The sequence below is a fragment of the Vigna unguiculata genome, chromosome 6 (genome assembly GCF_004118075.2).
Source record: "Vigna unguiculata cultivar IT97K-499-35 chromosome 6, ASM411807v1, whole genome shotgun sequence".
Taxonomy (NCBI): domain Eukaryota; kingdom Viridiplantae; phylum Streptophyta; class Magnoliopsida; order Fabales; family Fabaceae; genus Vigna; species Vigna unguiculata.
The window spans coordinates 33,047,719-33,277,901 of NC_040284.1; the positions used below are offsets into that span (position 1 = coordinate 33,047,719).

Sequence of the window (230,183 nt, forward strand, 5' to 3'; positions counted from 1 at the left end):
TTATGGATAGATAAATAATTTCTGTAATATAATTAATTAATTAATTATGTTTTTAAATTAATTTTTATTAACATATTTTAAGTATTTATTATATTAGAATAAAATAAATATTTTATTATATTTTACATTTTTATTATATTATATTATTTTTTATAAAAATAATATATATATTAAATAGAGAGTCGAGGCTGAAGACTTAACTTAAAATCCATTGTTATAATATTTTGGACAAATTATGTAAATAATTAACTCATACAAAACTATTATATTCATTTATAATTATACTATTACATCTCGAACCCTAAGTTTATGTTGACCTAATAGTATAACAAATTTTTTACTCGCTCGGTTAAGTTTTAAAGATTCTTCTACCTTACACTAAAAACCACTCCTACCACAAAATATGCTATTACATTTTTACGTACAAAAAGTATTCTTTTTGTAGCTTCCAAAATTTACGTCAAAAACATAGCAGTCGCCATGCATGGCCAAGGTAGACCCAACAATGCAAGGCTCTAAGTTAATCATTCTTTTTTATAAACTTCAATAAAAAAAAAATACTGACATCTTTTAGTTTTTAACCATAATTAAATGTTTTTTTTCTTTAAGATTAAGAATCTTGTATATGACTCAAATTTTAAATTTAAGATCTTAATTATAGCATGTCAACGTATTCTAATAAAAATTATGATAAAAACCAAGACTTGGAAATGCCGAGAGAATAATAACCCAAGCCTCTCTACTGCTTAAGGCTAAAAGTACCCGTCGAAGTTAGCGATAAATCGCAAATTGCTGAACAACATTTTCATGAGCTTATCACAAACAGAAATTATGCACGTCATTAATTAATGTCATATAAACTCCGTTACGAAGGACTAAAACGCTGGTTAATAGCAGCTAAAACGCTGTAAAGAACAGAGGACTAAAAAAAGAAAGAGCGACACTTTTTAATCACTCCGCCCTCTTTCTTTTCTTGTTTAACAGGGCAAGAATATGAAAAAATCTAATATCTAGACACCAAGCTACTAAGGTATAAAGACTTACGGAGAAGGGCACAAACCTTTTGTCATAATTATTGAACATTTTTTTTTGGAAGTAAAAAAAAAATTAACAGCGTGTATTTTCAATTACCCAATCACACTTTAGAAATCGTCACTAATCATTGAGGCCCCTTTCCTCTTCTGTTCTCATGTTTCAATGAGGTGAACATGAAATTCCCTGAATATAGTGCTTCTTTATCTGCCAATTCAATAAAACTCAAAATTAAAAGAAAAAACAGAAAACAATATTTCCATAAGATCTGCTAGAATTCTTTCATTGACATATCTTTCAAAATTTCCTGCATTGCACTAGTGAAACAACTAATGTGCATGGAGTATCTGACTTCAAAATAACTTTTAATGTTTCTTTGGGAGGTCAGAAGTAAAATGCAGAGAGCATTATATAAATATATAATGACTTGGTGGAAACTATGTATTTTTCAAACTAGACGACACCAGTGAAATAACAAATAATGTTAACGATTATTTAGTTAAAAGAGGGATTGCAGTCCGTACGATAGAAGTGTAGCAGGAAGTCCACAAATATAAAGATGCAAATCTCTATCATTTGCAGAAAAAAACTCATGATGTAAAAACTAGCCATATTGATCAGAATATTCCACAAAATTAAGGCTGGGTTCCTTGCAGATAATACTTCCTTGCTTTCCTATGGCCTCGAAACCCTTTTTAGCAGGTTTCAAATGAGACCCTCGTGGTGTGATGGGGAGCTCTTCAGCTCACTCTACCACCAATTATAAAGCAGCAGGCATTCGCTCATCATTTTTCATCCACTTCATGGTCAATAATAATATAACACATAATTACATCTACAAACAATTTTTACAGACAAGGACAAACAGACGGTGTTTACCTGTTTAAGTCGTCCACTTCATGATCAATAATAATTACATTATAAACATAACAGACATTTCTTACAGACAAAGAGAAAACGGACAGTGTTTTACCTGTTAAAGTCATGCAACTTTCTTCCCGGCGAGCATACCTGGCGAGCGCCTAAAAAAATAGTTCAGTATAAATGTGTGTATAGTTAATATAAACAAGGAAAATAAGATAGCACTCAGGATACAACTTAAAGCATCTGGCATTTAGTTAAAATATGAAGGGCAAGGGAAAGAATGAAAAATTCATGATAACTAGAATGAAGAATTTGCTTTGGAAACATTTCTAGGTAGTAAAGTGGCAGTTAATACGAATTCAGGAAAGAAAGCCACTCATCCAGTAGTCTCTACTTCATTAAAAGTGATCACTATGCTCGCCAAGTTTGAAAAAGAAACTCCATCATAACGGCAATGTGTCAAAAAAATTGGTCAACAATAAAAGTATGAATTCTTGAAAAGTCAAGCCATGCCAAAATATTAACCCAGAGTGGAGGCAAGTGGTGAATGACAGCAGGTTAAGAAGTAACTTCATTGGTGAATGGTTAACATTAACAAGTTGTATGGCTTGATTAACCAGTTGCCCATGGGTTCAACATCTTGGCTTAAATTGAAATACCAAGGAATAGTCCCAATCCCAAAAGCCTATGTTAGAAAATTCACACAATATTTTTCTGCAAATATAATGAAAAATGCTACGTATATAGGCATACCTGCACTGATTGAGATGCAGCATCGTCTTCTGTTGAAGACCCATCTTCAGAGAATATATTCCTGAAACCCCAAAAGATAGCACAGATGAGGATAAACTATGAATATAAAGGAAGTAATAGGTGTTAGCACTGAGTCTTCACTGATTCAATATCCAAAACTGAGAGAAGCGAAGCATTGGTCTAAAGTTTCCTACTTTCAACAGGAAGAGGATTACATTCAGATTAGTACCGACCTCCATATAGCATTTGAGAAATCACCCGGTTTAGCTTCTGGAAGAAGTGCGGTATCATAGGCAACAATGTTTCCATAAAATATCTTCTCAAGCTCTTTCATCCACTTAGTCAGTAGTAGGTTAACCTTCCATTTCAAATTTGAACGATCATAAATCACCAATACAGAGGCAAGTCCCCATACTACTTTGGATAAATTGCAAAAAGGGAATTTCAGGCAAACTATCGAGGAATAATGATGTCAAACAAGAGCTACTAAATATTCTAAAAGGAAATATTAAGGAAAATTTTCAGTGTACATTGTTCCTGAAAATATATCTACTCATAAATAAATGACTACTTACTCCAGCTTTGGACACTCTTAGCTCCACGTCATGATTGTAAATCTCATAAAGGTATTGCCCAAATTCAACACCCTCATTTCCCTCTTGCTTCAACCGACGCAAACATAACCACATATGAAGTACAAGTAAAGAGAATGTTGTTTTGAATGTTTTCTCCAAGTTAAAAACTGCAAGCGAATAGAAGAAGTTTAGAATGCCAGAAGAGCTTACATTAGTTTTAAAAAAACTTTAAACTGATACAAATCAAACTCCTTCCACGCCATGATTACTCGATTATGATTGCAAGCAACTAATTTGTCGAAGCACATATATATCAAATCACCGGAGACACACTAGCACCAAAAAGGATAAACTTTCCCAAACAAGCATGACACAGTTGCCTTTCCTTAAATGGTGGGAACTTCAAAAGCATAAACAAATGTCAACAGGAGGAAATGATATTTTTATCCGTCATAAAATGGCCAAAATGTCGTCTTTAGTTTGTTAAGATTTCTATCATCAGAAAATAAATTCTCTAAAACCCCACACGAAAATATAGAACAATAAGAAAAAGAAACATTATAAAACAAAGTGCTACAAAACACAACACTCAAACAACATGGTTTTTAAGTCGGTGTATATTCATCACCAGAGAACCTAATACAATAATGAATCAAGAAAAGAATAGAGTGAAGTGATATGAACAGTTTTGTCATATTACCCATGCGGAGGATGAATCTATCATTAAAATTCCATGCACAAATCCATTAAACCTTGTATTCTTATTCTACCAAGTACAAGTCACCAGGTATTTAAAAATATAGGAGGGGAAAGCAAGAGCTTCCACTGATAGCAAACAAGCAGAATATCGTAGAAAAGGGCTTCAATAAAAATACCCAAACTACTAGAGATGCATAACTCCTATATATATGAAGCTTTGTATTGTGAGAAAATCATTGGCTGTCAATTTATTCAACCCCAAAGCCGCCCAGAAGACTAAATTAGTGAGATTAAAGTTTCAAAAAAGGGTCTGCAACTGTGATTTTGGCCCCAACATCAAGCTTTTTGGGGGTGTCCTCAACCACTACCGCAGTTTAAAACCTAGGATGGGGTATAAGAGCATAATCGTGTGAGTGAATAATCATAAAAGCATAAGTGCATCTGAGCTACAGCTACGGTTGATTATATTGCTACGAGGAGAACGGACCTTCATAAATGGGAGGTTTATCAACTTGTGAAATGATTCTATGGTACACAACATTAGCCCCTCGAATTGACCTGCTCTGCTTACTATAAAACAGCATGAGTTTGAGCATGAAACGCTTGATTCCCTGATAATTAGGTTCTTCAACTCTGAGGGGTGAGTCAGGGGGCAGGGCCAGCGAACAGGGTTTAGACCAAAACATTTTGTGTGGGTTAACCTGCTAAGTACAAATTTTGGGTTAGCAGCATCAAATCAATAGTAGTTCCTTTCCATTTTAGTTCTGCGAAGTTGAGTTATGGTTGAAGAGCGAAAGAGAGTGAAGTTTGCATACCGCGGGGGGTTGAGGTTTGTCCTCTATCGTGGGCGCGGGTGCAACCCCAGCGTAGCTTTGGCGCGTGACATTCTTGAGGAAATTAAGATGGCTCTGCGATCCAAATTTGGAGATTGGAGAAACTACTTTGCTCCACCTTCGTAACATTCTGGTTATGAATCGAAATCAAAGCTTAATAGATTGCGTTATGCACCACAACCCAGAGAACAACACAGTGACACGCAACGCAAGAGAAAGAAGAACGATTGAAAAAATATATCAATAGAAAAGGATTCAATTTGAAACCTCTGAACACAGACCAAACTCAGCGGCTATGAGAAATGAAACTTAAAGAAGTTGGTTTAAACCGGACTATGATGGACCGGGTCCTCTCACTCCCCTGTGATCACTTATAACTGTTAATTAAGTAATTGAGTTTTGACTACATATAAATTTTTTTAATTTTTAGTTTAATTTTTATCAATTTTCTATTAAATATTTAAAATATATATTTTTAGTTAATTTGGTGAGGCGATATTATACTATCCTACAATGTCCACCTTACTTCCTCCTTGTTAAAAATAAAAGTGAAAATTTTTATAATTAATATATATTTTATATAAAATAACATGATTTTTATTGTTTTTATATTACTTTATATTAATAAAAAATTAATATGTGAAGACAAAGAATCAAAAGGATTAAAACAAAACATACAAATTTTAAATGCTTATTAGACAGAAAAAATTAACAAAAACACACAACAAATTTATAATAGATTTGATACTTAATTAAACCTACTTATAATTACAATAATAGTAGATAAGGTTACTCTTAATAATTAATAAATAAGATAAAAATAAGATTGGGCTTGATGGAGGATTCTGCAAGCCATTACTTTCTGCACCTCCATGTTTTCTTTCTGCATTTCATAGTGCTGGAATACCTTCATGTCTTTGTGATTAAGTTTGTGGATAGATATGAAAGTGAAAAAATGAGTGGAGTTCTGGACAAATAAAATTGAGCGTGGGATCGTTTTGATCAAGGAAAAGATGGTGAAAATTAATGCTAGATGAGAAAAAAAGTTTATAAGTGATGTAATTAGTTTAACAGATTAAAAAATATTTTCAGTGATAAAATCGTAAGATTTTAATTTTACTTTTGTGTAATTAAATTAAAATATTGTTAATGTAAATGTAAAATATATTAAAATAAAATGTTAGCTATTATTTAAAATAATAGTTTTAGTCGATGAAGTTATATTAAAATAAAATTGAAATATTATTATTTATTGATATTATAACTATTATTATTATTACTAACGTGACACAGGCGCTATCGCACTTGTGTGTATGTATTTTTTAAATATAATTTATATATATATATATATATATATATATATATATATATATATATATTAAAAATAAAGTGAAATATATCAGAACAAATAAAAGAATAACCATTGATAAATAAAAAAGAAGAGAAGAAGTAGAGACATCTGATTTTATAAAAAGTTTGTAAAAATAACGATCAATTTTTAAAAATTTAATAAATTATTATATTTAAAGGGTAAAATCGGTATTTTGAAAAGTGGACACAAAAAGGGAAATCCCTTTATATATTGTTATAGATTTTATCTTCTTCCTTTTATAACTAATTGTGTATACAGTGACAGTTTTTATACGATGTTTGTTTAAAATCGCTATTTTTTACAATATAATACGACAGTGACATATTTCTCATTATTGCATATGAAGTGATTTTCTAAGATCTGAGGCATTTTCAAATCCAACACGCAAAAATAATGACAGTTAAAAACGTAATAATATACAAAAATAATTATTGTCACCAATTACATGTGTTATATGTAGATGCTGGACGAATTTATTAATACACTTCATGTGTATTTATTGGACAAGTTTGAGACTGCACATTAGATGAGTTTATCCATACACTATTGAAACAAATTAAACAAGTTTTCCATAATTAATTAAACGAATTTAACAATATACATTACATGAGTTTGTTCATACAGGTATTAGACGAGCCTATCAATATACATTAGATGACTATATTCATTTTCTAAATAAATAAGTCTTGCCATACACATTAGACAAATACGTTTATACATTTATCAGACGAGTCTACTAATACATGTTAGACGAGTGTATCCATATATTGATTAGACAAATCTAACAATACATATTAGGCGAGTCAATCAATGCACTAATTAGACGAGCATAATAATACACATTAAACTAATTTGTCAATACGCTGGTATGTATTTTTAACGACTTTAATCTACATATTTCTTCATAGTTTATCCTTTTTTATTTTTTAAAAATATATTTTATATATTTGCGCACACTCTATCCTTTGTATTTTTACGAAGTCTACTCTTTACATTTTTATAAATATAACGACTTTCTAAAACTATAAATCATTTTTTACTTGATTATGAGCTAACCAATATTTCTTATTTATTTCTTCAACATCTAAACCTTTTCAACACAATATATACTTACTAACATAAAAGAAAATACATACAAGTACCTTGTAGTATCTTATGTCTTATTGTTCTGGTACACCCAATAAGTCTCACACCCACATCGTTTAGGATTTGAGGTCAAGCGAAGTTTAAATACTCATACCTTCCAATAAGTTATAGAACACTTATTTATTTCAATTTTATTTTACATTAATCATGATCATAAAGACAAACTTGTAGTATGTTATATTTTAATTTATTTATTTTTATCAATGATATCCATCAACTCATTCATAAATTTTATTTTCAAATCTCTTCATTTTCACGTCTCTATCTTTTGAAACAAAACTTTCCTTCAAAATCATCATTTAAAGTAAACAAAAGGCAAGTACTACTTAACTTCTCTTGATCCCTCTCCTTGCATATTACCATTTATAGAAATTTGAATGATTTTTTTAAAATATATTCAAGATTATATAATTTGAAATATAATTCTCCCTTTGAAAATGTATTTTATTTACAAAACATATATTTTATACTGTAAAACTTAACTTTAGGTTTATATATAATTCAAAATATATATTTTATATCCCGCAATTCATAATATTGAAGAACAAATTAGGGCATAAAGTATATTTTAGGTTTTTATTAATTTTCTATCAAGGGTAAAATGGTATTATCAACATATGTACAAGGTGTCAAAAAAAAAGATGGGGTGCAGGAAGCAATGCCCGTTTGATTGGTGTGTGGAGTGGCCCGGCCCAGCGGAGCAGAGATGGTGAGTCCTTTTAATTAAAACCCTGGTTGAGTTTGATGGCCTCCATTGGCCTCAGTCCTAAAACCCTACCGTCACCATGTCTCAGTCAGACAGCAAGAAGAAGAAGGAGCGCAGCAGCAGCAAGAAGGAAGAGGAGCAAGCAGGTAAAGATGAGGGGTTGATGATAAAGCCTCAGAGCTTCACTCCCCCCATCGACACCTCTCAATGGCCCATCCTCCTCAAAAACTACGATCGCCTCAACGTCCGCACCGGCCACTACACCCCCATCCCCTCCGGTTACTCCCCCCTCAAACGCCCCCTCCCCGAATACCTCAAATACGGCGTCATCAACCTCGACAAGCCCGCCAACCCTTCCTCCCATGAGGTCGTCGCCTGGATCAAGCGCCTCCTCCGCGTCGAGAAGACCGGCCACTCCGGTACCCTCGACCCCAAGGTCACCGGCAACCTCATCGTCTGTATCGACCGCGCCACTCGCCTCGTCAAGTCCCAGCAGGGTGCCGGCAAGGAATACGTCTGTATCGCCCGCCTCCACTCCGCCGTCCCTGACGTCGCCAAGGTTGGACGCGCCCTCGAGACCCTCACCGGCGCCGTCTTCCAGCGTCCCCCCTTGATCTCCGCCGTCAAACGCCAGCTCCGCATCCGGACCATCTACGAAAGTAAGCTCCTTGAGTATGACCCTGATAGGCACTTAGTTGTTTTCTGGATTTCCTGTGAGGCTGGGACGTATGTTAGGACTATGTGTGTTCATTTGGGGTTGCTTCTTGGCGTGGGTGGCCATATGCAAGAGCTTAGGAGGGTTCGCTCTGGGATCATGGGGGAGAAGGATAACATGGTGAGCATGCATGATGTCATGGATGCTCAGTGGGTTTATGATAATTTTAGGGATGAGAGTTATTTGAGGAGGGCTGTTATGCCCTTGGAGATTCTTTTGACTAGCTATAAGAGGCTGGTTGTTAAGGACTCTGCTGTGAATGCCATTTGCTATGGTGCTAAGTTGATGATTCCTGGGTTGCTTAGGTTTGAGAATGATATTGATGTTGGGGAGGAGGTTGTGCTTATGACCACCAAGGGTGAGGCTATTGCTCTTGGGATTGCTGAGATGACTACTGCTGTTATGGCCACTTGTGATCATGGGGTTGTGGCCAAGATCAAGAGGGTTGTCATGGATAGGGATACTTATCCAAGGAAATGGGGTTTGGGACCTAGAGCTTCCATGAAGAAGAAGCTTATTTCTGAAGGGAAGTTGGATAAGCATGGGAAGCCCAATGAGAAGACTCCCCAGGAGTGGCTTAGGAATCTTGTTTTGCCCACCGGTGGGGATAGTATGATTGCTGGTATGGCTGCTGCGCCTGAACCTGAGGATGAGAAGGTCAAGAAGGATGCAGATGGTGAAGGACGGAAGAGGAAGAAACATGAAAGCACTGATAGCCCAGTTTCGGTCCCTGCCAAGAAGGCGAAAGTGGATGTAGAAGAGGTGAAGAAGGTAGCTGATGAGGCTGTGGAGGTTGAAGTTGACAAGAAAGAGAAGAAGAAGAAAAAGAAGGATAAGGATAGCAGTGAAGTAGCCTCTGCGGATGAGGAGAAAACGGAGAAGAAGAAGAAGCACAAGGATAAGGCTGAAGACGCTTCGCCGGAGTTAGACAAGTCTGAGAAGAAAAAGAAGAAAAAGAAAGACAAAGAAGCTGCTGCTGCTGCTGCAGAAATTAGCAATGGAAAGGAGGATGACGGTAATGCTGATAAGAGTGAAAAGAAGAAGCATAAGAAAAAGAAAAACAAAGATGCCGAGGAAGAATAGAGGAAACCATATTTTTGTGTTTGTTTACTATGTAATGCCTATTTTTGTTGATCTTTTAAAATTTCGCATTGAATTAGTGTACTGTTGGTTAACATTTTGGTAGTTTTTCTTATGCTTTTTCTCTTAACTTTTCCATCAACCGTGTTTATGGCAACATGTAGTATGCATGATCTTCGTTTAATAGATCACCTACAATTTATCCGTAATCCGTTAGCAATGTCTCCGGCTCATGTTTGTCTGCTCATATGCGTAGCTTTTCTATATACATAATCTCAGACAAATGTTTATGGAGAATTCTGCAGCGAATTTGCCCTGTTTCCAGCTGAAACATGGTGACAGTATACATTAGCATTTTAGGTTCTTTAGCAATGCAGATTAAAACGGTTCTTCGGTTACTTCATAAATAATTTTGATTTTAAAAGTCAATTAATATAATAATTCCAGTTTAATATTTTTCAAAAATGGTGTTGTTTTTTCTTCTGCAATTTAGTTTCATTATTAGTTGAAGGGCAAAGGGAAAGAAGAGAGAGATTTTAATGGAGATAGGGAGTATCCTTCTTTGTTCTCACAGGAGTGGAAAAAGATTGAAAGTTATATCTTTCATATTTTCTAATTTTACATTTTAAAATGTAAAGATTAGTACTTTTGTTAATACATTTGAGATGAGATATCTTGAATCTCTTCTCCCTCCAAGACAACCCGATGGTATTTTGTTTCTATTAGTTTTTTTATTTTCTTCTTTCAAATTAAACCAAACAATATATAAAAAATCTCTACCATTTTTCTTTTTTCTTTTTTCTTCTGCCAAATCCTGTTTCACTCAACAAAACCTAAAATAGTTTTATAGCAAGTCATTACAAATTCATATGGAAAATTTATTTATCTTTAAAATTTTACGCACAAGTCCATGAAACCCTGTATTCATTTTTCATCAATTGCAAGTTAGGAAGATTTTAAAAAGCAGCAGATAAACAATTTATCCTTCTGTAACGATTTGGAGCACAGAATTTCAGTGATTTGTTAGCTCTTTTATTCTATTTCTCTGTATCATTGTATGACACTACCATCAGCACAGTTTCATGTGATGACACTATACGTAGAACTAACTGTCTAAGCAAAATTCAGCAATGTATTTATTTGCAACTTACAGATTTACATACACTTGAGCATCACATAAGTTGCTTGACGCAGTAATTAAAAATTGAAGCTCTCATCTCACCTTGTAGAGAGCTTACATGTACATTTTAGTTGGGAAGTTATCAAAAGCTAGCAGTCCAAATGTTACTAAAAGCTTCTCAGAGGAGCATTTGGCTTCTTCTGATTGCGACCGTACCAAGACAGAAGGTACTTTCCATTGTAGGACTGTGACCTTTTCATTGAAGAACTAGAAGCACCCTGCAGATACCTAGTTAACCTGAAAGAAGAGCTTCCTTTGGAAGTTGTTGCCAAATCGCTTCCAGAACCCACCTTTGAAGAAGAAGAAGAAACAGCATCATCATCCACGCTTCCAAGCACTCTTTTTGAGTTAGCATTAGATCCCACTGTTGCAAGAGCACGATTGATATTTGCAACAGAGAAGGAATCCAGAGAAACAGATCTTCTAGGAAGAATGTCTGGCACCTCTTCAACTGGGGTTTCAGTTTCACAAACCCTAAATCCATCTTCAGCCTCCATTTGGCTCTCTTCCTCTGCCCTATTCCCTAATTCAGAACCAGGAGCACTATTTTCCAAAATTTCCACATGGGTATGTCCAGAGGAATTTGAATCAAGAAAACTAGAGTCCAACCTAGCAGTTGCAAGGTCGGAAACAATGGGAGCCCGGCATATGGGACAATTGGTATGAGACCTAAGCCAGGTATCAATACAAGGTAAATGAAAAGCATGATAGCATTTAGGCAAAAGTCTGAGATTCTCATCCTCTTCAAACTCACTCAAGCAAACCGCACACTCGGTTCCTTCAATCAAGCCCTCTCCTTTCTTATACCTACAAACTGTGATGGCATTGATAATCGATTGCTGAAGGCCAAGGGTGCGGATATACCATATGGGGTGATCCACCACAGCTCCATGCTCTTCATCAACAAAATCATTGCCTCCGGTGTTCTCTGGCTGGTGCCTCGATGATTCCCTCCTCCTCGAGCTGAACCTGGTATAGATGGTGCGACAACAAACGACAAAGAAAGCAACGGTTAGAATAGCAAGAGCAAGGAACAAATAGGTGGCTATTCTGTGGCTGCTTGATTCATCTGCGCCATCGTTATATAGATTGAAAGGGGGAAGTTGTGGCGGTGGCGGTGGCGGCGGCGGCGCAGGAGGAGAATCATAATTAGGGTTTTCGGGATTGGTGAGGCAGATCCTGATGCAAACCTTGCAATCTGATGAACAAGGCTCGGACTTCCTCACATGACATAGTGAGGCACAGAGTTCTGGCAATGGCGTCATCAAGTTTGTGAGATGACGCAGACCCATTTCATAGAAGGGGCTGGATCGGGAAGAAAGAAGGCCTCAAATCAGCATCACAATTTGGACTGATGATGAAGAAGAAGAAGATGATGATGATCACGACATCAAGTCTCAAACTTTGACTTCCAAACCATACCACAGAATTTTGTCTTTAAAGGTGTTCACATCCCACTGGTAGCAGTTGCATTGAATAATAAAATTACACTATGACAGTTTTTTTCTTAATTTTTTTTATAAATCCAGTCTTTCATTTTTAGCGATATATAGATTTAATTGTTTATCCACATCTTATTCATCTAACAATTCAAACACATTTTACGATAATATTTAAATTATTTATATAATTTGATCTATTTTAGTTTAAATACTAATTCAAATATTATTATAAAACACAATTGAAATTTCAAATAAATTTAACAAAAACAAAATTTGATTAAAATAACTAAATCCACGTATTTATAAAGATGAATAACTAAATTGATCAAAAATTTTGATAAATGACTAATTTTAAATCTCACTTAAACTTAAAAAACTAAATGTATAAAAATAAAGACATTTATTAAATGAATCGTAAAATTGACCATTTTTTAATATTTTACATTAAAATACATTCAAAATAGTATACTGAATAGTGTTTTTCTTTTGTATATTAAAAATGGCTAAAATTATTTCTAATATATTTGTTTTTGCCGAAAGTCGTCATCTTGTTTAATCAATATTAAATAATGCACCACCCCTTTTGGGAATCAATAAACATTGAGAAAGTATAACACATCCATTACAAAATTTTTAGAACAGGGTGTTGTTTGTGGGATTCTTTTATTTATGTGGTAGGTTTTATAAGAAAATTTTATTACAACCTGCTACATATAATTAAATTATCATTTTTAATTCTAAACAATGAAAATGTAACTATTATAAGATATTATTAATTAAACAAAATTTGCAAAAAATACTTAAAACGATATGATAGAATGAGATGCGCGCATTAGTATAATTAAACCATTTACGTTGGTTTAATTTTATAATAAACATCTTATTTAATACAGTTGACTATCAATTAACATTAAGGTGACGCATTTACTTAGCTAACGTTCCCCACTCGTGTGTGGGCCAACTTTAACTTTCAGAAAATGCTTGCTTTATATTATAATAAATACGAAATGGAATTAAAATGTCAAACTTTTATTTTTCAGAAAATAACCATTATATTAAATAATATTTATTGATGAGATGACAGAAATCTTTCTCCGTTAGCCAAAATAAATGATAAATTTTATGAGTTGGATGTTATCGTCTAAATAATTTTTCTTCTATACATATAGTAATACGTGTTTGTGTGTTCTAAAAACATATATAATAAACGGAAAAAAACAACGTTTGCTTCTGTGTTTGGTGATTCCGAGTTTTAGGTTTTGGTAGACAGTTGGATTTCATTTTCATAACGTTTACCGTCACTTCACTCATAAAATAGTCAGATCTCCACCAAATTAATTATTAATTATTACAGTAATCTTATTGAATTAACCATTGTTATAGAAAATTACACTGATTTTAATTCATCTTGCTACAATTTTACTATTTTGTTTTTTGTTAGGTGTTTCTATAAGTTCACTTAGGTTAATCTACTTCATAATATTATAATATTTGTTGATCGACATTTTCTTTTGTATATAGGTCACCTAATTAGAATAAACAAGGACTTTTTTATTGTTACATTATATTAGTTTAAATTAACTTTTATTTGATGTTGTTTTGAATTGGTTTTGATTTGTGAGATATATAAATTTAGTAATATAATATTTTATTATTTAACATGTTGGCTTCTTTTAATTTGGCTGAATTAAAACAACAGTGATTTGAGTAAAATATGGAACAACATTTGTTTAGATTAAAAAGTTATTTCGTTTTCTAATTAAAATCAAATAAAATTGCTCCCTCCCTTCATCCTGTAAACACATAAAATATGTCTAATTAAATGACGTTTATTTTTCAAAGAAACGTTAAATTTTTTTTATTCTATTTTTATCCCAATAAATATAACAACGTTGTGATTTACAACGGTTGTCTTAATGAGAAGTTAACTGAAAAGTGATTTTTGCAGAAAATAATATAAAAAGCATGTTTGCTGTTTATCGGTAGAGAAATATATATATATATATATATATATATATATATATATATATATATATATATATATATATATATATATATATATATATATATATATATATATATATATATATATATATATATATATATATATACCGCATATAGAAGAAACTTTTTGGAAACATTAACACGTGGAAGCTTCTGGTAGGTCTTCAATTTTTTCTTAAAATATTATTCAATTTTTTATAACATTTGTATGCTCTACAATCAATTTTAAAAATATATAATTTTTAAAAATTAGTCTCTTTTACAACTTTTGTCTCATTTCAATATTAGAAATATATGAATGTATAACTAAATGTATTAAGTTAATATGATATTTCAATTTTACAATAACAATTGAATTATTTATATTTGACACATTTTCACATTTTAATATTAAAATAAATATTAATTAAATGTATTAAGTTAATATGATATTTCAATTTTACAATAACAATTAAATTATTTATATTTGACACATTTTCACACTTTAATATTAAAATAAATATTTTGAAACATTAATTAAACCTGACAAATAATGATTGAAATAACTAATTCATAATTAAATAATTAAATTTATACATTTATAAAGATTTATAAAATTGAGGAACTGGATTAAATTAAAGTTTTTAAAAATACTTTTAATTTTTAGTGAAAGTTAAGGAACAAAAATATATTTAACCCTATTTTAATTATATTAATTAGCGTAACACAGGCGCGATAGCACATCTGTGTATGTATGTATTTTTTAAATATGCATGATATTATATTAGTAGGTGATAATATTATAATGTTATTAAGTTAATATATATATTAAAATTATATTTATTAAAAATAAAGTGAAATATATCAGAACAAATAAAAGAATAATCATTGATAAATAAAGAATAAGAGAAGAAGCTGAGACATCTGATTTTATAAAAAGTTGATAAAAATAACGGTCAATTTTAAAAAATTTAATAAATTATTATATTTAAAGGGTAAAATTGGTATTTTGAAAAGTAGATAAAAAAGAATAATCTCTTATATATATTGTTATAGATATAAAAATTGTAAAGACTAAAAAATAACATTTTAAAATAATGAAATTTGATTATTTTAATATTAAACATCGTCGGTATAAAATTTTATCATTCAAAATTTAGTGCAAGCCTAATACTACATGCAGATCTCAACAATTTTTCTAGATCAAAAAAAATTGTTTAGATAGAGACATAGTACAAGAGTTTATAAATATGCTATTGAAGTCTTTGTTAAGGTTAGTAGTCATATTAGGAGTTATGCAAATTAATTTGTATAATTAATTAAATTTAATTACATTTTTTAATTGCAATTTATATTTATGAATTGGAGAATTATTATTTATATTTAATGAAAACAATTGTTGTAATAATCAATTAACATTAACTATATTTTCATTACTATTAATGTTAGCAATTATTAAAATTAATGTGTATGATTAATTTTTTCTTTTATTAATTATATTTAATTACATTTTTAAAAACTAAACATTAATTACCTTCTTAATATATCATACATTAATTAATCATTTAATACTCATTGTTGAATTATTAAATATTATTCAATATATCAATATGAAATTATTAATTATTAATATATACACATTTGTGGAAAATTTACATTTCAACACAAATAACATATTATGTATATCTATTATGTACTATATATTATGTATCATATACATATTTTTAATATTATTAATGATAATAATTATATAATTTAATATGCAGTACACATAATTTCTTTAATTATTTTAACTTATATTAATTAACTTTTTATCAATTAAACATTGCATTGCGTTGATTGAAAAAATAATTATAATAGTTAAAATATTTTAATAGTTTCGACACAACAATTAATATTAATTATACAGTTATTAATTTTTATTGAATTTTTAAATTCAAATTTATATATATTATACATGTGAACGATCAATACATCTTAAAATTTATTTAAAAGATAACGTTTTGATTTATTATATATTTTATTTATAGTAAATGAAAGTGTATGTATTATCAAGAGTAAATATAATTTAAAAATAACAGAAAATATATTTTATTTATTTCAAATCTAACAATAAAATTAGTAAGATAATTATTTTAATTTAAAAAAAAGATTATTTAATAGAGTAAAATCGAATAAGTAATGTATATATTAAAAGAATATATCATTTGTATATAATGTATTATAAAAATATGAAAATATAATACCTTCAAAGTTTATTTTGTTGTATATGGAAAAATGTTAATATATATACATTAAGAAGTGTGTTTACTGTTTCTAATAATAATAATAATATAATTTTAATAAATAAAACTGTATTGCTAATAAATAAAAAATATTTTTTGTTTATTTTCTAATTTTTATTTTGTTATTAATAATTATTTTAATTTAAAAATAAATAAATTTTTAAAATATAACAATAAAAATTGTATGATAATTATATTAATTTTAAAAAATATTTTTTGTTAAAGAATAAAATTTAAAAAGTAATGTATATATTAGAAGAATTATAAAGGCAGACTCAAATATAAAAAAATAGTAAAATCAAATAAATGAAATTTAGATTTATTAAAATAATACTATACGTGGCAAGGGTATATGCCCTGGTATATTACATTTTAATTATTTTTATTTTTTCATTAAAATTTGAGAAAAAAATGAAAAATGTAAAGAAATTGTATTTTTCAAAACTATTTCTCTTTCATCTCTCTTTAATACAGGTTGATTGCTTTCCTTTTATTCTCTTTTATAATATTAATCAGTTTGGTATTGTTTGATAAATATGAATACTATTATAAAAATTTAATGAATAATTTAATATATAATATACTGTTAAATATGATATTATTTAATTAATTTAATAACTTATAAAAGTTAATCTGTATGAATGATTATACATTGTTATCGGTCAATTATTAATGAGTTTTTACAATTTTTTTTTTCTTTCATAAGTTTTTTTTTTCTTACTTATGAGACTTTACATTTAAATTCTTAATAATCTTTCTATGGAGATTAGTCTTTTAGATTTTTACATTCAATTTTGATGACGTTTGTCTTAGTGGGATATGTTTTAATTACACTGCTTTGAATTACTTATAAAGACAAATCACGGGTTAAACTTCTAAAAGGAGATTTCTCAAGATGTTAAGTACTAAATTTACAAGTAACATAATTAAAATTAAATAAAATATAACACTCTGTACGGATTTAACAACATTCATCTAACTCATTTAGTCAATAACTATATATATATATATATATATATATATATATATATATATATATATATATGAATTTATATTTATATTTATTTAAAATTTTATATATTCTTTAAATTAAATAAATAAATATATATATTTATTTTAACTAAATTATATTAAATTATACCGTTAAAAATTTTGAATATTTATTAATTAATTTTTTAAAATAAAATATATTTTTTAAAAGAACACATTCTTCAAATTAATAATTATTTTTTTCCAATATATTTATACTTTAAAGTATAGTTAGGAAATAAATTTTGTTATAAAATTGTAATATTTTAAATATTTGAGTTACTTAAATTAATTAAATAATATCATCCAAAAATAAAAATTAAATTAAATTATTCATTTGACTTTTATAATAATATTCATATTTATCACACTCTACAAAACATGACCATATTGATGTAAAAGAGAATGAAAGGAAATAATCAAGTTATTATGGAGATAGATGAGACATAACTAATTTTGGAAAGGAAAAATATACTTTTACTTTTATTTTTTTTATTATTATTTATTCTTTAACGTTAATTAAGATACCAATATTTTTCTTTTAAAAGAATCAATCAAGAAATAAATAAAATATGAGAGTGAAAATATAATTTAAAAAAAAAAATACAATTTTGTTTTACTTTTCATTTGTTTCTTAAATTTGAATGAAAAAAATAAAACATATTAAAAATTAATATATTTATTTACTACCAAACATGAAGAATATTTATATTTATCTGGGATACAACTAGAGTAAAAAAAGTAATGTTTATATTTAATACGAAATATTTTACATATTGACTTATATTTATTGAGAAATTAAGGGAGGGAACTATTTTATTTGTTTCACACATGTATTAAATTAAATATAAATCCAACAATCTATGGGAGTTAATATTGTTCAATTCAACCGTAATCAAAGTATAAATAAAATGTTAAAACATCATTATTTAGGATCCTGGGTAACTTTCTATAAAGAGTGTACCGAACAAGAGATGTTTCAAATTACAGAGGAAATTTAAATTTAAAAATTAAAAGTCGTAGAAAAATAATTAAAAATAAATTATAAATATATATATAATTAATTTAAATATGATTTTAATTTCTGAAATTTTACATACAATTAAAATTTTTATACATTTTATTTTCCGAACAACGCAAAAGAACTTTATATTATTTAATTTTAACAGGTACAGGTCATTTTTTTTTTTCAGATCTGTGACATTTGTTTGAAGGTAATAAGAGTAATAAAAAATTCCTTTGCATGAATGAAGGGTCATTAAATTTGTGTGTTAGAACAAAACAAAAAAGGAAAAGGAAAAAGAGAAAGAAGAAAAGAGAGGCAAGTGTCCTAAGGAATGCTTCATTATTCACTCATCTTCTTTGGGTGTCACCAAAAGACTTCTATTTTAGTCTTATTTCTTTCATTCTAACTCTTCCAATCAACTTTTTCTGCCTGCTATGCATCCTCTTATTTACAAAATAATCTTTCAATGAAAACGAAGTCTTAATATAAAACGACAAATTTTTAAAGTAATTAATCTTTTCTTTTATTTGGTTAAAAATGAAATCTTCACGCAAAGAAATTGAGAATTCACTAAATAGCACACTACTCTGTAAAAAAAAAAACTCTATCAAAAAAGTCAACATTTTGAAATAATAATCATTTTACAAAATTTGTATTTAAAGCATAACAAATACAATGAAGATGATGAATTCTTGTTAGAAATGTGTGGGAGAAGAAATCACAAACCTTAATTTACTCGTTAAATAGTAAATAAAGTAGTAACATTGTAAATGTGATATATAACATGTAATATCTTAGTGATATTATACTATTCCAATTAATAACTTATATATTAAGTTTCATTTATGGTCAAAATCAAATTCATTCGCTTCTTACAAATATTTACTTTAATTTTTTCTTTATTGTAGTTACTATATATGTTGTGTTTTCCTCTCCCACCATGTGTTTATAATAAGTTATCTTCAAATATATTTTGTATTAATAATAATTTAAGATAATATAAACCATGATATGAATTAATTATTATAGGAAGAAAATGGTAATATAAAAAGAAACTAAAACAGAATAATGTAAACTTCAATTTATAGTATAAAATTTTACTGATAGAACAATTTTCACGAGATGATATAACTTAAAAACAAGTGAGATATAAAATGATTTTGATGGTAAAAAAATGTTAAAGTTGTGAGTTCAAAGTCTTGATTGATTAAGACTGACATAGTAACAATAATAATTAATAATATTTGTTGGTGTAAGAAGTAGTTGAATGTTTGAAAATGTGAATGTTTCAGTGTCTTAGATCACTGGAATTCATTATCAAATGAGCGGTCGCAAGTATTTTATTTCAATATTTATGTTATATAAAAATGTTAAATACTTGGTTATTAGTATTATAATTCTATAAGATCATATTTTTTTACTTTATGTTATTAATATTAATTTTATTATAATCGTTTCATTGAATTAATATTTTGACTTCTCGGTTTTAAGAATATTGATTGGAACTTTTTTTATATTGAATTTAATAAATTTTAATATTATTTTATCTTTTTAAATATTATTTAGTTATAAGGTTTTCGTTGAATTACTGTTTTGACTGATTTAATAATAGCCAATACAATTTAAAAAATAATTATTTTAAATTTATTTTGTTACATTGAATTTAATAACATTTAACAATGATGATGATAAAGTAAATATATTTGTATCACTGTTCCATGACTCGTATTTAAAATAATAGAATTTAACAACGATTTAATATTTCAATTTTTAAAACGTGAATTTTAATTTTATTTTTTTATTCTCAAAACGTATACTAATTTATATTTCTATACTTCTATAAAACATATTTTATTATTTTATTTTTAATACACTTATTACATAACTTTATTAATTTTGTTTTTCAAACATGGTATACATTTTTTGCTTTTAATTTTTTACCAAATATTACTATAATAATGATTATAAATAAGTTTATCATTATCAACAATATGCAATTAAAATTAGGAATACAAATATAATTAGAGTAATTATTTACTATTTATATTTAATAAAAAGAGTGTTATTTAGTATCGATACTTAAATTAAATTCATTTTACTACAAATGAAAATAATCATTATTTGTAGTATACAGGAGAAGCATATCCATAAATTAGTTTAACGTAAAAAACTAATCAAGTTGAAGTTAAACGAGATTTTTTTTCTAACGTTTTGAAAAAGAGTAAAAATAAGAAAAAAAATAGAATTATCTTTTTCAATAAATTAAAATATGAATTAAATTTTTATTCATGTGATATATAATGATAAAATATTAAAGATTTAATTACTTTTTTATCAGTATTTTCTCTTCCATATATATCAAATTAAATTGTTTTAGTCTAATTTTTTTAAAATTAATATAATTTCATATTTTTGTTAAATTTATTAAAACAGATGTAGAATTCAGAATTGAATCTGTTAACACAAATAATTTGTTTTATAAATGCAGTTAACATAATTTTAGAATCAATTTTGATGATAGTTAAGGATGAATTTATAATAACTTTTCAAAACTCTATCAAACTAAAAACTAAAAGAAACCGAAACAAATTTAACATTCTTGAAAAAAAAAGAAAAAGAAAAAAGTAATTAAACCGCAACTATAGAAAATGATGATGGGTTTATATCCTGACTTTCAATTAGAATACATCTTGGTTACAAAGAAAAGTGCTTCATTGCTTATATTCTTTTGATTCAAAAGTTCTTCTAAGATTATATAGTCTCTTCCGTTTCAACTCAGATTTTTCCTTTTCTTTTAAGAGTTGAGTTTTTTAGTGTTGGTTAAAATAATAAAACATTCTCTTTGGTTTGGCTGAGAACAACAACGTAAGAATGTCGAATCAAAGTACGCAACAAGAATAAGGAGCAAGAGCCTCCGAGTGTTATAACAATCAAGACATAATCACAAATCTCTAACGAAAGATGAGACCAAGTTACTTTCACCGAACCGCCTATGCATCACTACGAATTCAATGAAAAATAACAAGGTGAAGCGAAACGTCTTTTCCAAACCAAACGAAATAATAATAATAACAATAGACTATAGCTACGACAAACTCTAAATCAAAGAGAGAGAATACTTTTCCTACATTAGGCGTTTCAAAGGACCAATAAGGCAGCGAAGAAACCAACTACGACAGATCCTACGGTAGAAAATCCATACGAGGCAGCGCCATTCTCAGAAGGTGCGGGAGCCTCGGACGGAGGAGCAGAGATCGACGATGGAGAGACGGAAGGGGAGGGAGAGGACGCAGACGATGGAGGAGGAGATGGCGGAGAGCTCACGGCGGAGTCCGGTGACGGAGAAACGGTGGGTGGAGACTTGGACGGAGAAACGGCCGGTGAGGTAGCAGCGGCATTTGGAGACGACGCCGGAGATTGTGCAACGACGGAAAAGACTAACATGGCGGCGACCATGAGAATGAGAGTGAAAGACAAAGCCATCAGAGAAGGTAAGAGAAAATAGTGAATCGACAGTGAAAGTGGTGCAAATCGGAGAATGATTGTCGTGGTTTTAAGACTAGTGTGTTTGAGAAGAATGAAGAGACAGAGTGAGAATTTATAGAATAAGAGGTTGGTGTGACGGGAGGATCCGAGGGTGGAGATTGCTCTGATGAATTGATATGATAGCGTGGGAGGTAATGATGAGTCGCGTCCACAGAAACGCAATTTTGGTTGAATCAGAAAAGTACACGTGGGAACTGATCTGAGCTCCGAGGAACACGTACCGTTGATGAAAGGGTGCCGGAATTGTAACGGTCAAGAAATAGGAAAGTGTGAAATTCGTGGGGATCCACAACACACAACTGTAAGGACTGGGGGAAGACTACGGTCTAGTCTTCCGTGGGCCATCATATTTTTAATTCTATTTGCACATATAGTATGATCACGAAGGAAGCAAATGTATAACTTTGATTTTCTATTAAAATGCCAATTATGTTAAATTATGGATATTTAAAAGTCGTAGAAAGAAAAAGAAATTAAAATAAGGGATTAAATATTAAAAAAATGTATTAAGAAGCACATGATGAATGAATGGGGGAGGAAGAATATTATTTTGTTTTTGTTGAGTTGATAGAAAAAGTGATTGGTGATTGAGGCGTGAATTACGAAGGAAATGGAGTTTGAAAGATACATTGTAGACAAGTTTCTCTTTTGGAGAGAGTATGATTTTGGAAAATCCAAAAAGAAGATAAAAATGAGAAGATTGAGGAAGATTTGACCCATCTTTCATGCTCTCCATTATGTTCATCAAAAGATCTTCTCCATCTCACCCCAGATTACTCTTTATTACAGAGTTCATTTTGTTCAAGTCTTCTCAGTTATTTATTTATTTATTATTATTATGAATAACGTTTCTTTTCATACAGAATACCATTTACCTCATATGATAATGGCTACAATATCATTAACAAATATTGTTATCAGTGATTTTCAAGCGACTTTTAATTTCAATAAATCATTATTAAGTGTCGCGTTAATAGTTAAAATTTAAAAGCAATATTTAATCAAATATTAACGCACAGAGATGTGTCTTTAAAAAACATTAATGATTCTTTGATATTTATCAATTAAGGGGTGATTTAAGTAAATAATCAATATTTTAGTGAATATAAAAAAAAACTACACAAAAAAAAAAACTCAGACTTTTTTAATATGTCCAACAAAGAGAGTTATTTTTTTTTAATACAAAATAACATTGATGTAATTGACTAAGCACGCTTTCCCTGTTTCAAATAAAATAAGAGAGTTACACGTTTGAACTATTAACAGATGTTTACTCAAAAGATTATTTAAAATTAAAACATTATATATTAAAATGAAATAAAGCATCATAGTATATTTTATTCATAATTAGATCATTTTTGAAAATAACATTAGCTACTTTTCACTTTAAATTTAGTTATACTTAGTCTATTATCATAGTATACTTTAAGCATCAAAATCAAATTTCTGATCTTTTCTAATAACTCAGTCAAGTCATATTATTAAGTTAGTTTCTTATTGTATTCATTATATATTGGCCAACATTTATATAAATACATTATTTCGTGATAAATAGAGTTCGAATATTTCAATTCCATATAAATGTTACTCAAGTCACTATTATTTTTGATAACTACTTTTCGCATAATATATCATATGATTAACACAAAATGAAAAAGTTTGTAGAAAAGTTTGACTAATTAAATATTATTCTGTAATGAAATTTTGTTGAAGGGATATGTAGTAGATTAAAAAATCTTAAAATTCATAAAATTAATCATTCATTTCTTTTAGTTTACAAATTCATTATTAAATCAATCATATCCTCTGACACTTGAACGTTAAAATATAAACCCAACGTTAAAATATTACAAATTTAAGTTCTCAGAATTAAAATAAGTGTTTTCGTATAAGTCGATGGAGTGTCTATAATTCCAAGATGTCTTGTGCCGCTCTTTTCTCTTATTCGTTTGGACTCATTGATGTTGTGGGCTTTTTATCTGTTTCATATATCTCAGTTCAATCATACATTAATCTATATTAGTTACTTAATTTTTTTTTAATCTGATTAAGGTTAAGGTGATTGATCCAAAAGTGATCAGTCACGATCAACCGCGGTTAATCGACAAAAAGTATATTTAAATAAGTAATAAAATAATCAAAAAGTATATCTGATTTCATAAATGGTGTTCGCGGTGTCTTCCTTGGTGTCTTCCTTCGTAGAATTGAATCACACTAATATACGTTGGAAAATAAAAGTTGTTTTAATCGATCTTAAACTTTAAAATTTAACATATGAAGTTAGCATTATCTAAAAAATAACAATTTATTCAAATTTAATTTCTAAAAGAATTATAGTGAATTTCAGAACGAAGGAAATAAAACTAATTACTTAATATGTTTGGTGATATAATTTGACAACAGAGAATATATATATAAAAGAAATATCAGGTGCGTAATTCTAATTTTAAAGATCAGTCTCTAGTTATTTTTGATAGTTTTTAGTATAAAGTTGTAAAGTAAAATAATAATGTTTCAGACTTACTTCTACTTTGGTACTAAAATCAATGAAGCAGATGTTGTAATCTTTTTGACCTACTTTAGCTGTGCCCACTCTGCTCATTTCACTTTTCTTTACCAACTCTTTCACTTTAGACATAGCAATGGAAAAAATCAGAGAAGACGCCATTCATTTGTCACAATCATACTAGGCCGTATAAAAATAATTTAGAGATTTACAGTGATAGTACAAATAATCATGAAGAAAAATAACATTTTATAGATTTAAATCTCCTTAAAAAAATTAAACCATTTAAATTTAAATATCTCCAGACAGTAAAATTTATTGTTTTTTCAAAAGACGGAGTCAGGGAACGTGATAGTCATATGAACAGATTATGTGTACTGTGAAATGGTGACAAACTAAAAGGCTGCATATATTATAAATAATAATAATTATAATATTAAATAGTAATAAAATGTACAAAACAATCAAATAAATGAATCTCAATGACACCGGATCAATCACCAAAACCCAAAAAGAAAGAAGTACTGGAAATCAAGACTCAAGTACTCCCGAAAAAAATGATAGAAAAATAAATAGATAAGATAACAAAACAGCATAGAATACCTTCTACACCAGCACAACTGCAGCGATGGCGAGGACCACAGCAGATCCGGCGAGTCTGTTCAAGACGGCACCGTTTGTAGCTGGTCCTGGTGCTTCAGCTGGTGGACCCGAGATTGTGGATGGAGGGACGTCGGGAGTGGCAGCTTTTGGGGACTCAGAAGGGGATGTAGGTGGAGCAGGAGGAGATGTTCCGGTGGCGGGTGAAGCAGCCGGTGAAACAGCCGGTGAATCAGACGACGGTGGAACCACGACAGGAGACGGAGCCGGAGACAACGCCCTCCTTGGTGGAGTGGCAACGGGGGTGTTGGTGGGTGACAATGCTGGCGACGAAGCCGGAGATTGAGCCATTGTGGAGCTGATCAACAAAGAAGCAAGTAGCATAACAGCTAAGGAAGGAGCCATTGTTGAGGAGTGATAGAAGGTTGAAGAAGAAAGGGTATTGAGTATAATGAGTATACACGATTTACAGGAAGAGAAGAAGTTTTGTGTTGGTTGAGATGTGCGAGGAGAATCGGCGAGAGGAATAGGGTATTTATAGAAAATAAGTAACCCTGTGAAGAGGGTAAAGGGCTTCTTCACGCGGTGAGGTGACACAGCTGTCACGAAATCTGGAGCGTACGCGTGTTAACTAAAGTATATGTTATATGTTACCGTTAGATAAAAGAGATGTGGCAACGGTCAAAAACATGAACAATTAGCCGTTGAAGTGAAGAAGTAGCCGTTGAAGTGAAGGGAATACGTTATGTTTCACAGCGTGTGGAGTTGGCAAAAGCTGTCCAGGTCCAATAAGCGCGTTTAACCCGTAATTGGGGGCAATTAATATATACGTTTTATTAGAAAGAATGTTCCGTGAAAGGTTTGGAAAGTAGTGAACAATTTGAACAGCTCAGATTATGTGTTAGGTTTTCATAGGTTTTACAGCTATCTGTCCACACAAGACTGTAGTTTCTTTTAGATCTGCAATAGAAATAAATGTGAATTTCTAAATTTATGTAAAAGAATATTAAATAATTATTTTTAAACTTTTACCTTATTTCATGTTTTTTTTTTTTTTTTTTTTTTTTATATTTTGACCACAAAATATTCTTGTTTTACTAACTATTATATGGTACTAGGGTAAAACATAGTAGAAGTATGTCATTTTTATTTAAATAATATAATTTAAATACAAATAAAAAATATATTTATAGAAAAAGTATAATTAATTAATTTTTTGAGTTCAGAGGTAATCCTTATTGTTAGATAAAAATTACATAATTATGTACAATTATCTTCATTTAATGAGTAAATTAATCTTATTAAAAAGTGAGAAGTTACAGAAAGTTATATCCACCCTATGATTAATTAGGATAGGATTAGAGTGGTTTGAATCCAAAATAGTGTTACCTAAAAAAATTAAAATATTTTCATGATTTTTTTAAATTATTATAATAGCAATTATATTTCACAAAATTTCTAATTAATAAGCCGTTAAATTCAGTCTTTGTAAAATAAATGTAACTTTTGAAAATTTTAATCGGACATATATTATATTAAAATAATTTAATCATTTTTTCAAAATAATTTTAATCTAAACTTATTTATTTAATTGATTTTGTCCAGTATAAAGTCTAAAAAAACATTGGGATTAGTAATAATTTATATCCCATTTACTATTTACTATTTAAAATTAATTTTTATATTTTCTCATTATATAATGTTATATAACTTTACAAAAATGTATTAATTACATTACCGTTATTTACATATCAATCTGAATAAAATATTAAAAACATAAAATAGGCATAATTTCAAACCTGAGTATATTAAAAAAAAACCATGGTTTTGCGTAATAAATTTAGATAAATTAAACGAGAATACTTTAATATTCAAAATTAGGAACTTCTTATAGATATTTCCTATATCCGTTAATTATGTAAATATTTTCTTATACTTTATATACGGTTACCTATGCAATGGTTGAAACTGACCTATCTAATACATTTTTATTTAGATAAAATTATTATTTCTTTGAAGAGTTCAATTTTGTTAGCTCTCACATTCGACTTTCTCTCCTTCCTAAAACATATATATAAAAGTTTGAAGTCAACGTAACTACGTGTGAAGCAAATATAACGAAGTACACGCTCAAGAGTAGTGAAAGATTTTGGCCGGCAGTGATGATTAAGTACATAAATGAGAAAAAGTAGAAAAGGAATTTATTTATACAACACAGTAGAGCTACAAAGCATGCCTTCTTTCATCAATAGGTAACTGTAAATGAGTTATTTCATGAAAAGAATGAAGAAAGAAACTATGTTTAAAAAGGCAAATGGCCTCCACAAACTATGCAAGGTGATAGGATTAAACTCTATAGAAGCCTTTGTCTATAATAATGTCTATAAGTTCCAAAAGATGAAGAATGTCTCTGGTAAAGGTAATAGTTTAGTTTAGTAGAGCCTGCCAGAAGAATATCAGAGAAATGAATAATATCAAATCACAAATTGAATCATGGTTTGGTTTCTATAACTTTTTGCATGCATCTGTGTGATCCATGTATCTATAAGACACTACTAGAGTCATCAACTTAACTGGCACTACCATTACCATTGTCATGGGTACTGAGTTGGCCTTCAATTTCCATGCCATATACGTGACCCATTTTCATACGTTTGGTCTCTAAATATCTCTTGTTCTCTGAAGTAATGAGTGTTAATATTGGGATCCTACCCGAAACCGTCAAACCATAACCTTTGAGCCCAACATATTTTGCTGGATTGTTGGTCATCAGCTTCATAGATCTAACACCCAAGTCCCTTAATATCTGCAAGTTCAGAATACAAAAATCATTTCGGTTAACTTTCACAACCATAGAAAAAAATCACCATCATCAAGTAGTTGTGATATGATACCTGAGCGCCAATGCCGTATTCCCTGGAGTCAACAGGCAATCCTAACTCTTCATTGGCTTCCACTGTATCGCGTCCATCATCTTGTAGGTTATAAGCACGAAGCTTGTGGCCCAATCCAATGCCCCGTCCTTCGTGTCCTCGGAGATATACCAGCACACCCCTACCAGCAGCCTCGATCTGTTGCATTGAGAGTGCAAGCTGATTTCCACAGTCACATCTGGCAGATCCAAATATGTCTCCGGTTAAACACTCAGAGTGTACCCTCACAAGGACATCTTGTCCATCTCCAATCTCTCCCTGTTAAATAACAAAACACTCAGAACCACTCAATATAAAGAATCTTCACCGTCTTCTAACACAATATAACAACAACAAATGCTCACCTTAACCATTGCAATATGCTCAATTCCGTCCAAAAGGGACCTGTAACAGTAAGCTGTGAATGGTCCCCACATTGTAGGTATCCGTGCAGCAGAAGCGCGATCCACCAGTTTATCCCTTTTTCTTCTATATCTGTCATAATGAGAAGTGTTATAATCGCTTGATATATAGGAACAATCAACAAGTTACCAAAGAAGGAAAAACCATGAGAAAGAAAATAATGCACAGGATTTGAGAGAGTATCCTCAAAAGACAAGGAGTTCCACAGAATCAAAGTAGTTCAAATTGTATTCAGGATTCATACTTAGAAGTTATTACGTCAGACTCATTTGATTGATTAAAGACAACCTAACAGATATAAAGATAGTATCTGCTGCAGAAAGCAGGGTCTAAACAAAAAGATAACATAAATATGCTAACAATGAATTATATTACATAATCCACGAATTGTCACTAAATACCTTATTAAGTCAGCAATAGATACAACTTTCAAATTTTCACGCTCTGCGAACTGGCGAAGTTTTGGCAGTCTAGCCATGGACCCATCGTCATCTACAATCTCACACAGAACTGCCACTGGATCCATGCCAGCAAGTACAGTAAGATCAACTGAAGCTTCTGTATGTCCAGCTCTCTTCAAGACACCACCTTCCCTGTATTTTAGTGGGAAAATATGGCCTGGGCGGTTGAAATCACCTGGGGTAGAATCTCTGGATGCAAGGGCTAAGACTGTTGTTGCCCTATCTTGAGCAGACACACCGGTGGTGGTACCATGTTTGGCATCCTACACATGAACATTACATTATTGAAATGTATCAAATGTTTGGGAAACACAGGTCTATCTGAGTATATCAGATGATTCAAGATGGAAAACAATAAATAGAAGACACAAAACAGTTGAATTTCAGGATGGAAAACCCTTAATGTGAGAAGGAAAAATCACAGCACTTGGTTCAAAAGAGAAATATCTCCACCATATATAGTTGGATAACAATACAAAGTTGTCATTCAAAGGTTTATCATTTGAGGTACTTCATTTTCTACTTTCCACCATATACATTTCCCCTTTTTTCTTTGAGACTTGTCTGGTACTCTCTCAAACTATCGATTCTTCTATATAGAAGGTAATGTGTGGTATGCAGATATCAAGACAAATGTTTGATTTGATCTATAAACTCTGGGTTTCACCTGTCAAGGGACTACAAGTCACCTTTGATTGTAGCAAAAGCTGGTCTAGACCTAGATAATCACAACTATATAACAATGAAGACTTTCAAACTCCACATGTAAGATGCATGGAAGAAAAGTACTACATACCACTGTCACAGTGAATGCCGTACGAAGCTTCTCATCGTTATCCTTACTGTTTACCATCAAAGGAAGTTCCAATCTATCCAAATCTTCCTCCTTCATGCTTACACAAACTATGCCAGTTCCATGCTTTACAATAAAGGCCATTGCCTCGGGTGTTGCCAACTGTGCTGCCATTATCAAGTCTCCTTCATTTTCTCGATCTTCGTCGTCCACGACCACTACCATCTGCATCATGAACAAATATATCTGTTAATAACAGTAATCTATCATGATACTGGAACAGAAGAACTCCATCACTGCACACCTCTTATAATGATAACTAAAAAACAGGGAAGCAAACAATTTTATCGAGAGAGAGGGGCAACCTTTCCCTGGCGAATGTCTTCAATGGCCTCAGGGATGGAAGCAAAACCTGCTGTTGGGCTGTCTAGATCGAATTCATCACCATCAACAGAGAAAACATTGCTTGTTATCCCCGTGTCTACAGCTGGTGTTCCATTATATTGTACACCAATTCGAACAGATTCATCTCCAACCAGATTTTTGCCTATCGCAATGTCATTGCTCTTTGGATAGGAAAGTAGGTCTCCTCCTCCAGAGATCAACGTAGCTTTAATTCTACTAACAGCATTATCGCTTGAGGGAAATTTAGAACTCATTCGGACAAAAGGCACATCATTGAGCAATTTGAAGTGTTTGCTTGCCCTGCATTGAATACAAAAACAGATCAAATTTAACTTAACCATGATGACATCCAAAGATAAAAACAAAAGAGGGCGAATACTGAATTCCAAAGTTTAACACCGGGACAGGATGAGCAGATTTATGATCTTTGCAGGTAAAATGCTTCAGCATAAAGCTTAGAATGACATGAAAGGCAAACACTTTCGATCCAATGAGGCAGGACAAATGCACAAACAAAGTGGTCATACATAATTTGACCGAGATTCAATTAGAACCAAAAAAACAGAGCTCAGAAGCGATCCATAGCGCATTTTAAACTCCAAATTCAAAACTGTCTCACACAAGAAGAAAGAAAATTCCATCAATTTTTCCACTTAGCATAATAGAACTATTCAGAGTCATCCCATGGTTTTATAAAGGGACAAACTCACGTGTCCCATAAAAAAATCGAAGCAAAAAGAGGGATCTTGAATCGAATTGTGGATCAAGAAACATCGTATATGCAAAAAGGTTTCTGGGGATGGATCAAGAAATGAAGATGCAGCACGGTACCCCACAGACTAAAATAATAGACTTCAAAAGAAAAATCAAGATTGGGTTTAGAATATAGAATGCAAGAGTTCATCGAAAATAAATAGACACATAAAACATTAGGAATGCAGAAAGAATGAATGAGATACAGAGCATGAAGTATTTGAAGAAAGAAAACTCACCGGGGACATGAGAGAGCTGGTGAGGAAGAATAAGAGAGATTGAAAGAAGCCATTGTTTGTTTGAAGCGGAATGAAGGATTTTGAATTGAACTAATAATAAGACGGTGTCTGGAATTGAATTTATATATTGCGTATAAGAAAAGACGAGAAGAGAAAAAAATGCAGCGTGGACTTGGAGTTGGAACTGCACCAGCGAACCAACCTCGAAGCTCTCTCAGAAAAACCCCTTCACCACCTTTCTCCTATTTAATAATCACATACATCTATATATTTATTTGCCCATGCTCTCATCTTTCATAACACAACAGCAACAACAACCATAATAATATTAATAATTATTTGCAATTGTCCTTATTCCCTAATTAACATTAAATTTTAGTATTCATGTCTTTTCGTGCAAAAAAAAAACATTGCTTCTGCATAGAAAAAAAAAAGTTAGTGTATTTAATGGTGCGTTGGAAGTAAGCGATTACGTTTGAAAATGAAATTGATTGGGTTGGTCTTTTATCCATTGAATGTAGAGAACATTTTAGGATTGTATTGTGTGGTATCAGTTTGACCCTTGACTATTCTTCTGTTCAACAACTTCAAATAGTTGAGCCACCATTGCACGTAAACCAACTTGTTCAAATCCAAATCAAAACAACAATTTATGTATTTTATACTTTATTGAATTGCCTTTTACTACAAAATATTGATTCCATTTAGTTTCAGGTTAGTTCAAAGCATTCCTTAACATTATATTTTTATTCAGAGAATAGTACTCTATTTGTCATATTTCTTCACTTATAAACATATTATAATTTGCATAAAAAGGATTCTAATATCCCAAATAGTACAATTACACAACAAAACAACAATTGACTCACAATTATCGAAAGCATCATAAACTCAAATTATATACAAAAAAAAAAACAGATTATACTTTATTTTACAACATAATTCTTATAAACATAGTATATAACATTTGTCACGTCTCTTCTTATTTTAAAAATAGTGTGTCATACTTCAAGTTCAATATGCAAAATTATTTATTCAATAATATTTTTTTTTTCAATTTTTTAACTGCTATCTCTCTTAAACATAAATATAATGAAAGTTAAATATATCTACAATTTTTAAACTATAACATTAACTTAGATTTTGTTTTTGTTTATACTTTGATAATGTTTGAAATACATTTTAAAAATAATAGATATATGTTTTGTCATTAAACAATGTTAAGAATTTGTTAACATAGCTAACCATGTTGTCATGTATTTGTCTATATTATCACATTAACAAACATGTGACATCAGCGTTTGTTGTCATATTAACAAATATTTATATAGTTTGGTAACCAGGAATACATTTATGGATAAAATTTGGGTTAAAAATATTCAAAATTTAATATAAGGATCACAATCTAATATAAAAGTTAATTGATTGAAAACAAATTTAAAATACCGAAATTTTATATTTTGTACGGTTGATAAATATTTTAAAATAAACAAAAAATTAATTTAAGGAAAAACTAAAATAAAAAAAATTAAAGATATACATCAATTAAGACATAAATTAAAAGTGTATTTATTCTTCTTAACGTGTTTTGCATTAGTTATTTTTATACGAATATTTTTAATTGAACAAAAAAATATAATGGCTAATCATTATTGAAAGAGAACGAGTATCAGTGATAACACAGTTTTAAAGTGTGTCTTCCATTCCACTTTTTGAAGACTGTAAATGGATCGTGTTACTTTTCATTATTTTTTTCTCATATTGGGCTTAAATTAATTATTTTTAAAAAACAATAATATAAAAGGTACAATATAATATCTTATAAAAATGTTATTAAAATGAAGAAAAATTACATTTATTGATTTATGTAAAAAAAACGGTAAATGATACTTAAAAAAGGAATAAGTATCTTTTATCACACATTATTATTTTTTCTTCATTTATTTCTATCAAATAATATGAGTATGTTACATTTTCAGTCATCTTTATAAAAAGAGTTAAATAAAATAATATAATTAATGTTTTAAAAATATGAAATGTATTTCATATTTTTCTTGTAAGAAGGTAAGAGAAATATAAAAAATATTAGAGAATTCATAATAGGATGTAAACGGATATGGTTGGATACAAATAATATACCCGTAATTCGATCCACACAAAAAAAATTATCCATTTCCTGTCTATTTACTTATCGGATACTTATTTAAAAAATATCTTTTTTAAAATCTGTGAGTACTCGTACATAACCGAATAATTATGAATATTAAAAGAAATATATATTTTATAAACTTTCTAAATAAAATTATAAATAATAATAATACAAATTAAATTAAATATAAACAGAATTTTAATTTAATTAAATTCAATTTAATAAAATATAAATATAATTTTAATTAAATTAAATTTAATAAAATATAAATTAAAATTTAATTTTAATTTTTTTAAAATAACATATATCTGTGAGTATGAATAGTATAATACTCACACCCAATCTATTTATAAGCAAGTATTAAAATATTCACCGTATATAATAAATATATGTTAATAGTAACTATCAGCCATACATTTATAAGCAAATACCCGGAAACACAAATATTTGTACTATTCCTAATTCATAAGCAACACAACTCCACCTAAAGTGTATAATGATGTTAATCTTTATGAGCATTTATAATACCTTTTTTAAGTCCTTTACTAAAAATAATATATCATAGTTGTTGTGTGGAAAAAGAAAAAAAGAAAATTACTTCATATACGTAAAACATTAAACTCATTTTTATTATATTAACAGTCAGGTTTACTTAGTTAATTAATATAAGATTAATTAATGTATTTTAGTGTTAGATTAAGTGTGCGTAAAAGTATATATTTTTCACAAGTTATGTTTTAATTAATTAGATTAAACATTTTTTAGTATTTAAGAGATTGTGCAAAATTGAATTTTGTCATTAAAAAGATTTTAAATTTTAAAAATGAATAATGTGAAATAAAAGTAAGAAATTACTTACACAATAAATGATGTTGTTACTTTGTCATGTATTTAGGTGAACACACATGTTAAAATGTAACAACTTTGTTAGTTAAGTAAACAAATATTTAATATTATTTAATGACAAATTATATAAATTTTTTTTTAAATTTAAAAATCAAATATTATTTAAAAGATCGATATTTAAATTTACATTATAATTTTTGAATTAAAATTATATATTTTTTTATGTATTCATATTTTTTAATTTTTAAGAAATTTAAGATCAATAATAAATATATATTTTTTTAAATAATTGTTAAATATAAAATTAAAAAAATAAAATATATAAAAAGAAAATTTAAATAATAATTTAAGACACAAATTTGTAAAAAAGTATTAAAAATAAATTATTTATAAAATAATTAATATTTAAAATAATTATGGGTAAAACGATATTATAAAATATGGAAAAAAAGGTTATATATAATATATACACACTTGAATTAAGTGTTTTGGAGTTGCGAACTTACTTTTAGAGCGGAGATAAAGTCATACTGATAGCCTTGACAAGCAACAAAATGCTACGTGTCATGTTGTGATTATTTAAAACATTGGTTCTATGATTTTTTACACCCACTTTACATTATTTATTCTATCTTTTATGTCTTTTTCCTTACTAATCATACTAAACTTTATTTTTCTAAATGGTTATATTATCTTTAAAAATTAGTATCAAGTGGTTGTAGTGGCCGTTAAAAGAACATTTCTCTAAGCATTTTATAATTCTGAAGTTTTATTTTAATGTATGATTGTATATATGATCAGAATCTGTGACTTTCACTGTATATAAGAATACATATATTTTTTGACTTTCTAATGGTTAAAAATGTATTCTTCTTTTTGTCGCTTTAATTCTTTGAAGTACACAATTTGTCCAAAAGTGTTAGATCATTGGTACAGAGTGTTTTTAAAACATATAAAAACTAAATGTGATGTATTTCAATATTTAAATGATAAAATAAACCTCTTTTTAGAGAGATTAAAACTCAAGTTTGAAAATATTAGAGAAACAAAACCTTATACTATTCAAATGTTAGGGTTTTGTTTATAAACTGACATTATTGAACAACAAGATATCAAAAAACAAGAAAAAAGTTCGGGCTTTTCATGTGGCTGTATTTGTTTTTTCATATGTAATTAAAAAAACGTCCCAAAGTTTTTCTTCTTCTCAATTTTAAAACTTTTATATGTTTTTAAAAAATAAAAAAGAAAATTACATACTTGTTTATAGTTTTAAAAATGTTTTTATTACATTTAGTACTATTGTTTTTAAGATTAAATATAATATATTATAGTCTTGTATATAATATTTTTAAGAGTTAAATATGTTTTTAGTTATTCAATTTTAGTAAAATTTGGAATTAATCCCTCTTAAAAATATTATATACAAGACTTTTATTTTTAATTCCTCTTGAACACATTTAGTCCTTTATTTTTAAAAATGCATGGATTAAGTCCTTTAAACAAAAACTTTTTAAATTTATTTGATGTTTCAAACGCGTTTTTCAGCTAACATTGAAGCGAACATATGTCAAACAGATAAACAAATTAAAATACTACAATAAAATGTGTCTGAAACATTAAATAAACTTAAAAATTTATTGTTTAAATAACTAAATTAACGCATTTACAAAGTTGAGAAACTAAATTAGTTCAAAATTTTCAAAAGGGATTAATTCTAATTTTCACTACAAGTTGAATGACCAAAAATATATTTAATCATATTTTTAATCTAATATTAATTTTTGGGCTTGTTAATATATCAATGTGAAACACACTTTAATAAAAATAATCGTGTGTCACAATTTAAAATAAATGTGAATTTTAATTTCTCAGAACTAGGTGTTATTGTTCTCACCTAGGGATCTGATCCATTTTGGTCTGTCTCGGTTTTGGTCCACCAAAAATTAGGGATGGCAATTAGGGTTCGGCCTGCGGGCCCGCAGAAAAAATGTGGGGCGGGCCAGGATAGTGAGTCCACAGGCCCGCGCGGGTTGGCCCGCAAGCCCGCATAAAATTAAAAAAAAAAACTTGCACTTGTGAATATTAATTACTTCTTTTATGGACTTTTGCATTAATATTTCAAATTCTTGTATAACTGGAAAAAACAAGTATTATGTAATTTTTAATGTGCTAAAATTTAAAGAATACATTGTGTATGTCATAGTATGAATATGATGAAAATGTTGAATTATCAATTTATCATCAATTTATCATCTAATTCCCCAAAGTCTTTACTTAATTTTGTGAACTTCTTAAAGTTTCCCAATTTTTAAACATTCAAAGTTTTATCATAAAATTTTTTTTTAATTTTTTAAAAAAAAAAAAAGCGGGCCGGCCCGCGGGCCTGCGAGCCAACGTATATGCGGGGCGGACCAGAGTATGCAGTCCGTATAAAATGTGCGGGGCGGGTCGGACCTAAACGGGACAGGCCGGCCCGCATTGCCACCCCTACCAAAAACAAGTTGGGTCGAGTTGACCTGCTACTAAAAAATAGGTTAGTCAATTCAACCCGCCCCGCCTTAGGACGGGTTGGTTGATCACTTTTTTTTAATTTTTTTAATTTTATTTTACTTTTTAAAAATTTTTCCTTCTAAATATATATGTAAATTTGTTTATATAATGTAAAAAATTATTTATTTTTAATTATTTTAAATTTGTAAACATTAATTTTTTAAAAAAAATGGGTTAACATGACGGAGTGTCCCGCCTTTGACCCACCAATTGAACTAATTAAGTGGGTCAAATCATAATGCATTGATAGATTAAAAATTTTAATCTAACCTTTTTTTGGGCTGACGGACCGGACCACGACAAATCTGACCCCTATGATATCCCTATTCTCTTCGTTAACTACTATGATGAATAGTGTTGTTGTCACAAACACCTTACAATATGTCTCATAGTCTCCGTATCATATAACCATACATTTAAAATAGTTTAAGGACATTGGAACCTAATCTCGTAGAAACTTAAAACTGATTATAAATTTAAAATTCTTTTGAAGTTAATTTGAAGGATATAGGATTTCCAAATCTCATGAAATTGATAGTTTGCCATTTTTCAGGTTGATAAAATGAGAGGGGGAAAAAAGAATGAGAAAGTGATTCCAGTGGTTTGTCTGAAGTAAAATAGCAGAAAACGATAGGCTAAGGAGAAGAGAAGAAAGTGGAGAAAATACAAGTGGGATAGAAAAAAGATAATAGAAAGTGAAGAGAAAACAGAGCATCTTGGGAAAAGAGGTTAGCAAGTGTCCTACGATTTCCCACCTCACATAGAACATTGGTTCCTCCCTCACACATCATTGTAAATACCGAACTAAATCTCTTTACGCCGAACCACAAACAAAAGTTCAGAACCAAACCAAGAATCAGCAGCATCACTCACTCGTCCATTCCAATGGAGAGCTTTGCACTCCATTCTCTCTCACCATCAACCTCAACCTCCTTTTCTCGCTTCTCCCAACTCCATCATCGTCCTCGCGCCGTCATCTCCAGATCCCAATTCTCTCGCGCTACCCCTTCAGCTCTCCGATCACCCATCGTCATTTCTCAACCCTTTTCCTTCCCTTCCAAACCCAAAACCTTTAAATTCAACCCCTTTTCGAAACCCCATTACCCAATTCAGGCTTCAAAGTCCTCACCACCAACACCAACACATCTCCAGGGTGCAAAGCCCCTGCCTTTTGTGATCTCCATAGGCATAGGCCTCATTGTTCGCTTCTTCGTCCCCAAACCGGTGGAAGTCACCCCCGAGGCCTGGCAGCTCCTCTCCATTTTCCTCTCCACCATCGCGGGCCTCGTTCTCAGCCCGCTCCCCGTCGGTGCATGGGCCTTTCTGGGCCTCACCGCAACCGTCGTCACCAAGACTCTCACTTTCTCAGCAGCCTTCAGCGCCTTCACCAATGAGGTGATCTGGCTCATCGTCATTTCCTTCTTCTTTGCTCGTGGATTCGTGAAGACTGGACTCGGGGATAGGATTGCCACCTACTTCGTGAAGTGGATGGGAAAGAGCACTCTGGGCCTCTCTTATGGGCTCACTTTCAGTGAGGTTCTGATTGCTCCTGCAATGCCTAGCACCACCGCCAGGGCCGGTGGGGTTTTCTTGCCCATTATCAAGTCACTCTCACTCTCTGCTGGCAGTGAACCCGCCACTCCCTCGGCTAAGAAACTCGGGGCTTACCTCGTTCAGAACCAATTCCAGGTTTTCTTTTTCTCTTCTGCATGTTCGATCTTATAAATAATTTATTATTACGAGTTAAAATCTGAACTTCTGGGCTCAAATAAAAAAATGCATGGAAGAGTGTGAAATGTTTTTACACAGTCGTTCATTTAAAAAATATCGTGAATGATAAGTCAATTTACTTTGATAATGACTATTTCAAAAGTTACAACAAACATGATTTCTAATTGATTGGTAGTGTTAATTTTTTACAAGAATAGTGTATACTTATTAAAATATTATAAAACATCGGAAGAAAAAGACATGCAAGGAGATGCAGGAGGATTTGTTTTCATCTAATGCCTGATTGATTTTGCTAGATTGGTATACTAGTGTGACAGAAAAATTTGGATATTTGATTGCTTTTGGTCTGCAGAATATCTGGAGATTTATGCGATAAAAATCATTAGACACAGGTTTTATAAGATTTACAGGGTGTTGTTTTCTAATTGTGAAGCAACTTGTGTGCGTTTATTCTGATGTTGCTGAATTTTCTTTATGTGTCCTGTCTCTTCTTACAAACTGTTATCATTTCATAATAAAGTGACTTGTGCATTACCTTTTTGATCTATGACAGTCTGCTGGTAACTCTAGTGCTCTTTTCCTAACTGCTGCAGCTCAAAATCTGCTGTGTATCAAATTAGCAGAGGAGCTTGGGGTGATAGTTTCAAACCCTTGGGTCACTTGGTTTAAGGCAGCTAGTTTACCCGCACTTGTTTGTCTTCTTCTCACACCATTGATTTTGTACAAGCTCTATCCCCCCGAAATCAAGGACACTCCAGAGGCTCCTGCCCTGGCTGCCAAGAAACTCGAAAGTATGGGTCCTGTCACAAGAAATGAATGGATTATGGTTTTCACAATGCTTCTTGCAGTGTCTTTGTGGATCTTTGGGTATGTCACCTGCCTACTATTATTTCTACACATCTATGTGTATGCATGCATCTTTTTTAACTGATTTCTAAGTTTGTTGACCTCTCGGGTGGAGAACCTGGTCCATGTTTTCTAATTAGTACTTTCTAATTTTCGTCATTGTTCTGGTCACCAAGTTTATACTCTCTGGCTTATTATGGAAGCACTCTTAGGAATTCTTTTGTATGCATAACAGAAGAACTTATGATAATAATGTGAAGTCATTAGTAATTAGTAATAAGTAGTACATTTGGTGTCTTCTCAGAAACTCAACTATGCTTACGAGTATTACACCTTCTGTTGATGACTATCCAAGAGTCCACTAGTTATACCTGTCTGTGTAGCAATGCAAACTGTTGTTTTTCTTACAATTTCTCATCGTTGAATTGTGTACCAACAATGTTTTTATGTTCCTGCAGAGACACTATTGGCATAGCAAGTACTGTAGCTGCAATGATCGGTTTATCAATACTTCTCCTATCAGGAGTTCTTGACTGGAATGACTGCTTGGAGGAGAAATCGGCATGGGATACCTTAGCTTGGTTTGCCATTTTGGTAGGTATGGCAAGCCAGTTGACAAACCTTGGAATTGTGAACTGGATGTCTGACTGTGTGGCCAGTAGCCTTCGGTCGTTCTCTTTGAGCTGGCCAGCCGCCTTAGCTGTTCTTCAGATAGCTTATTTCTTCATCCACTACCTTTTCGCTAGTCAGACTGGACATGTGGGGGCTTTATACTCTGCTTTTCTTGCCATGCATAGGGCAGCCGGTGTTCCTGGTGTTCTGGCAGCACTTGCTTTAGGTTACAATACAAATCTTTTTGGTGCAATAACACACTATAGTAGTGGCCAGGCAGCTGTATACTATGGAGGTTAGTCTCTCTCTGTAATGTCATCTAATATCATTATTTTGCATGTGTTTATTCAGTACCCTTCTCTCAGAATATGTACAAGTCAATTGAGTCTGGTTGTTCCAACACTTTTCTTTCTATGTTCTCAATCTTGAGACTGCTGTTTGTTCAATGGTGTATTGGTTGAAAAGAAAAATGACTGAAATTTTTGAAAACCTTCTAAAGGAAACATTATAGGTGAATGCTTTTATTCTTGTTCTGCTGATTCTAGTTGCAATTGGTGACCAAAAGGCTTATTTGTTAAGGAAAACCTTATCTTTATCCTTTCTCCCCTTTTGTTATGAACGTAAGTCATGTTGAAGCTTAGCATGGTGGCTGATATGACTGATTTGAATTGTTTTTGTTTCAACAGCTGGTTACGTAGACCTTCCAGATATCTTCAAAATGGGGTTCATCATGGCTGTAATTAATGGTATCATCTGGGGAGGTGTTGGCTCTTTGTGGTGGAAATTTTTGGGCTTGTACTGATTTTTCATTTCCATGTAAGTAAATAGCACATTTCCCGGTTTCAGTTGGCCTTTCTTTTTCCCGGCCGAAAGAAAAGGTCCTTCCATTGAGGACAGACGAGCTGAGTCATACATGAAAATTTTCTTTCTGCTTTTTGCGTTGTTAGTTTCAATATTATCGTTACTCTTTCTTTCTTTAGTTTATATACACTCATTAGTAACATAAATACTTATAAAGGTTTTTCAAGGAATCAAAAAGATTTGACATTGCATGATCTTCTTCTGGGGATTGATTTGAGTAGGAGTTGAAATAGACGCCTTCCACATGCCACAGCTGTGTGGTTTGTTTTTAGCAGCTACACCAACGAACATGGTTCGGTGCTTGTCCTTGCTCCGGATCAACTCACAAATCACTACTTTTGAAATAATTAGAGACAAGAAACAACTCTAAATTTTTTTCTTTATTATAACAATAATCACAAAGGAATTCGGTTCTCTCTAGTATGTCCCACTTCAATTCGGTAGGATGAGATGGTAATTTTAGTAAGTTCCTTTTGTCTGGACAAGTTTCTTTTAAGACAATGATATTTTAACTCATCCTTATTGATCTATTTTTAATTTATCATTATAATCATTTTTAGATTATTACATCACATCACTACAAAAAATAAAAATAAATAATTAAAAAATATTGAAATGATGGATTAAAAATAAATAAAAAATGTGGATCAAAATATCATTATCATATACTATATACTTTATACTAATAAATAAATGAAACTATACTTTATACTAATAAATAAATGAAAGTAGATATATAATAATATTGTAATTTAAATAATTAAAATTTATATACCTAATTTCTAAATAATTGAATAATGTAATACGTGAAGGTAATATTATTTAGTCAAAAATATTAATTAATTAATTAGAGATGGGCACAATATATAGAACATCGTGACCTGTTTTTTGTTCTCAAAATTGTTTATTCTGCAACAGTCTTCAATCACAGCACGTACCATAGCGTTGGCTCCTTGATTTTCAAGCCAATGGCATGTGAATAAAGCACGACGGATATAGGACTTGTTAAAATATGTAACAAGTTCCAAAGAAATCTGAACAGCAGAAACCATAATCTGAGTGTTACATATTTTACTGTTCTTATTCTTAAACTATTGTCTCTTATTCTATAATAGATTTAGAGAGTAAGCAATGTACATTATTACATGAGTAGGGGAAAGAGTAACACGAAGCTTTCTGCAACATGTATACATTTTACTTTATTTGAGCAAAAAACTATCAACATTTGTCTTTGTCCCACACCTTTAAGAGCTGGATTTGGCTCGCTTCACTGGAGCTTGAAGGGACTTCAGATAAAAATCATCCCTTTTCTCAATTCCATCAAACAGATAGCTAAAGGGTGACATTTTTATATATCTCCCAGTTCCAGGAGCAACCTTCAGTTCATTATTTTCCCAGACAACTCTTCCTCCTGCAATAGTCACTTCAATTTTCCCCTGAAAAAATAAAAAGGAACTTTTTAATATTGATATTACATAATCAGGCTTCAATCACTGCACTAAATACATGTTGAATGGAGCAGTATTAAACCAAAAGAAGGAGATTTAAGTAGTTAATATTAATAAATTTCAATCCTTTGATGGATGATAATATAGTTAAAGCAGTACCTTTCCTCTCCTTCCCTCATAGACATTTGTGTCCAGTCTGGAATGGTGGGACTTGGCAGTTATCTCAAAGCTTGAATTTGGATTGAGGATGATAATATCTGCATCGGATCCTGGAAGAATAGCTCCTTTCCTTGGATATATATTGAAGATTCTAGCACTAAAATGATTGTAGAAAAAAAAAAGATAAGACTTTTGGCATCTTTATTGAATAACATATACCATTCATCAAAATAACTAAATACTCTGAATTCTCCTTGTTGTATAAGAACTGGAGCTAATTTTTACTTTGATTAACAGAAAATATACCATTCAGTGCTAGTCAAACGGACATAGTCCTTAACAGATATTTGGCCAGATTCCTGTGATATATTTAACAATAAATTCTAGTTAGGATGTTAACCTCTCCTCCATTTCATCCTAATCTAAAAAGAAATGGAAGGCTACGCTGATCATTTATTATCTTACCACCATGGTATCCCATACCACATGCATCCTTTCTTCAATACCTACAAATATCAATTTGCAAAGCACACCAGTAAGGAAATATTTCAAAATCAACTAGAATGTTTTAGGCTAGAAACATCTAGGGTCATCCATCGTTTCATTACCATTAACACCATTAGGAATTTTCCTGAAGTCATCAATTCCAAGAGCTTTCTGGGTGGAATTAAAGGCACAATGATCAGTTCCTACCAGCTGCAAAGTTGTAAAAGGTACCCTTGGTTAAATAATCAGTCTAGGAAAAAGAATTAACCGACCTCAAGGTATTAGATAATACATGGTTGACACACAAACTCAAATTTTTACTTCCTCAAACTCAAATTTTTACTGATAATTGAACCTTAGGCTAAATCATAATGTGAAACCTGCAGAATTCCTGTTGAAAGGGCAGCTTGAAGGGCCTTATCATGTCCTCGCTTCCTAATAGGGGGACTCATCACATACCTGAACACACAAGAATGAGTACAGCTTATGTTCTTAAAACTGAAAACAACAAAAGAATGCAACAAAACAATGAACAAGTACAGTTACTTACTTTGCAGCAGTCTCAAAGTCAGGATGCCAAAGCCAAGATTCATCAAGGACTAACCCAGAGGCAACAGGCTCTCCAATTACTCTTTGTCCTGCAGCATGAAAGCAGTTAGTGGAACAAAAATATCATGGTGGAAAAAAAGATAAACTACCAAACAAGTAAGGTAAATAACTAAAATCAGTCATCAATAAAATTAAAAAGTCACTGCTACGAATCCCACACTAAGAATAGAAAACTCTATATGATAAAATTGGGCTTGCACTGAGAGTTGGTCGATGAGAAGGACTTCAATAGGCTAGATTGAAATGTATCAAATAAGTGGTCTCTTTGTTTGAAAAAGCATAAGCAGACAAAAACAACTGTATTTTTTATGGAGGCAATGTTTTTCTTTCTACCTCCGTTATTTTACAAACACTTTTTTTAAGCATAAACTCTTAAATAGGTGGGAATGTTATGAAACCTGCATCGAGTAGAATAGAAAGCTTAACGTGATGATCAAGTTTTGAAGCCCTCTTACGTAATGGATGTTGGACTCTCTTTATGTACTTAAGTAAAAGTAGCTATAATTTGAAACACATGAATCAGACTAAAACAAAGGGATCCAGAATCCGATTCACTTTTTTAATGTTTTGGTTTGGTGTACTCAGGTTCTGGAAGATAAGTAAACACTAAATAAATGTGAAGAAGTTCATATAAACTTGAAACTGAGGATAAAACATGATGTATGTATATATATATATATATATATATATATATATATATATCTGATCAATATTCATGGCCACAACAAAAAATAGTTTTGGCCAAAAAAGATGCTTTAGTTCATCGTGAAGAGATGGAAAAAGAAAAACACAAGGGGGCATGAAAAGAGAACAAGTCCACATGATACAATTTTAAAAAGAACATGAAGAGTGATAGTGTGCCACTTATATATGTCATCTGGTTGCTGGAGGCAACTTCTTTCTAGCATGGCCTAACAGCTTCAAGTTTTAAATCTCATCTCACATGACAATTGTGTCTGTATAATTTCCGGTTGTTCATAATTTATAAGTGTATACTTTTATTTGGTTATCACCTACCCACGTTAATTGAGGAGAACAAAAAATGTCATTATTTTGCCTTAAATCTTGTATCCTTTCAATCACATAACCAAGATTCTTATCATTTATCAGTAGGAGATTAGGCTTGGGAAACTCTTTTCCTCCTTTTTCAGTATAGAATGATATGAGGTAAAGGATAAGATAAACAACCCTTTCTTGGAAAGAGGATAAGTAATCCTCTAAATCAGAAAAATGAAAAACAATGAAACAACAAAAGAAATAAAAAAATCAGCAAGCCAATCTTCCTACAAATCAGAAATGGACTCTTCCTTGGGAAGTTCATCTCTTGAATACAAAACACACAAAAGGAGTACATAAGCAATCCAAAGCCTAAACAGTATCCCTCTAAGAAGGTAATATCAGAGACAGATATTGGAATCAAGTTTCAAACTTCCAAACTCTCAATTAATTTTAAGCAATTATGCATAACTTTACTAGGATTAAAATTAAGAACCTGATTTCCGGGCCCTCGCAATTTCTTCCATTGCATCGATGCTCATTACATGAACCACATATAAAGGAGTGTTCACAAAATCAGCTAAGCGAATAGCTCGAGCAGTTGCCTCTGCTTCCAACTACATAGGTATATCAAAGTCAAATAGGAAAGGATATCAGAGACATATATTTAGACATTACCAGAATCACACTATACACGGAAACATATCAGTATTCAATCTGATAACTTATCTACTGGGTATGGTTAACAAAAATAGATGAAACTGAATAAAATAAATGCCGAACTAGAATGGTAAGCAAGCAAACTTTTGATAACCGAAGCTAAAAACAGTCAATATTGCCCAGGTACATGTGCTACGCAGGAAGCATACTAAGATGAAAAAGGAAATTTTAGATACGAAGAGTGAAAATCATGTTAACATAGGCAATAGGTTGGTAAAATGACCAGGAAGATGAAAAAAAACCAGGGCTGGCCAATATTTTCATTCCACTATGCTGTTATAAAAGAACAAATATGAGGATTTACCACTGCAGGCCTTGAAAGAGCATGCCCCTCAGGACCAGTTATTCCAAGTTCTATCATTTTTTTCTGCCCTTCGTCCACAGCATCTCCATTTTCTGCATGGACCATAGCTAAGGCTCCAAGAGACTTGCACTTTTTAAATCCCTCCAGAAGAAGCTCATCATTGATCATAAGAGCTCCTTTGTACGCCATGAAAAACTTAAAAGAGTTGATACCTACAATTACAAACCATAGATGCACTACTTGATATAAATTCTTCAACACTTAACCAAAGGGTTTTTGCCACCACACATAATCAGTCAAATTAACAAAATGCAACGAGAAAATGAACTATGTGACCTTTCTCCTTGACCATGATTTCCATTTCTCTTGACACAGTTTCATCCCATTTGGTAACAGCCATATGGAAACCATAATCCATGCAAGATTTCTTCGCCTTCATTTCATAGGCTTCAAAACCAGCTGTTAAACTTCCTTTATGCGGTATAACAAAGTCAATGTGCATTGTTGTTCCACCAGCTAATGCTGCAGCCTGACCACTGAAGAAGTCATCAACAGTTACCGTATCCATAAACTCAAACTCTAGGTGGGTGTGAGGGTCAATTCCCCCTGCCAGTTAACAAAAAGATACATTCCTGGAATCTCAGGTATAAGATAACAACAACAACAACAACAATAATAGTAATAATAGTAACAGTGAAGAAGGGCATGAGTAGGAATTCCACCAATTGGAAAGAGGGGAGGGAGTTTGTAATTTAATAGAGCTAACTACCATCCATTGAATTCCAACTTCCTAGGGTATCAGCACCATCCAATACTGCATACTCAAGACCAAAATATTGTTTTATACAACACTTTGAAGTAGATGCAAGAAGACTAGCTAGACATATTGTACCATCTCCAGATCTTATATCTACAGACCCTTCATATCTATCATATTCATCCTAGCAGGACCTGACTTGTTTACCTTAGTGTAGACACTAACTAGGGACGAGTTATAGTGTAGATGTTAGATCGAAAGTTTTAAGGACCAACCAGGCATGACAAACTTGCCAGTGGCATCTATCACAGTCACCTCATCTCCAACCTGCCAGAGGAATCAATCACACACTGAAAAACAGAAAAAAGCAGAAACGTTTAGTAGACTGAGAAAATATACCGTAATAGTGGGTTTGATGGCAACGATGATGCCATCTTCGATATAAACATCGGCAACCTGCTGGTGGTGAGCATTGACAACGGTACCTCCCTTGATCAAGAGCTTCGATGACGGAGCTCCAGCTCCAGCTTCAGCATCACAAAACTGAATCAACGAATCATGAGAAAACGAAAACGAAAATCTCGATCCGTTCAGTGCTATAGTAATAATGACACCCGAGTAGTGATCACGCAAATAATTGAGTTTGTAAACGTTGAAAAATGTAGAACGAAAAGAGTGAATGAGTAGAGTGAAAGTCAACAGAGAAGAGAGACCTGGTTAGATTGTGAAATCGAAGAAGAAAGGGCGATGAAGAAAGTCAGAGTAAGAGAGAGGAGACGAAGGAGTTGAGACGTGAATCCCATGGCTACGCTATGCTATGGTGATTACACTGTTGGGTGTTTCATTCAGCACTCAAATCAAATTCTTCTTCGTTCATTCCTTCGACCTCATCTTCATTTGTATTTCAGAAAACGGTTGCGTCGCTGTCTCGGCCAACACCAACGTGGGGCACTCCTTAGTTGCCACATCGACAAAAAATCTTACGTTGTACTTAAGAGCCACTTTGTGAGGATTTTTCACATAGGTTCCATTAAAAATATAAAAAAAAAAAAAAGCTTTTTACACCGTTTTATTATTATTTTACAATTTTTACAAGAGTAAAATGATATCAGCAACATTTTAAAAAGACTAAAAGTAACGAGAAATAATGTCATATGTAAAAAAAGTAAAGCAAATAAATAATAATGTTGTAATTTGCATAAATATGTAACGGAACAAAATAGTGGATGGAGAAGCATATTTATTTGTCCTACTTTTACTCCAATCACAAATTTTTTTGAAGGTTGATAATTTTAGCATAAGAAAATGTGTACTTTTACCCTAGTTTGTGATACATGAGTAGAACATCTCCAAACCCTGTTCTTCTATTCTGAAAAGGCGTTTAGAAGTCTTAGCTCACTTTTCCAGGTCCCTCCCTCGCTCGCCATGGAACATAAGGTAGAGAGCTTTTTCTTCGAAACATTTGTTTTGTTTCTGCATTTTGCATGCAAAAGAAATTAAAGAATAAGAAAGAGATTGTTATGTTATGCAGAATTCACCTCCGATGTCCGTGCCTCAATTTGGAGGGTGGGACCAAAATGAAGCAGGAGCTTATGACTATTCAGTGGTGTTCACCCAAGCTCGAGCAACCAAAAAACATCAAAAGACCAATATAACTGAGATTAAATCTATAAATCTTGGGAGTGAGGGAGGCTTTTCCAATTCCAATGATGCTAGACATCATCATCATCACCATCATCATTTTCATCATTTTCGCAGCCATTTTCAGAGTCATGGTCATGGGCATGAGGATTCTTCAGTCATGGTGAAACTATTTTGTTTCTTAAATTTGAATTTTGAAATGCCAAACTCATTTTGGTGTTTATGTAATAACAGAAGAACATTGACATGAGATTGTTGATTTTTGTGATGCAGGGGAAGAGGAATATGCTATCCTGCATAAATCGTTGCATTAAGCCATGATGTGCGCTAAGAAGCATAACGGGCTCTTAAAGCAGATGAAGTTTATGAGTAGTAAAGTATGTATGTAGATGGGATGAGTTCATATATAGTAACGCATGGTCAACGATCTAAGTGTACTATATATTGTACAGTGCAAAAGATAATATAATGTTTTGCTATATGTACCTGTTTTACCATATAAACCTTAAAGTAATAATTTATGGTCTGTTTTATTTTGTAGACGTAAAAGAAGAGAAAAATTAAAAATTCAAGACAAATAATTATTAAAAAAAATACAAGTGTTGAGAATTTGGATTTTGTTTACATAAGAGTACAAATTTACAAAAGAAATAAGATATGATCGATTATGAAAATATATAATCTATTATTTTATGATATAATCAATTATATCTTGATATCATTCTAAACTCTAGATAAAAAAAAACAAGACATTACATGCTTTTTATTATTTTTTTATTACAATAAAATAAATAATTAATATAATATTACTAAAAATAAGTTATAATAAAAATAAAAGAAATATATTTAACTTTATTTTCATCTCTGTTACTTTTTCTTCATTTAATATTTTATTTTCTCTTACCGCATTTTAAAGTAATTTGATATATATATATATATATTCATTGGTTAATGATTAAATAGTTAAGTAATAATATGATAAATATGGTAAAAGATTAATAACAAATTTATATCAATCTTTTTATCAATCCCTAATTAACTCTGAATTTCACTGTAAAGGATCAACTCAACATTAAAATACTTCAAATTTTGGTCTAAAGTGTACTTCATTTTGTGTGTATCATGCAAATTGCTACTTAACCGTGAATTAAGCTGTGTAAAAGAACTCATCACTTCCAAAAAATAAAGATGCGTAGATAAGATTTGTGTAAAGGAAAATGGGAATGGAGTTTAAGATGATAGTTTGTTGTTGCTTGAGAGTTCAGGGTTTCTTGAATCTGTTTTGTTAGAACATACTTATTCATTAGCTGGTGCATATTTCTTAATCATTAATTAAGAAAGAAATATGTAGGAAATATGAGAATCATTGTGAGTGAATCAACAATGTCTAAAACAATAGGAAATATGAGAATGATTTGTGATACCTTGCAATAGAGAAAAGTTCAGCAGGGGCGACCTGAGAACACATGAAGTGAAACCAGAACATGGTTATATTTTGAATCTGGTTCATGTGGTCTCAGGAGGATCTGAAGAGCCACTCTACCCCACATGTTTTGGAAATGGAAGATAGATGTTTGAATTATGTTTTTATGTATTGAATGGGATATACATATATAGAGATTTAGAAGACGTACTACACTGCAGTTGCAGTACTGGTCTGAAGAATGAAAGGTACAACTTTGTACTACTCATTGCAACACAAATCAACAAGCCCAGATATATACTACTACTACAAAAACTCTTTGCCAACACGTCAATGCAATGCAAAATACAAATATCTTTGGACTTCGTCAAATTAAAAGAGGAAAGTGTTTCTTGCCACTCATCAGAGAAACAAATGTTTCTTACCGAGGTTGGTTTGTAACAAAAATATATTAAACAAAAAAACATGCCTCAAATATTATCAACTAAGTGAATTTTCCACACAAATAGTACATTGTAATTTTTTTTTTACCAAATAGTATCATGTAACTTTTATTTACACAAATAATACATGTTTTTCTTAAAAAAAAAAACATGTTAAGGCAAAATTATGTTTAAAATTCGGTTTTTAAAAAACCGGAACCAGCGTGAATGTATTAAAGATAACTTTTGTAAAGAATCAAATTATTGAAATAGTTTTGTAAATATATTGAAAAAAAAAATTAAATATAAATGATATATAAAAATAACTCAGATAGACTTTAAGCCATATATATAAAAAGAAAAATGTTAAACTTACAAACATACATAATTAATTTGCGAGAATAGATTAGTGTTTAAGTAAAAAATCCAGTTACTCATCATTGATATTTAATATAAAAAAAAAAACATGAAGTACTCCGTTAATCGTTAATTAACGTATTAACGTTTGTGCTGTAGTGATGTGTTTTCATGAAGGAAATGAAAACAAAAAAGATTGAATGCAAAAGGACCTACACATTCATTATGGATCATAAAAGAAGACATCACTGATATAAGTATCTATGACAAGAAACAGCAAAATGAAAGATGAACACACTAGTGTTAATGCTGAAGAAGATTTGGAACTGGAACAAGACTCTGGGAATAGGTGAAGGGAACATAAAAAAACTCATCTCTATGAGCTGGCAGATTCTTGAGTTCCTTAGTGAGAGGATTGAAGAGAGCCAGAAGAGTTTCCACTCCTCTGAAATCATTCTCCTGTCCAGACAACTCTTCCCGGCACACAATCTCATCACCCCAAAGGCTTAAAGGATAAACAATCCTCGAAAATGGCCCCACACTGTACATCTTCACCCAACTCCCACCAACGCCATCGCATGTATTATTATTATAATCACCATGTAAATCTTCCAACACCCACAAATCAAACCAACAAGACTCAAAGGCCCCAACAATGTAGTGTCGAAACATCGCAAGTTTATCGTTGTGAACCGCAAGAACGTTGTTGCTGTAGGGATGAGAGGATGAATGTTGAAACGGAGGGCCGTTCACCAAAGTAAACAAATCCCTTCCAATGTCGAATGAAACCACAAATTCAGAATCAGTGTCAGAATCAGAAGTCTTGGTGGCAAGCCAAAATATACTACCAGTGATGGCCACGGAACTAGAGACAATACACAGGGGTTGCAACTTGGCGGCGTCGATTTCCTTCCAGAAGCCTGAGGCTAAAGAATAGACCTCCACCCGTTCAACCCTAACGTTGTCGAGAACGACAACCTGGTTGTCCGGGGCAAAGATGCACATGGAGATTCGGACGATTTTGTAATCGTCGGCGAGGGGGCTGAACCCAAATCCGACGTAGTTGAAGGCTGAAAGGTTTTCGATGGGAACCTGTCTGATTTGACGGGTGGCCGGATTGAGGATGGAGAGGGCGGTGGTGTGGCGGAGGCATAGGAGGCCGTTGCAGGAGGCGAGGATCTTAGCGGCAGGGGAAACAATGTCGGAGAGATGGGATTCATCGATGAGGTGGTGGTGGTGGGGTCCGATGAGACAGGTGGAGAAGGGGTCGGGTTGCGGTTGTCGGTGGACGCGTTGGAGGAGGAGAAGGGCGTTGTTGCCGGTGGAGTACTCCAGCTGCTGTTTGGTGAAGAAAGGGTTTCTTTCTAAGAGCTTTAACCACTCTTTTGAGACGCATTTGAAGCGCATTAGGGATTTCACCGGAACCCTCTTCAGAATGTTTATTACAACATCCAATGGCAGAACCTCCTTCTCTCTCTTTCCCTCAACCATTTCCGATCTCTGCATTCTTCTCCTTCTCCAATTCAAAACAATTCTCTGAATTCTCTCGTCATTTCCATGCTTTCAATTCTCTCTCGTTTCCTGCACTTTCTGCACCCTCTAACTTCACACCCCATTATATATACACCTAAACCTAATAGAATAATTTATCCATTCCCTTCTACCAAATAAAAAGCACACCCACATATTACGTATTTAATTATGAATTCATATTTAAGATATGTTTATTATTTTTTATAATAATTAATCTTTAGTTTGTGTTTATTTTTTTATTTCTTTTTTGAAAAATGGATTTGAACGAGTTTGATGAAAAAAAATAGTGAAAATGAAAATGTTTGGATCATGGTGAGAAGGGATATAAGATGAAACTTAAAAATTAATGAATAATGTGATAGATTAAAAAAAATTAAGTGATAAAAAATGAAAGATTATTTTTATGTCATAAAATAATTTAAAATAAAATGTAATTAATGTAAACTATAGGCATGCATTTAATATAGTTTACAAAATTCAAAATTTAGACTATTATCTATTGTATCACCTTTGATCAATTCATGAAACAAAATATATCTCCAGTGTACAGTATGTCTTCGAGAATCTGGTCAGGCATTATGGTGCATGGATCAATGCATGGAAGAAGGAATCTCTAGTGTACAATGTGTTTTCAGGAATATGTTCAGAAATATCTGTATGGTGCATCTGCATGTCATGCCAAGTAGAAAAGCAATAAAACCACATGTCCTCCATAGTAAACAAGTGAAAAATCATTGAGGTTAAAAAAATAATTTCATAATGAGTGAGTTGTCTTTTCTCATTAATATCCTCATTCTCACAAATCCATATTCTCATCTCGCAAATCATTTGAGTGCATGCTTGGTATTATATTGGAGGTGTACAAAATCAATTTCTAAAATCAATTCAAGATAGTAAATTCACGTCAAAACAAAAATAACTCTTTCTAGTATTTTCATAGACTAAAATCGATTTTCTTACATCAAGTAAAATCAATTTTCTCATATATCCAAACACACTCTGATGCTAAGGAAGGACTCACCTGGAACTTAACTCAATACCTTACAGTACGAGCTGACGACAGTCATGTACCACTTGTGTTTGTGTTTCTGAAAATATCTTTCTCTTTCAAGAGGATTCGCGGCATGTCAAGCATAGATAAGGTTCTTCACTTTACATCAAATCAAACCACATGCTCCACCGCTTGTGCAGTCCTCCCGTCATATCTTTTGAGTTTCATTCTTGAGAACATACTCCCCCAAATAAGATCCTTAACATGGTACTTAATGCGGAACTTATAATACTGTGTAGGTTAATACATACAATATCTAGTATATATCGTTTACGACTATGACTAATGGAGTATCTAATCTCATGTGTTCTCTTAGCTTTCATCTCTCAATGTCAGTGCTGACCCAGCAAAGTACTCTCATTGTTGGTGTTCTTTTCAATCTCTACGCAATTCACGACTCCACCTTAAATTTCATGTTTTCCTCTATTCCAATAAAGTAATATTAGAAAATGTACTTCCGGTTAATTAAGTAAAAAAAAAGTTAAAAGTTGTGAAATTTGTTTATTTGTTTACTACTTTTATTTTTAATGATTATTACATTCTTTCTATTGAATATCAAAATAAGATAATGTTTTTCTATAAAACTATTGAATATTGAAGAATTTGAAAAAATTAAATTAAAATGACATCAAGCATGGGATCTTGAAGAATTAGGATTAGGGTGACAGAAATATATGGTTAAAACTATCGTCAATATAAATTTATAATCATTCACTTAAAATATATTTAATAAAATTTATTCATGAATAAAAATATTATATTAATGGTACGCTTAAGTTATTTGAAATTGAAGAAAAATTACATCTAAGTTTCCTTTTAACTCCACTCTTCTTTTATTTGTATTTTATACTAAATTGTTCGATTATCCTCCTTTGTCTTTCAGAGTAGATATATAGATCCATCTTGAATTTCAGTTATCCCGAATATCTCCATGCGAAGCAATCTTGCAGGTCTTACAATGGCTCTGAAATTGAATACTGAATGCATGAAAGAACAAAGGTGAGTGGGATCGAAGGAAGATTGATACTGTCATTCATGAATGGGATTTTTTTCTAAAATCAATCCAAACCCTTGTTTTTCTAAACAAAAATAAAGGGTTCAAAATTATAGCCTTTAATCTTCTTACACCAAGATGTAACTTTCTAAAATGTTATTTTACAACGAGGTGAATATACATGAACCTCCTTTAATTTATTTTTTATTTAATGTATCTATAAATTCTGTAAATGTAGTTGAGCAGCGCTTTGATATATGCTACTGTACGCGCTATATTTGCTAAATTGTAAAAAAACAAATTTTGAATAATCAATTGCATAAAAATTGTTATCTTGATAGTGTTTGTGGGTGGTAGACAATGAATGCTTTGCCCATTTGGTACAAAAGTGAAATAATTCAGAACACACCGGGATATGAGCATACATCAATGTTATTCATAGGCAATACACAAAATCACAGCATTGGAATCATTCATACAGTTTGTACAATACATAACTTCGTCATTCTAATTTTAATTTTCCCATACAAGTGCATCCAAACAAAGATAACAACTAACCCCACATAGATATCACTAGTGATGGAAGCGAGTTCTGTTCATCATCGTGATGAATTCCTCTGGACTAACCTCTCGATCCTCTGCACATTTTGAGGGGAAAAAAATACATCTCAAAATCATGAGAAGCAGTTACAGAGACAAATGGTAAAGCAAGAGAAAATTATGTCAAGTGACAAACTACAAGTAATTTTTCTCAGTAAATCTTGCATACAAGTTAGAGACCTCTCATCATCATAATTAATTCCATTTTAATCTTTTTTGCAACAGTATTTTCTGTTTAATGTCTTCAGCGCAGACAGTGTCAATTAGAAAATCAAAGTAATGATAATACTATTCCATATGCAAAGCATTAGTTAGCATAATCTAAAGCTCATGAATCCACACCCAATTAACCACGGAATACAAATCCACAATTTGACAAGTTTTCTTGTAAAACTAGAAAGTTGACCATGATATGAACGGTATAACTTACTATCTTGGTCTGCTTCATCAACCATCTCCTGAATCTCTCTGTCAGTGAAATTTTGACCCAGCTCTTTTGCAATGCGCTTGATGTCTGATGCAGATATCTTTCCCTGAATAGACCACGATTAATTATAATCAAGATGTAAAAATTATGTATAATACAGCAGTGCAGAAATTTACATTTTGATCATGATCAATAATATGGAAAGCTTTCATGAGCTCCTCCTTAGTGTCCCTTTCTCCTATTTTGGCAGTCATCATGTACTCAAATTCATCATAATCAATCGCTCCACTTCCATCCTTATCTACATCTGCTATCATTTGATTAATTTGCTGAAATGACACGGCAGGTTATCTATCAGAAATGCAAACAGAACTCTAACAAACAGCATATCATCTGGAAATACCACTGCAACGCTAACTTCTGGATTTCATTACAACAGATTGATTCCCTAATACTGAACAAGAGGAAAACAGATGGTTCCCTTCCTCATGACAATGGGGTATTCTCAAAGGAAATAAAGCAAAACATGCAAAATTCAATTCAATCAGAAGAAAATCAAATGGTTACTGTATAATACCTCCTCGGTCATCTCAAATCCAAGAGCCCTGCCAAGATAATATGTCATTCGCAACAACGCAGCCAAATAATAGGACAATAATTTTAAGACTATGAACAACAACAGTACCTCATGGCAACATTCAGCTCCTTGGCATCAATAGTACCTAAAAATCATCAAAGTAATAGCCTTAATAAAGAAAGAAACAAAAAATTACTGAGCCATAGTGTTATTTTGATGCCAAGCTAAAGCGTAGATACAAAACCTGAGCCATCAGTATCAAATAACTCAAAGGCTTCCCTAATTTCTTGCTTCTTCTGCGTTGTCAAATTATGACGTCCTCTTTGTTTAGTGTTGTACCTCCTAGATTCCCCTCTGTATAAAGAAGACTGATACGGGAATTGCACAGGTTAATGGTTCATTCATCATAATTTTCTTAAAATTTATTTTTTGCTCTGAACCCTAGATTTGATACAAGAAACAAAAAAAGAAGCTAAAGACTTATGCGTATTATATATCTGAAAAGAAGAGAAAGGAATTGTAAAAGAATAGTAGAAGAACTGATGATGAATGATCTACTGTATTGGTTCAGTGAGTAAAGACGGGAGATCGTACCATGGTTGTCTGAGACAGGGCACCGAAACGACCAAAATTGAAACACCGTCGTAGAATCTCCCTTCCCCGCTTTTTGATAATTCAACAACGTTTCCTCTGAAATTTAATAAGCACACGGTTAGAAATACTGCACCCTGAAATTTCTTTTGGATCTTCCTTCTTTTTTGTTTTTTCCTCGATAAAATTAAATTAGATTGGGTTTTTGGTGTTCCTTACGTATTTTTAGAAATTACTTTATGCACTCCTACATTTTGTCCATCCACCACTCTATTATAATATAACAATAGAAATAATCTTTTAGAATCTTTACATTTTTAAGAATATAATTAAATATATATTAAAAAATTGATCACACATTTTAGAAGTATTTTAAAAAATATATTTCAAAATTTTTAACTATTCTACATTTATAATTTACTACATGCGTTTATTTAATTAATAAACAGTGTTGTGTCTGCTTAAAAGATTTGTTCATAGCCGAAGCAATTTATTCTGAAAGTTAATGACCCACACATTATGTAATTTGTATCTAGATGTATTTATTATTAAAAAAAGTTAATAATACAATTTAGTATAACTTTTAATCTAACACAGAAATGTTCTTATGGTGTTTTAACTTAATCAGTTATGAAATTATAAATATTATCTCAATTTAGAATCAAACATGTTATACATTTTTACTTCAGACAGTGTTAAATAATTAATATTTCGACGTGATCTTGTATTCCAGCATGAATTCAACCACATGCAATTGCATTATTAATTTTTAAGGGCGATAAAAATTATATGATTGAAAGGAAAAACAATTTACTTTGTCACAAGTTGATACTTGATAGTCTTATTAAATTCCAAGTGAAACTTCTGGATCTTTCCTTAGATTAAGTTGTGATTCGTATAGCTTGTAACACTGTTAACATATTCATAATGATATACATCAGGAAGGAAAGAAGATAATTCTATAGCTTGTGTAAACCTAGACTTTGTCGTTAAAATCCAGTGTCAACCAAAGGCTAAAGTAAACAATTCCACTGTAACAAAAATAGCAGAGCCCACCATAAGGAACCACTTATACTACACGACGCTTCCATTTCTTTTTCCTTTGTTAGTCTTCACTCTCCACACTATTCAATTTTTGTCGGATCAATATTTCTTGCTTCGCATCTGTTTTACCGGTAGTAAGGATCTCGTTGAAACAATATTATCATGTAAAAAGTTCCAAGAAAATTTCAGTGTAAACTAAAGAACATTACTTATCCTATCACTTCATTAGGCTCGAGAATAAAAAATATACGTATCAAAATTATCACATGTGGCTTTAATGTAATTTTGGTTTTTTTGCAGCTGAACCCACTCACCCAATGACATCAATTGATCCACGTGACTAACCCCATTTAATAGGAGAAGGCTTGGTTGTCATAGTGACATTAGATGCATGTAAGGCTAATTTATGCTAAGAATGACGGCAAGGATACATTCCTGATCAGGGTTGTCAGCAAAATTGGAATGCAAAGCATTCCCAATGCAATCTACGATAGCTGAGGTAGTCATGGATGATTCTATGCATAAAATAGCTGTTATGGCATCTAGTCTTGTCACCTCATTTCTGAACATCAATCTTGCATGGGCTGTGACATTTAAAGAGTCAAAGCACATAATAAGAGGAATACGTTCAATTGACAAGGTTCATCCAGAACTACTTATACATACCTTGTGCTAGGCGTATCAAACTTTCCAACATGCGGACAGTTGTTCTAGCTACATTGCAAATTTGTAATCAAGGATGACATAAATCTTTCAATTATTATACTCACTTTATGTAACAATCGGTTTCTAGGTCAAACCTGCATTATCAGTTGCAGATTTCCTTTGAAGTTGATAATAGCTGGATATAATTATTTCAGCCTCTCTTGTTAGGACTGGTCTGAAATGTTCTTTCACATAGTGTATGTACCTGCAATGTTCTTTTCACTATTGTAAGTAACTAAGAGTTCCTTACAAAGGCATCAATATTAAATTTTACGAAATTTGCAAATAAACAAGATCTATCCCATTTTAAAGCATATTCCGACAGGACAAAAGGAACCTGAATGTAGATTAAATTTTACACAGAACTAGTATCACTGCATTCCATTATAGACCAAGGCCACTCCAATACTCTATTACAGCGTGCAATTGGCTAATATGCCTAACACAATGAGCAATTTCAAAATGACAACATAATTAAATCATGGGCAATGGGTCCCAATATCAAGTTACAAGCAGATAAATTAAACTTAAATTCCAGATTCCTAATTTGCTGACAGCTTAAATGTAATCAAGAGATGAGAGTATAACACTGAAACAAGACAATGTTATTCGTGGCCATTAGCCTCATACCTTACCTCTTGAGTGTAGCAAGTGGCCAGCTATTTACCAGATCTTCGTCATTAGTGGTGCTACCCGATTCTGCCTGGATATAGTTTTCATACAAGTATTATACTCTTACACATGGTGACCTCTATGCATTGTACAGGGACAGATATTACCTCAGAAAGAATATGAGATGAAACCACTGCATCCCAATCAGGATTTTTTGTATCCAATAGAACAAGGACAATATCGAACCTGCTTAATAAAGGACCAGAGAGTGTTGTATTGACAGACAGAGCTACCTTGTGTTAAGTCAGACAAATATTGAAACTGAAGCAATAGCAAACATCTCTAGACATAAGCTAGAAGCAAGAGGAAAGAAAACAATGCCCTTGATTGCACATCAAGAGTAATAAGGACTGTAGTTTAACATCAATCTCAAATAGTATTAAACCAATATATGTTGACTTAAGTGATACGTTGATCAGGATCATACTGTCCCTTGGGATTTGTAGCACCAAATACAGTTGTTCTAGTGCTGAGTGTTGTTACAAGACCAGCCTGAATAAAGCAAGACAGAAAATCAGTAGCCACATTTTTTTACCATAGATCTGCTAGTAGCCAGTTTACTTGTGTTGTAGAGAAAGCTGAATTTCATTCAAATTTTGCATAATGTACTCAAACATTCTACCTTGGCAACACTTATTGTCTGCTGCTCCATGGCTTCATGTATTGTTGCTCTATCATGCTCCCTCATACTGCCAAAATATTATTTAGTTACATATCCAATGCAAGGGTGAAAAATGAAAATACACACTCTGCCAGAATTCCCATTAAATTAGAACTTTAAGATTTCATGAAAGCATCTAGTGAACCTTCCCCACCCAGCTTAAGGGTGTCAAAGCTTTCAGGTATTGGAAAAATATAATCAATTAAACGTAGATCTAATCCAGATCTTCCAAGTTTCAAATAGAAGAAAATTAGTACCTTAGTGCAGTTAAAAGTCAAAGTTAGTCCCCATCAAAACAAGGTATGATATCTTATTAGAGACTACAAGTTGTGTTGCGTCAATGAAAAAATGAGAAAGAAAACTTCGTTAAGCAAAGGAATTTCAGAAATGAAGGCATGTAACAATAGACACAAACATCAAATTTTAAATATAGCATTGAAAAACCAAAGAAAATGTTTTATAATTCTTACCAACACAAGTTGCCTGATTAAATATCTGATTTAAACCTCCAAATATGAATATCCAGCTCTTTATTTCAGTTTTCGGCTCCAAAATTGAGATAATAATACCATATACAACATTTGGTAAAGGACTAAATCTCCAGAAGAAATTTCAAAACCAAAGCAATTACACAAGAGCTTACCTATCAAATTCATCTATGCAACACAATCCTCCATCTGCCAAAACAAGAGCTCCAGCTTCCAACATCCATTCCCCTAAGGATTCCACAATGCAGCCTTGCTATTAGTATAACCATCTACAAGTTGTGCAGATCCATCCATGCCCGTTGTTTATTCAATTAAACGATTGTGTATAATTGAATTAAAGTACCCTTGAAATGCTAGATTGAGACTATAACAATCATCACCATTATTGTTGAATACAATACACAATGAGAAGAAAGTTATAAAATTGAATAAAAAGACATTTGCATAAACAAAAAGTCCTTTATTGACATGTATCAACGACAAAAATAAATTATTAGAAAACCAAGACAACCTAACAATTCTTTCATGTTAAAGTTCAACAACAATGATCAACAGAATCTAGGACTTCAAGGGTAACTGGAACATAGTTTTAAAATAGTTTTAACAAATTCAAAAGTAGAAACAAATAGGTACAACGAAAAAGAATTTGTTGCTGTTAAAATTTCAGCTTGAAAAACATACCTCCATCCTTCACTGCAGTAACAGTCAATCCAGCACTTGTGCTTCCCAATCCAGTGGTAATAACAGAGCGGTTGCTCAATTTTGCAGCAAATTTCAGAAACTGAGATTTTCCAGTGCCTGTAACCAAGACAGTGTGTCCGTATGTGAGGGAAAGTTAAGAGTAAAACATTTTTTTTCTTTACCTACATTTCATGATAAGAACTGACAGATAAGTCCACAGTTCCAGAAATAGTAATAGCAATGAAATGCTTACCAGGATCACCAACCAAGAGTAAGTGGGACTCCCCTCTTATCCTGGTTCCAGAAGCATCGACATGTTGCACGCCTCCAATAAGAGTTAATGCAACTGATTTCAAAAGCAAAAGATATGAGAAGTTTGCAAAGAGATATGACAGTGATTCATAAAAAAAAAGGAATTTCAGTTAAAAGACACAGATAATTTATCAAAGAAAACTAATTCTCAGTTTGAGAACAACAAATCCTCTCGTTCTTATTCATATTAACAAAGCTAAGAGCCATAAATTTTTATCTTAGTCATTGCATGTCAGGATGTGAATTTCTATTCAATATAATATTGAATGCCTCCACCACAATGCAATTCTGTTGCCCTCTAAAGTCATGTCATGGACTAAGTTCCTCAAAACTCTTTTTAAAGCAATGTACCTCCTTATACAACTCATATAAGGTTCCTCTTTTGAATGGAATTCAAAGAGACCACTACTTTATCTTTAGGATTTCCATTTCCAAGATCAATTGAAAATTTGATTCTATTTGAACTATTCATTTTAGGGTTAAATTTAGTTTTAATTTAAAATTTACATAAACTTACAAAGGTTCCAATGTGAACCAAGATATTCATTTGAAGTTGTTAGATATTGTTTAGATATTGTTTGATATTATTAAGATATTGTTAGATATTGTTAACAATATCAAACAATATCTAATTAATATCAAACAATATCTAATTAACAGTGTCAAGGAATCTCATCATATATAGAATCCTATATTCTTTAATACAAGAAGAAAACATTCCAAACAAAATCCTCAAAAGAAAAGGCAATCAATTTCAAGATGAATGTTTAAATAGTCATAAGACTCAACTTAGGGTGAATGTGTTTACCAGCCAACTTAACAGTGAAAAGGCCAAATACTTGCGGGCAAATTCCTCGCAGAATAGCATTCCTCCCTGGATCGGTTTGAAAAGGCTTTAGAGTTTTCATCACACACAATATGCATATATTATAGCATCCCAGAAAACATGTACAGGCATTAACCAAATTTGCATGTCCAGTCTGGGCATAGTTGGATTAAAAAATAAAATGTTGTGATAAATAATGTGTAGTCCAATTTCTTATAGACAATAAATAACAAATATTGGTAGAGAACAAAGGGTTCAAAAAATAGGAATTTAACTGATTCAGGCAATACTAGAGGTGTGTATCAAAATACCACCTTTTAGAGGTGAACCTTTGAAGTGAGCCCAAAACTGCTTGAATTTCATAACAATATCGTCAAAAACTTCAATTTCTGATTTCAGTTCATTGACTCTCCTGACAACAATGAGAAAATAAAAATTCAAAATAAACTTGATCAGATTCTTTCTTTCCTTCCATTGGATCATAGTAGATGACTACAATTTAAAGCATAAGTTCAATTCCTGAAAGCACTTAATCTGTGCTTTGTTTAAGCATATTAAAACATATATCGTGTGACCGACAGAAGAATTATAATGTTTTCCTTAATGCAAAATCCTAAAACTATAAGAGAATCGTAAAAATGATATCAATGGTGAGAACTTCTTTTGCACCTTACATTGTTGGCAATTAATACAGGATCAAGGTCACAACGCACATCCTTCAACTCTGGAGCCCATTTTGATGTTAAGACACCAGAGACAATCACATCATCTGCAAGTGAATAAGAATCAAATCCACCATAATCAAACATCAAATATTGCATTTATGAATTCATCATATGCCCCCTTATTCGCTTGGCAATATACATGCTATAATGGTCAGAATTAGAGGTTGAAATGAACCAAACTATTTGTTATTCGGACCAGACCTGTTAATTTCTCGTTCCAGCTTATTTGCCATATTAAATAAACAAACCCAAATTTTCAATTACACTTCATTATATGAACTGAGTCCAAGCTTTAAAAGCTTAACATCAATTGTAGTTTTCGTTTTATTGAGATGTTAGTACACTAGTTTCAAAGTTCAGGTTCTACTACCTAATATTGAATTGCATTTGTGAAAAAAGTAGCTTCTTTTTTAACGAGTCAGTTTTCCGAGAAAAAAGTTTATGTACATTTTTTATTAGTAGATTAGTAATAAGACGAATTAGATGCTATATTGATAAAGTTGACAGATAATTTAAGAAAATTTTCAGAAAAACAAAATTTAATATTAGAGCTACCACACATTATACTGAAACCTGCTCATAATTTTCACTGGTAATAACCCCTAGATCAAGTCATGTTACAAATCAATATGTATAGGATACAACAGTTATCAAAATTTGAAGTGAATACCTCCAGCTTTAACAACATCAACGAGGTCATCCTCTAGGATGACAAGAATTGAACGAGGAATTGCCCCAACACCTAGCACCTGTGTACTTTCTTGAATTTTTATCTCCTGATAATCATGGCATACTATAGTATTCTCTACATACTGGAATTTCGTGCCTGCACAGGGCTTGGAGTTCTGCTGTTATAAACACCAAATAACAAACATAAACAAAGGGAAAAGGATAGTCTGCCAATTTAAAAGTATACTAATACCAGATTTACATAAAAACAAACACATAAATTGAAAGGATACAAGTTCAAAAATCAAATTTAAGCTTTCAGGAAGCTTCGTGAATTGAGAAAGTTGACATATGATTCCTCAACTTTTTGCAAGAAAATTCACATGACACAAGCAAATTGTAATCTGCACTTTGATTATCTTATATTTCAATATATGATTGCATACCATGTTATGTATTAATTTTTGGGTTATGAAAGGGGAACAAATATCCAAGTATTGTAAGGAAAATGTAGAACTCAGATGCAAAACATACCCGAATTGGACAAATTGAAGGTAATGATATGGAGTTTCGAGCTTCCACCAAAGGATGTACTGGGAAGCTGCACACATACTTAGTTAACTGATGTGGGAAAGAAATTTAGAGGTACATGGGCATAAAACATATATATTTACCAAATCCTCCCCCACTAGGTCAAACCTATTGAATTCGTGAATGTACACAGGTGAATTCATCACATGTGCACACACATAGCATGAGAAATTAATTACAGCCTGTAGTGCAACAATTAAAAGTGTGCAGCTAATTCAGTTACTGGTATTAGAGCTAATGTTTAGTTGTTCATAACATCCAGCTTTTTCCTCATTCTAGGGTAAACACCATATACTCATTAAGCTAGCTATATATGACATAGTTGAATGACTGATTCAATGATTTTTAAGAGATCGTTTGACTTCTTGACAAGTTTAACACTTACCTAGGAAAAAATAAAGGCTTCTCCTGTCCTGGTAGGAGTTTAACAATCCATTCATTAAGGGTTTTGAAAAATAAAAAGTAAACTTATGGGAATTTGTGACACAGAAGAAAAACAGGAAACCACCTGTTCCTATACATACTGATAATACCCTTGGAAAACTCGAAAAGCTCCCCACCAACAAGAGAAAGGCCTGGAGTGATGCACAGCCAAAGGGTTCCCACCCAAACACTAATAACGTACAATGACATACAGAGAGCTAAGGTTGTGAAACAGGGTGAGTGAGTGCATTGGAATTGAGTATGTAGCATAAATTGTTAAGAAAAAATAGTGCAGTAAAGCCTTTATTAGAACATCGCAATTGTTAATATTACTAGTACAGATGATATTTCAAACATTCTGACAAAGAGGAATTATCCATGATATCCTAGCCAGACAAATTATGAAGTAGGAGACACCTGTTTTTGCATTTGTGACACATGTACGTCCTCTCCCCTTCATGCATCTTGATTGCTCCAGACCTAATCACTATCCCTTTGAGAGTGAGAAGAATTCCATGGTGCTCCACGCGAACACGTCCAATGCTTGGAAAAGTTTCTGATTCCGTCAAAATAAAACTCACACGAATCAATCAAGATTTGAGCTCAGGATTCATAAGGGGATTGAGACAAACAACTAGAGAGCAAAAGCAGACCAGGGAATTCAAGGAATGAGCCACAGGTATTAATACGAACATGAATGGACTTTTTCTCCACCCCTTTCTTACCATCCGCCAATACGGCTTGCTAACACGACCCACAACACAAAAAGAAGTCAAGATTCCACTTTTACTCTTCCAAATCAAAATAAACAAACAAAAGAGAGAAGTGCGGACCTGGGCCGAAATGGCAGCCGCGTCGAATACTCGCAAATAGGTATTGGGTTGAACAAAGAGGAGACAAGCAACGTGAGTTTCCTCATCAAACAGTTCTGCAAAACTGAATAAGGAAAAGAAGGCTGGTTAATCTTGCAGTAAGAAAACAAATGAAAAAGGTATAAATTGCATAACAATATGGTAGTACTCGACGAAAAGAGGGAAGTGAAGGTCGGAATCGGGAGAAGAAACAATGGAGTGGATCTGGTCGGAATGGTGGCGTTCGAGAAAGGAGACCAGTGGCTTCCGGAAGTAATCTGGATCAGCGATGTTGTTCTCCGTGAACCATGCTTCTCTGCTCTGCACACTCCCACTCCTTTGGGAGGGAAAACATCGGGCGCGCCACATTTCAATGTTTGACATTTTTCCTTTTGTGACATGTCAAACTCTTTCTTCATGCTATTTAAACTATGAATGTCTAAAATTTATCCGAGTATTTCCATATATCATTAATCCCTTTAAATATTTAAAAAATAATAATAAAAAGCGATTACACTTTAATTCTTATATTTTTATTTTTTTCACTTCAGTGTTCTATTATTTTTATTCATCAAAGACATTTTTTGCTTTTAATTTAATCTCTAACCATTGCCGTTTCGCTTCATAAAGTAAAAATGATAGAACAATTTAGTGAATAAGAAGTCACTGAAACTAACGTTAATTGGTAAAGGAAAATGATAAGAACAATTTAGTGCGCGATTGGTTATGCATCAACTTGACGTCAAATTAATTATAATTAATTTTTTAATGTGAAATTAGTATGTGTTTTGTTTTTAAAATCAATTAAAGAATAAAAGATTTACGTTGAATTAAAAACGATTAATTTTTACTTTTGAAAAATTGATTCTTCTGAAATTAATTCTTTAACGTTGAATAAACACACCCTTCATTTTAATGGTTCCATATAAAAACTCAATACTCGAAAGGAAAAAATAGAACTGAAATTGAGAGATATGAAAAGAGAAAATATATTTAGTGTGACATTTTTAAGGGTTAATTAAATATTCCACACACAATTCATCACTAATCATCTTTATGGTTTTCTTTTCATTGTCCATTAGTATTTTTTTTCCACTTTCTCTATGTGATAATTTATTATTTTACTTGTAATTTTTTATTTTGTGTATAGCGATAGATGTGATTGACTTAATTTTAGGAAAAGTCTTATTGTTTAAGGCTTGAAGTTCTGTCTAGTAATAAGTATCATTTGATCTTCTTTAATAAAGTTTTATTGATTATAAACATTGGGATTGTATGGCAATAAGTAGGATTTTAAGTTAAAATAAGTTTTATTGCTTAAAGACTTTAGAGTTATGTACTAAGAGGTCAGATTTTAATTTATTTTAAAATAAATCCTCAGACTTCCGTTGTAGTGATGGATTTTGACCTACCTTAAAATAAGTACTGTGGATCAAATTTTGAGTTGTATACTAATAGAGGAGATGTTGACCTACCCTAAAATAAGTCATAATTTTCGACTTAGAAAACATGTAGTGATAGGTAGAACTCCAACTTATTTAAAATAGATTTTATTGCATAAGATTAATTAATAATATAAAGATAATAATGATAACACAAAATGGGAGTATATATATATATATGTTTATTTACTATAAATATAAAGATTGATTTCTTTACTAACTTGATATGACTATTATATTGTTTATTTCTTGTCCATATGTTAGGAGATGTGAATTTTTGTGATTAATATAAAGATGATACAAAGATTAATGTAAAATTTTATCATTTCTGTTGAAAATGTGGTAAATGACAAGGGCACAATGTTCCTTCATCATCATTTACGGTGACCTAAAGTTGGAAAAGAAAGTGGAAGAAGTTGTGAATTCAACTTCCATCATTAACAATTGAGAAGTAAAAGATGAGAAATGTTATAAGTTCAACTATCTCGTTAACAAAATTAAACATTTTTTGATATAAAAAAAGAGTGACCAAATAACTGTATCTATCATCATCACATGAGACTCTCCTTATTATTCAACACATTTTCAATAAAACAATAAAAGGTATTTATCTTTTACATTACCAATTTATATTAATAAAAATTATCACATTTCTAAGTAAAATATGAGACAACATAAAAATATGAAAATTTCCGGTACACCAACAAAATTTAATAAATATTAAAATTTGTAAAGACGTGTCTTGTTATTATAATTTGCCTCAAACTAAACAACCTAAATATATATTTTCATATTTTCGAGACATTTGCTCACTAACAGTGAAGATTATGTGGGATAAAATTACAAAAGACCATTTCCTTTGTTAAATTATAACCTTAACCATTAAAGATTATAATATTTAGAGACACTAAAATTATATTTAAATATATTTTAAAATACTCTGTACCCTAGCTAGCGAAGTAAAAGCTGTTAACTATCGATTCCTACGAAGGAACTTTCAACTTAACATCGCACATTTATGATATTAAAAAGACATTATCAGTATGCAATTTTTTTATACGGAACCAGCAACAATATCAATATGTGTTTCGCAGAATCACTTGTTATACGATTCTGAAACATTATGTATAACAACGTAGCAAAATCAAGTGTACAGCAAGAAACCATTCATTGTAAACCATCAGCAAATCAGCTTTAAAAACACTTAAATTTAACAGCATACTTTCTCAAATTTGATACAAGATGCTATCATTTCTACAAGATGCCGGATAAGTACATTTTGAATCTCTCCCAAATTTCATTTACATCTTGTGTCCCTCATTAGTAAACTACATTTGAATTCTGAAGTGGCCAAACTCGTGTGAGTGTTGGATCGCTATGATCGACACACGAACTCACAGCATTATGATACATGATCTCATTATCATAGCAAAATTATAGGAGAAGGGCCTATGAAATATCTATATGCTTCTGTTGAATGGATGTCGCGATTGAAAATCATTAAGGTTCGGTGAAAAGATACCTAAGTAAGGGAGCAACAACTGCTATACTTAAACTGTTCCCTAACAAGGCATACCTATAAAAGAAAAAATATCAGTAGTATAATAAAACACAAGCAATAAATACACGAAAGCATGTAACTCAGCAATCTGACCAATTAATACTATAAAACAGAGTATTCGGAATTAATAAATCAAAAAACTAAACACCACTAAAAGTTAAAATAAGGGATTCTTCCGTAGGAATGCAAAAATATTATTCAATACAATAAATGTGATACCTTTGCTTGAGACTAACGTGCTCCGGAAACTCAAATTCTTCAGGAAAAGAGTGTAGGTTGGCAACCTAGGTATATGATGACAAATACAATATAGATTAGTAAGATGCACGGAAGTCAAGACGAAAACTTCAGACACTGAAACACATACATTCACTTGCAAGAACTTGCAAGTGCATAAAACATTGACTCAAAATAATATAAATATTTGAAAATAAAGAAAATCCACCAACCTCTCTCGGGGTAAAATATCTCAGACATTGATCCTTCAGTGAATTTTTGTCCCTCTTCATCGGCTGCACATTTAAATGCTGATTTGGTGAGGAAAACAAAGAGTGAAACCAGTCTCAAGATCAATGGAATTGCTATCAAATAGTTACCCAACGATCCCTCCCCAAACAAAAATAAAACGTTGGGTTTGTTAAGTTTATTTACTCAATTGTCCCAAGATCAATTATAAGAAAATAGTTTTATAGTCCTTATCAGGATAGTTTTCTCGAAAAGAGAAAATATGGAAATTAAATGGTGATTTGAAAAGGTGAATGTCAAGTCAAGAAACATATTCTTTAGTATCATAGAAATGTTATATTGTATTATATATTATATCTCAATTATGATAAAAAAGAACCACCGGGATTTTATGTTAATGAGCAAGAAACTTTCATCAACCACAGGTAGTCATTCCAAGTTTTGTCATCAATTTAGCAACAGAGAGCAGATACCAAAAATAAGATGAAACGATGACTATAGAGCATAGAGAGTAAAGCATCTCAGTGACTCAATAACAAATAAATTGTAGTGTTACGTAAATATATTAAGCAATATGACGAAGAAAGACTTGCACAAAATAGAATCCCTACCTGGACAGTTGCCAAAAGGGATCCAGTTCCCTTCACGTATCTGTAATAACTTTTTGTGAAACAGCAGCAGCGCTTTGAATCAGGATAGACAACATCTAAGCTCTTTTAAGGAATGGGATGGGAAATACAGTGGTCATATTATAACATGGTTCAAATATGATGTAACCAAATTACTGAGGCAAGGATACCCATAGCACTTCCCCACCGTTCTATCAAGCTTGGCTGAACATAATATTGATCCAAAGATCCATATTCATGACCATTAGTTTTTCCCGAAGTCCTAGGAACATCATTAGACAAACCATTCATTAAAGCAGCAGCTTCAACAGCTATATCATTTTCAGGTTTCTTCAATTCAAGAAATTTCTCAATAGGTTGACACGACTGCAACAACTTATGTCTGTCCACTTTTGACGAATCATCATCATCAATCACTGTATCAAAGTACTCAAATAATGGCCCCGGATACTGAATCAGCTGGCGGTTTAAACATTCATTTACAAAAGATGAAGTTTTCCTCTTAGCCTGAAAAAATTATACACGTAAAGTCAACAGTTACAAACATATTTACATTACAGGTTTACAAATCAACTAGCAATAATCCTAATTGATGATATTAGTATGACTACATCTGTTTTTGTACCACCATCTGTATGTAATTTGCAAATCGAGTCGAGTGATTAACAAGAATTGTAGAGATTAAAGTGCAATGGAAACACCAACAACATCACCAGACCAGCACTATAACTCAATACAGTTACCTCTACAGAAATCTTACTCCAACCACCTCTTGAAGTTATTCAATCCAATTGAAAGACTTTGCAAAAGCTTTTTAACCAATGTTTATCTTTATTTTATATTTGCACTCAGCTATAAATTAATATAATCTGAATAAACACCCAATATATATATGGCTATTCAGGAAAACCTATCAGACAACTTTATAATTAAGTATCTTCTTTTTCTCTGTTTTCCAAATTGTAGCTCTAAATCAACATACCAAAACAGAAAGCATCTTCTCTGAGGTAGAAGGAATAATTTGAAAGCATAGTATTGTTTAAACATGCCAGAATAGTAGATCCGGTATTAGAATTAATTAATCCCAGCTGAGGACCCACTGTTTGTTATTTCATTTGTAAAAACAAAAGTTATTGTAATTTGATGTTGATGACACATACGCCACTAGGTCATGAGGTCCATACTCCAAGTAAGTCGAACAACTGTATTAGATATTTGGATGACAAACTTAAATATAAAAGGTGAACACAGCTTAAGTCAACAAGAAGGCTTCCATAAGAAACGCTCTGAATACCTCTGTTAGAGGCCCCAACAAATTTTCATTTCATTCCAGATAAAGCAGAGAACATAAACACTAGAATATAAATTTTAAAACAATTAAGAAAAGTAAGCACGTTCGCATAAAATCACAGTTATATGATCATATTCCAAAATATATTGCCTATTTCCAGACGATTCCTCGATAATAAAAAATAAATCCGAACAGAAAAGACTATGCCAAGGATCAAGAACACTACCAGACAAAAATAACGAGGCCTGGAATATGGGATTCCAAACTGTAAAGGGGTCAGAATGAACTCCTGTGTGATAAAATCTGTCTTTTCCAATATGTCGACCAGTTTTGCATGTGTATCAGATGTCTGTAGCCAAGGAAGAAAACAGGAAAAAAATTAATAGAAGAAATAATAAATGAAAATAATTTGGAGTCTTGGCTAATAACTGAGTTCAAACAAGACAAACCTCAAATCCAACAACATTTTCAACAAATAACATACTTGGAGGCTTCGATAGAAATGGCAAGAGCTCAAGAATCTGAAGAAAAGAAAATGCTCGGGCATCTCCAGTGTCCTTCTGAAGGCCTAGCACAGGATTATTGAGTAACTTTTTTCCAAACAAAGAAAGAAAAAGATAACCCATAATATGGGAAGAAGAAAAACTCACCTTGTCGTGTATAAGGTTGGCAAGGAGGAGAAAGAAGCCATGCATCGGCACCATACTTGTCCAGATCAGCAGCAGTCAGGCATTGAATATTTCCCTAAATCAACAAGCACAAGTTAATCCAGATAAGCCTGATCATTTCATGTTTTATCTTTGTCTGGGACATCATGTAAAGTGCAAATTCATCTAGTTTGACGATTATGACAAAGCCAAACTCCAAAAAGAACCTAGATTTTTTGGGCGTACACTGGCGGCAACAAGTTTTCAACCTAGGATCTCGTACAAACTATTCAAACTTTTCACCAGTATACAGACCCTAGAGGGTTAAAAAGGACCCCTGACTGACAAGATGAAATGAAAACAAGGGTTTGTTTTAGCTTATCTTATCAACTTAGAGTTGGAGTAAAGCCAATTTATTCTGGACGAATTTAAACTTTCACAGAATGCATAAAAAATTGAGGAACTACAGCTAGTATAAGTAAATAAGCAAAAAACTAATAGGTGAACAGCTAATGGAATAAGCAAGAAACTAATAGGTGAACAGAACTTCAAATCAACAATTTAAATTCAAAAAAACAACAAAGGAAACCTGAAAAGGACGATGACCAAAATTATGTTGGTAAACGTCATTTGCTGTGTCGTTAATCTCAAATGCTTCCACCACTTCGGCATTCACCTGGGCCTTCATCAGAGAGTACCTCTAAACAAACACCGAGAACATTAGCATATGAAATTTAAGCAAAAAGACTTGCTTCCGTAGATGAAGTGAATACCATGCCGCCGATTCCACTGTAAAACTCCAACACTCTCCGGCAACCGTGTGCCTCGGACGACGCCTTCGCCATTCCGAATAATGCCTCTAATCTATCAATTGCTTTTTACCAAACAAAGATACGAATGATATAACAAAAAATCCCTGTTTGCCTCCTGCCAATAAATGACCAATAACCTAGGGTTATTGCAAGTTCTTGAAATCAATAAACCGTTAATTAAAAAAAAAATTAAATATACATTTCTTCTCTGTTACTCTCGTTTTTCCTAATTTCATATCATTTTCGTTTTGTTTTTAATTAAATTCTCATTTTCATCAAATCTTTGTCAAATTCTTTTTCAGCGTATTTAAATATTAAATGTTTTTTAATAATACATGTCTGTCACTTAGTACAAGCGGTTGAATTTTATAACTTATAATCAAATTCAGGTACATAAGAAATATTAATAAAAAAAATTGATTAATAAATTCTAAAAAATTATATGAAAAGTAATATGCAATCTCTACGTATTTATTTATTATGTCTCACTGCCTCTTATAACTTAAAATTAAATTTAGGCTACATAAGAGATACATTCATGGGATGATAAAGAAGAAGATTGATTAGTAAATTTTAAAAATTGTACTTAAAGTAATATATAGTTTCTCACTTATTTGTTCTTTGTGCCCTACTTATTTAGAAATATACTTCAACTCCTTTTTTCTCAAGTCAGCCGCCACCTAGTTCAAGCCATAAGGGTTGATTTTTGTAACTTATAATAATATTTGGGGTACATAAGATGGTACATCCAATGATAAAAAAATATTAATTAGTAAATTTCAAAAAAGTGTACGTGACACGCTGCTTCACACCTATTTGTATATTATGTCCTACTTATTTTACCTGATGTAAGTAATAAGGCATGATTTTTGTAATTTATAATCAAATTTGTTGTACATAAGAAATGCATCGTTTTGGACGATAAAAAAAATTGATCAATAAATTTTAAAAAATTGTACGAAAAAGTAATAAGCTGCTCTCCTTTTTTTTTCTGCCCCACTTATTTGTTTATCTGGTTTGGCCTTTTTTTTCAAATCGGTCACCTAGTACAAGCAATAAGGGTTGATTTTTGTAACTTTTAATCAAATTCGGGATACATAAAAAGTACATTCCATGAGATGATAAAAAATGACTGATTAATACATTTTAAAAAATTATACGAAAAGTAATATGCACCGCTCCACTTAATTGTTTATTAATCCTTATTTGCCTATCTGTTTTTGCCTTCTTTTTAAGTCATCTACCTAGTGCAAATAATAAGGGTTGATTTTTGTAACATATGGTCAAATTCGAGGTATATAAGAGGTACATCCCATTGGATGATAACAAAAAATATTGATTACTAAATTTTAAAACATGGTAGGAAAAGTAATATGGAGTTTTTCACTTATTTGTTTCTTAAGCCCCACTTATTTCCTTATCTAGTTTGGCCTTTTTTTTTTTTCAAGCTAACCAACCACCTTGTTCAAGTAATAAGGGATAATTTTTGTAACTTACAACCAAATTTGAGGTACATAAGAAGTGCATCGCTTTGGATGATAAGAAAAATATATTGATCAATAAATTTTTTTAAATTGTACGAAAAGTAATAAACAATGCCATTTTTTTTTCTTTGAGCCCACTTATTTGTATCTTTGGTTTGACCTATCTTTTTCTTCAAGTTGGCTATCTAGTGCAAGGAATAAGAGTTAATTTCTGTAACTTATAATCCAATTCGAGTACATAAGAGGTACATCCCATTGGATGATTAATAAATTTTAAAACATTGTACGAAAAATAATATGCAGTTTCTCACTTATTTGTTTATTACGCCCCACTTATTTTCCTATCTAGTTTGACTTATTTTTTTTTCTTCAAGTCAGCCACCTAGTTGAACTAACAGGGATGATTTTTGTAACATATAATCAAATTTGTTGTACGCATCGATTTGGACGATAACAAAAAAAATTCATCAATAAATTTTAAAATTGTACGAGAACTAATAAGCAACTCCCATTTTTTTTTCTTTGTGTCCCACTTTAAACACTGTTACTAAAAATGACCCAATTGACAAAAATAAAGACTAAATTGAATAAAAACAATGAAAATAAGAATCAAATATATATATTTAAGCCATTAAAAAAAATAGTTTTTTTCAGTTTTCTCACTCTCTTGTGGACCCATTTTAATCTTTCTAATATAAATTATTTAATAAAATTTAAATATAGAGATACATGCATGAGTTAATTATTAAGTAATTTTTTACAATTTATAAATAATTCTCTAATTTCCTAGTTTACTGAGTTTTCAAGTTTTTTTTTCGAAACATTTGTGTGCCAAATTAATTCAAAATTAGCTTTCACTTTTCATTGTATGTGAAAAAGTTAGAATGAAGATAAAGATAATTTGATTAAAGAGGAATTATAACGTGGTTTAATGATAAAATTAGGAAAAAGAAGGTACCAGAAGTTGTAAGTTCAACTTTTAACCAATACTAACAAAGTTTGAGAGAAGAATTTTAAAATGCAAAACATTTTCTGTCAGTATATAATATATTACTTTTCAGTCAAGAAAATGCACTGAACAAAGAAATATAATACTGATCTTATTAATCGGTAATAATTAAAGATTTAATAACGGTTAATGAATATTGAAATATGATGTTACGATTTTAAAAATTTGTTTATTATTGTAAATTTAGAAAATTATTGTATATCAAGTATATATAATTTTTTTTTGTGTAAACTGTCTTATATTTATCTTTTTTAAATATGTTTATGTTTATTCTTATTCTTATAAAATAAAAATGTTGTCTTGTCTTAGGCCCAAGTACTCTCTCACACTGACACTCTCACAGGTTGAAGGGAGAGGGGGGAAGCAAAGCAAAGGGTGGGGTGCAGGTCTTCCTCTTTCGCGGAGCCATGGAAAACGATGACGACGTTGACATGCACGCAGCTGACGCCAACGAAGTACTCATGCTTTCCCTTCTTGCTCTTTTTTCTTAATTTCCATTTCAATTTTTCTGCATTCGCCTAATTTCGTTGAATCAAACCTGTCTGGTGCTGCCGCCGTTCAATCTTGAACCCTAATTTGTTCGTTCCTTGATGCCAAATCATTTCGGTTTAGGAATTGGATGACATGAAGAAGCGCTTGAAAGAGATGGAGGATGAAGCTGCTGCGTTGCGAGAGATGCAGGCCAAGGTCGAGAAGGAAATGGGATCTGTTCAAGGTGCCTCCTTTTTCTGTTTTGTTATTTTCTCTCTCCAAAAAAATGTATATATGAAACCACTTTTTTCTTCTTTTTTTAATTTGGAAAATTACCTTATGGGAAGAAAATGCTGTAGTGTGCAGTGAGTTGGATATATTCAAAATTGAGATTAGTTTATTTTTCTTTTTTGTCTGTGTAGGATTCTACAATGGGTCTTGACTTTATATTTTGGTTATATATGTTTTGATCAGTAGACTAGTTTTAGGTTCTTGGTGGTAATGGGAAATTCAATCTAACTAGTTTGGTCATAAATCATAAGATATACATACATATCCTTCTACCCATTCGAGATCAGTATTTGAAATCTTGGATAGTGGTATGTAGTGGCCTGCCCCAGAAACGTTACAGTGGGATAGCAGATATGGTATAACCGCAATTTCGAATCTTTTTTTTGTGAAGTCTATAGTCTATATAATATATATTACGGACACATATAAATTCTAAAAAACGATGAAAGTTTCTAAAGGTTAATGACCTTCCTAATTAAAAATAAAAGGTTAATGCGGCTATGCTGTGCCAGCGCGCTAGTAATTTTGTTAACTTCTATTTGAAAATTCGGAAGAACCTTTCTTTGATTCTTGAATTACAAATATCAGTTATGTTATTTTTCCCCCTCACCTTTTTCTCGAAATTGTTTTCTTTCTTTGATATTGTGCATACAACTGTTTTTTAATGCATAACATATATTGTTACAATGTATTTTGTTGGACTCCAATCTCCGTTGTTAATTATTTTCTGCCAAATTAGATCCTGCAACTGCTTCCGCAAGTCAGGCCAACAGAGAGGAAATAGATGCTCGATCAGTCTTTGTAGGCAATGTGAGCTCTCTCTTACCCTGTATATGTTATTGTGCTTGATTGCTTTCACCATCTGTCATCGTTCATGATATGTTATTATGAGCCAAAGTGTTTTGGTCAATAAATATGTCGGGCTTCATCATATTCTAGCCTCTAAAGTTCTTTGATGATGAATGTGCTTTCTGCTGTTTTGAACTTTTAGTATTTTTCCAAGCAGTGACATCCTGCTTTGACATAATGTTTTGACTACAATCGCAGGTCACGCTTCCAACTACAAGTTTTCTGGTTTTGTATTGCAGCAGTTGAAAGTATATGTTATAATATATTTGGAGGGTAAAAATGTTAGCAATGTATGTTATTGAAAAAAAAATGGAGTTGAAAAAACAAAATATACAACACAAAAGAAACATTGAGTGATAAAGGATATGACGAGCTTTAAAGAAGTATTTGTTGAGGAAAGTAGTTTTGTGAGTTTCCATATTTTTCTTTTGGAACGAAGAAAGGCAACAAAAAAAGAATAAAAAGAATAGAATATGAAGTCATCAAAGGTGAAAAGGAAAAATCTCTAACTAGGATTTTTGTATCAGTATACGTTCCAAGTGTTTGCAATGGGATATTGACAGGAAACCAATTAAGTGTGGATTGGAGATAAAGAATCTGGACTCCTATTGGTGAGAAGAGGACATATTTTATGGGTACAATGCTTGCTATGCATGCAAATCTTTCACTTGGTCAAACTTTCTGTGGTGCTAGTTCATGTAATACTTATTCTCTCTCATGGTGAGGGGACAGTTGTCATTCCCTTTTTCTACTTTGGGATTAGACTATTGGCTTTTTTGTTATCTGATACTTCACACCAGAAAAAAAAAACTAAAGAAAGAAAATTGGATAAATAAACAGTGATCAAGAAGGAAGGTGGTGCACTTCAGTCAGTGGGGTTCTCAAAATCCTAGGTCCTCTCATTGGAAGGTAGAAATGCACAATTATATTGTTTTAATATATGTAAAATATATGTAAGCAAATAATGAATAATAGCAATAATAATAAAATTTCGGTCACAATAGCATATAAGTATTTTGTAATTCAAAATGCATAAAAGATTATAGTTATTTCAAGATTTTTCAAAAAACAGATACTTCTTGATGACATTTTAATGAGATAAATCTGACATTAACTGGAAGAAGCAGGTAATGCAAAGGCATTACCTGCAGACCAGCAAAGCATGAAACTTTGCATATGACTAACAAATTACCCACAAATCAGCTAATAATGGGAACCAAGGATAGTTGCAGGTACAGAAGCCAGCCCAGATATAATTCACTCAGAAACAGAGACTTCCAAATCACACAAGGCAGCACATCCCCAGCAGCCATCTAGTTGCTCAAGATTGCAGGCAGAGCTTCAATTTACACTGCAGCAGCAGCAGCAATGGTTTGAAGAACCCACTGAATAATATTTTCTGGATTTACAAAATTCCACTTCCTAGTTTTTTTCCCCATTTCTCTGCTGGCACTTTATTCTGTGACCTACCTTGCATTTTAGAGGATAAATCTTGCTACCACATGGACCAGGCAAAATATTTCTGCATCCCTGAAACTTTCCAGCTTGCTAAAACAGCCATGTTTCAGATATAACACATGGCGGCTAAGAGATGATTTGGGTTTTGTTTCTTCCTCAATCTTAAATGGGCTAGGTAAAACAATAAATTTATTAGGGGAAGGCTTTAAATCTACTGTATGTTGTGAACCTTTTATTCTTTTACTGGTTGAAATTAACTGACTTGCTCAAAGCCCAAAATTTATTCCATTAGCATTGGTAATGACAATGATGGCAAAACTTATATTGGTATAGTTGTTTGCATTTTGCCTACTTGTTGTGCCTTTTTTACTTCATGAGATCAAGTTTTGGAGGTTATATTACAATATCTGAGGTCTGTAACAGTTTTGTTAAAGCAAAAATAATTTGCTTTCAGCCTATGGAGATTCCAAATATGGAAATAAACAGAGCTTAGTTGTTCTGCCAAAGAAGGTTGATCTTCATCATTTTTGGTCCTGAGCCAGTGATTTGATAGCTGTCACAGAACAGTTCTATATTGAATGTATATATTATTATATCTATTTCAGATGGTTTTGTTGACGAGGCTGGTTGAATTTTTAAAAATGTGTTTCTTTCATTAAATGTTGTAGTGATATTTAGTGACGCTAATTATGTCTGGTTGTACTAGTAGACTAGAAACTGGTAAGTATCATCTTTTAACCTCTATTTGGTGTTAACAAGTACTTGAAAACATGACATGTGGTGAATGTTTTGGCTTTACTTGTTTGTTTATTCTTATAATGTCTCATGGGTTTGATATTCTCCACAGGTGGACTATTCATGCACTCCTGAAGAAGTGCAACAGCATTTTCAGTCTTGTGGAACAGTAAACAGAGTCACCATTCGAACTGATAAGTTTGGCCAACCCAAGGGTTATGCTTATGTTGAGTTCCTTGAGGTGGAGGCTGTTCAGGAGGCCCTTTCCTTGAATGAATCTGAACTTCATGGACGCCAATTAAAGGTTAGAGAGCTAGAAGGTATTGCTGTTGAAAAGACTGCTTCCCCTTTCTAATCATTTCTTCTCATTTGAGCATTTGTCAGGTGACAGCTAAAAGGACCAATATACCAGGGATGAAACAGTATCGTTCTCGCCAGTCGAATCCTTACGCGGGAGGCTTTCGAGGCAGAACCCCATATGCACCTCCCTTTATCTATTCTCCATATGGATATGGGTACACTACAATCTATCATCCCTTTCAAATCTTTTTATCTTGCAACAGGAAAATTAACAGCACCTGTCTGTGAATTGCAGAAAGGTCCCAAGGTTCAGAATGGCAATGCGCTACAGCCCCTACTATTAACTGTCCAATTCGGGTAGGATGAACTAAACTAAATGACACCCTTCTACTCCTTTGTAGTTTCATGGTCAGAGTTTTTGCCATTGAACATGGGGGAGGGAAAATCCAACCAGTTCTGTGTGAGGATTAAGCGTTTACTTATCAGCCAACCTTGTAAAATTCTGGTGTTTGCACTTGCTTTGCTTTGGTATTGTTATATTATATTGGATTACGTTGGTGTAAAAGTTTCCTTCGCAAGTGTGATTAATACATGGGTTTTGGGTTTTATCCAATTTTCTCATTCGTGCTCTTTGTAATATCTTGCTCACTTCTTCATGATCATCTTAACTGTTAGTACCATTCCTGTTAAGGTAACAAAGATAAAATAATTAGATGTAGATCTCCTGTTCAATCTACTTTAGTATAACCTTCAATATCCGAATGATTATTGTTAGAATCAAATTGCTGCGTCCATGTGATCTTCACTTTGGCACTGCATAATTTGACATCTCACACTTACTCTCCAGGCGATATCTGATGGTGTGTGATAAATAAAACAATTTACCTGTTAACCTTTGATTACTCTTCTCATCAGTGGGTTTTGATCTGGGTATTCACCCAAATGATGGTTTCAACAACAGAAGTGTTAGTTGGCTTACTATCAAGCATTGCTAATTTCTAAAAATAAGTCTAGAACGTGTTCCTCTATGATAGAAACATGCCTTTCTTTGATGTAACCACCTCAGTGTACATACTTTATCCCTTTCAAACTTTATTTCTCAAATTCATCTGCAAATGCTTTTGAAGTCTGGAACCTTTTTCGTCATTCATGTAATTATCATATCATCAACGTAAATTATCAATGATCTTACAGTTTGAATGTTTCATCAAAATTAAAGCATGATCAGAAGAATGACTTGGTTTGATTTTAAATCACTATACTGAACCACCCAGATTATGCACGATGACTTCAAGTCAAAAGATGAACAACAACAAAAAATATGACCGTTAAAATGGAGTAGAGAAAATAACTCTTTTATTCTTAATTAATATATATAAAGGAAATTTTTATTTATAAATATTATTAGTAGAATTAGTATTAATTCTTTTCTTAGTGAAAAAGTTTTAAATACAGAGAAAATGAGTTAAAAAAGCAACAATAGTATAGTTAAATTAATTAAAAGGGGCTAAAAAGTATTTATACTTTTAGTAGGCTTTTAGTAAGATTTTATTATATTTACCATTTAAATTTATTTATTTTAATTCTTAATTTAAATCATTAAAGGAATATAGAATTTTTAAATTTTGTTATTAAACTGAAAAAAATTACTTTTGATCATTTTCTTTATTGTTATTATTTTTATAGACAACTACATGTTAACATTACACTATTGCTAATTAAAAAAATGTTAACATTACACTATAAAAAAATGCCTTTTTTTTTAATCCGTCCTCATAATTATTTCCATGAAATTTTGCATACGTTAATTGATTGTTGTTTCAAAACATAAAACCTCCTTTTGTATTTTTCAAACCTATTTTTTCTCTGTTTTTAATGTATACTATGCTTTCATTGCGGCATAGAAAAACTCATATACTGACTTAAACTTGTAAAGTTTTCTTGCATATTTTTGGAGAATATTTTCTATCAAATTTGTGAATTTTTTTCTATAATTTTCAAAATCGATTACTTCCTTACATTTAAAGAAAATTCATAGTTTTGTTTTTTTTCACACTCTTGTACGAATTTTGTTCTTTCTAAATCGTTTTCTATGTTTCCTGCAAAAATATTCACAGATAATTTTTTAAAATTTTTATTCCACCACAAACGAGAGTATAAAATTCATGCGAAAAAAATAAAAGAAAAATAGTACTAACAAAGTAGAAAATATTTGAATATCACAAAACACAATTAACTCATCCATAAAACGATATTTATTATGAAAGACTAATTTATTTAATTTGTATAACGACACTGGTTACAATCTTAAAAGAAAAAAAAAACAGATGCAATTATTCTATGTTTATAACGAGTAAATAAATATACGAATTTAATTTTAGTACGATGTGCATCAATTATATCTTAGATAAAATTATGAAAATGAAATGGTCATTAAAAAATTAATAACAGTATGATAGTGTGAGGTTATTGTTCTAATAGTTTTTTAATCTGAAGTAATATTCTTCATTTAGTGGGTCAAACCTCTTTTCTGTTATTTCATGACAGACTCTTTCTATGATAGTGATAATTTGTTTTTAAAACATCGATGATGAATTGTTTTTCCTTTTTAAGATTAAAACGGACAATTATATATATGCATGCTACATGGTTTGAGTAGAATCATCTGATACCAATCAAAGTGTCACCTTTTGCTGAACAGAAGAAAACAGAGAATGGCTCTGGCCTCATCTTCAGCATCCCTTATCACAATCAAGGTCAAGGTCAAACCTTGCATTTTCGGGCCTCCGAGGAGATCCGTCGTTGTTCGGAATTGTGCCAAGCCAACGGCGTCGCCGATAGCGACGAGCTGGAAAATCGATAGTTGGAGGACGAAGAAGGCGCTTCAGCTTCCGGAGTACCCTGATGCCAATGAATTGGATCAAGTTCTCCAAACCCTTTCTTCTTTTCCCCCTATTGTGTTCGCCGGCGAGGCCAGGAATCTGGAGGAGAAACTGGGTCAGGCTGCGATGGGAAACGCTTTTCTCCTTCAGGGCGGGGATTGCGCTGAGAGCTTCAAGGAATTCAATGCCAACAACATCCGTGACACCTTCCGTGTCCTCCTTCAAATGGGTGTCGTCCTCATGTTCGGTGGCCAAATGCCTGTTATCAAGGTCAATCTTTTTCACCGTTCTTTCATTTCATCTTCTGATTTGATTCTTTTTAATTGGGGAAGGATTCCTTTTTCTTTTATTGTGAATTGTTAATTTCTCTCTGGGATAGATTTTGGTGTTTGAGTTAGTGAAGGAATGAGCCCTGGTTTAGAAAAAAAAAAAAGTAGTGTAAGTGGGAGCGATATTGGTTACACGAGCATATACCTTTTGGATTGAGAAAGATAAAAACTTGAATTGTAAAATGGTTGATAGAGTCCTCAGATTACCTGTCTAGTCTTGTCTTGTAAATTTGAAATTCAAGAGTTTTAGTCATTGGTCCAAGAAATGAGTTAGAAATCACGATATGTTCACAATAGATAGTGTATAATGTTGGGGGTAACAAGTAACCCTCACTTAGGTTCAAACTGAGACTGAGTTAGGTTCAAACCCAAATTCTAAAAGAGAATGATGTGTTATGCTGGGGTTAAGAAAAATATTAATTTAAAGCTTTAGCTTTTGCTTTTTGAGGAACCAACTTGGAGGAAGAGGATTGTGTCTTTTATTTATTGTGGTTGGAACCTTTTTAGATACAAAGCTAGAAAAGGTTCTCCGCTGGAAAAGAAAAACTCTATTTCTAATAGATGTTCTGTCTTGTCTCCAAACTTACCTCATGATCAAATTCTTCCAATGAGCAATGATTAGATAGTCTTACATCGTGTTGGTTCAAAATTTTATGATGAATGAGGATGACAAGCTTCAGTTATTGGATGTGGTGCTTCAGGTGGGGAGAATGGCCGGTCAATTTGCAAAGCCAAGATCAGATCCATTTGAGGAGAAGAATGGAGTGAAGCTTCCTAGTTACAGAGGTGACAATGTGAATGGCGATGCATTCGATGTGGCATCCAGAATCCCTGATCCCCAGAGGATGGTTAGAGCTTACACCCAATCTGTGGCTACTCTGAACCTCTTGAGGGCGTTTGCCACAGGAGGTTATGCTGCCATGCAAAGGGTTAACCAATGGAATCTTGATTTCATGGAGCACAGTGAACAGGGAGACAGGTATCATCTCTAACTTTCTCTAAATTTATTTATGGATTTTGAATCGTTGGTGTTTATTAGTTCTTATTCTTCTTTATCCAAAATGGTTTGGTTTGAAAACGGACCCTTTCCATATTACTCAAAAGATAGTACAAGGCTAAGGACTCTCTCAACTTTTATGATGTTTCATTTTTTTGTGTGGGCAAACAGGTACCGTGAATTGGCTCGTAGGGTAGATGAGGCCCTTGGGTTCATGAATGTTGCTGGGCTCACATCCGAGCACCCAATCATAAGTACAACAGACTTTTGGACCTCACATGAGTGTTTGCTTCTCCCTTATGAACAATCACTTACTAGGGAAGACTCCACTACGGGGCTTCATTATGATTGTTCAGCTCACATGCTGTGGGTTGGGGAGCGTACCCGCCAACTTGATGGTGCTCATGTTGAGTTCTTGAGAGGAGTTGCTAATCCACTTGGCATAAAGGTGATGCTTACATAAAGCTATTTGTCTGTGGTCTTTAATTTGGTTTATCTTATTTGTTATTCTGTTTGCATCTGATAGTCAAAATGATGCCCTGCATAAGCTTGTCTCAATTAACTTGTTATAATCATATTTTGATATGCCCCGTCAACACTTGAACTACAATCATGTCTGAATGGCCTAGGTCCTGTTGGAAATAATTAGTAGTTTGTGTGCTTGCTTATGACAAAAAATTGCAGTTGCTGAAAAGGGCTGCTACATGGTTTTCAGGTGAGTGATAAGATGGTGCCAGACGAACTTGTGAAGCTGATAGACATTCTCAACCCTAAAAACAAGCCTGGCAGAGTTACAGTAATTGTTAGAATGGGAGCTGAGAATATGCGAGTGAAGCTTCCTCATCTTATCAGGGCAGTTCGCAGAGCAGGACAAATTGTCACTTGGGTTAGCGACCCCATGCATGGGAACACCATTAAAGCTCCATCTGGTTTAAAAACCCGCTCTTTTGATGCAATAAGAGTAATTTCACTCATACTTTATTCCTTTTTCCAAGATATATATTTCTGTTTTATACCCAATTTTCGGTCAATACAGAAGTGGCAAAAAGTATGGTCTTTACTAGGTCATTGTTTTTTAATCCTAGACCATGCATGCAATTTAACTCATAAATGTTTTCTGTGGATAGGTAATTCTCTGATGTTTGTATTTTCCAACCCTGAAATTCAATCAAGTTGATGGATAAAATTAATGATAAAATTGTTCATCACCTCTACCTATTCTTCTAAAGTAGTTTTGCCCTGGAACATATGGATCTGGCAGATAATACTCAGATAAATAGTTTGGCAAGTAATTTACTTAATGTAAGAAAATAGTGCTATATCCAAATTTACAGCAGCTTTTTAGTAGAAGGTATATAACTTTGGATGTGGTTTATCTGTTTTTATGACAATTGTGCTTTCTGATTGTCCTTCAATATTTGAGTTTCAGTATTCTATTTTTGGTGTATAATTGAAAGTGTAATGGTACTTGATGATAGGCTGAGTTGAGGGCATTCTTTGATGTGCATGACCAAGAAGGAAGCTACCCAGGAGGAGTTCATTTAGAGATGACAGGACAGAACGTGACAGAATGCGTTGGAGGCTCAAGGACTATTACTTATGATGATTTGAGCTCTCGCTACCACACTCACTGTGATCCAAGGCTTAATGCTTCTCAGTCTCTCGAGCTTGCATTCAATATTGCAGAAAGGTTGCGTAAAAGAAGGCTCAATTCAGCTCAATCTCTTGGACTTTAGACACAAACAGCTTAAATAGCATAAACATAATTAATAGTTGTGCTGTGAGAGTGTTACAAGACAGATAAAACATCTTGTTGTACTTGCAAACTTGGACTTTTAACGTTTGGAGAAATTGTGTGTGTGTGTGTGTGTATTTATGCCTGGGTATTGAGTAATAAGTAAAAATTTCAAGCTACAACTTACGTAATAAAGAATCCTGGTGAAATTTGTTAAATATTATATATTTTTTCTTAGTTTGTATTTCTCTGATATGACAAAGTAATATACAGGTCTTTTCATCAATTTTTCAGAATTCCCTTTTCTTAGTGCCAATGAGTAATTAAATCATAATGTGAAAAAAAAGATTGGCAGAAAAAAATGGTCTTTTTTTCCATAGTTCTCTAGAAAAATATTTATTTCAAATTTTGTTTCCTTTATAATATAAGATTTTTATCACTATTATAGAATATTATTATTTTTTAAATGTTTATGTTAATTAATTCATTCATTCATGTAAATTTTATTGTTAAAAATAATTTTAAATATAAAAAAATTTATTCCAAATTTTCTTTTAACATTTTTCTGATCATTGATTATTGAAATTTTATTATTTTTAAAATTTTTTGTTAATTAATTAATTGATTAATTTAAATTTTATTGTTAAACATAATTTTAATTATAGGAAAATATATTTTAAATTAATATAGTATTTTTATTACTATTAATTATTTTATTATTCTTTTTAATTTTTGTGTTAATTAATTAAAATCCATCATTTGTAATTGATCCAACTAATTAAAAGATGAATAATAAAGGAAGAGATCTTCAAAAAGAAGATAAGCATTTATAGAAATGCTATATCACAGGAAAAAAAATTATTTCTAAATTTTGTACGAGAAAACATTTATTTGGAAAGAATGTAACCTTTAATTATAGAAAAACATTTATTTCAATTTTTTTCTTTAATAATATTAGTTTTTGTTTATACTCAATTTAAGTATAAGATTAAATTCGAGATTATTTATACTAAACTTATCACTGTTGATTAATTTAGGTTACATTGGATTGGAATCAATAATTAATATAAAATTCAACTTAATCTAATCGGGTTGAGTACATTAATACTATATTTTTTTGATATATTAAATAAGTACATTAATATAATTACTTTAGTTTATTCATTAAAATAAATAGAAACTGATTTTTTGTTTCCGTAGATATTTATCATTTATACATAAGTTTAATTAAGTTTCAAATTCATGATAAATTTAGATATTTTTAGTTGACTTTAAATAATTATTTTTTTATTTACTGAGTAATTAAAAATTATATATTTTTCAATTAAATTTTTATTATTAATTTTTTCTGTTAATTGGGTGACGTGAATGTGATTTTATCATCTTGTTTAGTTGTATTTATGTATTTACGTGTTATTTTTTTTATATTGTATGAGATAATTTTTTGTAATTAATATAAAATGTCACTTTTATTGTTGGAGGAGGATAAACGAAAACCAAAATTTAAAAAGAAAGTAAATACAGTCTTAACAAACTGTGAAAACATGTGAGGTTCATCCGTACAACAATTGTGAGATAACATTGAAAAATAAATAAAACGTTTTTGTTTTTACTTTCTTTTCAACCTTATCACGTGCTTGTTTTACTGTTTGACCACCTGTTTTAACTTTCTTTTCGACCTTATCACATTCACATGCTTCTTTTACTGTTTCACCACCCCTTCTTCCATATTTTAGTTTTTATTTTTCTATTGTCTTTAATTTCGTTTACCATCATCCAATAAAAAAGTCACTAAGTTATGTTAATCAAAAAAATTACCATATTTACAAAATAACATGTAGAAATAACCAAGGTAGACAAGATAATATATATATATATATATATATATTCTTTAATTAACATAAAATCCATTTATTTCTTTGTAAATTTCATTTAATATTCTTTGGAAATCATAAAATAAACTTTATTGACTTTAATAAAAAATTTAATAAGAATCTATATTTTTCTCTATTTTATTTTATTTTTTATATCATACTAAATAAATATAAGTAAATTAATTAAAAATTAGACGAAAGGTGACTTTATAATTAAAAATTATAAGAGATTAAAAGTATATCTATTAAAAAACAATCAGATTTGAAAACGTGAAACTTAAAAATTTAAACTATAGAAAAAATATTTAAATAATGATCAATTTTAATGACAAAAAATAATTAGTTATTATAATGACTATTTTAAATCATAATTTATAAATTAAAAATTATTAATAATTAAAATCTTTTTTACAATAAATTAGTCTTTAAATTAATCATCAATATTATTTACCAAAATTTCTATTGTTAAAGGAATTGATCTTTAAATTAATTTTTAATTAGAAAATCAATCTTTAAATATATTTGCCATTAAACTTAATTTTTATCTAAGAATTTTTCTATAGTTATAGTCTGTTCTCTTTGATTTCACTTCATTTATCATTTTTATTTATCCATAAATGCATATATAAACTATTTATCCGTTTTAATCAAGCTTAAATGTATTTTGAAAATTTTAATAAATATTATATATATATATATATATATATATATATATATATATAAAGGTCTCTTTAATTACATTTTTTACTTTAATTTATTCTAAATATATTTCATTTTTTAATATTAACTGATTTTTATTATATTTTGAAAAATATTAAACATGCAATGCATGATAGACTCTTTAATTATACAGTTTTTATTGTTTAAATTATTTATATAAGCTAACTATTATTTTATTTTAGAACTTAGCCGAGTAGAGTAAGTATACTATGTTTATTTTGAAAAAGAGAATATTAAAAATTGTATAAAAATATACATTAATTACTGCGCTATTGTTGTGTTTTAAACTAAAATTTTAATGCAAGCATGAGAACATGACTCTTTAAATTACGATTTTTTTCGTCTTAAAAGATTCCTTAATGTACAGTGCATATTATGAACTTATGACATTAAATAGTTTAAAATTTAATGCTGTCATTGTTGGATTATGATATAAAAGAAGTTTAGATGGAATTCGAAATTACAAGATAGATATGATTGATTCATATAAATAAAAATGTTTTTCCTTCATCTTATTGTTCCATGTATTTCAATGATTTGACCTTGCAGAAAGGAATTTACACGCAACACTTAACACCAAAACAAAACACCAGCTTAAGCTTCGTTGACTTAAGTCTTCCTTCAGACCAACGTCTTGCATTGGAAGGTCTGTGGGTCCCACATCGCCGGCAAGAAGAACTTCCTCCCGTGACTGCCCTGCGCATTATAGCTCGCTCCCGTCGCCCGGTCCACCAGAGTCTTCCCCGGGTAACCCGGATACGCCCCGCTCCCGAAAATCCCCGTGCAAGCCGAAACGGCCTCCAACGGCGCCGTCGACGGACCCTGATAATACCCACCGTTGAAGGGGTTAGTCACGGTTCCGGCCAACAGAGTTGCAATGTTTATGATCATGCCGTCCACGCCCACGTCACCGTTAGGTGCAACTAACGGCGGCGTCTGTGGGCCGGAAATGGGCTTGTGGAAGGGCCAGGCGCATTGGCCCGGACACTGGGTCTCGGAATTGCCGACCCACACGTAGGGGGTCATCCCGCTGATGGATTTGTGGGTTCCACAGCGGCCACTGCAGAAGCCGTCCACCGCCACGTCTTTTGCGGTGAGAACAAGGCTTATTGCAGAGAGGTCCTTGATGCGTGATGCCAGGTCGTATAGTTGTTTCTCGCTGAGGTGCTTCCCGAGAGAGTATGGTTCCATTATTTGCTTTCCCACGGCCAGCGTCGTGGTGCCGCCGCCCTTGTACTTCTCCGTCGTCTGCCACCACGACGCCACGGTGGGTGATTGGGCCCCGGAGGGGAAGCTCAAGGAGTTGATGAAGTCGACAATTATGGAGCGTTGGATCGGGGTGAAGCTCCCGTACCATAATATATCAACGGTGTAACGTCCCTTGAGGAGAACGCCGTTGTGGTATTTGAGCTCGAGCTTCTGCTGCGCCCCCAAGCTGGGCTTCAGCTGTAGCAGAACACAACACAACAACATGGCTAACAAATATTTGGAATCCATTTTTATCTATGGCAGTGAGAGAATAGAGATTTCGTTTGTGTTGTGGGCGAGGAAGATGAGTGATTAGGGACCCCTATTTATACTATTCTGCATCTCTTTCTCTCTAATGGTTTAACTATTGCATTCCAGATTTTCTAATAAAATATTAATCACATTTTTCAAAGTATTGTTTATCAAATAACTTCAATCCATAATGCATGTATTCTTCTTATATCTCCGGATCCTAATTCACACTATTTTTATATATTTTTTCAAATTTACGAATCAATTTTATATGTTTTTAAATATTACTGAAAAGGTAGAATCCAAAACCTAATTTTAAAATGAGTTTAATATAACAAATACCGTTAGAATTTAAGATTTTTAGAAGTTAACCTAAGTTCAACATGAGTTTCATATATCAAATACTCTTCGAATTTATGATTAATAACACAAGTTAAAAAAAGTAATGAATACATCTTTCTGTACAATTTGATTAAGTCAACTTCAATAATATATTTTCTGATTCAGTCATAGTCAGCAATTAAGATTTAAAAATTAACGGCTTTGATTAATTATTTAATAAGATTAATTAGTTAGTAGCATTAATTTGTACGATGATTAAACTTTTTGAGTTTTTTTCTGTTTTTTCTCTCCTCCATTCCCATTTCAAACAATGCCAAAAATTTGATTTGTGTTTTTCTATCTAAATTTGTAATAGATTATCTACACTTTAATACATTATTTATAATATTTTCTATTTTATTTTTAATTTCTAGATTACAATAAAAATCCATGTACGTAAAAAAAATTAAGTAAAAAATGAAAAACATAAATAATTAAAATTATCTTAAATTTTACAAGTATAAAATAAGTAAAACTAAAGAAATTTGAAAATTACAATACATGAAAAACAATTAGTAACCACCAAGGACGGATTTTGACCACAAAATTTTGAGGGGTCAAAGCAATATATTTATTTGATTATTATATTGAATCATTAGATAATGCTTTCACAAATAACTTTTTTAATTAGACAATTTGATCATTAGGTTAGATCATTAGTACAATACTTCAAAATATGTAAAGAAGTAAAATCTATCTAGTTTTCATCTTTATCAACAACTTCTCTTCTATTATATTTAAACAATGAATCTATGGTTTTATTCTTCATCAATATACTTTTATAAAAGTTAATATTAAAAAATAATTTATCATAATCTAATGAAAAATTGAGAAAACTAATTATTAAAATAAAAATATCTTATAATCAAGTCACAAAATCGATTTGAAAAAACACATAATACATTACTTTTTTCTTCTATATTAATAAAAAATGAATATACAAAGGTTCATGTAATAAAAAATAATGTTAATAACTATTAAACTAATAGTTTATTATCAAGTAGACAAGAGAGTTACTTTTTTTTCTTCAAGGAAGAAACAAAACAAATGAAAATGAGAGTAAAAGTAATGAATTTGTGTTTAACTTCTTTTTTTCTTCAAAAATAAAAAGAAAACATATGAGACTGAAAGATGAGTACAAATTTGTTAAAACCTAAAAGACAATAAAAAATAAAATAAAAAATATTTTAATAAATATTTGTTTTAATTATTTTTTTGGTTTTTGTTTTCAAAAATGTAATTAAGTTGGTCCTCTAGTTGATTTAGTCTCAATTTGGTTTTAATTTTTTAGTTAAAATTTGACATTTTTTTGACAAAAAACAAAAATAAAAAAATAATTTAACCTAAATATTTATACTCTTTATTATATTCAATTTTATGTTTTATTATTAATTAACATAATATTATGTTTTATAAAAAAATAAAAAAAGACACACAATTTAATTTTTATCAATTTTTAAAATATATCACTTATAACTTAAAAAAATTTCAAAATTTTAAAAATATATAAAATTAAAAAAATCAATAAATATATATATATATATATATATATATAATTTTTAAAAAAAATTAAAAATTTTTTGGGAGCCAGTACCCTCCCTACTCCTTGTATAATCCGCCCCTGGTAACCACAACACGAAATGGATCTTGCAAATTTGTTCACATTAGTTTGTCTCAAATAATGTACTCAAAAAATACATTATGGATTGATTATTTTAAAATACAAGTCCGCTTAGGTATATTTCGCGTTGGATCAATGAGGAGCAGAACAAACTACCATGTATAACTTATAACAAAAGGTTTATTGTATTTTAATCCTAAAATTTGTGAAAATTCCTTTATTTTTTATTTTTTTGGTGTTATTCATTCCCTCTTGTATTTAATTCAACTCTATTATCTAAGTTTAACATTGGTTAATTACTATAAGTTTTTAGTAGTTTATACAATTTTTTTTTTTAAAAATTTAACTTTGACACATTTAGTTAACATAGGTGTTAATTTTATATTTACTTAACTTATTCCAACTCTATTATCAATTATAAACTTATGAGTACAACAAATATGTAAAATATTAATTTAATATAGATGTTAATGTTATGTTTACTTAGTTTATTCCAGTTTTATTATCAATTATAGAATTATGAGTGAAACAAATTAGAGCTGTCAAAATGGGTAATCCAGTCCGACTCGACTCGACCCACTACGGGTTGATGATTTAGTGAGCCAACCCAACCCGGCTCACCTTTTAGCGAGCCAAAAAAATTCGAACCCGACCCAACCCACCACGGGTTGGCGGGTTAAACGGGTTGGCTCACGAGTTCACTTAATTAAAAAAAATATTATTTTTTTCTTTTTTTCTCAGTCAAAATTAAATTGTAACTCTAATTAAAATCTAAATAAACTTGAATACAATCCAAATACAAACGAAAATACAAAAAAATACAAAATATTTATGTGTTGGATAAAAAAAAAACCTAACATGACCAAAATGTAAAGCCCAACTTAATAAAAAAAATAAAAACACTTGTGTGACCCTTTTATCGGCAGGTTGGTGAGCCAACCTGGCTCACCACAGGTTTAACCCGGATGAGCCGGTCAAGAATCAACCTGTATTGAAATTTGTAAAAAAAATTCAACCCAACCGGTCTGAACACGTGGTGAGCAAGGTTGGCTCGTGGGTTCCAACCCATTTTGACAGCTCTACAATAAATATGTAAAGCATTGAAATAAAATTACTATTATAACATTTGTATGTAATTTTTTTAAAGATTGCTTTTACATGTTTTTAAACATATGTACTGTAACATCTGTATGTATTTTTTCAAAAAGGTAATTAACATTTAGCTTTTGAAAAATGTAACTTAATGTAATTAAATTAATTATAAAAGAATTAATCAAGAATTAGTTACCTTTTTAACATATAACATGTTAGTTGATAAAATTTAATTAACCATTTAATATTAATTGTTGAATTATAATTATTATTTAATATATCAATTTTAAATTATTAATATCATACATATATGTAGTTATACAAATTAAGTTTTGTGGTTAATTTTTCCTTTAATTAATTAAGTTTAATTACATTTTTTAAAAGAAAAAATATTAATTACCCTTTTAATATATCATATATTAATTGATAAAATTGATACATTATTTAATTAAAACAAAATAATCATACAATTTATATCAGTATAACATTTATATAAAAAATAAACATGGTCTAAAATTTAAGAGAGGGAGACAGTATTATTTTATTTTGAAAAAAAAATTGAGACTAAAATAGATTAAAAAGACATACATGTGAAGATTAAATTAAATCAAAAATATATATTTAAAGATTAAATTGAAATCAAGACAATATCTCTCAAAATTAACATAAACATATATGACACTGGAGAACATATATGACGCTGGAGAACTGACACGTGACCAAAGAAAAAAAATAAAAAGAATCTGAAAATTAAAAGAAATTAAAAAAAGAAAAATCACATGTTAACATGTGATAGGCGTGTGTTAAGAGTTTTGGTTTAAAAAAATCTAATTGACACACTTTTGAAAAATCTAGACGTAATTAAAATATTTTTCAAAAATATGATCAAATTAATACATCTTCATCAAAGTGAGTAACATCCTACTAACAAAACTTTATTTGTAATGAAAAGTAAAAAATAATGTTAAGTAAGTGTATACACGTGTTAAAGATTATTTCTTTTTCAAAATGAAACTAATCGTTGCAAGGAATTAAACTATGTAACAATTTAGATGTTATTCAAATATATCATAAGTTTATATTAATTTTTTTTCAATTATTACATTAGTATATATGGTTATTTTATGTTAAACTATATTTTTAAATTTCATGATGTATAAATCAATTAATTTTGTTTAGAAGTTAATCAATTTAAAAAATAAACTAAAATAATGATACAATATAACTGCTTTTGCATTAGTTAAGTTTAGTTAAAATATTTGTAACAGCTATCGCAAATTGTAATGTCAATGCTGTGTATGACCTATATGGACAGTTATTTGCCGAAAGTTAATGTGATCCGTTTTTTCTTATTTTTTTAATATATAAAAAGTAAATAAATAAGGTAGTGAAGGCTGTCCTGTGTAGGTGGTCCTTTCTGTTTAAGATTGGTGAGTTAATAAATTTGAAACATTTTACATATTAAGAATTCAAGTTTGACTTCAAGTTTCAAATCGAATAAAAAAGAAATTTGCATTATATAAAAGAAAAGCTAAATATACCTTTTCTCTTTAAGCTATTTTGAAATTTTTTTATTTCGTTTTATATTTTACGATAGTTATGTAAAATATATTTTTTAATAAATATATTATTTGGTTTTTAATATAAACAATATTATGATAATTATGTTTTTATTAAAAAATAATATATTTTATTTCTATAAATTTTATTTTTTATATTTAATTATATTTTAACTTTTAAAAATATTAAAATATAGTTATTTTATTATTTTCTTAATTATTTTTGTGTAACAATTAAATTATCGATTATAGATGTATATTATTTATAAACATTTTTGTCTTCTGAATAAAGTTAAAATACACTAATATTTTAACATTTTTATAGATTAAATTCATAATTCAGTTAATATTTTAATAATTTTACAAAATTAAATATTCATTAATTATATTTTAAACAATATTTTAGCATATTTTAGCATATTGTTTAACATGACTCGTAATATAATAAGATGTTCAAAATAATAATAATAAAATTTTTAAAATGATTTATTTTTTAGAATTTTATGAGGACATAAAATAAAAAATATAAATTAAAAGTTTTAAATGAGTAAAAGTAAAAATTTGAAAAATTGAAAAATGTTTAATTACGAAAGTATTATTGAATAGAATATTAATAATTTATAGTAAACTTTTTAATTCAAATTTGAAAATATATAATTTTAGTAAAAGTTTTAATCTAAAATTAAAAGTTCAACAAACTCGTAACATATTACTAAATAAAACATAAATAAATTTTATTTTTTTTAAACAAATTAAAAAAAAATTAGTTGAAGAAATAAAAATAAAAATAATAAAAATTAAATTAATGATAATGTTATACAAATGTCTTTAATAAATAAATTAATAATTATATTATTAAAATAAAATAGAAAAATATAAAGTGTAAAAAGTACGTTTCTCTTTATATACGGTATACATTAATAAAATAACTTGTAACTTAAATATATAATATATAATAGATTATTTATTTATTTAAAACCTAAAAACAGTATAGTCAGTCAAGTTGCCCCACAGAGACGGTACTAGTAATATTTTTGTCGTATCTTTTGTTAATGAAATGTTTATATTATTATCATATAAAAATACTTTTCTGTACATAAAAATACCTAATAGGGTATTACAAAATTGTATAAAGTCAAACCTAACTAGACCGTGTTTGTCCGACCATTTATTAGTACTGTCACATCACTCTACTGTGTCTGATAATCTTTTATGAAAAAATAAGTTAAAAAATATGACAAAATATAAAATAAATAGCTAATGTGATAGACAAATAAAACAACTGCAAGAAGTGTAATAAAAAGGTATATGGAAATATTATATTTTTCTACTTTTATAAAAATGAGATTTCAGGTATACTGAATCAATTAAGTTTACATGGAAAATCAAGTAACAAATTTTAAATTTATCTCAATTTTATAAAATCAACTTATAAAATGAAATTTATATCTTATTTATCTTATTTATATTATAAAATTATTTTACTTTTAATTGACATGAAACTTCTAATCATATATTATTTTAATAATTAATTTTATAATGAATTACAACTTTTTATAATTTATTATAAAATTAAATTAAAATTTGATCATGAAAAGAATAAAATTGAAAATTTAACCATACTTATAAAGTTTTCTAAAATGAAAAACATGGAGAGTACAGTGGGGTATATCCAGTGTCTTAGAATTTAATGTGTATTTTCTTCGTCCCTTTCGGTGCCAACCATTCTCATTTGACCCGTCTTATAAATGCAACTCCGGTCTTCGGCCCTCCCAAATGCCATCACTTATTTCAAATGATCAATTCATCACAACATAATTAGAAGTTTAGACAACATTGTATAATTTTACATACATAGTCCTAATTGTGTAAATTTATTTCAAAATATATTTGTAACTTATGATGTCTTCATTAATATGAGTATAATGTATATTTGTCATTAATTACATTTGTTTTCATACCAGTCTTTATCAATTTTTAATTTTGTTTCACAATTTTAGTTACATAGAAATATAATTTTTGTTTATTATTTTAGTAATATAATTTTTTAGATTTTTTTTTGAAAAATTATACTTAAAAATTATAAATTATAAATTTGTGAATATTAATTACTTTAAAAAATAAATCTATAAAAATTATTATTTTTATGAATTTAATTAATTAAAAGTAAAGTTATTAAAATTATGAACTTTAAAATTTTAGATGACAAATGTTATGCAAGACGGGCAAAATAAATTAATATATTTTTTTTTATGTAAGAAAAGTCGGTTTAAGTCAACTTTTGCAAACTAAACCAAAATGAGAAGCAACCAAAATGGGATGGACTGATAATCATCTTTCGTTTAAAACTTAATAATTTTATGCTTATATATATATATATATATATATATATATATATAATATTATATTTAATTTCTTCTCTGAAATTTAATATTCAACGATTTAAAAGAAACAAAAGTTAAGTTTTAAATTAATATCAAAACATTAAGGTTAAATATGTCTTTTTTTTTTACTTTTAATTGAAATTTAGAATTAGCTTATCTTTAAAATTTTAAACTAATTTAGTTTTTTATCTTTAAAAATGTGTTAAAATTGTATGAATTCAGTTCATTTAACAAAATTTTATTAATTTTGTTTGACATTTTAAACATATTTTATGATTATATTTAAGTTGTTTATACCGTTTGACACATTTTTACTTCAATATTAATTCACATATCATTATGAAACGTGTTTGAAATGTCAAATAAACTTAACAAAATTTTATTAAAAGAACTAAATCCATGCATTTTAAAATTCAGAAACTAAACTAGATCAAAATTTTAAAGAAAAAAAACTAATTTTAATTTTCACTAAAAATTAAAGAATAAAAATATATTTAATTCAAAAATTAAATACAATTGATTAAACCATAACATGTTTGGGGTGAGATGGATATGTGACCATAATTTCTGACTAATACCCGATACATTAGTTGTGTGGCTTAAGATTGTGGAACTATTATGCTTCTATTAATTTGTTTGTAAAAACTTACCTTTCATTTATCCAAATTGTTGGATAGCGTATAGCCTACTGTAAGTTGTATTGTTGTCTGATAAATTTGGTGGTTGTGTATGTATTAGGAAAAAGTCATCATGTAACACCTAAATGCTCTCTCTCTATTTTCTTTCAATCTCTTTCTCAATAATCAATCACTCATTTCCAATGAATTGTAAATACCATTTTAAATATTTATTATATAATCTTTTGTACTTTTATGCAAGTGTTATTTAATATTGTAGTCTAGAATTAATTCAATTTCAATTGTAAGTAATAATGTGAAATTTCTGGTTCATTAAACAGTAAATGTTCATTAATATTGTGAACAGTATGTATCAATCAGATTATTTAATAACTTGACTTTGTCATGACAATTAATATCGAAGAAGCCAAAATTGACATTGACATGTAACCAGCTTCATTTAATCCAGATATAATCACACTGGTTCTGTTTTGATGGCTACTAGGTCCAAATCAAACATTATCACTAATTAATTATAAAATCTGATTAAGTCTATATTTAAGCTGAATAATCTTTCTCTTTCAAGAACACATTTTCCAAGTTAGAAAGGTATTCATTAGGAGACAATATTGGAAGTAATGGGTACTTAGTAGGAAACAGCTTCGAGAATGTGACAGTAAAAGAAGAATCTTGAATATTAGAAGATTGGAAGATTGAGGATAACTTCAAACTGAACTCAATTATTGAGAACCCATTTGACTTAGAATTTGGTTTATGGTGCCAAAGTCTTTGAAAGAAGACACTTTTACCTGTTTTTTCACAAAAGGACAGAGACTTTTCATTCCATGATGTTCTGTGGAGTACAAGAAATGAAGGATTCACATCCAAAGTTGACTACGTAAGTGATATCTCAGTGCCACTCGCCACAGCAGCAATGTCTGAAATCTTGACCACAAAAATGCCGTACAAATAAAATACATCACAAAACTTTTTCTCAAGATTAAATTACGATCTTTTTATTTATTTTGAAATTTCGGTTTGGTTGTCAAATTTTTTTTGTTTCAATTTGGTCCTCATCGTTAACTTTGACCAGATGGTGTTAAGTTAATACGTGTTAATTTTTGATTTTTTTTTGAATTTTTTGAAACTTTTTTTTGAAAATTTTGAAAATTTTTATTTTTATTTATATTTATTTTTGTTAATTTCTTCAAAAATAAAAAAATAAAAAATATTAAAAATATTAAAAAAAACAAAAAAACCGTAAATTGACACGTGACGTTAACTTTAACACTGATTAACACTGATTGGTCAAAGTTAACGGTGAGGACCAAATTGAGTCATTTTAAAAAAAATGAGAACTAAATTGAGACAACAAAAAATTTAAGGATCAAACTGAAATTTAATAATAAATAGAAAAATCAAAAGAATAATTTAACCTTTAATTAATTTTTTAATTGTACTTGCGATTCAATAAATAAATTTTAAAAATATATCAAAATTTTTATTATTGTGCTATAATCTACTGTTCAAATACAAATATAAGAAAGAAGATATACATAAATATCGATGTATAAAAATAAGCGTGATGTATAAAAATAAGCGTGGCAATAAGATTGACGCCGAACATACTCAATTTTTTTTTTTTCAATTCAATCATATAGAAAAGTTATAGTTTTAAAAAGATAAATAAATATATACTTTTTCAAACTCATTTATACTGATTTTACCGTATTCGGATAAATAAACACAAAAATTGTCACGTTCTTTTGTGACATTGATTTACTTACATATTTTAAAACATTGTTTTTGATATATATTTTTTGAAATAAAATATTATAACCGTAATTATATTATCGGTTGTAAACAAAATGACATTTTACATTAAAACTTGTACTTATACTTTTTTCTTTATTAAAATGTTAACTTTTTAGGTTTATTTTCTTTATAATTTAAGTTTTTATTTATGTCTCTATCATTTAAAAAACATCAAACACTATAAATATATTATCATACATAAATTAGACTTAATATAATTATTGTAAATTAAAGCTTTGTTTATTTACACATTTAACGTAACATAATGATAAGATTAGACGGTTAATATAACAATATTTTTTATTATTTATCACATTTGAAATTGAAAAATTAATAAAATAAAACAATAATTAAATTATTTATAAAAAATATAAAAAACTATCATATAATTATACAAAAAAAAAAATTTGGAACCTTATTTTATTATAGATGCTTGATGGTTGGACATGCCAAATACCTACTGTGGCTAAAGCCAGTTCTTCCCCAGTTTATATTTATCAGTAGTAGTATCTCCACATTTATTAGAAGACTGGGCCAACTTTCAATTGAGAATTTATGGCCCAAATTAGAAAGTTCGATTGTGGCCCATTGAGATTCATTTGTACGAAAAAATGTTGTAAAACTTTTCAATTCAATGGATATTTTTCAGAAGTACTGCATTAATGCAAATATAAAACTAATTAATTATTTTTGGAACCATGAAGTTGAAGGATGCACTAAACGCACAACATTCATTTGTCGTGTTATAACTATTGTGAAAAGGTTAGAAGATAAGTTAAACATCTTTTTCAAAAACTCAAATTATTTACAAATGCCATTTCAAAATACTACAAGAAAATATTTATTAATTTATAATAAAATTTAATATTTATTATAATTATAATTTTGAACGGAAGGTCTTCTTTTAGTTATGTTCTAAAAATATATTAAATTATAACGAGTAATTGGTTATACTTTATAACAAAGGTAGCAGAAAACTATTGAGAAAAAAAATTGTCTCAAATTGTTGGAAAGTAGAAGATTTTTTTTTTGTTCTATAATAAAGTAACATTTTTGAAAACAAATTCTGACAAACATATGATATAATTTAACGAGAAAAGATAATATATGAGGGGAGAAAAATCATATATCTCTCATCTATGACTTTTTTTTGGACTTTTATTATTTATTTTGGAAAAAATTAATTAAAAAATTAATTGTAAAATCAGATTAATGTAAGGGAAAGACTAATACCATCCTTTTATTATAAATTAAATCATTTATAATGTTTAAAGGCTATAGAAAGCAAGTTTAAATAAACAAATGATATTTAAGTAGTATGTCTAAAACGAAAAGAAACATATCATTATTTCACAGTGAATATTATAAAAGAGAAATAGAGAATTTTCTAAGAAAAATGAAACATTATTGCCTTTAAAATAAATATTTTGTCAAAAACTAAAAGAAAGTAGCACTTAAATATTATTATTTAAAGAATTAAACATTGAAATAAATGGTAATAATATATTATTAAGATATGATGCATATTAAAATATTTAAAACCTATACAGTAATGTTAGGGGAAAGCACACTAACTAGAAGACAAAATCACTTATCTTCATTACCTATATAAAGTTCCAAAAGGAGAGTTGAATCTTTGTGCTAAATACCTCTAGTGATTAAGTTCCACTTGACTTATGCTTCTTCAATTTACCAATTATAAGTAATTATAATCATTTTGGTGTATCTACTCTATGAGATGTAAAAAGGATAATTAGCTTGATTGAATCAAAATTAATCTAGTTTCGTGTAAAAAGCAAATTGAGAAAACCATTTAAACTATGTTAGAATCGAATAAAAGTACAAATGAAGCACGTTCAAGTTTTGATCATTTGAATGAAGACAAAATGCACAGGTTACTGAAATTGTGATGCTCCAACTTCATGTTTATACTGAGAAGTTTTATGAGAAACGATACTTGTATGTACAGTCAAGTCAATTGTGAAAGTAAGAAAGAGAAAAGTTTACAATTCTTTGAGAAGTGTCGTATATAAATTGTATGGTGTGAGTTTATGTCACTATATATAATTCTATCATATTAAAAAGAGTTCAAGTTCAACTCCAATACTTGTGATCAGTTTATAAAAATAATATAAATGTGATCATTATGTAACAAGAATATATTTCAGATTGATTCAGTTTTAAAATGTTAAATATGATTAAGGAAACTAAAAATATTGTTGAATTAGGTTTTGGTTAGTTGAGTTTAGTTTCATGAAACTATTTTTCTACTTAGCTTGAGCAGCTCAACAATTTTGAACATTCCTGGTAGGACGTGATTGCTTACGTTAAATTGATAAAGGCACATGTTGTAATGTTACATACTTGACTTTTAAAAGCCCCACACATGTAGTGTGCATAGTGGTCATGTCAGTGATCAGATCCATTTATTGGTGAAGGAAGATAAAGATTGATGAACTCGGAGAAGAAGATGGGTTGGAGAGGGATACTGGGTTTTGAATATGGTATAGTTCAGGCACCATTAGGCCCTGATATCTCTGGTCCTCGCCTTGTAGCTGCAGTTGCCAATGCTGGTGCTCTTGGTCTTCTTAGGGCCCCTGATTGGGTATGCTCATGCTTCCCTCTGTTGCTTATCGTTGCCTTCTGTTCTTCAATTCCTGCATCAATTCATTGTTATCTGTCTCGGAATATCATTACACAGTGTAAATTTGAAATCTTTTTCTACAAGTTAATTGTTCTGAGGTGCATAAGCATTATTTGTTGATTCGACTCTAACAGGAATCGCCGGATTATTTGAGGGGACTCATAAAGACGACTAGGTCCTTAACTGATAAACCTTTCGGGGTTGGTGTCGTTCTGGCCTTTCCCTTTGAGGAGAATTTGAAGGTCATTCTGGAAGAAAAAGTTGCAGTCTTGCAAATTTCCTGGGGTGATTGTACAACGGAGTTAGTAGATAGGGCTCACGCCGCTGGGGTCAAAGTTGTTCCTCAAGTGAGTTTTCTGTTCATTTATTAACAGTACTAGGTTACTAACTATACGCAAATCCTGAGACAAGATTATATTCTTATTTTGGTGTTCCTTTTATTTGCTCTGCAAATTAATGATTCTGTTATTGGTATGTAACCTGTTACCTATAACAGGTTGGGAACATTGAAGGTGCGAAACAGGCGATTGAAGCAGGTGTCGATGGGATAATTGTACAAGGACTTGAAGCTGGTGGTCATGTATTGGGTCAGGTGTGCATGCTTATAATAATTTTGATGTATATTTATAGAGTATAAGTGTCTTGTTTTGGTGTTGATGATTAACTAATAATTGTTAATTTTCTGCTTGAATTCAACCATAAGATGGAAGAAAAGAATGCTGACTACGTTTATTAATTTTTAGCGTGAGTGAAGTGGCTAGTGCCATACACAAGGCCTACATTCGCAATGGACTACAACATTGGTGTCCCACTGTCTGTCATATCTGTCTTTGATATGAAAACTTCAAGTGAGACAAGTTGTACTTAGATAAAGTAGTCTATGTAGTAGTAGTGATTGCAGATGCTGTATATGTAACATTCTCACAACCTACAACCTAGTGTGAGTCTTTTTTCTCATAGACTACTTTTTCAGGCTCATTCCTACTTAATATAAGACCAAACTTAAACGTTTCATATAAGAAAGTTAAAACATTACTTTTAACCCTAAACCTTAAAACTATAAATATAAGTCTTCTTTCATCTACTGCTTTTAGGCTCATTCGTATTCAGTATGAGATCAAACTCGGAATCCTAGGAGCATACTATAGCTAATCATATTTTTTCAATTGTGTACCACACTACTACTTTCCATTTTTGGCACTCAGAGACAGTGCTTTCCCTTTCATGTAATTGCAGGATGGTCTAATTACATTGGTGCCAAGGGTGGTCGATCTGGTTGGTGACCGAGAGATACCAGTTATTGCAGCTGGAGGAATTGTGGATAGTCGGGGTTATGTTGCTGCTCTAGCCCTTGGTGCTCAAGGCGTCTGTTTAGGCACCAGGTTTTGAAACATTACTTTCACATTAATCATATTTCAGTAAATTCCTCTCCTATTGTTGCTGTAATATCTTGACATTTACAATTTTTTGTGCTTAAATCAAGAATTCTGCCTCCATGATAGAAGCCTATTGCGGGGGCTATAAATCTTGGCATTCCTATTTCTAACACTATTACACCTTTTCAAATAAGTTTTCATGCCAAGAGTCTTGTTTGCAGGTTTGTGGCAACTGAGGAAAGCAATGCTCATTCCACATACAAAAGAAAATTGGTTGAATTTGATGAGACTGCATACACGGATGTGTTTGGGAGGGCAAGATGGCCTGGTGCTCCTCATCGTGTCTTGCAGACACCTTTCTATAAGGAATGGAGATCGCTTCCGGCACACGAAAACGAAGCCAACCAACCCATCATTGGCCATTCAACGATTAATGGCGTGGTATGTAACAAAGCTAACATTCTTATATGCAACTGTTATGTCTACAATATCTGTGTTTGACTATACTTTTTGCATGAAACAGGGCAAAGATATACGACGTTTTGCAGGTACTGTTCCAAACGTTACAACTACAGGAGATCTCGAGAGCATGGTGATGTTTGCTGGCGAAGGTGTTGGTCTCATTAAGGAAATTCTGCCTGCTGGAGAAGTGGTAAAGCAGCTAGTTGAAGGAGCACAGCTTATAATACAGCAAAACTTAAACTAGATTGTCAAATGTCGAGTGGGAGAGCATGTTTAAGTTATGTACAATGGTTGTGGCTCGGAATAACAATAAATGTGCCAGTTTCAAGACAAGTTTATAATAAAAATTTCGTTTTCGCATTGCTTCATCTTCAGAAAAATGTAATGATACCGTAAAAGTTTATTAAGGAAACACAAACTAGCACTCGTAACCGGCGCATTATTTGGATTTCAAATAAAGTTTAGAGAAAAGAAGATCAATGAATTATTACAGTACAACATTATAAAAAGGAAAACCCTTCAATCAAATGATGTTTGCTTAAGCAAAACATCTTCAATTACTTTGTCCAAGTTTATATATGAACGACCACCGGGTCTTGTTCCCTCCTCTGCCTTCTTCTTGAAATCCATCGTCTTTTCTCTCATCTTCTTTCCCTTCTCCCCTACCATCAACTCATTGACCAGATTCTCCACCTCCTCTCTCTTCACATTGGTATCAATCTCAATCCCAATCTCCCACTCATTGCACACAAATCTACAGTTTGTTGGCTGATCTGCAAAAAATGGCCAGCACAACATTGGGACTCCAGCACAAACACTTTCAGTGATCGAGTTCCATCCACAATGAGTCAAGAATCCACCAATTGATGGATGGTTCAGCACCTGTTCTTGTGGACACCAACCTGCTATTAGGCTTCTGTCTCTGGTTTCATTCACAAAATCAGATGACAAAATCACGGAACCTCCAATGACAAGGTCAGGCCTAATGATCCACAAAAACGGTTTCTTGCTGTTGGCCAAACCCCAAGCAAATTCCAAAAGTTGATCTGCAGACATAACAGTGATGCTGCCAAAATTCACATAAACTACGGATCTGGGTTCCTGGGATTCAAGCCACTCAAGACACTTGGGATCTTCATTCCAAAGATTGGAACCAAGAGAAGCCAAGTGGTTATTCGGACTTTGATCCAAAAACGAAGGGAAAGGACCAATGGTGTAGAGAGAAGGAAGCATAGAAGAAAGAGCATTCATAGCATCTCTCTCAAGCTCATCAAAAGTATTAAAAACAATAGCTGAGACTGTGGGAACTCTAGCAGCTACTTCAATGAAATACTCTAGCATGAAATCATTTGGATCTGCTGTCTTTACAAAGCTAGGAAGGTCCCTCATGCGAAAATTTTTCAAACCCGGAATACATTCTACCTTGGTGGTGTCCAAATATCCGTTTGTGAGATAACTCTCATCTGCACATGATAACCACAAAAACCTGTAACTGTGAGATCCGTACACGAACGAATCTATACACGAAAGATAAATGAAGGAAGAACATAAATTGATACCTTTGAGAGGTACGATTCCCTTATCCACCAGATAACGGAAGTGCATAAAACACAAGAATGCACCTGCACTGACCGGGGAAAGGAGAATAATAGGGAGAGAAAGTTCCTCAGCAGCTTGTATAGGAAAACTCATGAAACAATCAGAGACCAAGCAGGTAACTGGGGGGTTGAGACCAGTAGTTGCAGAGTGGTTAAGTCTAGCAAGAAGTTCGCGAAAGGGTTGGAGAAAGTTCTTTCTGATAGAGTCACAAAGAGAGGGTACGGGTTGACTAACATCACCATCAGCATCGTCATCCAAAGGAGGAAGACCATCTGGGATGGTTTCAAAGCGAAAATCTGGGAGACCCTGAAGAGCATTAGGACCCCTTGATTTGAGGTAGCGTTTGTGGTTGTATTCAGTGTGGACAAAGGTTATGTGAAAGCCTCTGAGATGAAGCAGCTTTGCTAGTTTGAACAAAGGGTTTATATGGCCTTGAAGTGGAAATGGAACCAGCACAGCGTGTGGCTTTCTCTCTGCAATGTTGTTCATCTTCGTTTTTCCCTTCTAAGAAAAATTGAAAGGAGAAGACAGTGGAAAAGGCTCTTCGTTGCCTCAACATATATAGCACTAGCACACTCAATGAACGTTATTGTTTCAGCAATACTTTTCTGGCACCGGTTGGTAGATGAAGAAAGTTGCAATATCTCTTATTTTAAAGTTAAATTATATTTTTAGTCCTTATAGCAAAATTTGAATTTGGTCTTTCAATTATTTTTTATCTTAATATGGTCTCTATTTTGGGAAATTTGACCCAATCAAGTTCTTTCCGTTAGTAGTGGAATAACGGTGTTAATTGGGGTGCTACGTATCAGTTTTTAGATTTTTTAAATTTTTTTTTTATTTTTTTTGAATTTTTTTAAAATCTTTAAAAAAATTAAAATTTTGTCACGTGTCAAGCTGACATCGTGCCACGTGGCAGTGACAGTGCCACGTGTCACTATTTGGTAGGTGTTATTTTCTCATTCTCAATTTGGTCCCTGTATTTTATTTTTTGTCTCAATTTAATCCCATTTTTTGTAAAAATTATGCAATTTCGTCCCCCTCCAAATTGAAACAAAAATTATAAAATGTTATACAAATATTTTTATTAAATTTGATTTTTTATTCAAATTAATATTTTTATTATATATTTTCAATAAAACCAAGTTTCTTTAAATTTGTTTCACATTAAATTTTACTTAAAATTGTTTTCAAATTTTAAATTTATTTATTTTTTATTGTTACACAAACTAGTTAATTTTTCTTAAATTATATAATTTTTATTTTTATACTAACTAAAATATTTGTATAGAAATTATTGAATTTTACACATTTTAAAAATATGCAATTATTTAAAATATAAATTCAAATAAAAAACAATATTAAAGTATAATGTAATAAAATATCAATATAATTTATGAATTTTTTTATTAACATTATTTTCTATTAACAACTTTAAAATAATTTTAAATAAAGTTTAACGTAAAATATAAATTAAAATAAACTTAATTTTGTTAAAAATATTTACTTGAAATATCAATTTTGATAGAAATATTTGTGCATATTTATATAGAAATTTAATTTGGTTTCAATTTGGAGAGGGACAAAATTGCACAATTTTTACAAAAATTAGGACTAAATTGAGACAAAAAATAAAATACAGGAACCAAATTGAGAATGAGAAATTGACAACTCCCAAACAGTGACATGTGGCACTGTCACTACCACGTGGCACGATGTCAGCTTGACACGTGGCAAAATTTTAATTTTTTTAAAAATTTTAAAAAAATTAATAAAAAATAAAAAAAAAATAAAAAAAATAAAAAAAAATTCAAAAAATTCAGAAGCTGACACGTGATACCCCATTTAACACCGTTACTCCACCATTAACAGAAAGGACTTGATTGGGTCAAATTTCCCAAAATAGGGACCAAATTAAGATAAAAAATAATTGAGGGACCAAATTCAAATTTTGCTACGAAAATGGAACTAAAAATATAATTTAACCTTATTTTAATTATTGTGGATCTGCAATGTAACTCAACAAAAGTTGCTACTATGTATGAAAACAGGATTCCAATATCTGCGTCAAAGTTGTTTGTTTCCATCAGATTTTGACTTACATTAAAAACTATTTTAACGAAAGAAAATTGGTGGTTCTCCTAGTTACTTTATCCGCACGTCACAACGCTCTTATTTTGAACTGTATCAATATTTTCTTAAAATATGTTATATGATTGTTGAATTCAAAAAATGAAAAACAAGATATTGTATGAGTGATTAGTATACGCGGGAATGGTGAGGTAGGGTACTAAGGTCCGTTGTAGCATTTTCACTTGCTAGGGTACCACTTCCTATTTTTTTGGATTGTATCGGTTGACAACTACGTAAAATATTATTTTGTTATAATACATTATTTACATTTATTATTATTATTATAATAATATAATATTTTATTATTAAAAATAGTTGTAGAGTATGTATTTAGAAAAGTGCACTGTCAAAGTAACTTTTTTCTATCTTTTCAGGTACCATTCACGAGGATGTTGTATAATGCAAAAGGTAATCCTAATAAGGTGAAAAAGAAAATAGACACCTAAATTTAAAAATATTTGTAAAAATATATATGAAAGATAGTAGCAATTTTTAGTTTGATTTTTTTTTCTTAAATATCTTTTTGGTCCTCATTTCCGTAGTGTTTGGTGCGGATGGTCCTTATTTTAATAAAATGTTTAAAATGATCATCATTTTTACCGAATATTTAAAATGATCTTCATTTTCACAATTCGTGTTTTATTTGGTCATTTTCTGTAATGCCATTTAAATCATTAACGGAGCATTGTACAAAGGTGACACGGTTTGTATTAGAGTATGTTACGTGTAGTGTACAAGTGTGATAATTAGATATTTGGAAATAAATAAGTGAGCTAGAGTTTTGGTAAGGAATGTTTGGGCAGTTGGTGAGTTTTGGTAATCTTGTTTCTCCATTCCCAATTGGTGTTGCTGCAATCTTCTTCTTCCTGCAATCCCATTATATAGGTATGTTACGGTCCCAATTTTCTTCCTTTACCTCTGGTTGTAATCGTTGGAGGCAACCGTGTTGTATCACTTCGTGCACTGTTGGTGGTTCAATGAGAAATTAATTAACCCCGATTTGTAGCTGCGGAAAGATGTCAGCTTTGAGGATGACAAGAACTCCAAAGAATATTGGTAAAAAATTTTGGTTACAAAGTGGTGGTTTCAATAATGTGGGCTGCAACTTTTTCAAATGGTGATGTTGATGAAAAGAATGTCACCATCATGACACAAATGAGGTAGATTAATGATTTGGAGAAGTCATTGAAGGTTGCTGAGAAGAGGCTGCAATTAGTAATAGGGTTCACTTGTGTTGTTATTGTATTATTCGTACTGTTATTATGTGTAATCTTTTAAAGTCCAATATGTTTTGTACTATTGTTAAATGAAGAAATGAATTAGTTTGATTATGTTGATATTAGTCCCAACATGTTCAAAATGACATCTTAATCTGAGTATTGAAGTAAGTGATATTGATCTAAGCTTGGGAAAATTAAATTGATCTAAGTCTGGAAGAAGTTAAATTCATAACCTTAATTCATCCTCATCAAAATGCACTCTATCAATGTTTGGCAAAAGTGAAATTGAACGAAGTTTAAGGAAAGTCAAAATGCAGTACATCAATAATGAATTCTACATTAGAAATTCCAAAAGACATTTGTAGCTGCTATTATGGTCTCCTCCTAATATGTAATTTCATCCTAAACTGCTAGGATGGTTCTTCTGGTGTTGGTAATGGTGCTATTTGACTCTCTACTTCATTCCTTGGTGGTTGAGTTGTTTGAGTTTCAGCAATTGGTGTATTCTCAACAGTTTGGGCATCTGGTGTAGTCTCAACATGTATTGCAGTCTGCTCATCCACTACAAATCGGGGTTAATCCATTTATCGTTGAACCACCAACAGTGCACGAAGTGATACAATACGGTTGCCTCCAACGATTACAACCAGAGGTACAGAGGAAGAAAATTGGGACCGTAACATACCTATATAATGGGATTGCAGGAAGAAGAAGATTGCAGTAACACCAATTGGGAATGAAGGAACAAGATTGCCAAAACTCACCAACTGCCCAAACATTCCTTACCAAAACCCTAACTCACTTATTTATCCTCAAATATCTAATTACCACACCTGTACAATACACGTAGCACACTCTAATACAAACCGTGCCACATGTACAATGCTCCGTTAATGATTTAAACAGCGTTACAGAAAATGACCAAATAAAACACAAATTGCGAAAATGAGGACCATTTTAAACATTCTGTAGAAGTGAGGACCATTTTAAACATTCTGTCAAAATGAGGACCATCCACAACAAACACTATGAAAATGAGGACAAAAAGGTATTTAAACTTTTTTTTAATACGTTATTGAACTTGTTTATTTTTATTTAATTTAATATTTAGATTTAGATTTTAATTTCTATTCATACCATACTTATAATAAGCATACAGTTTTTTTTTTAAGAGGACTCTGATATTCATGTGAAAAAGAACATTGAAACTAAGGAATAAGATTTGTTAACATACACAAAGCAAATGAATGTGCAACATTTTTCTACATTCAAATAGATTAAAAAAGGAAATAAGAGGAGTCAAAAAGTTGAAACTTAATTGCCGTCCTAATGCATTGTCTCATCTCACAAGTATAATAATGCGGCCAAAACCAGGAAGGAATCTTAGGCGTCCTCACTCCTATAGTTAACAAAGAAAACAGAAAAGAACACGCAGCTGCTAAATCCCAAAAGTATATGCAACTCCCACCCTTTTATAAATTCATAAATTATTATTTTATTATAAAAGGTCACCACCAAACGAGGTAAACAAATAAATAAAAATAAATTTTTAATAATTAAATTTTGACAATATTTTTTATATTTTAATGTGTCATTTTTTAAATGATCTATCATCTTTTATTTATTTATTTTTATATTTTAAAACCAATTAAAAAATATAACTTCATGTAAAATAAAATTGTCAAAATTTAATTCATAATGTATCATTATCCAAAAATAAAAGATGGCACCAGACAATACTTTTCTATCCCAAATCCCTTTCCGGTCATAAAAAGAAACTACACAGATAAAAAAACAACTTTTTTACGTTTACTTTATTAAATATCTTTTAAGTAATTTTTTATTTTTATATTTTAAAATCATCTAAAAAATATCAATTCAGATTATAAAAAAAATTTAAAACAATTTAATTATAAAAATATCATTATTATTGAAAGAAATACAATAAAGAAATGACTAAACCTAATCTAGATTTAAGAGAATAAACAAATCCCCATTCGATAATGGTTAGACTTTCACGCTTTTACATTATCACGAGCCTTTACAAACAATCAGACATTGTTCAAATGGGATTTTTGGATCATGTGCGCATGTACGGACATTAGAACTTTTTTTTTAAACTATCATTTCACACTATTTTTTACAATTCTTCACTCTCTTTTTATCTAAAAATATAAAAATTAATTTTGTTAAGACAATTTTATTTTTATAAAAATTATCAATTAGTAGTAAAATCATGTAAAAAAAAACATTTTCTCTCTCTATATATACTTATGGTTCTGATTTACCGTGCTAAAATAAATTAATTAAGTAGATAATTGTTATTCCAGTATAATATAAATTGTGGCTACTACCCACAATTTTGTAACATGCATGAAACTCCTAGCTTAGTGATATAAACCGAAAATTAATCAATTAATTAGTAACAGGTCTCTAAATATCAGCCAAAACATAGGAAACACAAACTAGCACTCATAATCGGTGCATTATTTCTATAACATTGCCACAAATTCTAAAGGAATGAATTATTATTACAGTACAACATTACGAATTAGAAAAAAACCCTTCAATCGAATGATGTGTTGTGCTTAAGCAACACCTCCTTAATTATTTTGTCCAAGTTTACGTATGAACTACCACCGGGTCTTGTAACCTCCTCTGCTTTCTTCTTCAGTTGCATCGTCTTTTCTCTCATCTTCTTTCCCTTCTCCCCAACCATCAACTCATTCACCACCTTCTCCACCTCTTCTCTCTTCGCACTGTTATCAATCTCAATCCCAATCTCCCACTCACTGCACATGTATCTACAGTTTGTTGCCTGATCTGCAAAAAATGGCCAACACAACATTGGTACCCCGGCACAAATACTCTCAGTGGTCGAGTTCCATCCACAGTGAGTCAAGAAACCACCAACCGAAGGATGGTTCAGCACTTTCTCCTGTGGACACCAGCTTGCTATCAGGCTTCTGTCTCTAGTTTCATTCACATACTCTGATGACAAAATCACGGAACCCCCACTCACAAGGTCTGGCCTAATGATCCACAAAAACGGTTTCTTGCTGTTTGCCAAACCCCAAGCAAACTCCAACATTTGCTCTGCAGTCATAACTGTGATGCTGCCAAAATTCACATAAACCACGCTTCCAGATTCTCTGGATTCAAGCCACTCAAGACACTCGGTGTTTTCCTTCCAGAGGCTGGAACCTAAAGACGCCAAGTGCTTTTGCGGACTTTGATTCAAAAGTAAAGGGAAAGGACCAATGGTGTAAACAGAAGGGAATATAGAGGAAGAGTAGATAGCATTCATTGCATCCCTTTCAAGTTCATCAAAAGAATTAAAAACAACAGCAGAACCGCTGGGAATTTTAGCAGTTTCTTCGATGAAAAAGTTTAACATTACATCATTTGGATCTGTTGTCCTCATAAAGTCCGGCAGGTCCTTCAGCCGATAATTTTCCAGACCTGGAATGCAGTCCACTTTGTTGTTTAAATATCCGTTTGTCAGATAACTCTCATCTGCATGCCATCATCACAAAGGCCAATGGCTGTCAGATACATTTATGAACACATTAAAATGTAATTTCTGTTTTAAGTTCCTTAAGATTCTAAGAAAATTGGTCTTTCTATTTTCTGAAACATGATCAATTTTGTTCCTCATCTGGTGACATAAACAGTCAAAAAATTCACCACAGTTCAAAAGTACGTGGATGAAGAAGTTAAAACAAGTTTTATCCTACAGATGCTAACTATATATTCAATGGATGAAGAACATAACTGTATACCTTTGAGGGGTACGATTCCTCTTTCAACGAGAGTACGATAGTGCATAAAAGACCAGAATGCAGCAGCACTGAGTGGGGAAAGGAGAAGGACAGGGATTCCAAGTTCTTGAGCCGCTTGAATAGGAAAAGAGACGAAACAGTCAGAAACCAAGCAGGTAACTGGGGGGTTGAGACCAGTAGTTGCAGAGTGGTTGAGTCTAGCAAGAAGTTGGCGAAAGGGTTGGAGGAAGTTCTTTCTGATAGAGTCACAGAGAGAGGGTATGTGTTGACTAACATCACCATCACCATCGTCATCCAGAGGAGGAAGACCATCTGGGATGGTTTCAAAGCGAAAATCTGGGAGACCCTGAAGGGCATTAGAACCCCTTGATTTGAGGTAACGTTTGTGGTTGTATTCAGTGTGGACAAAGGTTATGTGAAAGCCTTTGAGATGAAGCAACTTCGCTAGTTTGAACAAGGGATTTATATGTCCTTGAAGTGGATATGGAGTGAACACAGCGTGTGCCTTTCTCTCTGCAAAGCAACTCATGTTTGATCTTTCCATGAATAGAAATGAATGAGCTCTAGCAAGCACAAGTTCCCATTTAAGGGTTTCCAAGACCATATTTTATGGGATTGATTATTTTGGACGGATCTACATTTTTTTAATACTATTATTATTATTGAATGTGGAGGCTATCGGAAGAAGATGATTCATTGATATGAAATTTAATGAATGAGGACCATTATTAAGCTGTACATACTCATCTGCAACTTTGTCTTTCGTGAATCTGAAGCTGAGAGACAACCAATAATCTCTTATTAATGAATTAAATATGCCAAATGAGGACATAAGCCGAAGGCTTTTACTAAATCTTACGCCAAGATACAAACAATAAAATAATTACAACGCAGGGTCTTACGTAAACTGATTGATTTTTTTATAGTAATTATGCTGAAAGTCTGGAGTATATACAGAACGATTCTTCGTTTTTGGGTTAGTACATGATTCCTAAGTCCCCACTAATGGTTACATAGTAGCCTGTTAAGAGAATACAGAGATGTTATTTTAATGGGTTATATTTTTTCGTACATGGTTATAGTTATATTTATCGAGAGATTATGGTTCTATATGGTTATATTACATTAATTTTACACATAAAGTATTTGACACCATTTTTAACATAAAACCTTAAAGCAATATGGTTATGGGTCTTTATTCTTATATCGTGTTTAACTTTATCTATTTTATCTAAAGTGAAACTTTTGACTCACACTCGGACTATTCCCAATAATGTTTCCTCAGAAGTGAGTTTCATTGTAGTTCCATATGGTTATATGACATTAATCTTACATATATAAGTTATTTAATACCTTTTGTAATTCAAAATCTTAAGATAATGTGATTATGAATCTTTATTTTTATATCGTGTTTAACTTTATCTATTTTTTTGTAATATAAAAAATTTGAATCACACTTAATATTTCTGGATTAAGAGACACAGATTGTGAAGAATCTGTCATCGGTGTGGTTATGGACTTGAGTTCAACAAAGCTGAAAATTCTGCCACCAAAATCATTTCACACTACGGAAAGTTGGGCACCTAACATCTCATTATCATTTCTATTCTTTATTTTCTTTTTCTTCGCCATTATGTACTTCCTATCATACACTATTTATTGAGCTACATACACTTTTTATTTATTGAGCTACTACATTCCGGACATTCATATCTTATCTTACAGATATAATTTATCATTATTCATAGAGTAAGTTGGTTGAGATATAGAATAAATAACTATCACTAACCAATTGTTTGATTACAATATTATATAACTGAATAAAAAATAAATATAAACAATCAGAATATAAGTCTTAATAATTCGAAAATAATCTCTAATATATAAGTCTATACAATAATCATCTTTATCACATGGAGAATAACTTCCACTCACACTAATTCAATATTTATGTTTACTTGATCTTCATTCATGTGTGTCCATTTTTTTTTCTATAATATCAACAAATAAAAAACTATTATAATAATAATTAAATAAAAGAACATCTTTAAATTATAATTTAAAAAATTATTAAAAATATTATAATTTTATAATAAGTAGTTTTTATTTATTTTGTAGGTAATTTTTTTAATTATAGATAATTATTTTATTTAAAGTAACAATTGTTTAGAAAGCAAAATGGTAAGAATTTGTATATAGAAAAATAAATTCATTTGTTAATGTTATAGATTATGGACTTAATTAATTTTAAATCTCTTATAAATTTCAGTATTTTGAATTGAATATTTGTTAATTAGTTTGTTATTAAGTATTTTAAAAGTTTGTATAGAGCTGCTTAGACTTGATTGGGAAGATATAATTGTGCTCTGCAGAATCATGTTTTGTAGAATTATGCAAATTTGCTGAGGTTAAAGATGAGTTAGTTGAGCAAATCTAAAGTTAGAAGCTCATTGACTTGGAACATTACAACACATTTTCATATTTGCAAGGGAAAAATTTCTAGCTAGTCCCTCGCAAAACAATTTAACTAAAGATTAGTGAGAAAACATCGAGAACACTGAATTGTAGCTAAATTGTAAGTAGCTAATTAGTGAGGAAACTATTCCGTAGCTAATCCCTGACCAATATCTAATAAACTAGTTGCAACTAATCCCTAGCTAATCCTTAACCAATTGGTTGTAGTTAATCTCTAACAAAACTTTTGTAAACAAATCTCTAATAAAATATTTGTAACAAACCCCTAACAAATTAGTTATAACAAATTTTTAGCAAAATGTTTTTAATTAATTTTTATCAAACTCTTTGTAGTAAATTCCTATTAATGTGATTGCAGCAAATTTCTCACTAATTCGTAATAAAATGTTTGTAACAAATTCCAATATTCCTTTCGTAACAAATCTCACACTAATCTTATACTCTTATTATTTTTTTATACCTTATAACATATATTTAATTATCAATATCACATAAAAATATAATAAATTTAGCGAATTAATTCATATGAAACATGATAAATTTTCATCCATTCAAAATAGTCAAAATTAAAAATATAATAAAAATTTGTAATCATCACAAATGGAACTATCGTGAACATGCATGATTACATGAATTATTAGACTCCAACATTATAAAAAAGAAATAGCTTTCAATCAAGTGATGTCTTCTGCTTAAGCAACACCTCCTTGATTACTTTGTCGAAGTTCATGTATGAACGACCACCGGGTCTTGTTGCCTCCTCTGCTTTCTTCTTTAAGTGCATCGTCTTTTCTCTCGCCTTGTTTCCCTTCTCCCCTACCATCAATTCATTCACCACCTTCTCCACCTCCTCTCTCTTCGCATTGCTATCGATCTGAATCCCAATCTCCCACTCACTGCACATATATCTACAGTTTGTTGGCTGTTCTGCAAAAAATGGCCAGCACAGTGTTGGGACTCCAGCGCAAACACTTTCCATCGTCGAGTTCCATCCACAGTGAGTCAAGAAACCACCAACTGAAGGATGGTTCAGCACTTTCTCCTGTGGACACCAGCTTGCTATCAGGCTTCTGTCTCTAGTTTCATTCACATACTCTGATGACAAAATCACGGAACCACCCACCACAAGGTCGGGCCTAATGATCCACAGAAACGGTTTCTTGCTGTTGGCCAAACCCCAAGCAAACTCCAACATTTGCTCTGCGGACATCACTGTGATGCTGCCGAAATTCACATAAATAACAGATCCAGGATTCTTGGATTCAAGCCAATCAACACACTCCGTATTTTCCTTCCAAAGATTGTAACCTAAAGGTTCCAAGTGCTGATGTGGACTTTGATTTAGAAGTAAAGTGAACGGACCAATGGGATAAAGAGAAGGGAACATAGAGGATAGAGCATTCAGTACATCTTCCTCAAGGTCGTCAAAAGTGTTAAAAAGAAAGATCGAGTTTTTATCAACTGTATTTGCAAGTTCAATGAAAAACTGCAAAATTACATCATTTGGATCCGTTGTCCATAGGAAGTCAATCATGTCCTTCAGCCGAAAGTTCTCCATTCCAGGAATCCAGTCCACTTTGGAGTCCAAAAACCCGTTTGTCCGATAACTCTCGTCTGCATATCATAAACACAAAAGCTCCATCTATGAATTGATATTAGGGCAAATTGATTTTAGCGCGGACTAGAAAAATTCAATCCAATTCACTTTTTACTTCTTTATTTTTCTTTCATATATATATATATATATATATATATATATATATATATATACTTCTTTATGACAAAAAACTAAGATTCTGACATGATTTCTAGAAAAAGTTATCATAATAGTCAAATTGTAAGATGATTACAAAATTAGGTAAAAAGTTCGACCTGATGAAAAAGTAGTGCCCGACAGACAAAATTTGAACTTTTTAATCTACAAGTTATATTTGACTTACACCATTTTGTTCCGTATCTACTTTTTAGGGAAATTGTGCTTGATAAGCATACTTTGTATACTTTGTTTTGTAACTTTATTCTCTTTATGCTAAAGATGTACTTAACAACACGTGTTTAATAATCTATACATAAAGAGTTTAGGAACGAAAGTACATGTGTTGACACCAACCTTTGAGTGGTGTGAGACCTTTCTGGACCATAGTGGGAAAGTTCATGACAGACAACAGTGAACAGGCACTGGCAGGCCAACAGATAACGTTAGGGAGAGCAAATCGTTGGGCAGCTTGTGCAGTAAAGGGCATGCAACCGTCAGAAACTAAGCAAGTAAGTGGGGGAATGAGACCCTGAGATGAAGAATGGTTAAGTTTATGAAGAAGGTCGCAAAAGGGTTGAAGGAAGTTCTTTCGGATAGAGTCAAAAAGAGCGGGTACGGGCTGAGTAACATCATCATTCTCCAATGGAGGAAGTCCATCTGGGATGGCCTCAAAGCGAAAATCTGGTAGGCCATCGAGGGCATTGGCACCCCTTGATCTCAGCAACCGTTTGTAGTTGTACTCAGTGTGCACAAAGGTTATGTGAAAGCCTCTCAGGTGAAGCAGCTTCGCTATTTTTAACAACGGGGTTACATGGCCTTGTGCTGGATATGGAGTCACCACAGCGTGAGGCTTTCTATCTGACATGTAACTCATCTTCTTCTGTCAAGATGAGCAAAGACTTACATGTATCTTCACATAACACAAATCACAAATTTATAAACTTTCCAACGTGGTAACAGAATTGACAACCTTACCTTTTCACAACGACACCGAGAAAAGGACACACAATTTATGGACCTGCTGCTTCCGGCCAACTAACTCAACTAATATATGGCCAAGAAATGAAGGCTGTAGATAACTCTGCTGCTTTCATCAGTACAATTTCATGATTTTTGGAATTACATTTGAGGCTAGAGATATCTCCACAACTTGTATGTGCAACAAGTTGTGTATATTTTAAGTTTGCTAAAAACAAAGAAGCTTATATTTCGCTGTTAAAGATATTTTGGACAGAGATGTTTAATCTCATGACAAAAGTTAGACTTCATGTATACCAGTAGAAAGAAAGAGAAATGTTATCTTATAATAATCAGTTAACATCACTTAACATTTTCTTATGGTAATAGTCATTTAAAAAAAATAAAACTTAGTGATAATAATGAAGAGAGATAAATTAGAAAGTGTCACATTACGGAAATCATATCAGAATTCATTGGTGTATCATTACTATTGATTTTGTTTTTATTATTTTTCATGTATTATCTTTGTAGGATCTAACAGGAATCTTCTGGTGTCCCTTCTCTTAAAAAATTAAAAAGTTGACAAGACTTCTCCTTTCGTTGACGGTGGCGAGAGGAAATAATAGAAAAGAAAATGCCACATTCGTCTCTCTCCAAAGTTTCTAGGACATTCATGGGTGGAAAAAGTAATGTTGAGCATTGCGTGTTTCTTTCTTATACAGCCTTGTCTTATCTGACTGAGATTAAAATGATTTCAGGCAAAAAATACAAATCCTGGAGTAGAGATATGAACAACGTATCACTGGTAATGGATGGTGTATAGCCATTGCTAATGTTTGCACTCCCCAAGTTTCAATCTTACACGTATTCACCAGCCCTTACAAATTACTAATTAATGTCACCAAAATAATTTGAAGCAGTAGGGCTGAAAAATAATGCCAAAGAAGAATGGGTATGTCAGTCGATATGCCGGTAGTTTCATTTACAAGTTCATGTGCACACAGTAATGAAATATTAATGCTTGCACCCATATTTTTCTTACAAAGACCGGTATCTCCCTCCTTGGTTCTGTTAGGTTGCTCGATCTTCTCCATCATTTTGGGGTTTCGGTCTTCTTAGAGGTCCTGGAAATGTATATGTACAAGTATTGTAATAAATGCTGATAAAAAAATCTCAGGTACAATATTAATGGCCAGCCCTCCAAATATACAACTTATTATTTTAAGTAAAGTTAGCTAGAATCAACTGTCCACACTACCAACTCAGGTTACACAATTGGTTCACTATAAGACGAGTTAAAAAACATTAAATTAATAAAATTAATTTAATTAGATTGATTTTGGTAATCTACATCTACTATCACATATTAATAAGTAGATTCATTTATAAATATTTTATTTTTGTAATTTATCTTTTATATACATTATGGTACAATAAAATTGAATTGACTTTGATAGGTTCTTTTTTATGTTAATGAAATCAAAGTTTTTATTATTTAACTTTTCAAATATTATTGTAAGGATAATAATTTATATAATTTTGATAAATAAATAAATAAATTAAATATTTAAATTATTTAAATATTATTAAACTTATATAATTACAAATATTAAATAATTTTAATAAAAACTTTACGAAATGATAAAAATATTAATAAAACGTCGTAATTACGGATGAATAACTTTGAACTCATTTTGAACTTTTTTTAATAAAAGAAAACTAAATTTTTTTCAATAAAGAAATCTCAAAGTCGTGATAATTTGGAATTATTCTCATGTTAGAATCTATTCTATCATCTTTAACTAGGTCCTGGTAACTAAGAATATTGAAAAAAAAGATTTACTTAAATATTATAAATTTTTTTAATATATAAAAGTAAAAATAGCTATATTATAAACTTACTGTATTACCGGAGCAGCAAAATTAGCAACGCCACCATGTTTGTTGGACTTATCGGTCTTTTGTGGCAGAAGCCAACTCTACATTTCTAACAATAATCCAATATGCATATTTTGTATATTATAGTCTTTCTTGTTCTATTTACGTTTAGGAAGGTATTAAACCCAATCTAATCCACTGTGAAACTATCACCACCTCTTTTCTTCTTATTTCATCTCAGTCCCAAAAATTTTTTAAATCTTTTTTAAATATATGATATATATTATATATCGATTGAAATTAAATTAGATAAACTTTTTCGTTTTTATAAAATATAATATTTAATATCAATAAATAACAAAAAAATAAAAACATTTATTGAGATATGTCTTTTTCTTTTATTATTTTCTAAAATTTTTCATAGTATTTATTTTTCATTTTTGCTTGTCTTCCTTTTAATTTTAAAAATAAAAAAATTAGACACAAATTCAATTTTATTGTTATGTTCTCTTACTTTTTCTAAGATAAAAAAAATTCTCTTTTATCTCTTAATAAATTAGTTTAATATTTAATTTTTTTCTTCCCAAGAGTTTTTTTGTACATTTATTATTTTATAAATATAGAATGAAAAATTATATACTATCAATTTTTTCACAACTTACTTTTTTATTGTGATTTGATTATTATAATTTTTTCTATTAGTAATTTCAATTTTTTGAAAATTATTTTTTAATTTTAATTTTGTTTTTTTAAAATAGGTAGATGGATAAGAATAAAATAATAATTTTTTAAAAATTATAAAAGAAAATATACTCTTGCAAATGAAAACATTATAAATTTATTTATTTGCACATTTTCAAACATAATATTTATGTCTAATAGATTATAAGATCTCTTAAAGATTCAAAGAACTACACTTGAAAAAAAATTCATATTAATTATTTAGAATTTATTATATGAATTATTTTTTTAAATATAAAAAAATAATAATAAAATTAGAAAAATTTATTTAAAATAAATTTAACATCAAATATAACTTCAAAATATATCTCTTAAAGACATTTCAGTACTAATTAATATATATATATATATATATATATATATATATATATTAATTATTCATAAAAATACTAAATATATAAGTTTTAAAAATATAATTTTAGTCCTTCGAATTTTCTTTTTTACGAAATAGATTTGGTTTCTTTTTCCTATTTGATCTCATTTTCCAGTTGTTCATTATTACAATTTGGACGTAACGACAGTGTTAGTTTCTTATAGGAAAGAAAGATTTTAAATTAAATTTTTAAACAAACACAGAACTGTTAAATTGAAATTTATAAATAATTAAGTAAAGTAAAAGAGTTAAATAAAAAGAAAAAGAAAATAAAGTAGTAAAGAAGGAGGCCCAAGTCCTTTGGATCCGTCAGTGCAAACAAAGCCCACATGAATAAGTGGCTGCTCATAAAAAATTTTGGGGCTTTCTTTTGCACCTCCAAGCATTTTTTTTTCTGCACTTTCAAACATTTCTAAAATCTCAAAAATATCCTTCGACTATTTGAAGAAGCCATGTAGATCACATTTCCAAAATTGTTTATAGATGTCGACTTCCGGTAAAAGATACCAGGGGTGGCAATGCGGGTCGGTCCGACCCGTTTAGGTCCGGTTCGCAGAAGCCCCGCACAACACGGGTTGGCCTGTCCCATCCCGCATACTTTATGCGGGTTGCAAACACTGGCCCACCCCGCATATTTCTTGGGCCACGGGCTCGCAGGCTGGTTCGTTTTTTTTTTTTTTATGATAAATTTTCAATGTTTAAAAATTAGGAAACTTTAAGAAGTTTACAAAATTAAGTAAAGACTTTGGGAGAATTATATGATGAATTGATGATTCAACATTTTCATCATATTCATACTATGACATACACAATGTATTCTTTAAATTTTAGCACATTAAAAAATACATAATACTTGTATTTTCCAGTTATATAAGAACTTGGAATGTTAATGCAAGAGTTTATAAAAAAAATAATTAATATACACAAGTGCAAGTTTTTATTTCATTTTATGCATGCTGCAGGCCTATGCGGTCGGACACTAGATTGTAATATATATTAATGGAAGTTGAGATTTGTAATATATATATTTTGTCTTTTTTTTTAATTTATAGTTTTATTATTTAAATTTAAAATATGTTTAAATTTTATTTATTTTATAAGTATTTTTTAATTATTTGATTTATATTCGTTATATATTTTTTTGGTATTTATAAGTGCAAAATTTTCACCATATATCAATTTTTGGTTTTCATAAATATTTTTGTTGGAAGTTGATATTCGAAAGTAAATTTAACGGTGTGATATATGTATTTTTTTTAAAATGGTAAAAATATATTTTTAGATTTAAAAAAAATTTTGGAATTGCAGAAATAAAATTTTGAAGGTGTAGGAAGAAATTTCCAAGATTTTTGACTTTTAAGAGGGCAGCTTCTTTGCTGAAGTTTGATATATGGATAATGATATTGAAGAAGTTTCTAATTTGTAGATCGTATAATATGAAAGTTAAAAATTATTTTTAAATTATACAATTCAGAAATTAAAACTAATTTTTCGATTGTCTAAGTCAGAGATATTTTTTTTTTAATTCCTTCAAATTGGTGAAAATTATTTCTGGTTTTCAAATTGTATACCTCCTATGTATAATCCAAAAGTTATTCTTCAGTTCAAGAAAAAAAAAATAAAAACAGTTCTGATAATGAAAAAACAGCAATCCATTAAAGTCATGAAAGAAGTGTGAAAAAATGAAGATGGCGAAAGAAAAGGAGAAGAAAAAGGAAGGAGCGATGTGGGAGGGTGATGTTACACTATTTTGAAATCATGGAAGCTTAAACTCAACTTCATCCTTCACCAATGAAAGCCGCAGAGTTGAAAGTGGAGTCACTTGCGTGCATAGACTCCACCACTCTCTCTCACTCAGAGCTTCTCGCCCTTTCTCTCTCCTCTCTCTGCGCCTTCGACCTTCGCGCCACCAATGACCTCGTCACACCCAAGATCGACCCCGCGCTCTTCAACGAGAGCGCCGGCTCCCGCCGCCAGACCTACTCCCGCCCCCAGTCTTCCCCGACGGGCCGTCGCCGCCGCCTCGCCGGCCTACTGCCCGCCCCCAAACTCCCTCCCCTCCCCGCTCACGACCCCGAGAACGCTGAAAACCGCCTCATCATCGACTACCTCAAACAACTCATCCGAGAGGACCCCAAGTTCGACCAGGTCCACCTCGCTTCCCCTTCCCTTCCCCAACCTAACGTCAAGCGCAAGCGAGGCCGCAAGCCCAAGCTCAAACTCCACCTGGAAGACTGCTACCGCGGAATCGACATTCTTAACCGAAACGGCGTCGCCGTTGATCTCTCGCAGTTGGCCACCTCCCAAGACCCCTTCGCCGATGAGCTCAAGAGGCGCACAGAGGGTTTGAGCAAAGAAGAGGAGCTGTTAGGGTTTTTGAGGGATTTGCCTGGTCAGTGGGGGAGCCGTAGGAAGAAGCGCAGGATTGTTGATGCCGCGGACTTCGGCGATGTGTTGCCGCTCAGTTGGAAGATTCTTCTCGGTTTGAAGAGGAAGGACGGTCGTGCGTGGATCTATTGCCGCAGATACATTAGGTTTTGTTTCTTCTTCCTTCATCACTTGGTAACTTTCTTTTTCGTTGTAACTCTACTGTTCCTTAGTGCTTATCCTATAATTGGTATTCCGCCGTGCAGCCCTAGTGGACAGCACTTTGTGTCTTGCAAAGAGGTTTCTTCGTATTTACAGTCTCTTCTGGGTAATGGTGATGCGCAATCGCAAAGCAGTCGCAGGAGTGAAAATGTAGTGCAGGAACAGACAGTGCCTGCTGAAAATGTAAGTACACATTTTGTTGTTGTGGTTGATTTTGTTAAGGGTTTGGCTCTTGGAGCATTTATAGAGTACAAAGTGCACTTACAATTGACTAGAGAATCAGTGATTAAGTATTGTGATGAAACTGTATACGTGCTATTAAAAACCTTAGTTGCAATCTTAACAGTTGATTTTATCATTAAAGATTATTATTATTGCACTTTATCCTCTGAAGCGCTCATCCTCACATTAGAGGAGGCGAATCTGTTTGTTAAATGTTATTGTGAGATTTATGGGCTGTGTGTTTGTGCTGTAGTCTGCTGGTGTCACTCCTGAACGTCAAGATCATAGACAGATTGTTGCCGTGAACACGGAGGTGCCTGGATTGTTTGCGGGTGCTCATGAACGAGTCAAGGAGGTTGCGTTGTTGGGAATTGAAAATCTTGCAGATGTGCAGATTCAAGATCTGTTTGAATGTCGCAAGTGCAACATGAGTTTTGACGAGAAGGATTCGTACTTGCAGCACCTGTTGTCAGTTCACCAGAGGACGACAAGGCGGTACCGGCTTGGTTCGTCTGTTGGAGATGGAGTTATAATTAAAGATGGGAAGTTTGAGTGCCAGTTCTGCCATAAGGTGTTTCTAGAAAGGCGTCGCTACAATGGTCACGTGGGGATTCATGTTAGGAATTATGTGAGGAGAGTAGAAGATTCACCAGGTCAGATAAATGTCCTGAGGACAGATGACAAGTCTCCAGTCAGGGAGGACGTGCCTCTAAGGATATCTAAGATGGATGCCCTCATTGAAATTGCTCAAAACTCTATTATGGAGGGTTGTGTCACGGAACCCCATCATTTAGCTAAACTGAATGGGATTCCTGCTTCGGATATTGCTGTTGGTTATTTGGACCAAGATGGAAACTCTGAGTCTCCAATCAGTGAAAAGCAGATGGAAGATAGCTTGACTAAAAAAAATGTGGATCATCATGGAATGGATGGAAAGGTAGAGGAAGTTGATGATAACCATGTGATAGATGTAAAAATGGTTACTTTTCTTGATAACATGGGTTTTTTATCTGTAAATAAGCAAGATGTTAAAGCATCCGAGGCTTCTGAAGTAAAAGATGACGTGGAATTGACTATTGAGGAACTGGATCAATCTGGGATTGATTTGGATGGTGTTTCTGAAGTTCGTATACTTCCTTTATCTGAACTTAACATGATACCAGAATCTGAAAAGGGTGAAAATTCTGAATCTTCTAATGCTAAGGTTCAGTTTAAACCTGATGAAGGCATTAGTAACAAGAGTGAGTTGGAATTTGGTTTAAATTGCTTGAAGGATGTACCTGTTACCGTTAGCACTAATGTCCAAGAGATGGTAATGGTAGCTTCTGAAGAAAATGTGGTACATTCTAGGGCTTTTAACTCCACTATATCCACAGAACAACTTATGGATTGTTTGCCTGCATTCAGCTCTGATAAGGTATAAGGAATAACTACGGATGCCTTTATTTTAAGGATTCCATATATGTTGAAAAATTGAGGAGAATAGTCCTACATATATTATACCAAGCTCCTCTTAGAAAGTGATTGGTATGAGGTCACCTGTATGTGCATGCAAATGCATGACATGGCATGTGGACTACTGTGCTTATCCTCATTTGCGTCTCTGAATGTATTCTGGTTTTACTTTGTATTGAACCATTGCTGTAATTTTTTATTATTTACAATGCCCTTGGCACAAATTTCTAATTTTTCAACAACACGTGGTTTTAAGAACCAGTTTTGTCGTCTGGTCAATTATTGTTCCATAGTGATCATTGCACAATTGTTAATGCTCTTCTATGCAACACTAGCAGTATATATTTTTTTTCCATCCGTAACCATTTCACTTTAACCTGCTATATTGCTACACTAAGCAAATAGTCAGTCATTTGCTCTCAGCATTTGTATTTCCCTCTAAGGATAACATGATTTATAGAAGCATTCTTTCACTTTTTTATTAATTGTTGATTGAATAACAGGTCCATTCTTTCTGAACCCAATGCTGACTTTCAATGTTATGTAGTTTTAATTTCTTATTCTTATTATTCTGGCCTTCCATGTATTTTACATGGAGGAAAATACAAATCTGTTTATTTGAATTAGTTTGTTTTTGGGAGAGATGAAGGAATCGCAGGTGTAACCTGCCTTTAGTCCACAGATTAACAATATTTGCCCTGCCTTAGCCTGCCATGTCTTGTGCTGAAATTTGAGGAAGTTGAAATTGCTAGCTGATGACCATGTGCCTGTGCACTGTACATTTCTCAATGTTTTTTCTTTCTTCGGTTGAACTCATGCTAAAAGCTAGTTGTGGTGATTATTATAATCTAGAACGATTAACTGTAAATCTCTTATGAGCAATTAGCTACTACCCAGCCATGATAAGTCTCAACTGGTAGGTAGTGCTGAACTTTAACCTTGAAAAATTGTTGTTGTTGCTCATTGACAGGGAGGAAAACAGTTTTGCAGTCTTGACAATGAACATGATAACGTGAAGGGTCTCCAGGAATTGAGGTTTGATGAAATAGATAGTGTTGATTATGATTTTGCAAGGATTCAGGATTCTCCTTCTCTGCCTGCTGTATCAGCTGAATTGGCCAATAACACAGTGATGGAAGAGACATATTCGTCCTCAGTTCAGTTTGAATCACAGGAGGGTATGCTAAATATTGGTGACAGAGATCAGCTTACAACTGTGTGTGTATGGTGTGGAATAGAGTTTAACCATGACTCCGTCAATTCTGAAATACAACCAGATTCTGTTGGATTCATGTGTCCAGCTTGTAAAGCAAAAATCTCTGGTGTTGGACTGTGAATCACCAAATGCTGGCTGTCGATAGACTGGTAATTTCTGTTTCTCTGTAGATTAATAGTTTGATTAGAATTGTTTCCGTCATCCTATCCTATCTCTTAATTAGGATCGTCTAACCGAGAGATACTGTAGTCACTTAATTCTGAGGTGAGAGCACTATTTTAGTATTTTAAACTTGCTAATTTGGTTCTATAGTTACTCAAAAACTAATAACATAAAAATCTCATTGAACAGACCAAACCATAGAAATTGCAGTTATTAGAGGGGGAGAGGGGGAAGGGACTTAAATATACTTTATTCTTTTCAGAATGAATCTATAACGTATTTACTCTCGTTGTCGTTGTACTTGTCACACCTGTAGTGACAGGCAAAACCTTGTATCATAATTCGTGTCGACTTCAAATAGAGCTTCTAACTTTTGGTGCTGAATGATCTTCGAGAGACAGCAGAAGGAGGTGATGATGAACTAGAAGACAGCATTTGGGATGGAATACTTAATTTATTGTATTGTGGTTTTTATTCTTCACGTATGTTGTATTGTCGTACATTGTCCTGTTTGTTTTCTCTAATGCACACCGCTGCTGCAATAGTGCATGTCTTTAAATTTTGAATTTCCTACATAACTAGAGATTGTATTCCTAAATTACACCAAATCAATATATTTTTTTTATCTTAGTTTAAAAGGTGAAATTAGTACAATTATCTTGGTTTTAGTAGGATTGAGTTTAATTCTTTTAAGCAAAAATTCCTGTTCGAATTTTGAAAGAGAAATTGTGATTGAAAAAGGCGATCTTACTAAAAGTAAAAGCTGAATCAGAGTTCTTAGAAAATTAGTCACCAAAAAATGGATAAATCTTTCGTGCCCGAAAGATGATTATAAAAGAAGTTATAATCTACTGCACCTCATGAAAATAATTACAATTAAATGATGCAAAAAATGTATAATATTTATTTAAGTGATGCTTTTTGTTAGATCACCTGATCATTGATGTGAAATATCTATTCGTATGTCGGCAGCTATTTTTTATTAGTATTACTTTTAGTGAAATGTCTTTTTTCCGATCAGTTTTTCTATGTATATAACAAATGGCATAAATAATAGTGTAATGTTAAATTCATTGCTGTTAATGAATCAATTGTTTAACTTTTGCACGACATGCACGGCGTCGAGTGAAAGCGGGAGCTGATAATTGAAGTATTAAACGACTAGTAATTTGGTTGGATGTATCAAATGAATTTACTCTTGTTTGGGTGATAGAGAAAACGTGTGTGAAGACAATTTTTTTCAAAAATTGTCGAGAATTTATAATTTATTTTGATTCATTGAAATACTTTTGAAACTATAATGTAAATGTGGGTATGAGGTATCAAATATCGTAGATTCATGTTCTTCACTTTTTCTAATTTGTGGTGTTAAATTGTGCGTCCAAATATGTATAAAGAGAGATTTTTCTCATGAGAAATCTTGTGCGCACCTAAACCATATGCAGGTAGAAAAAGAATATGGAAAGGGGACGTAGTTGGGCAGGTAAAGAAATTATCAGAATCTGGTTCTTGATGATGTGTGCCGAGAATAATGGATAAAGCACGCACAAAGAGATGTGCCGTAGAGTTATATTTTTTCTATGATAATTTCATCTAAAATACTAATTTTGCTGTCTTTCTTCTTTTACGTTATTGATATTATCTCGTATTCAACTTGTGTTTTGGCAACAGAGTTGTCTCATCTTCAACTCAGAACCGTGAAAAAAGGTCAGTGTTTTCAACAGACAGTGGGAATGGATTCCTCTTTAGCTTATTTTTTATCAATTATAAAGTATGTAATGTTGATGCTAAGATTACTAGCTAATTATAAAAACAAGGGAAAAGCATGAACAAAGGTCAAAACTTTGCTGTCTTTTGTGTGTGTGTGTATATATCGTTCTTATTGGTTGCATGGTTGGTGAAGAAAACAAGTTTTCAAACCATGGATGGCAGAAATAAAACCAGAGCAAGGAGAAAGGGTGTTCCTTTTCCTTCAAACATTACTACAACTCGTTGCCTTGTTTCCACAAGGATTAATAGTTCAAAGCGTGTTGCGGAACACACATTTAGCTGCAGTGGTTGCAGACGCGAGTTTACATTAGCTAAAATTCCAGTTGCATACCGCTGCTACAATTGTGAAAGAGTAAGCAATTCACCTTCTTCGGTTTCTGAGCAATCAACCAAAGACCTTGGATCTTTCAAACATGATCATCAACCAAATAGTTATAACAGTAACACAAATGGAACTTTACCCAGAAGATTATCTCCTTCACCTAGTGTTTCCTTGTCCTTCTCCACGCCATGTCACAAACGTGCAGTTATATGCGGAGTTACATACGGGAAAAGGACATTCAAGCTCCGAGGAACCATTAACGATGTCAACAACATGAAAAGTCTATTGCTGGATATATTTAAATTCCCAAATGAATGCATACGTGTCCTCTCAGGTATCTCCTTTGGTCCTTTTCTGATTAGTATGTGAGTTTTATATGATCCACATCCATTTCAATTTTACTTTTTTTATGCTTCCTTTTTGCTTGAATGCATACAAAATTCAAGTAATATCTCAGCCATATCTACTTTCACATGATCTTGAACTTTCCAGAACTTGTAAATTTCAGAAGAAAAGAACGACCCGAATTTAATTCCAACAAAAAAGAACATTCTGGATTCCTTAATGTGGCTAGTGAGTGATTGCAAGTCAGAGGGGTCATTGGTGTTCTACTTCTCCGGACATGGTCTGCAACAACCAGAACAACAGAAAGGAGATGAAACTGATGGGCTTGATGAGACTATTTGTCCTGTTGATTTTCTGAGAGAGGGAATGATCACTGACAATGAAATCAATTCTATCATTGTTCGACCACTCAAGGAAGGTGTAAAACTTCATGCTATTATTGATGCTTGTCATAGTGGAACAACACTTGATCTTGTGTACATGTGGAAAAAAGAAAAGTAAATGCATTCATATCCAATGCTTTCTTTCGTTTAATTTTATGTTTCTATTCCAATTTGGTCTCTTTTGCATGCTTGCAGAGACATTTGGAAATGTAATGAAAACAGATCACCCCATAGTAAAGAGAAACAAACAAGTGGTGGAGTTGCGATTTGCCTCAGTGCTTGTGAAGATGGTCAGGTGGCTGCTGATACCGCAGTAAGAATCTTTGTTTTGTGTTTTCATATGACCCTTTGGTGAGATGCAATGCTATAAATTAATCTAGATGGAAGGGAAAGGTCGTGGGTTCGATCTCCTGCTAACAATGTCCAGACATAAAGTTAGTTTGATGAGTTTAAAAGGGAGAGTTGGAGAGGTTGTGTGTTTAACTCCTCTTATTAACAAAAACTAACAACTAATATTGACCGATAAAAAGAAAAACTAGGTTTACATCTTGAATTCTGAATCGTCACCTACATTTGCATGCAGGCTTTTGAAGACAAGTATAACGGTATTATGACCTATTTTTTCTCAAAAATAATCAGAGCTCATCCTCAAATAACATATGGCAGTTTACTGAAAAAGATACATGGGGAACTTGGACAGATCCACCAAAGCAGATTCTCTAACAGAGTCCTGAGACGAATGTTTCATCGGAAAATAGACCAGGTACGGTTCCATCTTCATTAGTTGCCATTGCTTTTTAAGTTTTAACAATCCAAGATTTTGTTTACCTCACATAAATGCAAGTTTTTTTGTCCCTAAGAGAGTGAAATGCCAGACATAATCCTCAAAAATCATGTTTTAGTAGATTTTATCCTTGCAATGTATAACATAAACTCAAACCATTCTAGAAATCTAGTATCTGGTTTTCTTTCATCCGAGCATTGTTGTCTGCACATTACATCAGGACATATACCAGTATGAAGTATGATTTGTTTTATGCTCAAAATTACATCTTCTATGATATATGAAAGAGTTGAATGCTATCTACTTGAAGCAGCATCAATAATTTAGACTTAAATAAGATGTATGATCAATTTGTTTTGAATGTATAATGTATGATAGTCTCAAGAACTTAAAACAAAATTATTGTATCATGTATTTGGTATCTAAAATGTTCTTTGAATATTAAAACAAAAACTCCTTGAGGGACTTAAAATTAAGTCTTTATATAAACGTTTCTTGTGTTTTCAACTCATCCAAAATTGTTACAGATCATAGTTGACAGTTTCTGAATGAAATTTAACATGGAATTGGATTCTTTTGTTTGGTGCATTGCAGGATCCTATCTTATCATCATCTGTAAATTTTGATATTGATAGAACACCATTTACTTTGTGAGCACTTATGATTGAAGACAATTCTCTCATTGGTTAATTGGTTGGTAAGGTCAGAACATGATATTAATGGCTATTCATCATAGCTGTCTCATGACAGAAGATATCATTCATGGTGAAATATGATTCTTCTGATACAATAAAATCTGTACTGACTTTAGGTTTGTTTCACTCTATCAATTTATACCTAAAAGGTGTAATAGTGACCTCTAATAACAGAGCTTTACTTGTAAAAGAAATAATATAATCAAGTTTTCAAGATTTTGATTTCTCACTCAAGTATTGTTAATAAATACCTTTTTACACTTTTTTTGTGGATCTAAATTTATTGAGCAATATAAATCACTGTTGTATGTTTGATTGAATATTTTAAATATTCTTAGTGTCTATGTTCTCTTATTTATGTTTGTTTTGTAGACATACACTGGTAACCATGTAAAGAACATTAAGAAGCAATGAATATAATTACACCCTCCTTCCCTCAAAACCAAGCTTGCAACTCACCGTAAACTTGGATGCCAATCACAGGATTGTAAAAAGTTTAAAAAATCATTATTTAAAATGCTATTAAAAAGTTATTTTTAAATAAAGAATCTTAAATAAAATTTGTATATATATAATTTTAAAAAAATTATAAAATTAATTTGATTATTTAAAATTAAAGAATTTTGTAAGTTATCTAAGAAAAACTCTTTTTAGCTCAATCTCAATTAAAATACTGTGACTCAAATTCAATTATGATGTCATCGGTTTGACCAAAGTTAAAACAAAATTAACTTAACATTATTTTTTTTTTCATTAATGTTGGTGAAAGTTTTTTTTTTAGATTAGATTTGATCATGGTTAATTTTGCATTATTAATGATGTCATTATTTGTTTTATCAGTACAGGTCATCTAAGCTGATATTAACTGGATGTTGTTGTCATTATCAGTAATGTTTTATCAATATAATCACAACTTCTTTTACGTTAATATCAATATATGTTCCTTTCAATTGATGTCATTTGGAATTATTATCAATGATACGTAGATTAATGTTATTTCTCGCCCAACCTTAATAATTATAATGATTTTCTCTATCAACATTAACATGGTCATTTTTTCAGTCAATGATAATTAAAAGATTTTATTGTTTCCGATAAAATTATTTCTCAATTAACATATGTTAATTAAAAGATTAGAAAATAAATTCAACTAGAAAGACTCAATATAATATAAAATAATAGTAGGAACGAAACAAATTAAATTTCTTAATGAACTTTAAATAAAATTTTCATTATTTATTAAATATTAAGGAAATAATATTTATAAACTAAACATTATTTATAAAATAATATAAAAAGTGGATGCAGTTTGAACACTTTAAAGAATCTAATTCTTGATAATGCAATGAGAATAAGATAATGGATAAAACATATGCCGAGGCAAAACTTCTACCTTCCACTCTATCTACACCATGTCCCTCATCAAAATCATTTCTCATCCACGAGCTGTCAAAATGTGTTGGAATTTACGAGCCAACCCCCCATCACGGGTTCGAACTGGGTTAAGTTAAAATTTTTTTACAAATTTTAATATGGGTTGATTTTTGACTCGGCTCATGTAGAACCCGGTTCATCCGGATTGAACCCGTGGTGAGTCGGGTTGGCTCACCAACTCGCAAATAAAAGGGTCATATAAATGTTTTTATTTTCTTTTAATAAGTTGGGCTTTATTTTATCCAACACATAAATAATTTGTATTTTTTTTTTATTTTGGTTTGTATTTGGATTGTATTAAAGTTTATTTAGATTTTAATTAAAATTACAATTTAGTTTTGACTAAAAAATAATAATATTTTTTTTAATTAAGTGAACTCGTGAGCCAATCCGTTTAACCCACCAATCCGTGGTGGGTCGGGCCGGGTTCGAATTTTTTTGGCTCGCTAAAAAATGAACCGGGTTGGATTGATTCACTAAATCATCAACCCGTGGTGGATCGAGCCGAATCGGACCGAATTACCTGTTTTGACGGCTGATATTCTGTTCTTCTACTTGAAGAAGAAAAATCTAAAGATTTAGACACAAGAGCAAACGAATTTGACAAGAGTTATTAGTTATGAATAACTTTTGATAATTAAATTTTATTCGATCTCATATAATTAATTTATAAAGTAAAATTTATAGTTCAATTCTATATTATAATTTGATTGATGCGAAAGATGAAAAGAAAAACTTATGACGTTTGGGATATTCTTTTAACATTACTTTATTTATTAAAATGGATTTATTTGAACACTATCTATCAGAATAATTGTTTTGACTATAACCTAAACTAAATTGAATTTGCGGACGAAACTAATGACAAATCAATCAACTATAAGCTCTTAACCTTTGAAATTTTAAATTAATTTTTTACAGAACATGTTCAGATTCCAAAGAACAACATGGAAAGCATCCATTGGATCACCACCACTAGTACATCTTTTTTCAAATGCCATAAAGTTCCATACATCATCAAAGATCATGATGAAGAAGTGAGCGTAGGAGATGAATTCATTTTCATTCTCTGAAACAATCGTATAGATCCTATATTTTATTTTAATTAAAAGTGGGTTATTGATAAATAGATTCTCCGTCCCATATCAGAAAAAGGCAAATAGAATGTGATTCCCAACTCCACACACATCGTCACCTCCTCCCAAAACTATGCACCATCTCACGTCAAAATCATTCCTTCATTCATTCAATTTCTAAATTGTTATTATAAAGTTGATGTTGGTTGAGAAGTGAATCCAGGGTTGGAAGGTTCAATTCAACAAACAGATGGCGAGCCTAAGAGTACGATGCATGCAGTGTGGAAGACCAATTGTGGTGCCAATGGAAGCTGCCTATAGCATGTCCATTATGTGTTATGCATGCCAAGCCCAAGCTCGGAATGCACTTCCACAAAATTATCATTTTGCCAACAACAATATCAATAATGCACCTAGTTACCCTCCTCGTCCTGGTTATGCACGTAGGTCATACAACCAATTCTATTATCCTCAGCCTTTGCAACTGATGGCTCCACCACCACCTCCTCCGTTGACCCCTTCTTCTTCCTTTGGCAACAAAAGGGCTGTGTTAGTTGGTATTAGCTATGGCAATCTGAGTAACAGTCTCAAAGGTTCTGTCAATGACGCTCAGAGCATGAAATACTTTCTCGTTAACAACTTGGATTTCCCTACCGATTCCATTCGCATCCTCACAGGTATGCTTTTATCTACCATGCAATATGAAGTGTTCTAATTTTAGTTTAGAGATAGAAATGAAAGTTGTGATTTTTAATATGTTTATAAGAGTGAGAAACCACGTTGTGCAGATGACCCAGAGGAGAAAAACCCGCTGAGAATTCCAACAAAATATAACATGCGAATGGCATTGAGGTGGTTGGTCGAAGGTTGCAGATCAGGGGACTCGTTGTTTTTTCACTTCTCTGGGCACGGATCGAGGGAAGTAGATATGAACATGGATGAGGTTGATGGATATGATGAAGCAATATGCCCCGTTGATTACGAGCACGAGGGAAAGATAGTTGACGATGAAATCAACGCCACAATCGTCAGGCCTCTCCCTCGTGGTGCCAAACTTCATGCCCTTGTTGATACCTGCTTTAGTGGCACAGTTCTTGATTTACCATTTATGTGCAGAATGAACAGGTTACTTAACATGCGAATGTGTTATTCACCCTCGTTTAACAAAGAATGTTTTATATATTGTTCTGAATCATTTGTTTCTGTTGAGAGCAAACAGAAAAGGTTATTATGGATGGGAGGATCACAGAAATCCTAGAGCTTACAAAGGCACGAGAGGAGGGTTAGCAGTTTGCATTTCAGCTTGTGATGATGATGGAAATGCAGCAGATACATCGGTTAGTTATGCATCTTTTTTTCCTTTCCAGTGGTTTGTGTGTAAATTAGAATAGAACTGTTTATAGAACATAGTTTGTGTCTGTCTTTTTAGGCCTTTAGCGGTGAGGAAAGTGCTGGTGCTTTGACTTTCAGTTTCATCCGAGCCATGCAAGAAGAACCTAATTTGACTTATGGCAACTTGCTTAATTCCATTCGCTCCACAATCCGTGGGGCTAAAGAAAAAACGTTTGGCCCAAACGATCAACAGCTTGGCATGAACAGTCGCATGCAGTATGCTCATGTATGTATATCAATTCATTCATTCACTTCTCCTTGCATAAAACACTAAGTAGTTGATGCCAAGTTGATTTTTGTTGGGTTTTGTTTGCAGGAGCCTCAACTCACGTCTTCTGAGAAGTTTGATATTTATACAAAGTCAATTGTTATTTGACACAACTGGTATTGCACTGAAAAAAGGGTAAAAAGAAACCAAGAGGGACACGTGAGGTTTTTTCTTAATCGACAGACAAGTTTTTGTTAATGACTTTTACATCTCCCAACTATTAAGGTTATATATTATGGCTTGTTTAGTTACAGATTAAGGTTATAGCTTGTTCTGCTTTAGTATATTAACATGCTCGACACAAGGATAGTGTTGTTGGAGGAAAGAATAATGCCAGGTTGGAAAGAGACAAATAAAGGAATGCTGATTGCTAAGAGGTTTGGCTTTAAACAGGGGAACCATTATGGTAGTACTGTCATACTCATAAAAATAAGAAAAAAATGTTACCTCTCTCTGTCTCTGTCTCTGTCTCTGTGGCTTATGATGGAAACGTTTCATGTGGTTACTTGATGCTTTGTTTTGTTTACTAAATTAAGGAAATGTTAGTTGTGGCTATTGTTGCAGCAGCATTTTGATGAGCAATGCTGATAATAGACCACAAAACCAATGGCAATGCAACCCAGTCTGACACAGCGAAATAAAGCCATGTATGTCTTGAGATATATTGTCAATTGTACATAAATTTTCAGAAAAACAAAGGTAAATAAAGGAGAACCTCGTGCTCGACCAACGGTGAAAAAAAATGGAACAAACTAGTATGCTAAGCCTTTTTTTTTTCATTAAATCAACAAATTAAAAAATAAATGATCCCCCTTCTCCCCTCAAAAAAAAAAAAAACAAAGAAAAAAAGAGAGTAATCCTGTCGGAAAGTATAGAAAATTAGATCTGTAGTAAGCAGAAATTTCCGGCAAGGAAGTTTGATCTAGCTGCTAATAAAGTTAAAAATGGACATTCTCCTCAGAAGCAAGCGGTGACGTGGGACAGGACTTTGCAGTACCTGTATCTATAAGGAATGCTTTTAAGTGCTTCCCAAACTCTTTTGGCTTTTCTAGGTTCACTGCATGCCCTGCGTTCTTGATGATTACCATTTGAGCATCTTCTCCTATATGCCTGCTCCAAAGTCAAATCCACACTTAACACTCTAAGATCATGTTTGAATGCAAGTCATGACCAAGAACATGAGCTTCCACTGAATTGAAATCTCTCACCTTTTTAATCTGTGGGCTAACTCCAGAGGGAATACCTGATCTTGCTCTCCCCATAGAACTAGAGTAGGCTGCTCCAATGTAAACCACAAAATTGTCAATATTCTAATATTCCAAAGAAGGTGAAGCAAATAATCTAGTTGCTTGGAATTTTTTTCTGAGATAACTACAGATCGATGCATCACAAGATGACAATTATTTCGAAAACAGTGAGGTTTGTTTTAGAAAAGTATTGCTTGCATGGATTCTAGTAGTGAAAAGTATAGATGATAAAAAAACAACATTAACAAGCTCATGATTGATCAACAAAAGAAGTTTATAAAGACACACACACACACACGTAGAATACTGTATGATAAAGTCTAAAAGTATCAACTAAAGGCATAAGAATTTAAAGAAAGAATAAATACCAGTTGGATCTTAGGAAGATCGGAAAGTTTCCGGCCTTTCAGTATCGCCTCAAGCAATTCTCTCTTTTCTTCAATGTATTCTGTACACATCACCTGCAAAAGTAACAAACACAGAATTGGTTTAACGTCCTAAATCATTTGATCTTTATACCAGCATGACCCTTGATTAAAACTGCTTGCTTCACTTGACCAAATTTTGTAAATTCAGCCACAGAGACATAAGGGTTACCACAAACACAATCAAACTCAAAGCTGAGGCCAATTTTCAAGAAAACTTTGACATACAGAAAAGAACTTGAGCTACAAATTCACGTTTTTGGAAGGGAAATTGGAAAAAAGAAAGAGATGCATACTTCAATGAAATCTTGAAGGAACCAGGTAGGGACTCCCCTGGCGGGTCTAACAAAGGAGAGTTTCATCAACTCCCTGAGTTTATCTGGTGTCTGTGGCAACAAGATGCTTGAAGCTTCTTCCAAAGTGGAAACCCTAAACAACCCATTCTGCATATCAACCTCCTCCAAGCACACCCCAGCACAGCACAGCACAAGCTTCTCCACAACCTCAGGGAACTGAACACCCACACTGTACCCTACAAACCCACCGTAGCTGATCCCCACCAGGCTCATTCGGTGCACCCCATGAGCCTCCATCATCTTCACCAAGCACTCCGCCTGGAACGACTCGCTCCTATCTCTCCGCGACGTGAAGGACTCCCCGAAGAACACTAGGTCCGGCACGTAGACGTTAAAGTGGCCGGTGAAGTGGCGCACGTGTTCCCCGTATTGCCACATGGCGTTGGCGCCGAAGCCGTGCACGAGAACGAGGCTGGGCTTGCATGGCTTCTGCAGCTTGGGCACCCAGCAGTGCATGGTGGTCCCCTCGCCGAGGTCCGTGGCGACGGAGCGGAGCCCCGCGGAGGCGAAGAGGTGGCGGTAGACCCAGTCCCGCGAGGCGGTGAAGCTGAAGCATTTGGAGAGTTTCGGCAACATGGAAAGCGTTGGTTGAAGGGTTGAAGGGTTGATGAATTGGAGGAAGGGAAGGAGACGATGAGGAAGAGAGGGAAGAGGAAGAAAAGGAAATGAAATGAAAATTCGTAAGAGACAATAACGTCAGGATATGATTAGATGTTTGTTATTTGTGAAATAAAATTTAGTGATGAAGAGGAAGGAGAATACGAGGTAAGGGTCTCCCAACACGACATCAGTTCGCAACAAACGCGGACTGCCATTTCATGTGACACATGCAATTCTACTATTTTCTTCTTTCTCCTTTTTTTTTTTCTGCATTCTTTATTTTACGACAATGTCACACACTTCACAAAGGACTCCTCTTACTACTTCGTGGTCAATGCAGTGGTTAGGTTAGGCTACAAAAGCCCTTGCTTAATAACTCTTCAAAATAATTTTACTCATTAAGGACATTTTGAGAAAATAATAATTGTGTGTAAATGCATAATAAGAGTTTTTTACTAATTAGAAAATCAACTATTAAACTTACAATTAATGTGTGTAAATATGCATAATAAGTTACGTAATTATGCCAACTGTGTTACTTTCTTTCAATTCTTTTTTACGTTACTGTTTTATTCTTTTCAGTTATTCAAAAATCTATTCTTTTACATCTGAACTAATCATTTCATAGCCTGAGCGTTAAAAAGTATATTTATATATTAAATCATTTAACAAATGATTTTATACATTGAAAAAATGAAAGATAAATTTTAATAAATAAAATACTATTCTAGTTTTTTTATCGGCGATACTATTATTCTAATAAAAAATCATCAAAAATGTATTGTTATTAGTTCAATAAATATCTCTTCAAATATCCTTACAAAATCAAAACCATTATATCTATATAAAAAAACAAAAGGTAATTCATTAATATCAATGAAAAAAGCTAAATGTGTTATTCTATATGAAATGGATTAAGGAAACATATTCCATAGTAGAGAATTTTCTTATACCTAGATTCCGGAAATGAGTCCTAAAAATGATTGAAGTTTGTTTATTGTTAACAAATATTATTCATATAATTTTAATTTTTAAAACAAATATAATTTTCAATTAATTATGGTGTAAAGAAGTTTAACATAAATTTGGAAATAAGTCACTTTCATATATGTATAGAACAAAAAGAGTTTAATCAACATTTTTTCTCCAACATTAATGTCACTTGTATAAATAAATATATATATATATATATATATATATATATATATATATATATATAATATAATTATTATTTAAAACTCAGTTTTAAAATTGAAAGTGAGTTAAACTTAAAATTGGTATAATTTCATATAATTTGGATCGATCTAGCATTTGGATCAAGATAACATGATATACACAGATTGACTCTCAAAATATGTCTGAAAAAAACTAACTTTTCTTTTCCGCACAAACATTTTGAGTCACATCTAAAATTTACAGGAGCCTGTTAGACCAAACTATTACGCAGACCTCATTTGCCTTTTAAACAGGTGCACAAACAGAGAGGGGAGGAAGAAAAGGAGGTGAGTGAGACAGCGTATACTTGGGTCCAAATTTCTATGCCTTTGTTTATAATACTTTTTAGAACAAAATTTCCAGATGAGATCAAAAAATGGAGCATCCCACCAACACAGACTAGTCTTCCCCGTGTTGCTCGTATAAAGTGCAAGAAAGGAGCCAAATCGACAGCCATTAACATTCTTGAGACGTATGAAGGTCAGTGTCGAAAGAACCGCTGGTATCAACTCCTGTTTTTTCTGAGTCTTTTCTCTGCAAGACTAGCAGTCTTGTTCTGTGGTTCAAGAACGAGAGCATGCTGGAAATCTGGATAAAACGTAAGAAAATGACAGAGGAAAGGGAAAATCATTAAGAATAAGTAGATGATCCAGAAAAAAACTATCAAATACACCTAGTTAGCCTGCCTGATAATAGTCTCTATGGTAATGGTCAGACAATGAGGCCAAGAATCAAAATTCCCTATTACGGGACACAACGAATACCTCATCCCACAACAGTACAAGATTCGAGTACAACTAAGACATCCGAAAGTCTAACAATTACGTGCTCTATCTCAAACAAAACCCTTTTTCACCCATGGTCAAGTATGTGAGTTCCTTAAAGATTAATTAAAAGATCTAATGAGACCAAATAAGGTACACACCAGGCACACTTAAATATGATTATCCTCATTTCTGCCTTTTTTGTATTCAACAGTTTTGTTCCACCTGTTTCTAAACGTCATCATGCTCCATAGGATCCGCATCAGAATCAAGAAAACAAACTTTAAAAAAGAAGTCCAAACATTATTGGACTGCTTGCGCAATATCAAAATTGATTAGTAATGACTGTTCTATTCTATGATATATGTCCTTGTCAAGAACTATCCTACACCATTTCAAATAAGATTCAAATGACATGAAAGACAGTTTTATTTATTTTTTAAATTGACGCACCTTTTAGAGCTTCCTTATAACGAAGTAGTTGTTCTCTAGCAGTTCCACGCCTCAGATATGCCTTCACATTCTGCAGTAAAATAACAATACACAACAATCCCCAATGACATCCATATGTGCTGTAGATATTCTTTTAGATTGAGATGTCAAAATCAAAAAGTACTACGAAATACAGGGATCTACTAAATGTAAATTGCAAAAATAAATGATAACTGGAACACTATTAAGCTTCTCCTAAGACAGATACCCATCAGGTAAGACATTTTAAGGTATTCAAAGAAATACATTTACCATAATATTAGGAATACCTTATCATGACATATAGTTATTAGAATTCATTAGTTATGGTTATTATTATACATGCCAAGTTTTAGAATACAAGTTTTTCACGATTTTGGCACTGTTGTCACATGCCCTAGCTTCTCACCTTCTTATCATATAATATGGCCTTATTGCAGTCCTCCTCAGCTTCCTGAAAGCTGCATATTTTCACAGTATACACCAGTTACATAGAAATGATGAAAGACCCAATTGTAAAAACAGGAGAAACCTTGTACCATCCTAACTCCAGGTAAGCAGCTGCCCGGTTGCTGAAGTAAGTTGCATTTGTCCCATCCAAGTTAATAGCCTCACTGTAGTAATCGACTGCCTTATTCCACAACCTTCCTTTAAAGGCTGCATTTCCCTGAAGAAAAAAAATGCCTTTTAGTGATCCATGCCACATATTGAAAACCTATCACCATTCCAACACCTTTACCCCATATAAAACCATTGACCCTTTTTGAGAAGTTTTGATACAGTTATATTATACATTCATTATTAATCAAGTGATCAAGTCTAACGGGTTTTACAAGATGACCTTATTTACAAAAGAATTTTATCAGAATACAAAAGAAATGCTGAAGTAGAACTAACCTTCTCCTTCAAAAGCTCGGAAGTTTCTATACCACCATTTGTATCCGGCAGTGGCAAAGCATAAGCAACAGTAGCTTGCTCCTGAATTGCTCTATACATATCCAAAACCGTATTAAGAAGAAATTTATCAGCTCCATGGGCTGAGATGAACGAGACAGAAGCACAACAATCATTGTGACATCCTAACGGAATTGCAACCTGCAAATGATGCATAAGCAAAATTAAAAATCATCAGAAGTTTCAGATAAATAAATAGAAGTTGAGAAGAGGGAAAACATTCATTCTTCAAAGCCTAAAGATAACAAGATACCTGACAACATCCAGAGATACTAGCAATGCTAGATAATGCAAAAGCTCTGTCATGAAACTCGGAAGAAAATCCTTTCTCTGTATTAAGCTTTAATGGATCATCTGGAACAGTGGGAATAACTAGTATTCCATCATCCTGTAAGACAATCAAAAACAGAGGAGATAAGGGCATACCATAAATAAATACAATACATTAACAAAGCCTGTTTGACATTTAATAATAAGAATCAGAATATCTTGATGGAATAATTTTAGGACAAATCAGTTTTTCAAAAATTGATATGAAAATCAATGCTATATAGGACTACTAGTTTACTTTCCATTTTCCCTAATCTTGCCGTAACAAGTTAAGAAAACTCAAGGCTATAACTTGGAAAGTTTACTTACAGTGACGAATAGCAATGACAGGCATACACACGGCATCATACTAGAGTAAAACATTGAAGAGAGTATATTAGTATTTAAATTATACTGATAGATTAATATTTAAAATATATTTTTCGTATATATTATGGATTTAATTCTATATTTTATTCTATGATTCTATAATTTCCTTTTTCTTTTATTAATCCTTTTAAAATTATTAACTTTTCTTTTTTACAACTATTTCATACAAAATGCTTATATTTTAATATTCTTCGACAAGTATTGGCACAATCCTACCACGACTATTTTCTTACGTAGCCATAAGTATTTTCTACCATGATGACTTCAGTAACATAGTATTGTGATTCATTCATAAATATTTCATTTATTCAATTTCTTTTTAATTTATATTTGAAAATGAATAGTATTACACTAAAAAGCTTTGCTTATAAATAAAAAAACTTAATGATATATTAAAAGTCATTTTAGTTTTCAGTTTTTTATTTTTTTAATATTTTAAATAATATGTAATACGACTCCACACATTGCACATTTCACCATGCTAGTTTTAACATCATTTGAAAGTTGAAAACATTAAGCTTGAGCATTACTGACAAATTTCTGCAGATATTACAGTACCTTTAACAAGCGTTGGAAAGCAACCCGCATTTCAGTTCTTACTTTATACAAGGTTTTCACATGATCATGTGTACTATTCATGGCTGCAATAACACGCTCAGATACAGCACGCCCTAACCTGGGTTTGACTGATTTAAACCACTCTTCATGATTGGTTTTGAATTCATATCTGAAGAGCAGATACAAAATTGCAATAAAGGGTTAAACAAGACCCTAAAAAAAATTTTAAATGCAATATGTTTATTAAAAAAGGCAAACGAGGGAAATGATTCATCAACCATACGGAAACATAAAGTATATATTTACTAGTAAAATACTAAAGAATAAATTAGCATACCCTTGTAAAGAAAACATAACCAAAGCGAGATCCTTCAATATGGACACTCCATTTTGTTGGTGTGTTATATCATGAAATCCCTTTAAACTGGGAACATTAGAGGCAATATACTGGCAAATATTCATACGTTGTGGGGACTGATCTGCAAAAGCAATTGGACCAAGAGACTTCATTGTTCATAAAGCACACAAACTTCCCTTTATCATGTCAAGACATTCAATGTTTTATCACTCGCTGTATCAACAATCAACCATACAACAACAACAAAAGCCTTTTTACACTTGGTGATAACAATCAAGCGAATCAACCATAAAAATTATATTGATATGTATAAAGGAATCATACATAAGTCTTCGAAGGTAAAGAAACTTACAACCAGACAAATTTTCAATTGTTTTGTCAATAATATATACTGTTTTCTGTGAAGGAACTTTAGATAGTTGAAAAATATCATCTGCAAAAATAATACGCCTTGTCCTTTTGAGCTCCACCAAATTCGTTGGAAGTAAAACAAGTCCAACATGACGTAGTACAGAAGCATCCCGAGCAAACCATCCTACAATGTAGTTATGCAATGAGGCAATAAACAATTAAAGAAGAGAATATTAAAAAAAAATTGTGCTCACATTAAAAGAACAACAGTGGAATCCTAATTCAACCCAATGAGCAGTAACTTATAATTAAGGTAAGCATATATTACACTGGGATGTCAGACCAAGACCTAACTAGACATGTTATACTGTAGAAACTGGAAAGCAATACCGATTACCAATCATCATATCTTGTTATATAGGACTCATCTGAAAATTTCTTAAACCGTGAATGTAATTTCCCAATTTTATCCACGTAATACTGGTCAAATGGAAAATTGATACAGAATTTAATAGTTTGAAAGAGATTAAAGGTAGATGTGGATATTTCAAATAAATAAAACCTCTTAATATATGAAAAAACAAATTAAAAGCATGGCGGTAAATCACACAATTAAGCATCATACCAACAGTGTCCAAGCTTTGTGCATTTGGAAGAACTCCAATGGTGGATACAACACCATGAGATGGTCGAAACCCAAGAATACCACAGAATGCTGCGGGAATTCTCACACATCCTGTTGTATCGGTACCTACAAAAGCAAGCACGATACTTGATACAGAAAACAATAGCAGATGATTTTTATGATCACAAAGTAAGTGCAATTTGTAAGTTTTCATATATGGATAAGACAGTGACAGACTATGCACAACAAGCCATGCTGCAACAATACATGAATGAGATCACAATAATAAACTACGAGCTGGAATCCTGAAATTGTGAATGCAACTATCCAAATATAATTTGTATATCCCCACAACCATGGAACTGAACTTTTAATAAGTGTGAGCATAGAAAAAACTATTTCACAGCTGTATAAGACCAAATAATACACACAAACGAACACTTTCCACTTTCCAGGAATACATTTGAGCACAAGAACAATTCCAATGTCCAGACCAAAATAAATTGATGATTGTTTATTACATTGAATAGGCAAGCTAATAAGTGAGAATACATACACAAATTGAGAGAATAGCATTTTCAAATGAAAGATTACTTGACAAGCAAGTAAACTAAACTCACCAATAGCAAAGTCAACGAGACGGGCAGCAACAGCAACAGCCGAACCACTGGAAGAACCGCCAGGGATGGATGAGGGCAAGTAAGGATTAATTGGCGTTCCATAAAACTTGTTCTCACCGGAAATCCTGCAATGCCGACGACGCAAGCCACCAACAAATGAGTAAAGTAAACGAGTTCAGAATCAAAAGGTTAATAAGAGATATATCTTAACGATGATGAACGGTTACACACTAACACTTATTATTACACACCCAAAAGAGAATTCATCCATAACAGTCTTGCCAACACAAGTAGCACCGTTGGAGAGGAGAGCAGTGATGACAATGGCAGTCTTCCCAGCTTCACTGTGCGTCCTCTTCCAATGAGGGTTCCCAAACCCCGTCACATACCCCTTCACATCGAATCTGCCGCAAACACGCAATCACTAAAACTCGTCTAATACTAGTACGCAAAAATATTTGAAGCAGAGGGAAATAAAGAAATGAAAGACGAAACGAACATGTCTTTGATGCCGAAGGTTAGAGCAGAGAGCGTTTGCGTTTGGTCGGGTTGAGGAATGGGGAGAAGTTCGAAACGCTCTACGAATGCACCGAAGTCCTCTTTGGGGAGCTTCCGCCGTCGCCTCCGGCGGGTCTCGGCCAGAACAACGGCGCCGGCGAGTCCTATTCCAATGAGGATCCAGACTTTAGGGTTGGAGGCATTGAGCTTCAACGATTTAGACATGATCGCCAACTTGACGTGACGATGATACAGTGAACACGCAAAGAAAGGGTTTTACAGAAAGGAGGGAATGTCACCGCTATCATGCGCCGCTCCCAAATAAATTTTCAACCTAATGTACATTCGCGCGAATCTAGCATACTCTATTTTATTACATTCCCACTTTTTTTTTCTTTAAAGAGTCAGATTACAAAACATTCCCAGCATATATATCTACGGATTATTATTGTTTTTCGGCTTTTCTTAGGTTTTAACGAACAAATGTGTCTTTCACTTTGTTCTTTCACGGCATCTAGCGCCTTGATTATTATATATTTAGTCAGAAGTTTGATGTTCTCATGTTGGACTAATTAAATGAATTTAATTTGAATAAGTTGATGATAAAAATCATATCACAACTCAATCATAGACTTTTATTTATGATAAGATTCTGAAATATAGAAGTTTGTTGAATTTTTCGACAAAAAGATTATTTGAAGCGTGACAAAATTTAAAATTTTAGTGAATGTGAAATTTGTACTTGTAGATGAGGAAAACGACATTCTCATTTTGAACAAAATTTAACATTAATTTCGAGTTGAAAATGAAATGTGGAAGTTTGGAGCAGAAGAAAAGTTCATGGATTGAATTAATTGTACGATATGTCCAACCAAACCTTGTTTACATTCAGTTGAAGTGGTCAAAAGATTTAAACAAATAAAATTAAAAAAAAAATGGAACAATTGGTGTCGACACTTGAAAAAACTAGGCATTGGAAAGGTAGGGCTATTCAAAGTATATTGTAACTTTTGTTCATAACAAACGCATAATTCCCTCGATCAAATTTAAAAGCTATGTTCAACTTCACACTGCTCCATGTAATAAAGCAAATTACAAAGAAAAATGATGGTAATAATAATTAATCTACAGAAAACAAATGATGAGAAACTAAATGGCAGGAACTAATTTGATGAAGAACTGAAATTTTACAGAGGAATGAGCAAAACCTATGTTGTAGAAAATGGATATCACGAGATCTCCAAACAAATGGAAGTCTAAGATTTATGAAATATATACCAAGAAAATATAGGGAATAGTTGTGTGGTGTTGTGTTGTGTTCCCTCTTTCATCAATCTCAACCCTTGAAACGAACTACAATGCACGAAATATCATCCTTGCTGTCTTTGTCCAATGCCTCTGCAACTAGCTTTTTTGCTGCCTTTTGTGGATCTTTTATCCTTCTTGCAATATCAACTGCCTCTTGATTTGCCATTACCTGCAATACAATGCAATGCAACTGATGAAAAAACAACTCAAGTGGTGTAGAAATTGTTCAAGTGCTGCATAAACAATGGACAGAAAGATATTAGAATGATGGAGAACCTTCCAAAGACCATCACTAGCAAGTATCAAAAACTCAGCATCTGAGTTAATATCAAAATGATGTACATCAGGATCAGATCGTAAGTGTGATTTTAGATTTTTGTCTCCAAATGCTCGAGAAACTGCAAGCTGCCCATTCACTCTTGCAACATCTCCTGATATAAACCACTAACACGTTAACAAACTCCTCCAAATTACACAACAATTCTATTAATGTCACAAATTACACAAACACCTTAAACACTTCATCTTATTGAAATATAAGAATGACAGCATAAATCCCTGCATTGATCGTGTAAGCAATATCTAACAGACATTAACTGACTAAGGTTTATTAAAGAACCTGGCATGTTGGAGACAAAGCCTCCTTTGTTCTCGATGAAGCCCCTCTCAGTATTTGGCTCATGATCAACGGTCATCTGAATGGCCACCCCCTTCCTTGACAAAACTGCTCGAGAATCTCCAACATTTGCGACCCATAAGTTCTGATTATTGATAAGAATTGCAGTGACTGCAGTAGATCCTCCTCGCCCCAAATCAGAACTGTGAGAAAGAATGGCCTGATCTGTTGTCTCGTAAGCTTTAATGATAGAACTGGCAGGATCAGTCCAGAAGTCCTCCTGGAATAGTCAAGAGTACAATTTGTAATTCCAAAATACAAAGTTCGAAGAAGAAAATTAGGCCAAACTTCAGGGTTTTCTGACGATAAAGAGGTTATATAAAATCACATTTCTTTCTCTACCGGACTCTCTGGTACGGTCTTCTGCTGGACATTAAAAATCTACTATGTTGATACTTTAAAAGTCTTTTTAATATATTTTAAAACTTCAAAATCAGATACTATCAGTGTATTTTGCAAGCACAACAGAGGAATAGTACAGAAAAATCCAGCAAAAAATCTGAATTCATGATAAATCAATGCATGATACATTTTAGTTTGGTTGAGTAACTGACCTCCTTCAAGATATTAGAAAAGAGATGCTTTTGTAAATATGCAGGCACACTGTCTCCCAAGTGTCCATCATATATAGCAAAAAGTCCTAACTCTTGCCCTCCGCACTTGGCAATTTTTGCTACATGATAGTCCTCCATTGGGTGGTTTGCTTTCCCTTTAACTAGGCTAAAACCATACTTAACTGGCCACAGATGGCTTCTGCCCTTGCCGGAGCTACATGAAGACCGTCCTCCAACCACCTACAACTATTCAAGTCAAAATACACTAACAAAAATCTAGTGTTTAACATAAAATGCCATCCAAGGAACATGGTTGGAGCATTGAAGGAACTATTAAAAAGACAAAGGAACATGATTGATTATGCAAGGAAACATAGCATAAATGTGAAGCCAGGAAGTAGGAAGTTGTCAATATGCACAGCATTCAGATATAAATCAGAGAAACAAACCCTGTACTAGATAATTCTATCTGGTTCACTGTCAGACTTAAAATGCCACAGCCACAGAATACTGAGTATTTATCAGCACCAACAACTATACATAAAACATAATAAGCATGGTTTTGAAAAATGGTCAGGGTGCAAATTTTTATGCAAAGCCAAGGTTTTTGGATCAGTGACCCCAACAGCACAACTGCAATTGTGGCGCATCAACCGCATTTGTAATTCCCAACAATATCAGTGGCAACAATTGTGAGGGGGACCATGAACACAATTTAAAACCTGGCTCATATAGTAGACTGAAAAAACACTGACAAAACATTCAAGAGTCAAAATTATATTAAATAGACAGTTTGGTTTATAGCAACCATTTGAAATGAGCCCTATGTCTCGAAAGTCGCTTACTGCAGAAAGTCCAACGCGGAATGCTACTTTTCCGAGGGTACAGATTAAAAGCACAAAAGAAAATTGCATGTTTCAATTTTCATTAACAAGTACGCTTAGAAAAATAAAATTTGGGACACACCAAAGCCATTCATTGCCCCAGCAAAACTCAATCCGCAGATAGACAAAGGCTGCATAAGGCCCCTCTAAGATACAAGAAAACCTTTTAAAACGTTACGAAATTGTATATTCATGAAGATTGACTATTCCAAAGGCAAAAGTTTAGAATAATAATGAAGAGGCCACAGATTCTGACCTGATTGAAGCAACAGAAACAATCCATGAAATAATTCTGCCCCGCCTCACCTTCCCCTTCTATTGCTCAACATCAAACTCTTCTCAAATCTTCAGAACAGAAAATTTAACAAAAACTTGACGGCAGAGAAACTCCAAAACTCTCCAACAACTGTGAATTATCAGCAAAACATTCCGATCACTGAAGCAAACAATTCTAACAATCCTCCCCAGAAAAAGAGAGGGCAAAAGGAAATCTTTCCAACACCCAGATAATCAGCAGGCTAAAAAAATTCACAACCAGTCCAAAAATTTGAAATTTTTGGCAGAAAAAGATATGAGAGATGGACAGGAGAAGTGGGTGGTCTCCTCTATAGGAAATGAAGAAAAAGAGAGAAAGCAATAACGAAGGAACAAGAAAAGCTTATAAGAAAACACCCCTTGTGATGAAAAGAGGATTCTGAAAAGAAAGAAGAGAGCAAAGAAGATGGAGGGGTGGTAAGGTAACCTTATGGTTTTGTTGAGAAAGTCTGGTCTGCAATGGGTGCGAAAAGGCAGAGGTTGCCCTTATTGACTTTGCAGTTTTGTGTTTGTTGTTTTGTTGTGTGAATGTTATTGTAATTGCTATTGCTATGCTGACACACTTTGTTTGATTATTACGTACAGCTGTTTTGAGGTTTCATTTCATAGTTCTTCTCTCAACTCTCTCTTCTCTCCCATCGGTGGCTGCTTTGCCTTGGGTTGGGTGGGGACTTGTGAAAGACTTCAAAAGTCAGCAACACTTTCTTTCTTTCTACCCTCTTCACACTCTCTCTCTCTTCTAACCATTCTCTTATTTTTCCTAAGATAGCTCTTGTCCCCAAAGGATAACACAAACAATCTTATTTTACAATGAACCAATTTCTTTTTATATTCTTACTTGCTTGACCAAGCAACACAATCTAGTGATAAGTGTAAAGAGTTTTACCATGTATCATATAATAAAAATTTATTATTTTTTATGCAGTGTAAAGAGCTTTAAAATCTGTAACCAATAAAAAAAATTATAATAGGAATCACTTTTAAGTTAATTATAGACAAAGATAAATAATTTATAATTTCATCTTAGGGATGTATTTTTTTGAGTAATAATGTATTTTCTCACTAATAATATGTAAATAAAAAAATTATGATAATTTCACTAAAAACTTCTCTCCAACTCTAAACAAAGTAACTCGTTTTTGTATTAATTAAGAAATTTAATTAATACCATCATTTAATTCCAATAATGATAGTTAAAAGTATGTTGTCTTTTGCTTGAAATTTGATATAAAAAATAAAAGTGGTACGAAAATAATTTATTTCAATATATTATTGAAATGCATCATTAAATAAAATAGAAATTTTTTCATATATATTTAATTTTCTCAAATATTTTTCTCTTCTTTTAGTAAATTAAAATATAAATCTTTTATTAAAATTCAAATATGTAAAAGAAAAACAAAATTGACATAAAACGGTGCTTTTATAGCATTTTTTTTTTCATTTAATGTTTTCTGTCATTTAAACAAATAATTTTTATTTACATTATTTCACTATTTCAACCAAAATATTAAACTTAAACATTTTTCCTTTTAATAAATAATACTACTGTAATACTTACTCAATGATACATTTATAAATATTAAAAAACCTGCATCAATATTTGAATCAGGTTGGTCCTTAATAAATGCTAATAGCTTTTCTTAATTTCCGTTGAAAGATATTTAATAGGAGTAAAGGAATCACTTAAATATATTAGATATATTGTTATTTTCTTACATGAGTAGTAGCATGCAGTAACACTGTAACAACTTCTTACATTACATTATCACTTAAATTTACTTTAAAATTAATTATGTTTATTTATAACAAAGTAGTAATATGCTCATTAAAAAAATGAGATCATCTTAGCAAAAATATTTAATAAGATAACATATTTATTAAATTTTCAATACTTATAATAATCTCTTGTTTCAGTAAGACGGACAGAATTAATATAATACAATAAATAAATAAATAAATATATATATATATATATATATATAATATAATATAATATAATATAATATAATATAATATAATATAATATAATATAGTATAGTATAGTATAGTGAGAGAATAAGATCTGTAATAAAGAAGTCAACGCCACAGGTTAGATTTCTGAGACAGAACATTAACTCTGTGCATAGAAACAGTACAATTGGCAATTGACTAGAAAGGTTTGATCTTAAAGATATTGTTTTGAAACAACACATTAAATGCCAAATGTAAATAGTAAAGAACTGAACTTTGAAGACAAGGATTCTGCTGGGTGGGGCTCAGATTTAATTTCAGATTAAGTTAAATGTGTTAGGGTTAGGGTTAAAATCAGGGTTAGGGTTAGGTAGATGATAATAGACAGAGGGTGATGACAAACATCTGAGAAAGTCAGAAACCACTTTGTTCTGTATATAGTAAAAGCTGAATGGTCAAATTAAAGACTTGTTTGGTTCCTCCATAACCATAATTGCATCTCTTCCAAATTTGTCCTGTTTCAATTTCAATCACCCAAAATAAAAATCAATAGAAACCAGTTCAAACTCAATTGTCCTTTCTTTACCCTTCAACAGTTAATTGACATTTTCTAAAACAAATATTCAAATAAAATTTGAATCTCCTTGTTTCATCCAATTTGGAATTTAGGACCCTTTGTAATTTTAACTAATTTTAAATTTGATATTCATTTTTTATTATTATAACCTTTTATATAATATATCTATTTAAAGTACCATAGACTGATTTAATTAATTGAAACGTAACAAAAATAATATAGGAAAATTTAAAAATTGAATTACAATTTATATTTTATAAAATATATAATTAAGACAATTAAATTTTGTATATATTATTTTAAATAATAAGTTATAACTTAATTAAACTATATATCCAGAAAAAAATATATGAAATATTATTTTTTTAATTTAATTATATTAATTGATATTTTCTATTTTTAATACTGAACTGGTTATATTATAATTATAAAATTAAACAACCTCAAGAATTTAAAATTGTCAAATGTCTTTGTAGGGATTACAAGACAGAAAGGAACAATGTTGCACAAACTACACTTAAACGTTACTTTAAATACCATATTTAAGATTACTTTTAGTTAATCAAAATTAAAAACAAAAAGTTTCTACATTCACAATAAAATCATTACAAACATAATGAACATTTTTATTATATAAAACATGCTGATCATCACTTTGCATAAGATAATCAATAATAGAATGATTACAAACAAGCACGAGTGTCTAAATTTGTTCAAGAAAAGATATTCAGACATCTCATCACACAATGATGAATATTTGAAATTCAGTTGATGAATTTGAACTGTAAAAGATTGAAAAATGGATAATGAATAAGACTTTCTCCAATTGGAAAAGAGAAAAGAAAAAAAAAAAGTAAGTGGATGTGCTTATTATTACAACCATGAATAGGTCAACTCCCCGTGATTGCATTGCATGCATTGGTTTGTGCAGTGTTTGGTGGATCAGTGAATAGCACAAAGCCAAGTCAAATCCCATTCAGATTTGGTACCACAACAAAACAATAGGAGAAGTTATTTTTGCTTAATTCTTAAAATGGCTACTCTCATTGTGCCATGGGAAAAACTAGAACCTTTAAAATATGATAAAATTCGCGTGACAACCCGACTTATCACGGATTCAAGTTGGGTTGAGTTGAAAATTTTTCATAAATCTCAATAGGGGTTGATTTTGACCCGATTCATGTAGAACCCAGCTTTCCCGGATTAAACCCGTGATGAGTCAGGTTGGCTCACCAACCCACAAATAGATGATCACACAAGTATTTTTTGTTAAGTTGGATTTTGTATTTGGGTCAAGTTAGGTTATTTTTTTTAGCCTATATATAGATAATTTGTATTTTTTGTGATTTTAGTTTGTATTTGGATTGTATTGAAATTTATTTAAATTTTAATTAAAATTATAATTTAGTTTTGACTGAAAAAATAAAAATAAAATATATCTTTTTTAATTAAGTGAATTCATAAACCAACTAGTTTAATTATCTATCCGTGATGGATCGGCCAAGTTCGAATTCTTTTTATTCGTTAATAAATCAACATGTCACCACTTCACACGCGTGAAAACAAACAGTGACCTAGGTGTACGAGGTGGGGTTTTGCCACATGTACAACCCGTGTTGATGTCTCCTCCTTCTCTGTTTCTGTTGCTCTGTTACACAAAAACAGATGAACTTTTCCTGTGCTGCTATCAATTATCTTAAACCAACAGCAACAAGAATGCCAAAACCATACTACACTCACTTCTAAACTACACTGACAATTATGTCACTATTTGTAATCAAATATAATTGTAAAGAGTTATATATTCTTGTGGTTAAAAGTGTAGTCATGAACATTTTTTAGTATAAAGTCGATTACAATTTTAAATCAAATATGATAATTTAATTTAAGTTGTATATGTTCTTAGTAAAAATAGTCATCAATCAAATTTATCTTGTCAAAACGAGTTATTAATCTTGAAAGGTGGGATCTTTGCGATGTAATTTTTTACTTAGAGGGACAGTTAGAGAAATAAGATCTCTTCAATATAGTATACTCTTATATTTATATTTTTTACAATGTGAAAATGTGATGTACTTTTAACAATTTTATGTAAATTGTTTATGATGGTTAAATATCTAGTAATCAAATATTATAGATACATTAGCACTTGTGTAAATCACATTTGGTTGAATTAATGTTTAATTATACATACAAACAATATTAATATGTATCTTAAAAGATCAGGAAGAAAGAGTTATAAAAAAAATTAAACTTTTTTTCGTATGATAAAATATTCCAAACTAGTAACAAATCAAATTTATTGATTTGGTAGATTTAAAGGAAATATGATAAAAAAAAATTGTATTTCTCTAAAACGAATAAAATGAGAGTTTGAATGTGTAAGAGTTGATGAAGGACAATAAAACTATTTTAGTATTATCACATCGTACAATCAAAACAATTTTTTTCTTTCAACCATATAATAATTATTTTTTTGTTTTTAAATTTCATTCAAGTGTTAAAATTTGAATTTGAGATAATGTCCAAGAAATTCAATTAAGCTACATTTCAAAATTGATAACTTGCCTCTAAGTTAGGTGAAGCTAAAATCATGTCAGTTAGTCAAAATTAGATCAAGGGCAATCATGCTTGAAAATAACACGGGATTTGAAACAATAAAAAATTGGTTTTGAACCTAAATTAACACTTTATAGATTGAATTCAAAGTCACTTCTCCATAAAAAAAATAAAAATAATGCAATGAGTATTTATTTATGGAATCTTATGAGCAGTAGAGAAGAATGCAAAGAGGATTTGATTTGACAAGACTGAATCAAGAATGCACACTGAGTATAGTTGACCACAATAACTGCACTGTTGCTATTTTTTTAAAGAAAAATGATACTTTAACAAATTTTTTAAATTAGATTAAAACTAATTTACTATAACACTATAACAATTCTTTTAGATTAAACCTAAGTCGAATTACCTTATTTTGAATAAATGAGCCCAATTCTTTTATGATAAAAAAAAACATATGTTATTAAAAAATTATTAGAATGAAAAATAAATTTTAAAATTTCTATCAAAGTTATAAAAAAATATGCACATCAAAAACCAATTACAGGAATATATTTCTTTTTACTAATTTTCATAATGTTATAAAAGTTCTCTCTGATATTCTATCACATTAGATTAACTGTTACATTTGGTGGGTACCATTACAAATAACCATAAGAAAAATATTGGTTTTAATAATATAAAGTATTACTACAATACGAAGAAGGAATAAAATTATATTACAAATAGATAAATATACTATGATTTAAAAGAAACTTCAACATTATTAATATAAAAATATTAAATAAATGATCAGGTGGAAGAGAATTTTTTTCTTAATGATTAAAAAGCTATCTTATTATATTTATTTATGTATTTCAACTATAATGTGGAGTCCAAAAGTTATTTTTATTTTATTAATTAAGAGTCATATGTATATTGAATTATTTGGAAGGGATATGATGTATTTCAAATTAGACGACTTGAATATTACGAGTTTTGATTTTGTCCCCGTGCTTTCTATATCTTTTAATTTTTCTTTCTGGCATGAGTTTAAATTGTGTCTCCTCATGCTTTCTTTATCTTTTTATTTTTCTTTTTCTTTATGAACTTTTCATGTATGTCAACCTAGTTAAAATGTTAAGATTTTATAATAATGCCTAAAGTGAGTTTATAAAATAAAGTAATTAATATTCAATTTCTTTAAATTTCAATATCCCACCAACATTTTACTGCAAGAAAAAAAAATCACTAAAAAACAATTCCTTCACTAGGAAAAACACATATGCTTACAACTAAAATGACATGGTGCAGAAATAAGACTAACCGATCAAAACGGAATTTAAATAGTTCAGCAATAAAACAGGCCTGATAATTAGCACTTGGTATATAATCACATAATTTTTCCGCCACTGTGGACTTTTGTACAAATTGCAGTTTAATACTTTAGCAAGTTACATCATTATGTCATGACCCCCAACCATCTATAAACAGAATTATCCTGTTATACTAATTAAACCATAAATAAAATAAAAAAACATGTTTCATTAGACTACAACATCTGAACTGTGAAACCAAAGTGCGTTCTAGGTATCATAATCTATTTATACGCAGCGTTGGATACAAGTAATTTTGATCACAAATATATACATCAAGATGATGTTAGGACTCCCCAGTGCATGCGAAATATAGGCAAACTGGCCCCATGTATTTACAGAGGTGAAGATGGGAGTAGGCAGCGCAGGGTCAGTTAAATGCTATAGGAATGAAATTATCGTCTTCTAAAAGCATATCAATATCAATTAAATCCTCCACACCATCAACTGTCCCTTCAGAACTGGTCAAACCCTCGTTAGGTCCCTGCATGATATTTAATGGCTATGAGCATATCATATCATGAACCCAAATATTAATGACTCTGTACCCACCCTACCAGAAGTTAACAAATACCTTGGTTTGACGGAAGTCCTCGACAACATTTAACAGACGTCGGTATTGGGCACGTGCCTCTGGATACTGAACCATGGACTTCACTCTTGATAAGGCCTTTTGGATCTTTTCTTCCTTTTGTTTCCGTCCCTCCTTGAGGAAATCATAATCATCTTCTTTCTGAGAATCATTTTGTTGACTGGGGACTTTATTAAGCGCATCTGGTCGAAATCCACGTAAACCGCTACCCTTGCGCCTCCAACGTAATATGACCTTTTCTAGGATCCCCACAGACCAGATGATTGGTTTATACTGTTTCCGTACCTGGTGACCTCTTATATGGGCCTTCATACCACAGAATTCAATAGTCAGTGGGAGTAGCATGTCATGTGGAAAAATATATGAAAAAAGAAAAATGAAAAGAACACGACAGTCTATTAAGTAGTCACATTGAAGGTACTAGTAGCACAGTAGGGAAGGGCAAAGTTGATTGCCAAACATCAAGTTCACACCTAAAAGACTCAGGCCATAGATAATTGAACTAAAAGCTTTGGGTGTCCTCTGAATACCATTTCTGGTAGCTTCCTAAACTAAAAAAGAATGCAAATATCAATTTCCTTTGCAGGTAGTGACGGGTGGGTAAGGAAAGACTTGTAAGCAATAGTGCTATGTATAATTGCCTTTAAGACCATTAGGAGCTAAAGCTTCAAGCTCATGATCTTATGACTGTTAAAACACCAACCCACCAAGTAAATGCATGTTTATATTTTGGATTGTTTTCTCCAAATTTTGACAATCCCAATGTGTGACCCACATGTATACAATGGTTAAAGGAGAAAAGAGATGAAACAGTTTACAGGAGCATCTTTCCATTCTTTTTCCTGAGATTGTATCAATCAAAATCTCTCCAATATAATTGATACAGTGATTTGATGAGAACTTAAGAACATCCAACAATATTCTGCTTTACTTAAAAAGAAAGATGTACAGTATTAAAAATGAAAAAATCAATAAAAAGAGCAGATAACCGAACCTGGATTTTAACAACTCTTTGCCGAATCATCAAGAATTCTTTTCTCTTCTTCCAACCACGAAACTTTTTCTGTATGTGTATTGCAGCAGCATTGGCTAAACCATGTCCTTGTCCAGATTTGTAAGCCCTGGAAGCTAGAAGAGACAAAGCCTGCTGATCTGACAATCCAAGCTCATCATCACCTTCATACTGAGTTAACAGCTTCCTCTGAAATGACTGCATTCTGAATACTTGATGTATACGATCAGCAGCTTGTGTTGCATTTCGGACAGCAGTGAGCGAATCCTTGAGGCAGAGGGCATCTGGCATATCACCATAGAGCATAGGTGTTGCAGTTCGTTCTGAAACTGTCTGCACCACTTTCATTCCTGAAATTTCTTGCCGACCACCTTTTTGATCATCCACTTTGAGGGATTCAAGATTCTGAGTTAATGAACACTCAGCAAGAAAACCAGAGATTCCTTTGTGCCCGTTTGCAGAGGCAAGATCTGCAGCTGGTCTACCTAACGGAAATGCAGGAGATGGATCTGTCACTGCTCCACAATCTGCTCTCATGGAGACCAGGAAAGCAACTGTCCGTTCTCTGAGAAGAGGACAAAGAATAACAAGAAAAAAATTATGTTATGCAGAACACAGTATATTTGAGAAAAAACCAATTTTGTGAACAACTTCACCCTTGATATAATGTCTAAAATATGAAGAATATCAGAACAGTTAAAGAAGGTTCAACCAGATTACAAGACGTAACTTATGCTCAATGACTGTACTCAATAGAGAGGGGTAAAATCTCAAGGAACTTTACCTGCCACAGAATGCAGCCCAGTGAAGAGCTGTCCATCCATTCACATCTCGGAAGTTGATATTAACTCCAGCAGCTATAATTGGATTTATGGCCCAGTCGTAACCAAGAAAAGCTGCTAAGTGAAGCACACCTTGCCCACCCTCATCTAATACATTTGGTCCTTTACCATTCTCAGTTACTTTGTGAAGAAGCCATGAGTACAACTTCTCTTTAACCTGCCTGTGAAAAAGATGCTCCCTCACCATGTGTTGGGATATATCCAATTCTGTAGTTGGTTCGTCCTTAATAGAATATTCCTCTTCCTCTCTCAGTGAAATAAGCTTGAAAATTAAGTTCCTTTTCTCCATATCACCCTCAAAAGAATGGTTTGAAGGGTTCACTGGCTTTAAAGTAAGAAAACTCTCCAGTCGCAAATGAATCTGCATTTCAGTTGAACTGCCAAAAAATTCTGCAAAATCTACACTTCTAGCAAAGCCTTCTCTGAAATCGAATTCCCGCACTTCACTACAAGCTAGCCTATTGGAACATGTTACATAGAATGGGACCCGTCCAACTTTATGACGGGGAGCTTGACAGCACAAAATTCCATCAGCTAAAACCTCAGCTGGAACCTCAACTTCCCCAAACATACAGGACCAGTTACATGTTGTCACCTCTGGTTGACTCCTCAAAAATGATCCAATAATCAACACCTATATTTTTTAAACAGGATAAGATGCCAATCAAACTATATCCGGTTTTTGTTCATTTTATCAAGCAACATTGACTCAATCTTGAATAAAAAGCAGCAAATCCAATAATCATATACAACATACAAAAGGAGAGGGGAAAAAGAATGAAGATTGTCAGATGCGTTGAGAAATACCAAGATGTAGAAGAAATACAAATCAAGAACACTGAAAATTAAGAGCAAGCAACAAATGATATAATTAACAGCTATATATATATATATATATAGTCACAGTTTTATAATTCTTTTACTTTATAAAATGATTAATACAGAACATAGACCATATTTATAATTTTTTACATACAAGATTAACTAAATATACGTATAATCCTAATCCATTACCTACATTTGATGTGCATACAAAATTATTATCAAAACATAAATTGTATTTGAATTATTACACAAATATGTGAGAAAAATAAGTAGGGAAATTATGATAATGATCCAAAAACCAGCAAAAAAAAATGAGTAACAGAAAGCCATAAAAATGGGCAAAAAATTATTTAAATAAATGGGATACAAAATATAAAGTTGAGCAAGCATACGAGTGAAAAACCATGCAAATTGCAAACAGTGAAAAAATGTGGTGGATTCATTTAAAGGAATAAGATAAACTTCATGCAAATGAGCGGGAAAATAGAAGAAAATAATCATCTCAACGAGGTAGAAAAAATCATTCAAACAAGGGGAAAAAATATCTTACAAATAGGCAAAAAAGTTGGAAATAAGCAAGACAAGATTAATTTAAATTAACAGAAAAATAGACTGGAAAAGAAAATCATATATATTATATTATAATATATTACTTTATTCTATTATAATATGTATAATTATATTATTTTAGTATCAACATTATTTTCTAATAAAATATTTTAAATATAGAAAATTATATTAATACAATAATGCATAATATAAAAGAAGGGTTGGAAAATAATTGGAAGGGAGAATAATCATTTATATAGATTTTCAAATAGATCAGTACCTCAATATCTAACTCAGCATAAGCCCATTTAGGTGAAAAATCATTTATACTAAACAGTTGGTCCTGAGAGAGAGATGGGCTCAATGAGCTATCATCTATCACATGCTGGCATTCATCTGTACTCCATGAAATACCAGGTGTGGACTGCATATTCAAATCAGCTACCTCTCCTAGTTCTTTAGTAACCCACCGAGAGAAACTATCAACCTTCTTCAAGCTCTCATCTTTGTCCAATAATGTACGCTTCACAGTTAAGCCATAGTTGATAGATTCTTCATCAAGAACTTTGTTTGCAGAATTGGATTTTAGAGTATGTTGAGATTGTCCATCTGCATGCTCGTGTGGATAGTTTTTCTGCATAGGCTGCTCTTTTGGATCACCATTAAAACTGTACAGGATCGGAGCAATTTCAGAACTTGCATTACGAGCTTCATACCCTAGTAAATTGGTCCCATAATCAGATCCAAAATGCAGACCAAATGATTGATTCTGCCTTGACATTGGCATGTCTCCCGAATTGTCTTCAAAAGGAATCTGCATCAAATCAAATAACAAAATGAGTAGTTATATTTTTTGGCTAAATCTATTAAGTAATTAGTAGTTTGAAATTGCATACAAGAGAAACTGAAGTTAAGAATATCAGCTTCAAATTAAGCAATCAAAAGATAAAACAGACACCAAGCCAATACCCAATAATAGCCACCCAATAAGTTATTTAGGAAGAGTTCAAACTAATAAAGTACATACATCAACAAAAGATTGAGTATGGATACATATGAAGAAACTGTACTCTAGAGTTATATTATAGCAGTTCTGAAGTTCAGAAACAATTCAAAACCTTTTAATATGACACATGCAGCCCAATACCAGATAGTCCCATACAGCTGTCATATTACGTCTTTTCCATAAAGAAAAAAGGTGTTTGGTTCGACAAAATGCTATCCTTTTCATTTTCTAAGAATTTCCTTTACTTTCAAGTTTTCACTAATTTGAAAATGTTTTTGTTTAGATTTGCTTATCATGTTCTGGTTTTCTTCAAAAAATATTTCCAGTGTAATTTGTAATCTTTATTTATTGAATGACCTCTAACTTGCAGCTTGTGTTCTGAGACTGAAACACTCATATTGACGTAGAACATACATCCTAACTTACATGCATACCAAAACAATATCCATCTGACTATTTGATTATAAGGCAGTGTTATAGGTCACAATCAGTTCACGAGATGGTTTGGAGAGAATGCACAACTTGAATGGACAGAACTAGTTATTGTCTTATTGAAATGCATGGTCCCAAGTTTCCAAGAGAGAGAAAGTAATGAATATAAAGACATGAAAATCTCAAAAATGTCATTGCATCAGTATTTTTGAAGATATTGAATTTGTTTTAAGAAATTGAATATATCAAACCAAAATGAAAATGAACAGGCCCTAATAGTCGCAGATGGTACTGGTAGATATACTATGCAGATAACAGTATGTACCTGCCAACTCGATTGGAAAGACTGAGAGCTCTCTTCTTCCTCGGTGAGATCACTTTTGCCAGTTAAAAGGTCACCAAAAATGGTATGTTCTTGTTCAAGACCCATTGAACTAGGAGGGATGGAAGGAAACGATGCAAGAGAAGGATCATTATGCAATTTGGCAGCGCTTTGCAAGACAGTGTCCCATGGTGCCACGCCATGTGCTTTCTCACCATCAAAATAAGGAGTGTCATTTCCTCTAAATTTATCCCCGTCGAAAACTGGGATATAATCTGTTCCGGAAATTGATGACTGTCCATGATCACCTAAAATTTATTGAAGATATATGGGGATAAACATGTGTCAAAGATTGCCTAATATAAGTTACAAAATACCTGAGACAACCAAAATGGAGAAAAAGGAGAAACCTGAAAAGGAACTCGTATCATATGAATTGTTCAAACCAGCATCAATCTTTTCTGGCAATGGACCATTCCCTATATGTTGTGACCCATGTAATGGCCGCAACCCAGAACTAGCTTGGTAGACATCCTCTGGAAAAAATTGTGATCAAAAAATTTAACTGTGATGAAATAAATGGTCCAAAGTATTACCCAAATATTTGTTGTATCAGTGCACCAAGATAATTAAAGTATAGGAGAAGAAAAAACAAGGAAAATAAAATAAATTTCTCTTTAAGCTAAAACTAATTTCTACAGTTTAATTTAAATATAAACTATTATTAACGTACCGAAAAACCCATTTCCTTTTTCCTTCCTGTTTTTCTTCTTTTATACTTTTTTATGGAGAAGTTTATTCCAACACATTCTTAACATGTTAATTCACTTCACAGACAACATAAAATTTTTCAAACCTCATGAAATAAATTTAAGCAGAATTACCAGAATCAGCATCTTCACGTAAAGACATTAAACTGGATGATGGGCTGATGGAATCTGTGCTAAGTGAAGTAACCTTTTGGGAATCTGGCGGGACCTCATCACCTTCAGTATTTACTACAATATTTTTGTTACCCTGAGAAATAAACCAAAATAAATCTATGAAAAAGTAACTCATGCACTCAAGGCAATTAAGATCAGGACTACAAAACAAAGATTCTTCTATATTGAACAGCTCCAAAGTTCCTGCTTGAATTCAAGAAGAATATGAAAAGAATAGATTATGAGATCTTTTAAAAAAGGATGGTATGATATCGCCAAGAGTGTTTTTATCAGCATACGGCAGAGATGCAATGCAACTTTTGACTCATAATACTAGGTCAAACACAAGCACTTTCCCATTCAAGCAATTGAGCACAGACCACTGGCTCGAATCCAACCCATAAACCCAACATATATACATACACCCCATGACCCTTTGGGAATAGAATCCCCTCCATCTACGGGAATTAAAAAACATAAATAGCCTTAGTTTCTCTGTTCAGATGGATTTTGGAATCAACAGTGCCATTATAGCGCCTGATAAGACCACCGTTCAGCCTGCTATTTGGTCTTGCAACAGCCACTGTACCAAACCGTCGTGCTACAGCAGCTCACGTAGTGGGCAGGGGCCACTTTGCACTAGACACCACTAATTAAAACCCTGCTTGAGAGACCTATAAAAAAATGATTTTTTTTTAAATGATCAAATCCTAAATTGAGCATAAAAGTGTGTTGTTTAGTTATTGTAAATTGACACAGCCATATCCTTTCATGGGTATGTCTGAACGCTATTCCCACATCCTTGCCCTGTACAAGAAAACCAATCCCACAAAAAATGTAACTATACCCTATTTTGGTAATTTTTTCTATAATCACTTATAAAAAAAATTAATGAAAGACGAAATAAGTTTCTCTTACTCAATAAAATTAGATTGTACATAATCTGTAGAAACTCTCTCATTGTAACTTCAATGAAAGTTTATTTGAACTTATAGAAGAAACTTGTTCGATTTTTTCTTCTTATTTTCTTCTCCTACAAATGCTTACAAAAGGGTTATCAGAACCCAAACACAAATACAAACAATGTCCTAATTAAAAACTTGAATATAATCTGAATGCATTTAATTTGATAATTGGAAGTGTGACCATCACAACTTTGAACTCAAACTCTTCTAATGGCACATTGCCATGCCAGTAGGTGATACTAAAAGTATTAAAAAATTGACATTGACAACTGATCAAATTGAACTCTTTCGGTGGCTGCTGACAGTATGAAAAAACTCATCCTGCATATAATTTCATTAACTCCTTTAGCAACACTAGTTAGAGCTATGGTTATTAGATAATAAAAAAAAAATGGATGGCAATAATATCATTAATCATTCATGATGGCTCAACATAAACTACAAGAACGGCAGCTGCTTCATTCTTTCCCTTTCAACTGCATCATCATATTTTGTAAAACACCAAAACTCAAGCTATAGAGGAAAAATGCTCTAACAAAAGTAAATAATAGATAGAGTCCAAAACCTAGAAATGAAAGAACTATAAATGATAAGAAAACACAATCATTGGAAGGTAATAAATAACAAGAAAAGGTAATAACAGCAACAAATATAAAGAAATGAAGAAAATACCTTAACTTCCAAGTAATGGACAAATACTATGTGCATCATATCCCTGGAATGAAAGAAAATTAACAAGAAAACCATTTCCAGATTAATTATAAGACATGAATATCACGGTAGATGTAAATTGAAAGCTCATATTAGTAAAGATGCGGCAAATTATTTAAAACACAATAAGATTAAAAAATGCCATCTGCAATTTGTAGATAAAGAAGAAATTACATTAGGAACAAATGGCTGAATTTGATGATCACAACTAGAGGTAGGATAAGAAATCCTTCAAAAACATTAAACACAAGAGAAAGGGAAGAAAGATGCAGTAAAGCTTCTCAACCAACATGTCTAAAGCTAGAAACTCCTTTGAAGTATAGAAACACCAGAAAAAGCGAAAAATGTAACTCCAATGCGCTACTCACTAAGCTTGACCGTAACGAAACAACCTTAAACACTTTTATCTATAAATTGACATGAGATATGATACCAAATGTACTAATGCAGTACTTGGAAAGAAGCTTACAAGTAACAAACACATGAAATATGACTACAATTTAATGTCCAAGACAACTTACACAAAATATTGTATGTAAATTAATTCATACTCACGGTTCTAGCATCCAGTAGCTTCGCCTTTGAAAATTTTCATTATCTTCTCCATGGGCATAGTAGCAATGCAACACATCAACACTTCCAACCTAAATTTGCTTAAATGATGTTACAACCCCAGTGAATAATTATATAATAGTATAGAGACTTTCTTTGCAATTAGGGAAGAATAATTGAAAAAATTCCAATCATCTTATGCATAAGTTAATCTTTTACAGATTTGATTAACTATAAACACAAAATTTAACCAAATTATTACCTTCAACTTTTCATGAGCTTCTTTCACAGTTTTTCCATCCTTTTTCTTTCTCCAATTATGTCCATCCTTTCTAAAGTACCTCAAAACCTTTCTATCAAATAAAAAAAGTGAACCACCTGAAATTATGAAATAAAAGTCAAAGTAATGTCTTTGTAAACACAAAGTAATGATATAGGAATATGATTAGAAGCTAAAAGATAGAGTGAAAATAACAACAAAGCAAGTTATAAGAAAACAACAAAATACGAATAATAACATCCTAAATCCTACTAAATTGTGACGATTATGCAATAAGTACATAAGGTGCTTTTTTGCTACCAAGCTTCACGATTTTTTTTTTTTTACTGAAAAATAACGTGCCTTTATTTATTGAACTGAAATAAAGGATCTATCGGAACATGAATACCTTAAGTTCAGATAATGAAAAATTAAAAAACTTCATACAGTTTTAAAAATAATTAAATTCAGTTAAATAAACTTAAGAAGGAGAATACTTCCATTTTGAAACACATTGTTCAGCACCTAGAAAGATATGATTAATTCAGGCCAAAATGTTCATGAACACCAAGTTGCACCAAACAAGTCAAGGAAAATCAGTTAGTGAAAGCTTCTTGGGCAATTCATCTAATCCATATATAAAAAGTATATACTGGTGCAAATTAATATATAAGTAACATGCAGTAACCATACTTGGTGGCCTGTTATGAGGTTCTGAAGTGATTTGAAACATCTGATAATTACGAAGAATTTCACAAATTTCTGCAGGTCGCAACCACCGATGCTGGGCTTCAAATTGTAATTGTTGAATATCTGCAAATTGATATCAAGGCATTTGGTCAACTATTTCATTATGAATTATATCACATACAGAATACAATTTTCAAGTAAGCTTATAAAATCAAATCATGGCCGTAAAATTCACATGGATCATAAGAACATTTTTGTAATAATAGAATAAAAATGAAACATAAACTGACATATGAAAATAACAGCTAATGCCATTCACTAGTGCAATTTCGAGGTCAAAGTATCCAGTACATAAATTTAGTATCCTATAAGCCAACCCCCAAACAAAATCAATTAATCCACCAAATATATTCCTATCTTCAGATTTGTTTCTTTATGTGATTATTTGAAACAGCATAAATTGTGTTAAAAAAAGTTTAAAATAAAAAATACGAGATTTTGACCAAAAAAACTGCTTTGATCAATGTTGTCAGAATCAATCTCTTACATGAGACCGGGAGGGGGATTAAAGATGTAAATTGAAAGATGCAACCAAATGAAGCAAGATTACACACAAACATGTCCATGTGATAAGGAAAATATTTTATAAGTAATAACGTTGAACTAAGCTTGAACTCAAAATTTATATCCGTAGATTTATATGGGTAATTTTCGTTATGCTTATATTGACCCATAGAGGAGTGCTACCAACCTACTCTTTAGAACGCACTCTTTCTTATTCGTAAAAGTTTATAGGAAAACACAATCATGACATAATCATAATGCTCTTTTTAGTTGTATTTAGTTTTCTTTTTTGGCAAGGAAAATCCCTCTAATGCATGTGCTTTTTCCAACAAAACCATTTAGAAATAGTTACAAATTTGGCAATACTACTAGGTTAGCTAATATGGGGGGATTGAAGCTGCATATTAGTTAGTTTCACCACTCTGGATCCGAAAAAGTGGAAAATCGATGCAGTGAAGAAATACCTATGAATCATTCATATCACACAACCCTAGTTCCAAATACGCTGTAACACCTAAAAAAGCGTAATAAGACTCCAAAAAGTACCAAAATGGTAATTTCCCCAAATCAATTGGGCACAGTTTTAGCCAACCTCAGTAAGGGCCAAACCTTAGGTCCATTCATTAGTCAAGCCATTAACAGTACCTGACACTTAGACCCAATAACAAGAATGCACTCAATGAAGTAAACATAGTTCAATAGCTGAAGCTCCGCAACAAGAAATTGGGTCGAAAAAACAATTGAATTTACAGGATCGAAACATTGCACGAGAAATTAAAAAGCAAAATGAAAAAGGCAATTAGAAAATGACCTAATGGACGACGCAATCCATAAGCAGCTCCCTCCGCCATGGCGAAGACTGAATCTGAGATCAACGCGAACGACGAAGGACGAGAGAGACAGAGACTTTTTTTCTTTTCTTTTTCTTTATTTTTTTCTTTCCCCCTCAACTCTCCAGTGACGTGATAAAGTGAAAAACTGATACTGTATTTTTGGTATTTATATTATACAGAGTAACGTACTGGCTCACACACATTTAGTAGTATAACTTTAATTATTAATTAAAAAATCATAAATGTTTATCTCAATTTTTTGCTTAATGAATTTCATTTTTCATTTTAGATTTTCTGATTAATTTAAATATTAAGAAAATTAGATTTGCAAAACAGTGAGGTCATTTCTGCATAAATATTATATTGAATTATTAATGCAAAAAAATAAATCAAATGTTAAAGAAAAAGAAAGTTGTGTTTAATAAAAATAAGTTATGCAAAGAAAAGGTATAAAATAAAATAAAAAATTGCAAGAAGCGGTTATTTTTTGCAAATGGGGTTTGACCTTTGAGAGACCAGCAGTTGAATAACGCGTTAGGAACAGGTAAACCCATCCCGTGATGTCTCAATCTAAAATTGACGTCATTTTCTATCTTTCCATCTATTATTTTAAACTTTAATTAAATATTTTTTTATTAAAGAAAATTACAGCAAATAAAATAGTATTATGTAATGTTAGATATAAAAAATAAATAAATTTGTTTCACTATCAAATATCAATAAAAAACAATTATAATTATATAAATATTGAATAATAATTTAATTAATTTTAAATAATTATGGAAAAATATAAATAAATAAATAAATGCTTGTCTTAAAAATTCATTTTTAAAAAATAAAAAATTTAGGATGTTAAATCACTTAATAAACGAAATATGTCTTAATAATTTAAGATGTGAACGAATATCGGAATCAAATAAACAGATCTACAAGGTTTACTTATTATTGTTTTAATTTTATTCGATTTTTTCAATTTCATCATAATTGTTTCGATATACCTAATAAGTCTCATATCGTTTAGAAATTAAGGTCAAGCACCGTCCGAGGAACTTTTTAAGGACAAAATTATGACAGAGTTCAAACGCTCCAAAACGGACAATACTTCGGAAACGCGGTGATGGTTCCTAATGATGGTTGTCGGACGAACTTTGGACTGAATCGGAACATTGACGCCCACCGTGGGGACGAACAACTCCTCTTCAACTTTCCTTGTCCTCAATTGGGGGCTTGTTCCAATACACCTAATAAGTCTCATATCGCTTAGGAGTCGAGGTCAATTAAAATTTAAATATTCCTACCAATGGAACAATACCTAAAAAACGTAACGATAACGATGAGTACTGAACGAACTTCAATCAAAATTGGAACAATAATATATTATTTTAATTTGATATTTGATATTAATATTTGATAATTTTGTTTAATTTAATTTATTAACACCATTTAAATTATTAACAAATGATGATGATACTTTCATTTCGTATTGAAGTTACTATTATTAGCAAAACAAATAACTATAAAGTAAAAAGGAGGTAAACTAGATCTTTAATAGTTTATCTACATTTTTATTTATTGAATTCCAAGATTATTTTTTTGTTTATGAAGTTGAATATGATTTGAAACAGATGAATGAAATTTTTGTGGTTGAGTTAAATATTTGTAATTTATATACTAACTACAGTACATTTGGTTTGCATCATTCGAACATGTAATTGATTTAAATTATAAAATTTACGTCAAATTAACTAAAAATTTCACGTCAATAAGAATCAATTCGACCTGTCTCTAAGCGTTACACACTCGCTCGGTTAATAAAAGAATGGATTTGATTGTAAAAAAATGTTGCAATTAGTACTTAAAATTGGTTAAAATTGATAAGATTTGTTGAATTTTTAGTTGGAGAATTTTTTGAGTAATTTTCTTTCCTTTTTTTTTTCGTATGTTAGTTAAACTTTATATTAATATACGGGATGTCAACGGGACGGGTAGGGTACATGTAACAGGTAGTAATTTTTCCGTACTCTACTCGCTAGATAAATATTTGTCCTGTATCTGTACCCATATTCGTCGGGTATCCGTTATGTGGGTACCTGCTTATTTTTTTTCATATCCACGGAACGGATACCCGCGGGTATTTACAAAACATATTTAAAAAACAAATATTTAACCATAATTAGTGCTTAGATCAACAAGTCCACTTTCTCATATTGATTCTTGAAAAACAAACAAATAAAAAATCATTGACAATTTATATTGTAGTTTATTTTTGAATGAAATATTAAAGAAATTACTAACTTTCATCAATGTCCACATGTTACAACATTGTATAAAGTTTCATGTTGTCCAATTTTCATCTAGAAGAGTCGGAAAACATAAGGAGTTCATTAAAAATTTCTAACAATCACTTCATTAAAATATTTAAGTAAAAGTGTTAATTTCATTACCTTCCATGTTGGTCCATAACGAGTCTTGGAGACACATTAATGTCTCCACCTCCACAATATCTGGAAGTAATATACTCTGATATGGGGGTAAGAATCTGATTACCATTATTTAATAAAGACTCATAATGTTTTTTACTAATATATATATATTTTACTAATATATATATATATATATGTATGTATGTATGTATATGAGAGTATTTTTCTGAATTAAAGTTTAGTGGGTACGAGTATCCACGGATACGAATATTATGATATTCATATTCGCCCCATTAACATGCGGGTATCACGGGTAGCGAATATCCATTTTTAGTATTCATTTTCTACTCGTTGCGGGTTTTATCATACTCACAATTACAAATTTTTTTCACATCCCTACTACCTAATGATGCTTAAACTTGCATTTAATGCTTCTACAAAACACTGGTGTTTAATTAACTGATTATTCAAGCGATTACATTCATTATATAAGCTGTGACTTTAAGTTTAAATCATCTTTCTTTTAAAATTATAAAACCTCAGGCTATGAAAATTCAATTAAACGCTAAATACTTTTGGAGTTTTAAAACAAGAACATATATTTTTAAAATTGCACCAGATATTCTAGTTTGTTTTTTTCAGTGTAAGTAATAGCAATAACACAAGTAGTAGAAAGAAATTATATTTCTGTATTTGTAATAACGTTATAAAATTCTGCTATTATTCTCAGGAAAGTAACAATTTTTATCTTTATCACATCAAGGGATAAAAATCATACCTTAAAACAAGCTATCAGAAACTGAGTGATCTGGCTCTGCAGTTGTGAGGTGCCTATGGCTTCGTCTCTTTCATTTCCGATCCTCATTCCGTTCGCACTGGAATCCCCGTCGTGTGTGACGGTGCCGCATATGGCATTTTCCAAACCTCCGAAGCACCACCGTCCTTTGGTCAGAGGCGGAGTCACAGTTAGACCGCTTCATCGCCGCCTCAACTCCGCTACGCTGTTCCGGTGCTCTTCCGCCGCGGACGACGCTGTCATCACCCTTCACGTTGGGGTTTGTTCGACTTTGTCCTCCTCGCTTCATTTTTTTTTTAATTTTCTCAAACGGAATCAAAAGTAGAAATTCAAATCCACTTCTCTCTCTTTCTAGGGAATGATGTGCGAAGGATGCGCTAATAGCGTCAAAAAGCTTTTAGAAAGCCGAGTAAGTGATAGTAGTAGCAGTCAGTCCTTATGTTGTTCTAATTTCAATTTTTCCATGTGTTACAATCACTAAACAGCATGCTGTTATAACTTCGAGTGTAACCTAAGTTTATGTTCTTATCAAGCGTTTGGTTGTGTTTAATGATTAATGGAGTGGACAGCCTCAAGTGTTGTCTGCTCGTGTAAATTTGGCATCAGAGATAGCAATTGTTTCGCCTGCACCTGAAGAAAAAACGGCACCAAATTATCTAAAGCAATTAGGGGAGGAACTTGCGGAGCATTTAACTACCTGTGGTTTTACATCTACCCTTCAAGGTGTGGTTTATCGTATTCTTATTGTTTTCTTATGGGGCTCAATGTTGCAAATGTCACTGTATTTTTTATTTTTTTTATGAACTTTTATACAATATAGAAAAAAAGGTAATATCTAACGTGGTGATGCTTGAGTCTATAGAGAGGAAAGGTACGTCCTAATCTTTAAGCAGAAACGAGAAAGCGATAAAAGAAAATCGAGTAAGAGAGATAATAGAGCCACAGATGAACAAAAATGTGGTAAAAATCAAATGAAATTATAACAGTATAATAACCCTTATAGACATCATAGGCATGTTATACAGATGAAATTTCTTGAAACCATACCTAACCTTGGAATTATACTAAAATTCTCCCATGAAACCACATTCAATTCAACATAGTGGAGTTAAACTCCCCACCCTGCTGCCCCTGCCGCAGCAGACCAAATGAAGATTGTTGGGAAGGTGCGAGAGAGGTGCATGCATATTTTCCTTTTCATGTACAATGCTTACACATTCTTTACCCCTGAGTTTATCACTCAATACATCTCCTTTGTTGATATTTGTAAAATGAATAATTGAGTTCTTAAAATTGTGTACTTTGTTAAGCTGATTTTCCTACATATAATTATCCATGGCATGGGATTTGTATGTAAATTCATATTACTAATGGATATGTTTGTTAGTAATCTTAATTCTATAGAAGAAAGCAATGCGTTAAGAATGTGCTTTGGAAGGAATGTTACTCAAAATGGAAGTCAAGGAAAAGAAATTTGTGGGTAACATTATCCTATTTGTTGTTAGGCAATGAGTCTGTTGGACCATTATTGTTATTTTCTGAAAAATCTGCTATTATGTTATATGCATATTTATAATAATTGCATATATTTAGGATTCCTAATTTAGGTTGTAAAAATCAGGAATTAGGATCAATTATCATTAATAGTGGTATATGCTATGTATTATTTATGGAGATGAATAGAGAGTGAAGGGCAACTAAAAAAGAGGAGCCCTATTTCGTGACATTTGTTAGTAATATTAAGACATAAAATTAAATTGGCCAAAATTTGCAAATCCCCTTCTTGCCCTCTTGAGAACACTCACATATTTTACCGCTTTTTACTCCATTGACCAACAATCCCTATTTGCCTTCCTACGCTATTTGGTACCAAAAATTTGTATCTTTTTTCTTCATTACCTCCAACCTCTTATCCTTTGGTAAATCTCTAAATCAAATCCCTTGATACATCTTCAATAGCTTCTCCCTCTGTTTATTCGCTAAATCAAATCTCTTAATACATCGTCATCCGCTTGTCTCTCACCTCGCTTGTCTCTCACCTAAATCGCAATCAAATACCTAATTTGGGGACCTTACTTTCTTGTTCCCTAACCTCAATCCACTACCACTTGCCCCCTTCGTTAGTACATGTATCCTAGAGCACAAGCTTCTTGACCCTTAGAGGGGTAAACTCTAGTGTCATCAATGAAGACTTTGAACTTTGTCAATTCTCAAAACATGGAACATTTGTAATGGCATGCGTGTGACATTGTCCAACTCAAGCTTGAAGTGGATGACAAGGATGTGGAGCAAGGCGCATTGGCAACATATAGGGACTAGAGGCCATCTATCATTAGACTTTGATTATTGTGGTTATGGAAGAGACAGGGCGCATGAAGACATCGAAGATGTCCCCCTACTTGTGGTGGTCGAGGCACAACCACTAGGGTGAAGGAATTGCAATGACATTGTAGAGAGTGAAAGCATAGTGGTTGATGAGGGGAGGGGAATAGGTTTGAAAGGTAGATTGAAGGAGAAGATGTCCCCCTACTTGCGGTGGTCAAGGCACAACCACTAGGGTGAAGGAATTGCAATGACATTGTAGAGAGCGAAAGCATAGTGGTTGATGAGGAGAGGGGAATAGGTTTGAAAGGTAGATTGAAGGAGAATTGAAGCCACTCCGGTGTTGCTCTTGCCTTTTTGCTCATCCTTGCTTTTCACAACTACAATTCTTTGCTACCCCCCCGAAACTTTTACTTGTGGGTCAATTATTTTTTGCATTCAATTTTCAAATTATTTAAAATTTGTAAATTTTGTTATGTTTGAGCTTTGAAAACATCCCTTTTTGTGTTTGTGTATGGGAATTTTGTGGCAAAGTTGAACCTTTTTTAATGATTCAGGAAAATTGGCTTGTCTTTCGTTAAAATTGGACAAGATTGTTCCACGCTTTGAATATACACTTGATGGGTCTTCTAAGGTTTCAACTTTGTTGCACTGCTCAAAGTATAAGGTATGGTGGTGATTAATGATATTCTTGTTGCTATGTACTTTGAATCATTTTATCTAAGTTCTTCTTAATGTTAGTTTTAACTATAATTGTGTTTCTACACAATACCATGGACATTAATCGTCAAATATGGAAGTTTTAAGGTGAAATAGTCAGTTCAGTATAATAAGTATTGACATATTTCGTTTTTATCACAATAAGTAAAAAATTACACTTTTAGTTCAAAAACTTTAATTTTATTAATTTTGTTGGAATTCCCTTAATGGTTAAGGTAATATGAACACATGTTCGTTTAATAATTGTCACGTGTGTTTATAAAAGAAAAAAGTTAGTGTTAATATGCACTTAACCTTGAAGGAACCTTTGCCTTTTGTTTTGTAAATTTAAAATACTTTGTGCTTCTTTCAAAGTTAATTTCATATCAACATTAACTTCGCTTTAATAAATACACATAACAATTACTAAAGACCAAACATATGTTAAATTACCTTAACCATTAATGAAGTTCACACAAAGTTAACGAAAGTTTTTGTACTGAGATAATAATTCTTTTCTATTGTATTAAGAACGAAATATGTCAATACTTGCTGCACTGAATTGACTATTTACCCTAGTTTTAAAATAATGTCGTATTTTTAAATATTGAAGTTTAAAGTTTATGATCTTCTATTTAAAATGACTTTATTGGAAAAATTCACAACCATGGATATTGTTTTGTACACTGAGTCCCTCTTTGTTGGTCACTTTTGTATGTTGGGATTATGCTTATTGTTTCTCTACATCCTGTCAGTTCCCAGTTTCTTCTGTCTTGTGGCATTTTTCTCTATTGACTTTTGAGTAAAATCGTTTGCCTTGCTAGGAAGACATGCACCAAAGGTTCCCATCACTAATAGTTGTAGCGAGCAATATTTTGATGTTCGCTATGCCTAATACAGCTTTGGCTGAAACTTGTGAGGCTGATAACTCTTTTTTCAATATGCCTATATTGCTAGCGGTAGCCCTCATCGGAGCCACAGTTGGAGGTAAGGTAGCGAGATTCGTTTGTACATTATACTAGCTTGTTATATGTGTTTTCTATTCCAAGGACTTCAAAAGTGGAACTTCATTTAGTTGCAAGATGTTTGCAGAAATGACTTTTGTTTGTTGCATACTGAAATATGTTTTGTATGCAACTACAAATCATTAAATGCACGAGACTCATTTGAAAGTTAAGAGGCTAGGCAACGTGAGGCATGAGTACATCATGAAAGCTTAATTTTTATTTGTCTTTAGGGTTGCTTGCTCGGCAAAGAAGAAATGAATTACAACGGGTAAACGAGCAATTAATCCAAATCAATGCAGCATTAAGGAAGCAAGCCAAAATCGAGTCTTATGCTCCTAGCTTGAGTTATGCTCCCATTGGTGGTGGTAGGATACCTGATAATGAAATTATTGTTGACCCAAAGAAGCAAGAATTAATTTCTAAGTTGAAAAATGGAAAGAACTTTTTAAGGAATCAACAGTTGGATAAAGCATTCATAGAGTTTAAGAATGCACTTGAGCTTGCCCAGAATCTAAAGGATCCTATCGAAGAAAAAAAGGCTGCCAGAGGTCTAGGTTTGTTATCTTTCCTATCTTGCTTATGAGTCAGAGGGCTTCCTACGTTATCACTTTGTTTGTTGTGTGCGTGTGTTAGATGGATGAAGGATTTTACATGGTGCTCCATGAATACAATTGAAATATTGCATTACAGGAGCTTCATTGCAAAGACAAGGAAAATATCGAGATGCTATAAAATACCATTCCATGGTTTTGGCCATCTCTGAACGAGAAGGGGAGGACTCAGGGAATACAGAGGCATTTGGGGCAATTGCTGATTGTTACACTGAGCTTGGAGAGCTTGAGAAAGCAGGCCATTTCTATGACAAGTATATTGCAAGACTAGAAAAGGACTAAGATGACATGTTTCATGCGGATTTTCTTTTTTCTTTCTGATCCACCCTATTTGAAGTGATTGATTTTTTTGATCGAAAATGCGTAAATGGACTTTTTGAGACTTCGGCGAAAAGGATATAGCATGTTTCCAAGAATGAAATATTAGTCCTTAAGGTGAGATTGGTTATATATTAGATTAGATTGTTCTTATTTGCATTTTTATTTTGTTATGGATATCACTTGAACTTAATGTTAGTAGATAGTTTTATAATTTCAAAGATATTGTTTGAATTTGATGTTTGAATGCTTAATATATTATCTTTAGGTGTTCTTGAGTTGAATTGAATTTAATGCATGTTATATGATTTATACAGCAGGTATTAATTGATTGCATATTACATAGGGATATTTTTGTATTGCTAGTCAGTTATATGAATTCTTTAGATAATATTCAAGCTTTTCCTCAGATTTAACAATGGATTAATCTGTCGGTAATATACCAATACAGTAGTTCATGGATAGAAGTGTCAAAATAGGTTCAAATTAGTGAGCCAACCTAATTTCACCCACAGGTTTGAGCAAGGTTGGATTGGGAAAAAAATCTAGTTTTTTAAATTAGGCCAAATTGAACCTGTCGGTTTAGAGCTAGGTTGAAAGTGAGTTGATCTGTTACCCACCGATAATAATCCTTTATCATTTTTTCATTTTTTCATCACTTTTCTTATACTTATTTACTACTTCTAATTATATAGGTTGGTAATATGATCTTTTTGAATATTATAATGCTATTGAATAATATTTGAATTGTTTGAATGTTTGATTCATCTAAGTTGAGTTAGGTTGGAAAAAAAATCTAGTTTTTTAAATGTAGGTTAAAGTTCACTTCTTAATATGGTATCAAAGTCATGGGTAAAGCCTATCCTAACAAGATTTGTTATTTGTTGGGCTTATCGTGCCACCCGCTGTCGGGCTGCTATCGAACCGTCCATTAATATTTAGTCTTATGCTCGAGATGTATATACCTCGGCGTGAGGGAGGGTGTTAGAGATCTCACATCGACTAGAAATAAAATGAATTTATAATATATAAGTGGGTGCAAATCTCACCTTACAAGTCAGTTTGGAGGGTTGAGCTAGGCTTAAAGTTCACTTCTTAACATGGTATCACAACCATGAGTTAGAGCCTATCTTAGCAAAATTTGTTGTTTCTCGGGTTTATTGTTCCATCCGCTACTGAATCACCCAATAATGTCTAGTTTTACGCTCGAGATATAATATATATATATATATATATATATATATATATATATATATATATTGACTAAAAGATAAGATCAATTAATTCATAATATATAAGTGAGTGCAAATCTCATCTTACAAGTCGGTTTTGTGAGATGGAATTACACTAGTCTACTTTTTAACAATCCACTGTAATAAATAAATATATAAAACAAGATGGAAAAACAAAGCATGCTTAAGTGAGTTACCCTAGCTAACGAACTAACTTGTAATGGGTTGAATAGTATTACAAAATTTCTGGCCTACTAAAAAGTGAGTCCAGTTGAGATAATTCATTTTTAACTTAATCCATAGTGAGCTAACCCATGAGTAGGATGAATTGACTTCCATGAAATAATTTTTCGGTAAATTTACTCATTGAAGAAACCAAATATTGATTTTTCATGTAGTGTTGGTTTGCGTGCTTGTTAGAAGACAGTGTGAGAAATAAGAGTTTCTAGATATTTGACTTAAAACTAACTTTGCATCTCTAGTATTGTTAACTAATAGCCATGCTCCTGCAAATGGTTATACCTACCTTCTAATGGTAATATACGTTCACTTAAATATGAATCACACAATAAAAAACTTAAATCTGAAATATGATCATGTTCTTCGCTTGGCAATCATTATGCATTTTGAATACTATACTACTATAATTTTATTTACTTAATCCTTGGTGGACTAAGTGGCAGATAAAGAAGATAGCAACTGAAGCAGTTATTTCTTCAGCATATAAATGCAGAAGAGTGGCTACATGGACTCAACGATGTCTCTTTTAACGAACTAGGCTGTTATCAAATCTTATATCCTCGGTTCTTCAGATATACAAGACAGGTTTATATCAAGTATGTATGTTATAATCTTCCTTATTGTCAATAGCGATGATGCCCTGTGTGTGGGAGATTTGTCAATGCACAAATCTATAATTAGTAATCCTGTAGTTATCCAGAATTCCACTTTATGCTATGTTGTTTGAGATTTTTGTATGATACTTGCAGCATTTTTTGTTTGACAAATGCTAATCTACATCTTGGCAATGAAGAACTCAATGTGAAAATTTCCATAGCATAGCATAATTGAGAATTAAAAGCAGAGTATACACTGGATGAATAATGGAAGGAACAATCAACTTTGCAGTCTCTAGTCATGGAACACAATTTCTGTTTATTCTCGTGGCTCACATACACTATCTTTGGTCACATATTGAAAAGAGTGGAAAGTACCAAAAAACAAAATTCACTAAACTTTTCGTATTAGAAGTAGTAAACACAATCATATTAGTTTTCCGAAAAACTTAATTGATTCATTAGTGTCTTAAAGATTGAAAGTTAAAAAGATTATAAATATCACAATCGATGGGTTGTTAATTTTGGAAAAATTCTTTCGTTGATAACATTCTATAAAACTAAATGGATGTAGATAATAATGAATAATCAAAATCAAGGAATTTTTAAATTTGAAAAAAATCTTTTGCTAGTAATATGTGTTTGTGTGTGTGTAAATATACTTTTCATGTTAATATTGTAATATTTATTAATTGTCACACTTTTATGTTCTTAATAGCATAAATCAGGACTAAATTTCTTTTATATAAAAGAGTATAATGAGAAAATGAAGAAACATAAAAGATATTTAAATTGGAAACATAATTGATTACGTATCTGGATCCATCGTACTTTAAGACATCGGATTATGCTTTACTTAAACTTTTTTTTAAAATTATTAATTACTATACTAATTAAATCAAGGTCAACATTGTAGAATGTATTACTTTCTCTTTACATCATTATGGAAGAGACAAAATTCTCAACCTTTTCCTTTATTAAATCTTAGTGCCACTGATACTAAAAGATATAATTGAGATTTGTCCTTTTTACTTGGTAAACATTAAATCAAATAAAAAAAATACACTTTAAAATTTATGTTCACTTCAAAGTTTCTTTTACATAAACTAAAATTTATTTACAAAAATTTATGTTAATATAAAAATTATGATATACTTGTTTATAATATGATTTTAGGGTTCTCTACTTTTTACTTGTTTATAATATGATTTTAGGGTTTTTTACTTTTTACTTTTCTGCATATACATTAATATTGAGTTTTCAGGATAATGTATATTAACATTTATGATGTACAGATGTGATTGTTAAGTCGATATGTTTATTTGTTTATTTTACAAATAATAAAATAGAATACGTACTAGATACGTCACATATGAATATTGAAAAATGTATAATAATTCTTAAAAACATAATAAATATATGATTGTTATTATGTGAATCCAAATTTAAATCTTAGTAGTTAATGTTAATGACCAAAATTTATAATAGAAATTATTTTAGTTACCAATTTAGGACCAATTATAATTTTTTGAATTATTTTAGTTGCTAATAATGTTTAATTTATAAATTGATACCTAAATTGATCACTATAGTGATTAATTATTGTCACTAAAATTAATCATTATTCAAATATTTTACTGTAATTGACTACAACTTTATAAATTAGATACTTTATTGATAAATATTGATAAAATATTCTAAAATATCAGACACGTGATCTAAGTTGAACTAAGTTGAAGTATCGGTACATCATAAATTAAAACTAACTTTGGAAGTTATAGATATGAGTATTTTCATTTTTATTAACACTTATACCGGAAGTTATAGATACAAGTATTTTCTACTATTACATAGACTAATAGTTTGCCAAAAAATAATATAACTGTGAATTATATTTATAAGAAATGAAAATAGGTCATGAATTATATTTATATTTAATAATATTAGTTTTGGCTGAGGGAGCATGGAGTATTTGAAAAAATAAAGAAAAACCACCCGCACAATCAATTATAAGAGTTCCATATTAATTCTATTAATAAAAAACACTTCATATTAAGATAAATTTAGAAACATACCTTCTTTTCGTGATGAAAGTGCACAAGTGTCTTACTTCCTACTCGTAAAGCTTATATCTTCTATATTGCGAATTTAGTATATTAAATACCAAAAAGGGTAAGACACTTGATGAGAAAATTTTCAAATAAAAAAAATAAATATGATCTCATTTGTGTTTATCAGAGTTGGGAAGGTGGACAACAAACTAAGGCTGTAGAAAGAAAAAGAAGAGCAACGAAATGTCTCTGTACAATACTCGGTGTCCATGGTTCTTGCATTTAGGTGGAATTTGACACATTCACAAAAGTGTAAGGATGTGTAGTTTATAATATTTTCTTTTTGGTATCAGCCTTTTTTTCCAATCTCATATGTGCAGATGGCGAACCCACAACCAAACATACCTCAGGTCAACTTCTGGTTTGTTGCGCTGGATCCAACATTTTAGACCTTTCCGATGCCCACTCACACTAATATCAAACTGTAGTTTTCAAGAATATTGCCATTTGTTTTATTTGGGCTGCAAAATTGATTTTCAAACCATGTAAGTCATGCTAACTTGCATAAGATTTGAGTGTGGTACACTTAAAGTCGTGATTCCCCTTCTGCAGTTCTTTCTCAAAAAAGCATAAAAATAGTTGATTGCTAACTTCTTGATAAACCACGAGTCCTTCCTTGCTCTTATATCACCGTGACCCAGAAGATAAACAACACCAGATTCTTTAGCCTTGTGAATAAAAGATAACTCGCTCTCAAGGCTCTGCTCGGCGTCACACACACTGGGGTCAGGAAATTCGGAGCTTATCACCTCTGATGTGCTTGCTTCTAAAACGGGGTTGCTTGTATCCTTATAATCAGCGAGAAGAGGAACACCAAGTGAGTAAACACTCCCATTGGGACCTATGAGAACCCTAGAACGAGGGTACTCATCCTCTGAATCAGAATCATCATCCCCATCACTCTCCAATGACCTCTCCTGAGCTTCACGACGAATAAACTTCTCTAGGCTCTCAATCAGCAGCTGCTCAAAAGTCTGGTGATTTTCTTTCCGAACATCTTTGTAACCATACCTGTTGACAAACACTCAGACAAAGACATTTGTTATTAATAAGATAAAATACATTATTTCACCAAAGATCCTTGATAAGATGCTCAGTGAAAGTGTTTTTAAAAGTAATATCTAGGGCCTCATTTTCACAATCAATTCGACTTTTCACTAGACCGCCACTTTTTAATGAATATAAAAGGTTCACATCTCCATTCTCCGCCACAGATCAAAATACCTCCCAAATCACAAATGTAAAATAATAAAGCTAGTTACCTGGCAATACAACGAAATATATGGTAGCTTTTGGGGCAGACTCGCCGAAAAAGGAACCTTTCACTTTGCGGTACCATAGGAACAGGAACATACTTGATACTCACAAATATGATCATAGAATGTATTGCGGGAAGTGTGGTCAGAAAATGGCCAAAAATTGCAGGTATTCCTTTGACCAACTCATTATAAAGCAAACCAATCCCAGGAGCTCGTATTGTCCCAAGATTACAACCTAATTCTCTCATCAAATCTGTTGACAGCTTTCGCTTGACTTCAGTTTCATACTTGAGATTGCTTCCATAATTCCATATATACATTACAAGAAACATGATTATGGCAAAGACCAATATAATCCAGCTTCCATCTGTCACACTCCACAGGACAGATGAAAAAAAAGTTAATTCCAATCCCAAGAAGACTACCCCGAAACTAAGCACTATGATGATGTGTAACCGCCATATAAGTAGCATAACAAGGGTTACTAAAATAGTGGTCATCATCATCACCCCGAGCTCAGCAATGCCTGAAAGGGGACAAGGAACAAGCTCAATACAAACACATTACTATAACATAATAACAATGAACTAAGCTCAGTGCCTTAAAGCTAAACTCTCCACCAGTCCACACCTCCCTATCTAGCTTGAACAATCAAATTATTATCAAATAGGATCAAAACTTTTATAAACTCGAATGATTTTTCTCAAATTTAACAAAAATATATGACCACAGCCGCCATTTAAAGAGCAATAAAATGACAAGATTTAGGGTTGTGGATTTTTCTAAGCAAATTGCCCCCACCTACCCAAGGCTCCAGTTGTGTATTGTATTATTTCTCAACTGTAGTTGAGAACATTCAAAAGAAATATTAAGGACTATATATAAATAAATAAATACTAGGTGAGCAGTTTAATGCCTTTCAAAATAATAATATAAAAATAAGGTCCTGATGCAAACAATTCTATTGAGATAGTTCATACCAACAAAATTGTGATATTAACATTACTACCAAGTTACAATTTGACTGTTACTTGAAAATGGCTGATGTTTTACCAAAAATTAAAACAGAATGAATAAGTTCATTACCGTAGGCATTTCCAATCTCATCAATGCTAGATATAGTGCAGACAAGCACCAGGGAAAGACCCAAGAGGAACCAGTTTATGACGGGGATATAGATCTGGCCCATAAATTTCCGAGAAGTATGAATAATTTTAAGACGAGGGAAACAACCAAGTGCAGTTGATTGCTTTATACATGAAAATGTTGCTGTTGTCATAGCCCGACTAGCAATAAGTGCAGCCACGTTGGCAATAAGGAAAATTGGCCAGAACGCACCACCTGCATACAGAGAATATCCTTACTTGAAGAACACGTAAAACACAAAGCCAACACATGGTAGTAAGGAGTAATATTATCAAACTTACTCGGAACAGAAGAAAAAAGACTTGACCAGCATCAGCATGGTTTTCCATAAGGTATGCAGCTTGACCCAAATAACCCAATATTAGGCACGGCAAAACAAGGAAGACAAATGAAAGCTGCAAATTGGAACCATCAGCTTCGCCAGCATATTAGTTCACCGACACACAAAGCAAATAAAAGAAGCATGACTAACAAATAAATATGACAGATAAAATTTATTACCTGAACTGATCGGACAGAAAAGTGGCAAAGATCTGCAAACATGGCCTCAGAACCTGCAACATGATAACAGTCATTAAATATGTTTGCAGTTGAATAGGTTGTGCATATGCCAGCAAAAGATTCATTTGTCTAGTAATTTTACCACATTAAAATATTAAGTTGCCATGGGCTGGAAGGGATTACAGTGATAGAATGAGTTAATTAATAACCTCAAAATTCGAACTATTTCTCCTCAGATAATAGCAGCAAACACTAAATGAAAACCCATGCACTGATCATCAAAATTTCTGACAACAAATTGTCCTTAAAACAAATAAAAACAGACCAGTAGAACCAAATCTACACATGACAAGTCAAAAGTACAGTACTATTGCATTTGTAGTATCAAGATCTTGAGCGTATGTATTTACCAGTTGCACTCAGTAGGCAACCCCCAAGAGAATACCACGCTTTGGTTGAGTTCCTTTTGAAGAAGTAGTAGATATGAATAGGATTAAATGCCCTTAAGACACTATTGTCATACTTCAGAAGATTGTATATCCCAATGCCGGCAAGAGAACAAAACCATAAGAACAAAGCAGGTCCTACTGCAAGTCCCACTTTACTTGTTCCATACTTTTGTACACTGAACAAAATGATAAGGCAGGCAACTGAAATCATCACCACTTCATCTGCATAGACGAAAATGAAAAAAAAAGGTTTCAAGCAACTATACACATGACTACAACAAAAAGACATAAACTAGCTTAAAGTTATGCCCAACTCAACAACACATGCCATAAAAAATTACATGAAAAAATGCTTTCTAATCTCTCAAACCAAGTGGATAGATAGCACTACTGATATTATGTTAAGCTTACATGATCAGCCAAAGAAGAAAAGATAAAAAGGTCTAAACTGAAAACTTCGGGCATGTCTACGGACACCAACTACAAATCAAGTAATTAATAACTGTTACATATAATAGAGTTCATTAATAGGTTACATAATACCTTTCTCGATAACCTCTACCCCAACTTTTAAACCGCCAACAGATGACAGTACTGCGACAAAGAAAAGATAGAAAGAAAATTATTGTAAACTAAACAGTAGATAGGTTAATGAAAACAATAGTTGGTCATGAATACTAGCAACAACATATCATTATATCAATGCATATATGGTATTGACATCATTGTGAACACGTTGTGACCAAAGAAAGTCTGAAGAAATTACAGGTATAAATGAAGTATGAACAGTAAAAAACCTGACATTGCCGGTGTAACAACACCATTAGCAATCACCATGGAAGTACCAATAAGAACTAATATTAGTAGAATCTTCTTCAGAGTCAGAGAATTCTCAAGTCTTTCCTTGATTTTTAATGACCTTTCAAGCTCGGGGGATGGCACCTTAAGCCTAAAGCTTGATATACGGGCATCTGATGGTAACTGATTGGGGAGAAGACTAACCTTAGCATGACGACAGATCAACGAGTACAAGGCAAAAGTACCACCTGCAATGGTTCCAGAACAAATATTATTTTGAGGATGTTCGTACCACAAGCTTTACTTTAGAACATGTACTTATAATATACCTTCACCACCATCATTGGCCCACAGAACCACCAGGACATACTTCAATAAGGGAATCAAGATTAATGTGTACAAGACAAGTGATAAAGCTCCAAGAATGTCTTCATTTCCATTAATAGGGGCCTTTCTAAACATAACACTGAAGGTATACAAGGGACTTGTTCCAACGTCACCAAAGACTACACCAAGCGTCTGAATAGCTAATACAATTTTCTTACCCACATTGATGTCCTGCAATGATATATAACGAAGACAAAAAGCCAAAATTACTAATATATATAATATCATGATGAATAGTAAGACATTTTAAGGGATGGAACCACATGCCGGTGTACAAGTAGAATACATCAGTCAATCACAAACTAAAGTTCCGAGAATCCGGAAACTAAACAAAAGGAACAACACCCAAAGCTTAAGGCCAAAATTCACATAATCCATAAACTTAACAAAAAAACAACACACATACCTATAAAAGAAGAAGGACAACAACAAATATAAGCATCTCCTAGACAATAAATGCTATAAATAGTAAGATCGTCATTGAGGTTGCAATGCACACAACAATTTGGTTGTATCGGGATTCCAGGAGCTACTTTGTTTAATTTTCAACATCCACGTTAAACATTCAGTCGTTGTCCGTGAATGCAGACAGCAGGTTGAATCATGTATTCCACATCTATTTCCTTCCACTTTTTTTCCATTCGTGGAGCAGGTCATAACACTAAATTAACAATCACAGTTCACAAGGTCCCACAGGGAGATAGAGAAAATTTAAGGTCAATATAAATATATATCCATTATAAATTTCAACCTACCGACTAAAAAAAACTTAAACTACACAATTAAGAAATAACCTGCCATGATCACTTCATGCGACATAACCGCGCACTTAAAATTTGCAATTCCTTTGAATTATTATAAGATAATAATAAAAAGCAGAAAAAGGAAAGAGACCTCATAGTCACTTCTGTGAGCACCGGGAACTTCAAGAGCCTCCACGTCGAATGAATCGATTCGAGGACCAGTGCGGATGAGTCTCTGCTCCGCGTTGTCCTCTTCCTCGTCGGAATCAACGACGGCAGCTTGGCGTCCAAATCTCGAATCCGCGTCGAAGTTCTCCAAATCGGAGTCGTCGTCGTCATCCTGGATAACCCAGCGCGATTCGGTGGAGTCCAAGGACGTTCCGCGATTGATCTCGTCGGCCATGTGGTTAGCCAGATGCGGAAAATGGAGATTAGGGTTTCACATGGAGAAATGGGTGAATTTCAGGAAGAGGGTTTTGGCATGAATTGGACATAACACTGTATGAAGGGACTGTGCTTCCATGCCATTCTTTTCCGCAACAACACAAGGTGGTGGTGCTGATCACGCGTGAGTGAGAGAGAGTGATACCAATGCAAAACGGCATCTGACTGAACTTTTTCTATGGGGCCCCACACTGCCCTGTTTGGATTTCTCAAATCATATTTAATTACTTTCATTTGTTTAAATTAGTAGGAATTTTTATTGATGGAAATATCCACTTAAAAGAGAATAATTACTTCAGAGATATAACTACTTTTTTTTTCTAAAATTAATTGGAAAATTACATGTTTAGAAAAATACATGAATTGTTTTTACCACTGTCCAAATAAATTTAGATAGAGCTCTCAAAATGGGTTGGAATCCGCGAGCTAATCTTGCTCATCATGGGTTGGGTTAAAATTTGTTTACAAATTTTAATATAGGTTGATTTTTGACCCGGATCGTTAAGAACCCGGCTCACCCGGATTCAACCTTTGGTGAGCCGAGTTGACTCACCAACCCGCAAATAAAAAGGTCACACAAGTGTTTATTTTTAATTAAGTTGAGTTTTACATTTGGGTCATGTTAGATTTGTTTTTGTCAACACATAAATAATTTGTATTTATTTATTTTGGTTTGTATTTGGATTGTATTAAAGTTTATTTAAATTTTAATTAGAATCATAATTTAGTTTTGATTGAAAAAAAATAAAAAAATTGTATTTTTTTAAGGATTAAATATGTTTTTGGTCCCTCAAGTTGTAGTGAATTTTGGAATTAGTCCCTCTTCGAAACTTGATATCAATTTAGTCATTCATCTTTAGAAATATGTGGATGTAGTCCTTCATACCAAATTATGTTAAGTTTATTTGACATTGTAAATGCATTTTATGATAATATTTAAGTTAACATTGAAGCGAAAGTGTGTCAAACGGGGTAAACAATTCAAATATTATCATGAAATGCCCTTGAAACATCAAATAAACTTAATAAAAATTGATAATAAGGACTAAATCCACACATTTCTAAAGATGAAGGACTAAATTGATATCAAGTTTCGAAGAGGGATTAATTCTAAAATTCATTAAAACTTGAGGGACCAAAAACATATTTAACTTTTTTTTAATTAAGTGAACCCGTGATCCAACCCGTTTAACCCGTCAACCCGTGGTGAGCCGGACCGAATTCGAATTTTTTTGACTCGTTAAAAAATGAATCGAGTTGGGTTGGCTCACTAAATCATCAATCCGTGGTGAATCGAGGTAGATCAGGCTAAGTTACCCGTTTTGACGATTCTAAATTTAGACATAGCTAACTTTTATTAGAGTTGAAATATATTTGATTTAAAACTTAACTTTGACTTTTGAAAGTATTTTTAAATAAGAGTGCACATAAATTATTGGCGTATCATGGACTCAAACTATAGGTATTACTATAATAAGAAAAATTAGTTCCTATCACATTTGACTCAAAGTTGAGTTAGATTTGGGAGTCTACTTTGTTTAATTCCTAGTATTCACACATGTGAAATCCACGAGATTTTAAAAATTATAAGATATTTAATATATTAATTTGAATTAATAAAAACAAGAGGCAAAAGTGAGGAACTTGATTTTTCAATGGTTACTATTTCAAATGTCAAATATGTAACGACCTAATGTGAAAAATGTGAATGAATAATTATAATTTCATCTTAATAGAATAAATGAAGTTATTTATTTGGTTTTATCCCATTCTAGTCTAAGAAAATTATTACTATATTATATTTCATCTGATTTTTTCTTTTCAAATAGAAGTGTAATAAGAAAATGCTTGAAAGATTACTTAATATATAAGCTGTAATATTATGACATTAAGAAGGAGCAGATTTTCCGGATTTCGCCGTCTTAAAGCGTTACAGAGAATGCGACAGAAGCAACGAAACTAACTGTGCGCCAGATGATAATGGGCATGGGCTTCGTAAGATCGACAAAATTCGAATTATCTTATCACAGCATTGGAGATATATATTATAAAAATGAAACAAAAAATTGTTGTCTTTTAGAGAAAAAAAAATGAACGTCTTACATATTTAATGGATATCCATCACTGGGATAAGGCTTGAGAAACCAGTTCTTAGTTTTCGGTTAAATTCGCATTTTCATCTTGGAAGTTTGACGTAGGATATGAATTTATAAAGTTTTATGAGTCATATTACAAAAATATATATTACAGAAGAAATTTGAAATTTGTTATTTTATGTTATTCATATAAATGAATTAAAAGATTCTCCATAATTATCATCAGATCAGTTAAATTAAGTAAAGATGTATTCTTAAGCCTTCGTCACATCTTGTATAATAATCAATCAACAATCACATATGAACAAATTGAAAATAATTGTACATGTAAACAAATTGAAAATAATTGTCACATGACTTTACATGATCTTTTCTAAAAATAAAGTCACAATTATTAATCTGAAAATTTTTTCTTTTCAAATATAAATTTAAACAGTATACAAACTTATTGAATGTTTTCTGTAATCATTATAGTGAAATTGTTTCGGCACGATGACTTAATTGGTTGGTTCATGCTCGTAATAATTGATAGATCGAGAATTACGTTTATATTTTAGTTGTAAAATATAATAGCGGAACCATGAATGATATTTTGTTAAATGAATAAAACTGAAGCAACATAATATTTAGTTTCAAACAGATTGACAGCAGAAAAGGATAAATACAATCAACAGAATACAAAAAGTGCAACATAACATTGCAGAACACCACTGGTGTTGTAAAACTAATATTTCACAAATAAAGAATGGCCAGTACTTACAGATCGCATTGGCAAATGGCTAATTTGACGCCCTCTTCAAGAAAATGATGTAAAGAATAATAATTATCTAATTGCACAAGCAAAGTGATTTGCAATTTGAGGGCATAAGTGAACATGTCTCACAAATTGATATGGGTAAACATTGTATAATTTGTATTGCTTCTAACTTCAAGGGATCATTCTAAGTGATTTTTAAGCAAAAAGTTTAGTTAATATAAAACAACAACCTTATAAGAGATAAAAGCACAACTCTGAGCAGTGGTAGCAGTCCCTCATAACGTACAAAAAGTTCAAGAGTGTTTCGGTCTGTACATGAGCCACTCGCAGACAATGATTGTGGCTATGCTATAACTAGCCTATTGTTCCTTGAGACAAGTCCCTCAGTTCACGTTGGATGCGGCCTCGTCAACTTCTTCATAGGTGCCAGTCTCCTCATTAAATGAGTACCTGAATTTAAATAAAAAAGGAACAATCCCAGTCAGCTAGAAACATGATTTGCATCTCCCACAATAGATAGGAGATGGGATGAGAGATGAGAGATGAGTAGAAGTAAATAAGAAATAGTAAAATAAGTTCATTTTTTAAACTATTTCTTCTCTTTTGCCTCTCCCACCAAACATATATTATTTCCCTCCTCTCGACCAAACAAGGTGCTAATTATAGAAATGTACTAATCACATCTCTTGATATAGTTTCAACAAAAAATATCATAAATCAAGAATAAATTTAAACAAACAGCTAAAGAAGACACGCCCAAAACCACATCCATGTTTGGCAACACTTATTGATAAACAGAGGCTAAAAGATGTCAGCATAAAAATTAACAAACCACACGATAAGATGATAAAGGAATATGCTGTACCATTGTCCTGATGCTGCAGAGCAATAAAGCCCAGTATTTGGATCATAATAATAGCCCAAACTGCTGCTGTAATAGTACCTGGACCATCAAATATTGATGTCAGAACAAGCTTATAACAGCACTTTTTGGTAACGGAATTCATTGGAAGAAAGAAGAAATGGGTACAAACAAACCCTCAACTTTTGCTACCTTCTTAATACCATAATTTTTTTTTTTTTTGGTTTTTGAAATCACAACAAAGATGAATACTGTCATATATCTATCAGACTATTTCCCAAAATGTACATGGAAGAGAAGAGCCATACCCAGAAGATTCATCAAACACATAATCATTTTGCAATGCTCCACCTGAAAGAAAAGTAGAACAATGTTAAGTAAATACTTATCGGATAAAAATCAGTAACAAAAACTTCAGAGGCCAATTTACCCTCAATGCCAGAATTTATGGCATCCGATGAAGACTGACTAACTGCATTATTTTCATCTGTAGATGGCTTACTGGTATCAGGTTCATCCTCGTCAGCAAACATATCATAATCACCTTCACCATTGCCAGAGGCTTCTACACTAGCCAAATGTTGATTTGACGTGCCTTCTTTTGCCCGCACTAACTTCTCATATCCTTCTGAAAAAGAGAGAATGTAGAAGGCATAAGAATTAAGCAGTTAATACCAGGAAACAGGCACACTTCACTCCTTCTCATAAACCTAAATATCGACAACATCATAGAAAGAAGAAAGAATAGCCCAGGAAAAATTGACGATTAAATAACCTGCCCCAAAATCCAAAGATAGTTTCTCCAAACTCTAAGAATTGACAAACACCATGTGTGATATTGATAATAGAACAGTAAGTTCTATCTTGCATCATGACCATAATAACGACATAAATTAGAAAGTATTATAATAGTAAAACCAAGTAATTAAATCAATTAAGTTAGAAAATCAAACAGCATATCACATCATGTTGTTAACAATGTAAACTTAATGAAACAATAAAACATAATATAAATAGAATAAAGCATAGTGTATAACACTAACCCGCTTCACGATCAAAAACCTCTCGCTTTTCATGATAAACATCTGTGAAATAAGGTCAAGGAACCAAAGTTAAGCATAATCTAGACGTAGCAACTAAAGAAACAATGTATTAAAACAAGTTGCATGACATAGAGTCTCATCAGGCTATCTAAATGATTACATGTTTACACAATGCATAATATCTACAAAGCCCAGAGAGATTAACTCAACTGTATTCACCATTCTCCATCAGCTTCATAGCATCCTCAGTTAGCTGGTCAAATACAACCTTAGTCTCAGCAGACATTTTTGCCTTTCTGTCACTGCTACCTTTTAACCTTCTCAAGGCTTGCAAAACCTATTCGAAGAATATCTGTTAATACTGCCCAACTAATGAACCTCAAACATCACTTAAAAAAGTAGATATATGATATATAATTCCAGCCCAGCCAAGTATAAAGATTTACTGTTTCAAAGATATAAAGAGACCACGTAATTGAACATGATATAAAATTAATAATTGCAGTTAGATACAAGCCAAATATAAGCTAAAACATTTTTCTTACTTTTTATCTTTATGAACACCAGTAATCCTTTATTTTGGAAAATTGGCAATTAACAGGCTTTCTCTGATAACGGTTTAGGGTTGCCAGAATCAACTCGAGTTAAAAATAAATTTGGGCAACTATGGAGTCAGCAGCAGATTCCGGTTCTCTTATTTTCTGTATTTATTTGTTCCAAGTTGAAAAACACACTGTCAAAATTACATATTCCTTACACGTTCAGATTTGAGAGTAAAATATTTTTAACTGGATAATACTTTTTGAGGATATGAACTCCCTTAGAAAGAAATTTCAGAACTACCTGGCCATATAAAAAACCAATGAATGCCTAAACAAATGGATGATCTACAACTACTCTGGAGTGAATTGGAAAATAAATATTGTATTTAACAATGATACTTCAGTAGAACAAAGGAATCAAAAATCAGAAAATTAAGAATGATAAAATATACGCATACCGTTTCCCCAGGTTCAAGAACATTTGCAATCCGCCTCTTCATGATGCCAATATCTTTAGAAGAAAGGTCGGCCGGGCCCTCATCCACATCATTAGTTGGTACAGATTTTAATGCAGAATATTTTGGATCAACTTCAATATTATCAAGCCACGCATCCTGCAAGGATCCTGAACTTATTAACAGAATTCAAATGAAATAATCACAAATAAAGAAAGAAAACAACATAAATCCCTCACCTTAATCTCATTCTCTCTTACATATTCAACAAAATTTCCTGCTGCATCAAAATAACCTTCTTCCCTTTCTTTATCTAGGTTGAAAGGCTCGATTTGAATCCCATCGTCAACAAAATTCTCGTTATCCTGCCACAAGACATCACACATCACTGCCTGCCTATCTTTTACGTATCCAGTAACACCTCATTACACCAATAAACTTTACTACAAAAAATGATGTCAATTTAGGAATAAATCACACTACAATAATACATTTGAACAGAAGCCCACATGAAATAAGCTTTACAAGCAAAATATTTACTCTGCTGGTGTCCATGAGAAAGCACTTGATAGAAAGAGTAAAGATTTAATTTAGATAAAAAAGTTCGTCCAGGTTGAAAACTTAAGGAAAACTTCAAAACAAACCTCATATGTCACTTCACCAACTGATAAGTCTATTCCGATACCTCCAGTGTCCTCACTAAAGAGTTCAGCAGTAAATTGATTTCTTTGATTTGCCCGCTCTTTGGCAGCTTTGGCAGCTACTTGGGGATTCATTAAGTCAACTTCACCCTCCTCGACATTTCCTTTGTCGACAACTTCATCTCCTGGCTTCACTTTCTTGCCCTTTGGAAACCTAACCTTTTTTGCTCTGTATAAATTCAATGAAACATCTCAAAATTCAGTTCCACAAGCCAATCAATACAGCCTCAAAAGTTAAAGCCCCAACAAGGGGACTCATATACACACACAACATATTACCACGAATGGGGTGAATGAACAGAAAACGGAAACTTAATACACGGTATTCATATGCAAGCACAATGAATTTAATTTAAACTCTCTTCAAAAAATGCCCGATATTTGAACTAGGCAGGGGGTGACCAACATGACAGTAATCCCCAAATCAAAATAACACAGAACTCAAGGTATAATAACCTAATCTCGATAATCAAGTCTACCTATTGCTGCAATCATCTCAATAATAATTAACGGAATTAGGGTTTGCTTGCGAGAATAAAGGAAAAGAAATTACGGTGGTTTTTTGCTTAATTCGTCATCTTCTTCCACAAATGGACGTTTGGGGTTTCTGCGAGATGATTCTGCCGCCATTGATGCTGCCCAAGGAGAGTGAGTTCAATGCCTTGAGCTTCTGCACATAGGCACAAGACAATGTTTTTCCCCTCCCTAAACTAAACCTCTCCTTGTCTCTCTCTATTCATTTTAGATCCTTAACAATTAACTAATTAATTAAAATAACATAAATTTCCCAATAATAATTTCATGCATTTTCAGAATCTCAACTGTGTTGGTCCAAGCCATAGACAATATGTATCCATAACAAAATAAAAAAGATAACAATTTTTTAATATTTTATTTAAAGAATAAGTTGCATTAACCTTTTTTATTAAATATGGAACAAAAAATAATTAAATACGGTTGTTAATATTTACAGTTATGTTTGACAAATTACTTTGATTAATAAATCTTTTTTCAAGGTTATATGGTCAATTTGTTTATTGTTATTTTAAAAAAATGAGAAAATAAACAGATTTTATGTAATAAAAGAATAAATAAACTTTAAATGTCGTGTACAGTAAAAAATAATAACTTTGTTCACTTCAATTTAAAAAAAAAAAAAGGTCTACTGCATGGTAAATACAATAACTGACCATAACTAGGGATGGCAACGGGGTGGGGCGGGTACGGGTATCATGATCCCATTCTCATCCCCATAATAAAAATTCATCCCCATCCTCATCCCCAAACCCAACGGGTATACAACTTTTGACCCATCCCCATCCCCACCGGATAACGGGTATTTTCTTATACCCATACCCATACCCATTTTTTTATTGTTCCATATATCAATTAAATATTTTTTATAAAAAAAATTTAAAAATCACACAAACGGAATCATGATACTATCAAAATATTCAATATTAAAATAACATACTCTTTTTGATTTTCATGATGTCAAATATTAAGAAAAATATTATAATAGTATAAATCTCAAATTAAAGTATCAAATAACAACTAAATAAAATTCAAATAATTATATAAAAGCTAAAAAATTACACATTACTAAAATTTTATAATAACCAAAATATTTATTAATTTTACAAATGATCAGTGGTTTCATTTGCATTCGATCCACCTACACATAGAAAAAAAATGAAAAATTAGATATGATATAATAATTGAAATTGAAAATTTTAATTACTAGAATATAATGTACCTTCTTCATCAGATTCATTTTCACTCATGAGAACATCTTTTCCTTTTAATTTTTTAACACCTACAAACACCAAATGTAGAATATTAGATGAGAATTCACAAAAAATACTAACAAAAAATATTAATAAATTTGAGTAACTTACCTAGATGGTTTGAGTTCCATATCCAACTTCTTGTACACATCAAAGCCTCTATAGTAATATGATGAAGTCGACTACGGTGAGAAGTTAATATCTGACCACCAGTACTAAAAGCAGATTCAGAAACTACAGTTGTTATTGGAATAGCTAAAACATCCCTTGCAATTGCTTGAAGGGTTGGAAACTTTAACCCATTTGTTTTCCACCATGATAGAATATCAAATTCTTGTGTAACCGGCAAATTATTTTCTTCCAAGTAATAATCCAACTCTGTTTTCATAACTGTAGTTCTAGAATTTTTCTTTTTTGCCATAAACTCTAAAAATTCATTCGCATCATTATCAACATCCTTTCCCAACTCCAATGATGTAGCTCTATAAGAAGAAGTTTCATTCTTTTTTGATTGATATTCCAAAACCAAATCATAGCACATTTGACGAATCCTACTAAGTTTCAGATCAAAATCATTACCATACAATTTATAAAAATAATATTCTAACATGTCCATCTTGTACCTTGGATCAAAAACTGAAGCAATTGCCAATATGTTATATAACAAAAAACAAAGAGAATGAGAAATATGTTTTATATATATATATATATATATATATATATTATATTATATTATATTATGTTATATATTATATTATTATGTATATATATATTATATGTGTGGATATCTTATGTTTATATATATATATATAATTATTTATATATATTATATTTTATTATATATTATATTATTATTACTATGTATATATATTATATGTGTGGATATCTTATGTTTATATATATATATATATATATATATTTATATATATATATATATTTATAGATATATATTTATTTTAAGTATATATTATATTATATTATATAATAATATAAATATAATAATATATATTATATTATTATGTATATATATTATATGTATATGCGTAGATATTTTATGCTTTTATATATATATATATATATATATATATATATATATATATATATATATATATTTCTTTTAAATTTTTATAAATTTGTAATGTTATAAATTTGTTTATAAAAGATCTCACTAGTTAAATGATTAATTTGTTTTATACATATATATTATATATATTATATTATATTATTATGTATATATATTATATGTATATTATATTATATTATATTACATTACATGTATATGTGTATATATATATATATATATATATATATATAAAAGTATATTTTATTTATATGTATATATACTATATTATATTATATTATATTATATTATATTATATTTTATGTGTAAATATATTATTTATTTATATATATTGTTTAGATTATTTAATAAATTATAAATAGTTTAGTAATTTAAGCGGGGACGGGTATTTGGGCGGGTATATATATATCCCCATCCCCATCCCCATCCCCAGTTGAAAATTTCGGGTATTACCCATACCCATACCCATACCCAGTCAAAGCGGGGATTCTCCGTCAAAACGGGGACGGGTTCGGGTGATACCCACGGACACGGGTTTATTTGCCATCTCTAACCATAACTGTTTTAAACCTTCAAACACCATAGCAAAGGGTTTGGTTATAGGTCTAGAACTGAAGTAATGTGAGTTCCTAAAGTAAGTGATTACTAGATGTCTTCATTTAATTGAGGCCTGATTTGACTAATGTTTTTTTTTTCTTTTATGTTATTGTTGCTTTTGCCTGTGAATGGGCTTATTTATTTGATTATTTATTTAATGGGCTTCTTGTAGTATCTCTTGGATTATTGCTCGCTCCACCTCCATAATTACTCATTGCATCCCACGTTAATAGAAAGTTCCTCTGAATAAAAATATAAATATGACAATAAAAAATTTAACTACTAAAACAATTATATAAGTATATTGTCACCTATTTTCTTTGTTAAATTCAAATAATATTTGGTCACCACCATCGTTTGGAGTTTAATGTTCAGTAAGATTTGACTCAATGCTTACATCACAAAATAGGGTTATTATGTTTTGTGATTTGTGTTAGATAAATGAATATTAGACGTGAAAAATACAAGGTGAAATTTTTATAAATAAATTATTAGGATTTATATCTAACCTTTTTAGTCACATGCGATATGACACAATATATTAGTTATGTGAAACTTTTTGTTTTTTAAGACAAATACGAGATTTGAATATCACTATTCTATTATAATAAAATCTAAGGATTTGTATAAGACTAATATATAATATGTTTACTATTAAACAAGATTGTTATTGTCTTTATCGATGACATATCTGTCTATTCTCATACTCATGAGAAGTTCCTTAGAACAATTTGTTAAACTCTCTAAGTATGAAATTTGAATGGTTTAAGTGAAACTTGTAAGATGTGTTATATTACTCAAAGGATTTGAGTAAATTTCTTCAAAATAAAGAGAGTGTTACACTGCAAACATTCTAAAATAATATATTTAATTATTATTGTGTCGTTTGAATGAGTATAATTTTTTAGAATTAAATCAAAGGTGGACTAATTCTCCTATTCACGTGATATTAAAAAAAAAAACACTGAGATTAATTACTATACGGAAGATAATTATGTGTTATGAAGAGAAAAATGACGCGGTAATACTTTGTTGAAGTAATTTAACATTTCAAAATTTATATTCAATCATTTGCTTAATTAATTACATATGAATTATTTAAACCGTGAATTAATAGGTATGGTAAATAATTTAATTTTAAATACATTAAATAAATACATTGAATCTTTAATAAAAAAATGTATTCTGATTTTGAAAATTGTTTTCATAATAAAATTTTAGTCTGTGCAAAATATCACTAAACTTAAAACGTTTAATCGTATTAAAGAAATTATCAAATTTAAGAAAAATTGTCAAAAAGGTGATAATTCAGACGGGATTAGTTATAAATGAGTTTTACAAAAATGAATTCAGACTTGGATGCATCTAATTTTTGTTTGATTCATTGATTGTAAACAACAACAAAAAAAAAATTCTGAAGGGATTACCAAAAACATGATGAAACCTATATATAACAAATTCCGAGAAAGAGGATGGATGTAAATTTAAAAAAGAAAAAAAAAACAGAACAGTGTCTGTTATGCAGATACAAATAAGTGCTTTTTAAAACACAAAAAGTTAAGCAAAAGGGGATATGTTGGATTAGACCTCAAAATAAAAACCCTAAAGAGAAGGATTTGATTGGTTTGGAAAGAAAAGTTGTGCGTGAAGTTGATTGTGTGATTTGATGAGAAGTGGGTCCAAACGGTTTCTCGCTTTCCCATTAAGAAACCGAAACCAACCGTCTTGGACACTATGTTCTGCGCCAAACATATTAATCTTAAACTTCTTAAGATTTTGGTCTTTGCAAATTCCTAAATACCAACTCTGTCCTTTTCTTTGAGACCAAGCCACCTCCACTGTGGATGGTATGATATCATGTCCACTCAAACATGCATTTAGGGTTTCTCTCTTTCTTTTTGGTCACTAATCACTTTTGTTTATGGCAAAAGCAACTAAGAGGTTGAGTATGGTGAAAACTCTACGTGAGGAAGCCTCCACTCAAATCAACCAACGATTATAATTATTTTCTAGGTCTTATTCCCATCACCACAATTAAAATTTAAAATGTAATAAATTTATCCTGTTAACATCATGCCACTTCTCAAACAATACCCATTCATAAAAATAATATTTGCATGTACATAAATAATACATTCAACAATATATATGTAATTTTATTCTTAAAAAAATTTTCAAAAGTGGAGAGAGATGATACTTATACATTTGTGCATTTTTCTCATCTAAGACGGTTTAGTAGAAAGACCACATATACCTTTGAGTATTTTTCTCGTCAAATCAAGTTCATTCATTTGGAATTAATCACACATTCTTAACACAAATAAAGAATATTAAAGATCAGGATGATAAAGCATGAAACTTCGGTCCATTTCGGCCTTTTGTGTTTTTTTGTTCACAAATACAATTTGAGTTGATTCGTTCCGCAATTTAATATTAAATTTATTTTTCTGACCTGCTATTTATTGGATATGTGAGTTTGCAGACTGACCGTATTTGTGGTGAGTAAAATAAAATTTTGTATGATGACCAAAATAAAAACATTTTAATTTTTTCATAATAATTGATATTATTTTTCTATCGAAATAATTCTAATTAACTTACCTAATCAAAGACAATAAACAATAACAATAAATATTGTAGCTAAAGTACATCAATAACATGTCACCTTACAAGATAAGTACCTAAAGATGCATAGAAAGATATTTTATATTAAAATACTAAAATCATTATCTTATATACAATAGTTATACATAAACATAATAATAATAATAATAATAATAATAATAATAATAATAATAAAATGAACGTATAGAAATAACATGATGAATGATGTGATAACTAAAAAATGAAAATATTTAATTTTGTAAGTGTGCCAACTCACTTCGCTCCACCTCTATCTATAGTATGCATAGGCTGCAGATCTATACAGACAGGCCTGTGCAGACCAACAACATCTCAACCTGTTTCACATTTTTTTATGCAAGTCTGTGAATCAACTCACTTTATCTTTTCGAATTGTCATCTCGATTAATGATAAGGGGTTTATTGTCTATAATAACTTATACAGGATTAAAAGGTACAAAGATCCAATATGAATAATGTTATGGAGTGAAGAAAACAAAAAATGACACCAACTCATTCCAACCAAAAAGACGAACTCTGGAGAGATAATGAAATTAATTATATTTTTATATGTAAAATTTTTAAAAAAACTTCAATCGTTATTTTGTTCAATTCGGTGTGAGATATACATGTGATAAAGGTAAAATTAAATAGTATTATATACGAGAAGAGGATAAAATATTTTTTTTATTTTTTTTATATCTCCATTTACTAAACTCAAAATTTAAAACTTTTAGATGTTATATCAAATTAAAAAACTAGAAAGTTAATATGGTATTGTTGGAGTAAAATTGAGTTTAAAGTTTCACAATAAAATGTAAAATTCAAGTCCATTAAAAATAAAAGAATATGATTTCAAATAATTCGTTAGGCTTCAGTGTATACTAAAACTGACTGAGAATAATTAAAAAAAACACTATTAAACTTTATCGACAGTTTTAAAAAAACTTTATACTTATTCTCAAGATTTTGTAAATTTGTTATATCTAAAATAACCGTGTTATGTTTATATTTCTACTTATTACTTTACTATTGGTCTTGTTGCCAGTAATATCCGGGATAAATTTTATAATATTTTTATTTATTTACATATAAACATATAAGACAATAAGTTTATCTTCATAAACAAAATATTTCATTTATGAGATATTTACCTCAGTGCATGGATGATTTATTAATTGCAATTTTTTTTACAATAAACTACTATATAAATAATAATTATAAATTCAATGGCTATTTAAATTTCGTTACAAAAATGTTAGAAAATATGTAACAAGTATTCATAAAAAAATATTATGAAGACTACTATTTTGTAATTTTTTATTATAAAAGATATACCATATATGTTTTAAATTTGGATGAGACATTAAACACTATTCTCAATGAAATATAATGAGAATGATAATGGTAACACAACATGTATGACACTAATAAACAAATTTACCGAAAAAAAAGGGTTATGATGAACATTTATGGTAAAAAAGTATCAATGTCAATATATAGGATTTAAAAGTATTAAAAAAAGGTGAAATTAGTATCATTTAAGACATTGAGATATATTTATATTTTTGTATTTGTATTCACAGTTCTAAAACAAAATATTGACATTATTATAAATTAGAACGTTTGCATTTAATTGTCAATTTATTTTATATTAAATACAAATGTGTGATCAGTAAACATATTAAATATTGACATTATTATAAATTAGAACGTGTTGAATTTAATTGTCAATTTATTTTATATTAAATAAAAATGTGTAATCATTAAACATATTGGATATCTTTGTTATTTTTTCGAAACATTTTGAAAATAATTTTGAGATGTTAGAGAAAAATGATTTTACATTTAATATTATATAAAAAATGAATATATAAATAACTATATTCTTAGGTATTAGTGGGATGGTAACGGATCGGGTCGGATGCGGATAGTGTCTATAACAATCCAATTCGAAACAAAAAAATTTATCTGCTATTTGTTCCACTATTTTGTGTTGGTATTCATTTAAAAAATATCTACAGATATTTTAAAAATAAAAATTTAATTTTAGTTAAATTTTACTCCAAAAAATATAAATTTAATTTAATTCTAATTTTCTACAAATAAATATATATAAATAATATAATACTCATATCCAACTCATTTATAAACGAATATTAAAATATCCATCATCAAAGAATAAATATTAACAAATGCCACCGTCACACATATTTTCTACAAATTACTACAAACACAAATATTTTTTCCGTCCGAGATCGAGTATGTGGTGGGATTATGGGATATACAAATAAAAAAGAAAAAAAAAATGTAGAAAGGGTAACACAGACATTTTATAAAACAATCCATTCTTCGTTGAACATAGGGAATTTTGAGGATTGTTCTGTTCCAATCCTTGCAGTTTTGGGTAAGTAGAGCAACGGAGAACTCTTAATTTTTTATTTCGTTAGCAACAATGATCTAGCTTCACGCGCCACCAGCACCCAAACTCCACGGTGAAGACTTCACAAGCAATATTTAATTGGGACCCAGTTTCTTACAGGAGAGTGTACATCACGCTTCAAAAAACACATCAGCATGTTATATTTACATTAATATTTGTATTTAATAACAATAAAAAATAAAAGGGTAAATGGGAAAAAGAATTGCAGAGCAGAGTGTTTGTTTGTTATTGTTGTGTGTGCCGGGGTGATACTATATAAAAGGAGAGAGAGAAAAAAAAATTAAAGGGGAAATAGAAAGTGTAGAACAGTGACTCTTCTTGTTCTGCAAGTTTAATGGTGTGTGAGAGTGGGCACAGTACACCCTCCTCAGTAACGGAATGAGAATGTTTAATCTTTGCATGCTTCACCAACTCCTCACAGATAAAGCCCAATCACCCAGATGTGATTTTTTTTCTTTTTTTGGTTTTCAAATGCAAATGCGATTGTGAGTCCCATCAGATACACGCCACCTTTGATTGTTCTACCCTACCCTAACGAGGTGGTTTTAATGGCGTCTTTTTCTTTTTTGGTGCTGTTCTTATGTGGTTTCGGATCCTCTGAGTGAATCACTTTTGTTGTTTTTTGTTTTGCTTTTGGTGAGATGGCGAGAGAGACCATAGAAAAAGTGAGAGGGGATGGGGAACTGGAGGATGAGTTAGAAATGCTGCTGGATGAGATCCCTCACGCCACATCGCACAATCGTCATCATCTTCGTCATCTCTGTCATTCCAATCGGCACAGACATGGTGTTGATGTCGATCACCCCGATTGCGTTTTCGCTACGAAACACACACACTATGGTAACCGTCACGGTTATGCTAACAGTGTGTATTACGATGATGGCTTCAAATCCCCCATGAGTGGGTTCTCTCTACAATCTGATGATTCTTCTTCCAGTTTGTTCTCAATGTCTCCTCCTCCTTTGGAGGACCTCAAATCCAGCTTGGCTTCTAGGAGCTCCTATTATCCCAACAGCCATCACGACAATCTCTACCGCAATTCTGTGATCCCTGATTGCACTGTGAAGCTCAATGAGACTGAGAGGTTGGTTCATGAACTAGGTCTCTGCTCTAATTTCAGTAAAATGTGCATTGCTGATAATACACACCAGAATCCTAATTTTATTCCGTTTAGCGATTATGTTAATAATCTTCCCAACACGTGTGGTGGTGGGGACTGTGATAATTTTGGAAGAAGGTTTAGTGATTCTGTGGGGTTTCAATTCCCTGTAACTAGGGCAAGGAGTTCTGTCGCTGGTGTTACTTCAGCATTGTCACGATTGACTCGGGATGATAAAATGAGTAATCTATTTGGGTCATTGCAGTCTTGTCCTAGGTTGCATGAGCACGAAATGCTCTCTCAATTAAATGGATTCAGTGGTGGTTCGATGGATTCTCGTAGGCGTGGAAGGCCGCTGATGAGTAACTACTTTGAAAGTGAAAGTGTGGTGCCCAAGATTTCTGGTTCCTTGAGCCAAAATCCAACTATTGATGCTGCTTCACTTTATGCACAGAAATATGGAATTAACTTATTGGAAGAAAGGGGTGTGTCAAGACTGCCCAATAATTCCGTTTGTCCTAACTTAAAGCCTTGTATGAGTGTTCATGAGTTGCTGCAGTATGGCCTTTCTCAGCCTAATGCAAGAGTTGTGCCACTTTTGAAATCTAGAATTCCCCGAGGAAATCTTGATGCTATTAGAAGTGAGGGGAGTTTCATTATACAGGGGGAAGGTTTAAATTATGTTGCTAGTAGGGTTTCGGATCATTCAAGGTGTCAGCGTGCTGTGCTCGAAGGTGGCTTTGCTAAGCAGCTACACCCGTCCGAGCTAGACATCCGACACCAGATTGTAGGATATGAAAATCCCAGGAGTCCCAGGAATGGGTGCACATTCCCTATGCTACCTAAGTATAATTCCCTTGCAGAAGCTCGAGGGTCGTTATATTTAATAGCCAAAGATCAACATGGCTGTAGATTCCTGCAAAGAATGTTTGATGAGGGTACACCGGCAGATGTTCAAATGATATTTAGTGAGATAATTGATCATGTAGTGGAACTTATGATGAATCCTTTTGGAAATTACCTTATGCAAAAGTTGTTGGATGTATGTGATGAAGAACAGAGGATGCAGATCATACTTGTGGTTACACAGGAGACAGGGCAGCTTGTCAGAATCTCTTTAAACACTCACGGGTACTTATGCAACTTATGATAGCATTGAAATGATATATTGACTATCTGATGCTGAATTTGACTTTACCTTTTATCTTTTTCCAGCACTCGTGTGGTGCAGAAGCTGATTGAGACTCTCAAAACTAGGCAGCAAATTTCATTAGTTGTATCGGCTTTGCAACCAGGATTCTTGGTCCTCATCAAAGATCTTAATGGAAATCATGTGGTTCAACACTGTTTACAATGCCTAAGCAATGAAGATAACAAAGTATGACTTTTACTTCATTCTCATTGATTTGGATTTGGATTTATCCTACATATGATAGTTATGGGTTAACAGAAATTGATCTTCTTAAATCACTTGTTACTATGTTTTCTTCGAGCTTTTGGATCAATCCATGATAACTGTACATATTGTGTGAAAAAGCACTTTGGTTGTCTGCCAATTTCATTTCGTTCTCAAAAGCTTATATTGCTTTTTCCTGGACTTGCAATATTGTATACTGATGTTCTATTAATTGAAATTTCAATTTTATTGCATCCTTATGCTTAAATTCGTATGCATGATGAATAAAATTTGAGAAGGCTTTTTTTCTTTTTGTTATATTAGTGAACTTCTTAGTCATTTTTGAAAGGAGAGGGATCCCAGAAAGCATTATGGTTGCGTGCTGTTCTGCATGATAGATAAATGGAACAACTTGGCCAAATAGTTCAAACTATCTTGTGTTAACCTGATCAGGAACTTGTTTTTATTATTCCTACCTATGAATTATTTGGTGAAAATTGTGTACTCATATTTCAGATACGGCCCACTATGTAGAATAATTATGTTTTTTAACTGGACTATGACTTTACAAGCTATAGTAGTAATACCAAGTTCATTATCTCAGATGGCTAGTTTTGATACTTGATATTAAGAATATACATCATGGTATCAAAGCATTTGAAACTATTTTTTATGATCACGGACTTGACACTCTCCTCTTGCACACGAAAGAGACTAAGACAATTTTAAATAATTCATTTTACATTACCATGTCTGTTTGTATTTTTTTTTTCTTTTCAGAAATACAAATGCAGTGACGTAATTGCTCTTTTCGTGCTTTTGCTCTTTATTGTTCTTTAACATACTGTTCTATTTTTCGAGATAGAAATTTTCATCGCTCTTAACGCTGGAAATTCAATGTAGCAGTAGGTTATAGAATCTTGTTAGAATTTAGGTTTATATTTACATACGTGAGACTATCAAGAGCTTATTTAAAATAATGGTTGCATGAAAATGCTCATAAATACTAACGGTTTGCCATTTGAAACATAGTTCGTTATGGGCTAAAAACTTCAAGATTTAATCCAAATGCACTCGTCTGTTGGTCTATACAGAGGAATAGGGCTTATGACTGTGGTTGATGTTGATTATGCTGTGGAGCATATTGTTAGTGTAAGGCTACGTATTTTATGCAATGAAAATGTTGCACAAACTAACAAATATCTGCTAATTGATTCAGGCAGATCACACTGTCACAGATGTAATTTCTTGATGTTCGATGAAATTGCATAAAATATAAATATTTTGTTGCGGAAGAGTTACATTTCCCATTCTTGGCATTTCAGTTCATATTTGTTGCTGCTGCCAAGTATTGTGTTGACATTGCCACTCATCAACATGGGTGTTGTGTTCTACAAAGATGCATTGGTCATTCTCGTGGGGAGCTTAGAGAACATCTGGTTGCAGAAATATCTACTAATGCACTTCTGTTGGCTCAAAATCAATATGGGTAATTATTTGAAGCGTATGACTTCAAGTATTAAGTATATTAAATCTTGCATTGCATGGATATTTTTTTCCATTAAGCCTGTCTACCTCTTTGCCAACAGATATTTTTTTTTTCCTGGGACAAAGAATCTTAGCTGTAGCAAATTGTCTCTAGTTATTGGCAAATAAATTCTTAGCCTATGGACATAATTTGGGGAAATTTATAGGTGGGTGGTCATGGAACATTGTTTTGTTTACACCTTATGCACATGATCATTCCATGTCTATATTGGAGATGGTGCAACTATGGAAGAGAGAATGTCAAATAATTTGACCAAGGGGGCATTTTTTTTTAACATATATTAGATTTAAATTTGAAATAGAAATCCATCTGTGATCATCGGTTTTTTTTTTTTTAATTAAGCCATTTGTGAGACTCCTTAAACCAGATGGCACACTACAATCCACTTGAAACTGGCGTTTTTCTCTGTTTGTTCCTGTCCTGTTTTATTTTGTTGTGTTTTTCTGCTTTTTTCTGTGCTTGGGACGGGCGATTAACGAATACATTTTTAGTGGAGGGTTTATCTACAGGCAGGTATTTGGTCATATTTAGAAATAATATGGCATTTTGAAACTGAGATAAAATTTTATTTACCTCATGATTTTCCACTATATGATCTATTCATTCTTTTTGTCTTCCACAGAAACTATGTTGTTCAATTTATCTTGGACTTGAGGATTCCTTCGGCGACTACAACTTTAAGTTTGCTATTTGAAGGTAAATATGTGCACCTGTCAATGCAGAAGTTCAGCAGCCATGTCGTTGAGAAATGTCTTGCTGTATTCAATGATGAGAACCGATCTAGAGTCATTTGTGAACTACTCGGTGCTCCTCACTTCGAACAGTTGCTTCAAGATCCACATGCAAATTATGTTGTTCAATCAGCTCTTCGACATTCTGAGGTTTGTAACATGACTGCTTTATATTCCATTCTCTTCTATCTGCGTCCTATATCCTTAAGTGCATGAAATTTCCACACTAAGCTTTTTGAGGCTTTGTCAATGAACATTTTTATTCCTCTCATATACTTGCTCGGTATTTATTTTCTCACATTTTCCCTTTACTTCTAAACTAGGGCCATCTGCGTGATTCACTAGTTGAAGCAATTGAGTCCCACAAAGCAATTTCACGGAATAGCCCATATTCCAAGAAGATTTTCTCGCAGAAGCTTCTGAAAAAATGATTCACATTTCTCCCCTTAGCAAGTACTGTTGTTGTTCTACTATAAAATTCATTTTGGAGTTTACCACTGAACAAATGCATTTCATGGTTATTTAACTGTTAAGTTGGGATGCTAATAACCATACAAAGGAGTCAGTCTGTTTTGAAAAACTTATCCTTCTGCTCAGGATAATATGTGAAAAAATGGAGAAAAAGAAAGAACAGAAAATTTTGCTCCCATCTAAATTTTAGACTTTTGAATGTACAATTGTTGTCTTGGATATTATTATCATCCTGTTAATTATGGTATTCTCACTGGCTGGTAATGTACAGTGTATAATATTAGGATGTTCGATGTTACTGTAAAATACTATGAAGAATCTCTCAGAATAACTTCCCTGGTCTTGTGTGCAAGGGAATGAATTATGACTGTTCTCTAATTGTATTTACAATTATTATATTATAAATTCCCTGTTCTTAATTTTAGAACCTCATTTGCTGCTAGAGAACTGATATTTTTATATTAGAAAAAGTAGAAAACATCTACTGAAAAATTCAATAAATTAATATTTTAATTATATAATTTTTAAAATCTTTTAAGTTAAAATACTAATATATATTATAATATTTTTAGAATAAGTTGTCAAATTAATGTTTTTATTTTAGAGAGTATCAAAGTTTTTTTTTTTTTCTGTTATACACTAGCCAAGGATAGCATGCCAAGAAATATCATTAAATAAAAACAGTAGCATCAAAAAGGCCAGAACAAATATTTTAACCTTTAGTCTGAATAATAATAAATTCAGGGAGAAACTTTTACAACAAATCTATTCAAGGAGTGAGCTCTATTGACTTAAACTATTACATAGGTATTTTCATCCCCGTAAAGAAGATATATAACAAAATTTATGTTCCTGGTTAATTAATCTAATTTGACTATATGTTTTGAAGACTCCATTTAGTTTTTAAAATCTACACCCAATTTAAATGAAAACCCCAACATTGTTGTGTTTCTTTAGTGGATATACAGGAGAAAGTTGGAAATTAAGAGTTGTAAATTCAATGAGTTTTGAATCATAAGTTAATTATATATAAAAAACCTTACACTACGTTCAATCCAAAGAAAGTGAGTTTGTGGGGTTTTTTTTTTTAATATAAATTTAATCACATTCCAAATTTGAATTCCTCACAATCTACTTTTTAAGTATAAGTCTCCACTTTAAAAATGTTTTACCTATGAGTCTTCTACTCACATAGAAGTCTTCATAAATGACATCAATGATTCCTCTTATAGATATATTAGATAGAGTTAGTACCTAATATGGAAAATGAAAATATAATAAGTTTTGAATCATAAATAACCTCATGTATGAAGTCTAATATCACTTCCAACTAAAATGTTAAGACATTAATTTTTTAATTTTGAGACTCTAATATGGTTGATATAAATTTTTTTTATTGAAAAGGTGCTAAATCCATTTCTAAATGTTTTTTTTTTTTAAGAAAGACGTCATCTTTTATGTAAAGAATGAAACCAATTTGTGATCCAACACTTGTTTAATAAGTTGAATATAACAAAAATTGTTTATTTATTTGTATTTAATATTAACAAAGTCCAATACTTAACAACTTATTACTTATGAAGTTATAGATTCTTTTGATGAAAGGAGGAAAATGGAGCTATAGAAAACTCTGTTATTATATTTTAATTACTTTTTTTAGAACTCTTATTTTACTCATTTAACATTAAATTAAAAAGAGTCATTTGATTTGGTTACTTATATCAAGATAAATTCATTTGATATATGAACTATTTGCTTCTAATTTTAATCATTTAGATTGTTTAATGTTCTCACATTTTAATGAAGTTGACTTTTCAAATTTATTTTAAATTAATTAATCTCTATATTTTTATCAGAATAATACATTTATTGAAGGTGTATTGCTATTTTGATAAAAAAAATTGTTTCAAAAAACTATATCTCATACAGGTGAAAGGAAGTATCTAGACTAGCTTTATTTTGTAAATTTACCAGTGATAGCTTATTTATAAGAAGATGTTTGATTATAAACGCGAACAAAAATGTATGAACAAAAATAGTAAAGCAATAATAACCCAGCAGAAAGACGACATGTCTTACTACACAACACAACAAAAGGTGTTCACATTGACACATAATACCAAACAAATAACTTTTGTCCATCAGAATTTTATTATTTTATTATAGATTATAGATAGCATTTTTTTGTTATATTTTAGTTGTACAATTTGACTATTTAATAAATAAAAATAATTTATTTATTTAATAAATAAATGAGTAAACAATTTTTTTCAAAATAATTAAATCATTTTATTTTAAAATGATTATCACATGATTTTTCAATACCATTTTCATAAAATCATATATTTTTTAATTGGATTCTTTTAATATTTTTAAAATTATATTATTTTAATATAATAAAAATATAAATACACATGTACATCTGACCTGTGTATGTATGTGTAATGGCTAGTATTTATAACAACATTGTCTGCATATTTATTCTAGATTATTTAGCAAGGTGGCTAAAAATCTTATTTCCAGTGACTTCAAATATTCTTTACAACAAACATTAAAAACAATTTTTATTTGTCATAGATGTTCTAAGTGAAGGGTTTAGCAAAATATAAATTGTCAGAAATAATTTCATTGCAAAATAATCTTAAGGACGAGACATAAAACAATAACTAGTTTTGCCGAAAATATTGCGATATGGAATACAAATAAAAAATATCTTAAATTCGGTAATTTTCAATCCAAGTTTGTAAGCAGTAAACTGTGTGCTTAAAAATATGTATATATATTTATTAATTTGGGCTTTGATCCCTCGAAATATACATATTTATATATGCAGGGAGGAGGTTCCAAAGGCGCAAAACAAAGACAAGTGGCAATGATGGTTGGATTGGAGTATCGGCACGTGCCTATGGCATTGTTAGTGGGTACCCGACACGTGTGAGGTAACGGAAACTAAACTCGTCGTGGACCAATAGAAAGACAGTAACTGATCGGATCTCAAGCACCCACCTCCCATCCACGAACCTTATTTCATATCAATCTAAGTGCCACGTGTCGGTTTTTGCGTGATACCTTTTGGCCACATTAATTAATTAAAAACAATATTATTTTTAGAGAGAAGAAAATTGTGGGCAAGTTCAAGTTGGACAGTAAAGAAGGGTCTGGAAAGGAATCCCCACGCGTGAGGTGAACAGAGCACGAAGCCTTCTTACTCCAATTTCTTGCTGTTTTCTTTCTCTCCCTTTTCCCAAATTCTGCGATTTCAAACCAATTTTCATCCTCAGGTCAGTTTCAATTGCTTTACTTTCTTTCGTCATGCTGATTTCTTGTTTTGCTAACTTTTTCCCTCTTTCTTCTTTAGTCTTTGCATGCTCTTGTGTTTTACTTTCATCCATACCCAAACTAACCCTCAAAAGGAAATACCTCCTCAACAGAACTTCTTCACGCTTCTCTTCTTGAACGGTTTTCTTTGTAGTCTTGTAGGATGTAAACTAGACCAAGGTGGTTTTAAATCAATCTATTTTGTCCTGATTTGCAATTCCTTATCAATATTATGGTAATTGTTGTTTTTCCGCAACTAGCAGGTTGTTGTCACCTCCACATGCCTTCTAATACCTCTGATTTTTATTTTCTAATTTCTTTGATTTTAATTTTGGTATTTTGGCGTGTTTTAGGATAACTTAGCAATTCGGTAGGGGCAATGTTTGTCAATTGAGGGAATGGTGAAAATGATATTTCAGTTTTCTGGATCTTCAAATTTTGGGGTGTCACTCGCTCGTTTTGTGTTTGGTAAAGCTGATTTTTTCTGGATTGCTGGTGTATTTTAATGTCTAAATTCGTAGTAAGTTGCTAAATAAGATGAAGTTGTATGGATTTTAGAGTTAAGAAGAGAACAACGGTGGTTGATTGACAAGTTGCCATGAGGGCCTTAAGGGAATGAGATTCTGGGGATAGCGAAAGTTCAGCATAGGAGATGATAATTACAATAAGAATATCCTTAGATTGTGAGTTCTTTTGTCAAACTAGGCTGGTTAATGTTTTTGCCATGGTCTACTTTACCATAAAAAAGAAAAAAAAAAGTTTGTCAAGCTGTTAAAACTTGAAGCAGCCTTTTATAATTTTGAGACCTAGTATGTATAGTGTGAGACGTAATGCCAGCTATGTATTTTTTGAACTAAAATACAATATTAAAAATTTTAAATTATTGACAAATTACTTTTATATTCAAAATTTCCAAATTTGGTGTTATCGTACTTATAGTAAGCAGACATGAGGAGGTTGGTATTGGTAATTTCTAATGGATATAGAGATGGGGGATATGCTGCCTGTGTGGTGGTGGTGGTGATACAAGTACTAGCGGGCCTTGCTAAGTCTCACAATGCCGTAGCTAGTGTGTTGGCCTAACATTAAGAATTCACTGTTGTTGCTGTAGCCTTTAGGTATTAATGGTAATTTCTATTCATAATTTTTAAGCTCCATGCATATACAAGCGCTGATTAGCATTGATGCTGTTTCAGTGATTTTTCAAACTTATGGTTTAAGAAGTTAAGCTATGTTTTTTACTTGGCATATTCTGTTATTGAAAAGCCACCTTTGGACTTTGATGGCAGATATAATTAAAGTAGCATGATATTGGATCAACCAGTTGAATGTATCTTTAATGGTGGATAAAAAGTCTCAGCGGAAAATCAAGCATCTGTATGTACGAGGTATAGACGATTATAGTTAAATTCAACTCCAGTATTTTAAGTATAATATTCTTGTGCCATACTAAACCCGTACAGTGCAATGACTTGTATTCATTTTCTCTGGTTCAAATTCCAATCTTTGCATCATGCAGAATATATATTCGGCCCTACTTCCTTTCCTTATAAGACATCAAGGTACCATATGTTTTCTTGAGGTACCTATTTATAGTTGTCAATCAAGTTTAAGCAAGGAAACATCTATCCCAAACTTGTTAAGATTGTTAGGATCTGTCTCTAACCCTAAAACAGTGTTTCTTTCTAAATTTCACAGTATAAGATAGAAACTAACTTCACTTCTCTACTAACTAAAATAATTTACAATGTCATTACTGTGTTTCACTGTTTAAGTTTGTTCATTTCACATTTAAAAATGATGGTCATATGCAGACATGTCTTTGCTAAGCATGAGTGCCTTTTTCTGCTTTAACTAAGATTATCTCCTTCTACAATCTTTATTGAGATAATCATATAGGTTAGATGCTATTTTTCTTCTACTTATGCCACACTGATTAAAATAAGTTCCTGTGATTGGTTGCTTTGTGATGTCACATCTTTGGCCATGTTCCCCGAGATTTTCATTTCTTTATACATCACCGTAAAGCTATGCACTCAATATTGAACAGTTTGTTGTGAGCTGGAAGAAACATGGCTGTACTATAGCTAATACTCAGTGGCAGATGTATGTGATAACTGAAGAATATTCTTTTGTTACTTGTATAATGTGAAGTAGTATTGCTATTTCTGATTGAATATCTCTGTTATATGAAATGAACTTTCTGTCTGTAGCATAATCTTATTAGCAGGCTGTTGTGCAATCCAATCTCAAAACAGCTAGATATGAAGATCTGGCTTGGTAATTATTGATAAACTTCTGAAGTACTAGCCTTGAAAAGCTAGATGTTGATTGGTCATTGGTGGTGGGGGTAGCTGATGTTACAGTTAATTTGAAGTGCACAGTACTTTTTAATGGTAAATTTGAACCCTAAATCTGTATGACATTTCTTCTACTCTCTGCTTAAATCAGCACCACATTTTTCCTTATTTGAATAGCCAGTATCGATCTCGAGTTAGGCTTTTGTTGAATTTCAGTTTGAATCTTCAATGACAAGGTTCTTGTTTTGTGAGGTGAACATTCTATTAAAATTTATTCCATAATTTATCCTATTTTATGAATAATGGAAAAAGTTATGGGTTGTATTGTTATTTATTGTTTCCTCTTTCCTGCCAATTCCAACAGCGTGGTGGGGGTTGTACTTGTATGTGCTTTAACAAATTTATATGTCTCATGCTTGTTATTTCTCTCTTTATCAGGTTTGATGTCTTATGTTTATCTATTTATTACAATATGTGATGCCTAGTTATTTGAGTAATTCTCCTTTATTGTGCCTTTGTTTTACAGCTTGAAGATAACGTGTGGGATGGATTTGGTGAATGTGATGATCACACAGTGCCCCATGCTGGTGACAAGCATAATAAACAGTTAACAATACAGGGAGATATCTGTAAGGATTCACTTCATATCGGAAGTAGTGATTCCGCTAATAGTTATGGTACTCAGGAGAAGGAGGAATTGTACTTAGAAAATATGACTCAGAAAGAGAAAATGCTAGAAAAGGATTCTTGGTCTCATGCACCCGAAGCTGTGTTTTCTTCTCGTGTTGGTGACTCAAGTAAAGAAGCCAAAAGGCCAACTTTGGATGACACTGGCATGTCTGATCACTGCTTCAAGAGCAGCAATTTAGATTCTGGAGGATGTGAGCTATGTGAAGATGATACTATCTTGGGAGACAAGTGTGTGGTTGAAAATGACAGTGTCTGTCAATATCCAATCAATCACATATCCCAAGCTGACAATGAACTCAGTTTTCTTGATAATGATGGGTGGCTAGATATAGGAAACTTTGAAGATGTTGACAGGATGTTGTAAGAAATTCTCTTTTTTGGCAGAATTTTCCTTATCCTTTATTTTGAAATGCTAATCAATTCAGTTCAATCATCTTTTAAAATCTAAATATCACCTTTTTAAATTTCAGAAGTTGTGATTTAACGTTTGGAACTGGAAGCCTCAACAATGAAGAGGAGTTCTGCTGGCTCTCATCTTCTCATGGTGCTGAAGGTTCTGATGATGCATTGAAGTCTGATTTCAAGTTTTCATATGCAGAAATGAGTCCATTGAAAAGTATATCAGATTATAAAATGGACTCTAAGGAAAATATGGTAGGTCTTTCGAAAGATTCCAATGAAAGATCATCTCCTGTTGATGAAAAAAACAGTTCTCAAATGGATGTTATTGATGATAGTGTCCCTGTTCCATTATCAATGTTCAGTGAGAATGAGTCGGATATGAAATCTGGTAATATAGTTGACTTGCTACCGAAAGAAAAGGTTGGTTACCCATTCATTTTATTTCATTATATTTTATATGTTCTGAATTCCCAACTTTTTAATTATGGAGCAAAAACACGTGATGTGAATTCTTTTACCTAAATATGGGAAGTGGGGAGGGGTGGGGATTATTTGAACAGTCGTAGTGGTCTTCTCGAAGGTTTGTGACATAGTAAGTTTTGACACATGCCTTTGACCTGTCATGAGCTTTCGCAGAACTGATTATTTTTGACATTTCAAGGATAATAATGTACTTCTGTTTGATATATATTATGTGTTTTCATGTTACATTACTTTTTATTTGCTGATGAAAAATTGGGCTCGTGACCTTTATGTTATACTCAAAATGTCATCAATTGTTTCATTTCACTTTCAAGGGTAGTTTGTTGGATTTACTTGGTTTCATTGCAAGTTTTAATGGCAAATTGAACTATTCCAAATCCATTTTATTAGGGCGAGCCCTTAAACTGAACTAAGTTGACTCCTAATTAGTACATCACCTATAATTTTTGTTTTACAGCCGCAGAGGAAGCTGCCAAAGCCATCAGTGGGAAGGCGAAAAAACGGTTACCTAGAAAATGGAGGATCTGTTCATCCTTACGCACCTCCAGAGCAATATGCAGATACAAAGCAACCCTTTGGAACGTCTTCCAGTGGAGTTACATCTCTTGATAGCATCCAGAAACATAAGCTGAACATAGATTCTGGTTCTTTAGGCTGTATACAGGCACAAATTCCTGCAAGACTCCCAGACTATAATCATGCTCCAAATCACAGTTCCCTGTTTCCAACTTTATCTGGATCAAGATCTGAGCATGACGGGCATCTGTCTCCTTCTGTGAAAGAGTCATCATATGCGTCAAACATTGAAAGCTCTCATGGTCATTCTTTGGAGGCTGCTGCCTTGAAAACATTTGAAAACAGAGAAAAGTTGTACCAATGCTGTGATGGACCTCCGTTAAACAGCAGTTTCAAAAATGATAATACGCCAAATCAAATACCACTTCATAGTCCAGGTTCAGCTCAGCAAATAGGGCACCGGTTTGAAAATGACAATGAGGGTCATAGTGAAGTCCAGGGAGTCAGCCTAGGCTTTTCACCAGAAATAGATTCTTCAGCAGTGCAGGAAAGCTCATCCATGGGCTCTGTTCTGGACCAAACCTCACTTGAAGCGACTAGCTTTTGCCACCTTCAACAGATCATGGATCAGGTATCTGAATCTTGTTCAAGTTTGGTCCTGTTTGTTCTTTATATATATATTTTTTTTATCTTGAGAGGAATGAGTATATTATATTTATCTGCTCAACATTGAACTCTAAACATGTATTGAAATGGTTAGCTTTCATTTTGACCACTAATACTTAGTAAGAGAAATAGCATTTAAGTTTATAGTTTATCAGTTGGTAATGTTTTATGTGCAAATCAAGAAGAAGAATTTTATCCTCCCAGGCAGATTCCTTTTCTGGGGTGAAGTATTTTTTCAAGACTAGTCATTGGTTTAAGTTTGGCATTGCCATCCATGTTTTTTTTAACATTCTATTACATATAAAGTCATTATGTATTTTCTCCAAGGGGTATTGGATCGGTTTATTAGATATATGAAGTCCTTATCTTGCACCCCCCTAATAACTAGAGCTCTTAGGGGAGAGTTGATGACAGTTTGGCATGGTTGAATTATTGGGCATTTACAGATCTTTGAAAAAAAACCCTTTGATGTAGTGTTTAATAGCAATTACCTGTTCATGGTGTATAACACACTTCCTCATTGATTCTGGAAATATGAAAGTGATGTCTGAAGAATGATAGCAGCAATGATTTGGATGTACCCAAAGTGTTTGCTTACATTAGGGTGTCAGCCTAAGTAAGTGTCGCTTCATTGATTGTAATTGTCTATCACATCACACCTAAAATTTGCTTGATTGCAGTTGGATATTAAAACCAAACTGTGCATAAGGGACAGTCTATACCGCTTGGCTAAGAGTGCGGAGCAAAGACACAACAATTCAAATGCTAATGGTTGCATCGGAGACAATGAAGCATGCAAAGCAATGATGGTGCAGGATGCAAGCAGGTATTGCTCACTTTCTTCGCTTCAGACTTATATTTTTCTTCACAACAAGGTATGACATGATTTAGAATGTTCGTAGTTTTGTATACTACGTATCTAGCCTTTGTAGTGTTTCCAAAGATGTATTATGCTATTATTTTATTCACGTACTTACGTTATATTATTTTTTGGATCTATCTCAAAATACCATGTTTATGAATTAATGTTTTGGATAACACATAGCTTCATTCAGGTGTACCGGATTAATGGACATGGAAACTAACACAAATCCCATCGATCGGTCTGTAGCACACTTACTGTTTCACAGGCCTTCAGATCCATCAATGTTGCTTCCTAACGAAACTTTACCTTTCAAACCCGGAGCCACGGTATGCTTTCATGAATTTTTGACATTTTAGTAGAAAATTATAGTTTGGTCCAATTCTCATTTTCTAGTTTAATTGGCAGATACATCATGGATCAGTGATCAATCTACCGGTAAAGACTGAGAAACAAGTCTGTCAAGAAGATTCTTCAGCCGGATTGGAGAACAAGTTTTCCGGGGCAAACAACACCAAATGAAGGTGAAACCAGAATTGACAGGTTTCGTTGTACAATTTTTACTTTTCCAATCATCGTCGTACATGATGATGTATAATTATTTCGGGCTTACTCGGATCCCTTAGTTAATTTTGTAATTCATTTTTGCATCGAATGCCATAATACTGATGTAAATTTGTGCTAATCGTCATCATAAGGTAGCATGCATATACGATGATTTAGAGCAGTGCCACGCTCGCAATTATTTTCATCCGAAATGTCACTATTATCGCGCAGCCCACTAACTCATCAAATTAATCTGAAAGTAGTCTCTCTTGAATGTACCATTTATTTTTCTGGAATGAATCATTTCTGACCTTTTTCAATAAAAATTGTGAGACGTGAAGTGGATGCGAAGACCTTCAATAGTAACTCTCCTTTTTTATTTTTTGTAAGCTCTACTTATTTAAGGTTCTTCTGTTTTTTTAATTTTTTTTTAATTTTTTTATTGTCTGTCACTGTTATTTGTTTCCAGATTACCGATTATTGGACCCCCTAGTGACAACTTTTAATCAGAATTTTACTGGATTTAAATGTGTTCAACCCTTGAAAGTCCGAAAGTAATTGGGTACAGTACAAGATAAACCAGATCAACCAATTCATGTACAGTACAGGATACAAGATAATTTTATTTTTTATTTATAATCTATGGAAATATATAAAAAAATTTCTTTTTTTGTGTTCACATATCAAAATAGTTATTTTATTTTTAAATATAATAATTTATTAAATTTTTAAAAATTGATCGTTACTTTTACAAGTGTTTTATAAGATCGGATCTCTCTGTTTTTTTTCTGTCTTTATTTATTAATAGTTATTCTTTCATCTGTTATTGTATATTTCACTCCAATTTTAATAAATATAATTTTAATTTATATATTAATTTAATAATATTATAATATTATCATCTATTAATATAATACGCATATTTAAAAAATCATACACATAGGCGTGATAGTGCCTGTGTTTACATTTATAATATATAAAATGAATTGTGCACATTTTACTTTAATCTATTTAATGCTATTTTATTCATTTTTTTGTCTATTTTATTGTGCAAATAACTATGCCAAAACTCTTCTTATTTTTTTCTTATGCCTTCTATATTCTCTTTTCTTGCACATCTCATTTTTTCTCTCACTGTCGTGTTTTATATAAAATTAATATACACATTCATATGTAAGGTGCTAAAAAGATATAACAATACATTTTAAATCAACAACATAGAATAATATGATAAAAATCATACATTATTGTGGCTATCTTACCACCAGTATATATTATAAGTATCGCCTGTTTTATAAGAAATATTGAATATTTTTATTTTTATTTTTTGCTTAATTTATTTCAACTAGAAAGGTGGTAGATAACTTGCTTTATGCTAATCTTGTTGTATATCTTTTAGTCACATGTTCATGCAACAGGGCATATGATGAAGTATTTCTGTATATTTTATTTCCTCAAAAGGTTTTGGGAGAATTTTTTGGGCCATTAGGAAATACTGCTGTATATTTTGGTCATGAGAAAACAGAGAAAAACTTCACCATAGGAACATTTTCCCAATGTTTCCATTATTATTCGGCTCTAGCAGAAAACGCGTTTATGTTACTCATTTTTAGTCTGGCATGATCAACTTCCCTAACATGTGTCCAAGATTATAGGATTCTATTAAACAAATAAAATCCAAAAATTTTTGAAAAAACCTTTTCCCATGTGATAAAGCACCATCCAAAGAGAAGACGGAAATACATGAGATGAATCAGATCAAATAAATGCAGTTTCTTCTGTAGTAAATCACAGGATAAAAAAAAAGTGGATTTAACAGTTTATTTTGAGAGAGAAACAAACATGCATAATAATGTGTAACTTATTATGATCAATGCACACTACCTTCATGTTAAAACAAGATTAAAAGTCAAATGTGATATCTAGATAAGATTTGCAAGCTCTCATAATCTATCTTTCGTCTCCAATCATGGAGGTACTGGTTGAAAGGGAATCATCAGTTAGGGACCTATCCCCAGACACATCGTCATCATCTTCAGTCATCACCGGGGCCTGTATTTTCTCCACTTCTCTCGTCACCTCTCTCATCTCAGGGCGCTTCTCAGGGAACCTCTCGATGCAACGCATTGCAATCTGCAACAACCTCAGCATCCCAGGAAGTGCACTCTTTTGGCCAGATATTTCTTTGTCGAAGATCTCAGCCGTCCATTCTTCCCTCACGGCTCTGTGAACCCAACTGCACAAATCCACGCCATTGGTTCCTTGTGGAGCCGAGTTAATAGATACTTTCCCGGTTAGAAGCTCTATCAAAAGTGAACCATAGCTCCACACATCGGATTGCATTGTCACCTTTCTTGCATACCCATATTCAGGTGATTTGTAAACAACCATGTGCTGAGCTGCAATCGGTTGTGCTATCAAGGAGGCAAGACCGAAGTCAGAAACAAGAACCGCATCGTTTTCATCGAATAGTACGTTTGAAGACCGCAAGTTGCCGTGTGGGACAACGTTTTGGAACTTGTGGTTGAGGTGCAGGTACACCAATGCTCGTGCCACTCCTCTTGCAACCGACAATCTCGAGTTCCAACTGAACGGAGCCCGGTTTCCACCTCTATCTGAAATGCATCAGGTTTTCAGGGCACATAAAGTTTTGTTGCCAATTCAAATATTTCTAATGCAGTAATTGACTATGTTGTTTTATTCAGTATCTGTTTGCTGTTTAGATATTTTTAATTAAGCATCACTAATGTACGCAATAATAAACTAAAAAAATGGAGAAAGTTGATGTAAATCACCATGAAGTCTGGAGAAAAGATTTCCATTTCCTGCATAACTGTAAAGCATGAGCTTCTCATCTCTGGAATGGTAGTAAGCAAGCAAAGGCAACAAATTGGGGTGCTTCATATCAGCAATTGAATTCACTATCTTCTCAAACTCCTCCTTAGTAAATGGCTTCAAGTCCCTTAGCCTTTTCACGACAATGGTAGGTCCTGTATTCAGCATCGCCTTATAACTGTTTCCCAAGATCCCATGACCTAGTGGCTCAGCAGAAGCTCTAAGAAGTTCACCCATTTGAAATTTCTGGTTATGATTAAAGAATTTGAGTTCCTTTCTCTCTTCCACTGTCATAATCATTGTCCCCTCTCCTATCTCTATCTTCTTGTCAACACTGATCTCCACGTCATCCTCTTTTTCTATGACTGTCGGAATCTGCCCCTTCACTATTTTATTCAGCCTTGTGTATGTGTTGTAGTAAAGCAGCAAGAGCAATACAATTGCAAGCAGAAGAACCACATTGATAATGAATGAAATATTCATTAATGAAGGTGTATGAGATGTGAAGCTTGTTGAGATTGATATGGTATGAGGGTTTTACGAGTGAAAATGAGATGAACTGCTAGATGAAACCATTGAAACGAGTGAAAATGGAACTAGGAACCGTTGAAGTTAAGGACATACGCAATACCTAGTTGCAGTGCAGACAATAACAAGGGTATCTATTTACTGATATTCTCCTGAGAATACTAAAATTCTTGTATATCGATGTTTTCAGCCATTGCTGGTATGAAGTTTATTATGACCTTGGAGGTATCAAGTAAATTGGAATGTTGCATGTGAGCATGGCCTTAATAAAAGGTGGTTCTTCTTGTAACTCTCAAACTCAGGACGGCCATTATTGTCCTGGTGTGAGGTTAATGAGTGAGAACTATCCAAATTTTCTAATGCACCTTCGAGAAATGCATACATTATAAACTCTAGAAGATTGGATGCTGGTGCCAGTTTAGTTTATAATTAAAGAAAATTAAGAAGTGGATGAAGTATTTAAATAATAAATAATTAATAGTAATATTAATAATGAACATCTTTATAGAGCGGTCAAAGTGGATTAGAACCTGTGGGTCAACGTGGTTCACCATGGGTTCGGGTCAGATTGGGTTGAAATTTTTTTACAAATTTCAGTACAAGTCAACCCGTGGTGAGTGGGGTTGGCCCATCAACCCGTATAGTGACACACATGATGTTGTACTTTGCAATGTTGGACTGTTTTCTTAACCAAACACATTGGTGGATTGAAAAATGGAAACCTAGCTTCAATTACAAATAGTAAGGAGATTGACGTTGCATCTGAATAAATGAAAATGTTGTAGATAAGTCATAAAGAATGTTTTGATCTTAGATAGTAATTTGTATTTTTATTTATTTATTTTGGTTTGTATTGGAGTTTAACATCATTTTGGATTATATTGAGATTGTATTCAAATTTATTTAAATTTTATTCTGAAATATAATTTCTGACTTAAGAAAAAAATTATATTTTTTTAATTAAGTGGGCTAGTGAGCCAACCCAATTAACTCACCAACCCGTGATAGGTCGAGCTAGATTCTAATTTTTTCAACTCACTAATAAGTGACATGGATTGAGTTAGCCCACTAAATGACCAACTTATGATAGGCTAGGTTGGGTCGGGCTGTCCATTTTGATAATTCTACTTCTATAGTATTAAGATAAGAGAAATATCTTGTTAAGAAGTTACCATGATTTTTTCATAAAGTTCTGAGAAAATCAAAGAAGAAAAAATTTAAATAAACTTTACATGAGTTAAAATTGAGTTATGAAGAACTTAAAAATAAAACTAGAAAAAATTATATGTATAAATTAGTTATATATAAGTTATTTTTAATTTATGAAGAAGGTTTTTTTTTTTCTAAAACTTGCAAACAAGTTTGTTCAATTGTATTTAAATGAAAAGTTTTTTGTTTGGATGGTCTTTGATCCATATTTTAGAAAAAACCTAATAATAAAGGAAATCTTGCAAAAATAATAAGAAAATCATTACCAGCTTGCCGAGTGTCGACTAAGGAGAGAAGATGAAGAAAAAAAAAAGGTAAATAGAATAAATATCATATACATTATTATATATTGTGTTATTCAAAGAAAAAAGTGAGTGAAACATCATTAAATAAGTAGTGTTATTATTTTTATTTTGGTTTAGAATTTTTGAAGTAGTTGTCCCATAAATATCATCCTATTATTAATTACAAATTGTATGCATGCATGGAAGAAGATAAGAGCAAAGAAAATGGCTCATCCATTCACTGTTTCTCCTTTTTAACTAATTAATTGCTGAAAACTATGGTTTGGTTTTCTCCACTGTCCATTGGGGAGAAATAGTTTGACTGGACCAACCACTTTACAAGGACTTCTAAAATGAAATAATCTTTTCTAGTAGTTAAAATTAATTTTATAAATAAAGTAAAAATATATTATTTTAAATCATAAGAGAGGATTTTTATAATTTAACTTATGTATCAACAACTTTTAATTTATAAGAATAATAATTTCATTTTCTTATATTTTTTCTTTTTCCTGGTGTTTCTTCAACGTAATTTCTAGAATAAAATAACATAAAAATTAACTTCTTTATAAATTTTTATTTGAAATTTAACATTTTATAATTTTAAATAATGCAACTATTCTTGTAAAATTATAAAATTTTATTTTTTCATAAAATTCTTTATCTAAATAACATCTTGTTTGTTTCTTATAAAATATTTAGTATAAATAAATTTTTGATTTAAAATTCTTTACTCAAACGCACGGTTAAAGATCTAACATGAATTAGAGAAGATTAAAGATTTAACATGAATTAGATAGATCATGCTTAATAATTTAGATAAACTATGCTTAATAATGAAGGAAATATACATATTATTAGAGACCAAAAGTCACTACTAGAAAATCATATAGAAAAAAACGTAAGACATTGGTAATTTTATTATAAGTCATAAGATAAACTAAAAGTGATAGTTAAATATAATGAATATATAAGTTTTTAATTAGTTCAATTATATATTTAAGTAATGTTTGTGAATGTGATGCCTGTCTATTGGTTTTAGATTTATATGGAAGGTTATAGTTTTGTGAAAGTTAAAGAATGAAAATACTGATCATTGAATGTGTATATAGTAAACAATTTGGGCTTTACATGAAATTGGATAGGGGTGAGCTTACTAAATAAGTATGATACAAATAGTATTTTGATAGCACTTTTTTTTTTTTTTTTAAAACTGACTAAATTCCCTCGATTTCCCTTTCAAAAGTTCTTGATATTTTAAAGGTTAGTGATTACAGCAACAACGGTAAGGAGCTAAAAAAAGGATTCAAGTCATTCGACCTAAACTCCTCAATCACACAAATGAAACCGAACTCCACGCATACACTCAAGCACATACACACAAAAGTACATACACAAATTCATTTTATTATTTTAATATTTTTCTTGATGTACATATCATCATGTCCGTTTATTTATTTCCAAATGGTATCAATGTCAAACTGGTAATTACAATAGTAACTACCATCCTATAACTGGTAAAATCAACTAAAAAAGTGGTGGGTATAGATGGTATTATACCACCCAAAAACATCTTACAACTAATACTTCAATTATTTTTAATAATTTATATTTATGGTTATCTTGAGAGTAAGTTATCTCTCTTTTAGATTTAAGTTGATAAGATATTAACTCAATCACATAGTAAGACTAATTAGGCATAACCCATTAATAAAACTTATTCTAACTAGAGTACGTAATGCTTCTATTAACAACTTCACTAGTTATTACTATAGCTATTTGTGTTATATCTTCTATAATTTTTTTCACAAATCTTCCTTATAATTCATTTTTTATGTAAGTAATTTCTTGTACCTGGAAATTAAGAAAATTATGTAAACCTAACAATAAAGAATATAAAATAATCATATATGTGTTCTACATTCTAGTAGTAGTTGGATATTATAGTAGTTTAGAATTATAGTTTTGCACAGAGAATTTTAGAATTAGTAGTTAATTTGTTTTGTTTTAATTTTTCTCATTCTATTTTCATGATTTAAAACATGTTAGATTAGTTTTTTAGTATTTCTTCTATTTAGTCGATGATTCCTGACAAGTAATAAATCCTAAACTAAAATATTGTCCCTTCACATATTTTATTAATAATCAAAAGTATAATAAGACAATTTTGTTATCCCAATTGAGACTTAGTATGTTTTGAATAGTAGAGAAACCAAATTCCATACATACATGCACAAACACACTCACGAACGTACACATAACGTGTGCATACACATTCATTTTATTATTTCAATATTTTTATTGCTTAGTATTTATTCTCTCTTGTTTTTTTCACATACCACCACCTTTCCTCCTCTTGTATCTTCCCTCCACCTTACTTAACAAAATTCAATGAGTCTAAACCTTCAGAAACACGCTCCCCACCTTCAACCATGTCTTTTTCTTCCTCTTCTCTCATCACCGTCTTGTTGATCGTGTTAGGTATGTTTAAGTCATGAGAAGGAAGGATGTGTACAAAAACGCATACAAATACGCACAAGAGATGTTTAGTGAAAAACAACTCAAAAAGAGTTTGTCTACTGATTTATTAGAAACTTGTCCAATATGTAGAATACAAAATTCCATGATATAAGGGGGAAAAGGGAAATAGGAAAGCCTAATATGTATCATAAAAAAACATAATATTTGACAATAATAAAAGAGAATGAAAAATATGATATCTCTATAAATTGAATTAAATCCAGAAGATATATGATATCTTTATCGATTGTATAAATAACGCTTCACACCCTCATCGCCGTCATTTTGCTTCTCCATCACCTTCCTGAGATAAGCCAAAACTCCTATGGTTAGGCCTTATGTTCGACAAAAAATGTCCAGGCTTCCTTGGAGAAAAGATCTCCATATGCTTCGTGCTTGCAGTTTAGAGACTTGGACAAGAAGACAATAAGCTTCTTACACTCACAAGAATATCTTTCTTGGTTTTCACGTACTCTATTTGAGTCACAATTTGGTTGGTCATCCGAGGTAAACACTTTTCTTAACCAAGGTTATCTCGTTAAAGGATTAGTCTCTTTCACGTACGTTTTGGACACTAGAGAACCCAAACTCCACGCATGCATACACAAACACGTTCGCACAATCACCACTCACAAACGTACACACAAAGTGCACACACACACATTCATTTTATTATTTCAATACTTTTCTTGATATACATAATCCATTATGTATGTCTCTATACTTCCAAATGGTATCATTTGCAAGTTGGTAATTACAACAATAACTACCATCCTATAACTAAAATCATCTAAAAAAACGGCTGATATATATGGTATTATACCATTCAAAAAAACTCCTACAATTGATACTAAAATTATTTTTAACCATTTATATTTTGGGTTCTCTTGAGATTGAGTTATTCCTCTATTAGATTTAAGTTGATAATAGATTAATCTAATCACATGATTAAGACTAGTTAGGCATAATCAATTAGTAAAACTTACTCTAACTATATATTTAATACTTTTACTAACTACTTCACTAGTTATTACTATAACTATCTGTGTCATACCTTCTATGAATTTCCTCACAAATATCCCTTGTAATGCATTTTCGATGTCAGTAATTGTCTTAGTAAATAAGAAAATCAGGTTAGTCTAACAATAAAAATTTAAAAATAATCATATATATGTTCTGCATACTAGTTGTTGGATATTATAGTAGTTTAGAACTATAGGTTTGCATAATAAATTTTATAATTGGTAGTTAGCTCGTTTTGTTTTGATTTTTTGTAATTCTATTTTCATGATTTAAAACCTATTGGACTAGTTTCTTTAGTCTTTTATTTTAGTTGATTCTTGAAAGGTAATAAATCCTAAACTAAAATAATGTCACTTCTCATATTTTATTAAATAATAAAAAGTGGAATAAGGTTGTTTTATTATCTAAGTAAAGATTTGGTACATTTGGACAACAGAAAAACCAAATTCCACACACGCATGCACGAACACCGTACACACAAGCACTCACAAATGTACTTAAAACGTGCACACACACATTTATTTTATTATTTCAAGATTTCTCTTGATTTACATAATCCATTATATATGTCTTTATACTTTCAAATGATATCAATTCCAATATGGTAATTACAACAATAACTACCATCCTATAACTAAATCAATTAAAAAAATTGTTGGTATAGATGGTATATTATACCACCAAAAAATCTCCTACAACTGATACTAAAATAATTTTTAAGAATTTATTTTTAGGGTTCTCCTGAGATTGAGTTATCCCTCTAGTAGATTTAAGTTAATAAGAAATTCACCCAATCACAAGATTAAGACTAGTTAGGAATAGTCAATTAGTAAAATGCACTCTAACTAAATCTATAATACTTTTATTAACTATTTAACTAGTTATTACTATATAGTATTATACCTTCTATGAGTTTTCTCACAAATCTTCCTTTTAATGCATTTTCGATGTCAGTAATCTCTTATACCTCATAAATAGGAAAATTAGGAAAGTCTAACATTAAAGAATATAAAAATAATCATATGTGTTCTGCATTCTAGTAGTTAGATATTATAGTAGTTTAGAATTGTTGGTTTGCATAATAAATTTTAGAATTAGTAGTTACTTTGATTTTTTTTTTCTAATTCTATTTTCATTATTTAAAACTTGTTGATTAGCTTCTTTAGCATTTCTTTTATTTTAGTTGTTTCCTGGAAGGTTATAAATCCTAAAACTAAAACACTCGCCCTTTATATCTTTTATTAAATAATAAAAAGTAGAAATAAACTATTTAATAATCCTAATAGAGTCGGTATGTTTTGGATAACAGAAAAAACAAACTTTACACATGCGCACGAACACGCCCGAGTACACACACTCACATTCATTTCATTATTTCAATATTTTTCTTTATATACATAATCTATTATGTATGTATATGTAGTAACTATATGATATTTGAGATTATATATTGATTTATATCTTCAACATGATATTTGAGGATATATATAATCAATTATATCTCTATAATAATATGGTAAACTCTATTTTTAACTTAATTTAAATCCTTATAAATTCGAATAATTTAAATTGAAACATCCAAATTTATATTTTTAAATAAATTAATAAAAAAAACAATATGAAAATATTGTTTATTACTTATGCATTCTAAATGTACTGATGTCTTCAAGAGGCCTCTGTTTGTACATGATTTAATCCCGAAGTCTTTGATTATCAATCTTAACATGCAAATTAAAGTAAATATTATCAATTATACAATTTACAATAAAGAAAATATATAAATATGTAACGAGTCAATTTGTAAATTCACGTGGAATATATTATTAACTTGTCATAATTTATTTTATAAAATAGATTTAATTTGTGATATTTGTGTAAGTGTTTATTAAAGGTCCTAGTAAGATCTCTCTATGCAGTGAAGTTTGTTAAGTTTGTCTTGAATTCTTTCTTTTTCTATCATGACCTACAAATTAAAAATATTATTAAAAATTATAAGATTTATAATAAATAAAATACATAAACACTCTATTCAACCCGTAAGAAATATCTAAATATTTGCAATACCAGCGTACTAGTATACTATCATCCTTACACTTTGAGCTTTCTAGGAATGTCTTGTGTTGCTGTTTGCTGGAAAAAGGTTGGAAAACCAAGACTATTATGTGACCCTCTTCATCTAGGAATCCAGATTGAATTGCAGTTGTCAAAGATTGAGACCCATTCAAAGCAAGACTCAATTTCTGGTTTTACCTCAAAATCCATTTTACAGACTTTAAATTCAGTTCTGATTCTTCATTTCAAGTCATGATTCTTCCAATAAATTTTCATTTTCTAGCTTTTTTTATACTGCAATCTATGTTTCTTGTCATTTTATACCCTTCCTTTGTAAATTTGTGCAAGTAAAAAACTCAAAACTCAAAAACCTATTTTCTAGTTTGATGTCAAACTTAGTACAAGTTACTTGTTTCATAATTTTCAGATTTTGCCTCTTCTTTTTTCTTGATTTGATTTTTGGACTCAGGGTCTTATCAAATGAGTGCAATGTCACCGACTAATCCAGTGATTCCCACTGAATTGATTGCTGCAAAATCTGAAAGTTATTGATCAATAATCTAGGATTTGGTTTGCCTTTAAAATCCAATTTTATTCTGTTTTGCAACTCATTTAGTGATTTCTGATTTCAGTACATTTTTTCATACTATTTTTGACTGTTTGTAATATGCTTTCATGATTATTATGTGTTTTGATCATTAATTTTAGGATCCTTAGTTTAATTCTTCATTTTCTCAAAAGTTAGATAATCTAATTAATTTTTCAGCTTTTTATTCTTGAGCTTGCTTTCACCTTTAATATTGCAATTCTGTGATGACATTGCAATTATATGCATTAAAGAAAGTTTGTCTGATGTATTAAATGATGTTTGAACCATCAATTATTCCAGTTCATGCATTTTATAAATTGTATTTCAATTTGCATTAGTCCTTTTGATAAACTATCTGTTTTAAACTCTCGTTAGCATCATATTAAACATACTTAGATGCTAGGATCATACATTCATGCATTAATACACATACAAACCCCATTTGCAAAATTTTGCATAAAACTAGCCTAACCAGTGATTTTGTGAATTTGTGATTTTTGGACAGTTCAGAATACCTATATTGCATGTTTCAGTGTATTATATTATTTTGACTATTATATTCTTTATTAGGTCACTGCAAACTTACATACAATTCAGAAATATATTATTTATTCACTATTACTTATTTTATAAAATATGGATAATTAGTGATATTATGTGTTGTTGTAATTGTTCATTAATCTCCTTGTGTGATTTCTTCAAAGAAATGATTTTGTTTCGGAGTGCTTGATTCTCTAGCCTCACCTGCAAATTAGATACATAAAACAAATATATAATTTACAATAAAGAAAATCACTTCAAAATCTCTGTAATAATTAAATATAAACTAGATAGAGTGCTACTTTGGTGTGATTTATATGTATTTATAGTTAAATAATATGCATGTCCGAACACATTCATTTTATTATTTCAATATTTTTTTTATATACATTAATACATTATGTATGTCTCTGTATGTCTCTATAATAATGATGATATTATACATACATTAAAAAATAAAGCAATTACTTAATAAACTAAAATTAATTTTTTTCTCTTTTTTCTTTTCGTGAAAGTGATATTTATCTAAACATTATAATAATTGATTCTAAATTAATTATGTAAAAACTTTTCCATATGACCAAGTCTCCTAACCCACGGAATTATTTTCACTTCTATGCCGGAAAAAAAAATTAAGAAGGCTTATCGTCCACAAATGTTATAATCAAGAGAATAACGCTAACATTAATTAAATAAAAATATATAAATTGAACTGAAACATTTTAAAATATAATCAAACTTTGAAAATATCTTGTTTAAATTTGTGTATACTTCAATCTAATTCAAATAGTTTTGTTTAGAAATAATTCACTTCTGTTTTCAGTTCATTGTCGTTTCTTAAACCCAGAGCTCCTTCAACCTCATACACACCATGAAGATGTTCTCACTTCTGTTTTTCAGTTCATTGCCGAATATTAAAAGAGCCTTTTATTAATAATATGTTACGCAAATTAAAAAATTCTAAATAAGCATATTTTTAATATTTGATTAAAAATTGCATATAAATTGTTCAATCAGTGCGTAATACAAAGGGTTTACCTATTCTAAACCATGCAAGTACGAGACTTGTTCAATATTTGTAGTACAGTAGAGGATGGCAATTAATATGTATTAGTTAGGTTTTGCTTACTCATGCTCCCAATAATGACTCCCAAAGACACGAAAATCCCCATAAATACATGCATAAACTCTTCACACTCTCAATCCACAATATAATGAAAATGGAGGGTGGTAATAATTTGTGGAAGAAAGAGCTGCTTCTAAAGCTTGTTTTGGTTGCTATGGGAGTTGTGAACACAGTGCATGGGCATGGGACGCGTGTAGGGTTCTATTCCAGAACATGTCCAGGTGTTGAATCCATTGTTACCTCCACAGTTGAGTCCCACGTTAGGTCTGATCCTACTTTGGCTGCTTCGATACTTAGGCTGCACTTCCATGATTGCTTTGTCCGAGGTTGTGATGCTTCTGTTCTTATTGCTGGCTCTGCTACCGAGAGAACAGCACCGCCAAACGTTAATCTCAGAGGATACGAGGTTATTGACGATGCAAAAGACAAGCTCGAAGCTCTCTGTCCTGGTGTTGTGTCCTGCGCTGATATCCTTGCTCTTGCTGCTCGTGATTCTGTTGTTCTGGTAAAATTTAAATTAAACAAACCCTCCTTTTATAGTTTGAATCATTTTTTCAAAGAAGCCTCTATAAAAAAAACTCAAGATATTGGTTGCATGCAGAGTGGTGGAAGAAGTTGGAAAGTGCCAACAGGACGCAAAGATGGAAGGGTTTCAATCGGCAGCGAAACCAGCAGTTTGCCTGGTCCTAATGACACTGTCTCAGTGCAGAAGAGGAAGTTTCGTGATAAGGGTCTCAACACCATAGACCTCGTCGTTCTCGCTGGTACTTTTCTTTCATTCATCAAATTCACTTCCTATCGCTTTCTTCTACCTATTACGTCACCACCAACCACTAAACATCGTTTTTGTTGTTTGTGGAATCGTAGGTGGCCATACAATAGGCACAAGCGCTTGCCAATTTTTTGCAGACAGAATATACAACCCTAATGGCACCACTGATCCTTCCATCGACCCTTCATTTGTTCCGTTTCTGCGACAGATTTGCCCACAAAACCAACCAACGAAACGAGTGGCACTAGACACTCATAGCCAATTCAAATTCGACACTTCCTACTTTGCTAACCTAAAGAGAGGCCGTGGAGTTCTCCGTTCTGATCAAGCGCTCTGGACTGATCCTTCCACCAGACCCTTTGTTCAGAAATACTTAGCCACCGCTCCTTTCAACTACCAATTCGGCAACTCTATGGTTAAGATGGGTAACATTGGTGTCAAACAGGGTGACGAGGGTGAAATTCGCAACAAATGTTCTGCTATAAATTAATTATTATTGTTCTCTACTTCCTTGGACTAGCTTTTCATGTGTGTCTGTTACTGCATACTGTTCTGGGGGTTCTGAGATCAAACTTCACTGAACCTCCTTAATTTCTTTCATATGTATACTACCACTATAAAGCTTTGCTTTATCAGTGGATGAATAAAGCAATACAAATATTACATACAATAAAAAGTATTTTAAAAAAAAATATGTCTTTTATTACATCATGTGATATTCGAATAATCAATTTTAAGTTATCTCAAATGTGTTGGAAAATTCAAAAACATATATATTCGAATAATCAATTTTAAGAGATATATAGTTATCTCAAATGCGTTGGAAAATTCCAAAAACATGTATATTTAATGCCAAATCCCAATCACTAAATTTGTGTTTGATTTTTATTTTAACACCATGGCATAACAATTCACCAAATCCTTTCCTTTGGAGTTCTTCACACTTGTGACTTTGTTTCCCTAAGAATTAGGGAAACTAAATTAGGAGGAACCCAACATAAGTTGAAAATTTTCTTACTTATTGACAGAACATATTTAAAAAAAAAAATTTAATATTATAACGGTAAATGCATAAACAAATGGTGCATTTGAATAAGTTAAACTTTTAAATATAAATTTTCTATTCCTATAGGTAGAGTTGTCAAACGGGTAGTCCGACCCGACCCAACTTGATCAACTACAGGTTAATAATTTAGTGAGCCAACCCAACCCGGCTCACTTTTTAGCGAGCCAAAAAATTTCGAACCCAGTCCGAACCACCACGGATTGGCTCACGGGTTCACTTAATTAAAAAAAATACAATTTTTTTGTTTTACTTTAAGTCAAAACTAAATTATAATTCTAATTAAAATCTAAATAAACTTTAATACAATCCAAATACAAACTAAAATAGAAAAAATACAAATTATTTATGTGTTGGTTAAAAAAAACTAACATGACCCAAATGTAAAGCTCAACTTAATAAAAAATACTTGTGTAACCCTTTTATCTACGGGTTGGTGAGTCAACCCGGCTCAACAAGGGTTTAACCCGAATGAGCCGGTTCTAAATGAGTCAGGTCAAAAATTAACCTATATTGAAATTTGTAAAAAAGTTTCAACCCAACCCAACCCGACCCGAACCCGTGATGAGCTGGGTTGGCTTGCGAGTTCCAACCCATTTTGACAGCTCTACCTACAGGAAATATCAGATGTTAAATATGATTTTCTTTTTCAACTAATTAATTAAATTTGTTTTCTTTTTTTATTCATAAGTGAAGCATGACATTAAAATATTAATCAGTGATTTGAAATTATGGAACGGAGACCCTTAGTTTAACAGGTCGTTGCCTTAACACATCAATCATTTAAGGCGTAGAAGAAAATTAGGCCCAAAAAATTTATTTGCTGCTAGATAAATGACAGGGATGTGATTAGAAATTCAAAATTATATATATATATATATATATATATATATATATATATATATATATATATATATATATATATAACTGGAATACAAAGCTAGTTTTCCATTTGTTTAATTCCAAAAATTAAAAAAACAAATTTGTATACTTTTTTAAAAAAGTATGTGTATAATAAATCTAAGGAATTTTTGTAGTTTTGGTGATTAACATTAGTGTTGTTATCAATGACGTTGGTGTATTTTTTTTTTAAATTGAAAAAATCGTAACAACAATATCTTATTACAAACACATTTATTAGACACTTCATTACATGCAAGTATGTCTCAATAATAAATATGTAGTTAATTTGAAACAAAAAAACTTTTCAAAGTTTAAATCTATGTTAATTTCAATTTTATTGAACTCAAGATCGAACATGTATTAAAATTACTTAATTATAATTATGGTTTTGAAAATCGGATTTGCTAGATGGATTTATTGGTCAAACCTGAAATCAAGAAAGTATTTGATCTTAACCTCCTCAATCATAGAGATGAAACCGAATTCTGTGCACGTGCACGCATGCATGAATACGCATACACTCACTCACATAAACATACACATGCACATACAAATTCGTTTTATTATTTAAATATCTTTTTATTTATATATATAATGTCTTTGTATTTTTAAATAGTATTAACGTCAAACTAGTAATTACAACAATAATTACCATCCTATAACTAAAGTCAACTACAAAGACAATTGGTATAAATATTATACCACACACAAAAAAATTCCTGACAACTGATATTAAAATTATTTTTAATAATTTATATTTTTTATTCTTTTAAGATTAAGTAATTCCTCCATTATATTTAAGTTGGTAAGAGAATAACTCAATCACATGAGTAAGACTAGTTTGTATAATTAATTAGTTGAACACATCTATAATACTTTTATTAACTATTCACTAATTATTATTATAGTTATTTCTGTTATGTCTTGTATGAACTTTTTCACAAATCTCTCTTCTCTTGTAAATAAGAAAATTAGATAAGTGTAATAATAAAGAATATAAAAATAATTATATATGTGTTATGTATTTTAATGGCTAGATATTATAGTAGTTTAGAATTATAGGTTTCCATACTAAGTTTTAGAATTAGAAGTTAACTATTTGATTTGATTTTTTTTGTTTCTCTTTCATGATTTAAACATTTTTTAAACATTTTTTTTTATTTTAGTCGATTCCCAAAACATAATAAATCATAAACTAAAACACTACTTCATATATTTTATTAAATAATAAAAAGTAGAAACGGGTATTTTGATCAAACAAAACTTCACACATGCATGTACAAAAACATGCACAAATAAGTACATACATTGACACACAAATAAGTGCACACAATATTTGCAATTCAATTAGTGATTTCTAATTTTAGTACATATTTCATGCTATTTTTATTGTTTCTAATATGCTTTCATGATTCTTGACGTGTTTTGATCATTAATTTTAGGATCGGTAGTTTAATTTTTCATATCTCATTGGGTAATGTAGTTAATTTTTCCACTTTTTGTTCTTAAGGTTGCTTTCACCATTAATTTTTGCAATTTTGTGATTACATTGTAGTTATATGCATTAAAGAAAGTTTGTTTAGTGTATTAAATCATGTTTGAACCATCAATTATCTCAATTCATGTATTTTATAAATTTTGACACATTAGATAGATTTTAAGTTTTTCTAATCTAGCTTGAATTAACGTTTTCAATCTGCATTAGTCCTTTTTAATGCCAATTCCTAATCACTAAATGTGTGTTAGATTGTTATTTTAACACCATGGCATGGCAATTCACCAAATCCTTTGGAGTTCTTCACACTTGCGACTTTGTTTCCCTAAGAATTAGGGAAATCAAATTAGGAGCAACCCAAACATAATTTGAAAATTTTCTTACTTATTGACAGAACATATTTAAACTAAACAAAGTATTGAATGTTATAACGGTAAATGCATAAACAAAGGCTGCATTTGAGTAAGTTAAGCCATTTAAATATTATTTTCTTATTCCTGTATGAAAGCTCAGATGTTATATATGATTTCTTTTTCAACTAATTAATTAAAAAAAATTTCTTCTTTTATTCATAAGTGAAGCTTCAGATAAAAATATTAGTCAGTGATTTTAAATTATGGAACGGAGACCCTTAGTTTAACAGGTCGTTGCCTTAACCATCAATCATTTAAGGCGTAGAAGAAAATTAGGCACAAAAAATTTATTTTGCGGCTAGATAAATGACAGTGACCTGATTAGATTTTCAAAATTTTATATATATATATATATATGTATATATATAACATTGATCTTAATTATATACATGAATTATTTGTTATTATTTTTTAATTCAAAATTTTATAAGACAATAAAATTATATAATATTTTATTTTATTTTTTTATGTAATGTAAAACTTGGACTCAGTATTATATTATTTCTAACACTTTTCAAAATTTTCATCATTGTCACAAAATGGATTCTTAAATATTACTATCCAAACACAATATTATATTTTTTTAGATATTTA

At 31.6% G+C, this 230,183-nt stretch overlaps 33 protein-coding genes and 1 pseudogene across 51 annotated transcripts; 13 read left to right on the plus strand and 21 right to left on the minus strand.

Annotated features, from left to right (window-relative positions):
• Positions 1-845: 845 nt before the first annotated feature.
• Positions 846-5,111, minus strand: LOC114186879 (ubiquinol-cytochrome-c reductase complex assembly factor 1). 3 transcript variants are annotated; one of them, XM_028074942.1, is made up of 8 exons: positions 5,024-5,111; positions 4,739-4,886; positions 4,411-4,624; positions 3,225-3,391; positions 2,883-3,007; positions 2,650-2,710; positions 2,006-2,054; positions 846-1,239 (listed from the first exon to the last, which is right to left on the minus strand). In XM_028074942.1, exons 2-8 carry the CDS (start codon positions 4,883-4,885, stop codon positions 1,160-1,162), a joined length of 843 nt encoding a protein of 280 aa, XP_027930743.1. In that variant the 5' UTR covers position 4,886; positions 5,024-5,111; the 3' UTR covers positions 846-1,159. The 3 variants fall into 3 exon arrangements, with proteins under 3 accessions (XP_027930743.1, XP_027930744.1, XP_027930742.1); XM_028074943.1 differs by having other exon boundaries at positions 5,038-5,056; XM_028074941.1 differs by having other exon boundaries at positions 4,739-5,031.
• A 2,900-nt stretch (positions 5,112-8,011) lies between these two features.
• On the plus strand, positions 8,012-9,984 carry LOC114188016 (H/ACA ribonucleoprotein complex subunit 4). The gene has a single exon (XM_028076493.1). The coding sequence runs from the start codon at positions 8,060-8,062 to the stop codon at positions 9,776-9,778; it is 1,719 nt and encodes a 572-aa protein (XP_027932294.1). The 5' UTR covers positions 8,012-8,059; the 3' UTR covers positions 9,779-9,984.
• An 891-nt stretch (positions 9,985-10,875) lies between these two features.
• LOC114186636 (RING-H2 finger protein ATL54-like) lies at positions 10,876-12,408 on the minus strand. Its single transcript, XM_028074599.1, has one exon. The coding sequence runs from the start codon at positions 12,245-12,247 to the stop codon at positions 11,063-11,065; it is 1,185 nt and encodes a 394-aa protein (XP_027930400.1). The 5' UTR covers positions 12,248-12,408; the 3' UTR covers positions 10,876-11,062.
• A 9,166-nt stretch (positions 12,409-21,574) lies between these two features.
• Positions 21,575-22,474, minus strand: LOC114188660 (classical arabinogalactan protein 1-like). Its single transcript, XM_028077236.1, has one exon. The coding sequence runs from the start codon at positions 22,181-22,183 to the stop codon at positions 21,839-21,841; it is 345 nt and encodes a 114-aa protein (XP_027933037.1). The 5' UTR covers positions 22,184-22,474; the 3' UTR covers positions 21,575-21,838.
• Positions 22,475-25,137: 2,663 nt separating this feature from the next.
• On the minus strand, positions 25,138-25,876 carry LOC114188659 (classical arabinogalactan protein 1-like). The gene has a single exon (XM_028077235.1). It carries the CDS (start codon positions 25,755-25,757, stop codon positions 25,359-25,361), a length of 399 nt encoding a protein of 132 aa, XP_027933036.1. The 5' UTR covers positions 25,758-25,876; the 3' UTR covers positions 25,138-25,358.
• Positions 25,877-27,535: 1,659 nt separating this feature from the next.
• Positions 27,536-31,588, minus strand: LOC114188140 (bifunctional riboflavin biosynthesis protein RIBA 1, chloroplastic). The gene is made up of 7 exons (XM_028076687.1): positions 31,339-31,588; positions 30,307-30,646; positions 29,945-30,166; positions 29,089-29,411; positions 28,630-28,759; positions 28,247-28,543; positions 27,536-28,158 (listed from the first exon to the last, which is right to left on the minus strand). The coding sequence occupies exons 1-7, from the start codon at positions 31,389-31,391 to the stop codon at positions 27,922-27,924; spliced, it is 1,602 nt and encodes a 533-aa protein (XP_027932488.1). The 5' UTR covers positions 31,392-31,588; the 3' UTR covers positions 27,536-27,921.
• Positions 31,589-37,475: 5,887 nt separating this feature from the next.
• LOC114189035 (dicarboxylate transporter 2.1, chloroplastic) lies at positions 37,476-41,027 on the plus strand. The gene is made up of 4 exons (XM_028077733.1): positions 37,476-38,572; positions 39,168-39,481; positions 39,919-40,367; positions 40,759-41,027. The coding sequence occupies exons 1-4, from the start codon at positions 37,769-37,771 to the stop codon at positions 40,872-40,874; spliced, it is 1,683 nt and encodes a 560-aa protein (XP_027933534.1). The 5' UTR covers positions 37,476-37,768; the 3' UTR covers positions 40,875-41,027.
• Positions 41,028-41,927: 900 nt separating this feature from the next.
• LOC114188070 (dihydropyrimidinase-like) lies at positions 41,928-49,629 on the minus strand. 3 transcript variants are annotated; one of them, XM_028076574.1, is made up of 13 exons: positions 47,126-47,411; positions 46,812-46,955; positions 46,688-46,739; positions 45,992-46,261; positions 45,656-45,867; positions 45,128-45,248; positions 43,577-43,664; positions 43,407-43,485; positions 43,149-43,236; positions 43,006-43,046; positions 42,847-42,899; positions 42,541-42,697; positions 41,928-42,369 (listed from the first exon to the last, which is right to left on the minus strand). In XM_028076574.1, the coding sequence occupies exons 1-13, from the start codon at positions 47,213-47,215 to the stop codon at positions 42,178-42,180; spliced, it is 1,587 nt and encodes a 528-aa protein (XP_027932375.1). In that variant the 5' UTR covers positions 47,216-47,411; the 3' UTR covers positions 41,928-42,177. The 3 variants fall into 3 exon arrangements, 2 of the variants coding, with proteins under 2 accessions (XP_027932375.1, XP_027932376.1); XM_028076575.1 differs by lacking the exon at positions 47,126-47,411 and adding an exon at positions 49,478-49,629 and having other exon boundaries at positions 41,963-42,369; XR_003605374.1 differs by lacking the exon at positions 42,847-42,899 and having other exon boundaries at positions 42,304-42,369.
• LOC114188073 (MOB kinase activator-like 2) lies at positions 47,520-48,592 on the plus strand. The gene is made up of 3 exons (XM_028076579.1): positions 47,520-47,849; positions 47,944-48,216; positions 48,327-48,592. Exons 1-3 carry the CDS (start codon positions 47,838-47,840, stop codon positions 48,372-48,374), a joined length of 333 nt encoding a protein of 110 aa, XP_027932380.1. The 5' UTR covers positions 47,520-47,837; the 3' UTR covers positions 48,375-48,592.
• An 822-nt stretch (positions 49,630-50,451) lies between the features above and the next one.
• LOC114188071 (putative F-box protein At1g32420) lies at positions 50,452-51,897 on the minus strand. The gene has a single exon (XM_028076576.1). The coding sequence runs from the start codon at positions 51,759-51,761 to the stop codon at positions 50,559-50,561; it is 1,203 nt and encodes a 400-aa protein (XP_027932377.1). The 5' UTR covers positions 51,762-51,897; the 3' UTR covers positions 50,452-50,558.
• A 2,304-nt stretch (positions 51,898-54,201) lies between these two features.
• On the minus strand, positions 54,202-56,211 carry LOC114188072 (probable calcium-binding protein CML20). The gene is made up of 7 exons (XM_028076578.1): positions 56,032-56,211; positions 55,682-55,805; positions 55,546-55,582; positions 55,438-55,465; positions 55,037-55,189; positions 54,864-54,966; positions 54,202-54,471 (listed from the first exon to the last, which is right to left on the minus strand). Exons 1-7 carry the CDS (start codon positions 56,032-56,034, stop codon positions 54,407-54,409), a joined length of 513 nt encoding a protein of 170 aa, XP_027932379.1. The 5' UTR covers positions 56,035-56,211; the 3' UTR covers positions 54,202-54,406.
• Positions 56,212-56,961: 750 nt separating this feature from the next.
• On the minus strand, positions 56,962-65,058 carry LOC114188069 (probable DNA helicase MCM9). Of its 3 annotated transcripts, none has more exons than XM_028076572.1 (20): positions 64,846-65,058; positions 64,659-64,761; positions 64,479-64,569; positions 64,243-64,381; positions 63,346-63,412; positions 62,813-62,987; positions 62,087-62,186; positions 61,732-61,829; positions 61,400-61,465; positions 60,533-60,625; positions 60,280-60,396; positions 59,754-59,826; positions 59,072-59,138; positions 58,860-58,941; positions 58,557-58,678; positions 58,413-58,480; positions 57,873-57,982; positions 57,739-57,786; positions 57,504-57,656; positions 56,962-57,192 (listed from the first exon to the last, which is right to left on the minus strand). In XM_028076572.1, the coding sequence occupies exons 1-20, from the start codon at positions 65,043-65,045 to the stop codon at positions 57,134-57,136; spliced, it is 2,031 nt and encodes a 676-aa protein (XP_027932373.1). In that variant the 5' UTR covers positions 65,046-65,058; the 3' UTR covers positions 56,962-57,133. The 3 variants fall into 3 exon arrangements, with proteins under 3 accessions (XP_027932373.1, XP_027932372.1, XP_027932374.1); XM_028076571.1 differs by having other exon boundaries at positions 62,813-62,990; XM_028076573.1 differs by lacking the exon at positions 56,962-57,192 and having other exon boundaries at positions 57,201-57,656.
• A 2,226-nt stretch (positions 65,059-67,284) lies between these two features.
• Positions 67,285-71,666, minus strand: LOC114187080 (tRNA (cytosine(38)-C(5))-methyltransferase 2). Its single transcript, XM_028075207.1, has 10 exons — positions 71,485-71,666; positions 71,301-71,411; positions 70,715-70,808; positions 70,514-70,632; positions 70,291-70,413; positions 68,944-69,280; positions 68,756-68,850; positions 68,129-68,191; positions 67,899-67,963; positions 67,285-67,694 (listed from the first exon to the last, which is right to left on the minus strand). The coding sequence occupies exons 1-10, from the start codon at positions 71,554-71,556 to the stop codon at positions 67,619-67,621; spliced, it is 1,155 nt and encodes a 384-aa protein (XP_027931008.1). The 5' UTR covers positions 71,557-71,666; the 3' UTR covers positions 67,285-67,618.
• Positions 71,667-74,332: 2,666 nt separating this feature from the next.
• Positions 74,333-78,757, plus strand: LOC114188700 (polyadenylate-binding protein 2-like). The gene is made up of 6 exons (XM_028077300.1): positions 74,333-74,471; positions 74,629-74,731; positions 75,518-75,588; positions 77,933-78,124; positions 78,205-78,335; positions 78,416-78,757. The coding sequence occupies exons 1-6, from the start codon at positions 74,424-74,426 to the stop codon at positions 78,462-78,464; spliced, it is 594 nt and encodes a 197-aa protein (XP_027933101.1). The 5' UTR covers positions 74,333-74,423; the 3' UTR covers positions 78,465-78,757.
• Positions 78,758-80,741: 1,984 nt separating this feature from the next.
• LOC114188232 (phospho-2-dehydro-3-deoxyheptonate aldolase 2, chloroplastic-like) lies at positions 80,742-84,307 on the plus strand. Its single transcript, XM_028076799.1, has 5 exons — positions 80,742-81,272; positions 82,033-82,310; positions 82,500-82,776; positions 83,044-83,289; positions 83,807-84,307. The coding sequence occupies exons 1-5, from the start codon at positions 80,835-80,837 to the stop codon at positions 84,062-84,064; spliced, it is 1,497 nt and encodes a 498-aa protein (XP_027932600.1). The 5' UTR covers positions 80,742-80,834; the 3' UTR covers positions 84,065-84,307.
• A 2,800-nt stretch (positions 84,308-87,107) lies between these two features.
• On the minus strand, positions 87,108-88,197 carry LOC114187612 (protein EXORDIUM-like 2). Its single transcript, XM_028075903.1, has one exon. The coding sequence runs from the start codon at positions 88,152-88,154 to the stop codon at positions 87,279-87,281; it is 876 nt and encodes a 291-aa protein (XP_027931704.1). The 5' UTR covers positions 88,155-88,197; the 3' UTR covers positions 87,108-87,278.
• An 11,625-nt stretch (positions 88,198-99,822) lies between these two features.
• Positions 99,823-102,476, plus strand: LOC114187973 (NADH:quinone reductase). Its single transcript, XM_028076427.1, has 6 exons — positions 99,823-100,231; positions 100,405-100,617; positions 100,767-100,862; positions 101,507-101,652; positions 101,868-102,087; positions 102,170-102,476. Exons 1-6 carry the CDS (start codon positions 100,079-100,081, stop codon positions 102,350-102,352), a joined length of 1,011 nt encoding a protein of 336 aa, XP_027932228.1. The 5' UTR covers positions 99,823-100,078; the 3' UTR covers positions 102,353-102,476.
• LOC114187972 (7-deoxyloganetin glucosyltransferase-like) lies at positions 102,443-104,310 on the minus strand. Its single transcript, XM_028076426.1, has 2 exons — positions 103,668-104,310; positions 102,443-103,571 (listed from the first exon to the last, which is right to left on the minus strand). Exons 1-2 carry the CDS (start codon positions 104,194-104,196, stop codon positions 102,628-102,630), a joined length of 1,473 nt encoding a protein of 490 aa, XP_027932227.1. The 5' UTR covers positions 104,197-104,310; the 3' UTR covers positions 102,443-102,627.
• Positions 104,311-109,535: 5,225 nt separating this feature from the next.
• On the minus strand, positions 109,536-111,461 carry LOC114187072 (7-deoxyloganetin glucosyltransferase-like). The gene is made up of 2 exons (XM_028075196.1): positions 110,843-111,461; positions 109,536-110,576 (listed from the first exon to the last, which is right to left on the minus strand). Exons 1-2 carry the CDS (start codon positions 111,444-111,446, stop codon positions 109,627-109,629), a joined length of 1,554 nt encoding a protein of 517 aa, XP_027930997.1. The 5' UTR covers positions 111,447-111,461; the 3' UTR covers positions 109,536-109,626.
• A 2,376-nt stretch (positions 111,462-113,837) lies between these two features.
• LOC114186798 (7-deoxyloganetin glucosyltransferase-like) lies at positions 113,838-116,202 on the minus strand. Of its 2 annotated transcripts, XM_028074821.1 has the most exons (3): positions 116,049-116,202; positions 115,428-115,953; positions 113,838-114,931 (listed from the first exon to the last, which is right to left on the minus strand). In XM_028074821.1, the coding sequence occupies exons 2-3, from the start codon at positions 115,945-115,947 to the stop codon at positions 113,988-113,990; spliced, it is 1,464 nt and encodes a 487-aa protein (XP_027930622.1). In that variant the 5' UTR covers positions 115,948-115,953; positions 116,049-116,202; the 3' UTR covers positions 113,838-113,987. The 2 variants fall into 2 exon arrangements, with proteins under 2 accessions (XP_027930622.1, XP_027930621.1); XM_028074820.1 differs by lacking the exon at positions 116,049-116,202 and having other exon boundaries at positions 115,428-116,015.
• A 4,459-nt stretch (positions 116,203-120,661) lies between these two features.
• LOC114187900 lies at positions 120,662-125,299 on the plus strand (annotated as a pseudogene).
• Positions 125,300-126,137: 838 nt separating this feature from the next.
• On the plus strand, positions 126,138-129,210 carry LOC114187901 (metacaspase-3-like). 2 transcript variants are annotated; one of them, XM_028076307.1, is made up of 7 exons: positions 126,138-126,152; positions 126,341-126,376; positions 126,573-127,095; positions 127,270-127,603; positions 127,685-127,802; positions 128,073-128,252; positions 128,868-129,210. In XM_028076307.1, the coding sequence occupies exons 3-7, from the start codon at positions 126,591-126,593 to the stop codon at positions 128,925-128,927; spliced, it is 1,197 nt and encodes a 398-aa protein (XP_027932108.1). In that variant the 5' UTR covers positions 126,138-126,152; positions 126,341-126,376; positions 126,573-126,590; the 3' UTR covers positions 128,928-129,210. The 2 variants fall into 2 exon arrangements, with proteins under 2 accessions (XP_027932108.1, XP_027932107.1); XM_028076306.1 differs by lacking the exons at positions 126,138-126,152; positions 126,341-126,376 and having other exon boundaries at positions 126,383-127,095.
• A 2,440-nt stretch (positions 129,211-131,650) lies between these two features.
• LOC114187902 (metacaspase-3-like) lies at positions 131,651-133,800 on the plus strand. Its single transcript, XM_028076308.1, has 5 exons — positions 131,651-132,155; positions 132,267-132,603; positions 132,698-132,815; positions 132,908-133,096; positions 133,187-133,800. Exons 1-5 carry the CDS (start codon positions 131,729-131,731, stop codon positions 133,244-133,246), a joined length of 1,131 nt encoding a protein of 376 aa, XP_027932109.1. The 5' UTR covers positions 131,651-131,728; the 3' UTR covers positions 133,247-133,800.
• A 42-nt stretch (positions 133,801-133,842) lies between these two features.
• LOC114187903 (monoacylglycerol lipase ABHD6) lies at positions 133,843-135,953 on the minus strand. Its single transcript, XM_028076309.1, has 4 exons — positions 135,107-135,953; positions 134,754-134,846; positions 134,347-134,414; positions 133,843-134,248 (listed from the first exon to the last, which is right to left on the minus strand). Exons 1-4 carry the CDS (start codon positions 135,740-135,742, stop codon positions 134,077-134,079), a joined length of 969 nt encoding a protein of 322 aa, XP_027932110.1. The 5' UTR covers positions 135,743-135,953; the 3' UTR covers positions 133,843-134,076.
• A 1,172-nt stretch (positions 135,954-137,125) lies between these two features.
• On the minus strand, positions 137,126-143,283 carry LOC114186677 (outer envelope protein 64, mitochondrial-like). Its single transcript, XM_028074654.1, has 13 exons — positions 142,881-143,283; positions 142,633-142,785; positions 142,382-142,506; positions 141,762-141,887; positions 141,138-141,320; positions 140,765-140,906; positions 140,428-140,596; positions 139,424-139,558; positions 139,114-139,311; positions 138,756-138,883; positions 138,626-138,677; positions 138,199-138,268; positions 137,126-137,569 (listed from the first exon to the last, which is right to left on the minus strand). The coding sequence occupies exons 1-13, from the start codon at positions 143,102-143,104 to the stop codon at positions 137,487-137,489; spliced, it is 1,788 nt and encodes a 595-aa protein (XP_027930455.1). The 5' UTR covers positions 143,105-143,283; the 3' UTR covers positions 137,126-137,486.
• A 604-nt stretch (positions 143,284-143,887) lies between these two features.
• LOC114188278 (probable protein phosphatase 2C 10) lies at positions 143,888-147,339 on the minus strand. Its single transcript, XM_028076879.1, has 6 exons — positions 147,044-147,339; positions 146,558-146,707; positions 145,418-145,657; positions 144,807-145,083; positions 144,464-144,618; positions 143,888-144,356 (listed from the first exon to the last, which is right to left on the minus strand). The coding sequence occupies exons 2-6, from the start codon at positions 146,582-146,584 to the stop codon at positions 144,216-144,218; spliced, it is 840 nt and encodes a 279-aa protein (XP_027932680.1). The 5' UTR covers positions 146,585-146,707; positions 147,044-147,339; the 3' UTR covers positions 143,888-144,215.
• A 5,713-nt stretch (positions 147,340-153,052) lies between these two features.
• On the minus strand, positions 153,053-164,282 carry LOC114187131 (calmodulin-binding transcription activator 2-like). The gene is made up of 13 exons (XM_028075263.1): positions 164,119-164,282; positions 162,747-162,866; positions 162,057-162,172; positions 161,798-161,886; positions 161,204-161,246; positions 159,528-159,660; positions 159,054-159,179; positions 158,647-158,951; positions 157,164-157,697; positions 155,452-156,143; positions 154,650-155,232; positions 153,638-153,961; positions 153,053-153,547 (listed from the first exon to the last, which is right to left on the minus strand). The coding sequence occupies exons 1-13, from the start codon at positions 164,156-164,158 to the stop codon at positions 153,434-153,436; spliced, it is 3,219 nt and encodes a 1,072-aa protein (XP_027931064.1). The 5' UTR covers positions 164,159-164,282; the 3' UTR covers positions 153,053-153,433.
• Positions 164,283-167,309: 3,027 nt separating this feature from the next.
• On the plus strand, positions 167,310-174,604 carry LOC114188135 (protein FLUORESCENT IN BLUE LIGHT, chloroplastic-like). 3 transcript variants are annotated; one of them, XR_003605381.1, is made up of 8 exons: positions 167,310-167,618; positions 167,715-167,768; positions 167,929-168,082; positions 170,239-170,348; positions 171,205-171,367; positions 171,618-171,941; positions 172,078-172,433; positions 174,226-174,604. XR_003605381.1 is itself a non-coding variant. In XM_028076681.1 (7 exons), exons 1-7 carry the CDS (start codon positions 167,397-167,399, stop codon positions 172,278-172,280), a joined length of 1,230 nt encoding a protein of 409 aa, XP_027932482.1. In that variant the 5' UTR covers positions 167,310-167,396; the 3' UTR covers positions 172,281-172,600. The 3 variants fall into 3 exon arrangements, 1 of the variants encoding a protein (XP_027932482.1); XR_003605380.1 differs by having other exon boundaries at positions 167,311-167,618; positions 174,232-174,604; XM_028076681.1 differs by lacking the exon at positions 174,226-174,604 and having other exon boundaries at positions 172,078-172,600.
• A 1,953-nt stretch (positions 174,605-176,557) lies between these two features.
• LOC114187887 (potassium transporter 7-like) lies at positions 176,558-182,371 on the minus strand. Its single transcript, XM_028076285.1, is given in 11 exon segments — positions 176,558-177,506; positions 177,758-178,280; positions 178,841-179,095; positions 179,182-179,193; positions 179,196-179,295; positions 179,402-179,454; positions 179,812-180,072; positions 180,394-180,444; positions 180,648-180,896; positions 180,978-181,206; positions 181,930-182,371. Coding segments are annotated over 11 exon segments (2,520 nt in total). The 5' UTR covers positions 182,182-182,371; the 3' UTR covers positions 176,558-176,971.
• Positions 182,372-185,126: 2,755 nt separating this feature from the next.
• Positions 185,127-189,448, minus strand: LOC114189246. The gene is made up of 10 exons (XM_028077968.1): positions 189,232-189,448; positions 188,622-188,847; positions 188,217-188,342; positions 187,981-188,136; positions 187,191-187,317; positions 186,981-187,022; positions 186,368-186,565; positions 186,246-186,288; positions 185,941-186,018; positions 185,127-185,525 (listed from the first exon to the last, which is right to left on the minus strand). Exons 1-10 carry the CDS (start codon positions 189,306-189,308, stop codon positions 185,459-185,461), a joined length of 1,140 nt encoding a protein of 379 aa, XP_027933769.1. The 5' UTR covers positions 189,309-189,448; the 3' UTR covers positions 185,127-185,458.
• An 8,024-nt stretch (positions 189,449-197,472) lies between these two features.
• On the plus strand, positions 197,473-202,577 carry LOC114186842. Its single transcript, XM_028074887.1, has 5 exons — positions 197,473-199,438; positions 199,523-199,685; positions 201,029-201,192; positions 201,875-202,133; positions 202,307-202,577. Exons 1-5 carry the CDS (start codon positions 197,850-197,852, stop codon positions 202,412-202,414), a joined length of 2,283 nt encoding a protein of 760 aa, XP_027930688.1. The 5' UTR covers positions 197,473-197,849; the 3' UTR covers positions 202,415-202,577.
• A 2,939-nt stretch (positions 202,578-205,516) lies between these two features.
• On the plus strand, positions 205,517-212,454 carry LOC114187737 (protein LNK1). Of its 9 annotated transcripts, none has more exons than XR_003605336.1 (9): positions 205,517-205,735; positions 207,062-207,160; positions 207,292-207,354; positions 208,599-209,122; positions 209,233-209,584; positions 210,105-210,794; positions 211,510-211,655; positions 211,875-212,020; positions 212,100-212,454. XR_003605336.1 is itself a non-coding variant. In XM_028076081.1 (9 exons), the coding sequence occupies exons 2-9, from the start codon at positions 207,152-207,154 to the stop codon at positions 212,211-212,213; spliced, it is 2,034 nt and encodes a 677-aa protein (XP_027931882.1). In that variant the 5' UTR covers positions 205,517-205,735; positions 207,062-207,151; the 3' UTR covers positions 212,214-212,454. The 9 variants fall into 9 exon arrangements, 8 of the variants coding, with proteins under 8 accessions (XP_027931882.1, XP_027931889.1, XP_027931888.1 ...); XM_028076081.1 differs by having other exon boundaries at positions 211,885-212,020; XM_028076088.1 differs by having other exon boundaries at positions 207,292-207,334; positions 211,885-212,020; positions 212,100-212,442.
• Positions 212,455-214,187: 1,733 nt separating this feature from the next.
• On the minus strand, positions 214,188-215,555 carry LOC114188631 (probable inactive receptor kinase At2g26730). Its single transcript, XM_028077198.1, has 2 exons — positions 215,033-215,555; positions 214,188-214,852 (listed from the first exon to the last, which is right to left on the minus strand). Exons 1-2 carry the CDS (start codon positions 215,553-215,555, stop codon positions 214,188-214,190), a joined length of 1,188 nt encoding a protein of 395 aa, XP_027932999.1.
• A 9,296-nt stretch (positions 215,556-224,851) lies between these two features.
• LOC114187623 (cationic peroxidase 2-like) lies at positions 224,852-226,385 on the plus strand. Its single transcript, XM_028075918.1, has 3 exons — positions 224,852-225,448; positions 225,545-225,707; positions 225,811-226,385. Exons 1-3 carry the CDS (start codon positions 224,996-224,998, stop codon positions 226,203-226,205), a joined length of 1,011 nt encoding a protein of 336 aa, XP_027931719.1. The 5' UTR covers positions 224,852-224,995; the 3' UTR covers positions 226,206-226,385.
• Positions 226,386-230,183: the final 3,798 nt, after the last annotated feature.

Coding starts and splice junctions, on each gene's coding strand:
- LOC114188072 (XM_028076578.1), bottom strand. Junction 55,466..55,545: donor GAGCTGAATGTTGCCATGAG/GTACTGTTGTTG, acceptor TTATCTTGGCAG/GGCTCTTGGATTTGAGATGA. Junction 54,472..54,863: donor TGATGAAGCAGACCAAGATA/GTAAGTTATACC, acceptor CAAAATGTGCAG/AGGATCGAGAGGTTAGTCCA.
- LOC114186879 (XM_028074942.1), bottom strand. CDS start 4,885: ATGTTACGAAGGTGGAGCAAAGTAGTTTCTCCAATCTCCAAATTTGGA. Junction 4,625..4,738: donor ACAAACCTCAACCCCCCGCG/GTATGCAAACTT, acceptor TGTACTTAGCAG/GTTAACCCACACAAAATGTT. Junction 2,055..2,649: donor CTGCATCTCAATCAGTGCAG/GTATGCCTATAT, acceptor CTATTTTTTTAG/GCGCTCGCCAGGTATGCTCG.
- LOC114188016 (XM_028076493.1), top strand. CDS start 8,060: ATGTCTCAGTCAGACAGCAAGAAGAAGAAGGAGCGCAGCAGCAGCAAG.
- LOC114188659 (XM_028077235.1), bottom strand. CDS start 25,757: ATGGCTCCTTCCTTAGCTGTTATGCTACTTGCTTCTTTGTTGATCAGC.
- LOC114186636 (XM_028074599.1), bottom strand. CDS start 12,247: ATGGGTCTGCGTCATCTCACAAACTTGATGACGCCATTGCCAGAACTC.
- LOC114186677 (XM_028074654.1), bottom strand. CDS start 143,104: ATGTCTAAATCGTTGAAGCTCAATGCCTCCAACCCTAAAGTCTGGATC. Junction 142,786..142,880: donor ACCTTCGGCATCAAAGACAT/GTTCGTTTCGTC, acceptor TGTTTGCGGCAG/ATTCGATGTGAAGGGGTATG. Junction 141,321..141,761: donor ACAAAGCTTGGACACTGTTG/GTATGATGCTTA, acceptor ACTACATTGTAG/GATGGTTTGCTCGGGATGCT.
- LOC114187080 (XM_028075207.1), bottom strand. CDS start 71,556: ATGGCGAAGGCGTCGTCCGAGGCACACGGTTGCCGGAGAGTGTTGGAG. Junction 68,192..68,755: donor CCCTTTTGGCAACTGTCCAG/GTAGGGATTCTA, acceptor TTAAATGTGCAG/CCGATGAAGAGGGACAAAAA. Junction 67,964..68,128: donor GATATTTTACCCCGAGAGAG/GTTGGTGGATTT, acceptor TCATATACCTAG/GTTGCCAACCTACACTCTTT.
- LOC114189035 (XM_028077733.1), top strand. CDS start 37,769: ATGGAGAGCTTTGCACTCCATTCTCTCTCACCATCAACCTCAACCTCC. Junction 39,482..39,918: donor GTGTCTTTGTGGATCTTTGG/GTATGTCACCTG, acceptor ATGTTCCTGCAG/AGACACTATTGGCATAGCAA. Junction 40,368..40,758: donor GGCAGCTGTATACTATGGAG/GTTAGTCTCTCT, acceptor TTGTTTCAACAG/CTGGTTACGTAGACCTTCCA.
- LOC114187072 (XM_028075196.1), bottom strand. CDS start 111,446: ATGGTCTTGGAAACCCTTAAATGGGAACTTGTGCTTGCTAGAGCTCAT. Junction 110,577..110,842: donor AGGAATCGTACCCCTCAAAG/GTATACAGTTAT, acceptor GATGGCATGCAG/ATGAGAGTTATCTGACAAAC.
- LOC114188660 (XM_028077236.1), bottom strand. CDS start 22,183: ATGGCTTTGTCTTTCACTCTCATTCTCATGGTCGCCGCCATGTTAGTC.
- LOC114188631 (XM_028077198.1), bottom strand. CDS start 215,555: ATGAATATTTCATTCATTATCAATGTGGTTCTTCTGCTTGCAATTGTA. Junction 214,853..215,032: donor TCTTTTCTCCAGACTTCATG/GTGATTTACATC, acceptor GATGCATTTCAG/ATAGAGGTGGAAACCGGGCT.
- LOC114187972 (XM_028076426.1), bottom strand. CDS start 104,196: ATGAACAACATTGCAGAGAGAAAGCCACACGCTGTGCTGGTTCCATTT. Junction 103,572..103,667: donor GGGAATCGTACCTCTCAAAG/GTATCAATTTAT, acceptor TATCATGTGCAG/ATGAGAGTTATCTCACAAAC.
- LOC114187131 (XM_028075263.1), bottom strand. CDS start 164,158: ATGGCGGAGGGAGCTGCTTATGGATTGCGTCGTCCATTAG. Junction 162,173..162,746: donor ACCTCATAACAGGCCACCAA/GTATGGTTACTG, acceptor TCATAATTTCAG/GTGGTTCACTTTTTTTATTT. Junction 153,962..154,649: donor AAAGAGTTGTTAAAATCCAG/GTTCGGTTATCT, acceptor TGTGGTATGAAG/GCCCATATAAGAGGTCACCA.
- LOC114187902 (XM_028076308.1), top strand. CDS start 131,729: ATGGCGAGCCTAAGAGTACGATGCATGCAGTGTGGAAGACCAATTGTG. Junction 132,604..132,697: donor TTTATGTGCAGAATGAACAG/GTTACTTAACAT, acceptor GAGAGCAAACAG/AAAAGGTTATTATGGATGGG. Junction 133,097..133,186: donor GTCGCATGCAGTATGCTCAT/GTATGTATATCA, acceptor TTTTGTTTGCAG/GAGCCTCAACTCACGTCTTC.
- LOC114187973 (XM_028076427.1), top strand. CDS start 100,079: ATGAACTCGGAGAAGAAGATGGGTTGGAGAGGGATACTGGGTTTTGAA. Junction 100,232..100,404: donor TTCTTAGGGCCCCTGATTGG/GTATGCTCATGC, acceptor CGACTCTAACAG/GAATCGCCGGATTATTTGAG. Junction 101,653..101,867: donor GGCGTCTGTTTAGGCACCAG/GTTTTGAAACAT, acceptor TCTTGTTTGCAG/GTTTGTGGCAACTGAGGAAA.
- LOC114187623 (XM_028075918.1), top strand. CDS start 224,996: ATGCATAAACTCTTCACACTCTCAATCCACAATATAATGAAAATGGAG. Junction 225,449..225,544: donor CTCGTGATTCTGTTGTTCTG/GTAAAATTTAAA, acceptor GGTTGCATGCAG/AGTGGTGGAAGAAGTTGGAA. Junction 225,708..225,810: donor AGACCTCGTCGTTCTCGCTG/GTACTTTTCTTT, acceptor GTGGAATCGTAG/GTGGCCATACAATAGGCACA.
- LOC114187612 (XM_028075903.1), bottom strand. CDS start 88,154: ATGGATTCCAAATATTTGTTAGCCATGTTGTTGTGTTGTGTTCTGCTA.
- LOC114186798 (XM_028074821.1), bottom strand. CDS start 115,947: ATGAGTTACATGTCAGATAGAAAGCCTCACGCTGTGGTGACTCCATAT. Junction 114,932..115,427: donor AGGTCTCACACCACTCAAAG/GTTGGTGTCAAC, acceptor TATGATATGCAG/ACGAGAGTTATCGGACAAAC.
- LOC114189246 (XM_028077968.1), bottom strand. CDS start 189,308: ATGGCGGCAGAATCATCTCGCAGAAACCCCAAACGTCCATTTGTGGAA. Junction 187,023..187,190: donor GATGGAGAATGGTGAATACA/GTTGAGTTAATC, acceptor CTTATTTCACAG/ATGTTTATCATGAAAAGCGA. Junction 186,289..186,367: donor CATAAATTCTGGCATTGAGG/GTAAATTGGCCT, acceptor CTTTTCTTTCAG/GTGGAGCATTGCAAAATGAT.
- LOC114187737 (XM_028076081.1), top strand. Junction 207,355..208,598: donor GTACCATATGTTTTCTTGAG/GTACCTATTTAT, acceptor TTTGTTTTACAG/CTTGAAGATAACGTGTGGGA. Junction 211,656..211,884: donor ATGGTGCAGGATGCAAGCAG/GTATTGCTCACT, acceptor AGCTTCATTCAG/GTGTACCGGATTAATGGACA.
- LOC114187901 (XM_028076306.1), top strand. CDS start 126,495: ATGAACAAAGGTCAAAACTTTGCTGTCTTTTGTGTGTGTGTGTATATA. Junction 127,096..127,269: donor ATGCATACGTGTCCTCTCAG/GTATCTCCTTTG, acceptor TGTAAATTTCAG/AAGAAAAGAACGACCCGAAT. Junction 127,803..128,072: donor AGGTGGCTGCTGATACCGCA/GTAAGAATCTTT, acceptor ATTTGCATGCAG/GCTTTTGAAGACAAGTATAA.
- LOC114187903 (XM_028076309.1), bottom strand. CDS start 135,742: ATGTTGCCGAAACTCTCCAAATGCTTCAGCTTCACCGCCTCGCGGGAC. Junction 134,847..135,106: donor TCCTTCAAGATTTCATTGAA/GTATGCATCTCT, acceptor TTACTTTTGCAG/GTGATGTGTACAGAATACAT. Junction 134,415..134,753: donor ATCTTCCTAAGATCCAACTG/GTATTTATTCTT, acceptor ACATTGGAGCAG/CCTACTCTAGTTCTATGGGG.
- LOC114188140 (XM_028076687.1), bottom strand. CDS start 31,391: ATGGCTTCTTTCAATCTCTCTTATTCTTCCTCACCAGCTCTCTCATGT. Junction 30,647..31,338: donor CCAGCTCTCTCATGTCCCCG/GTGAGTTTTCTT, acceptor TATTCAATGCAG/GGCAAGCAAACACTTCAAAT. Junction 28,544..28,629: donor AGCATATTGCAATGGTTAAG/GTGAGCATTTGT, acceptor GTTATTTAACAG/GGAGAGATTGGAGATGGACA.
- LOC114188073 (XM_028076579.1), top strand. Junction 48,217..48,326: donor ATGAGGATTCTTCAGTCATG/GTGAAACTATTT, acceptor TTTGTGATGCAG/GGGAAGAGGAATATGCTATC.
- LOC114186842 (XM_028074887.1), top strand. CDS start 197,850: ATGGCGAGAGAGACCATAGAAAAAGTGAGAGGGGATGGGGAACTGGAG. Junction 199,439..199,522: donor ATCTCTTTAAACACTCACGG/GTACTTATGCAA, acceptor ATCTTTTTCCAG/CACTCGTGTGGTGCAGAAGC. Junction 199,686..201,028: donor TAAGCAATGAAGATAACAAA/GTATGACTTTTA, acceptor TTGGCATTTCAG/TTCATATTTGTTGCTGCTGC.
- LOC114188700 (XM_028077300.1), top strand. CDS start 74,424: ATGGAAAACGATGACGACGTTGACATGCACGCAGCTGACGCCAACGAA. Junction 74,472..74,628: donor ACGCAGCTGACGCCAACGAA/GTACTCATGCTT, acceptor ATTTCGGTTTAG/GAATTGGATGACATGAAGAA. Junction 78,125..78,204: donor TTCATGGACGCCAATTAAAG/GTTAGAGAGCTA, acceptor AGCATTTGTCAG/GTGACAGCTAAAAGGACCAA.
- LOC114188069 (XM_028076571.1), bottom strand. CDS start 65,045: ATGTGGCGCGCCCGATGTTTTCCCTCCCAAAGGAGTGGGAGTGTGCAG. Junction 64,382..64,478: donor CTCATTCCTTGAATTCCCTG/GTCTGCTTTTGC, acceptor TGACGGAATCAG/AAACTTTTCCAAGCATTGGA. Junction 61,466..61,731: donor CAAAGGTTCACCTCTAAAAG/GTGGTATTTTGA, acceptor AAACCGATCCAG/GGAGGAATGCTATTCTGCGA.
- LOC114188071 (XM_028076576.1), bottom strand. CDS start 51,761: ATGCAGAGATCGGAAATGGTTGAGGGAAAGAGAGAGAAGGAGGTTCTG.
- LOC114188232 (XM_028076799.1), top strand. CDS start 80,835: ATGGCTCTGGCCTCATCTTCAGCATCCCTTATCACAATCAAGGTCAAG. Junction 81,273..82,032: donor GCCAAATGCCTGTTATCAAG/GTCAATCTTTTT, acceptor GTGGTGCTTCAG/GTGGGGAGAATGGCCGGTCA. Junction 82,311..82,499: donor CACAGTGAACAGGGAGACAG/GTATCATCTCTA, acceptor GTGGGCAAACAG/GTACCGTGAATTGGCTCGTA.
- LOC114188070 (XM_028076574.1), bottom strand. CDS start 47,215: ATGGGATTCACGTCTCAACTCCTTCGTCTCCTCTCTCTTACTCTGACT. Junction 43,047..43,148: donor AATTCCTAATGGTGTTAATG/GTAATGAAACGA, acceptor TGATATTTGTAG/GTATTGAAGAAAGGATGCAT. Junction 42,900..43,005: donor TGGTATGGGATACCATGGTG/GTAAGATAATAA, acceptor AATATATCACAG/GAATCTGGCCAAATATCTGT.
- LOC114188135 (XM_028076681.1), top strand. CDS start 167,397: ATGGCTTCGTCTCTTTCATTTCCGATCCTCATTCCGTTCGCACTGGAA. Junction 167,619..167,714: donor TCATCACCCTTCACGTTGGG/GTTTGTTCGACT, acceptor CTCTCTTTCTAG/GGAATGATGTGCGAAGGATG. Junction 170,349..171,204: donor TGCACTGCTCAAAGTATAAG/GTATGGTGGTGA, acceptor TTGCCTTGCTAG/GAAGACATGCACCAAAGGTT.
- LOC114188278 (XM_028076879.1), bottom strand. CDS start 146,584: ATGGATTGTTTCTGTTGCTTCAATCAG. Junction 145,084..145,417: donor TTTCTAATATCTTGAAGGAG/GTCAGTTACTCA, acceptor TGACTATTCCAG/GAGGACTTCTGGACTGATCC. Junction 144,619..144,806: donor CTTTGTCTCCAACATGCCAG/GTTCTTTAATAA, acceptor GGTTTATATCAG/GAGATGTTGCAAGAGTGAAT.